The sequence below is a fragment of the Spea bombifrons genome, chromosome 4 (genome assembly GCF_027358695.1).
Source record: "Spea bombifrons isolate aSpeBom1 chromosome 4, aSpeBom1.2.pri, whole genome shotgun sequence".
Classification (NCBI taxonomy): Eukaryota; Metazoa; Chordata; class Amphibia; order Anura; family Pelobatidae; genus Spea; species Spea bombifrons.
This window is the reverse complement of record NC_071090.1, coordinates 50397591-50667882: the sequence shown is the minus strand read 5'-3', so window position 1 is coordinate 50667882 and position 270292 is coordinate 50397591. Positions and strand designations below refer to the sequence as shown.

Below are 270292 nucleotides of genomic sequence, written 5' to 3'. Positions count from 1 at the left end.
CTGGATTCAATGCTGAAGAGAAACCAACAAGTTATTGAACAGCATAGATCGCAATGAAAAACAATCAGATAAAAAACATCTATATTGTTTCGCATTTATTAGTTGAGATAAAATATATCTCTTTTTATCCATTTTCCTCACTTGCAACCTAAGTAAGAACATTTGTCCTGTTACCTGTAATAGACTTACCTCCAACATCAAATCCAGCCCATTGATACTAGTTTTGATATGTCACTAGTCATAATAAACTTTAATTAGCAGGGAACCCTATTGAGAACATGTACTAGTTGTCCCAAGGATGGGATATTAAGACATTTTAAAGTACTTGATTATTATTAATTGTGATTTTAAGATAATTGTATTTGCATGCTACTTGATGAACTCCTTAAGGACCAAAGCTATTTTACATTACAGGACCAGAATTTTTAGTATTTTTGGTATGTTTCTTCAATGTGTTTCTAGAATAAAAAAAAATGTACTAGCACCCAGGGAAACACTTTTCTCTGTCTCTCTCTAGATCATGATCATAGTGAACAGGATGGAGGTAATGAACATAGACAAAGGCAGCGTTTACAAGCATAGCCTTCATCATCTGACCTGACAGTACAGGTGCGTGTGATTTGCTGCAAAGTTAATCATATGCATGGAAGTATGGAGGATCTGCTGTAGACCGACTCTTCGGGTCATGGAATGGATAGCAACAGTGGTGCCCCTGCAATCGCAGCAACGTGGGAGCAGTTTTAACCAATGACGTACAAGGTATGTCACAGGTCCTATGGGACCATTTTTTCATGATGTACCTGGTTTGTCATCAGTCAGAAAGGGGTTGATGTTTATGGTGGCAAAATTTCCTAAACTATTTATAAATGTATTGTAAAATGCTAAGAACTACATAATACTAATGGGGCTTTTCCCCTGAAAGATCAGATTGATGAGGGTGACCATGTATCAAAATTTTACTTGGTTAATACATTTTAAAAATGGCATGTAAGAGTTTTTACTTACTAAAAAGTAAGAACGTTCTCTTTCAAGCAGGGTGAAGTTTAACCCCTTAATGACAAAGCCCGTACGTGTACGGGCTCAAAATGCATTGTTTTCAATGGGTTTAGGGACCGCCCATTGTCCTTAAGGGGTTAAGATAAATTTGAATTTTAGTTAAAATTCGGCTCAGTATAAAATGATGTCTCTGCAGTGGTTTTTATTATAATATCAAGGTAACAAGTCTTATAAATTGTTACATAATCTGCTGATCAGCTAACATCTATGGTATCAGATCTACAAATGGGAATATTGATTACTTCTACTGTAGAGAGTGGACATGTAAATAACTGCACACCCAACCACAATTCAAAGTTTAAGTGGATCTGGTCACTTGTGAAATTGCTTACTGACTGTGTTCATCTTGCCCTGATTAAAATAGTCATAAATTCTCTGTTTAGCTGGTATGACCTGGTGGGTATGCAAGGAGGAATGAGAATAATTGAGTTTTTTCCACATAATTCAAAAAATATGAAACAAATCCTCTAATAGATATAATATACAGTATGTATGAAAGATTAATGAGGCAAAATTATTGCCAAAAATATGTCTAATCATATCCATATACACACTACAATGAGATAGAAAATTACAATAAACGATTGTTGAGCAGTATTATCAAAACTTTCTTTAATGTACGCTTGCATTCTTGACTTGCACATCAAATGCACACATATATTTTTCAGTATATAATGAGTGCTATAGCAATATATTGGGTTGAAATTTCCCAACCTAGTTTTGTAAAACATAAAGATAGGTTGCTTCATTGTAAATGTAATTTGCACCGCATTACGGTTTCCTGCACAGTGTTCCATGTCAGTTAAAGCAAATTAGAGGAAATACTTAAAAGGAAGGCCCTTAAAATATGTACCTGTCATGGATGGTAAATGAGCCATTTCGTAAGATCAGGGATCTTCCTTGTAACCCAGCCTTTGAACAGCGATGCACCAGGCAGCCTCATTGCCCAACTCCTTCTCCTCATTTTGCATTTTGCTCCTTCTCCCATCCAGGAATATATTCCCCTCTTGAACTTTGTTAAATCCATTTTAAGGATCTAAAAGTAGCTATAACGTCTCTTTTCTCTCATTTACTTCCAACTATTCAAGTAGAAATTCCTAAGGCTTTAATAATCATTCACAATTTTAATACCCCTTCCCTGAACCCTCTACTGTACACAATAATGAAGGTGAGGTCTCACCAGAGATCTGTAAAGTGGCCGAACCACCTTCTTTTTTCCACCAGTAAAGCCTTTAGCAATTGTGGTGGAAAGTGGTATAGTGATACAGTTACTGACGGTAACATTATGCTGGTTTCTGTAATGCTTATATCTCTTTTACTGCTGTGCACCATAATTACTCTTTATACCTTACCCCACAGAGTTGCATGGCTACTTTATTGCTGTTACAGATTGTGAACACCTTGGGATCATATGGAGCATGTAAGAATAGGTTATCACCCATAACGAAAGCTCCTGTGCCAAAACATTCAGGGATACTGTACCTCTTACAACCTCTCTCTTCTCTATGTACATTTCTTTAGTCATTGCTTTCATGACTATTACTTGAGTCCGATGTTCTCACACTCGTTTTGTATATACATGCATCCTTTTGATTGATTGAGATATGCCTGAAAACAAATTCAAATGGTGTCCTTATGGGTATAGGTAAAATCTGCCTATGTCCAAATAAAATGTGTTTACTTTAACGGGACTACCCAACATGTTAACACAATTTTTTTAAAAAAATATGCGAGTTTAGCTTTAAACAACAGGGTATGTGCAACAGTTTAATACTGTTAAGAAACTTCCCTTGCGCTTTTATTCCATGTAAAAAAAAATGGTTGTGACTAGCATTCTTGGAATAAATCCAGCACGTAAGATAGAATAGCCTTCACCCAGGATTGTTTATCCTTGCATTTGCGATAAGTTAAACATATAATAAAAACAGTTGTAAATTTTATATAAGAAAAAAGCCGGGAATGCTGAAAGTATTTTTTTTCTTCAGTTCTGGTAGCAGAATTACATAAATTGTGACCTTTTAGATTTCATTTACGCTCTTACTTGCAATGTGTAAATAAAACACTGCAAGAATGAGGTACAAAAGTGTCATGACGTTAAAGCTTTTTTGTAATTTATACTATTTCCCTGCTACTGTTTATATCATAGCAGATCAGCGTATTTAAATGTAATATACTTTTAAGAACATGATTTTAGAAAATGGCAAGGGAAGTAGTATGCCTGGTAAGCAATAAGTCTCACAAGATCAGAAGTTGGCAATAAGCTTTCACATTCATTGTGCCAAGCCAGAAACAGCAACCGAGGCTATGGGCTTCACCCTTTTTTGGTGTTCAATGAGCACAGTGCAGCTGTTGTATGAGCTGGGGGAATGGCAGCTACAAGTGCAAAGGGACTGAAATGTAGGTCACAGATAGATCCAGAGAGGAGGGAACTTAGAAATCTCATCACTGCTCTGAGTGACATTCACAGTATATGTTTTTCTGAAGCCTCACACTCTTTGCGCTCTTTTTTGTTGAGTGGCTATGAAAAAGAAATGCAGTGAGGTAAACAGGTAAATAGTGTACATTCTAAAAAAAAATATGAATGAATATTAACAGATCATGGACATAAAGCAATTCTCCATAAGGCAGAGTAAGAATGTAAACCATCGCCTTCAAAGTGCTGTAAGTGGCACCTACTGGCACTTATCACTATATACTAAGCCAGACATTGATGTGGTAGGCCTCTGCCCCTGAAGCAGCCTGTCTGTGCAATCTCTGTCCGTTTAGCACCCTGACTGTGCCACCTCTGCCCCTCAAACAGCTTGTCTGTACCACTTCTGACCCTGAAACAGCCTCCCTGTGCCACCGCTGCCCCTTAAGCAGCCTGCCTGTGCCATATCTGCCACCTCAACAGCCTGCCTGTGCTACCTCTGCCCCCCTACACAGCCTGCCTGTGCCACCTGTGCCACTGAAACAGCCTAACTGTCTCATTTCTGCCACTAAACACTTATACATCCACTCAGTCACTCACTTACTCATTTGTTCACCCATTCACCCTCCCACCTTACCTCACCTACAGATTTCACTGGTCTGGGGGCTGGTAGAGCGGTACTGGGGCCGCATAGTTTGCTGCTGTGGCGTCTGTGTACTGTGTGAGGGAACTCTCTTTTCCTGCCCAGGGGTAGCAGGAACCTAGGCAGGAAAAGAGAGTTTCCTCACACAGTGTGTGAGCTCCACAGCGGTAAGCTGGGGGCTTGTGTTAGGCAGCCATCAGGCCACATCAGGCACCCCCTTAATGGGCATCACCTGAGGCGGACTGCATCCCGACTCCCCCCTCCCCAGGGACAATATTCCAACTATAACAAAGTCTATTTGTTGATTGCATGGGACAGGATACTAAAAAAATGTATGAAAGAAACTGAGGTAAAGTTAATATGGTATGATTTAAAAAAAAAAAATACAATTCTGATGAATGTTATAATGAAGCAATATAAGTCTTGTTGCATAGAACATATCAACAGCTGAAAGTCAATAAGTGTCTCTTTACCTGCTCTGTTGATCTACAACTCGGAAAATAGTAAACCTGTATTTGGTTGTATATTGTTTTTTTTATTCTTTATGCCAGCCCTAATTTACTATAAACTGTGTTTAAGTAGAGAAAAATATTTTTTGAATATTTCTAAAACAAAACATACCCAGACTCTGTCAATGTAACCAGATTTGTATAAGGCTTTGTCACGCAAATATGTGATACAAAAATGTAACCAACATTTACAGGTACAATTAAGAATAGGTAACAGAACCTTTCATTCACTCTTTACTTAAATCATATGGTGCCTGTATGAACTTGAACAAATTACAAGCCTCTCTGATCACAGAAAAAGGAATTTTTTTGAAGTTGTAAATTAGACATAATTATCATCACAATAACCTGTCACTCCTCTTACAGTTAACTGAAAGAAAATATTCGCAAGGGGTCATGAAATCTCCTGGTGTCTAGCCAGAACATAACATTATACCCTCTCCCGTACATTGCAAAAAAGATATTAGAAATGTTAGCAAGTGGCCAGCGTTTAAAGCACATTTACATTCATCAAAGCATGCTTAGGACAAGACAGTATAATAGTACGTTAAAAAAATGCATATTTTGACAAGCATGTCATTAAAACATATCTTGTTAATAAGATGAGTGAATCTGGTAGATCAACACACACTATTCACTATCTGGAATCATGTAAATTATAAAGTGAAATCAAAGTCATGCTTTTAAACAGAGTCAATTATGACAAGTTATGATATACCATAGCCTTAGGAATTGTGTACATTAAATCCATCATAAATCACCATCAGCACTGAGTTGCCTCTAACACCATACACTTATATACATACACACATAGCCACTATAACACCATAAACATACATACACTTACTGACTCTCCCAACCTCCCTTTTACATTTTTAGCTCTAATTTTAATTAGGATAGCTACACATTCATTCGCACTGTTTATTATCTACTATGAGAACAATTTCTGTGTTTTAAAAAACTTTGTTTAGAATAATTTATTTAAATAAACTTTCATTTCTTATTTATTTTTTCACATTATTGGTAATATGCCAGTGCTTTCCATAATATGCCAGTTAGCCAATGACTAATGTGTTGTTCAAATATACCGTACTTTGAAAATGCATGGTTTGTCCCTATTTTGAACAAAAAAAATAAATAAATATTGGGCTTGGACCCCACATGTTTGGCACCATCTTGACTGCATCTACAATAATATTTGATAAGCAATATGCAAGTTAGTCCATAAAGATATAAATATAATGATGGTGACTATTAGGTTCTCACCTGTTGCTCAAACGTTAAATGTGGAACATCTCACATCCACCAACGAAACAGAAAAACATGAAAACCTTTGCACTCCTATCAATAGATGAGGCAAAATCACAATATATTAATTAAAAGCTGATCTATTTATTTAGGTAGTTCTATAGATAAAATAACATGAAATATTATCAAAGTGTTATGTCTCCTATTGGTTGACAAGCCTATACTCATGGCTGGCCTTTGTGGTGTGCGAGCTGTGCCAGGGCCGAGGGAATAGGGACCACATTTGTCCTCTGCTCTCTACCGCTGCCCTGACTGCGGTGGTGGGATCGCAAGGCCTTAGTCACAGTGCGGCGCTCCCACCACAGGACTTCACCAGGGTGAGTGAACTGCAAAGGGGGGTAAATAGTGAGAAGAGGGGAAGAGGAGTGAAAAGGGAAGGAGAGGGAGTAGATTGTGAGAAGGGTAGTAGAGGGAGTAGACAGTGAGTAGGGGAGGAGAGGGGGTTGATAGTGAGAAGGGGGCATAGACTGTGAGAAAGGGAGGAGAGGGGGTAGATAGAGGGAGTAGATAGTAAGAAGGGGGAAGAGAGTTTAGAAAGTGAGAAGGGGAAGAGATCGTGAGAAAGAGGGGTAGTAACAATCTTGAAATAAATAAAGAGTGAGAATGAGTAAGATAATGAATGAACGAATGAGTGGATGAATTGCATGAATGGGTGAGAGTATAAATTGTGTAAATGAATTAGAGAATGAATTAATTAATGTGTGGATGATTAGTGAGAATGAATTGTGAGGATCCATTAAAATATGTGTAAATGATTTGTGTGAATGAGACAAAGAATAATTATGTGAAGGAATTGTGTAAATGAGTGAATGAGTGAGTGACTAAGTGTTTTGTGTGTATCATAGATGTAAAAGTGATTTGGAGAAAGGCAAAGCTGACACAAGCAGGATGTTTGAGCTTTGGGGACCAAGATGGCATGGGCAGGGTGTTTATGGGACAAAGCTGGCACAGGCAGGGTGTTTATGGGGCTGTTGTCCTTGGAGATTAATAATTGAATTATATTTGTTACACAGGGCAGGCTGTTTGGGGACAAATATGTCTAACGCTGGGCTGTTTTGGGGAAAAAATGGCTCACGCTGGGCTGTTTCGGGACAAAGATGGCTCAGGCTGGGCTGTAATTTGTGTGTGTGGTCTGGGTGCTGGTCAAGTTCTATATAGAGGCCAGGGCTGGCTTTTGGGGTGTGCAACCTATGCCTGTAATTTAAGTTTTTTAATCTATACCTTTAATGCTGAGTTTATATGTGATTTCCAGTTGATCTATGCATACAAAGCCAGATCTGTGTGTTATTCTGTTGACCTATACCTGCTATGCTATGTTTCCAAACATTATTTATGTATACCTGCAAATACAGGGTTTGTATATCTTATTGATCTATACCTGCAGTGATGTTTCCATGTGTTGTTTATTTGATCTATACCTTCAGTTATGAGTTTACATGTGACCCCCATTTGATCTATACCTGCAAAGCTGGGTTCTTGTGTTATTCTGTTGGACTATAACTGCAATGCTATACACTCTTTTTCAAGCCACAGGTCTTTATTCCATATATATGGGGGACTGGTGGTACCCTGGCTCGTGCACCACCCCATAACTGAGTGCCGTATTCTCACCTTTTGTTTTTGTGTTTATTTGATCTATACCTGAACAGGGAGGAAGGGAAAGAGAGGTGTGTGTGGCTTAGTGAATGAGGGGAGAAAGGAACTGATTATGGGGAGAGGACCTCTCAATGTCACGGTAGGGTCAGAAGGAGGGAAAACTGCACTGACTTTCACAGTCTTCCCCTAATCTGCAGTCAGATTAGTAGGGAACATTATTGTTACCAGTGTTTCCAGTTATATTTTATTTTACTTGTTTGCACTTGCACATAGTCTGTAATTAAAACTAGTTGTTTGTTACAAGATTGTTTCCCTCTCTTTTTTATTGAGGGGGGAACCAGAGAAGTAGTCCGCACAGGGCGCCTGAACACCTAAGGCCGGCCCTGCCTGTACTGGCCACCTTTGGGCCACAGAGGGGGGCAGTATGTATTCTGGTGTGTACATGATGGCTTGCACGTGCCCTGCTTGCGCCTCAATCAGCGTTCAGATCACTACTTCAGGTGTAAGATCTCATTGTATTCCAGGAAGTTACGTGTTTTATGCATTCGGTTGGTAAATAAGGGGATGACCTAGTCCAAACTGGCAGTGCTTTGGCTTAAACTCTTATATGCCTGAACAGCTTTGAGACCGTCACTACGTGTTTCATAAGTGTCCATAGGGCAAGAAGTGAAGAGATTGCTGCTATTTATTATTATTATTACCTTTTATTTATTAAGCGCCAACAACTTGTGCATCACTGTGTAATTTAAATGGGGCAGTTAACACACATAACAAATACTTTACATACATACAGACACATCAGGAGTTAAGAACCCAGTCTGTAAGCTCACCATCTAGCCTTACAATCTAAAGGAATAGTATGGGTAATTGAAACAAAATGATAGGTGAAAAGAGGGAATAGTAGCTTTCTTGTAGCAGTAACTACGGGTAAGTGGTTTCAGCAAGGTTTCCTCTGTACACCAAAGTATCTTAAAGTCAAATATGAGGCCATTTGTCCGACAGCTAAAGCTTGGCCGATAAAGGGCCATGCAACAGGACAATGATCCCAAGTACACCAGAACAATTATAACAGAATAGCTTATAAAGAAAAGAATCAAGGTGTTGCAATAGCCCAGTCAAGGTCCAGACGTCAACCTGATTGACCTTAAGCGAGCTATGCATAAACAAAGCCCGCAAACCTCAATGAAGTAAAGCAATGTTGTAAAGAAGAGTGGGCCGAAATTCCTTCACAACGATGTGAGAGACTGATAGAATTCAAAAAGGGTGTACTCTCTTTTTTACCCGACTGTACATGTACACATGCATTTATTAACATACATACCCAGATAGACACTAACATGCACGCAGCACACTTACCCTGTGAAGCTGACGTGCTACCTCACTACCTCACAGGGTCACGCAATGTGACGTTGCGCGGCCTCGCCTCCTCCTGTATGTCAGGTAGATAAAAAGGCAAGTCCAGGTGTCTGGACTTACCTCTTTAGACCTACTGCCAGAGCATGCCTCCATCTTTCTTGGGGGGGGGGAGCAACTGCCGATATTTTGAATGCACTCATCAGTAAAATGTTACTGCAAATCCAAAAGATAGTTGGAAATGAACTATGATCTATGGAAGAAGCCACATAAAACCAATGATGCAACCGCAACATGGTAGGAAACAGGAATGTATTGAAGGTCATAGTCAGTGTAAAACATGGTTCTATCACCATGGTTCCTGCTGACTAGACCACTGCATTGGTTGATGTGGTGAGAAGGTAGTGAAAAAGAAAATGGACATCATGTAGCAACACTAAATTCACAAGTTAAACAGCCTATAGTTTGTGCTTTGTTTTCCCAGAAGCGGTATCGCTTTGAGGTATTTAATTTAAAGTTTATAGATCTGTGTCAGCGGCGGAGCCAACATTATCTAATCAATTTCTACTTCTGAAGTTCACGCCCCTCTACTGCCAAAAAGTCTACCAGGACTATTAAACAACAATCAGCAACTTAATGGGGTAGAGATAATAATGGGTAGGAATAATCAAGCAGACCTCTTTCCATGGTATACTGTATATAATGATATAATTCTATTATGTAAGCTATATACAAAAGAATAAAAACAAACCTTGAAATCACAAGTAGAAGCTATTTATTACGAAAAGAAGACTGACAGTAACAAGGCAAATACTTTTGGACCGGCTCTTCTGCTATTATTATTTGGATTCCAATTTATATATTTGTAGATCAGGAATCCGAGCGGGCAGCAGCAAAGGCAAAATGACACAAGCGTCACTGATGCTAAAACAGCAATCCATTTCACATCCAGTTCATTTTGGCCGTTCTTTGGAGGCGTGCTTGGTACCGTCTTCAACTTGCCGTAATCATCATGCCGATTAGCAGGCAGCAGAGCACAGAGGAAGCAGGACTGGAGCAGAGTCATGTGATGTCACGTGAACTCTGCTGGGTTTCGCTTCCTCTGTGCAGTTCAAAAGACCCTCCCATAGGTAAGTAGCAGGGCCGCAGGATCTTGTGATCCCGGTTGCCCTGGCTGCCGATCTCACGCGGGCCGCACCTCGAGGTGCCGCGGGCTGCATCTGGCCCGCAGGCCGCATGTTGGACGCCCCTGCCTTAAGTGCTTCAGTCTATCTTAAGAGGAAAAAATCTAACCAGACCCATTCAGATTAGGTTGCATCTCAGTCTATTTTGTTCCTGCTGCGATATGCTTAATTCTTTTATTGTTCAGATGAGGACTGATATTACTTATCCCAGAGGGCACCTCCAGCTAAGTGGATCAGCATCCTCTGGATTGTAAGCTTGTTTGAGCAGGGCCCTCCTCACCTGTTGTCTCTATTAGTCAAATTGTCATGTTACATACTACTTGTTATGTCCTGTCTAACCATTGCACAGCGCTACGGAATTTGCGGACAAAGAAAGAAGATTAAGGAATGAAGATTAAACATAGAATAGATAAGATGGAAGAGAAGGGAGAAGACGATGCGCAAGTGGTCAGCAGAAGTGTGAGAGAGTGAATGAGAGCGTGAAAGAGTGCGTGACAGTGTGTGAAAGTGATTGAAAGTGAACGTGGACACCGGGCAAGAAATTTAGTTCCCGAATTAAAAATGCCCCGTAATTTTCAGCCGAACAGAAGGAAGGGCAGGAAACGAAATTCACTGCCTGATAACGAATGGCCATAAGACTAACTGAAAAATGCACTAGTCTACAAATGATTTATGAATTTTTGGATTTTCTAAAATAGTGGAGTACTTATATTTTTAAAAATCTTCAAAATTCTTCCATATAGTTCGAAATAGTCGGTTATATTTTTCAATCATCAAAAGAAAAACACAAAAAAACATTGTCCGACCTGTATAAATAAACACAAAAAATCCCCCAAGGAATATTACAGAGGAGGGAGCATGACATGCGCATATAGCATCAAGGGTTAAACATATAGTAAAAAAAACCTCACAGGTGAAGAACTTAAGGATACATATTTATTATTGTAAAACAAACAAATACATAAAATGCAATGCTCACAAAGTGGAGCGGTGAGCAGACTTTTCAGAGCCTCACAAACACAGCCAGAGAAAGTAGTAGTATGGTAGTCCCTTCAGATTTCTCGAAAGCCGCTGGTAACCCTCTGTAGGCTGTGCTGTTACTCCTCTTCCTCGATACATAATCAGTGTAATCACCAACACGTTTCGCCTGCCAATCGGGCTTCTACAAAGCGTTGACATGCATTGTATCCATTCTCTCTCTCTCTCCCATGATATTCCTTATATAATGATTATATCATTATATTATGTAAAGTATACGCACCAGAATAAAACAACCTTTGAAACTGCAGGTGAAATCTCCTTATTATGAAAAGAAGACAGACTGTAAGAAGGCGCATGCTTTTGGACCGTCTCTTCTGGGGGTCTGATGCAGGCTGCCATTATTATTTGAATTCCAATTTTTATATTTGTAGATCAGGAATCCGAGCGGGCAGCAGCAAAGGCAAAATGACACAAGCGTCACTGATGCTAAAACAGCAATCCATTTCACATCCAGTTCATTTTGGCCGTTCTTTGGAGGCGTGCTTGGTACCGTCTTCAACTTGCCGTAATCATCATGCCGATTAGCAGGCAGCAGAGCACAGAGGAAGCAGGACTGGAGCAGAGTCATGTGATGTCACGTGAACTCTGCTGGGTTTCGCTTCCTCTGTGCAGTTCAAAAGACCCTCCCATAGGTAAGTAGCAGGGCCGCAGGATCTTGTGATCCCGGTTGCCCTGGCTGCCGATCTCACGCGGGCCGCACCTCGAGGTGCCGCGGGCTGCATCTGGCCCGCAGGCCGCATGTTGGACGCCCCTGCCTTAAGTGCTTCAGTCTATCTTAAGAGGAAAAAATCTAACCAGACCCATTCAGATTAGGTTGCATCTCAGTCTATTTTGTTCCTGCTGCGATATGCTTAATTCTTTTATTGTTCAGATGAGGACTGATATTACTTATCCCAGAGGGCACCTCCAGCTAAGTGGATCAGCATCCTCTGGATTGTAAGCTTGTTTGAGCAGGGCCCTCCTCACCTGTTGTCTCTATTAGTCAAATTGTCATGTTACATACTACTTGTTATGTCCTGTCTAACCATTGCACAGCGCTACGGAATTTGCGGACAAAGAAAGAAGATTAAGGAATGAAGATTAAACATAGAATAGATAAGATGGAAGAGAAGGGAGAAGACGATGCGCAAGTGGTCAGCAGAAGTGTGAGAGAGTGAATGAGAGCGTGAAAGAGTGCGTGACAGTGTGTGAAAGTGATTGAAAGTGAACGTGGACACCGGGCAAGAAATTTAGTTCCCGAATTAAAAATGCCCCGTAATTTTCAGCCGAACAGAAGGAAGGGCAGGAAACGAAATTCACTGCCTGATAACGAATGGCCATAAGACTAACTGAAAAATGCACTAGTCTACAAATGATTTATGAATTTTTGGATTTTCTAAAATAGTGGAGTACTTATATTTTTAAAAATCTTCAAAATTCTTCCATATAGTTCGAAATAGTCGGTTATATTTTTCAATCATCAAAAGAAAAACACAAAAAAACATTGTCCGACCTGTATAAATAAACACAAAAAATCCCCCAAGGAATATTACAGAGGAGGGAGCATGACATGCGCATATAGCATCAAGGGTTAAACATATAGTAAAAAAAACCTCACAGGTGAAGAACTTAAGGATACATATTTATTATTGTAAAACAAACAAATACATAAAATGCAATGCTCACAAAGTGGAGCGGTGAGCAGACTTTTCAGAGCCTCACAAACACAGCCAGAGAAAGTAGTAGTATGGTAGTCCCTTCAGATTTCTCGAAAGCCGCTGGTAACCCTCTGTAGGCTGTGCTGTTACTCCTCTTCCTCGATACATAATCAGTGTAATCACCAACACGTTTCGCCTGCCAATCGGGCTTCTACAAAGCGTTGACATGCATTGTATCCATTCTCTCTCTCTCTCCCATGATATTCCTTATATAATGATTATATCATTATATTATGTAAAGTATACGCACCAGAATAAAACAACCTTTGAAACTGCAGGTGAAATCTCCTTATTATGAAAAGAAGACAGACTGTAAGAAGGCGCATGCTTTTGGACCGTCTCTTCTGGGGGTCTGATGCAGGCTGCCATTATTATTTGAATTCCAATTTTTATATTTGTAGATCAGGAATCCGAGCAGGCACCAGCAAAGGCAAAATGACACAAGTGTCACTGATGCTAAAACAGCAATCAATTTCACATCCAGTTCATTTTGGCCGTTCTTTGGAGGCATGCTCGGTACCGTCTTCAACTTGCCGTAATCATCATGCCGATTAGCAGGCAGCGGAGCAGGACAGACTTCTGCAACCAGCAGAAATAAGAACAACACTACCAGCTTCATCTTCCTTCTTCTATCAATCCAGCAAAGTGGTGGCCTGAGCCTGTGTCCTGCACACATACATCCAGAGCTATGATGTCACAATAACCACTGTTACAACTGGAATCTTTGCACCAGAGCTGCAGTGCACAGAATATAAACCTTTTAATACTATATTTGGTGTTTGTTTTGGCCAAAAATTATAAGATTTTGAATCAATGGGGAATCCAGAGCCTGACCTCTAGAGGGGCACACAGCCATACACTCGGGTCAACACAACTAGAGACCGCTCAGCTCTAACACACACAGACACTTGGCAGTAAAATACACACCAAGACATCCACACAAGCATACCCCGATACTCAAACTAACACAACCAGTAAGACACTAACATGCAGCCACTAACATACATACCCAGACACACATACATAACCAGACACACAGACACTAACATGCCTAGCCAGGCAGATACACACTAACATGCATACACAGGCAGACACACACTAATATGCATACACAGGCAGACACACACTAATATGCATAGCCAGATAGATACACACTAACATGCATACACAGGCAGACACACACTAACATGCATACACAGGCAGACACACACTAACATGCATATCTAGACAGATACACTAACATACAGGTAGACACTAATATGCAGACACTCCGAAAACAGATGCTAACTTACATATCCAGACACACACACACACTAAATACCCAGGCAGACGCACACACTAACATGCATACTCAGTTGGCTTTTTGGGATACTATTAAAATGACAAGCCTGCAACAGATGTGGTCTGTGTATTTCTCAAGAATATTTTTGTTTTCATTACTGTCTAAAACCCAATAAATCCCTTACCAAACTAACCCACAGATGCAACTGTCAAATGTCTGAAATGGGGTGGTAGTCTTTTAACTTTTATCCAAAACCTATAATAATGAATTTCATTTTATATGTTTACAAACAGTCATATATGTTAAAATGAGGGTCAGCCAAGTTTGAGAACTTGCACTGCAATTGTTTTGATTGGGATTTTTTTGGACACAATAATGGGAAAGATATCAAAACATCCCAAAACAAACTTACTGTACATGTGTAACAAACTTACTGTACATGTGTAACATCAACATTTAGTGAAACTTGGCAATAGTGTGTGCTTAAGATAAGCTATGGTAAGGTGCCTTACAACATAACAGGGTGATCACATGGCCATGTACTGTCAGCCCAAATAAAATTATGAATGGGGCCCATCTACAGAATTTGCCCATGGGCCCCTAATACCATTACCCCGGGTTATACTTGTATGGATTACATAATCCCCAAATATATGTCAACAAGGAGACTTCAAATCAGTAAAACATTTCAAGTCATCTAGTACGGTATTACCACAAATGCACATAAAACAAATCTATGATAGATTGCATGTAACAGAGTGGGACTGTTTGTTTTCCCCAAGGAAATAAGGCGAAAAATAACCAGATGTAAGCAACAACAGGTTTGGTGATGAGCATTTGATCAACAGTGAAGAGAAAATGTAAGGAAAACTTAAAATCCCTAAGTTCTTTTATTTGTAGCAGGTACAACATCTGAATCGTATTCATATTTTCTTACACATGGGGAATATACTGTGATTTTCTTCCCCGAACTGTCAAACACAGCTATCATAAGGGCACATATGTAAAAGAGAAAGCTGCACACAGCTCTAAAGGGACCTATTACCAATGAGGCTGGTATATTTATAACATGTTGACACTATATATCATGCGTTAATCAATACAGTATGGGAGCATATGGAATCATTTAATATGGCCTCTCATGCAGTTATGTTAATTATAATAGCAATTGCAGGCTTAGCAACTGAGGAGGTCTGGGCAGGCCTTCTGGCCTAGCAAATAAACTGAATTTTTTTTTTAAAAGTTAAATGTCACTCACACTAACAATGTATTATCAATTTGACTGAATAGATTTTATGTCATACGATAATTTCCATCGATGAAAAAAAAAGCATGGGAAGTTTTATGTCATATGGTAAATTCCATAGATGAAAAATAGCTAAATTTTATATTTTCACAGATTTCACTTTGTAGATTTACAGCCTGTTCTTAAAAGAAATGTTCCATAATTTCATTTTGGACAATTTTTATAACACACAAATCCATATCATGAGCAATGTTCATTTTTTTTAACATAATGACAAATGGTTTTATTTTTCTTAATTGCTAGGCCGGACATCTCAAAGAGTGGAGAAACACTGCTTACCCCCTCATGGAGTACTTTACATGATGGTTATATTATGTGCACTTAACTTCTTATGATAGTACCTGTTATTTATTAGGAAATAAATTTATTTTTAAATACGTTTACATCCCTTTAGCTAAAGCAGAGCACGGATATAAAGTTTTTCCAACATGGCCAACTTCTTTCAAGGGAAAGCCATTGAAAAGGCCTTTTTTAAGACATCGACAAATATGTTGAAATACACTAATCTGCAACATAATGTTTCGATATGTCACAAATATATAACTACCCATTGTATGGCGCTGAGGAACCTCTCTTCACTATAGGAATATATGATTAACTATTATAGTAGGCAAAATAATAATTTATTCTAGCAGCTAAAACAAACATCTGGTTGCGTGTCACTGAAAAATGTTAATTGAGGGATTGTAAAGTGTGGGATATTTCCTGATGGTTTTATTGTAGCAAAAGGCAAGTGTGGAGCAATGTCTTTTAAATGCTGAATTCATTTCCTAGTTTTCTACTTTTTGACCACACACAACCATTCCAGCACATACAACGAGAATGTGCCTTCAAAGAGCAACGGACACAAGTTCTTTGTTTCGTGGCATTCGTGACTTGTTAGCTGGCAAGAATTATACGTTAGTAAATCTTTCCGCAGTTAGAAGTAGAAGTTGTGAATTCATCTCTTGTTGTTCGAAAGTGATGGTATCACAATTTCTGACAACAGAGCACATGTGCACAAATATAGATGTGTTATTATATTGTGCAGAATAAACTAATGTCCCCAGTATCTCTGTGGACATGGTGCATCATCATTGTGCAGAAGTATAATAGGTGAGTCACACCTTTTGCAGGTGTTTTCTATTGTATGGCCAAGGTGAATAATTGCTAAGTTGGTAAGTTGATATATTCAGACAGACAGGAACATTTTCATGGACCAATCTTTTTTGCACCTACTCAAAAGACATTTCTCTTGTCATTTTTACTATTTAATTTCCAAGCATTATATACAATATCCGATGCCCCCCCCCGTAATATACTTTATCCTACTTTTCTACAATGTCTCTGCGACTCTTTCCGAGCATTAAGTCAAAAATCATCGTAAAAAACTCTTGTTACTCTTTCTTTCCAGAGTCATCGTTGGAACACAAAACATTTGTTTTATTTAAATGCATGTCATAGAGAAATGAGGTGCGGAAAGCATTACATGACAGAGCAGCAGTCACAGCACCTGTTAAGACTCTACTTTTGCTTTGATTTACGGGATTTACGTAAACTCCCAACTGATAGATATGTTTCACATTTACCGAAGATCATTTATAATTAAAAATAATTAGCGCTCCATATTTAAGCATATAAACACTTCCACGCTTTCATAAATCTTAAGGAAATTAAATTGTATGTTCTGTTTTCAAGCACACTGAAGTAATCAGTTGTCCATCGCTCTGTTAAGACGTTTCTTGTGTAAACAAACAATATGGATAAGTGCTTCCCAAATGAATTCAAATACATTAAAGGGGAAGTTACATGTAAATACTTTTAAGGTTGTATTTTTATCTTAGGTATTACCGTAATTACAATTTTTAAAGGGCCAACTCTGCCTTTTGCGCATTGAAAACTTACTTGCTGCCTACTTACTTACTGCTCACTGCATCTCTTTGAAATGAATTTACAAAAACACATAAAAAGCATTTTTGTGGGTTACATGTCTGAGCGCACCGATTAAAATCAGTGGTAACTAGACCTGTGGCAACTCGCAGAAGCTGGCAGTTGTTTTGTGAATGGTTAATTTGTCGAGCACCATCCCCCTTTGCAGGTTTCTTTAGGATTATAGAGAGAAACTAGGATTTTAACAGCGGCAGTGACAAATGTACATGAAGACTGAAAGGAACACACACAAAGGCAAAGACATATAAAGATTAAGTCGCGTATCATAGAGATGGACACACACAGAATACATACACAGACTAGAGGCAGTTTGATAAATTAATTTAATGATGCCAAAGTAAGTACTACAAACAAATTATCATCAACATTAAACTATATAAGAAGGCTTTTTAACGTGTGTCCTAAATTACAATATACTGTATTTAGACAAGAATGTGTCAAAGATTTCATGGGTATGGTTCATTTCTATTCTTAACCAGTAAATGAAGCTTAAATGATATGGAAGAAAATACAATTTTAAACATTCAGCATTAAAACAGCACTTATACTAAACGCTGCGTTGAATTTTCTATTAAAGCATCATCTGCTAGCCCTCATAGTTCTCCCTCATTGACAAAGTCACTTCTGTTATTCATTTAGTTATGTGCAATATGAACGGTCCTTTTTGTGGCTTCTAATACATTATATAACACGTGGCTCAGTTTTTTGCTTTCATAATACAAATATATATTTTTTTAGATGTGTATTGTAGTTTGAGAATACCTACTGGTGGCTCTACAGACTTTGCTGCCTGAAACACACTCTACATAGAATTATGGAGTTGCCAGATCTGATTTATAAAACAAAGATTTTGTGTGAATGAAAAATGGAAATTTTTCATGTTTGTGGAGGACTGGAATGTAACAGTCTGAAGACTGTGCTATGAGATTCAAATCTGTTTGGATTAGATGCTTTACAAACACCCTCTGTATCAATCCAGATGTCTTGGATAATAAATAATTCACTTCTAATTAGTATTTATTATTAATTGTTCATTGTGCTGTTTTCTCATATAATTATTCACATGACATTCTCAACAAGTCAGTTGGCTGCATCACACACTGGAGTCACATGTACCGTACATAATTAAGATTCCTTCACGTTATGGAAAAAAATCTAACATCTTAACAACAATCATCATTATTATTATTATTATTGTTATTATTAGTAGTACTCTTATTATTATATCCTGTCACCCAATAAAACTATATTTTTACTCAGCAGAACTTAAAACATTTATATGTTGTGTTTTTTTTATGTCCAGATGTCACCCATATGCCACTTTGTTTAAGGATTAAAGGATTGTACATGATTCATAAGTGGCCATGTAAGTCACTAAAGATTATTTTGTTTGTGAAGATTTTTATGGTTGCATTTAGTATAGGATCATTTTTGTGTCTCTTGAATGTTTTTACCTAATTGACAATATAGTGTATTTAGAACAAAACACAAAATGTACTACAGAGCTCCTGGATGTGGTTCAATTCCGCTCTGAAACATTCTGCATTAGAACATCACTTTAATGACTTTTCAATTAAAGTGCCAGTGTCTTTCTGCTAACCATCATAGTACTGCCTCATTCACACAATCACTTCTTGGCTACATTATTACATCCTTCCTTCTTCTACTCTTTACCTCTTCAGGAGGCTGAACCACCTTGCAGTACTTTGGTGAAAATCCTACATGATATAAGCGCCGTAGAAAAATCATCTAACAAACAGGAGAATCAACTTGAGTAAGTGTGATAAAGATAAAGATAATAAGTTAATAAATTAAATAGTTCACAATGAACCAAAAAAATATATATTTAGGCCCATATGTGGCTCATTACTATTAAGGCCTTTCTCGGCAGCAAAATTCTGTTTTTATTCAGTCTGTGAACAACAAAAATATTTTTTGTAATACTTTAAATACCGTATTGGCTCGGATATAGGCCGCCCCCGTATATAGGCCGCACCCTAAAAGTTTGGTGCTTTTTTAAAGAAAAAGTTTTTTTTCTTTAAAAAAGCACCAAAAAAACATGCTGCCACTCCTTCCTCCCTCCCCGAGATATGCTGCCACTGTCCTCCCTCCCCGAGATACGCTGCCACTGTCCTCCCTCCCCGAGATATAGTGCCACTGTCCTCCCTCCCCGAGATATGCTGCCACTGTCCCCCCCCGAGATATGCTGCCACTGTCCTCCCTCCCCGAGATACGCTACTACTGTCCTCCTCTGCCCCCCCCCGACTTACCGGAGCAGACTCCCGGGTGTCTTGCGGGGCCGGCGGGGGACATCTACGCAATACAACTTCCGGTGCCGGCACCGGAAGTTGTATACGCGTATTGCGTAGCTGTCCCCCGCCTGCCCCGCAAGACACCCGGGAGTCTGCTCCGGTAAGTCCGGGAGGGGGGCAGAGGTAAAACGCATCGTGCGGACGGTCCGCACGATGCGCTTAGACAACCTCCCGTGCCGGCACTCCCACCCGTGGGAAGTGCTGGCAGGGGAGGCTGTCTGAGCGTATCGGGGAGTAGGATGCAGGTCCCCTGCACCGCTGCGGGGGATCTGTATCCTAACTGCATGTCCCGGGCGTTGTGCGCTAGACCCCGAATATAGGCCGCACCCCCACTTTAAAGACTTAAAGTGGGGGGAAAAAGTGCGGCCTATATTCGAGCCAATACGGTACATTTTCTTTGCCAAAGACTTGTTACAATGGGAGAAAATTATTTGAAATATCCAGAAAACATATTATTATTTAAACTATTAAAAGTTGAAAAATATTATGTATCTAAAATAGAGTCTGTTATTCGTAAATACATTTATAAATTGTGTCCAAAATTCCAACTTTATTAATTATATTTGTGTTTGAGCCAACAGTGAGAAATATGCTGCCCATTTTGGAATGTAATTGACAATTCATAAAAAATCACATGTCCATTCTTTGGAACAAATTGCATAGTAGTGTCATCATGACTTTACTGCACAAGTCCAGGAAGTGGATTTCTGATAAGACGTAGAATCATTAAAAGAACATGATGTTTTCAATTAAGGCCCTTAAACAGATTATGATACAAATATAACATTATAGTTATTCCACATGTTTGGTAACCACAGTTCACTTAATTTATAGTCGTATTATGTGCATCTATGTGTTTCAGTTTACATATTATTACACTTTTCTCTTGGTAACAAATATACCCATGAAGAAGAAATTCCCATAAATCATTCCATTTGCAAGGGGCTTCTTCCATCCTCTGTAAAGTGTGTATTTGCGTTTTTTTTCCTGTCCCTTTTTCTGTACTGGTCATCAGTGTCCACAATTAATTCTGTGATATGGGGCATACCACTTGACACGTTACCTGAAAAAAAGGTAATGTTAGGTTAAAACATTAATTGCATAAATACATCAATTAAGTTTACTGTGTAAATCAATGTAAATTATACAATGTATACTAAAATATTACTAAAAATATTACTACTATCACTCATACTTATGTATCACTCATGTATAAAATGTATATTAATGTAAGAGATGTGAAAAATGGGGAGAGATAGATAGAACATAGAATAGATAGAAAATGGAGAGGTAAAGGGAAATATATAGAGGAGAGTTAATGAGGAGAAGAGAGAAAAGGGAGAGATAGAGAGAGATAGGAAAGGTAATGATGAAGATGAGAGATGGGGAGAAGTGGATACAATGAGAAGGATGACAGATAGGGACAAAGGTGAGGGATAACAAGAAAAAAGAGCGATATCAAAAAAGGAGAGATAGAGAAAGCAGAGATAAAGAGAAAAGGGACAAATGGGATAAAGAGAAAGATAATGAGAAATTATAAGAAAAGAGAGTGATAGAGAGATAAGAAAATGGGGAGAGACAGAGAAAGATAAGAAATAAAGAAAAATTAGGGAGAAAGAGACAGATAAAGAAAAAGAAGAGATATAATAAAAAAAACAGGAGAGATAAATAGAAAGAGGAAGAGAGATAAAGAGTAAAGGGAGAGGTGAGATAAAGAGAAATGAGAGAGATAATGAGAAAAGGGAGGATCAAATAGAAGGGAGGGATAAACAAAAAAGGAAGTAATGAGAAAGACAGACGTACAAAAATAGGGGAGAAATTATGACAATAGGGAAAAGAGAGAGTGTGTATGTGTTTGGAAAGTGTTTGTATGTTATTGAAAGTATGTCTAAGGGCAAGCAAGTGTGTGGATTCTATCTGAGTGCTGGCCAAGTCCTGTGCATGGAACCTGGGTGCTGGGGCAAGTCATATGTGTGCAATATGGGTGAACCCTATTGGGGTGTGCGACCTGTGGTCTATGCCTGCAATTTAGGGTTTCGTGCATTAGTTATTTGATCTACAGCTTCAAAGCTCAGTTTGCAACCATTTTTTGGTTGATCTATACCTGCAGGGCTGGGTTTATGTGTTATTCAGTTGCTTTATACCTGCAATGCTATATTTCCAAGTGTTATTTATTTGCTTTATACCTGCAAATACAGGGTTTGTATGTCTCATTCAGTTCATCTATACTTGCAATTCTGTGTTTCCTTGTGTTGTGTATTTGATCCATATCTGGAGAAGGAGAAGACACAGGTACTCTGGGGGTGATGATGAGGGAGGGGGCACCATGGGGGTCGATGGCACAGGGCAACTGAACACCTAAGGCTAGCCCTGCACATGGTTACAAACAACACTAGAGAGTTTACTATTCATTTTTTGTTAATCAGATGTTATTGAGCAATAATTGCCATCATGTTAATAATTAGGGAACATTTAGAAACTGTTTGTAATGGAATAAAAACAAACTAAATCTGTGTTTTGGCAATTTATATGGCAATTCATAATTATAATTGGGCATCCAAGCCTTAAAAGCCATTGATTTCAGACCCCAGTCACATAAAGAGCAACATTCTACCTCAAATACATAATATATGTCATATTATAGCTGCATTTAAACATTTTCAGTTATTCAATTTCATCCAATTCACTAGCAAATTACGAATGCTATTTTTACCAAATCTCCTTGTGCAAAATGTGTGTCTTATAGGGTTGCGAAAGTAGGATCAGAAATATCCACATCTGTAAATAACTTACCTCAAACCCAGAGAGTTAGTGAAGTCATGTCTTTTGTGAAGTTTTAAATATTAAACTCAAGTGAACTCAGATGCAGGGGGGATGTTAAGTACCTCTGGACTCAATAATATGCCAAACACAAATGAAACAGCACTTTTGAATAACGATAGGTTCAGTTTGAACACTGTACTACAACTACTGATCTAAAAGGTCTGTTTTAAAAAAGTTGTTACATAAAATTCTCTAATGCTGGTTGGGAGTATGTGAGTCGTTTTGCTTTTTTGTGAATGTACTGAATTTATTGTATTGATATTCTATAAAAAAAAATAAAGAATGTGAAGCAAAGTGAGAATTGAAAAAGTCTGACCATCCTCACAAAATATACAACCCAAAGAGATCATTACAGATGAGTAAAGAAGGTATGGGGTCAGTAGCAGGCACATGTGGTGGGAAGAGACATAATGTCTGTAGATCATTTTGAAAAGATATGGTTAATTTACATACTCTTGATGAAGGCGTTTTGTTGTGCTGTGTTAAATTATTATTTAGTTTTTTTATTAAGTTCTACCAAATCCCATAGTGCTGTACAATTTAAATATGGGGTGGTTAACAAATACATATTAAATATAAATTTACACATACAGAGAGTTAAGGACCCTCACTGTGAGCTTCCGACCTAGCCTTATGGCAATTTAATGCAAAGTTCTTGGCAAGAATGGTTGGCTTATGGTGAAGTAATTACATGAGTAATTAAGTGGTTACATAACGTAGAAAATAATTTAAAAACAGAGAAGTTGTTGGGTTAGACTTCATGGCAAGATGGTGGCTTGCAGAGATCTTGTGGTGTTAAAGTAAAACTAGAAGAGGGGGAAGAGAAACCAGTAAGAGGAGACAGGAAGAAGGGTATTGACCGCTGTAGTTACGGCACTGCCTGTCGCCTTATAACATCTATTTTCCTGAATCCAATAAGGTGTTGGAGATGGGGAGCTCTAGGTTTGGGAAGTTTCCAAGTATGAATGTATGCATTCCTGTAAAAGTCATAAAAATTGAAAACTGCCCGTCAAGGCTGCTCAAAATTGAAGAATATGGGTCAAAATCAGTTTAGCTTCCGAAAACAAACATATTGCTATAGAGTAACATCTAGTGCAACACTGTCATTTTCATCGCATTAAGCATAATTCATTTACTTTATGAAAACTTAAGTGGCAAAGCAAACATAACAAATAATTACCTGTTCTGAATACATTTCCCTACCTCTGCAGTACAAACACTTCCAGCAACAGAAGGTAGCAGCTAGAGTCTAGTCCAAGCAAAAGATGCAAGCGCATGAACTTTGGTTTAAAAAAAACATAACAGGAACCTGGGTATAGTAAAGAATCTGGACACAGAACAATACGAGCAAAATGTTATGGCAAGAAGAATATATAAGTGTAAACGCAGGACTAGGGATCCCAACAACCTGTAACCATGCTATTCAGATTTTATTTATATGCCCATCAAATGACAGCATAGGGTTATTTCATAAGAAATTATGAACAGTGTATGTTTACCTGCAAGGATTATGACTAACAAAGTTTCTGACCAAAGCAGCATGTATCAGCAACACAAGAATCCTCTGATAACTCTTATATGATAACTGATATATTATTTACCTATAGTATATCACGGGCAATGTCTTTATATACTGACTAGTCTCAGGAGCTGGGTGGGGTATATATTTATCTACTACCCTCTCGGTAAAGTAAAACTTCTCTAAATCTAACGAATGTCAGTGAGTAGTAGTGACTCTCTCGTGGAATTAATTATATAAATATTAATTATAATATAAATATATACCGTATTGGCTCGAATATAGGCCGCACTTTTTCCCCCCACTTTAAGTTTTTAAAGTGGGGGTGCGGCCTATATTCGGGGTCTAGCGCCCGACGCCCGGGACATGCAGTCCCGGGCGCCGGGCAGGCAGCGGGGTTAAGATACAGATCCCCCGCAGCGGTGCAGGGGACCTGCATCCTACTCTCGGATGTCCTCAGACAGCCTCCCCTGCCAGCACTTCCCACGGGGGGGGGGGTGCCGGCACGGGAGGTTATCTAAGCGTTTTACCTCGGCGGGAGACATCTACGCAATACGCGCATGCAACTTCCGGTACCGGAAGTTGCATACGCGTATTGCGTAGATGTCCCTCGTCGGCCCCGCAAGACACCCGGGAGTCTGCTCCGGTAAGTCGAGGGGGGGGGGCAGAGGAGGACAGCGGCAGCGTATCGCGGGGAGGGAGGACAGCGGCAGCGTATCTCGGGGAGGGAGGACAGCAGGCAGCATATCTCGGGGAGGGAGGACAGTGGCAGCATATCTCGGGGGGGGGGACAGAGTGGCAGCATGTTTTTTTTGGTGCTTTTTTAAAGAAAAAAAACTTTTTCTTTAAAAAAGCACCAAACTTTTAGGGTGCGGCCTATATACGGGGGCGGCCTATATCCGAGCCAATACGGTATATATACACATGTATACATACTGGCAAGGTCCTTTTATTTTATGTATTATTTTATTTATATATAATACCATTTATCATCATTTTGTGTTTATGTGTATGAATTGGGCATGGCTTTAAGGCAGAGAAAAAGTATTACATCCATTAGTCATGAGAAAAGTAGCATAGGTACATAGGTTTTTAAAAAATCAGGAGCATAGTGTAAGAATTTTTCTTACCTAGGATAAACAGAAGTTAATATATGGAATAGACATGCCAGGCACGCGGTACATAGGTTTACTAGAAAACAACCATTCGGTTACTAGTTAAGACAATGGTGTGTGGAATCCAAGCTTTCCAGATGTTTGGCTCAATGGGAAGAATCAATGCACATATTCTGCAGACTTACGTAAAACTGAATGTTTTTTATCTTTGAACAGGGTCTAGTGCTCAGTCATTCAGACTATTTCTAAACAGAATTACGAAGGCAGCCCTTCACTGTGCTCTCACAGTAATCAACAGATCTGCGTGTTGAAAACACGAGCACCAAGTTTTTCACAGAAGATCAAAGAGATTATGGATTACAAATAGAGGCAACAGCTTGTTTGAGTGAAGTCTTTGAAATTTGTGATGCTTTAGGGGAGAGACGACAATCTCTATGAACAAAGCTTTTGTTAATGGCCTGTTAGAGCAAAGTAAAACTACTTATCAGCAATGTTATCTGAGTTGTTTGCTTAGCAAAGTGGACAACACATGTATCTCCATCTTTTTAACTGAGAAATTGATCCCAAATGCCACACAAATTTGACAATGGCACATTCACATGGAACGAGTTTCACATGGGACCAGATACCATAGTGCTTCTACAACTCCTTGCCTAGATAAATAGCTACTAATGTTCAAAAAGTAATATTCTATGAATTAAAAGATTCCCAGACAGGTCAGTGGGGTCTGTTCACTAAAGGGAGAGTTGACAGAAGAGTTTGTATTGACTTCGTTATTCATTGTGAAAAGCCAAACCCAGTGAGTTCCTACTAAAGGAAGAGCTTGGCTGGTCCTGTATGATGTATAATTAAATCAGTGAGGTTTCTTAAAATTCTCTTCACATCAGCCTTTCATATTCGTGAAAAAACAGCGTACTTCTGCAAAAGGGTAAAGCCACAGGGACAGCTTCTTCCCCATTCATCCCATTAGGGAAGAGGGTATGCCCAGAGACTTAGCCCTTTTGCAGAAGCGCTTGGGGAGTCTGGGTTCACGAAAAAGCAGACAAAAAAAAGACAGAAGCTGTAAGGCGGCCGAGGATAACGCCTAAAAATACAGATGGAGTCCGGGATGCAGGCAACTTAACTACTACTAATCAATAACAAACGATAGCCAGGGTCTGGTACACGGAGAGTCAGCAAGCCTTAGGAACAGCCGGGGTCTGGTACACGGAGAGTTAACAAGCCTAGGAATAGCCAGGGTCTGGTACACGGAGAGTGAGCAAGCCTTAGGAATAGCCAGGGTCTGGTACACGGAGAGTCAGCAAGCCTTAGGAATACCTGGGGTCTGGTACACAAAGAGTTAACAAGCCTTAGGAATAGCCGGGGTCTGGTACACGAAGAATCAGCAAGGAAAGCAAGGGCAAGAGGGTCTAAACGGCACAATAATTGAGCACTGAATGAATCTGAGTGCTCGGTTTTTCAATCACCCACTAGTGGCTTGCCAGAAACCATGCGGGCAGTGGAGGAGCGAGCAGCGGAGAGAGGAGATATTCGAGTGAGTGGCTGCGTTGGGGATTCCTGCGGGCATCCTGACAGAAGCGGAGCTGAGGGAAAAGAGATAAGGGGGCGAAAAGGTAAGGAAACATTGAGATAGAGCATAAGAGAGTGAATTAGAGTGTGGGAGAAAGTGAATGAGAGTGTGAGATAGTGAACGAATGTGAGTGTCAAAAAATTTCATTTCAGAGTTGAAAAAACCTTCAGAATTTCGTCCAAACCGTAAAGGCAGGAAACTAAATTTGTTGTCCAAAAACAAAAATACCAAAAACCACTGAAAAATGTCGTAATGTCCTAATGACTTTTGGTCTATTTGAACAAGTCTACCAGCTATATGTAAGGAGGGAATATTGTGTTTCCGTTCTGTGCATATATTGCCCATTTAATAATATACAGTAGACTGCTTGGTTTTGGAACAAGTGTCTTGAATTCCACACTGCTGAAAAGTCTACTGCTCCCTCCATACAAGATGCTCCCAATAGCCTCCCAATATTTTTTTTTTTACAAATAATATGTATTTAAACTACACATACATGGTCTTTCTTTGAATTTCTAAACATCATTGCATAGGTTTCCATGTGATAAAACTGGAAAATGTAGGGTGTGAAAGAAACGACAGATCCACTAGATCAATTTAAATGTAAGTAACTAGATGTTGAGGCTGATCAACTAAAGCCTAGAAAGGATGATAAATGTTGATTAGCAATAGCTTTGTGGGGCTTTTACAAGTATCTATACTTTGTTATCCCTTTCAGCCACAAAACAGCATATGTCTATGTAAAATGGAAAAATAGTTGGTACATAATGTCAACAGGCAAAGCTGAAAGGTATTAGTGAAAAATAGGCTTAATAAATACTGTCATGTGTAATAATTACATGTAAATTATATTATAACCCAGAGCATAGCAGGCAGACCTCTTGCCAACCACATTGTATATTGTGAGAAAATACAGGACAACTTTTACGAATAGATTAGCGTAAAAAATTGTACATATTGAAGTTTGAAAAGTTAATTTTTTTCCGTGAAAGGGGTTTATCCCTAAACAATGAAATCTAATTCAAAGAGACCATCTCCATGTTTTCTTGAAAGGAAAACACTTCATTTGATGGCCTCAATACAATCAACTATAAGCACTTAAACCTCTTTTTGTTTTTAAGAGGTCAAAATCTTGACTTGTATTAAGGGCCAGAGAAGCTTAACGAGAAGTGGTTCTTATCAGGAGTATAAAGACTCAAGTACTTTTATCTATAATCAGCAGGTGACCAGTGTCTGAAAGCTTTTGAACAAAATTGCCAAAGAATACCACATTTTCATGCAAGACACGTACGTTGGTGGTTAAAATTTATTTTAATTACCTTGATTTTCAATTGCTTCTATACCTTTCTATATAAAAATGGATAGGCAATTTTGGGTTCTTTTTGAAACTTTTCACACTATAAGTTCATAAATATAATGTAAATCATTCAATGCAGTATTAAAAAAATGTATACCACAGGCTTCATAAACCCCTATCAAACACATGTGATTGTTATAATTTTTATTAATTGTATTAATTTCTAAAATTATCATTGGCCTTGTTTTGTTTTCTTTGAACTGAAAAATCAATTTCCATACCATACAACATGATTAACAAAAATACATACAAAACATTTCAATGTTATTTTCATGGACATTTTGCATGTGGCAGCCGTCTCCAAGCGTTAGCAACAAAATTGACCTCGGCTGTAGGAATATTGGAATGTCTATAGTGACAATTGTTTCAATTCCAAATGAGTTTGTATTTTTTTTGTTATTGTTTAATTTAGATGAAATAGTTGAAGAACCACAAGAATCTGGACAATCGATGTTTGGTCTTATGAGGATAGTAAAATTAAGCCAAACTTATATTACAAAAAGATAAAAGGGGCTAGATCCAATGACCCATCCTGAAAGTAGACTTCTGAAAAATAAATCATACACTTCATTCATACTCACCAGTAAGTGATTCAACTACTTTGTGTCACGAACCGGGTCCATACAGATGACTGCATTGACCCAGCGTGCCCAAAGATTGTGTGCAGGAGTCACAGAGCAGTAGTGGAGTTGGACAGGGCCTTGTGCAAGGCGACTGCACTCACCCGGGTGTTGAGCACCTAGGGTTGTGCAGCCACATAAAAGCACCCTGACATAGAAGCAGATGTAGTCCAAAATGAAACAAAGTGATATCCTGCAGGCACCCTGGAGCAGGCATGAAACATATCACTGGAATCACGTGCAGGATGCTGCAGGCTGGGCGTATGGAAGCTAAGCAAAGGATATAGCAGAAACATAACAAGCAAGGGGAACAGAGCGAGCAAGAGACAGAGACCAAGAAACAGAAAGACGACGCAAGAAACATAACCAGACAAGACATCCATAATTCAGGGCACAACAAAGGACAGGGAACAATGCAAGGAACACCCCGCTGCCGGGGATACAAGACAGGACACCCCGCTGCCGGTGACACGAGACAGGACACCCCGCTGCCGGGGATACAAGACAGGACACCCTGCTGCCAGGGCTACAAGACAGGACACCCCGCTGCCAGGGATACGAGACAGGACACATCAGGCTGACACACATAAATACAGAAACTAGCCTAGCACTACTTGATAACTATTGGAGATTCCGTCACATCTTATGGCCATAGTATGCTTAGCCCACCACTACGCCAAAGTACTCCAATGACGGTGGGTCCTAACGCTAATCCCTGCTGACAATGGTACGAAACAAACTAAACATGAATCCCAAACACATAGCACTGATACATACCTGTAGAATGCAGACTGAGACAAACAGAACACACAGGTGGGGCACACCTTATAAAGGAAACAGAGCTGAAGCAGAGAGCAGAACTAAAAGCAAGGAATGGAAGATCAGAACTGAGCAAAAGGAAATCCAGGAATGGATCGAAGCAAAACAGAAAAACTGAAGCAAGACAGATATGCAGCTCCGCAGCCTGGGCAGAATGTGACACTTTGAAAGAAATGCAAATAACAACTGCTAACTGTTCAAACTCATATACACAAATGTAACTCCCTGGTCATCCATTTCAAATCAAAATCCCAACTATCTATTAAGAATCTAATATTAACCATATGAAGGAGAAAAAAATCTAAATTCTAAAAGTTAGCTGAAACAAAGAGCATTAATATCCCTGAAGCAAAACCCGACTTCACCTCCCTTATGATATGCCATTCACATTATATCAATTTATTAAAATGCATCACTAGGTTAGAAAGGGTTTAGAGAAAGGGTATACAGTTAGAAAAAAAAATCCGAAGCTACTGGTAAATTTATGTTTATCCTATTAACCCATAACCTCTTAATCTCACCAGCATGTTCTCCCTTATGTTAGGAAACAGGTGTACACAGAAGGGGTAAATTGGGGATGTAGTACATCTAGGGGGTAAGAAACTGAAGGATAAGGAAAATGGTTGTCCTACTGGATCTTGACCAAGTCTTGATTAGTCTCCTTCTCAATACCTTTTTTGTGTATCCCTTACGTGGAAAATAACTTGTTAGCATTTTAGATTTAACATTTTTAACAATAAACATGCTTTGTGCAGTATTTTAACATTTTAGTTGAAACTTTTTGCAAAGCCTAGTGAAATGTTTCTCCATAGCCACCTAATCATTCCTCCTCTGTATCTTGTGCTGTATTTCTGTTGATATTTGATCAATTTTCCGCTTCACCTCCTGAACCCAATCCTAATTATGAAATTCTCCCTTCATAAATGTTCTTATTCTGTTTTACCATATGATGCAACAATGGCCCAAGATCATTTCTCAGGTATCTATTCAACATATTTCACTATGCCAGTCCCTCCATTAGCTTGCTTTACACTCCAGAATTACATTGACTCTTGATCTCCAGAGATCCGATTACTCTCCTAACTAGACCCTTTGTTCTCTCAAGAATCTCTTGCCAACCTCATGTCAGCCATGTCTCTTCTACAATTATTACATCTTCCCACTTACTTTTCCAAGATTTCAATTATTCTCTTCCATACACCTTTTTGTAACAGTAACTAAAACCCCACCTATTCAGAGAAGCATTCAACCTTGTTTTACCCGTAACCTGCATCCTAAAGAAATCATCCATCATCCCCACCAGCAGATCTCAACATCACTGAGTTCTTCACATCATGCTTACTGCAATCAGGCCACCATGGTCATTTTATTGTCAAAAAAATACTTGTCTTTTAAAATATTTTCACTGCCCCTGTTGTAACAGTGCTGTGAAATCTGCCGGTGCTATATAAATAAATATCATGTATTTTTTATTTTAAGGCCATGTGGCCTTAGATGACATGTTTCTTCTTAACTGCTGCCTTAAGTTAGACTTGCTTTTCTTTACGAAACAGTTTCAACAAATTGAAATAAAATAGGCAGTTCAAATAGTTTTTAGTGTGCAACAAAGGAGCACAAGATAAAGGAAAATAGTAAATAATAGTGGAACGTTTTTGTATGATAAACATATCAAATTGCTGTGTGTCATATGAAATGCAATGATAAGAATGTAAAAACATTAACTTTTTAGTATTTTGAGTATCAAATCATGATCCAACCACCGAAGGGCCGAAGTGTGCCTATCAATCTCTATGGGTATACTGCTTAAAACTAATGAATATTAGCTTAAGTGGAAACTCTCCCAGCAAGGATAAATTTAAAAAAAGTATGTCATAAAACCATCAAAATCAATTACAAACGCTTCCAACTCAGATAAATCCACAAGTATCTTGCTGTAACAAACTCAAAGCCTACAGATGGACTGTGGTCTGAGTCAGCTAAGGAAACCCTTTGTGTACATGTCTTTAGCTTATAATAGCCACATACTCCTTCAGATGAGCCTCCAGGTACAATGAGAGTCACGGCTTAGTGGCTACAATCAAAGGGCTGAGAAGAAATACTACTTGAAGAAAACCAGTTTAAGCTAAAGGGTCGGGGCAGGCAGAGTACTAGCAAAGTGACAAGACAAGCCAAAGTAAAACAAAATACTGTTAACTCAATAAACAGAACATCACATCCAGAAATGCTCCCTACGTGTGTGATGCTAAGTATCATGTATCTGGTTTAAGTAGTCTTTTGGATGCAAAAGGACCGACGCGGCCATTATTTGCTAATGTACACCAGGGAATGAAACAGAAGCCAATTACGCCACCTAAGGGCCAAAGATGATCAAGCAGCGAGAGGTAAGGCCCTAACACATATACAAAATTGAATCAAAATTTTGTAAACATATTAAATCAAAGAAGATCCTGGGTTATGCACTGAACCTGGAACCTTTGCTCAGTTACCGTGGAGACTAGCCAAGATAAATGAATACATTTATTCTGGTCAACCATGATTAAAGTCGATAAAGACACAAATATTGATTGTGTATTTTTTGACATATTTCCCTTTTTCTATCTTCTTTTTATATTTTATCTTGACCTTTACATATTTTATCCTCTTTCTAACTTCTATTGTGCCCCCCCCCACACAACAGCCACTTTCCGCTTTCACAGCCACTTTGCTACTTTTTGCTAATTTTATTATTGTATCCCATCTAGTTTTACCACTACAGTCTGCATGCCATAAGCATCACTGTATCTATTGGGGAAGTGAGAATAACTTTATACGAACCTATTGTCAAAAACTGACAATTGCTTATCTAGCAATTTATTTGTAATAAGAGCTTTTTTTGAAATAAAAACACATTGTCAAATACTTGTTTTTTAAAACAATGTCATCCAAAAGGCGATGTGAGAGCATTGAACTCTGCTCTATTCTGCCAAGCCTTAGGATGGCACTTAAATATCAGCTAGTACTGCCCTTACGTTGGCTAAACTTTAGATTAGACATGAAATATCACCTTACTATACCCAAACTTTTCAATTCTGATTAGACGTGTTGGCCTACCAGATTCATTTGTTGAAACAGAAAATAGAAAACTTCTATCTTCATATTCCATATAATGTTATACTTGCACACTTTGTTTTCTCCATTCTTTTCTGATATAAATACTTGAAAGCCTTAATTTATAGCATCCAAATACCAAACTTTCATGGGAAAACATTTTTTAGCCTGCCCTACTAAGCCCAGTTTGAGCTTAGGGCTTTTTCTTACTCAGACAAGGACAGAGAAGGAAAAATAAAAGCATTCCATGACTATGTCTACTTGTAGGAGAGAGGACATGGATCTCACACTGGAAGCTGCTCAACTGTAGAAGGTGTTATGGAGTACTGCAATCTCCCCTAGCTGGCATGACTGAGCTGGAAACACTGGCTAATGTATTAACTTGCTCGAAGTTGCTCTTGAATGATTTAACAGTTGTGCGGCCACTGCTTTCCTTTCTTGATCTAGTCAGACTAGGGTTATTCAGCACCTCCGTTGGGTCCTGTGCAGGATGTTCATAGTCTTGTGTTTTTTCTGCTACCTGCAGATCCACTCAAATTGGTAAAAAATACTCTCCAAAGTACGCAGGTAGCCAGCTTCCACTGACTAGCGTTCGGCTTTTCGTACTTGATTATAATTAACTATGCAAGCTTGACAGCTGGTTGCATTAAAATGTAAGCAACAGAGAACTCTGGACTTTTTTTTTTGTTTGTTTTGAGCTAAATTTTGAATCTTTTTTTTTCCAGACACATTGTGCAATGTGGGTACCGCATAATGAGAACATTCATTCAAGTAATACAATTAAATTGAGAAACACCTTATTAGTTATTAAACTTCATAAACAATTTTACAAATCCCCAAGTATCTTTATTGATACTGTTTCTTTATTACTAAAGCAGTTCAAGAAGGTAAGTTAAAATTTACATTTCATTATCTCCTTAAGACAAACAGTTGCATAGCAGGAAGAATCAAGTTCAAATGTCAATTTTAAAAACTGTTTCGGTGAGTCCTGATCTTCATTTTCTGTCTTATTTTCCTTTTCTTGGTGTAACGCATATGATAGTTTGTGGGGATGTTTTAATATGTGCCTGTAGCACCCAGGAAGATTCAACTGCAAGGAACCAATTCGAAATTGACAGGTCTGTAACCCATCCCTGGCAAGAGCTTCACGGTACCACTGTCCAACTTTATTTGTAGGATACTTAATGCTGTGTCCAGGCATTGGGAGAACTACCTTTAAAAAAAATGTGAATAGATCAAAATTAATAGATCAATATTAATATGAGATTTTTTGGAAGTCATGCCCTCCAATATGATATTTTGTTGAAGTCATTCCCTGTAAAAAAGGTTTATCAATTCTGCTGTTTCCACAACACACAGAGAGCTGAGGCAGATCCCAGGCTCAGCTCATTCAGCCACAGCAGCCTAGCCGGCAACATAAAGTAAGTCCACAGCTTGAGCTGTTGACAAGCCAGGAGGAGGCCTAGGATCAACACTGTCTCATAAAGTACATTAATAATTGTTATAATAGGACAAGCCTAATGTGGTAGGTCCTTATAATGCAGTAAAGTCAGGTCTTTAAAATGTCCAGCTTTCCTGCAATTCTCACTATAATGAATATATACCTCTGCCTTAATGTTATCACATTAAGTTTCGTATTACTATTTACTTTACACTGGCTCTGTCAACCAATATTAGCATTGTGTTAACATGACAGTCTGAGACCTTTGTATTAGCATAATATCTAAGCTGTTTAATGCTAAAGGAAATCAATAAAAGAGAAAGCTTACTTGTTTTATTGTATATACATTTTCATTCTCTTCTGCTGCAGTAACTACATGGACCTGCAAAGAAATAAAATAGGTTAGTCAGTGGAACTGGGGAGAAAACCACTCTGCAAAGGCATTGTTTTGCAATATATAAACCATGTACTTACTCTATCGCTGAGCAAAGTCTTTTCATCAGTCCTTTGATCGCACAGAACTAAGTCCCCCTCCACCGCTTTAGAGCCATAGGACAAAAACCTGTAAGAGGCTGCCTCGTTCCACACCTTACTGCAATAGGCATGCGTGTAAAAGATTCGCATTGAATGTGGGATGCTAAACCACCCTCGTACAAATCCCTCCTCATTCATTCCATAGCGATTGAGTGCACGGAGCAGCATTCTTTCACGGACCTTGTAATCAGGCATTAATGTGAGACTTCCTTTGGGATCTCCTGCAATATATGAAAAATCTAACTTGAATATACATATGCTGAGACAAATGTGAAGCTTGTTGAACATATAGGCAAATGTTTCTGTTTAGACTCACCTGGTACTGTTTAAATCTAACTTCCATAAACCCCTGCGGGCAGTCTAACAAACTTCATTGTGTAACAAATCAACTTCACTATGTATTATGAAAGTTTGTCCTGCCAAGGTTGAGCTGGTCAGCATACTTAAATAGACCACATAGGAGATCACATTTCGTATCATAATGCATAGTGAAGATGTTTGTTTAAACAAAAAAACAAGAACAAGATGAATTAACTCCCCACCATAGTCATAGTACTATTATATTTCCAACTAACCTGTCTGAAGGAAATATTGTTTAGCCTTATTTACAGCATCTTCGGTGTCACCTGGTGTGAACAACAACTTCACAGCCTTCTCCTACAGAAAATAAATAACTGTTAATCTTGATATTTACAGATGGTTCAAGAGTATACCAACAAGTTTCATCATGAAACATGTGCATACATATACAATAATGGTCGCTTCTATCAGTTGAAATGGTTTCCAAGGAAGAAAAGGAGGCCGTAAAGCCCATCTCAGTCTTTGTAAACTGACCACATTTGACACGCCTGTTATGATGCACAGCACTCAAGCCAGGGAGTTAATAGGTTAAGCTTGATAACAGTTCTGATAATATTAACAATATGGCACAACCTCATAAAAGTCCTAGGTCAGTACCAGTGAAGCTGGAGATTTTGTTTTTACAGTTTTCTATATTTACTCATTTAAAAAGCTATGTTATATGCTAGTATGTTATCAGTTTTACACACCATGATTCAGCCCTGGAAATTTACCATTTCATCTTTCAGCAATGCTAGTCCAATCTCATGAGAGTGACCCTTTCCAAATCTCTGGGGTCCATAGTAGTTTATAAAACCTTTCATCTGAAAAGATACACAGTTGTAAGGACATCATCAGCAAAACATCATGTTTTTGTGTTTTGAACAGGTTTGAAGACTTCCAGTGGCAGAAGAAAGGAGAACTTAATGAGAAGAAAGTTGTTCACAAGTGATAGGGAAAGGAGAGCGCCTATGGTTTCCAATGTACAAGACCTGGTATGTAAGACAAGTAAGATGGCCGGATCAGATAGGGTAATGGCAGGAAGAGAAGTATGAACACAACACGGAGACAGAGTACATGATAGTCTTTGAAGAGGTATGTTTCTAAAACTTAACCTTAACATTGCAAATGGCCTCCTCAATTCTCTTTTCAATATCTGCTGAAGCGTCATCATCACTGTGATGTTTAACATCCCTGACAGCAATACTGAAATGATTTCCAGTCAACTGACCAAGCCGCAAGTGTTGGTTCGTAGACCGTATATTATACAGTTTCATTCCTTTTCTTTCAATTGAACTTCCAATCTGTTGCAAGCTTTACAAAAAACAAATGGGAAACTGGTCAGTGTTGTGGAACCATAGCAAAGATGTTTTCTGTGAAAAGAAGTATAATTGAAAAGACTGCACAGAAGGCTACCAAGATCCTGTATTGGCAATGGTTGGAAACCCTAAAATAATATCCCAGCAAGTATTGGCACCAATATTGGATGAATATTGTGTTATTCGACTACTATTTACATTGAATAAGGGGAGTATAATAACCTTCCAAAAATAGTTACTGTAGTTTAAACTATATGAAGACAATTTTGAAAAGAACATGCATTTTACCTCTCTGGGGTCACCTTCTTTACAACCATGGCTTGGTGAGTAACAGCTTTTTTGTCTTTGATTCCTGCGTAAGAGAAATCTGAAGGAAGTATTCCAAGTAACGAAGACATACAGCTGATGGCTTCCATGGTTTCCAGGTTCTCTTTCGTAAGGCTAAATGCTAAAACAAAAACAATTTATGTAACACATGACATATAAAGCTAGGAAAACAGGGAAAATAAATATGGTTGCCAGTGGTAGGTTTAGAACAGGGCTCGACAAATCCCAGGCGCCAGGTCGCCATGGCGACAGAGAATTTTGTCCTGGCGCCTAGGTTTTGTCAGCCTCTTACATCCAGAAAAAATTGTGGATGTAAGAGGCTGAGTCACCACATGGGGGCGCTGTTCCTGTCTGCCCAGAAGCACAGCCACTCCGAGCCCGCCCCCGAGCCTGAGATCACTCCCACGGAGTGATCCTGTAGGCTGAAAACGCGGTTGCTGGAAAAGCAGCAATCGTGTTTTCAGCTGCCACAGGCAGCCTCAGGGAAGGGGTTTGTGTGTTGATTGGGCCCCCACACAAGTGTGGGGACCTCACCCAACACCCCCCAGCTGCCTGATCGCTCCATGGGAGCGACAGCGCAGCGTTAACCCCTTCAATGCCGCGATCGCGGCATTTAGGGGTTAATTCCCGTTTTGGGGGCTTTGCTGCTGGTGGTCTGTCTGGAAGCCCAGGCAGACCAGCAACAGCAAAAACGAGCCCCCACAAGCCCTTTGATGACTCCTGTAGGTATGGAAGCCTACAGCAGTCATCAAAGACACTCCCTCTGCAATGGCTGGTCCATAGACCAGCAATTGAGTCCCAGCTGCCAAAGGCAGCTTCAGGGACAGGGGAGAGGGTTCTTCGGTCTCCACATGAGTGTGGAGACCAGCCCCAACACCCCCCTGCTGACTGATCGCTCCCTGAGAGCGACAGTGCAGCGTTAACCCCTTCAATGCCGCGATCGCGGCGTTTTAGGGGTTAACTCCCGTTTTGTAAGGGGCTCTGCTGCCGGTGGTCTGCCTGGAAGCCCAGGCAGACCAGCAACAGCAAAAAAACGAGCCCCCACAAGCCCTTTGAGGATTCCTGTAGGCATAGAAGCCTACAGCAGTCATCATAGACTCCCCCCTGCAGTGGCTGGTCTATAGACCAGCAATTGCTTCCCAGCTGCCAGAGGCAGCTTCAGGGACAGGGTGAGAGGGTTCTTTGGTCTCGCCATGAGTGTGGAGACCAGCCCCAACAGCCCCCTGCTGCCTGATCACTCCATGAGAGCGACAGTGCAGCGTTAACCCCTTCAATGCCACAATTGTGTATGACACATTCGTGGCATTGCAGGGGTTAACATTTGTCCCCACAAGCTTGTGGGGACTAAATATCTGTCAATGCTGTGCTCCAATGGAACATCAGCATCGAAAGAGTGAAAAAAATGTATTTAAAAAAAAAAACAAACAGCACTGACCTGAAAGTCCAGGGTGCTTCCAGGTCAAACGCTGTGAGTTTAGTAAGTGGGCTGATGATGATCGGATCCCTCCTGACCAACTGTTAGTTTAAAAAAATCCTGGCTCCTAACTTTTTTACCTGGCGCCTAGATTCACAACAAATTTGTCAAGCCCTGGTTTAGAACTTTAGAAAGATGTTTTCAACTATATTTTTATGTATCTATGTTTACATTGGAGGATTGGATACAACTGCCAATATAGGTCAGTTTAAAATAGACCAAAAAGTGAGTGCACTTTACAACAAGGGATCTCTGAAACAAACTTAATGAGTCGCTGTATTTAATTAGAGACAGTATCTATTCATAAAAAGAGTGTTTGCCACCACAAAAACAGGCTGCCATGAAAAAACTAAATACTTGACTTAATGCATATGTGGATTCTTGTTTTTAAGTTGTTTTGTGAATAAAGAAGTCCAATCCTTCTTACTTCTATCCTTTATAAGTCCAGGAATAAAACGTACTTAAAATGTCATTTTGAAGTCCGTAGTTTATTAGTGACATAACTCTTACCGGTGTATACACTGTGTTTGTCAATATCCTCTGTTCTGTGCCTCTTTCTTGAAGTGCCTGCTCTATCTCTAAATCTAACCGTTATGGCTGCCTTTTGCTGTCCATTAGGGTCTTTCTCTGAAAACGATTTAGTTTCCAATAGTTTTCCAAATTTCTTACTGACAAAATGATGCACAGAGGTCCTGTGCTCCTTACAGGCATCAGGATGAAACGTAAACCTGGAATTTTCAACTTTTGCATCTAAGAATGTAAAGAATTCATCCGCCTCCTCTTCAGATGTTAGCTGGCACAGCTCTTTGTAATCCAAGTTTGGTTTGACAAGAAGTTCTGTACTTTTAGTAATTGTCAGGAGAAATGGGAACGTTTGTCGCACAACACTGTGGATTTTTGCTCTTTCATTCTTGTCAGGAAACAAGCCAAGGGAAAGTTCTTGTTGATAATCTTCAGATGTTTGTGATTTCCATCTTGATTTTATCAAAGCTGCAAATTGGTTTAAAGACTTCTGCATGGCTGCATCCAACAGAGGGTTTAGCAAATTGCAAGAGTCTGCATCACATTCTTGAATAAGCTCTTCCACTGAGAAATCCTTTATTTCTTCACTTGATGCATCTGACATGATGTTGACATATCCAGAAAACCCAGCATGAACTTCATGATCAATGTCCTTTGAGGTAACCGGTTGTTTTTTTAGTTGTTCTTGATGAGCCTTTTTCTTGTCATTAGTATTTATTATCGCATCTTCAGCCTCTCTGTGATAAGCTTCAGTAACCAAGCGGCCAGAGAGATCAATCTCTGTTACAACAAAATCAGCACAAGTATTTTTGATGGATCCAAAAAACCCGATATGTTCACTCACGTAACAAAGATGATCTAGGAACTCAAAGGTACTTTCTTCTTTTTCCATTCTAAGTAGGTATTGTCTACAAAAAAAAGAGGACATTATTATTAGCAAAGCAATAATCTAGCAAAAAATATGTAGCAATGGTAATGTTAAAGATTTTATGGTAATTTTAGCAGATAATGCCAATGAGAAGAGTTTTGAGAAGTAATTGCATTGTTCTGTGATCTTTTAATGAATCGTGTAATAATAGGGGGGGGGGCTATACAAAGTTCTGCTACCCCAAAAAATGAATGGAGTCATAGTGATTTTATAAACGACTTACATATTATTTTATGTGTTTGCAACAGAAGTTACATACATGCGACTGTTAGTCGGGCAGAGATCAGTAAATTCATTAATGGTTGAATTAGTGTAGCAATGATCCTCAGCAGGTGTCTGTAAGACGCTTTCTCTTCCCAAAATCACGTATATTACCCTTCTTTAAATCCTTGGATAATCAGCTGCAAGAAACAACATCTGAGATTTAGGTCAGGCACTAGAAGTATTTTGGAGCAACCCACAGACAAAACAAGGGGCTCGTTGTTTGATCATAGGTCATAATCAATAAATAAACCCAATACCAGTAATAGCAAGATATTATGAGCCATATTATATCTATCTATATATCTGTATAGATTGGATTGTAAGCTCATTTGGGCAGAGCACGCTTTACCTTATGTTATATACTACTTGTCATGTACTGTTTTACCCATTGTACAGCGATGCAGAATACGAGGGCGCTATATATATATATATATATATATATATATATATATATATATATATATATACCGTATTGGCTCGGATATAGGCCGCCCCCGTATATAGGCCGCACCCTAAAAGTTTGGTGCTTTTTTAAAGAAAAAGTTTTTTTTCTTTAAAAAAGCACCAAAAAAAACATGCTGCCACTGTCCTCCCTCCCCGCGATACGCTGCCGCTGTCCTCCCTCCCCGCGATACGCTGCCGCTGCCCTCCCTCCCCGCGATCCGCTGCCCTCCCTCCCCGCGATCCGCTGCCCTCCCTCCCCGAGATCCGCTGCCCTCCCTCCCCGAGATCCGCTGCCGCTGTCCTCCCTCCCCGAGATCCGCTGCCGCTGTCCTCCCTCCCCGCGATACGCTGCCGCTGTCCTCCCTCCCCGCGATACGCTGCCGCTGTCCTCCTCTGCCCCCCCTCCTCGACTTACCGGAGCAGACTCCCGGGTGTCTTCAGGGCCGGCGAGGGACATCTACGCAATACGCGTATGCAACTTCCGGTACCGTTACCGGAAGTTGCATTTGCGTATTGCGTAAATGTCTCCCGCCGGCCCCGCAAGACACCCGGGAGTCTGCTCCGGTAAGTCGGGGGTGGGCAGAGGTAAAACGCTTAGATAACCTCCCGTGCCGGCACCCCCCCCCCGTGGGAAGTGCTGGCAGGGGAGGCTGTCTGAGCAGAGAAGGATGCAGGTCCCCTGCACCGCTGCGGGGGATCTGTATCTTAACCCCGCTGCCTGCCCGGCGCCCGGGACTGCATGTCCCGGGCGTCGGGCGCTAGAGCCCGAATATAGGCCGCACCCCCACTTTAAAAACTTAAAGTGGGGGAAAAAAGTGCGGCCTATATTCGAGCCAATACGGTATATAAACACTATATAAATGTTGCATGTAATTGGGTTATTCTTTACTGCTCACTTAATGGTTTAATATTTGTATAAGTACTATTTAAGTATGTAACTAATACCTGAAATATAGATTACTGCGAGCTTTATTATTAGGCTTCTGCTTCCCATAAGGGCGGACTGTTTCGGATCACGGATCTCCTAAGCAGCACATTTGTTTTATTTTGTTTGCACGCAGCATTATAATCTCTGACATGTTAAGCCCGATACCTGCCTCCTCTATCCACATGGAGCCGCTCTCCTATAGACACTTCCGCCAGCTCTCTCTATCCGGTCGCTTCAAGGGAGCCAATCACAGCGCCCGGCCGTGACGTCACCGGCGGTCTCTTAAAGGTACAGACCAGGTAAGCGCAGCGAGAAAGTTTGTGATCTTTCTTGCTGTTAGTTTGGGAAGTGTGTGTATGGGTAGGATATGGATCGGAGTTGGGTAACTGGTCACGTGTTGGCAGTTCAGTTTAGGTGAGGAGAGCTCGTATTCCAATCAGAGCAGCAGCAGGAAGAGGAGGCTGGCTCTGTGGATTTTCTCATATTGTGCAAGAAAAAAGGATGCGGAAATATCGCTGCGGGCTGATGGTTCGAAGCAGTGGATCTGGCTGGGCTAGTGATCTCCCGAGCCCTCCGCTGTGAGTTATACCCTTAGGAGCAGGTGAGTGGGGTGTCTGGGCTCCTGGGGCTCTGCGCCTGTCACAGCAGGGATCAGCTGTGGATCCCTTTGGCTTAATGATCGTGGGGATTCAGGCTTCCAATAGTTGGAGAGCAACCTGTTATCTACCCCGCTTTCCATTCCTCCCTTTGCTTTAACAAAATGCAGAAGGCAAGTTTGTTTCAAAGGAGGAACGTGTTAGAAGAAGAGGTGATCATCTAAAACTAGGGGGTCAGAAGCTTAGATTTATTGTTAGGGAGTTTTATTTTACTCAGAGGGTGGAGTAGGCCTCCCAACATTAGTGAAAGAAATGAATACAGTAAGGGATTCGAATTGAGGTTCAATGTTTCTGTATAAATGTAAAACCTTCCTTGGAAAATCATTATCTTGTGGTATTGCTTAAATATTTCAGCTTTCGTTTTAATTGTCTGTCATCCCAGAAGACCAATATGTACCACAAAGCGCTGATACAACTACGCCTGCACAGTGGCATTTAATGAATATGTCTCATTTCTTTCCACTTTAGGATACTGAAATGAGTAAAGGCGTAACACCATCTACTTACGTGCGTAACCTTAATCTGGGGCTGATTAGGCAGTTGGCAGATTTTCTGGACCCTCAAGAGGGATGGAAGTCAATAGCCACGGACATATGGAAACCTTCGGGTGAAGCTAGATACACGCAGTTTCACATAAGGTAATCCTCGGGTGCTTATTTATGTAAGTACTTTTTATCATCCTAATAATTTTCCTCATTTAGGAGCGTTGGAAAAATATGAGCGGAATGCAAGCTTTGAGGAGATGGTACCAAGGTTATAGTCTTGGCACAATAGTATGTGATTTAGTATGTGAAATTCTACACTGGTGGTGATGATAAAACATACTGTTCTATTTTCTTTAGGCGATTTGAAGGAACCGTCCATAAGGGAAAAAGTCCTACGTGTGAATTGCTTTATGACTGGGGAACAACAAACTGCACTGTAGGAGATCTCACAGAGTTGCTAATGAAGCACAATTTCTTGACTGCTGCTTCTATCCTGCTTCCAGGTAATCATTTGCGGTGGCGTGTTGTAAGATCTAAACATTTCCCGCATATTTCTTGATAATGGCCAATGATTTGTCCTTTCGCAGTTCTTTTACTTGGCATATTGTTTGTAAAGACTGAAAAGAAAAGGCTGAAGTTGAAACTCATGCAGTATACCTCAGTAATTTCTAATGAAGTTACACAAGATGTATTCTTAAACGTGCATTTCATCCCTATTTTCTGCTAAAAATTCAAGAAAGAATAAAAGTATGATGCAGATGAGTCAAATGAGAGTTCTCATTTTCTACCTCCAGTGACTAAAGAATACCTGCATAATGAGTCCAAAATGCTTAAAAAGAAAAATTACAATTCTTGGGACTAGATAGTTAGTTACTTTAAGATTGTGTTTAGGAAGTATTTTGGCAGGTTTGTTTATTTATTTGTTTGTCATTAATTATTGCTGTTTATTCAGTTTGTACCAAGTATATAGACTGGTAAACTACATATATTTGATAATAAATAAATATATATATATTAGTTAATATCTTCCCTTTGTTCCTACAGATCTACATAAAAGCCCCACGTATTCCAATGTAACAGTGCCTGTAGGCGGTGACAGTAAAGTACCATGTCCGGAACATGTTATTAAGAAAGAGCATAATATTCCTATGTGTGACAGCACAAGTCCAGAAGAAAATGACAATGATACAGGTAGATATCAAAACGTAATGAATAGTTCATTCAAAACTTACTCGACGGGTCCAGCAGCCAAAAGAGACGGCATATGGCCCTTCTTCCTATCGAGGCTCCTGATTTACCCTTTGTGGGATGTATGTGAAAGTTGGCTTTCATTGTTTCGATTCCGCTAGCAGTATTCTGTTTGTACTTTTTTTTAGATTTATACTACTTCATTCAATTCAGTTAAACAATATTTTAAGATGTATTCTAAATTCTTCATTCATTTTTTTGATTTTTTAACCTTTTTTATTTATATATTTATAGAAAAAGTCTGTTGTGTTTTTGTGATTTTTTTTTTTCCCTGGTTCTCAGCACTTCATTTTTAATCTAAAGGATTTTTTGTCCCTGTCTTGTAATATATACATTTTCTAGTGTTTCTTTTTATATTACAGGTTACACTACTTTTGCATTTAGTGAGCTGCAGAGAATCACAAATAATTTTGATGATCGATCCCTCGGTGAAGGAGGACATAAAGTGGGAGAAGGAGGTTTTGGAACTGTTTTCCTGGGAAAAGTAAACGACGAAATGGTTGCTGTGAAAAAACTAAGCGCTGTAAGTACTCTAAGCTTTTTATTGAAGGCAGCTGAATATTTTATGTGAATCCTTTGAATATTCTGAAACCACAGATTAGCTGCCAATTGTGCCTGCAAATATATTTCTCCAGCATGTGTATACCTGTAAAAGGTATAGGCAGAGCAAAAATCTAGTAAATGATTTAAAAAAAAAAAAGGTACGGCACAAACATTATATTATCATATTTCACATTGTGCAAATGATTGAACTATGGATTATGCAAAGTCACGACTTGCTGGAATAATGTGCCGTGGTTGGCCCTTCAAACTTTATAGTCAGGTTGGTGAATTGAACCCCAAACTCTGCGGCAACCTCAACTACCAAATCTTTAGTGAACAAATGAAATGTGATTTTTGTGTATGTTATTTAATTTACTGGGTTTTTTTTCTGTGTTGGCTTCTAATGATTTGATCTTTAGAAATACAGGATATGTTATTTTGCTATATGTACATATACATTTTTTTCTTTATAGCTGCTTGATGCTAGTATTCAGGAGCTGGAAAATCAGTTTGATCAAGAAATTAAAACAATGGCAAAGTAAGTATTAGTATCATGGAGCTGCTGTACGTTTTTAAACGGACCTACTCAAACGTATTCCAAAGAGAAGGTACCATTATTGAATGAATTTGTAGAGAGCTGGTCCTAGACTTGTGGATGTAAAGTTTTACTCCAGGAGAGCAGGGATTTCCCTTTTTTTCCCCTTTGTACGGTCCGCTGCTATGACTGTACGCAGCCCTAGTCCCATTCTTCAGTGGTCCAGGAGTAGGAGGGGAAGTGGACACTGCTAAATGCTGCTCCCCTCTCCAGACTCGGAGAACCAGTGCATTACCTGGAGACTCTGTGTCTAACTCAGAGAGTTCCCAGGTTATATCATTCTAGCAAAGTACCTGATGTGTTTGTGTTTTTTTATTTTTGTTTTGTTTTTCTGTTCTTCATTATATACCAAAACTTAACACTGCTTTTTCAGGACTTCTTATTTTCTATTAATATTTGTTAATGTTAACATTAAAATCTGTTTTAATTAGGTGCCAGCATGAAAACCTTGTAAAATTGCTGGGGTATTCCAATGATGGTGGACATTACTGCCTTGTTTATATGTATATGCCTAATGGTTCGTTACTGGACAGGCTGGCTTGTATGGTAAGTGTATGCTGTGAGACCGCAGCCAGCAACAATTGTGTAATAAATCCCTTGTATTGGAAGGATATCTTATGTTCAATAAGGGATGTTAAGCATTGGATACTTGCTCCTGTTGTAAGGCAGTTACTATTAGGGGGATATTATTTATTATTATTTAGATTTGGTTTTCAACAAGCAAGCCAAAAAAGATAGTCATCATGTTGCTGTGGGATATGTTTATGCCCCTAGCATTCTATTTCTTCCAAGTAAAAACAAAAATGCTTGCAAGTAAAGTTACGGCGCTGAAAATAATGATGTTATATGGTGCTTATTTACTACATGTATATTGCAGAATGGCACACCGCCTCTATCCTGGCAGATAAGATGTGATGTTGCATTTGGGACAGCAAACGGAATAAAGTATTTGCATGAAAATAAACATGTCCACAGAGATATTAAAAGGTATGTATGCTGGAAAAAAATAACTGAAGACTGCACAACTTTACTAAACATCTATATTGTTGTAATGCTTACCCTATATTTTTTTTTTTTTTATTGCTGTAAAAATAAACATATTGTACAGCAAAACTATTTTTTTTTAATAAAAAATAATTTTAGAAAGCAACATATCTGTATTTAAAATCTATTTGTGTTTTATTATCTTTTACCTGCACAGGTTCAAAATATTCCTGTGCTCAGAATAATAATATTACTAAAGTATATCTGTAACAGGAGATGAGAGGATCTTATGAAGAAAAAAGCTAATTTTGTCCATTAAACATCAAATGGCTCAGAAATACAGTGTAGGAGTTGTTAATGTTGTAAATAACTATTATAACTGGAAATGGCTTTTTTAAATGGAATATCTTCATAGTCAATCATCATTCGGTGTTCCAATGGCACTTTCTGTTAGCTAGGGTGTGTGTGTGTGTATGACTGGAAGGAGTCGGTTAAACGGGGAGGTTTCTTTACTGAAGATATATATTGTTGTCTCTTCTAGTGCAAATATCCTGTTGGATTCTGCCTTTGTCCCCAAAATTTCAGATTTTGGGCTTGCAAGGGCAACTGGGCAATTGACAAAGACTATGATGACAGAAAGAATTGTTGGGACCACAGCATACATGGCCCCTGAGGCTCTACGAGGAGAGGTGACTATCAAGTCCGACATTTTCAGCCTTGGTGTGGTGAGTATTCCGGGTTGCACTGTGAGAATAATGTTTGACTGTACAGGTAGTCTAGGTTGTCATGGTTGAACACAAAAATGTAAGTTAATTCAATCTAGATCAATGTGCAAATACTAAATTCAATTCCATAAACAAATGATAAAGAGTTGAAACACTTCCACTGATTTCCCTCATACTACCTCAAGTCTTTCTTGAGTTGGTCCTTCATAATGTATAGCTTTGTCACTGAGATGGTGTGTCGTGCAACTGCCATTTAATGACCCCAGTTACTTAGGAACATTGTATTATTTTATAGGTACTGTTAGAAATAATTTCAGGACTTGCACCAGTAGATGAAGATCGAGACCCTCCATTACTGGTAAGTACTTTTGTTTTTACCTCTTGTATCTTCACAAAAACTGCAGGAATTACAGGGACCTTAAATCCCAAATGTGATTCATTGCCAACGCTCGGTTTTTATTACTGATTGTAGATCTAATTTACTACATAAAACTTTGGTGCAATTTGTTCAAGTATATTTAACAGTGCCGTGTTGCTAATTAATGTGCTCAAGTGATCGGCCTTCACAAACCTACCAAGTAGTTCAACAAAGATCTATATAGTGTTCACGCTGCTTAAGGGGCATTTAAAATGTTAAATGGCCATCTATTTCACAAATAAAATGTTAATGTGCTCTCCAACAATTTATTTTAGCAAAAAATTGTGAAGCTCTTACAAAAGGAAGTTATGAAGTTGTCAAGCTCTCTTTTGGCACCTACATAAGCATTTTGGACATGCTATAGTCCTTATAATGCTTGTTGTTTGCCAGAAATATTCAAATTAATTAAATAAGCATAAAAAAATTTCAGAGTGAGTCCTTCCATTCCCTGGACTTTCACATAGAAAATATTTTCAATGTAGAATTGTCCACACTTTTTTAAGGTCTTCTGCTGTAGTCCCTTTTTAAGGGCTTCTGCATCTGATGCTTAGTTCATTTTATTTTATACAGAAACCTCATTGCCATAGGTCCAACAAACAGGGATATTAGTCTTTATAATACTAATATTAAAAGGTTTTTAATTTTTTGATTGGTCCAACACTTTGTATTCTGCGATTGGGTAGGGTATGTTTTCTAAACGGTTATTGACTGCTATGCTGTAAGGTGGTTTCTTTAAACTGTTACTTATGTTTTTGAAAACTCATGTATATTTCTTCAGCTTGATATTAAAGAAGAAATTGAGGAAGAAGAAAAGACTCTAGAGGAGTATGTTGACAAAAAGATGAAAGATGTACATTTTAAGACACTGGAAAAAATGTATTCAGTTGCAAGTGACTGCTTACACCAAATGAAAAATAAGAGGCCAGATATCAAGACGGTAAGTATGTCTGTGTATACAGAAATTATTCAATGTTTATGCTTTAGGGATGCCTAACTAGCCTACAAATTCTATATGTTCTATATTGCATCTTATAACACTTTGATTTGAATTTGATTTTATAGGTTCTACATGGGCTGGAGTGCATAAAGACCACCCTTTCTGGTTCCTGATTTCTCAGAGCTATATGTATTAAAAAAGAAAGCTGTAATACAAGTTGTTATGGTTCTCTTCTTGCAGAAAAGTACAAATGTGGCGTTACACATTGTTCGCACAAAATAAATGTTCAGGTTTATGGAACGTGGATTATGAAAGTTGTGGTCTAACAATGAAGCACTATAATCATTCAACTAAACGTACTGAACACAGTACTAGCATTAAATTCCATGCTTTTGTCTGTCCTTATAACCTGTTACCTCGTAAGAAAACATTTTGTTATGGTTGTATTGATATTCATATTTATTTACATTCTTTTAAAGGAAAAAATAAAGTTTTAATAAAAACTGTTACATTTTCCATCCGTCATGAGACAGGTAAGACCACTTTACTCTAAACACACACACAAATGTACTGCGTTGTACAATGGGAGATTGGAGCCATGCCACAGATTTAACTATATGTTATACAGGCCAGTTAATCTCACTTGAAGAAGAAGCTCCCTGGTGTCGGCTCTTCATAACGCACGGGTCAGGGTGCTGAAACGTTAAATGTTCCAGGTAAGGCATGGGTTAATGAATGGCATGCTTGAGTCAAGTACTGGTTTGACAGATTTAGAAATGCTAAAATAAAACACCCTCTGATCTAATGCAGTATATGAATAACTGCTTATATTTTTTCTTAATTTAGCAGTTATTCGCAAAATTAAATTTTGAAACATACATCTAATTTGTACTCATTTCAACTTGTTTCATATTAGTGTAATTTATCCTTTGCAGTTTTTATAACCCTGCCTCTAAATTGGTAACATTTAGGTATATTGAAATGTCAATCAAGTGATCCTGGCAATTTCCCTGAAGAAGTATGGCCTCTTAAGATTTGCCTAATTAATAATCCAGTGGAATACTTTATAAAGATGCTGAATTTAACACTATATGACCATAAATATGTGGACACGTGACCATCACACCTATATGGGCTTGTTGGAAATCTGATTCCAAAACCATCTGCATTAATATGGAGTTGGTGTACCACCGTTGTAGCTGTAACAGCCTTTGCTCTTCTGTGTAGGATTTCCATAAGATTTTGGAGTGTTTCTGTGGGAATGTGTGCTCAATCAGCCAAAACAGCACTTGTGAGGACAGGCACTAATCATGGATGAGAAATGTTGTCTGACGATAGGTGTTCCGTTTCAAAGGTTTTCAGGTTAAGGTCAGGGCTTGAGTTCTTCTGCACCAAACTTTAAAGGCACAGTTATGCTTCTACAGGCAAGGGCCTTCCCCAAACTGGTGCCTCAATAGTCTAAAAAGTATTTTGTGTATATACATAATATACATTACCCTTCACTGTAACTAAGGGGTCGACCCTGAACCCTAAAAACCAGCCCAGGACCATTATCCCTCCTCCACTAAGCTTTACAGTAGACATTATGCATTCCGATAAGTAGCGTTCTCCTGGCATCCACCAAACCCAGATTTGTCAGGCTTCTAGATGGTGAGGTATTGGTCATCACTGCCGAGAACACATTTCCACTGTTCACTGAATCTACTGGAAGTGTAGAAACCCACTTTATGAAGCTCCTGTTGCACATTGCTTGTGCTGATGTTGCTTCCAGAGGCTGTTTAGAGGTTTGTAGTGAGTAATTCTACAGAACACAGTTGATTTTTACATGCTTCAGCACTTGGTACCCCCGCTTTGTGAGTGTGTCTGGTCTACTTCTTGGCTAAGCTACTGTTACTAGATGCTTCACAATAATAGCACTTACCTCGGACCAGGGCCGATCTAACAGGATGGAAGTTTAATCAAAAGACTACCGGCAAAGGTGGCATCCTGTGGTAGGGCAAAGTCACCGAGCTCTTCAGTGTGACCCATTCTACTGCCAATGTTTGTCGATAGAGATTGCCGCCTATGTTCTTGATTTTTTTTACACCTGTTTGCTTGTGGCTAAAACCCAAACTTAATGAGGAGGGGTGTCCACATACTTTTGGCCATATAATGTATGTAGAAGTAGAATAGTCATGAAGGCTATACAGTATCCACCAGGCTTTCCAATTACTCAGTCATTTACATAATTTTATGAAATGTTAGAGCAGGCCATCTATTTATGGCTGGCTGCTTTGTCCTACTTTTAAATTAACTAACTGGTTTCAAAACTGTTACAATACCAGTAGGAGTTGGTATAGATCCACAAAAATATAGTTAAAAAAAAACCATGCGAAATGTCCACTTAGCATCACCCTGAAAAGAAAGCGTATAATAAATCGGACACTTAGCTACTGCTTTAACAAGTTGTTTGTTTATTAATATATATTCATCACTGTTTGAAAAGTAGTTTTCAAATGCATTCTAATTGTTCAGCAACCACAAACAAATGGAGTTACGGAAGACATTTTTCAAACATTTTACTTGCGGATTGTGAAAATCTGCCCTGAACTGGCCACAAGTAGAATAAAAAGCACTGCTTTCCCATAAGTGTTTGAAATGTAAATTATAGGTACTACAAATAAGATTGTTTTACAATGTAGCAGAATTCACAGTCAGCAAAGTACCTATATCCAAACAAAATCTGGTTGAATGATCGGGTTTAATCATAATGCCATTCCCTGTCGAATTTAAACATTTTCAGGAGCATAACTAACTTTTTATTATCAGTCTTAAGGCTGATTACGACATAATGAAAATATGTTGACTAGGACCTCTATAATATTCAGCACCTTTATGAACGTAGATCTAAACAACCTGTAGTTGCACATTGGCTTTATAGCAAAATAATAGATTTTATTTTAAAAACCTTATAAACAGCTGAGCTCTAAGACATATTGGTTTAAAATGCATAACCTATTTCATGAATGGGACAGGTAAATGAAATGGTCAAGATAAATGGAAGCTTTAACAATTATTTAAAATGGCCATCCAGTAGAGTTGGAATAAGGCAGATTTCCTATTCATATACCGGTGCTAATCTGTAGACACAGATCATTGGTACACTAAATAAACTGAACTATGAAATGTCCTAGTTGGGAAAGGTTCACTTCTAAGGGGAGGCCCCATAGAAAATATTTGTCTTAAGCATAATATACTGAGCCATACGCAGTAGTGTAGATTAGCATTGAGAAAATCTCATTTTATTCCAATAAACTTTATCTGCAGTTTGGAGGCAGCCATCATTGTCACTTGTGTAATATTTTGGATGACTTTCCCTGCTCAAACACTAGAGAGAGCTTATTCATTATGGCAATGATGTCTTATTTACATACGTTTTCAGCTGATTAATTAAAAACCGACAGTACACATGTCTAGTAGAAAACAGAGCTGGAATACATACAAATGACTAATAGGTAGTGGTCTGAAAACATTATCAAAAAACAAGAATGGGTTAGGGTAGCCAAAAGCAGCCTTGGCTTTAAGGCATTAAAACTACAATACGGACACACTTAGGTGATAGCACCCAAACAGCCAGAGCGTTTTGTAGACCTTTAAAATGTGGACGACAACAGCAGTACATAAAAGCTACTTCACTGAGACAGACCAGCTAGAGGATACACATGGCTACTATTGCTTTGTGTAAAAATCTTCAATAAAGAGGACATACTACTAAACTACTAAAGAACCATTACCTCCCTTGGATTTATCCAACAATTTTTGCTGGCATATATGGTATTGCTTTTGTGCCGCAGCAGTTCCAATTTTCCAGCAAAGGCATATTTATTGTAAAAAGCCACACTCAGTAATAAGACTCTTGAAAAAAGTTTTGTTATTTTTATTTTAATGGTTGCACCAGGCATCCACTCATCACATATGCACGTTTAGTTTTTTTTTGTTGTCTTTTTTTTTTTTTTTTTACATAAGAAGTTAGTATTTCAAAAAAGCTTCATTGTGCAAAGAGGAATTTAAAAACCCAATAGTGTTATTGCTATTATTTAGATTTAAGAATCAAAGAAATGTATTGCATATTATGATCTATCACTTAGAGTGAATCAGGTCTTCCGACTTCAATATTTTGACACTAAAGTGCATCACTACAGTGTATTGCAGCGTAGCAAAGACAAAAGGACTGAAAAAATAGTATATACTATAAAAGTTATTTTTATATAATAGTATATTTTTCTCCTGTAATTATTGAAACAGACTGGGCTGTGTAATGCACAGTGTAAGGTATATACACACTAGAAAGAGGACTACACATACTAGTATAAACCATTGATGATATATTAAAACATGGGTCTCTTGCAAGGAATCAACCAGTTGTATCCATTTCTACATTTAGACCAGTTTAAAAATATAGCAATATATATCGCTCAGGTATACATTCAAATATAATTCTTGTACTATTTCCAGTATGTGTTTTAAGGGTATACCACTGATTTAAAGTAGTATTACCCTTATTCAAATTGTTAATTGCAAATAATTTGCACCAATGAACCGGTCAATGATTCTATGAACCATACTAAAATTGTTCATATTGCTATTTTAATAAATCATAATAAACTAGTTCTCTACAGTTTAGAGATGTTCATGTGCTGACCAAAGGGAGTGTATGCATGGTTTTTAACAGGAGGGTTTGCCTGTCAGCATGTGAACCCTTATATCTGTGGCTTCTTAAAAGAAAGAAATGGATAGTATACGAAGGCAAATCACTAAATCTAATGCTTAAATGGGAGCAATGTGTGTCAAAACCTTCAAAACCTTTCATGATTCTTAAGTGAGAATGTTGAATGTGATGGAGGGGGGAATTTCTTTCCTTTTTTTTTTTCTTTCCTTCCATATAAGAACATAGGTGTGGAATGATTACAGTCCACAAGTTCCAAGCCCGATGACCCACCGCTCGAGATCTAGTCTGTTTCAGGTTCTGCTGGACCGCGAATCAGCCGCCGGATGCCTCTCTTCCCCGCTGGTCCCTTTGGCTTAGCGAAATTCTGCTTGTGTGCTTGCTGCTTTGGGTGTACTTCCTCATAGAGAAAATCTGAAGTCAGTTCATCCCCATTGTCGATCTCCATCTATACGAAAATACCACAAGGTTTGCTAATTAGTAAAAGGAAAGCATTCAGCGCATACATCAAAAAGATTAAAAAAATAATTTAAAATTCCATACAGATGGATAAATGTTTCACATAGCTTGTACTAACAGCTGGTTTTATAACAAGGTGTAAAATGTGGCTTCTCACAGTGGTATGATTAAGTTACCGAAACCAAAGCAATGACAACACGTTATTTATATTCATTAGGATTTTGCAGCGACACTAATCAGGCAAAACAATTCACTGAAGCTGGATTGTTTGAGTTTTGCATGAGCAACATTTCCCTAGGGAAATTAAATGGGGCAAATCAACTTCATGCAAATATCTTTTAGCCGCATAAATAGTATACTGTGCGGTATACACAAAAGAAGGTCTGGTGGCACTTGGGTATTGAAAGCAATGCCCAGAAGCTACATGAAGAAACGTAATATAGCATATCTTTATAAGGGTCCAGAAATATGGGACCAAATAGAATTTATTGTAATCCCTGGATTACATAATATTTACTCCTAATTATCTGACTAAAATCTGTATGTACCATGATTACATTTGAAACCTGTCTGGGCCCAGAACAGTGTGTGCTATGTTGTGGTCTATTGTGTAATGCAGTGAGGGGTTATACATCCAAGAACTCTTTTCTTGCATTCTAACAATAGTCAAATGTGTTTATTCCCAAACTGCTCTATACCATCAGGGGAGAGGGTGTGCTCTGAGGCTCTACTCTTTTGTGGAAGTTCACAGGGATGTCAGGTTCAGAAGTGGACGAAGAAAGAAGACACGAGGAGCAGCGGACGTACAAAGAAAGCAGAAAACAAGAAGATGTAAGAGAAGAAGCAGAGGAAGAAGACAGGGACATGGAGGAGGAGGTATGGAGATATTTAAAGAGAGCATGAGAGAGCTTGGGAGAAGGTGAATAAGAGTGTGAGAGTGAGTATAAGAAGAGTGTGAGTGAGTGGAGGGTGGAAACAACAAAATTCAAACAAAGATTCTGAGCTCTTCTCTTGTTTTTTTTCCATTGGGAGTCCCTCCTAGTTTTCGAAGATTCATATTTATCGACAAAATTTGTTTGTTTTTTTAAATTTTAAATTTGAGAAAACGGGAATGTGCTACTCTACCAAACAATGATTTGTATCATCTGGGCACTGGAAGTAACCCAAACTGTCCCTGCAGTCTGCAATGAAATCAATCATATGCACAATGTTATCAGTAGCACTAGTATAGAACAAGCAGATTGAATTACCTTTTTTGCTATTGAAATCTGCAGCTGACTTTCAATAGCATCCAGCAATGGGCTCTTGCAACTGGAGTACAACATTCGCTCACGTATACTGCATGTATATCCAGGCATTGAATAAATGAACACTGGAATAAAAATACAGAACAAATCAGTTATAAAACTAGTATGGAAACGGAGGATAAAAACCCTGCTATTTAATGCACTTAATATTTTCCTAGTTGTCTTGATTTGTACTTTAACCTTTTTCAAATGGACACATTATTATTCAACACAACTGCCAACATAGTTATGAATTTTTATTTCCGGGTAAGGCTCCAAAAAAAAATAAATAAATAAATAAAAAATTGCACGTTAATAACTCAATTTAGCACCTAATTAAAGAATGACAGAATCAGCTGCTTGGTTTTACTATTCGATAGTAATCCATCTTTGTTATAAGCCTGTAATATTCTATTTAACACAACATGGTGAAGCATAACATGAGAGGACATGCAATATATTATTTGGCAAAAAAAAATGCATGTAAAACACTATACCTATGGAGTCCAAATAATCTCCTTCGTGGGAATGTTTGTACAGGAAGAAGTGATATCGTGCTGCATCTTTTGGAATCCTCTTTGGTAGATCCTTCACTTCCGTATTAGTAGTATCCGCCAAAATGATAACTTCATTTTTTATATCAATTTGCTGTGGACAACAGTTTATGCAAAATTAATACTCAGTGATGTGTGGAAAAGACTGCCATTTCATAGGGTGGGAAGTGAATGCATGAAGTACTTGTCACCACAACTAAAGGGAACACTCCAGCCCATCAAAAGACAAATTGGTTTTTTTGTACAAATAAAAACACGAAAGATAAAAAGGCCAGCTACAGAAAATGGGCATCATAGCTCCATAACACACCTTGGCTCAGTGATGGAGCTCGGTTACTAAGGGAATAGCTACGTTGTATATGTAGCTGGTGTACGGCACAGTCTGATGTGAATACCAAAACTCCACATTACCAAATCGTATCGATGCATTGGAGAGGGTGTAGAATGGGGGTGGGGGGCATGCATAACCCTTTAGTTAGGTTACTTAGGTCACCAGGTGATCAGGAGAAGAAATTATACACCCACTATAGTCACTCTTTCTATCATTAGAACAGTTTCAACTGGTGATAGGATATACAGACTAGTCATGGCCAATCCTCATCTCGATGAGCAATGGTTTTACTTTCCAAAATCTACACAGTTTCAGAATTTCCTATACATTGTTTAGCTTGTCTGGCCTTACATTGTCCTAAATATTTGCAAGGGAACACAATACAGACAACCATACATTATCAGTTTACATTTCTCTCAGGTTTCAGGGATCACTTCACACTTCTGGTAATCCTGTGTTACACTGTAAGCTTGATACAGGAAAGCTCATATAGCCTATTTTTATGCAACCCAACCATTCTAAATCAAGTCTGGAATATTTATCATCAACTGGTTATAAACAAAACTATTCCTTAAAAACAAACCTATAGTTATCATGCCTACACCAAATTAATACTTGATTCAAAAAACTATTAGTAGTGCAAGTACAATATTTTTGACATTTTATCTCAAAAATATATTTTAGAATTTCTTTTAAAGTACAGCCTGTGATATACTTATCTGGGGAAACAGAACATAAACCAGTTAAACTAACGTATATTTAAAAGTCATAGGAGCATGTGCCACGTATCTGCTCGATATTGTCGCATATATATATATATATATATATATATATATATATATATATATATATATATATATATATAAATAAATATATAGAGGATTACTTAATACTCATGAGCAGGGAGTGGCTGGCTTTATGAAATATATACTTACCAAAAGATACAGGATATTTTCTTTATAGTATTATTTGTCGAAGTCCAAAATGTTACATTAATTATCAAGGGCAGTCCTCAGCAATTTATGAAACAATTAAATGCAGTATTTGAAAAACAAGAAAGATACTGATATATGCTATGTATGGTTATATATATATATATATATATATATATATATATATATATATATATATATATATATATATATATATATATATATATATGACACAGACACACACACACACACTGAACATGTTTCTATATGGAGAGACAAGCCGTGTAACTTACCAACTGTACATAGTTTAGTCTCTTGATTTTTAATTGTTCCAAAGCCTGGAATGCAGCTCTGTCTATGGGGAAAGCTATTCCCTGCAGTGTCTGGTGTTTAGTGTCTATTCCAACATCTGTTTGAGTCTGAAAAGTTACAGTCAAGCATTAGTACAGTTTGACATTAATCCACTAATGTATTCTTCATGTTTAAACATCGCAGTCATGGCACCAAAGTATCTCAAACCATAATAAATTATTATGTCTGTACCAAAATATGCCTTCGCAGTAAATTGAAGATTTTCACCCTAAACTATACAACACATAACTTTATACATCTATAACACAATACAACATAATTGCGTGTTTTAGGCAGTGTTGCCACAAATAACAGAAAAATTGGAATGATATGCCTTGAGTTGTGTTTTGTGTAAGAACGCTGCCAAGCATGGATGTATACAACCTAAAAAAACGTAGTCGACGTCCACTGACATTACCTCTTTAATCTTTATTTGCCTCAGCTCCTCTTCCGCTGTAGTGAGTGGGGCAGGAGCTGATTTGCAGGCCAAGTATTTCTTATATCCACTTAATGAAACATCATCCTGTGAGCAAACAGAATAAACACCAATCGATCATTAATAATAATGTGGCGCTTCACAAAAATAGCGCCACATTATAAACCACAGTAAACATCAAAATATTGTTTACGTGAAATAATGCACGTACTTTTACTGTTCCAAACAATTCTTCTTTTATATGTCCTCCTCCAAATTCTTTCTTAACAGTTGCTCTTGTTGCTGCATATAACATCTTTTGTCTGACCTAAAAAAATTGTATTGTATCCAAAGAACATTAATATAATGCAAAACCATCCCATTAATACATACACATGAATATAAATAGGTCCAGCATTTTAGAAATCTGACATAAAAAAATACACAAGTATCTCAGAAATCCCTGCATTTTACCATCCCATTTATGGGGTAAATGCAAAAGCCATTGTGCTATAGTCATAGTCAAAAAAACATAGTAAATCCACTTTAGTTAATGACAGTTAATGTGGTGAAGTCTACTGAACTGGTAACAAAAAGTGCAAAACGGTCTTAAAGAGCCCCCTCAAGCAACTCGCACAATTTTTTTTTATTATTTTAACCTAAATTGTTTTTCTTAGGCCCTTAAATAGCTCTGAATACTAGTGGTGGGTGATGGCAGTGGTGCAGCAATAAGTGAGCAGGTATTTATTTAGACTCAACCTCCAGAAGCACAGGCCCTGGCAAACAGTTTTTCTGGCTGCACACAAGGAACCAACAACAGAATGAGAAGACTTTGCACTCGCTTAAAGTTGTAAGAGTCGGGGGCACTGGGGACTTAACACGCATCACGTTACCCAGCTTTCCTGAGAAACGGCTTTATTCGCTACTGCTGTACAAGTGTTAATTTATATGTGAAATTATGTTACATGACCACCAACAATAAACATTACACATACAGGTCCAATGTGGTTTTGTTTTTTTTACTGTGTCTGCATGTGAAGCACGCTTACATGAGAGTAGTCTGGTGACCAAGCAATAAAAATCCACTCGTAGCCCTGTGCGTTCTGGGAATCCAGTCTATACAAAATATAGCAGGGCTGCTTGTCTTCTAACAGCGGCAGCATAAGAGAGTCATATTCTTTATCCCAGGAATGTACGGGCTTTTCACAGGCACTCACGGTCAGTTGCTCTAAGAAAAAAAAAGAAAAATATAACAAAGAAAAGCTAAATCAGGTAAAACACACACAAACATTATATATATATATTTGTATGGATAATCTTCCAGATACTGGTGACTGAATTTTAACAGCTAAAAACAAAGCAAGTTGATTCCTATGTATGTCTTGATTATCCATATGATGATCAGTCATGGCTTTGGCAGTCAATCACAAGAAAACAAATAAATATGTACAGAGATAATTGATCATAACAGCTATACCTACTAAACCTTCTACCTTCTAGAAGATACATACATAAAATTAATGGTTATATTTTGGAGTCATCCTGTGTTCAGTCAACACATTTTTTTTTTTATTAACCCCATCATCTTAGCTATACCTTTAGAAAGAGTTTAACAGAAATACACAGTAAAAATGACACGTATTAAAATGAAAACTAACCATCCTCAATATCAAGTTTCAGCAGCCTGTACTTTCCATTCCTGGCTTTTGCAAAGGTCTCCCTTACATCGTCACTCGCTGTGAACAGAAAGGCAATATTAGAGGTCTTATTATTATATGTGACATGCCGCTACTACTTCAAACACCTGTGACACTGCATGTCCTTGAATGTCCTCAGCAACTAGATAAAATGTAATTAAATAAAGTAGTTTTTTTTAACTGTAGTGTAAAAAAAATACCACCAAATTGCCCCAACTATGGAAAGATCAGTATTTCACAAGCTATTTCTACCAGTAATACACACACACAATATATATATATATATATATATATATATATATATATATATATATATATATATATATACATACAGACATACACACATACATATCTGTCAAGCACAGACATTTTCGGTAGGGCATTCTGAAACAAACTACTCAATAACCACCGCTTTTGCACAAAAGTTACTCCATTGAGTGATTCTTTATAAAACTTTATGGGCTTTGTTATCAGTGATCAGTTCTTCTTTACTACCATCCCTTCAGAAGCATTTAAAGAGACATTATTGCCCTTTTGTGCCCAAAGGGATTAGGGAAGGAAATACTTTTGAATATGTCTATTTATCCGGCTTTTATTGCTTTATGGTGTTCTACAATTGTATCCATAACATCCAAGATAAATCCCACTCCCTCCGCTTTGGAGATGATATCAGGTCACTAGGAGATAAGCTTTCTAGCGGCTTTCAATGGTTAACACTGGTTAAAATGTTGCAGGATTTATTTTGAATTGGTCTATAATGTCATAGTATCTGTCCTATCCTAGCTATTTAATAAATAGCTTTCCTACTCGCATTACCTTACTTCACTTTAATCACATTTCTTTGTCATTTTGTTAACGGCAAATAGCAATTCAGTCACATTAGTGAAAGGCCAATGCCATTCCTTTGCGCGGCATGCTATGTAAAGTAGATACAGGCCTTACACAACAATTGATACTGGTAAGGATTCCTTTAACATGTAATCAATCAGCCAAGCACCACGAGTAGTAATAAGATCAAAATGTTGTAGACTCCAGTTTGACTGCACTATATAGAAATATGCATTAAAGTATAGTGACCAGATGGTCCCTACAACCAAGGAAATGCAACCTGCGGGGCGTTATCATCTTTTATAGGTGTCTGAGGTTTAGAGAGAGAGAGAAATCTGTTGGCCTGAAGATGCCATCTAACCACGTGGCAGTAAATATGACCAGGCAATTGTTGCAACACATAGTTACATTACACAAAGTACAACCGTTTGGTTTTTTTCTGTAATCCCAGGCGATGTCTTTGTATTTACGGGACAATAATGTACAGCCAAAGAACGGTAGAGTGTTTACACTGTGTGTGAAGCGTGGAGTAAAGGTCCTGGGAGCGGTAACGTCTGATTAAGCAATAAGCAACAAAAGAGGACATCCAGGGTGGAACCAATTACTCATAGCCTTCGAAGTTCGTAAAGGCCAGAGAAGGACATTTTATCAAATACTGATAGCAGGGTAATCAAACCTTTAAGAACAATAAAAACAACCTTCCAAGTATAATAATGTGATTCCCAATAACATACATAGCAGTAGTTACTTTGTTTCCATACCGACATCACTAGTGACTGGTGGGTAAGATTGGAAGGTATCTACATTTTGGATCAGTTTTCAATATCTCCTGTTAGGGCCCCACAAAGAGCCCTCCATTCCAAGGACACCCATCTGTGATTTTGTGAGAGCAAAATTCAAAAGGAATATACACTGGTTTTCAATCCGGGGCAACAAATCGCCACAACACAAGCACCCCTTGTCCACCAACATTGTCCTGAACTGCTACATATAGACTCTGTGTCTGAGTTGACAAACTCCATAGAAGCTTCGGTTTCGCCACCACCGCACAGATGTAAATAACCTGTGGATTTATCTTTCACTAGGGCTGGGCAAACCTCAGGAGCGAAGTCACTGCTCCTAAACGTTGAGTGTTAGTTCCTAACTTTACCAGCTACCTTAAACTACCCTCTTTGGATACATCTCTACAACGCAAATAACTGAAAGACATCTCCCATCACACACATCAAACTGTAACAAGGGAACAAATAAAAACACCTGGCGTGTCCTATGTAAACATATCACATGCAATCACAGTCAAGAGCAAAATAGCCGTCTAGAAAAGATACAACCAAGTTACCAACACAAACATGATGACATGCTCTGCCCATGTCATTCATAAATACCCAGGACAGGGAAAGCAGGGCACATGCTGGCCAGCGTACAGAAACCCAACACGTGGTATGATACGAACACCCTTCTATTAAACACTAAGGGACGGATGGCAGTCTACCTTTAGAAACTTTTCTTTTTTGTGATCATAACACAAGCCATTGAGAACTTCCCTCCCTATCCACAAGACCAAAGCAATGTTAAGTAATCGATTCCCTGAGCATATATATTATCCATTGAGGAGGTTATATTGTTTACACGCGCAGGTGTAAGCTATGTTACATTTGGGACATATCACTTACAGCCCTGTTTTTAGAGCAGTCCGCTTGTACTGTTCACAAGATCACCACCTGGCTTAGCGGCAGCAGTTTCAGTGTCAGAAAATGACAACAGCCACATGTTACCTGCCCCTCCTGCACTCATGGGGTTATAGATATATATACACACATAGTATATGTGTTCTGAGATTACTACTGTACATAGACAGTGCGCCAGGAAAATGGGTGTATACAAAACAAAGCAAGAATACCATTGAAAAAGCACAAGTTTGGCGAGTGGCGGGCTAAGCAATACATGGCTATATGGAGTGATGGAGTCCCCAGTATTTATGCCTTAGATGTTTTTGTGAATGGTATTCACTGGCAATGCGCTGTTTTCTTGTTTTGTTTTGTGTACTTATTGGCCGTTATTATTCTAGCAGAAACCCGGGAATCTGAACGTGTATGATTTTAGGGCTGCAACAAATAATCGATAAAATCGATCATAACTGATAATGAAAATCATTGCCAACGAATTTCACTATCGATTAGTTGAATAGATTTTTATTGATTATAAATTAATATTTGCTGCTGAAACTTAGGGGAGGTGGGGGTTAATTTAGGGGCAGTTATGGTTGATGGGGTGTTTAGGGTTAATTTAGGGGCAATTATGGTTGATGGCATGTTTAGAGTTAATTTAGGGGCAGTTATGGTTAATGGGGTTGTTAGGGTTAATTTAATGCTGAGGACTGAGGGTTAGCTTAATTAATTTAATAAGGTTAACTTAAGGTGCAGTTAGAGGTAAAGGGGGGCAAACTAAGGGAAATCTAAATCCTGGGGCAGTGAAGATTAACCCTGTATTTATTTATAAAAGTATTGTGTCAGTGTGATGTGAACGGGTCTGTGAATCTATGAGGGCACTATGGGATATCTGGGGGGGGGTATAGGGCATATCTGGGGAGGAGGGAGTGACATATCTGGGGGTATAAGGCATACTGGGGTATAAGGCATATCAGGGGGCACAGTGGCATATCAGGGGGTATAAGGCATACTGGGGTATAAGGCATATCAGGGGGCACAGTGGCATATCAGGGGGTATAAGGCATACTGGGGTATAAGGCATATCAGGGGGCACAGTGGCATATCAGGGGGTATAAGGCATATAGGGTATATAAGGCATTTGTGGTAGACAGTGTGGCATATCTGGGGGTATGTGGCATATCTGGGAGGCAGTGTGGCAAGCCTGGGCTCAGATGTGCATATCTGGGGGGAGGGGCAGGTTGGGAAATAAAAACAAGAAATGCATTTTTAGCAAAGTTTTTTTTATTCTGCCGTTTGTTTTTAACATCCAGTTATTTTAAATAAATGAAAAATTAACATTTTTTTATCCGATTAATCGAAAAAATAATCGTTAGTTGCGGGCCTATATGCCTTATGCTTTTTTGTATATATATATATATATATATCTGCTATTTTACACAATCAAACTTTTTTCTTCTTTAACAAACCTCAGACGCCGGGTGGGGATGAGTGTTAAAAGGAACGGAAGGCTGTCTCACATGCACAGTTTAATCCCCTTTTAAGGGATTTCCCTTCTATACCAGACTCAGGCTCTGCATCTGGCTACAGAAGAAAGCACACATGCTAAGCCAAATCCCCCTTTTAGAATTTAATAGTTTTAAAACATTATTTAAAATATATTTTACTTTAAAGGGTTAAAGCTTCTTTGTATGCCTATCCCATGAATACTTAAATTAAATCCCCTCACTTCTGATGGGAGGCTGTTCCATGTATCTACCATCCACTAGGAAAATAAAAATCTCCTTATATTACACTGTAAAAGTCTGTTTGTAAACAGTTCTGCAGTAAATGCATTACTGTAATTAGCAGGGTGCATATAATCCACAGCAAGGCTAGGCATTGAATGCATTAAAATAATAAAACAAACAAAAATCAGCAATATTATATTCCACACCAAACAAAAGTTGTATTTTCTGGGGAATTAATTAAAATGAATGACCTACAAGCTTCCAGTAGTGCATTTTATGCATAAATGAGAATTGTCTCCAAAGATATATATATATATATATATATATATATATATATATATATATATATATATATATATATATATATATAGAAATATATCTATCTATATATATATATATATATATATATATTACCTGAAATAATTACTTTTTTTGCAACCCCTTTCCATGTGGTATTATTAAGAAATGATTCGCCTTACTATAATAAGCTGTACATAATACAGAGCACGCTTTATAGTTCTACATGCATTCATTTATTCAGTGCTCTGTCTAGCTCTACCTTTCCGTGGCTATAAGGTAACCGTAGGGTTAAACAGGAAGTCCGTGCACCTAGAGACAAAAAGAAGACATGCCTGGGGTAGTGACTGTTACTGTGTACTGGGGTCAATGAGGGAGGAGAAGGAAGTCCGCTAAGAGTCTCCAGCTACCCCGGTATAACAGAGTACCCCCGGGCCGTGGTGGGGTGAGTTGGTCAGGGGCTGGGTCCTGCCCGCACTCACCCTGGATGCCGGTCTGGTGAGACATGGTGAAAAGAAGACGGCGGCTGCGGCACACAGATCCCTCGGTACAATCCCCTGGAACCAGGAAGTGACTGCCGGCTCCAGCGGGATACACGTCATCACTTCGTGCGCTGGTTGCCTGGCGACCCAGGACTTGGGCACACAGACTGAGAGGTTAAGGGAGTGTGGCTCACAGTCAATCCTTGTAATCGCTGTACGTTTAACTTTGGGGGGCACGGAAAGTGCGCTCACGGGTGTGGGGGACACGTCCCCTCCTGCTGCCCCCTGACTGTCAGTATGTGTGTCTTCTGGGAAGCGCTCTCCACTTTCTCCATCCTCCCTCTTATATTTATGGCGTGGGGATGAAAGACTGTATTCTAGCCTTTATCAGTCTTTGCCGCTGACATTACGCATCTTGAATGGGCACAAGTCGCATACAGGTTTCTGCGTGTGGGTATTCCTTGCCCTTTCTCAGCTATTTTACTATGCATGGTCTTTCGTAATGCATCAGACGTAGCAGAGGCTACTGCAGTGAGGGGATTTAAACATGCATGTGATAGCCGTAAAGCTATACTGGGTCTAAGCTGAGACCAAGGACTACTTAAGATCTGAGTCTTTGCATCAGGAAAATGAGCAGCCTCTTGTATGGTTCTTATGTCCCAACAAGTGAAGAAAAATATTTGACATTTTAAGGTTACCAGATGGGCATTTGCCTGGTGGGCCTGCCTCCCATGTACAGTACATCTTCAGCCAATTCCATCTTTTATTATGGATGTCTGTAGGATTCACACAACTGCACTCTGCAAGCAAATGTAGCGGGTGGCAGTAAGGGATGATTTAAAACCCAGCAGGGGAAGGCTGGTAGCTTCAGGGCCTGGGAGCAGGTGAAGCCAAGTGGCGCAATCAACCCTTGCCACCCCCCCACTAACTTAAATGCATTGTCACATATTTTTACACACAGTCACATTTGCACTCATGCTAACACTTATTTACATTAATGCGTACACTCTCATGTTAACACACATACTCCCTCACACTTGCATATACATGTTCATGCTAACACACACATGTACACATTCATGCTCACAAACACTTATACATACACTCTCTAGCATACAAACAGTAAAACATACATACACACACCATCCCTTACACTCTCGCTTACACTCTTACCATACTCACCCCATTACCCCACCTGCACCTTTCTCTCTGCCTCACTTTCACCATGGGAGTCACATAACTGCGTGTTACGTGACTCAGGTCTGTTCCTTCTGGGAACGATCAAAGCATCCAGGTCAGATCGGTCCTTTGTGAACAATTTTGGACCAATATCCAGACTGTTCCTGCTGACATCAACTTACAACAAGCAAAATCTTTGTTGGTCAGCTCTAGAGTTCAGTCAGAATACGTTTCAGTCAAACAAACCGTTTGTCTATTTTGGTGGTAGCAAGTGGTGTCTAACACTATATAGAAATGGATGTTCACTCTTCCACATCCTATCTTCCTTATATTCAGCCCGTAAATAAACATTGTTAAAACCTAACCAGTCAGCAAATTAAACATTACAAATACCGTAGATGTGTATCAACACGGCTCTTAGATTTTTCCGGTTTTGACATCTTAACTTTTTTCAGCTACAAAAGGAGCAATTACGATTTTATCTTTTATACAAGATTTGTTCAGCCTTTGATGTATTTAACACGGCCACACTAAAATATAGGGGCTATTTGCTATGGTAAAAAAAGACCACTTTCCAAACTTTGGAATAATTACTTTTTATTCATAATTCACACATAATTTCAGGAAAGAGGGGTATAGTTATCTGTCGCTACTGCCACCTATTGTCAAAATACTAGTAACACACTTTGTAAGGTTACTCTTCAGGAACACAGCTGTGCATTTTTAATTAACCAGCAGATCATTACATTGTTTAATTATGTGGATTTCCTAAAGAATTAAAATGTGTATGCGCCATAAACCTTTTCCATTGTGGATTTTTAAAAACACTAATCTGTGCATCAATGGCATGTAATAGAACGCTATCAGAAATTAATATTGCATGGCAATAAAGGGATGTTCAGAGTAATTGCATATTTCATAAGGTGTATTATTTTTAGTAATTTTGTACTGGAGTGTATACCTTATAGGTCAGGGGCGTCCAACCTGCGGCCCTCCAGCTGCCGCAGGACTACATATCCCATCTTCCTCAGCCAGCCCCTTAGCTGAAAAAAATTATGGGAGATGTAGTCCAGCAGCTGGAGGGCCGCAGGTTGGACACCGCTGTTATAGGTGATCTCCTGTCTGAAACTAGGGCTCACAAGACTAAATAGAGAGGAAAAGTAGTTTACTTGCTGCCTTTTAACAACAAACCCATTCCTCTTCCTCCACCTGACCCTCACACATATAGTATAAAACAATTCCCCCAACCCCCCTCCAGCAGTAACAGTGTCCACTCTTCAGGAAAGGCTTTCCACAAGATATTGGAGTGTGTCTGTGTGCCAAAAGAGCACATGTGAGGTCAGGCACTGATGCTGGGCAAAAAGGCTTGGCTACCATTTGGTGTTCCAATTCATCCCAAAGAAGTTTAGTGGGATAAAGTTCAGGGCTCTGCACAGGCAACTCGGCAAACCATGATTTTATGCTTTGTGCACAGGGACACAGTCATGCTGGAACAGGAAAAGGCCTTCCTCAAAGTGGTGCCACAAAGTATGCAAAGAAGCATCTTTGTATGCAGTACAATTAACATTAGCCTGCACTGAAAGTAAGGGGCCTGGGCCCAAACCTGAAAAACAGACCCAGTCCATTGTTGTTGTCCCCCCACCAATCTTTACAGTTGGCACTATGCGTTCCGGTAGGCGGTGTTCTCTGTGTACTTTACACCCCTCCAACTTACGCTTGGCATAGAAACCGATTCCATGAAGCTCCTGATGCACAGTGCTTGTGCTGATGTTGCCTTCAGGTGCACTTTGGAACTCTGTATTTAATAATGATACAGAGGTCCTGCTCTGTAAGCGTATGTGGTCTTCCACTTCATGGCTTAGCTTTTCTTATTCAGTACTGCCAATATGTGTCTGTGGAGATAGCATGAGGTGCTTAATTTTATACACTTGTTCACAATGGGTGTAGTTGAAACTTAAACTCAATAATTAGTTGGGCTGACCACATAATTATGGTCATATAAGTGTATGTTTTAACCAATGTCTATAACAGAGGGAGTCATGCTGGCCCGTTAGTTATTTTTAAATTCCTCACTAAATTTACTTTTTTGAAAGTGTATCTCCAGACATGTTTAATTTTTTTTATTTATGCAGGAAGGTACTCTGTGAGCACACCTTTAATCCAGTTTTCTTTAAAGTTTGTTCCTTGTCAGCTTTATACCTTGTCAGCTTTTTCTGACACTATATACTGTAGTCCGTAACCCTAAAGCTTGATTGGTTTATTAGGAGATTTTCTGTCATATTCCCCAGACATGTCTACAGCATAAATTAAGGTCTTGACTGTCTTTGCTGGAGTTTCTCATATCCAGTCTCATGAGAGCTAATGCTCTGTTTCTCAAAAAAATGCTATAGCGCGAAGTGTAAATCCTAAATGATCTATTTGTGCTCATCTGTTGCTTTCTCACTCTCCTCCCCGCGATCCCCCTACACCGATCACACTGTGATCTCTATGCAAGTCCCCACAGACTTGCATAGAGATCACAGCGTCTGTGCCTCATCGGAGGACAGGATATCCCCTGACGTCAGCAGTGACGCAACCCAGAAGGGAATGCCCAATCGCGCAAATGGCAAAAATGTAACAGCTTTCCGGCTTTCGTGCCGGAAACTGTTACATCAGATCGGACAGCAGAAAGTCGGCGATGCTGGCTTCTGCTGTCAGGGGGGAATCCAGGCTGTGAAATGACAGCCTGATCTCCCGTGCAGTGGCAGGGATGTGTCCCTGCCGCTGCAAGAAGGGCAGGACGTACTGGTATGTCCATAGGGGATTCTTGGGATGCGTGTTTTGGACTTACCAGTACGTCCATAGGGGACTGAAGGGGTATAACCCTCGTTTTTGGCTCCAGGTACCAGAAAGTCTTACCAGGCAGTTTGGGACAACAAGTGGATCCCCATTCGGCCCCTTTAGACTCGATCCTTAATTTTTTGGCTGACTTATTTTCGTTGGGGAAGTCCTGCCGGACAGTGAATGTTTTTCGGCCGGCGATCTCTTTTGGCCACACCGGTCTCTTCCGGTGAGTCGGTGGGTAGGGTTCCTCTGGTGCGCTGCCTTTTGCGGGGTATCCATTTGTCTCGACGTCCAACGCCTCACTACGATTGCCTGTGGGATGTAGCTGTGGTCTTGGATTTTCTTTGGGCATGGCCGGATAACGAGTCACTTTCCCTTCGGCAGTTATCGGCTAAACTTACCGTCTTGTGTCTTTTGTCCTTTCGCAGGGTGTCTGACGTTAGGGCCTTTGGCGCTAACGCTATCTCCTTTTCTCCGGAGGGGATCCTGTTTCGGGTCCATAGGAGGACCAAGTCCTTGTCCTCTTCTGTGTCATACCTGTACCTTCTTGACAATCCCAAACTCTGCGTTGCCAGATGTGTCCATACTTACCTTCCGCGCACTTCGGCGGTTCTTCCAGTCTGCTTCCCAGCTGCTTATTTCCTACGTTAAACTGTTTCGGGTGGTTTCGTCTCCTACATTTGCCAGATGGCTTCGGTGGCTCCTTTTGATGGCCGGTGTTGAGTTGTCCTTTGGTGCTCACTCCGTTAGGGGGGCTGCGGCCTCATGTGCCCTGAGGGCCAGGGGGACTCTGGGGACATTCTGCGGGCCGCGGATTGGTCCCGTGCTGTTCCTTCTATTTCCGCCCTGTGTTTTCAGCGGCTGCTGTGTTGGTGTCGGGCGTTAAAACTGCAAAATAGGAAACCTCCTGTCTTGCCTTAAAATTGGAAATTATTCTAGCCTTGGTGCCCGAATAATTATTTTAATAAAGACAGGAGGCGAGTATTTTCCCTCCCGGTGGGTGCATCGCTCCTTTGGGTGAGTATGTTGGGGGATGTTTTTGGTTTACCTTGTACATTTATGGTGTTTTTCTTTCTCTACTTGGTGATTTATTGTATTTGAGATTGTTTTCTTTGGCTTTTGCTACCTACTGCTGGGATGTGGTCCTGTTATGTTTTCTCTTTTTTCCAGCTTGAGTCCATTCCCGTGCCATAGCTGTTGGGCTTTCCGGTTGAGGTGCTTCGTCGCTCTGCTTGTGAGGATTCTTGTTCCGGTTTCAGTTCAAGTTTTTGTTCTACGTTGGCGTCTGTTGGTTGATGATGTTCTTCCGCGCCGGTTCACAGCGGACAAAAGAGGAAGAGGGGGAAATGTCTAAGGGTTTATATACCACCTGTGTACTGTTTTTATTGGTTGTTTTCACTCTATACGTTAACTCTTTCTTTGCTGCTGTTGGTGAGAGTAAAGGAAGATATGCAAAATACTTGCCTCCTGTCTTTTATTAAAATTATAATTATTAGGGCACCAAGGCTAGAATAATTTCTAATTTACCACAGGGCCCCCAGAATGCAGGATATCAATCAGCTTTGCTGATTTTATTACCAAGGTTTGGACAAAATATAGTTAAAAAAGTGTATCTATGTGTATATATAAAAATATATATACACACACACACATATAAATAAAATATAAATATATATATAGAATGTTGTAGATTCTGTCACAGAGTATAAAGTCAGTGTCGTTTTGCTTGCCAGAATTCTTTCACTGCATCTTTACTCAGCTTTAAATCGGCTCAGCCGTTTAACTCTTTGCGTGCCGCAGATGTGTTCTCGTATCTGCACACATCGGCCTGCGTTACCTGATGGCCTGAAGCTGAATCACAGATCCGCATTTCATTCATCATGGCATCTGAGGGCAGCTCGGTGTTATTATCTCCGTGGGGTTCACGCAACGCCCTGTATTTGTTTGTTCGCCAGTCGAGGCACAATCCCTGTAACGCAATCAATGAGGTGAGCGCAGGAATCACGGATCATCACCGCTAAAGGAAGGGAGGGGGGTAGAAGCGATGCCCCCGGTGTGTAGAGCAAGCGGAGCGCGTCACCGAGTAGAGTAACTACTAGAATGGGAAGCCGGGGAGGGCGTGGGCTGTGTGTCTCAATGGCTATTACTGGAAGCTGAAGCTATGCCCTGCCAGGATTTCTGAATAGAGCGGCGTTTGATCGGTCTGGTAAGTTCTGTCATAGGCAATCGGCGTGGCCCCGAGCCTCCAGGCCTAGTGACAACTGCTGGGCTCTGTTTCGTGTGGCCAACTCTGCGAACATTCCGTAGCCCACTGGCTTGTACTGGCTCTTGCTGGTAGTCCGTAACTCTGAGCATGACATCACGTTTAGACTTCCTAGCGCTCCTGGGGGTTTGCAGGTCGGGGTTGGGGTTTGTAACATCCCAATAGTTTTGTATGATAGAGAGTTTGCTGCCTACTTCTAAAAATAGGCATTAAATGAGCAGCGAGCGCTATATGGTTGCTGGGATGGAGCAGTTCCAAAAGGTGGCTGCCAAGGACATCATGTGGGTGTCCTTCTGTCAGAGAACCTCCTGTGCATTATACATTCTGTACATCATACACTCATTCTGTACATTCTATATTGTGAAGGGTGAGGCCTGCGAGCACTGTAGCAAATGTAACTTGAGCTTTTGGACCATGTGCTATTTAATGATTTTAAAAAGCACCAAGCACATCATCCTACTCATCATCCTACTCATCATCCAACTACTTAGAAGCTGCATGTTTAACATCACAGGCCAGATATTCAGTTTAAAGGGACCATTGGTGGCACAGAGAGTTTATAGAGTAATTGTGATAACACATTAACTTCAGTTCATTATGTAGGGTCTTGATTGTAAGCTCACAAGAGCAAGGCCCTCTTCTCTTTTTGTACCAGCTTGTGATTTTAAATGTATCCTACCCACTCTGATTTTAAAACGCTACAGAATCTGCTGGCGCTATATAAATAAATCAAATGTAAGGGTCAACACTGACTGGTTCCTCCTGCTATAAAGTTATAATTTATTTGGGGAGCCACTTCATTGATTTCACTGTATACAGTATACAGGGCCAACCGTGTTCTCCCTGCAGCAGAAGCGCGTTGTGGATGGGCCTTCATAACGTATAGCGCAGTTTAGTAGCTGAAACACAACTATCCGTTTAATGAACACATCCCCAGCGTGAGATGCACCTGTTCATTTATCAGATCAGCGGCTGCACAGTTATTTGGGGTTTCTGGTGAGTTTGTATCCAGTTGTGGTTTTGTAATTTGCATGATCAGCTTACATTAAGCAGATATCTAGTATCTAACATTAAAAATAAATAAATAAGATCGCCCTAATAATCAATGTGAGTCCTGCCATAGGATGGAGCTCAAGCTCCTCACACACTATTTTACATAGAATATATCATCTTTTGTTATATGTGGTGAAATATATATTTTTAATCTAACCTGTACCTCCAATGTGTGAAAGCATCATATATATATATATATATATATATATATGTATATGTGTGTTTTTCCCTTTTTATTCATGTCAGTAGGTACTACGCACTAAAAAAAGTATTATTTTTTATTAAATTTTTTTGGCTGTGCCTCCAATGCTTTTTCACTTTATTGATCAGTTAGTAGATAAGTGGAACATCTTCCCAGTAGAAGTAGTAGAGGCTAGTACAATGACGGGATTTAAACACGCATGCGGGAAAAATGGACAACCTAGATGGGCCGAATGCGTCTTATCTGCAGTCACATTGTATATTGCTCACTGTTCATGAGCCCAGGACATCCTTGGAAACAGGAGAAATGCCAATGCTGGTAAAATACTTTATAAATAAATAAATAGTTTCTGTAAAGCAGATATGTTTTTAATATTTTTTTTATGTAATAGAGAGTAGCCAGTACACTGATGATATTACAACTCAGTAAAATCAGTTCATTTGTGTTTAAATATGAAATTATGACAGGTGGCTACTGTATGCACTGTAAATGCATGGTATGCGATCCGAGTCTATAAGTCTAGCTAGTGAATGAATGGTTTAGTTGAGGCTCCCCGATAGTACACTTAAGAGAAATGTATCCGTGTCACTTTTCAGTAGGCGGTAATAATACACTGAATAGGCAAAGCTTTTAAATAAGTGCTTACATTCATACTGGAGACACAGTAAGCATATTTTCACACAGACCTGTCGTTGACAGTAGCCTTTACATAAATCCGTACAGGAAAATAATCTGCCAATGTTTTGGTAACATTTAAAAACACCACACTTTTCAGATATTTGTAAAGAAATGTTAGCCTAATGTATTGTACCCCCATTTACAGCCCCCCCACTTTAACGTTATACAAAATGGGGATGCAGCCCATAATTAACCTATTAAATCAGGGTTGTGGCCTGTAATTGCAGTGTCTGTTGTGAAACTCGTTGTGCAATGGGCATTTTAGTGCTTTCGCCTATGCCTGGTTTTTTTGCATCATCAAACCAGTTTATAATCTGCTTCTGATTAATGCCAATTTAGGTTGTGACAAGTCTGCTTTGAAGGCACACTCCAGCCACCATATGCAGTTTAATGCATATGATATTGTAGATGTCCCGTCAAATTTACATGGCTCCGGAATCCCCCATATGTGTTTGCCCTCTCCAGCTATCTTCCATGTAGGCAGGGGCATGATAATTACATGACTTTGTGGTAGGACAGCAGTAGAGAGTGCGACCTGCAGAGAAGTCAGCTCTTTGCAAGTGATGATGGAAGAGGGAGTGTGTGCATGAGTGTATGGTATTCGTGCGAGTTAATGTAGGGTGTTGGCATGTGTGAGTGTATGATGTCATTGTGTGTGAGTTACAGTATTGCTGTAGAGTCTGCATGTGACAGTGTACGGTATTGGCATGTGTGATTGTATGCTGTTACTGTGTGGCTTATGGTGTTAGCATGAGTGTTACTGTATAGTGGTAGGGTGTACATGCATCAATTTATGGCATTAGCATGTGTGACTACATGCTGTTAGCTTGTGTGTGCATGTTACTGTATGCTGCATGGGGTTAGAGTAAGTGTGTGTCAGCATATAGTGTGTGTTAGAGGTACGTCTAGGGTTAGTGATGGGAGGAGACAGTGCGTGTATGTATGTGATGTTAGAGTGGGTGTTAGAACGAGTTTGGATATTCGTTTGAGTGTATGTTTTAATTATGGCGGGGAGGGGCTTTAGGATAAATACTGCACCCAGGCACCACAACCCTACGTTTACCGCTGCGTGCAGGATATGTGTTTAGCCGAACACATCTCCTGATGTGATGTAGTTACTCCAAGTCAGCTCCAGCTCTGACTGCAGTTAATGCTCTGAGCAGGGGTATAACAAGCTCCCCATGCCAATGAGTGGAAAGTGCTCTTATTGTTTTTTTTTCCAGGTGTATCAGGCATGCTGTACATCAGTCCCTCTTATAGCACGAATCTGTTTCTTTCCAAAAAGCTTGCATTACTTGGTGCATCCATTTTGTTTACAAGATGTTTTACTCCTTAATAATATAGTCTGGAGGGCTGGCGGATCAAGACGGATGAGTAAACAATTATGCAGGATTAGCTGTACACACAAAGCCCTAATAAGGTTAATTAGTTCTTAACGAATAAAAGTAACTTCTATAAAATGTTATAGTGTTTACCACACCACAACATATAATCTACATAGAGTGAGATGTTGGGTGCCTCAAGGACCACGCCGCGAAAGGAGGAAGACTTGGTAGCATAAAACATTTTACATTCAATTCGCAAAAGCTAAATGTGTGCTATCAAGTAGAGATCTGTGCAAATCTGTGGAGCCATATTAGATCCTAACTTAGATGTATTTATTGGAACTTTTACCTTTTTTTCTTTCTTTCTTAAGTAAACTGATATTTTCAGAAATTTTTTATATTTGAACAGTTAATTGAATTTGACTTGTGTAAGGATCTGCTTTTCTATTAAGAACTATTTAGGCCCTTATATTCATATATAGTGGATGTGCTAAGCAGTCTTCATTATTATAGTCATTATTTTATTATTCATATTTGTCTTATTTGACATATTGCTTGTGGCGCTTATACATTTCACTATCTCATCATATAATGAAAAATGTTTCCGCTACCTGTTTTTTTTTTTTTTTTGATTTTTTTTTTTTTTACCAAGCAAAGCAAGTATTCAGCGCACAGCCAGCAAATACTTTAAAAGCATCCATAAGGCATAAATATTGGGGATTCTGTCGCATTATAAAGCTATATATTGCTTAACCCACCACTACGTCAAAGTACCCAAATTATGGCGTTTCTTATCTAATTTTACATGGCTATATTGCTTACTATGGAGCAGAATCAGTGGGACTACACTACCTGTTAATCCTCTAAGACTCTCGTGCAATTTAAAGCCACAGGTTACCATTAATGAGGCATCTGTGTGGTAGGTGGGGTGCTTAACCCTATAAGGTCTGGTCAAGACTTAGAAATATACAGAAAAAAATACAAAAAAGGAAAGCACACCCTAAAAGCATATAATAAATTATAAAAGATGATTGATATTTTTTCAGGATTTTTTTTGTCTAAATAGTGAAGAAGTGCACAGGGAAATGAAATTGATATGTAGCAAATAGTTTATTTTGCCACCATCACACGAGTAAGCATACAGTAAGGAAGCAAATATATGTAAATTATATGTACAAAAAAGTTTTTACTGAAATTCTAGAAATAATGGAACAATTAAGAATCGCTATTTTTCTCTTTCTTTCTGTAAAACGATTGCATTTACTTTTATATTTTTTTTATAGACATACCAGTTGATGCCTTCAAGAATGGATAAGAATTTCCGGTATTATTTCCAGCATCCATGGTCCCGTGTGGTTATTGCGTACTTGGTGATCTTCTGTAATTTCTTAATATTTGCTGAGGATCCAGTGTCTCACAGCCAAACAGAAGCTAACATGATTGTTGTTGGAAACTGCTTTTCATTTGTAACTAATAAGTACCCTGGGGGAGCATGGAATGTACTGAAAGTTATCCTTTGGTTGGCAGCCATTGTCACTGGACTGTTTGCTGGAAAATTTCTCTTTCATCAGCGTTTATTTGGTAAGTTACATATGAATTCTATATAATGTAATCTGTGTGTATATAAAATATAATTATGTAGGTTGTATTGTACTGAAATGTAACATAGGAAGAAAAGAGACTTGTGCGTTCGTATTCAGGCAAACATGAAAACCTACATGAAGGGTGCGTTTTCATTGTTCAGCCTGAATACCGAAGAAAGGAAGATGTCGACAGCAAAACATACACGAAGATGAAGACACACAACCTGAAGAATTCCTGTTCGTCTTCGTTAGTATCTACTAACTAATCTCCCTGGTCCTTTCCCCTTCTAGCCTACATTATCTACGCAGCATCGCAGGGTTTAACGGGAGCGGAAATCCGTAGGTTCCCACGAGGAGTTAAATGTCCATGCCAGCAACTCTATTGGCCGGCTTCGGGGGCCTCCTCTAATTGGTTGATGCTAGAGGAGGCCCCTGCCGGCGACCAATAGAGTTACTGTTATGAACCTTTAACTCCTGTTCCCTCCCTAGGCCAAGTTTCTGCATCAGGAGTTAAAGGTCTGTACGAGCGACTCTATTGGTCGCCAGCAGGGTGCTTCTTCATTGTTTGCACGGACCTTTAACTCCTGGAACCTCCGAAGGCCAAGTCCCGCCGTCAGGTGTTAAAGGTCTCTAAGAGTGAGTCTATTGGTCCAGCCCTGGCACCCAGGTGCATACATAGGAGTTGCCCAGATTTCACCCACAGGATTTACCTAGCACTCAAATTGCACTCACAGGATTTACCTAGCAACCAGAATGCACCCACATTGGCCTCCTCTCAGAGCCTTTGGTGTCCTTTTGTCAGACTTGTATGCACCCTTAATTCATTCTACACCCTTTAGGCCCACAACAGTAATAGTTATGATAGACTGTCAGAATATGCAAATATACTCTACCCTTACAAATGCCTGCCTGTAAACACATACATACACATCCACGCTTGCCTTTATACATGAACATCCTGGCTTATGGTTGCTTTTTCTTATATATTCTCTTATATATTTTCTTTGCATATATTACTACTGGTAATTTAGAAGGAAAGATTAGCACATCAAAAGAAGATGTTGCAGTTGGAGCACCAACTGGTCAATATGAGGGGGTCACAAATACTGGAACCTTTTTGGCAATAATCTTCACCTGGAAACTGAAGTGATCTGGATTTATTGTGTTCATTGATATTGGCTGTCCCACTAACACCTGCAGCAGTGACCATACATCTTCAGTTGTCATCCAAGGCAAATGAAGTAATACCAGATGGTGCCGGCATGGAGAAGCAATGGAATAAAAATAAAAGAGCTATGACTTGTCTCAGAACCTCAGCCAGGAGAATGTGAGAGCATTTAAGGTGCACCAAAGATGACTTATGTAGAAACGTCTCACGACTCACAACAAATATTGTTGAAACAAAACATTCTCAATGTTTTTTTATTTTTATTTTTTTATTATTTATTTATTTTTTTAATAGGCAGTATACATGTACAAATGGACCAAAAACATTTTGAACTCATATTTTTGTTTCATTTTTGGTCCATTCGTTTCCTGCTCTTCTGTTTTAGTCAAAATGCCGAGGGATTTTTCCACTTTTAAACAAAATTAATTTTCACTCACCGTCGCTCAGTCTCTCGCTCATGCTCTCTCAATCTCTCTTTCTCTCAATGTCACTCTGCCTTCTCCGCCCACTGCTTCTGTATCCATGTCTCCTTTTGCGCATCTCGTCATCTTCTCTTGCCTCTTCTTGTTCTTCCTTCTTTTTTTGGTCTTCGTTTTTCAGCCACTTTTCCCTCGTGTTGTCTTTCTTCATCCACGTCTCCATGAACCAGGCCTCTCTGAGCACTTCTACAAAGGGTAATGGGTAGCCTCCACAACCTCTCTCCTGATTGGAGGAAAAGGGGGAGATGCTTCACCCTTTTTGCAGAAGTTCTCAGAGAAGCCAGAATAATACAGGGAAGTACACAGGGATACATACGAGGTCGATGGGGAAGGTAGAGAGACTGTGAATGAGAGTGTGAGAGAGAATGAGTAAGTGTGAGTGAGATTTAAAATAATTAAATGCAAACAAAAATTTGGAGCTCTTTGCTTTTTCATTTGTTTTGTTTGGGTCACAGTTCGCTTTCTTACAGGTTGATTAAATTGGCAAATGTTCAAATTTTGTATGAATCCAAATGTATAAGTCTCACCAACGAAATGTGATAGGACTGGCGCACTCATTTAACCTCCAGTTTTCATATTAAAGGCATAATGGGGTTTATCTTGCAGAGAGGGCATACCCTGTGTGGATCCTATATTTAGAACCCCCTCACTTTCCAATCAGTTAGAAACAGCATGCAGGGAGAGTCTGTGCCACCTCCAGATGAGTGTCACCCAGAGTGCACCCCCCCAAATTATCAATAGCCACTATTTTTCTACAAAAATAAATTTTATTCAATGCATATATAATACATCAAGATTCATTAACTCAATGTATATACCGGAAATGAACACAATATATGAATGCTATTAGGATATTGTTAGTGCATGAGCACCAATATACATTTATTAAAATAATAATAATAACAGAATACATAAAGATTAAAAAAGTAAAAAAAAAAAAAAAAAAAGACTAATAAACTATAAAAATGAAACCTACATTTAGTATGCATTCTTCATTGGCTGGTCTGGGACATTTAACTCTATTTAGTCACTGAGGTGATTTTGGAAATCTCTCTTTGATTTAATTATGCATTATGCAAAACCACCCAAGCTCTTCTGGCAGATGAAGCTCGCTGGCATTTTTCCTTCATAGCACATTGTAATATGAGAGAGCTGAAGAAACCCTAGGCAATTTCTGTTCATATTTATTCCCATCAATAAAACATTGGGTTGCTTTACAAATGTGCTAATGGTTTATACACAAGTTAATTATATAAATCTTGAATTTATGACCCTGCAATTAAAAAACGCTCACTTTTAGAGAATAATTTTTCATTTCTTACAATTACATATGTTTGTGTTCTGTACAAACAAAGTCATATAATGTGATATCTGGATTATGGAAACCCACATTTTAATAGCAATGAAAAAACATTTGGAGTTTTTGTGGTGAAAAGTCTTGTCTGTCTGCTGGCCAACTTGGCTTTTCCCACAGGGTCTCTCACAGGCCCATAGCCATGGCTTCACAAATCTGCTTAAAACACATTATTTTCTGACAATTCTCCAACTCCAGGCAAATGTATCGTAATTCTGTTTATTGCCAAGCACTTACACTGGCAACACCCCACACATTTTCATTATTGAAATTCTTTCATTCTGTAAATGAGCAATGTTGTTGAATACCACAAAGAAGAGACTGTGGCAAACTATGGTCCAAACTGAGGTGTCCTCCCTTTAAAAAAAAAAATAGCTTATGGAACTTCTGATGTATCTTCTTTAAATGGAATCAAAGCTTTTAACAACAGCTGGGCCTGAATATAGCAGGGTGTGGGAAATAATAACCAGAAGGAAGCTGGTCAAACAGACTGCATCAGGAGATACAGTGCAAATCGTTACAAACTCATTTCCTCAGTGTAATAATTAACAATATTATTGTGTATCACATCTGGCCTTGTGTCTGTTTTGACACCAGTGAGCCACCCCTTTTAATTTGACTGAACTTTCCCCTCGCTCTACAATTTCTGACAGGAAAACCATAAGTAAGTTAGACATATCTGTGCCTTGTAGCAGAAGGATATAATTTCCCTCTATTGTATGTGCAATACATGAGATTTGATTAGATGCAGCAGATTGTGTAACAGATGAAAAGTTGGTATGTGTGACAACTTTTACAACTTCCCTTTACATCATTATTTAATTGTTCTGCTTGCTATTCATGTGCTTTATCTTTATTTTTTCATTTTTGTTGATAAAATATTAAAACGGGTATATTTACCTTTTTGGGCTGATGTAGGCCAGCACCCCAGTCACCTCCGTCTCAAAGTTTGGCCTAAATAAGAGGAGGTTTGTAAGCTTATACACTAGAAACTTAAAGTGGGTTAGCCCCCTAAGAACTATTTTGGCCCAACTGGGCAAGCACAGTTTCAACATTCTTCTTTCATCTACCATTCCTTCTTCATTTTATTTGAATATACCCACACAAGTTGTTGTTGTTTTTCTTATTATCTAAGCTTTATGTTTTCCAGGTCTGTTTATAATAGGCCTGTGGCTTTAATATCTGTCACAAAAATAGATATTTTTTTTTATATGGGGAGTCAATCGGCTTTTCATGATGCCAGTTTAGTGCCGGTCTCATGATCTATGCTGTCCATATAAGGTTATTATTGTATGACTTTGTTGTGCATCCCAGGCATGATGGTTTTAATGTACTGCAATCCATGAAAGTTCCCACAATATCTGTTTTCCGATTCCATGGATATACAAAAAAACTTTTATTAAGTAATGATATTGGTTGGCAAGGTAGGAGACATGTTGACGCTTCAGTTGTGTACAAAGAAATATAGCATATAATACTCAACTAAAATATGGCATCTGTTCGTAGAGTTTGTAGCTGACAGTGTAGCCAGTCCATAGTGTACTACCTAGTGGTGGGCAATGACCCCAACGCGGTTTCTATAACACTTACACAATGCTGAGAAAGAACATTTCATTGCTTTTATTTGGCGCTGAAATTTGTAACTTGCCAGTATGAAGATCAGCGGGTCTGCACAGCTACTGATACTACATATTATTTCAGAGAGCTGATAGACTGCGAAAATTGTGTCCGAGTCTGCTGAGTTGTTAAATCTAGGGAGTAATAATAAGGCCATCATCACATGATATGGAGCAAATGAGATAACAAACACTATCATTGTTACAGAGATCAGCATTAGTGGCTTATGTACCTTTTTCCATGTAGGATTCTGCTCTTTAAGGTGTTTTAATGCCCTTAGAGAAGAAAGGTAACAGGTGAAAATGACTGTGCCTGGAATAATAAATCCAAAAACAATTCTGAAGACCTTAATTGCATAACTCATTGGTCCACCTGTACGATCTATGCATGCTGCTATGTTGCCTACTCGTTTTGCTTTTAACATGTAATACAGATCTGGAATAGATTCAAGAAAAATGAAAAGCCAGATTGTTATGGTACACATTTTGGCTTTTTTCTTGTTCCACCATTTTAAGGAAGTCAATGGATGCACGGAGCAAAGGTATCTGTCAAAACTGATGAGCGTTAAGAAAAAAATACTCCCGTAGATGTTAATGTTGAAGAGTAATCTCTTAAAGTGACAAAATGCAGGCGCAAAATGAAAGACTGGCTTCTTCAGGTTCAAGTAGAGTGATACGGGAACAATTATAATCCACATGAAGTCGCAAAGTGCTAGATTGAATACAAAAATAGTGCTACTTGTCCATGACCTCTTGACGTATGCATAATTGAGAAGTACGATGGTGTTTCCCAAAAACCCAAAAACGAGACATGTGAAGCCCACCACTATTAAAATGTAACAGTACCACTCAAGCTTTTCTGCTGTTGCGCACAATAAAGCAACACACGTCTCATTGTCAGTCTTACTATGTAATGGACCTACAAGTGAGAGAATGAAATATTTTTAGTTAGGCAGTACAAAATAATACTCGCTATTTTAATCTTTGCACAAAATGAAAGCAATGTGAAAAGTTAATGGAAGCAAAAAGATTTCACCTATATTTGTAAAGCTCATCTATGTTAAGGACACTCAAACCTTGCCCAGAAATAAATGTAACCACATCAACATTTTGTGAATTCATTTTTTCTTGATGGAACAATTTAATTCTAGGCTGTAGTCATATGACCGAAAGGAAGGTCTTTGGGGCTTCTCGAGGGTTTGTGCCTGCCTTGTGTTTTTGGCACCCTAAGGCTAGGTTTCCATTTGTTGTTTTTTTTGCTAAAAACGCCCATAAAAACGCCAATAGCGCCACCTGGCATTTTTTTAGTGAAAAACGGCTGCAGCCAGATGTTAGCTGTTCTTCAATAGGAAATCGCAAAATGCCATTTCCACTTGGTGTTTTTCTGTTTGGCGTTTTTTCAGTCCTCTTTGGCGTTTTTCTGCTTTTTTGGGCTCTGTGGCAGTTTTTCAAAATCGCAGCATGTTGACACTGGCGTTTTTTGCAAGAAATCTTGGCGTTTTTCTCCAATAGAAGTCTATGGGAGAGAAAAAACGCCATGAAAAAGCCATGTGGGTTTATTGCCTTGGCGTTTTTTATGGCGTTTTTTCCACAGTTACAATGCAGAGGATGGACCCAGTATCTGTGTGTCCTACGAGAAATAGGCTGAAAACAAACAGTTTCACACAAAACAAAGTCCTGGACTGGTTCATATTGAATTTTACACCATTTGGAACAAACATGCCATTACAAACAAACATACCCAACGCATCAACTGGATCCTGCGTGCCAAAAGCAACAGCAAACAATTTGCACCATCATTTGGGGCCAATCTTCCCAGAGGAGCAGACATTCGAAATAAAGCATGCCTTACAAACCACAGAAAAGAGACAAAAGGGTCTACCAAGTAAATGACATCAGGAGGGGGCAGATACTTGCCATCTATCCTAATCCCTTTTAGCTGGGTGAAACTGCCTAAGGTCAAAAAAAGCAATTTCCACAGAAAGGCTAAAACGCCAGAAAAAACTCCAGAAAAAACACCAAAACGCAGGTAAATGCAGTGGCAGTTTTCTTGGCAGTTTTCCTGGCGTTTTTCATCAAGAAAAAAACGCCGGACAAAAACCCAAGTGGAAACCTAGCCTAAGGCAAGCATGTGTTGTGCTTATTATGTAGGCCCATTTTTAACTGATGTGACAAGCGTTATAAATAATAGTCTATAAATATCAGATCAGAGCAACAAAATGTGCCAGTACACGCCTAGCACTCTGTAAAACTAGGAACACTACAACTAACACCATTAACTCTGTTATGGGCCTATCTGATCCAATATTCACTAAAAAGATTTTTTTTAAAAATAAAACTCTAGTCACTGCAACCCATTGTGTCTTCTAGGAGCTTATAAATCCAAAATAAAGAAGCAGAGGCCCAGCACTCAAATGATACGGTGAGTTTATTTTACGTAGGCAATGTTTCGACACACAGGTCTTTCTCAAGCCTTAGTGTCAAAATGTTGCCTGCGTGAAATAAACTCACCTTATCATTTGCGTGCTGAGCCTCTGCTCCTTTATTTTGGATTTATATAAGGACTTGGTGGTACCCTGGCTCGTGCACCATTTCACTAATGAGTGCTGCATTCCAACCTCTCTTTCTGTGTTCAAGGAGCTTATGTGATATCTGAATACCTTATTTAAAAAAGGTATATTTTGTTTTTATTCTGTTATCAATGTTGGGCTTCTTTGGCACCAGTCAGCCTGCAGATAAAACTCTTTTCTTTTTCAGGATTTTTTAAATTTATTTTTTGGACATATAGATATAGGTTATAACAGGGAAAAATACATTTTAAGGATTTTTATCACCTTCTTTCTTGGATCAAGTGGTACGAATAAAGCTTTTTGTACTAAATAATCATGCATATACCAGTAGTATCGGGAATAAAGTTTGTTAAAGGGAATTAAGGGGTTTCCACGTGCCAGCACGCATTTGTTTAAAGGTTCATGCTTTCTGAACACATAGCACAGAAAACAAAAAGATGTTTGTTCTATTAGAAAATGAAGGGTTTATTCTTGCAAGGAAATGTAAAAAGATGTTACAGAGGAACGATTGTGTCTACCACTATGTCTGTTGCAGCCTACTCCCAAAGCAAAAAATTAAACCTTCATTAAGTCTATTTGAAACATTTTTTAACAGAATCTGGGAAGTAAGACACATCATATAGGACTCTATTTAAAAACAGTGTGTCAACATCATCCCAGAGACACCTCAATTCAAGTATGTCCTGATGTGCATCCCGTGTTGAGTAATCTGTGATTGTGCATTTAAAAGCCAGTGTAATTTTTCTTGATGATAGCACAAAGGTTTGTTTGTTACAATGACTCTGGTTTCATATTTTCCCTTTATAGATCCATTCATATAGAATTTTGTTCTTTTTTTTGTTCTTTCTTTTTATGCATTTTCCATAGCACTGACAAATTCTGTAATGTTACGATGAAATTAAGTCTAAACAGAAAAGATTTGGTCAATATCTTATATTAATCGGACTGATTGAAACAGGGATTTTTTGGGGGGGAGAATACCAAACCAAGTCATTAAATATATGTCCGTAATGTGAAAGCATTCTCTCCAATCCATTTCTAGCAAACCAGTCTTTTTTATGGTGAATACTATAGTTATAGGTACCCGAGGGAACCACAGTTGTAAAATGGCTTTATATGTGGATAGTATTTAACATCCACTGGCCAAAACTCTCATTTATTCCTCGGACATATACAGATAATAACCTTGAATGGAGAAAAAACATACAACATTTTGGTTGACTTAACATTCTATGTATTTAAATGTTTATGTAAACTTTTGGTTTCTAAATTTTTAAAAAAATATACGCACCCTTTACGTTAACAGTGCCTTTGGCATTTATGACATTTATCATTTGTTCTAACTTAGTTGGAAATAGAATTTGGTACTCTTTGTACTCATTAGCATATGCTCTATGTCACAAACTGTGTCATGGATTTTCTAAAACGTATCCTTACCTTGCTCTAATAAGGAGTTATTTCCACTTCCAGTCACGTGCTTTAGAAAGCAGGTTTGGATTTTTGATTTTAAACGGGCATTTTCCTCCATCGGATCTTCAAACCCTGTGTAGTTGTATTCCACTAACATGCTGTGGAACATAAAATGTATTCAATGTGTTGTGTAGATGCATGCAGGTCTTCAATTTCAGTACCAACGCTGAACCACTATTTCACTGGGCAAGATGACTGCCAACGAATGTTTGCTTTTCAATACGGGCTTATGTTTGCACAATTAAATTAATTTCCCTCACAATGGAGTGCTTTTTCCGCAATGAGTTCCTTTCTGCTGGGTTTTTTTTTTTATATTTGTATATTATGGAAACAAAATAAATCACAATTTTAATTGTCTGCAGAGACGTATATACAACGATACGCTATGTTTTTTAGTGTCTGTCATCTGTAATTAAGGACACTGAAGAAGAAAAGATGCAGGCAAAGAGTATTTGTTTGTTAGAAGCATGTATCAGAATAGATTTAAAAGCCCGGTGACAATTAAGCCCTGCATTATCTTGCAAGAGGCAAACCCCTTGAAGGTGCTAGTGTTTCAGATAGATTAGCTTGTAAATGTTTATTCACCTTAATGGCCAAGCCAGATTGTAATAAAACGTGGGGAAGACGTTTGGCGGAATACCTGATGCAGTTTAAACAGGGAATTTAGTCCACTTTCTTAAAGATGCTGAAATAGGCTGCAAACTAGAAGTCCATTTGCCAATTTAAGATATGTTATAATGCCATTTGTGTGTATTGAAATAAAATCAGGAACTTTGAACAATTACTGAATGTAGCTATAAACACTGTTTTTGTTTTAGGTCAGTTACTCCGCTTGAAAATGTTCAGAGATGATCATGGCTCGTGGATGACCATGTTTTTCAGCACAATTCTTTTCCTTTTTATCTTTTCTCACATCTACAATCTCTGTCTTCTAATTCGTGGGAACATGAGGTAAGGATTATGTTTGGTCTCGCTTTTAGTTACCTGCAGTTTATATGCAACTGAAACAGGGGTAATGGGAACCCTTATCTTTTTACATTTTCCAAAAGTGATAGAAAACCGATAAACTACATCACCCATGTCCAATGTCCCTAGTTCAGAGTTTAGCAACACAGGTAAATCGCTAATCACGATACATGTGCCCATGTGAGATAATCCTGAAGATGCACTCTTGATGCACTTGAGGATAGATATTAAGAAACTTTGCCCATTATAAACTTTTGTCCTCAATTTATCCAGCTGAAAAAAAATGAAATAGGATTTTTTTTCAAAAGAAGAAGAATGCAGTTCCTTTACATGTCAGCTTTAGTAAGTGTTGTTTTGGAGAAATGCTTTCTATAGCAAATAAACCAAGAAATTCGATTTGCTTCCACTAGATGGCAAACTATCATCTCTTTTTAAAACCTATTTTCAAAGCGCTCTATTCATCATAGCGTCATCTGGTTTAATATGCAAACTGCTGGTGAACTATTTGTTGTCTTGGCATCGTATTCCAGTTTAGAATTAAAATAATATTATAGTGTACTGTTGTATGTCATTACTATAGAATGCATCTGTCATTAAAAATCAATTACTGAAATGCAAAATCCCTAATATTTTCTTTCAGTTCATCTATATTCACTATATCATTTGAATAACAATTATTTTTATATCTATATTTCACCAATGATTATATATTTTTTTTTTAAAAAAGGAAACAAACATTAATTTGCAAATTGACCTCAACTACATACCCAGCAAGCATTATGCAAAAAAGTAGCACAGCTTCTTTCCTATTTGTTTATATATTATAGGATTTAATTGTTTGTCCTGTACAATAGACTATAAAGTAAGTACAATTTCCCCAGATGCTTTTTTAAATATTTTTGTACATAAAGTAAAACTGTCAAGGGAGGGAGTAGGGGGTTACACGACACCAGGGATCAGACATTTTTATTTGCATCTTTACTTGCATGCTGGCCAGCTGATCTCACGATAGTTTTTTTTTTTTTAACAAAGACTGAATTAAAGAAAATACTTCAGATCACTTGGCTAATGAAGGTGGCTTTCAAGTAGGCACTCCTACTTAACGGCAGTTCACCTAAGAGATGCATGGTTGGCATCCTGGGTCCACTTTATCATCCATTTATAACATGATTGGAATCCTTCTGGGATGTATGGATATATTTTTGTGCAAGTATATTGAGCAAAGTTTTTACGATTCCATCCAGTTCATGCTTGGTGGACCCCATAGTTGTTTTGCTTGTACTGGATGATAGCACATATATATTTAAATTGAAACCAACAAGTCTCAAACAAGAAGCCGACGAGTATTGTTTCGGCAGTGGCCAATAGCTTTCTACCACCACAAGTAGGGCTGCAACAACTAATCGATAAAATCGATAATGAAAATCATTGCCAACAAATTTCATTATTGATTAGTTGAATAGATTTTTATCGATTATAAAATGAGGGTTTTTTCAGAGCAAACGCTCTGAAAAACACCCCTCGTTTTATAATCAGTTTGTGACTCACAGCAGCAGTTCCTACTTACCAGTCCCTCCTTGCAATCACTGCCGGAGAATGGGGCGGGGCCAATCGGCAGTAACAACAGGGAGGGACGGGGAGGAAGATATTGCTGATGGGCTCCGCCCATTTCCTGTAGCGTCCACATGGCTGTGACACTCATCTAACTGAGTATAAAATTAATATTTGGGCTGCTGAAAGTTAGGAGAGGTGGGGGTTAATTTAGGGGAAGTTATAGTTAATGGGCTGTTTAGGGTTAATTTAGGGGCAGTTGTGTTTGATGGGGTCTTCAGGGTTAAATTAGGGACAGTTGTGGTTGATGGGGTGTTTAGGGTTAATTTAGGGGCAGTTGTGGTTGACGGGGTCTTCAGGGTGAATTTAGGGGCAGTTGTGGTTGATGGGGTGTTTAGGGTTAATTTAGGGGCTGTTGTGGTTGATGGGGTCTTCAGGGTGAATTTAGGGGCAGTTGTGGTTGATGGGGTGTTTAGGGTTAATTTAGGGGCAGTTATAGTTAATAGGGTGTTTAGGGTTAATTTAGGGGCAGTTATAGTTAATATGTTAGTATGTGTAGATATATGTATATATATATGTGTGTGTGTGTGTGTGTGTAAGGCCAGTGTATGTATGTATATGTCTGTGTATGGGCAGTGTATGTGTATGGACAGGTGTGTGTAAGGGCAGTGTATGTGTATATGTGTGTTTGTAAGCTGGTGTGTACGTGTATATGTATGTAAAGGAAGGGTTGTGTGAGGGCAGTGTATGTCTATACATGTGTGTGTAGACAGGCATATGTTAGGGAGAGCTTACCCACCCAATCCAAGCAGGCTTTGTATACAACAACCAGCCAATCACCGGTAAGGTACATCGCTTGCCATGATTGGCTGGTTGTTGTATACTGGGTAGAGGGGTAGTCTTATAGGGCGAGTATAGCCCAAACTCTATATTTTAACTGGAAAAGTTGGGGGTCGTCTTATACGCCCAGTCGACTTATACGCCGGAAAATACGGTATATATAATCCGTGGGTCAGGGTTTCGCTTGTAACGAGAATTCTTTTGTTATTTTACATTAATAAATTCATGGGTTTTTTTCTTCTTCTTCTGGATCGTTCTATAAACAACTATTTTTGTCTGATGCATTTTCTTTTAGTAGTGGAATCTGGTTCTTACAATTAACCCCTTAACGACAATCCACGTACATGTACGGGGTTGCCGTGCAACGGGTTAACGACAATGCCCGTACATGTACGGGCTGCCGTTAAACAGCTGCATCGCCGCGATCGCGGCGTTTTCGCCGCGATCGGCGGCTTTGCAGCATCCACGGAAGCCTCCCAAGTGAGGCTGACCGTGGATCCGGGGAGGGCAGCCCTCCCCGGAAGAAAAATGGCCGCCGCCGCACCGATCATGCCGCCCGGCTAAAACAGCTTAGGAAGCGATCTGAATCGCTTCCTAAGCATAAATGGTGTTACTGACATGCCTCGATATCGAGGCATATCAGCAACACTAGCCCCCGACCCCCGATCACCTTGTGATTGCTCCGAAGAGCAACCACAAGTGCCATCCTGTGAATGACGTTGCCGTCATTCACAGGATGGAATTAACAATAGATCTTAGTTCACAGAGGGTCTATCCAGACCCTCTTGTGAACTCTCGAGCTCCTCCTGCAGGTTGAATGCAGGTACTGCATCCAACCATGCAAGGTCAATGGAGCCCAGCTCACTAATGAGTGATTAGTAAAAAAATAAATAAAAAAAAATGTAAAAAAAAATTTTTAAAAAATGTTTAAAAAAATAAAAATAATATGGTAACATATAAAAATCCCCACTGTCACCAAAAAAAAAAAAAAAAAATTAATAAGCAAGTCCTAAAATTCTTTATCTTTACAAAAATTCCAGCATGGAAAGAGTTAAAATATTGGCATTACAAATGCCCATAGGGTGTCTCGTATTAAAAAATGCATGAGTGGATGGGATAAATTGAATTGGCCGGGTTCAAAGGTGTCCCAAATATGGGACATGGGGGCAGTAGGATCAGATGTCTAAATGGCCAAAAAATACACACCTCACAAAGGCGGCCTTTTACCTCCCAAATAACCCAACAAACCCATGCATGTGGGGTATCACTGCGCTCAGGAGATGTTACTGAACACATATTGGGGTGTTGTTTGACACGGACATATACCAGGAGCGATAATTTTATACCTGAAGTACAACGTGTGTGGAAAAAAATACAAAAAAATTTACTACCATAAAGTTTCACAAAGGCTGGTGGTAAAATTAGTGCATGGAAAGGGTTAAATTACCAGCATGTGAAATACCTTGGGGTGTCTAGTTTTTAAAAATATATGACTTGATGGGGTAAATTGCATTGGCCGGCTTCAAAGATACCCGAAATGGCACATGGGGGGAAGAATTACCAGATTTGGAAAAAAAGGTTTTGAAATAGCAAAACGCTACCTGTACTTATTGCCCCATAACGTGCAGAAAAAAGCAAAAAAACATAAAAACATTGGGTATTTCTAAACTCAGGACAAATAGTAGAATCTATTTAGCAGGTTTTTTCATTCGTTTTTGCAGATGAGTAAAAGTTTTTTGTTTAAAAAGTGAGAAAAAGTAATTTTTTAACAAAAAATCCCCATATTTTATCATTTTTTTTTATAGTAAATTAGATGATATGATAAAATTAATGGTATCTAAAGAAAGCCCTGTTTGTCCTGAAAAAAACAATATATAATATGTGTGGGAGCACGAAATGAGAAAGAAGAAAATCACAGCTAAACAGGAACACCGAAAAATGTTAAAATAGCCGTTGTCCCACAATATACTACGAGTAATAACCCCTATTGTCCTTAAGGGGTTAATTATGGGACTCTAATATGATTAATGTAGCACAATGCAATATGCCTTGCTGTTAATAGCAGCAAATATAGCATGTGATTTTTTTCCAGCCTTGTGCAAAATAAATAATATAGCTACATTTTCAACCTGCTGAAGTTGCTTGTGGAGAGAAGATTCATAAACCTTCTAAAATTAACATCCTTGAATATCTGATTTATTTTTGTCCATGTAATAGTCTAGGGATTTGGTCCATCCTGATTTTAGTAGCAAATCATTATATTTTATTTTGAATATTAGGGTTTCCACTGAATATTCTGTTCTGTGCAAATAGTGCTTGAAGTATCTTCCTTAAGAATGCACGTCTGTCGCCTTGTCCTTCCTTTGCTCATCAAATAAATCTGCCTGATCTGTCCTGTCACTTGTCTCGCTGATTTGTCTACTTTGTCATGTTTAATTTACCTGTACTTTCAAAAAAAAAAAAAGATTCCAATGCCGAAATATAATTCAAAACTGATTTTCACAATGGCAGCTTTAATGGCTTAATAGACTTAGCATTACTGTGTGTGTGTATAATATATATATATATATATATATATATATATATATATATATATATATATGTTTTAAAATATAAAGAAATTGCTAGGCTAACACTTCTAACACCAGACTTCATATGTTCACCTTACTACTTTTTTCCTTTTATGCTATAAAAAATGTATCCTTAAGGTCATCATTTACCGTGCAGTCATCACCTGAAAGGTGCCTTGATATACAGTATATAAACCAAATTACTAATTTACAAAAAAAAGATTGAAAGCATGTTTGTATTTGAAACTAAAACCTCTAGAGCAGGGGTGTCCAAGTTTTTTCTGCAGTGGGCCACTTCATCAGAATTGTATACGTGCGCGGGCCGCACTCATTTTTCACTGTGACAAAAAATATGGCCTTTAATAAAATATGCAGATTAAAATAAAGTAAAATGACACAAAACCTTTACTCTTCCTCTCACTGATTTCTGGGCCTAGAAAGTTTTGCGACTACAAATTCAGGATTCCCTAGATTTATTCTAGGGATGAACTAAAATGAAAATTCTGGACCAAAACATTCAGGGTTCACTTAGCCAAAACCGAAAATGACCCCAACCTTTAAAAATAATAATAAAAACTCACATTTTTAATAAAAGTAGGTAACACACAATTGGACAAAATTAGCAATATGACTTGGCAACCAGTAAATGCTGGCAACCCAGGCAACCAGTAAATGCTGGTACCTAGGCATGATGGGACTGTGCTCGCTGTGATTGCTGTTGGCAATCACACTCCTATCATGCCAAGTCAGCCAATACATGCTGGTACAGGGTGGCTGTAAGTGATGTGCAGACCCCATACTGCTGGCAGCATCACTACACAAGAAGGGCAGCTAGCTAGGTTTCAGCATGTACTGGCTGACTTGGCATGATAGGAGTGTGATTGCTAACAGCAATCACAGTCCCATCATGCCTAGGTTCCAGCACTTACACATCCATGCTATCACACACACACACACACACTCATTTATTCATATAATCATTAATTCACAGATTCATTCCCTCAATCACACACACTCATTCAAACACCCTCCCCACCTCCTTACCTGCAAGGCAGCTCCTCGATGCCGCTTACAGACTTCAGCATGGGGCGCGGCCTCCCTCTGCCTTCTCTGCTAAAGCACAGAGGAAGTAGGATGTCACGTGAACTCCGCTTCCTCTGTGTGCAGTCCAGAAGTCCCTCCCACAAGTAAGTAGCAGGGCTTGAGGTGCGGCTCGCGTAAGATCGGTTGCCCTGGCTGGCATGTTGGACGCCCCTGCTCTAGAGTCAGGATGGGATAGTAGTAGCGATGTGTTGAGTTGCGCACTGCCCTAGCACAATATTTGTCATTATTGGTCTCTTGACACCACAATACTTTTAGATGTTCATGATCATTAAGTGTGTAGAGGGGTTTATATGACATAACACACGTACGTAATTGTTTAAAATATTTCATTAAATGTCCCTGTTCCCAGAAACAGCACATATCTACTGGGGCTCATAAATAAAACCACTGCTGGGTTTTTTAATTTTTTTTTTTTTTTTTACTGATCACTATCTTTGTGGTAAGCAGGAAACATTAATTTCTTAGAGGCTGCTTTAGGACTTCTGTCAGGCAGCATTGCCATGATACTATATCACGGAGCACATCTATAAATGTAACTTTAGAAGGTCTGTGTAGGATGACCAACCGAACTCTAAACCTGAACCCCTACGTTTTTATACCAGAACCACCAGTTCCATTAAAAATAACAAAAAAGGAAATCCGTTAAACAAGCCTATGTGAGAAAACAACGTCGCAAGGTAATCAAAAATTCAACCAAAAGATAGCAAAAGTGAAAGCTGGAGCACCAGAGGTAGAAGTACAGCTGAGCACAGAATCAGCAAGAGGCTAGTTTATAAAGCCTGTTCAGTAAGCAACAATAATGATCACACAACCTAATTTGTAGAGCCCCTCTAAACCTTAACTGGTTTTAACAGAGGTGAATACATAAAGCACATGCACACATAGTCCTAACATATTATTTTTACCCTTTCATTAAATGTAATGTGCCAGCATTTTAATGCAATACAAAACTGAACAGTCAAAAATCCATTATCATGCAGCTCAATGACAGAATAAAAGAGGAGGTCATTAAAATCCTTTGCACACTCTAGCTCTATTTTTATTTGTTTTATTGTTACAGCTAATGTATTCCCCCAATTACCAGGAGTAACGACTGTTAAGCTTCTCTTGCATATCTGGATCAATGTACCAGGATGCATACATAACCCTTTCAAAATAAACTTATTGCACATTCATATCTATAGCATGTGTTTACAAAGGTTTTTTTTTTAGTTTATATATGGTGGGTGTATTTTAATAAGTTACAGTCTCAAAGATTATTAGTAGTGAAAAGCAATATTATATGAAACCCACCTCTATTATGGCCAGAAAGCCTGGGGTTGGAGGCAACTGGGTGCAGCATTTCTTCAGCCCCCTTCAAACTAAAAAAAACATGCTAATACTAACAAAAATACTCACTCTATCGACATACATATACTTACACATATATACACATGCTATGTTATCTCCCTTCTCTCCCTCACACCACCAACTTACATTCCAACACCATATGTTGACATACACACTCACACCAGCACCATACACTAACACATGCTTACAGCATATACCCACTAACACTGTACACAGACACACATTCACTCTCTCTAACACTATACACATACACACTCAATAACGCCATACACTTACTAACTCACAGCTCACTCTGTCCTTCCCTTTGCCTTACTTTAACTGGAGAGACCTGTTTTCATTGCAGCTTGCGATCTTTGCGTGAGTTGCCATGCTGCTGTCGCCCTATTACCATCTTTGTCGCGCAACATTTTTTACATGACCCTGCTTACAAGCCCCTTGAAGACAGCGATGTTAAGCATGAGTGCTGTATTTACAAGGGTCACTGACCTAAGTCTGACCCAGGCTAGCACCCCAGACTCAACATTAAGTTTACAATACTTGAACTAAAATTTGATGTATGCTCTTAAACTCCCATTAGTTCCACAACCATGAAACTCATTAAATGTCTATCTGGATGTGATACATGGAGGAGAGCAAAATGAGGGAGACCAGATGGATTTGTATTCCTTGGCGGGATGTTTATCCCATTCAAGTATATTATATCACGTGGCAGTGATTTTTCTAAAGATACATTGCATTAGCTTCAATAGCAAATGGAAGCAACGCCAACAGCCTCTTTTTAATAATCTGAAGCCATCTGGTCACAGTAATACTAAGCAAATCCAGGATTATACAATGATTACTACATTAATCAACATCATAAACATACATTTGCTTCTATGATTACACTTTAAACATAATCTAAAAGAGCCTTAAGAATGTCTAGTATTGTAGGATCATGGATAGAGTCTAATGTGGTGCTTAATATATGTATATTTAGATTTAACGTTATAATTTACAGTGTAATAAAATGGCAAATATACAAATGCAGTCCTATACGAAGTACAGCATTATACAGACAGAATGTCTCTGACTTGTTGAGCTTAAACTCTAAGTATGAGTAGTGGGCTGACGTACAGGTACAATTAGGACCCCCTAAATCAAATCATAACAATAATAATAATAAAAAAACTGAACAAACAGTTTAACAAAACTCATTCAAGGGGCTTACTTAGTAGACAGTTATTTGGAGTAAAACCAAAACTGGAATCTAGAACCATCACCCATAATCATTATGAAACGTTAACCTGGATCAACTTTTAAGAGAAACGTAATCCTTTATAAATGCACCTTTCCGTATAAATGTAGCCTTCCACTCCAAGGCGGGATGGGCCCAGACAGCCTTATTCCTCCATTCTTCAATGACTAATGTCCAATTCTAGTGGATCCAGTCTTCTTACATGGAACATTCATGATTTTTGCCCCCCAATTGAACGGCAACATAAGGCTACTTCCTATGATGAGCAATACACTATATTATTCCGCAGGGTCAGTGAATGGTGATAGAATTGGGTTTACTCAAAAACTTTGCTTAGGAATAACATTTTTCAGGAGCTAACCCATTGATGTGCTTTGGACCACATTAACGCAACCTGTCTGATCCTGATATAAAGAATGAATAGCAGATCATCTATAGTTTATATGCATGTTTTTAAAAGTTCCTTGCTTGAAGCATTATCTTTTCTGTGGGTGCTAAATGTGAACACCAGAATAAAATTATATAGCTCAATAGGACATTTTTTTTTGCTTTTAATCAGATGGTTTAATTTGTAGAATGTATCCTTTTGAGCACTGTATAATGCTTACCAGAAAATGACTAAAGGCAAGTAATAAGACAATAAACTATGAAAATGTTTTGTACAAAGGAGGTTGTGTCTTAAAATTGAATAGCTGTAACTGCTGCAAAACTGTAGTAAAAATCTCAATTAATGCACCCATTATTTTACCCTCTCAGCTTGTACTGCGTAGGCTGCTTGCTAAGGTATTTTTAAATTCCTTTTAAAGCAAGAAAGACAGCAGGCATTTGACACAGAACACGACTAGTGGGATAAATTGAGGCAAAATCTCTTGTTTCAATGAAAGTAATCTTGTAAAACGGCACATAACGCTGTGCTATTATGCGAGGCTCTTTCTACACTTTGTAGCACGGATATATAAATGTATGCTATCCATGCAACCAGTGAGCTACCTATTTTTAGTGGTGGTGGTGGTTTTCCGATGATAAAAAGAGCTATAATACTAGTATTGAAGGTTTCTCCCTTAAAAGAAAATTGTCTGAAATTCTGTATTTCTTATATATATATATATATATATATATATATATATATATATATATATATATAAATGTGTGTCAATACATTGGATACATAGAATATAAATATGGTTTTGGTTAGTGTATAATTAATACTACATTGTAGCTCTTTGAAATATGTCACATGAAAAGATGGGACCTTCCCCTGAAGTGTAATCTTGATATTTTAGCTTTTTTAGCATGCTTCCAGTAATGTATACAATTCAATGGACATAATTAAAAGGCCTCAGATAAGATATAAATGGTTGATGTATTTGATTTCCAAAGCATTTCGGTGACAACACTGTGCGATCTATATTAGATATATGTATAGTTTAACAGCATTAAAATTAAAAATGAAATTAAAAAATCACCAAAAACGAACAAACTACCAATGATGGTAGAGGTACGTGCACTGTACATATATAAACACCAAAACCTATAGCAAGGAGAGCACGTAAGGAAAAAGGGTATATACAAAGTAAATCTTTATTAAACAATATGATTTCAATACATATAAAAAAATATATATAATATAAAAGCATCTCGGCACCAAGACACATATAGGAAGGTACATATGAACAGAGGCACAAGACTACAGGAGCTAGGATGGAAATACGTATGTATATGAAGGCACAAATAAGAAACACAAGGATGACCACAGCGATAAAGTGAAAAGGAGCAAATGAAATAACATAAAGCAATGGTACATCGGTGCTCAAAAGTTACTAACCAAACCTAGAAGCAAGGCTGAAAACAGCAGAAAGGTTATTAATGAATGGTGCCAAGTCCAATTGTACCAACCCCAACGTACGTTTCACTACAATGAGCTTCGTCAGGGGGTGTACTAAGAGTATTGAGACAAACATGTACGATATTCTATGTTAAAAAAAATGCATTATGACAACTGGGGTATTTCCTCGGGCATTAACCTGACAGAGACACGTGATACCTATGTATAAGGTTATTCTGAATATGAAACAAGACCAACGGCCAAGTAAGGAATAAGGGCAGATGAACTAGATGAACCCAATGTTTTGAAAGCCTTGGCCTATAAACACTACTTTTCATTTTCACTGATTTTTCCAAATATTAATTTTACTAGAATAAACTGTAAATAACAGTCTCAGATTTCAGGGTCCAGCTTTTGAATACATCATTTTAAAATAAGGACAGAAAGCCAATGATCAGAGGTGGCTAAAGTCTGGGAGACCAGGATTATACGAGAATACTGTACATTCGTTAGGGAGGAATGCCTACAATGTGGGGTGGTTAACAAAGTTAACATACATATGTGTTGTGTTTTGCAGGTTATCTGGTGTTTTGTGATGTGTTGAGTTTACTTATGTATGGTAATAGTTGGTGATAGTCTTGCAAAATGTGTAATTTGGCTTGTGTGCGCCTTTTCAGCAGCCTCATTTAGAGAGTGTTTTCGCCATATTTTTGTTGTCCTGGCATTGTGCCAGTTTTCACATGTGTTGGTATTAGACTTTACAAGTAGTTGTGTCAGTTTCACCAGAGTCATAGAACAAAGGGCAGCCACGCCAGCATGGTGGCACTGTCATACTGAATCAGAGCCGTTGTTAAAAGTGCTATTTCACCGACTATTTCTGCTGAATGTAATCTTTTTGCAACAATTTTTATTTTTTGCACACTAAATGGGTCCAAATCACTTCTGGAAATAAGTAAAGTAAATAATAAGTCTTATTAGTTTTTTTTTGTTGTTGTTGATGGGAACACTTAATCGTGACACAAAAGCAGGCACTGATTGTTGTTGTCCTATGAAAACTCTGTGTAGTTTTTGTAAGATTAATATTTCAGGAGACAGAATAAAATGACTGCTTAATTTCAGTTAACGTTTTGTCTAAGTGGAACTGTACTTTTTTGTGTGCTGTGCAGAATGCAAGCTACCCAACACGTACAGACACGACACAGCGCTGCAGCCAGTAAAAACAGCGCCAGACTGGCCCACTGGGATACCGGGAAATTTCCCGGTGGGTTGGTCGATCCATGGGCCAGGTGGCCGGCAGACCAACCTTCAAAACAGCCGCTAAGCGACTGCAAGTGGGATTGAAAGCGGCAGCCGGGCCGCCTCCTCTCGGTGCCTAATGAAGTTAAAGGGGCTGGCGTGCATGCACCGCGCATGCCAGCCCCTTTAACTTCATGAATGCCGGCCTCCGCCCGCTGCCCTCACCGGACACCAGGGACTCAGAAGCAGTGGTATGTCGGGGGGTATTGGGGCCATAAGGCTTTTCTGGAGGCAGAGTGCCCCATGATATGGCTTTTAACTCCCTTTATGCCACTCTGCCTCTATAAATGCCTTTCAACCCCCTGTATGCCACTATGTCCCATGATATGCCCCTGGCATATAGGGGTATAAGGCATTTCTGGAGGCAGAGTGGCATATAGGGGGTTAAAAGGCATTTCTGGGGGCAGAGTGGCAAGCCTGGGGGCAGATGTGCATAACTGAGGGGGCAGGTTGGCAAATAAAAGGAAATAAAAACAAAAATATTTTTCTCAATCATAGCTTTTATTAAATATGAAAAAAATTGTTTACATGAATTAATAAAGAAATAAAAATTTCTTACAAGAATATCGTGAAGAATAATGTGATCAGTGTTTTGTTCCACTGAATAAAATGGAACCTGGCATTTTAATACAAATAATGTGATAAAAAGAATGTTTTTATAGTTATTTGTATGGCAAATAGTGTGACTCGGGTATGTATAAGGGGTGTGTGTGGGTATAAGTGCTCGACTGCGAGATAAACTATATGGGGCTGGTCTCCAAATGTTTCCTGGTCTGCTTTTCGTTCCCAGTCCGGCCCTGAGTAAAAACACAATTTTATGACAAGACACGGAGGCTCCTATTGCTTAACTCTTTCTTTACTGGAAACAAATAGCAGCAAGAAAATATTAACAGAGAAAAAAGTAAAACACAATATGTGGCCCCAACAGCCAATCACCACACAGTATACATTATAAAACCAGTCTCCTCCCGGAAATCATCCTCTTTCTTTGCTGCTCACTGGATCAGATAAGTATCATCCAGTGTATTTCGTTATTCTATGTGCCTGACTATTTATTGAATATTTATTTAGTATTTATTTCATATATTTTTCTGTTTGGTTCCCTGCTATATCGTTTTTCTGGGTTTGCTTTTCATGTATTTGTTGCAGGTTCTTATTCGCTAATTTATTTTTTGTCTTGGTTTTGCCCTCCTTTTATTGATTTCCCCTTCGTTAAGGGTTATTTTGTTTTTTCTTCCGTTTCGAGTTCCGTTTCGGTCCTCGTTACTTACCTTTCCCTTCCGATATGTCCTACTTGCTGTTTCCTTTATTACGTTGCCGGCGTTGTCTGCCGAGAGTTTTCTCTTTACTCGCGTCTTTCTGAGACGCTCTATTGGTTTTCCGCGCATGCGCGCGGCTGCCGCTTCACCTCAGCTCCTTCGCGGTTTTTCATACACGCGGCTCTGCGGCTCTGGTATACTCTCCGTCGTCCTCTCTCGTCCGGACAGCGTTTTTGCTCGCCCAGGCAGGGGTAAGCTCCCAACCTGGTGCTCTTACTAGGATCTTTGCTTATATTCCCGTTTTCACTATTTGGCATTAGGATTTGACTTGGCTGTTCTGCAATTAATTAATTAATTATTTTCTGCCGATTATTATCATGCCTAAGCCTGTCAAAGAAGTGCCTTCTCAGGCAGACAATGTTATTTCCCTGGGGGATTTGGAAGCAGAACCGATTTTGCCTGTGACTAGTGGGAGTAGTAGTCTCCCTTCTACTTCTGGGCCTCATTTAGACTTACAAAAGTCTGTGTCTGATGCTATTTTGGCTGCTATGGGATCTATGACATCTACTCTGTCACAGTCTATTGCCCAAGCAATTAATACCTGTTCTCTCCAAGGTGCTTCGGCACCTCTTAAAGTGACAGCACATAAAAAGGCAGCGGCCAAACAAAGACACCTTGAACCCCCGACCTCCAGAATTACTGAACATGGCGATGCTCATACCGCCCTAGATAGCGTGGCTTCAGCGCGCAAGAGAGCCTATCCGCGCCAGGCAGAACGGGCGCGGCGGTGGAAGTGTGCTAAGACACTCCCCGAGGACTCAGATTCGGAGCTTGATTCCGCTGAGGAGGTCGTACCACCAGAGGATTCCTCTGATTTTGATGAGGATTTGGATGAGGAACCTTTTGATTCCTTGGAACCAGGTTCCCCCAAACAAGAGGACCCAGGGGTCTCTCACTCTTCATCCTCACCAGGGATTCTTGACCCTCAGGGAGAATGCCTTTTTGACCCTGAAAGTCTTCACCACCCTCGTTCATCAGAATGGGTGCCATCTGTTCATATTGCCCAATATCTTGAAAAGTGGGTCAGGTGTCCTCTGTCTAAATCCGCAAGAAATAAACTACGAGCGGAATGTCCACGCCCTATTGTCCCTAATAAGGTTTGTGAAACCCCTTCGGTGGATCCAAAAATGGTCCAGTATTTAGCAAAATCTGGCTGGAACCCTAGGAAGGGTTTAGAGTCTGCCCTTAAATCCTGCCAGGATAAACACCTGGATGTGTTTGGCCCTTTAACAAAATTATTTGAATTGGCGTCCCATGCCAAAGAGAAAGGGGAATCAGTTGACCCAGACACCCTCTTGGGGTGGATCCAAAGGGCGATCTGTATCGCAGGGAATGTTAATACTTCCTTCTGCATTGAGAGACGTAAGGCCATCCTTCTAAAGGTGGAGCCTAAATTGGCCAATCTCGCCTTGTCGGAGGCGGGTAAGGATGCTCAGGGTCTCCTGTTTGGAGATTCCTTTATAAAAGAACTAGGTCAATTTGTTGGGGCTTTCACCGCATTGGACAAAGCCCAATCATCGATGAAACGGGTGTTTGAGCCTCGGGTCTCCACCAGGGCCGGCAGATTCAGGGGCCGTCTTGCCGGCCGTAATGCCTTCAGTTCTTCCCGAACTTCCAGAGGCTCCTTCACGCAACTCCCTCCACGTCGGGAGTTCAAGCAACCCTCACCGTTCTTCCCTTCACGAGCCAGGCCGTGGCGATCCAGGGGTTCCGGACGAGGTCATCGACGTCCCTATGGTGAGTACACTACTAACCATCCCTTCTTTCCCGCTTCAGGTGGGCGGACGTCTCCGTCTTTTTTTCCAAGCTTGGAAAGATCTTACGGCGGACACGTGGGTCCTAGATTGTGTCCGGGGTTACAGGATAGAACTGATTTCTTATCCGTATCAGCAGATCCTTCCGTCTCCTATTATGTTTTCCCAACAGGACCAACTGCTCATAGACGCCGAATTGACCTCTCTGTGGACAAAAGGCGCTATAGAAGTGGCCTCAGACGAATCCCCAGGCTATGTCAGCAACATATTTCTGGTCCAAAAGAAGGGCGGTGGTTTTCGTCCGGTAATCAATTTAAAATCGCTAAACCTTTTGGTACGTTACAGGCATTTCAAGATGGAGGGGATTCACCTTCTTCGCGACTTACTGTTACGGAACGATTGGATGGTGAAGTTGGATCTGCGGGATGCTTACCTCACGGTTCCCATGGCGGTCCAGTCGCGGGATCTCCTGCAGTTCTATTGGAAAGAGCGGAAATGGCGCTTTACATGTCTTCCCTTTGGGCTCTCGTCGGCTCCATGGTGTTTCACCAAGTTGCTTCGTCCTGTGGTATCGTGGCTTCGCACGCAAGGGGTGAGACTTATCATTTACTTGGACGATATTCTACTCATGGCTCAGGATCGTCACACTCTGCTGTCTCATCTACGCTTGTCAATCTCGTTCCTTTCGGAACTGGGTTTCCTCATCAACGAGGAGAAATCCTGTATGACACCTTCCCACAGAATGGAGTTTCTGGGGTTCGTGGTGGACGCGGATCAAGAAATGCTCAGTCTCCCGACTTCCAAGATTCGTTCTATTCGCAAGGAACTGACTCGTGCTCTGCAACGCCCGACCATCTCAATTCGTTTCCTGGCCAGGATTGTGGGGTTGCTTACGTCTTCGATTCAAGCGATTTTTCCGGCTCCGCTCCACTATCGGGCTCTCCAACGCTTGAAAATCGCTCATCTTCGCGACGGAGCGTCCTATGCGGATCTCGTTTCTCTGGACGCGGATTCGAGGGTCGAGTTACAATGGTGGATCCGGAATCTGGAAGCGTGGAATGGCAAGGCCATCGTGGGTCCTCGTCCGGATTTCACCATCGATTCGGACGCCAGCCTTCACGGCTGGGGTGCTCATTGCGAAGGACTCACTACGGGAGGCAGGTGGTCCCCGGAGGAAGCCGGTCTTCATATCAACTCTCTGGAGTTACTGGCCGGGTCTTTTGCAATCCGCAGTTTTTCAAAGGACCATGCCAACGTCTGCGTCAGACTCCGGATGGACAATGTTTCGGCAGTGCGGTACGTCAATCATTTCGGCGGTACCCACTCCAAGTCCCTGGCGGATTTGGCTCGCCAGTTCTGGGATTACTGTCTCAGCAGGAACATTGTGGTCCATGCGGAGTATCTCCCTGGGTTGCACAACTCCGTGGCCGATTGGTATTCTCGATATCTGCGGGATTCCAGCGATTGGAGGTTAGATCCGGAGGTGTTTCATTCTATCGTTTCGATCTGGGGTCCTTTTTGTACAGACCTGTTCGCCTCCAGACTCAACACGCAACTTCCGCGGTACTTCAGCTGGAGACCGGATCCAGAAGCGTTGGCGGTGGACGCGTTCGCTCAGGATTGGACCGGGGGCACCCAATATGCCTTCCCCCCGTTTTCCATGATACCACGCACCTTGCTACAAGTTCGGCGCCAGGGTGTTCAACTGGTGCTCATCACCCCGCTTTGGAGGTCGCAGCCATGGTTTCCTCCGTTGTTGGAGCTGTCGATCGATCCACCCAGATTGTTACCCCACTCTCCTCTCCTTCTGCTGAGTCCGGAGGGTCATTCCCATCCTTTGATTCTGGACGGGTCGTTGCGCCTGGTGGCGTGGCTGCTTTCCGGGGACTTTCGACGATCCACGGATTTTCGGACACGACTTCGCGCCTCCTGGCAGCGTCGTGGGCCCCGGGAACCAGGAAGGCTTATGGATCAGCTTGGAGAATTTGGTCTGGTTGGTGCTTGGCTAGGAACTTGGATCCCTCTTCTGCACCTTTAAATGCGGTTCTTCAATTTCTTTCGTCTCTCTTTGAAGAAGGCAGAGCTTATCGTACCATCAACGTATACCGGTCGGCAATTTCGGCATCTCATGATGGTCTCCTTGGTTGTCCGATAGGACAACATCCTCTGGTTTGTCGTTTGATGAAGGGTGCCAGGCTTAGCAGACCTCCCCGTCCTCGGTATTCGACCACTTGGGATGTTTCTTGCGTTCTCTCCCTTTTAGCTTCATGGCCGCCGAATGAGGACCTTTCTCTGAAGGACTTGTCGGCTAAACTGCTTACCCTGCTATGTTTAGTTTCCTGCAAGAGGGTAGCGGACGTTCGCGCCTTGGATGTTGACAGTCGTTCTTTTGACCCTGCGGGTGTTACTTTTAATATATCCAGGCGTACCAAGACTTCTATCAAGTCTGTTTCTTACCCGGCTTTTCCATCTACTCCTTCTTTGTGTCCTGTGGCTTGTCTTAAGGAATATGAACTGCGCACAGCACAGTTGCGGTCTGCGTCTCATCCCAACCTTTTTATATCCTTCAGGGCTCCTTTCGGTCCAGTTTCCTCTACGACCTTGGCTCGTTGGTTGAAGAGGGTTCTGGGTCTTGCTGGGGTAGACACCTCCGTGTTTGGAGCCCATTCCTCTAGGAGTGCGGTTGCCACGAAGGTCATCAGTCTTGGTGGTCGTTTGGAGGATTTGATGAAGGCGGCGGACTGGTCCAGGCCATCCACTTTCAAGGAGTTCTATTTTCGACCTTCATCGCATATTTTCTCTCCTATTGTTGCTCAGCTTTGAACTTGCAATAGGAGCCTCCGTGTCTTGTCATAAAATTGCATGATTTTACTATTACCATGACGTAAAGTCATGATTTTATTAAAGACACGGAGGCGAGTATTGCTTCCCACCCTTTTCCGCTGCGTGGGTCTCGCTCCCGCCCTATGACTTATGGTTTGTATAGGATTGATGTTAGTTGTTTATTTATTTCTTTGTCTCTTGTTCTGTCTGAGGCTGACGGGTCACTGTGGTTTGTTTATGCCATTTATGTTTTCTTGGTTTCCTGCTACTTATCTGTTCTCATGCACTGGAGTTAACCTGTAGATTCTTGTTTTTCCAACCAGCGTGATCTGGTTGTGCGTTTTCTTCGTTCCTGTCTTGGTTTCTGCGGACGTTCAAGCATTTTGGTTTTGGTTCACAGCGGACGTTTCGTTTTGTGGTGCTGATCAAGTTCGCCTATCAAAGAAAGAGGATGATTTCCGGGAGGAGACTGGTTTTATAATGTATACTGTGTGGTGATTGGCTGTTGGGGCCACATATTGTGTTTTACTTTTTTCTCTGTTAATATTTTCTTGCTGCTATTTGTTTCCAGTAAAGAAAGAGTTAAGCAATACTCGCCTCCGTGTCTTTAATAAAATCATGACTTTACGTCATGGTAATAGTAAAATCATGCAATTATACATTAATTCCTTGAATGGAAGTATGAAGAAATAAGATTAGATTGATTTGCGTGTTACAGGCATTAATTAGTAATAACTATTCTGTTAAATTACAGGCAGCACTGAATTAATACCTTAACTGAGAGTTCACAGGGTAGACCTTGAGTTAGTTTTTTTTATTCCAGTCTTAGACCATCCAATTTGATTTCCACATACTCCATTTGACAGAGTTGCTATTATATTATACATTGTCACAGAAAGTTCCTAGTAGCCACGTTAACATTCTGCTATTACATGGTGGAAACCCTTGATTCAATACATAATTGGTACAAAAGCTTATCCTACTGTAGTAATGGCAAGTTGTAGCACAGCACACCATGGTTTTCTCTCATGGTTGTCTAAGGGTTATATTTTTTTTCAAAAATTGTCTAATTTTGCTTATTGTGTGTATTATTACTGCCATTACTTCAAAACTGTTAAAAAGTATAAGGTTGATTAAAAAATGATCTTAGCATTAGCATTTTGTGAGCACTAGGTGTCCCTGCAGAGTCTGTTTTTTTATTATATGAATGTTTCTTAGAATAAAAATACTGTATTTCAGTATGTTCTTAATAATGTTATCATGATGACCTTATAAAACTTGTTTATTGTGTTATTTGTAATATAAGTTGTTGACTAATAATGGAAATTCATACAGGCTTTGTATAAAGTACCAAGGTTATTATTATTATTTTTTTAGTATGCCTGTCATTGATGCACTGTTACTTTTATATCACTATAGTAAAAATTGTAATAAGATTCCCTACTCCAGAAAAGGATGAGCTGTCATGCCTATAGTTTAAGCCCCATATACATATGGGTGGTCACTAGTGGGCAAGGCAAAAGGCAGCAATCAAACAGGTAGAGGCAGGTAGCAGGTGTTTGTTACTGGGGAAAGAAAAACGCTAATATAATGGAGGACTTGTATTGGTGCAATAGCTAGTTCTACCGATAGTGGTGAATTTTAGTTGCTCATTTTCAAAACCTGCCATCATTAATAGTGACCTTCCATAATTTCCAAAGTAGCTGAGACCAATTAAGTGGAAAAATAAAAATGCTTTTTTAAGTGCTTTCTGCTTCTTGTGATGCTTTTTCTTTCTGTCCTCCCTCTTTAGCAATTTATTTTGCATTATCGCTTGTTGACACATTCTCTTCTTTATCTTGCTTGTCTGCCATTTTTAATCCTGTTTTTAATGTTTATGCACATACATATAAGAAAAAGTAAGTGAACCCTTTGGATTTACCAGTATTTATGTATAAATTTGATATGATTATCACCTAAATTGCAATAATGATATAATGCATATAACTAATAAGACACAGATTATTAATTGTTCTTTTTCATATAAAATACATAATTCAAATATTCACAATGCGGGTAGGAAAAAGTATGTAAACCCCTAGGCTAATGACTTCAACAAAAGCTAACTGGAGTCAGGAGTTGACAAACCTGGAGTCTGATCAATGGAACGGGATTTGAGGTGCGTGTTAGCTCTGCTTTGACACACAAAAACCAAAAGCTCAAAGATTTTTGAGTTTGCTATTCTCTAGAAGCATCTGCTGACGTGAAGAATGGCTCACCAAAATTAAATCTCAGAAGGCCTACAATCAAGAATTTGTTTATTTGCATATAGCTGGAAAGGGTTACAAAGTAATCTCAAAGAGTTCACATATTCATCAGTCCACAGTTAAAGAAATTGCTAAAGGTTCATTGGAATTGGTTAACACCTTGCTGCTCTCAAAAAAAAAAAAAAAAAAAAAAACATCAACAACACTGCTGCGCGCCTAAAGTTTGCCAAAGAGTATCTTGACACTCCACAATGCTACTGGAAAAAGTGTTTTATGGACTAATAAACTATGGTTGAATTGTTCAGGAAGAACACGCGGCACTATGTATAGCGTAAAAAGGGCACTGGATACCAAAATGAAAACATCCCAACATACCGGAAGGGCTTTATTGAAGTATTGCTGGCGAAGGAGGTTTGACCATTTATTAAATCCAAAGGTTCACTTATTTTTTCCCACCAGCACTGTGGAAATGTAATGAATACGCTCAATAAAAAAAACAGGAACATTCAGCCTGACAATGGTCAACCCCAAAACATAAACAGAACAAGTCTCGCAATTACAACAAAAGGAACAAAGTAACAACAGAAAATAAAAGAATCAAACTTAGAATGCTTGACACCCTGAGTAACCCCAACTCATATATTAGCAATAGTAAAGGCAAACCGCCAACCTTTGCTAATTCAAATCAATAGCAGTTTCTGTTACCTATATGCAGGGCTGTTATAAGCTGCAGAGTTCTATGGACACAAAAGAAGAGAGAAGAAACAAAACACATTTAAATGATGCTAAATGTTTTTGGGTACCTTATTTTAATAACGGCCCAGTATGAGCTCAATAATAAACGTAAATATTTAAAAAATTATATTGTTCAATATGTCTATCCCAAGAATAGTTGTTGATAGACTTTTGCACAAAATTCACAATTTGGTTAAGGATCATAATGTAGATTTACAATTTTTACAGCGATAGCATTGTCTTTGCGGCATAAAGTTTTATTATTTAAGTGTTAAAAAAGCATCGCTATTGGTGTGATCAGAGTAATGGTTCGAATCTGTGCCAGTAGAGCAATTTTGTGCATTTTTATTCATTTTTGACTGCTTTATGCACATTAATCTTATTCTAATTAGCCATGGTTATTTAATTAGGGAGCATCTAGCTGGTGCAGCGCTCATTAATCTAGCCCAATTTGTTGGCTGCCGTCTGTTGGTAGTGATCGTGCTTCTCTGCTGGGATCTGTCCCATGCTGTGTGCTGCAGCTGGATCATAACTGAAGCGCTAGAGAGTAGGCAGGTTGGACAGTGACTGATAACATGCTCACTTGGTCCAATTTTGAGACATTCTGCAGAAACAGAACATTTACAGTATCTCACAAAAGTGGGTACACCCCTCACATTTTTGTAAATATTTTATATGTTTTCATGTGACAACACTAAAGAAATGACACTCTGCTACAATGTAAAGTAGTGAGTGTACAGCATGTATAACGGTGTAACATTTCTGTCCCCTCAAATATAACTCAACACACAGCCATTAATGTCTAAACCTTGGCAACAAAAGTGAGTATCCCTTGAGTGGAAATGTCCAAATCGGGACCAAAGTGTCTATTTTGTGTGGCCACCATTATTTTCCAGCGCTGCCTTAACCCTCTTGGGCATGGAGTTCACCAAAGCTTCACAGGTTGCCACTGGAGTCCTCTTTTACTCCTCCATGAAGACATCACAGAGCTGGTGGATGTTAGAGACCTTGCGCTCCCCTACCTTCCGTTTGAAGATGCCCCACAGATGCTCAATCGGGTATAGGTCTGGAGACATGCTTGACCAGTCCATTACCTTTACCCTCAGCTTCTTTAGCAAGGCAGTGGTCGTCTTGTAGGTGTGTTTGGGGTTGTTATCATGTTGGAATACTGACCCGTGGCACAGTCTCCGAAGGGAGGGGATCATGCTCTGCTTCAGTATGTTACAGTACGTGTTGGCATTCATGGTTCCCTCAATGAACTGTAGCTCCCCAGTTCCGGCAGCACTCATGCAGGCCCAGACCATGACACTCCCACCGCCATGATTGACTGTAGGCAAGACACACTTGTCTTTGTACTCCTCACCTGGTTGCCACCACACACGCTTGACACCATCTGAACCAAATAAGCTTATCTTGGTCTCATCGGACCACAGGACATGGTTCCAGTAATCCATGTCCTTAGTTTGCTTGTCTTCAGCAAACTGTTTGGGCTTCCAATTTGATGCAGTGTGCGGTGTATGGTCTAAGCACTGACATGCTGACCCCCCCCACCCCTTCATCCTCTGCAGCAATGCTGGCAGCACTCATACGTCTATTTCCCAAAGACAACCTCTGGATATGACCATGGCAAGGCCTGTTCTGAGTGGAACCTGTCCTATGAAACCGCTGTATGATCTTGCCCACTGTGCCGCAGCTCAGTTTCAAGGTCTTGGCAATCTTCTTATAGCCTAGGCCATCTTTATGTAGAGCAACAATTCTTTTTTTCAGATCCTCAGAGAGTTCTTTGCCATGAGGTGGCATGTTGAGAGAGTGTGAGAGCCATAACACCAAATTTAACACACCTGCTCCCCATTCACACCTGAGACCTTGTAACACTAACTAGTCACATGACACAGGGGAGGGGAATGGCTACTTGGGCCCAATTTGGACATTTTCACTTAGGGGTGTACTCACTTTTTGGTTTAGACATTAATGGCTGTATGTTGAGTTATTTTGAAGGGACAGCAATGTACTCTATTATACAGGTTGTACACTCACTACTACATTGTAGCAGAGTGTCATTTCTTCAGTGTTGTCACATGAAATATTTACAAAAATTTGATGGATTAATTTCTATTACAATGCTACAGATAATGTAATTATATTCCATCATCTTTTTTTAACAAGGTAAGAAAAATAGATAAAGCGATACTAGCCCCAAAGAAAATTTATTCTAAGGTGACACCATCTGAGAAAAAAAAAACTTTGAGGTCTCAAAGGCTATCTTTTTCTACATTGTCCCTATAAAATGTTATCTTTTTCAACTAAAATAAGCACACAGGATCATTTTCTTTTTAGACTATTAAAGTGGCCAAATGTGCTGTGATATGCTCTCTCTAGCACAGTGAAGGTTAAATAAATATGACTTGTTTCTTTATATTTTCTTGCATTTCAAATGTATACCGCAAGATTTCCTCATCACCATGTTTATCAAGTGGGCAATAATATTTTCGATCGCTGATATTGTTTTATAATGCTGTAATAATTTTTATTTAAGCTTGCTTCAGTAACATGCAGTTTATCGGCGCTCAATCACTAATACGGATAAACACGTTAGATGTATATACCAATACATCTTAAATGTCCAGATTTTACCATTTATTTAAAATGTATTTATTCTGTTGGTGCGTTTACCGATGAACAAATGCAACTTTAATTCTTAAAATTGTTTATTAAATTCACTTTCTGTCCAGCACCATCTAAATTAAAACGAATGTATATGTACGTTTATATATAAATGTCTTGTGTAGCTCTGCATTTTGCTGTCAGTGATATTTACTGTAAGCAAAGCTAGTGTGCAAATAGTCTAAGTTTATTCTGACTTTAATAATACATTGTAAAAGATGTACAGCCTGGGGAATTCTAATCACCCTGCCATTCTCTTACCTGGGCCCATCTGTCACTGTTTCTTTCATTGGCAAAAGAGAAATGCTTTAAATTGCTGTTTATGTTGCTATGACATTGATGGATTTAGGTCACTTTCAAGTGATATTTATAAAATAGAGCGAATAGTAGCAATTTTCTTTCTAGTAGCACCACGATAACATGGCAGCTGCTTAATTGAGAGACAGGTTCATTGTGTGAGAAACTGTAATCAATAGGTGGTAGTATCATATGCCATCGAGTAATTTCCAGCTAGGTAAATCTGGCCATTATTAGCACAAAAGGCCCAGCACCAGCAGTTGGGGGAGGGAGTATTTTTTTTTCCTGTTTTGCGGTTTCACTCACCATGTTATTTTCTCAGATTAAAGAAATGCATTCATTTTGTCGGCTGCTTGCTGCTAGTTAGCCTTTAAAAGGCTAGAGATGGACATTGTAGTTGGTTACAAATTAATTTGTATTTACTAATATTTTTAAAGAGGGAGAAAGTCCCGAACAATTTAGACAAGGGGAATGAGAAACCCTAATCAGCTTTCAGTTGTGTACCATTTGCACAATACTATGATATCTATCTATCTATCATCTATCTATCTATCTGTATAGATATATAAACTAACCATGAGACGCCTTTTGCATGTGCTATAATATTGCTCTACCCATGTTTATTAATTTGTTGATTAATCAGGAAAGATGGGAAAACAAATTCAGGTTTGTCATCGAGGTCTGCTTCTGTTAGGACAGGTAAGTTGTCACTTTTAAGAAAAATATCACCAAAACACACTCCGTTTAGGAAACTGTGTGAATTAACAACATATTTGTGTATATTTGGTGCGTGTACATTATGTAGTGTAATATCAGATGAAATGCCATCAAAGGCAAGCACTATAAACCTAAATTAAATCTTAAAAACATAAACATCACAAATAAAGTTTCTAGGAATCCAATATCAACAATTAAAATATCTGGTGAAAAGTAGGAGGTAGTGCCTTCATTATCTAAAAAACCTGCAGAGAGCAACAGTAATCTATAACACCTCTCCTAATGTAACAACAAAACATGTAAAATCAAACATAATTGAGCAAAACAAAGCACAGTGATTGTAGCAGCCTCCCCTGCCATATTTGTTGGGCATTTGGACAAGGTTCTTCTTCTTACGGAGGTGGAAGTGGTTGGGAAGTAGACATGGCCAAATGCTGCTTTTCTGCCCAGAGAAAGAGGAAAGTGAACTGGAGACCCGGGGAAGAATTTACTTCACCCCGGGACCCATGTGCTTTGCCCCAGGACTTAAAGTTCTGAGGTATGATAGGATTTTGTCCTAACTGGGCATCCCCGTAGCCTCAGGTTTATTGGGTGGCAGGATCCATGTTTATCTAGACAGCCTGTATAAACACCTGGCCCTAGTTGCTCAGTTGTGTTATTACTTTCACTACAACCCACATTCCCTTTGGGCTTTTAAACTCCATTCCCTGCATCTAGTCTTTAGGTAGCCTTTTTACTTCATGTAACTGGTTGCTGCTGAGCCCAGCTGAGCCCAGCTTCCCTATCCTGACTCAACCCCCCCCCCTCTGAGACTGAAATTACAGCACCTCATGCGCAAGTGCAATGTGGTAGTCATTCCTTGCCAAGTCTCCCTACAGGTCCTGGTCTACCTTCAAGTATGCTCCTGTCTGCCACCCCTACATCAGAACCATCGTCGACATCTTCCATTATCCAGCGCAATAATGTATGATTTATAGTTAGGATGGAAGATCCATGGGTGTTCATTTGTAAAATTGAAACTGAAGTGTTCAATATATTCAAAATGCATGGATTAATTAGGATTTGAAAAGCTCAAGTGAGTGTGAGGGGAAAATACATTTATGTAAAACTGTAGCAATGAGAGGGGTCATAGGTCTGTGGGGACCATCTTCCTACATAATACTACCATTTCAGCCATTATTGTTACAGAAAGAAGACTTTCTGGTATGTCCAGGCAAGACTGTCTTCTATTGCATCCAGTTTTGAATAATCACTGAATAGTCCCTGGACCCACGATGGGGTGATATTCAGGCAAGATATTGCCAATTGGGGGATATTCAGGTCTCTTTTAATAGGTTTCTTTATAAGTGGAAATCTGTGTACACGTTGTTTTGTTAGTACATGCTCAGAGAAAGCATTCTGTGTCATCGATGCGGTCTATCCAGGCATGGTCTGTTCCATGTGCAACCCACACACTGTCCTTAGTTTTAGAATAACTGATTCCTTTTCTAACAATGCCAACCTCCTACCTAAGCACTGTGTATGCCAGTGGTCATTTATATTCATTACTTTCCTTCTGCGGTGTCTAATTGATTAACATTGGCAAATTTTCCTGTTATGCAGGTTTTAGTATGCCTAGCAGTAATCTTCCATTGCAGTATTGCAATACTCATTAGCCACATGTTTATTTTGTTATATCTGGCATGAGAAAAATATCACTTATTGGCATTTAGTTCCATGTGCGTTACAAAGAAAATAATAGCAGATGAGGCATAGTTCAATTGATTTAATTAAATAGCCAGTATGTTTGTTTTTTCTTTATAATATATTTTGTGCATAGTCAATGCGATTGTGCTTCCAGCTTTTTTTTCCTGCTATTGCAGAGGTTCTACTGGGTTAACCCCTCTGTGTATCTCTGAATGTATAGGTTAAGGGAATCATTAGAGCCAGCCAGGAGATGTTCTCCAAAGATAACCAGTGCTATGGGTTGACTAGTTAGTAAGACACCAGTACTTCAATCACCTTTAAAAATATAAGTACAATAATAGTTTTGGTCCTCTTGTGCTTTTACAGGCATAGTAGGATTCAGAGATACAAATATGGCATATAGCTGTACCCATATTCACACTGTGCTACAACTTATATTTGGTATCAAAACAACCACCATGGCTAATTCCTACCAATTGAGGTACAACTGTTTACATTTGCATACGTGTTATTCTTGAAGCTGCTGTGTAGCACATTACCAGCATCAGAAGTTTCTTCGCTTTGGAAAACTCCTGCATTCAGTCTTAGCTATCCATCAGGATGGATTTAGTTATAACGTACCAGTTTTCTGGAATACTTATTTGTCTTCAGGGTCATTCTGTGAGCAGAAAGAAGCATTTGGCCTCAGCCTAATCTTAATGGTTTTGGGTATTGACTAGAAATTTGGTTTGTAAACTAAATGTTGGGAGTTCAGCTACATATGTAGGTGTGTGTTTCCTACAGGGACTTTGGGCCTATGGAAGCAGGGCAGAACAGTCTGGTGAACGTGCAGTTTAGTTAAGAATCATTTAGCAGAGTCCCAGAGTCAGATAAAAGCCCAAAGTGACAGGGGCTTGCCAAAGCTAAGAAAGTACAGCCAATAATCACAAATCTGAAGGCTAGGTGAGGAGGTTGGAGAGAGTTTGTACCAGAAATTAGAAGCAAAGTCAGACATAGAGTGACTCTAGGGTGGAAAGCTGAAGAACAGCTAAAAAGGAGCTAGACGGATGATGAGGTCCAAAAGTCAAAGCAAAAGGTCAAGTTTACAGAGCCAAATAGGTTTGGGCAGAATAGGGTGCAGCCAAGGGGCAATGATGAGGTCAGGTGCTGGAATAGATCCAGGTAATATATGTGAAGTTGTAGCAGGCTACAACAAAACAGCAGAGCACCCTGAGAAAGGTGACCTTTTTAAACAGCCCCACGCAGACTTGACCTCTTTAAGAGCTGCATCTTTAAGAGCTGTCGTCTAAAGTAGAAATGTTTAGTTCTCTGAAATGTTCTGGCAGAGGGTCCACTCCGCTACCTGCAGAAGTAGGTCTAGCTCTACCTAGGAATGTAAACATCCCAGAGAAGAATACAGCGTTGGGTGCACTGTTCTGTCAGTGACAACAGGGAGGAGGGAGTTATTTTTATTTCCGATGACTTAAAGGTAAGCAGACAATGCAATCAAGCATTGGAAAATGCTGGGTCGTATAGTGTGAGGTATTAGTAGCAGGAAGAGGGAGGTGGTTCTGTCACATAACAGTTCTCTGGCCAGGCCTCACCTAGAGTATTGTGTACAGTCCTGGAGACCCCATCTCCAGAAGGATATAGACACATTGGAGGAAGTTTAGAGAAAGTAATTATTATACATATTATACGTTATTAGTAAATGATAAAGGATCTTAATATGTATAGCTTAGGGTAAAGAAGAGACATGTGCTACGTAATATTAACAAAGAACAGGCGGGAAGTTTATTTGAAAGAAGAGAAATGCTAGATCAAGAGATCATAATCTAAAACTAGAGGGTCAGATGCTTAGATGGAATGTAAGTGTTATCTGTGGTAGATAAAAAGTGGTGGAGGCTAATATATTGAGTGAATTTAAACATGCATGAAATAGTCATAAAGCCAATCTGACTATGGGATCAGACCTAGGACTGATTGGGGTTTGAGTCCTTACATCAGGAAAAATGGGGAGACTACATAGGAAACATAGAATTTGACTGCAGCTAAGAACTTTTTGTCCATAAATTCTATGTTCAACTAGGAAACTAAAATAATATTTTTTTCTCCTGTTAATGGATTGAACAATTATTTCATTTTAAATTGTACCATCAACAATTTTTTTTTTTATATATTTTTCAACCATTTGATTAACAGTGCAATATGTCATCTTCAAACCATTTTTTAAGTCTAAGAAATCAAGCCATTGTTTTTAGAGTGGAAGAAACCAATGAATAAATTAAACTGATGTGGGAAAAAGCAATTACAGAATATTTCCAGGAATGAAAAGCTTGAGCTGTAGTTTTCCTTATTTAATGCACTTCAGTTTATTGAATTCAAGTCTACTGAGCGATATGCTTTTAGTTTCTCATATGCACAATGACAATTAAAGGAGAGATCTCCCCAAGCTTCCATCTGGGTGTTCTGTCACTCTCTTCATCAGTCACTTTGGCTGTAATGATGTTTAGAACAGGCGCAAAGACATGAATGTTAACAATTAGAACATCTCCACTGAAACTTGGTAGCAATTAACTGTTTAAAATTCATAGCCTGCTAAAAGTGGTTCACATTATTAATGAAAACTATTGCTTGTCACTGCTGTATTGATTTATGACACCCCGCACAATACTAGATCATTTATAATGATAAATATACCAGTTCACATTTGCTTTTAGTAATCAAACTGGTAAGTTTGCCATAAACTCCCCGAATAGCAAGAATTACGGGCTTTGCTTCTGTGAAACCAAATGTTTTTAAGGCTGGAGTTCGCATTGACAGGTTAGTAGACTGCCCCCCCCCCGAAACTCTTAAGCAAAGTTTTCAGCAAAACTTAATTTTTATTCAAAAGGTAATACTACTTTAACAGATTTGCCTGAATTTAAATGCGTGTTTGAGGGATAAGGGACATTTTAGTGGGCACAACACATGAGGAAACTGTAAATGTGAATGAAAAAATCAATACAATTATGGAGATCGGCAATTTTGAGTACTCAGATTCATTATTTGAATTAGTTTCCGGAAAAGAAGGCATTCTATTTGACTTCTCTCTGTCTTCAAACAGTTTAGGACCTAATTGCTTTGATGTAATAATGTAACAATCTATTACTATATTTGCAAGTTCTTAAAATAAAATATGTTTACAAACTGAAGTTTAACTGTCTAAAAAACAAACAAAAAAAAAGATGTTCACCTTTTGCTACACAATACCCAGGCATAGTACCTGAGATATAAGTCTGAATGTTTCAGGCCGCTGACAAATAGTATGATCTTGCAATCGGTTTTGGAAATTGTTCAGTGCTCCCTGTGGTTCTGTATGGGGAAATTTGCAATTTATTTGTATTTAATTTATATTATAAAGCTAAAGTAAAAGGGCAAAACTGATTTTTCAAATAACTAAAATTGAGTACAAATTATTCCCACTAGAATACAGGGAGTCCAAGCCTAATAGGCATCTGACTGGTTCAATACACTGTAAATGCCTAATCTCGTCTAGATGCATTCAAATTATTAAAATAGTACCTTCCAATTTCAGTAATTAAATAATAGCAGCGGCTAACATATTCCAGATTAATTTTTCATATTATCCAGCCCAATGATTACATGATGCCTGTATAATTACTTTTCAATAGACAATGAAATGTTTAGACAAATTGTACAAATATGTCTATTAACCTCTTTGGTGCCTACTACATACATGATAAGTTGTAGGTAAAGTGGAACCAGATGCTAGCCATGTGTCTCATATAATAAGGGTGATCGAGTTGTAACCATCAAAAGCAGGTGCAACAAAAAAAGAATTGACCTACATGTGGAAATGTGTATTTTCTACCTATGTTTTGTTTCTTTAGCATCATTTATTACATAGAGCAGCTTTACATGTGTGACTACACTGCAGAATATATAATACTATTATATGCAAACTACAGTCTGTGGAGGGTGGAGGCTTCTAAGAAAATTATTTAATTTTCATTACTTTTACTGTTTGGTTTGGCTTACATAGGAAAATAATGGATTCAAATGATATGATGTGATTGGATATACACTCAGCCCTAATAGTATGAATAGGTTTTTTTTTTTACTGCAAAAAGCTGATATATATCAACTTTGACAAAATAAGCAATTTGGATTATGACATAGTTTTGTTCAGAATGCACAAAATCTAGGTTTTAAATAACCATTGCTTACAGGTAAGTTTGTAAACAAAAACAGCACAGACATCATCTTCAAAATTGCGTTTGGGAAATGAGTCTTCATTTACAAATTTTGTTATTCGTTTTCGAGCCATCTGGTTCCTGAAGCTCATTTTGAATTTATTTAATGGTGAAATCTCATTTCACATTATATCTATATCTTGTGCAACTGCTAATGTTTTTGTTATGTTATCTCTTGAGAATTCAGTATTGCTACAAGCTGTTCAAATAAAAAAAATCCAGGTATACTGAAATAACATTATCAATAGTAACATATTTTTACAGTTTCCTTGACACCATATTCTTGAATTGTAATATTTATGTCCCTTTTTCCTCTGTTTCCATATTAGCAATTTAAAAGTAATGTTCTATTCACATGGAAATTACCTTGGTATAGTCTAAAAACGTACACACTGTTCAATATATCTTTATGATATTAATACGGTGAAGTGAATAAATAATGTGATGAGAGAACAACCACCGCAGCATTATTTGAATTACTATTGTTATGTAGATCAGTAAATATTAAAAGTGAAATCAAAATGTCAGGAACAATGGCGGTTTTGTCTACTGGGAGTCCATAAGTCCTTTTATGCTCATGGGAGCACTTCCGGGTTCGTCCTCACGTCAGATCACGTGAGCCGACGTATTGATGTCATCTGTGGGGCGTCCTCTCTGATCCTCGGCGGGCGTGCGTAGGCTTCCAACGTCAGTGGATGGATCCTACGTCTGCATAATTAAGCTCACCCGCCACGTCAAGGCACACTCTCAATAGGGTGAGAACCTACTCTGTGCCCACTATGTAGGAGGGGAGAGTAGGTTCTCGCCCTATTGAGAGTGTGCCTTGACGTGGCGGGTGAGCTTAATTATGCTTTGGCCAATTCATATAACCAAAACCTCTCATTTATATTATGTTTATATATTTGTTGCCAACTTTATTAGGGTAAGAAGCGCAGACAGTTTTTGTTTCTTGTATACATTGTACAGCCGATACACTGTTTCTTGCAGCATGCTTACACCTGTTTGGTAGGCCTCATATTACACATTTGTATTATTTGAGCCTGTGACTAGCTTAGCGCACCGACATTTTTTCTTTTCCGAATTACCCTTACAGACAATTATAGTATTACAAATGCCCCCAATAGTATATATATATATATAGATATGTGTGTGTGTGTGTGTGTGTGTATGTGTAAATATAGAAAGAAAAAAACACCAATAGATAACTATTGTGGAAATAAAAGAACTAGATATAAATCAATGACTAAAATATAAACCTATTAAACAAAATGTTAATAAAGAAAAAGAATCATAATGCCTTAGACTATGATGGAAGTACATTGTTAGAAAATATTGAATAAAAAAAAACCAAGGATAATCTTTAATGGAGTCCTGAATCACTATATTGCCACACTTAGTGCCATTTTTAGGCCCAGACAGCTTGTTAGTGACATATTTCCCCCCCCCCACCCCAAACAGTATTCCACTAAATGTGTCAATGACATCTGGTGCTCCCATTTTAAAGAAGGCGCAAGGTACAAGGCGTTCAGGCGTAGAACAGAGCATTGTGCCCCCTATAGAAAAAAAACACAGAAAATAATATTAGCACTACAGAGAATTAAAAATAGTGATTTATTTACATGTTGTGCATGTTCAGCTGTGATAGTATAGCCCTCATCAGCATAAAGTTAGCCTGGCATAGATATGTTACAGTGCAGCTTATCTTCAGCATAAGTACATAGTGAACATATGTGTTACTGCATAAATCCTGTTACTATATATTGAGCCAGACACTGGTGGTTGCACTGCATAACTCCCATCATTATATTTTAAGTCAGACAATGTGGTAGAGCATAACTCCCATCATTATATAATAAGCCAGACAATGACGATCACACATCTTACCTGGAGTATCTGGCACCCTGGGTGGATCCTAAATTGGGCAACCCCACATATGTACATACTTACACACTCACACATACACACTAACACACACTGACACCTTCATGCTCACACACTTATACACACACATCCATGCATACACACAAACACACTCATGCTCACACTTAAACATACACACTAATGCGCATACACACACACCAATGCTTACATATACACCTGTATACTCAGACACTTACACATACACTCCCATGCTCACACACACTTACACATCCATGCTCACACACACTTAAACATGCACATCCAGGCTCACACACTTACAAATACAAGCTCACACACTTTCACATGTACATCCAGTATCAAAACACTGGCATTCCTTCAAAGAAGAGTCAATCAGATGATAAAAATGTTACAATTGATCTTTTATTCTGTTCTGCAGTTCCATAGTAAAAAAAATGTATATCAAATACAAAATAATAGAACCAGTGAATATCACAGGAAAGAAAGCGTAACGCGTTTTGCACCAGAAGACGCTTTATCATCCATGCCCACACACAAACATTTACTCATTCATGCTCACACGCTTACACATACATACTATGCTCGCACATACGCACCCATGTTTACACATACACCAACAGCACACTTGTACATACACATCTATGCTCGCACACACTTGCACATCCATGCTCACACATTTACCCATATACATCCATGCTCACACACACTTATACATACACAGACATGCTCACAACGCCTACATGTTCACGCAAACATTTGCACATTCATGCACACACATGCACATTCATGCGCACACGTTTACCCATACATATTCATGCTGTTTTCCCTCTGGAAATGTTGCCAGTTCAGGATTCATCTAACAGTTAATCAAAAACAATTATCATTGTGTGTCCATGCCATCTATGTGATACCTAAACGTCACTTTGCAACTTATCTGGGCTGTGCGATCTAAGCATTATGCAGAAGTCTGGTGAAATAAACTAGCATAACGGGACTGTGCTGTTATTTTTTTAGACCCATTTATTAAACTGGTGTCATCAGCTAACTGTCTGTGTATGTGCTGGATACGCATGTGCCCTATCAGTGTTATGATATGTGACTGAAAACAGTCACATTTTGTCCTTGAATGTTGCCATGGAGAAGACCTTGCTTCATAATTGGTTTTGTGAATATTCCAAAGATAGATGTTTAAATAAGACAGTCGCTTTATTTTGTTTGTTTTTTCTCCTCAAAGTAATTTTAATGAAGGATATGAAAACTAGTGCTTTGGGTATGTTGTCATTCTAACTATAACATTGCCTTTCATATGGAAATGTATCTTTATAATGTTTTTATTTTCTCTACAGCAAGTTCATTATAACCGAATATATGGGAATCAGAAATGAAAGTTTCATGAAAGTAGCTGCAGTAGGAACATGGATGGGAGACTTTGTAACAGCATGGATGGTGAGAAATTTCAATATTCTGTCTTTCAACATATTGTTTTTATCTTTTGGGCTTTATTATGATGAAAGTTATGTTTCTTCTTGGGTATGCACAGAAATGTAAATGTCAAATGCATTTTATTATTAATAATCATGTTTAAGTATGTAATGTTGTATGTGAGTAAAGTGGAAACACAATGGAAGGAAGAAAGGCACACCAAGCTCTCTATTTATATATACATACATATCACAATTATTAGCTGAATATGGCCGTATAACCCCAAATATTTCAACTGTCTTCATTGGGGAAGTTGCTGTAGGCATGTGGTTGGCATGGGGTTTCTTACAGAAAACAATAAATGGATATAAGTTTAGATAACAAAGTTAATAGGATTCTCAAATGTTTTTGGTTCATCTGAACTCTCTAAATTGGGACACAAGCCAGGATTTCACTGGGTTAAAAATCATTTATAGCAGGTATTGAGTTAGAAAAGGTATCTGTGCCAGATGGCCCTAGCATGCTGTCGGGTTCTGTGTTTAATTTCTGCCATTTAGTTATAGATTATCAAAGGGTCCAGGGTACAGTCAGAATGCAGATGGAGTCAGGCTTCTGGCATTTAACCTTGGCTCAGGCTTCAACTGGTCCCTATTTCCTTTTTGCATGTAGAGGCAGCTTATATTATGTTGGCAATTGAGGTGCAGTTACAGTAATTAAAGCTTATGAAAGAAAAATTCAGCACAGGGAGTTTGTTTCAAATGGAAAGGAACATGCCACATGTTGCTACTGCATAATTAATTGCTTGTTTGAATGCTAAAACTGTACTTTTCCGCTGTAAATACATTTGTTTTTCTTAACATTAAATGTGAATTTAATTCTTCTACCACAAATTTGTTTTCATAAAATTCTAGTTTAGAAGAGTTGTTTGAGTGAAGAGCATTACCTGAATTTCTTTAACATTATTTATTGTAAGTGTTTTTTTTAGGACACTTTACTGTCAAGGATATGAAGACTTTAGCAAGCAAAGTAACAATAACAATAAAGTAGATTGAGTTCTCCGCTGCTTTACCAATACGACGCATTACATTTTTATATTAACAATTTAAGTTATAGATATTTTATTAAACTGGCTGTACAGGTATTATTTATTTGTAATTAGCTTTTGTAACGAGCACTGTTGTGGCATTCTCTATTGGATTTAATAGAAGTAATAATATATAATGTTGATGTTGCTCTAGTTTAAAAGTAGTAAATATGTGAGTCTTGCCACAACTGGCTACTAGCATTCACTTGACCTTTACCGAACAGATGCATTATGTGTTTTCCCCCTTCTTTTTCTGAATTTCATCATCTTTAAGTGATGTAGTGGGTAAAGTGAATTATTTAATCATTTTGAAGACGACATAAAGGGCAAGTTTTTTGTGTGTATTGCAGATGAAATTTGTATTAGTTTATCTAAAATGAACATTTTTACAGAATGTAAATTATCTAGGTGTTTCGAATTAACCTTTTAGTCTTCTGTAGTGACCTGAAGCAAGTGTGAAAGACAAGTTTCAAAGTGAAGAGAGTACAAACTTTTTATTTTCAAATTATTAAGTGTTTACATTGATTTATAATACCTGTCACGCAGACAAGGGTATTGAGCAGACTTCTCTGACAACATATAATTGCCTTGACACAGTAATGGTAGTTACGGATTTCCAGACAGCATGTGCTTGGAGTGTGAATGATGTATTTACCCTCTTGCCAAGTAATCTTGGAGTATTTTAATAACGTTTCTTAAAAAAAAAAAAAAAATCATATGTGCCTATGTGAACCAGGATATCATAATCAATGCATAAGCACAGAGACCTGTCAAGGACACATACATCTATTACCGGAAGGTGTCTTGGGTTCTAACCCTGCAACAAATGTATTTATTTTTCTCCTGGTAGTCTTAAAATTGCTAAGAAATCTTAGAGTGTGTGTATAATTTTTCAGCTGAAAACAATGTTGTTGGGGTATATATATATATATATATATATATATATATATATATATATATATTATACTGGTATATAACAAAATCATATTTTGTGGTTGACTGTTGCTGAGTGGAAAAAAAGGTTTTTTGATATGTACTTACAAATCTCACGTTTTCAGTCAATAGCTCACTTTAAGTTAGTCTTTTATGTCTATATCTGCAACCATGTAAAAAAACTTCCTAGTATTTTCATATTATTTGCCCCATATAATTTTATATCATGGTAAAAATATTTGTTGCTCTTTTTTATTGGTGTAACATATTAATGGAAATTAATAACTATGCGTTAACTGGCAAAATTTTATGTTACATCAAAGAGACTTTGAGAATTTGAAAACCTTATGCAGAACTTATTTCTATGAATATACTAGTTCTCAGAAATTGGACTAACCTGAACAGGATAATGTTACAGGAAGTAATAAGTGTTTACATAGTGGTTATACACAAAGCAAACTGTTTATCATGAAAGAAAAGGTTTAACATAAAGGTAAAAAACAAAACTCATCTACCTACTTGTATTTGTAAAGATGGCTAGGGCCTGTAGATGTGGCTTTATGCCATGTTACCGACAGTGATCAAAGTTTGTATCATCTCTGAGTGTTTCTTGCACCCAACAGATAAAAGTATTTATCTTAGCCACCATCAATAATACAGCAATCTCATTACATACCCACATAATCTGGCATGCAATGCAAATCACCATAGTAACCTGTCTAGCTGTTAGAACATAACATTTGCATAATAAAAGCATCCACTTTAATAAAACATTACTCTGTAAAATAAAATAAATAATGAGAGACAGTAGTAGAATAAAAATGAGTAATCCATAAATGATCCAAATAAATTATAAACCATATGAATAATATATGAGTATAAATGTGTGTGTGTGTGTGTGTGTGTGTGTATATATATATATATATATATATAAATATGTAATCTATTTAATGTTCTAGTAATCAAATAGCGTTGTTGTTGTTCTAGTGCTGCATCATTATTCAGAGAAATTGTTTGTTAATGCCCTATGCCATCTCACCAAGCAGGTGTTTTACAAAGATTTCCATTGCTATTCATATTCTGGCACCAGAATCAATTGCCTTGTAAGTTTGTGTCAAACACTGAATTCCAGTGGACTCTTATTATCAGTCAGGGAATTTGAATAAAAAAAACAAACAAAAAACCCTCCCAAATCTTTAAACGCTATAAAGGCTCTCAATAGTTAATAGGCACTGAGAATCAAAAGTGTAGTTAATGGTGTTTTGAATAAACACCATCTTGAAAAAAGCAAAAACATTAAATATTTGTAGTAGTCCAGGGGCAATTGAGAGTATACTTTAGAACAGGGGTGCCATTTTTTTCTGTAATGTTCCTTGCATCCTTGGAAAACATTCTTTGACTGCTCCTGGCAACTATGTCCAGTTATGATGCATATGGTATGAAAGAATCCTAAATACGTTTAGACCTCATTAGCCACCTCAGTACATTGTCTCTTAACCCCTTCTTAGGTCAAATTACTACTTACATACATGGGTTTGACTTACACCCATGCGGCCTCGCATCCTGGATCCTTGGAAGGTGACACTAAAAAGTTTGTTGCTGATGAATAATGTAATTATTTTTTTTCTTTCTTGTTCGACAGCTTTTTTGCAGCTTTTTTTTTTTATTTAACCATACCCCGGTGAGTAACAATTTTAAACATGTACGGTGAAAGAAGCATTTGATTCTCAACAAGATACAAAGTGTATATGCCCACCTTCACTGAGCTTGGAAGGGTCCTTTTACATCACTGTGCAGTATAATCTGTACAGCTGCAGTCACTGGCAAACCAACCTATGTTGATTGTTAGTCAAGCTCTAGAAAGCTCTGTATGGATTTAAGGAAAAACAAGTTTCAAAGCAATTTTTGTACCTCCGTATTTTAACAATCAACAAAGAGTTGGTCATACTTTAAAATGTTTATACTGGTGAGGCAAGTTCTGAAAAAAACTTTCCTATAGCATGCTTGAGGGCAAAAAAGAAAAATAATACCAGCTGGCTATATAGTATATATAATTTGCATTACAATTTGCCTTAATTATAGTTCTTAAGCTATTAACTAACATATGTTTAATGTCTTAATTTAAAGAAAACCAATTTACATGAAATCTCATGAAGATTTAGAAGTAAATGTACTGTATGCTATGATTATGCACAAGCAAGATATGATGGATGTTACTCTATAAAAAAGGCTCCACAGGCAAATAACAGAAGCTTTATAATTACTGATACCTTACAGTCTAACCATAATTCTGATTTTCTGCCTCCAATGTTTTATATGATGATTCCACCATTTTGATGGATTTTTTCTCTAAAAGATAACATATTATTGATGAATTGATTTTTAAATATTCCTGTTTATTGAAAATACTGAATTTCTACTTATACTCTTCATCTAGAACTATGTGTCAGCATCTCCAGTAGACTCTGGTTCCTCAATCCCTTAACAGGCCTACAATGTAGTGTTATGTCCACAACCAAGGTTTAAGTTGACCCTTTGGACATAATAGTATGTCTGGCCTAAGTTAAAGGTGGCCTGGGCTTTTCTATGTCAGAAGGAGCCAGCGTCATTGTTCACCCATTCAGACAGCTCTGGTGTAGCACAAAACAAAAGGAGAATTCAGTGCAAACATTGGCGAATATCAAAAAATACACCTAAGGCATAAATATTGGTGATTCCATCACACTATCTGCCCATATCTTGCGTAGCCCGCCACTACATCAAAGTTCGGCGAGTCCCAATTTTTAATGACTATATTGCTTACCAAGTAGCTGTGTTACTGCTGACATTTGCTATCAAGAATGAGCAAGGAAGTTGTGACCCAGTTGATTGGCCATCCCCATGGGTACTCAATTTTTGGTTTCCTTGTTTATTTAAAAACCTTGTAGGTGTTTACAAGGAAAGGTTACTATTTTTAAAACATTACACACAGCTCTACCTATATCTGTGCCGTACCCAATATTATTTATATGTGGATATGCTGCACCAACAAATATTTTTTTATTTTTTGCCGTTTCCGTGCAGGTATTTATGATATAATATTTCTTTTTATTTGAGCATCATCTTTCTACTTGCCCTTGACCAATGCTAGGAAATGAATTTGATTTCTCAAAAGTAAAAGCTAATTGGATTTTTCATTACTGACTGCATCACTTTAATGACTAGCTATGCTTCTGGTAATTTATCTACAAGTGACCTGGCATTTGTCTTGGTATACAACATTATTATACATTTTTTTACACCCCATTACCTGCAATGGCGTGTCAGGATAATAATACATGGTGAATTGGCTATGCATATGAATTGTAAATGCTCTCTCATCCTGTATTAGTATTATTTTAAATCATTAGTGTATTAACATTTTTCTGGAACACAGTTATAATAGTTGGCATAAGCAAATGCCATCTGCCAGAGATTTCTGTTCCCTGTGTAAAATAACTATGTTGTTAAACTTTACATTAAATGTCATTACATACAGTCTCTCCAGTTTGGGGTATAAAACAGCCTCTCCTTGTTTTATACTGAACAATCGATCAGCCTTTGTATCTCAACAAAGTATCCAGCCACAAGGAACCACATTTCTTCCATAGCTGATGCACACGTAGCAATTTCCTAAGCTAGAAACGCCATCCTAAGCAGCACCCTGGCGGTTAATTAGTTCCTTCACCGGTGTATGATGTCACAATCTGGAACCCCACCCAACCAACGGGTTTCGCTGTAATAGCTTCTTCAGGGGTTAAAAATGGCATATAATTCATGGATACAGTAGAGTTAGACAAAATTGTAGTGTTTTATCAGATTATGAGGACCAGTAAATGGTCCTGAGAAAAAGGTTCACTGAAAAGCAGCATAGTCCCAAATTGTTGGATGTAGCAGAACAGAGAGTTATGAGAGAACCAATATCCGCGGATTTCCAATGCTCCTTCATTACAGATTTCAGTTCAGATGCAGGAATCATTAGGCAATTCCTAAGAAATGTTGGCAAGTGCTGCAGCGTGACCCTGAGTATACTGAGGGACTCAACCCATATAAGACAGGTGTCCCGGTTGAGTCAGAAGCCAACATGCTTTTTTAAATGTAGTAGATGTAAGCCTGTAAGAAAAAAAATCTGTAAAAGATCCAAATTCACATCCACTGCTAGGGTACTACATACCAGGTACCAAACACACCTTGCGTGGTGTACCTGTTACAATGTAGACGTAATATTCAATATCTGACCATGGAAGAAAACGATTTAGGAGCACTTGAATTGGATTCAAAATACGACACACATTCAGTACCTTGACACTTTAAAGACTTCCCTAGTTCGAGTTCAATGTTCTTTATGGTTTTTTTATTACATTTTACCTGAGTTGGTGGGGAGGAATCTAAAAAATTATGCCAGTTAGAAACCAGATGGATATTCGATATGAAAACCTTAAATTTAGATTTTGAGATTTCTGCTTTTCTACAACTTTTAGAGGTCTGACCCAACCCCAGGTAGATGGTTGCTGTGACCTTTGATGACAGACATACAGAATACATTGACCTAAACTGGTTAATAAAACCACTTTTACTACATACAGATGATACATTTTATATCTGAATTCAGTTCATCTTTCAATTCCAGACTGTTATCTGATATATTTCCCCCATTCCCTAAGTTTTATTTGTTAACATTATAAAATATATGTACTTTCTTTGGCAGGTCACAGACATGATGCTTCAGGACACAAAATATCCAGAATGGGGCAAGTCTGCTAGAGCATTTTGGAGGAAAGGAAACACTCGTATTATCTTATTTTGGTATGTGCAAATTGATCATTTCAATCAGGCAAAATATTTTTCGTCCATTTGCCTTTTGTAAATGAATACAGCTTCAGACTATTCTGATTGTAGTTATATTTAGGTTTCCTGGTTTCAAACACCCAGTAAAATACACTATTGGTCTAAATATAGCATTACTAATAGTAAAACTATTGTGTGTTTTAATTTTACCAAAACTACTCTAAACAGTTTCAGGCAGTATATTTTTGGCCCAATGTGGTACTGCTTTAAGATCTAATCTTTCCTGAAGTGAAATTGAAACTGATTTGTGATTTTAATCATATTGCTATGGAAATGTTCACCCTCCTATCCTACTAAGTATAAACCTACAAGATCAATTTATGTACAGGTAGTCAGATATAGTTTGGCATGCATCTTGATGTTTCATCTCCTATCTTATTAGTTAAAGTGCACTCAAGACATTGAAGGAGGAGTTCCTTTTCTGGAAAGCTTATGAATGTGCAAATGTGATCAGAGTAGATTGTGACAATATTGACTAGAATCCTTGCCAAGAATACATTATACGACAAAAGTCTCATCAGATCTAATGAGTAAGATTTTTAAAAAAATAAGGCATAGCTTTTATTGTGATTACCACAAAATATATTAGAAGGCAATAATGCATTAACAGATTACGAAAAGAAGTCATCAGGACATTTGAAATTTGTTGCAGCTTAGTGTCTACAATGTATTCTCCTTTGGTCATACTCATTTCAGAGTTGTCCTCAGCCACTTGTCCTCTAATGTATCTAAGGTGAAAAATGAATATGAAATATTGAATTCCCTGTATAAAATTCTCATTGAACATGCACGAAGTCAAAATGAATAAACAAAAGAATTTAATTGTACAGTATATTAATGAGCAGAGGATAGGATGTTTTCTTACAATAGCCCCATAGCAAATTTAGTATTGTTTGTAGCATTTTATCAATGTAGTAAATAGTACAGTTTTAAGAAAATCAGAAAAAAATGTTTTTTTTTTAAATGTATCCATTACGTCATGGATTTTTTAAAATTTATTTAAAGCACTTTTAAAACACTTAATGGCTTTGCTGAAATGTTATTACTGTGTACAAAAAAAGCAAAAAACAAAACAAAAAAAACCCTTCCCTAAATCCGAGCTCACCATGTCCTTGTTTACAAAGTATTGTTTTGGATTTGTTCTAGCCTTTTCCGCTTGCTAGTATAAAGGTGAGGTAGGTTACAGATCGCTTACATCTTCTACATCTAAAATCACACATTACAAGGAGATGCTACTCTGATTGCCAAATAGAAAGCATGCACCTTCCTGCTATAGGTGGCTACCTAGTTTAATCAGTCACATATATTTCACAGAAAGTTGTCAAACCGGTGATTTTTAGTACAACCTAAAGCTTATGTCCAATTCTACCCTACTTATAATAACAAGATGGATGTAGTTAACCAGTGATTTTATTTATTCTTGGATACCTTACAAATGGTAATGCATTCATGAATATATTATTTTTTCATCAGACAATTATAAAATGTAAGAAAAATTGTATATGGAGAAGAGGAAATTAAATGCTTTTGATGAATGAACCAGGCTGTTCTATTCTAAATGGAGAGTTCTGTATCTGTCTATACTTGTGTGTGTGTGTGTGTATGTATGTATGTATGTGTGTGTATATATATGTATGTATGTATATATATGTATGTATGTATATATATATATATATATATATATATATATATAATATATATATATAATATATATTGCATTTGGCTTACAGGTTTATGCATTAGTACTGCTTCATTTTGAGGAGATTTTTTTTGTTGTTGCTAGGTTACACAATTCACACAGTAAAATGTTTTGAAATATTTATTTTGTAGTTTCCAGGAAAAATATATAAAATATCCCTTAAAATTTCATTAGTGATGAACATTTATGTTTGCACTGCCATTTTCATTTAAGAAAAAATGTAGTATTTCAGCAGGGTTTATACAGTAAGCATATTCCTAAATATTTTTATGGATATGCTTGAGAAATGGTTTTACATATGAAAGAAAATGCCTTATAGCGTGTTTTTAATGAATGTGGTTTTCTACGGCTTCTTTTAAAGTTACAGAACTTCTCTAGATCCCTGCACCAGTAGAGCATTTAGATGGGGTGCTGCTCTAGCTCTCACCAAGGAAGTACCCCTTCTCCAAAAAGGCCCTACCCGGCACTTTCCTTATACCGAACATCTTCTGTGCCAAGTGCCAGTACATGATGTCGTACCCCAACACTCAGAAAGCCACATAGTGCCTAGTACAAAATAGAACAAAGGCTGTGCCGACTAGGTAAAGCCCTCCAAAACATAATTGGACTAGTTACAAGGGAGATATCTGATATATATATAAGAGACCCCTCGGTGATGCCAAACTCTTTATCACCCAATCAGACACTCCGACCAAAGGTTTATAGAGGAACAGGCTTAATTAGAATTACCATAAAGAATCAACTCAGAGGTGTCTGAGCAATGGATACACCTGATCACATGACAGAACAATAGTAGGCTCTATGACTGCAGATAAAGCAAGTTCATTTTAGCAAAATGCGATAAAACCAGGTTTTTGTCAATGCTAACCTACATTACGATGTATAGCAGAAGAATAGTTTCCCATGGGACTGCCCCTTTAATATTTTTTCTCTATTTGCCAGTTTTCTTGTGAAACACTCAATGTGTCCTTTTTTGTATTATTATTTTAATAAATCTCGAGCTGCATATATATGTAATGGAGGCCATAGGCCAGGAAGCTATTGAAAAACCACATTAAAATGTAGTTGGCATAAAGGAAATTTCCATTAGTTGCTACGGCAGCATCAGCATATTGAAAGACAAGCTAAGATTAAAAAGAACAAAATGTTGCAGAGGTTACAGCTGTCACGTGGCTCTTTTTCCACAGAGTCGTACAAACTTTTAATTTTAGCTTTGTCTTTTTCACTGAGATTGTATGAATATTCATCGGCAGACTCGTTTAAAGATGCAGTCCCACTTACTATGGAGGTTCATGCCATCACTATGGAGGTTCATATATATATACAGAGCCGGCCTTAGGCGTTGTGGCGCCCTGTGCGAACTACTCCTCTGGCGCCCCCCTCACTACCCCCCTTCTCTGCCCCTTCAAACTACCCCCCCTGCCCCTTCAAACTACCCCCCCTTCTGCCCCTTCAAACTACCCCCCTTCTGCCCCTTCAAACTACCCCCCCTTCAAACTACCTCCCCTCTGCCCCTTCAAACTACCCTCCCCATCTGCCCCTTCAAACTACACCCCTACACCACCACTACTTACCCTGTTACATAGTTACATATTACATAGTTACATAGGCTGAAAAAAGACATGCGTCCATCAAGTTCAGCCTTTCCTATATCTGTTAATTTGTTGCTGTTTGATCCAAAAGAAGGCAAAAAACCCCGGCTGTTGCCGGAGTCCTGCGGTGAGAGCGGGAAGCATCCGTCTTCTCGATCTGCCGCGGTGCCGGCATTTCATGTTGAGCGCCGGAATAGTCCGGCACTCAACATGAGATGCCGGCACCGCGACGGAGTCACGGAGAGTAAGGGGCGCCGAGCGGCTGCTGAGAACTTCGCGAGTAACCGCTCGGCGCCCCTGCCCGAGACTTAGATTAAAGCATCTGTTTTTTTTTTTCTTAAACTTTATTTAACATGAATGATGTTAAATAAAGTTTAAAAAAAAAAAAACGATGTTTCAAGTTAAGTCCCGGGCAGGCGCCGCTGCTACCATGGTACCCTGTGCGGTCGCACAGGTCGCACATGTATATATATATATATCCAAGATATTAAATGTGCTCACAGGGCTCCCAAGTCAGGAAAAAAATCAAATTGTTATACATGAATTACATAGATGTTTTGGGCTTTACCCGAGATCCTGTTTCGCGATAACATTGCACATAAATGAACCCTTCTTTACGCAACCACACCTGTGAAGTTCACACCCACCAAACAGGAAGTGTCGTACTGACCAAAACACATTGCTGCATACCATGTTACCCTGGCAACCAGAGACCTGGGAGTCCTGTGAGTGCATGTGCAGAATCTTAATAAAGGTGGGCCTATGGGACTAGTGTGTGTATATGTGTGTGTGTGTGTATATATATATATATATATATATATATAATTTTCAGATGTAGATAAATTTGTTCTTGTTGTGGTTATGGAAAAAGCAGGATCATTAATTGTGAAGACGATGTGTGTTAACATCATTTTGTGCTTTTACTCATCATCGTACACACTTTGGAAATAGTGACTAATATGTGGTATTTTGTGCCAATCAGAGGGAGTTGGCCAACTGTTTTGTTTTCATATTGACAGCATGTGGGTACAGTGATTGACTAAGATTTACATGAAACATTTAACCCATTATTATTTTAGTATGTTTGCTCAATGTATCAAGAATCTGATTTTGGTCTTGGGATTGCATGTAGGTCACTCAATGTTGGCATTTCTATTGATCATTTGTACTGTGGATTTACTGCCTAATACTTATGCTTTTTGTTCAGTTGATTAAGATATTGTGTGAGCTGCTTGTGTAGGTACAGTGATATACAAACACGCAACGACAAAATGCACTTACATGCATACATACACAATCGGCATATCCACGTGCATTTGTAAATAGCCGCACATAAATACATACACACACCTGCATACACACTGATAATGAAAGAGATCACAGCTCCTACCTGCAGAGTATCTCTCCATGTAGCTGCAGGTTGATGGGTGGGGGATCCTTGCCATACTGACTATGATTCTTGCCATTTCCTTTTAAGCAGTGAGCCATGCAACCCCCTCACTGACTGCAACATGTGACTACAGAAAGTGCTTCCAAATGTGCTTTATTTACTGGCTAATCCTGTCAATTGACAGTACGAAGCTAAGTCTGCCATCATTGATGCTTAAAATGGAGTCTGTGTCTCTATAAATAGTATTGCTGCAGTAGAGGGGCCCCATGAACAAAATGGGCCCCATCTAAGACCACACATCAACCAGAAGACAAGTATTGTATTCATTCCTGTGCAGTGCAAATATACAAATGCCACTGCGGTAAGTAAGCAGCGGCCTGGGGCAGTTGCCTCATTTCCCAGTGTTAATCTGTCCCTGGTCACAGATGAACAGCAAACACAGGGACTATGAGGTGACACATGACTGTCCTTGGAGGCAAGGTAATCAGCTGTGATGCCTTGGGCAGATTCTGTAAGTTGCCAGGTATGTTGTCAGCATATCTGGGAATTCTAAGGGCTCTACCCACAGACTCCGGGTGAAGCACTGTCTCACTCCAGAGAGTCTCTAGGTTGCGGTTGCCCCTCTCCTGGTCCATCTCCCTTCCTAAAACAAGCCCAGAACGCAACATCAACAGACCGCTCATTGACAGTGGACCGCCCACCGATGCCGGTGTGACCACCCGCCAATGCCAGCAGGACCAACCACTGACATCTGTAGACACATTCACCCAAATCCCAAAAAGTGAGAGCTGGAGCCTGAATGTTTCCAGTTATGGTTTTTAGTGTTAAGAGCCGATATCACGGTTATGCATTAACAATACAAATGCCATCATTGTCGGCCTCCCAGTGGATGCATTGGGTAGTCATCAGACCCACAGCTGTCATAACGCCAAACCAGCCATGTCCCCTGAAAAACGGTTAAGCTTTGAACATTTGAATCTGGTTCATAGATTGTCCCTGTTTGAGACACAGAAAGAGAAAAGATCTCAATGTGTATACGTTATTATTAAACAATTATAGTGGTATCTAACAGTGCAGATCGTTTATTCTACAGTCCAATCCATACCTTGGGGATGATTCGTTTTTCTTTATGTTAAGAAGTACACAAAAACATTTCAGTGATATAAGAAAGCGGCCTCAAAGGAGCAATTAAATAACTGAAAATGTTTGTAGTGAAGTTTAGATGCCTCAAAGTAAGGCTTGCATTTCTTGGTTTAATTGATTCAGTGCCTCTTCTTTAGTTTGATGTTCCAAATATTTTCTGCAAAGACACAAACTGTGATGCATTCTGTACGTTGAGACTGACAGTTGCTATTTCTTTTTATCCTCCAAGGGGCATAAAGAACAACCCATGGACTGATTCAGGCTATTAGCATTCTACAGAGATCACATATTTTAAAACCTGTTTTTGAGAAGTCATTTCACTATGTGGATTTAGCAAATAAATTCACATACACATTATTGAAGACCTCTCAGTTGAAACTGATTTTGTGAGTGGCTAAAGTAAGATTCCTGGACTTTTGTGTCAAATACAGATTTTTTTCTAGCGAATACAGACAAATAAGTTTGTTACATAATTTAACTCTACCTAATGTATGACCTTTCTCTTAATCTAGGCCTCTATCTTGGACAACTGTAATATTAGGGCTGTAATGTATTCAGTGGTGTGTATTAGGTCTAGAGCAGCAAGTCAAGAGGTACAGTAGACCCTCAACCACAGTACCAGGGGCAGATTGCCCTACTAGGAAGTTGGGCGTCCTGGTATACCACTGAGCGATGGAACAGTTGTTACCTGCACCCTAACACTATTCTGCCGTTTGAGCCAAGCCAACATAGTCTCAGTAGAGTTTATGTAGTGTGTTGAGGGTAGAGGGGTCATTTAATACTGCAGAGGAAGAGTGAGCATTGTAGGATGCTTGTGCAAGAAAAAAAAGGCCTAGCAAAAAATAGAAAATGTGTAAAGTAGACAGGGATGTAAGCAAGAATGATAATAAAAAAACAAATGTCAGAGAAGAAATGATGGAGTATATGAGGGTAACCCAGCTTATATTTGACATCTTGTGCATCATTATGTTTATTTTTTAACTATGATGTTTAAGATGCAAGATCTGGTCTTTCTGAGGACCTGTCATGTTTTTGTGTTGAGAGCTACAACACATGAGAAGGTCAAGTTATTGTGTGAAAACCTCAAGCTTTTGTCATAATTGAAACATATTTGATTTTGTCAGATTGTAGCGTTTTAGAAAGAATTTGCAACCAATGCCAAATGCAAACAACACATGATTAGATTCATTGTAGTCAACAAATTGTTAGCATAATGAATTCCAAAGCATGATTAAAGGGTCTTTGTATCTCAATAGTGTGTACTTCTGCAAATTGTCATGCATTGCAGGTATTAGGGTACTAATATGAAATGCAATTTTTCTAGCACGATGCTTGGATCGATGTGGGATCTGATCAAACTGGCACTCTGTCATTTTACATGACACATTTCCTTTATAGATGTGCATGGTGACCAGTCCTCAAGCAACATGTTTCGTATTTAACTTTTCTGGCAACAACTAGGTGAAATAGACTTTTCTGTATTAACACAAGAGACTACTTTATGCATTTGCTTGCAATTATCTTAAGCATTCAGAGCGATTTACTAGTTATAATAAGAACATTATAATCTTCTGAAACCCTTTGTACTGCTTGCCACAGATATGTAAAATATTTGGTAGTGGCAGCTTATGCTTGATTAGTTTAATTGAAGTGAACTTGTGTTTGAAACAGATAACATTTTCATTCTGTTATATGATGATGAGACCAGGATAAACCAGAGAAAGTGCATTTGCTTTTCAAAATTTTTCAAAAGATGGTCTTGTTTTGGACTGCAGTGTTCAGATGAATATGTACTGTGCTGCTTTGAATAACTTTTCTTATCAGATATTGTAACATTCGGAATACATAATAAAATACAATTACGTATTCAGAAAGCTGTATTGTATTTTATTTATGTAATGTGTAGGACTCATTAAAATGGACTAATCGTGTAGATACAGCTGTAAAATTCTAAGCATCTTACCGATTTCACAATTAAGCATCTTTGTTAATAAATGTCTGCAAAAAATTAAATATGGGATGAATAGAAATTTAAATGGATTTGCTGTACTGTGTAAAAATCCCAAAGAGACGTGGGAAGAAATGTAAAGTCAGATTAGCCCACTTCACTTACATAATACCGTATTTGCTCGATTATAAGACGACCCTGATTATAAGACGACCCCCCAAATCTGAATATTAATTTAGGAAAAAAAGAAAAAGCCTGAATATAAGACGACCCTATGGGAAAAAAGTTTTACCAGTAAATGTTAATTCATCTAAACTATTTTTTTTTAATAAAAGCTATGATTGAGAAAAATATTTTGGTTTTATTTCCTTCTATTTTCCAACCAGTTATGCACATCTGCCCCAGAAATGCCTTATACCCCCTATATGCCACTGTGCCCCATGATATGCCTTTTAACCCTCTAAATGCCACTGTGCCCCATGATATGCCTTTTAACCCTATATGCCACTGTGCCCCATGATATGCCTTTTGACCACCTATGTGCCACTCTGCCTCCAGAAATGCCTTATACCCCTATATGCCACTCTGGCATTTAGAGGGTTAAAAGGCATATTATGGGGAAGAGTGGCATATAGGGAGGTTTAAGGCTTTCAGGAGGCAGAGTGGCGTATAGAGGGTTAAAAAGGCATTTCTGGAGGCAGAGTGGTATTAAGGGGGTTAAAAGGCATTCCACAGAGCACTCTGCCTCCAGAAATGCCTTATGCCCCCATTTAACACCCCCCCAACTTACCGGTGCTTCTGACTTCCCTGTCATGTAGTCGGGGCAGCGTGTAGAACCCACGCACTTACGCTGCAGCCGGAAGGAGGCGTGGCTAGCAGCGGGGGTTGTCTGCGCCCTTCGCACAGACCTTCCCCGACTGTCAGAGATCAGAGTTCCCCGCACTGGGGAAGGTCTGCGCGATGGACGCAGACAACCCCCGCTGCTAGCCACACCTCCTTCCTGCTGCAGCGGAAGTTGTCTATGCGAATCGCGTAGACATCTACCACGCTGCCCCAGCTACACACCGGGGACTCAGAAGTACCGGTAAGTGGGGCGGGGGGGGGACAGGAGGATCCAGGTCCCCTGCAGCTGCGGGGGATCTGGATCTTTGTCGTCTCATAGTCAGACCTATTTGAGGTCTGATTATAAGACGATCCCGATTATAAGACAAGGGGTATTTTTCAGAGCATTTGCTCTGAAAAAAACCTCGTTTTATAATCTAGCAACTACGGTAAAATAGAAATTAGTAATATAAAATACCTGTGTGTATATTTGATCTTCCACCTCTCCACATATAGCTTTCAATATTTCATGTAGTGTGGCAAGTTTTTATATCTCCACAATAAATATACCGAAAAAAGAAAGCAAAATCACAACGGTGTATACCATAGGGTTATTTACATGTTTCTCCCCACCTCGGGATTCCTCAAGTGATCATCTGAGTTAGGGGTGTTGTGAAGTCCAAGGTGTTCCAGGAAGATGTTTTGTGACTACGCCACATCCAGTGGTTGGCAAGATGTCCATATACTAATTAGCAGCACTATAGCATCCAGCCTTTGCTACACCTCGGTGCTGCAACATTATTTCAGACTGTTCTGCTGGTATCCTACTTGTGGCCTGTTAGTATCCTGCTTGTGGCTTGTTAGTTACTATTCTGCTGTGCCTATGACCCACACCTCAGCTTGTTTCTCATTTTGCTGCTGTGACTCTGACCTGACACTTGTTGCTTGTGCTGCCATTTGCTCATCCTGTATCTGCCTTCTGGCCCTTATTGTGCATCATGTTCCCTTTCAAAACCTCCAGATCTGCAGATGGCTGCTTGTTAGAAAAATGCTATGTTATCGTAAATATTATTCCTGACAAAGACATAAGAAAGCAGGGAATGTCTAGTCTATGATATATGTACGAGTTCACGCCAACATGTCTACTCTAAGTTGTTCTATATATATGTGCAAAGGGTCAAGTCTAGGCCATTCTTAATTATGCAGCTTAAAGTGGTGTAACTTACTTGAAAAGTAACCAATCATAATAATGCATGCTATTAGAAGTAGATAAGAGGTTATATAAACCATGTAATTCAAACATGTGATCAGACAACGCTTCGACTTTTGTGTGTTGTGTGCCTTGTCTCGATTATGCGCATGATCTAAATAAAGGAAAACTCTTTCTGAGGAGAATTCGACCATTATTTCAACCAACACTGCTGAAAACCAGGGACTCAACACCTAGTGGACAGCAGTCAGCCTGCACAGAATTTTTCTGCACGCACAACCCTTCTGCGTGCTTTATACTGGGTATATTAGTCTATATGTGTGACTGAGTATGGGAGTGTGTGTGCAACTGTGTGTGGTAGTGGGATGTGTATCTGGGTATGGTAGTGCGGATGTGTGTCTGGGTCTATTTTTTGTGAGTGTTGTAGTGTGTGTGTTTCTGTGTGAGGCATAAAGCTATCCTAAACATAAGAAGTCCAAGGACCAAGTAAGGAATTCCTATTCAGATGAGATGGCCTCAGATGGTTGTATTTTATTACAAATACAAAATACAGTATAAATCACAATACAAAAATTCATAGTAACAAATAACGTATCATACTGATCATATCTCATCCGAGTTTGATGAGGATGTTATTAAAATAAATATTCAGGAACCAGGTAAGGAAATATACCATTTTAATGATCATTTTAAAGATTTAAGTCCAAAATGATTAAGTACTAGGGAGTCAATATTTTTTCTTTTGGCCTATTTTGCAATTGGATATGCTGTATATTTAACCAAGCTTACCATTTGTTTTCGAATGTTTCATTACTTCCTGTAATATATGAGATTCCTCTTTCCATTTTGTGTTTGGATTTGGAATAATATTTCATCCCAGTTGTAAATTTGTGATGGCAGCCACATTCTAGATAAAATTATTTTAAAGGCCATTGCTACTTGAATTATCATGTAAGATTTTAAAGAGGTATTTTGGGAAATTCAGGTGGAGGAGAGCAGGTTCTGATGCATGTGGGATAGGAAATGTTAATACTGTTCATAGTGCTCAACATAGATGATCCCATATAAGAAATCTTTGGACAACGTAGAGGATTACCCTCTGCAATATTACATCTTCATCAAATGTTTGTTGAGGTGTGGTACTGGTTAATGTATTTTATACATAATGCTATATTTACATTAATTATATCTTAAATATAGGTGGACCCCAGTATGGGTACTTTTATACTGGACTGCCATGAATATGTTTGCAGGACTTATGTTGATTTGTCGCAGGATTATGCTATTTCATTCTTTCAATTTTGAGGAATTCATTGCTTGTCATTTTGTGATTTCTATATGTTTTGCACACTGCATCAACTTAATTTTTGTTAGTGTTTTTTGTTTATGATCTTTACACTAGTAAAACCAAGTGGTTTTAATTGTCCTTGGCATGCTCATACCATTCTGAGCAGGTGTGCGATCATTTTATTAAAAAATAAATTAATTTAATTACAATATTAAATACACAGATTGTCATGCTTACATAGTTATTTACTTTACTATCTCAGTAGGACAAAGCTCTCAATATACCGTATTTGCTCGATTATAAGACAAGTTTTTTTCCAGAGCAAATGCTCTGAAAAATCCCCCTCCTCTTATAATCAGACCTCATTCTGCTGGGGCCTGGCTGCTTACCGGGCTTTGGTCGCGAGCAGCGTCCAGGAGAACAGGAAGCTAGCACAGTCCTCACATAACTCTGCCTCCCCCCTCCTTCCTCTGGGGGCGGGGCCAGAGAAGTTGCTGGCACAGCCGGACCCCTGCAGAAGTCTGCGAGTGGGAGATCTGCAGTTCAGGTAAGGGGGTGGGGGAGGTTTTTTGCACAAGTATGGAATGAATGAGTATTTTTAAATGTTTGTGAATGAGTGTGTGTGTGTGATAGCATGGATGTGTAAGGGGGGTGGGGGTGGTAGCATGGCATAGGGAGGCAGTAATCACACTACTATAATCCACAGGTTCCAGCATGTACTGGCTGCCTTGGCTTGATAGGAGTGTGATTGCTGTTAGCAGTTATATATATATACCTCCAGAAATGCATTTTAACCCCCTATATGCCACTCAGCCCCATGATATGCCTTTTAACCCCCAATATGCCAGTGTGGCATATAGGGGTATAAGGCATATCATGGGGCAGAGGGGCATATAGGGGGTTAAAAGGCATATCATGGGGCACAGTGGCATATAGGAGGGTATAAGACATTTCTGGAGGCAGAGTGGCATATAGAGGGTTAAAAGGCACATCATGGGGCAGAGTGGCAAAAAGGGGGGTATAAGGCATTTCTGGGGGCAGATGTGCATAACTGGGAGGGGCAGGTTGGCAAATAAAAGGAAATAAAAAATATATATTTTTCTCAATCATAGCTTTTATTAAATATGAAAATTAGTTTACATGAATTAATATTTACTAGTAAAACTTTTTTCATATAGGGTAGTCTTATATTCAGGCTTTTTGTTTTTTTCCTAAATTAATATTTTGATTTTGGGGGGGGGTCGTCTTATAATCGGGGTCGTCTTATAATCGAGCAAATACGGTAGTTTCGGTGATAGTTTGTGATACTTTGTCTTAAATTGGTAGTAGAAGCATTATTAAACACTCATCTACAGACACCAGACAAGCCAAGAGGCTTGTTTTTCCCTCAGAAATCTCATGGTGCTGCCACAACCGCAAATGATTTTGGGTAGGCATATGCAAATAAGGTCAACAATGATCACATTTTGCAAGTGGCTATAGAGGCAAAAGGTGATCATGTAGATGAGTGTTTAATAATGCTTCTACTACCTTAATTTTAAGTGGAAGGGTTTTCCATCACCTTTACTCGCCATAACTTTGGTTATTTGTCTTAAATTGCAAATTGTCCTTCATTTTTTGAACGTTTATTGCTGTCATCTTAATTTAGATCCCAGCCTAGCTGTGTTCTAAATTTCCTGAGTTCTTTATTGCTCCACTTACCTCCTTGACTGTGTGAAAGAATCAAGGTAACCTCATTTTGGCTTGTTGTTTCTCTACTTCTCAAGGAATGTTATTGAGCTTGATTTATATGCTGATAAACTATATAAAATCTTTCTCTGTGATGCATATTTCAACCTTCTTCTCCAAAAGGACTGAAATTCACAATAAATCTCAAACTCATTCCACTGTGAAAGCATTTAAAAGAAAAGAACAGCCAGTCTGATTATACTCAGTATACCTGGATGATTCTTTTCCTGACATCTATTCCTCTCTTCTAACTTGCCTCACCATCTGCATTTCTGCAATTGCATCATTGATGACATCCCATTACCTGAAGCTCAACATCCCCAAGACTGAGCTTCTGCTTATTCCACTGTTTATACTTTCTGACATCTTGTTCACAGTTGACAACCAACAAACTAAGTTCCCTGCCTTGACTGGGCTCTCTTCTCCATCCCTCGTATCCAGTCACCTGCCAGATCCTGCCACGTGAGAAACATTTATTAAAGTTGCCTTTTCTCACAAAACAAACAACCACAATACTAATCGATTTCCTTGTGATATCTGGATTATTGCAACTTCTTAGTAACATACCTCCCCCATTCCTGCCTTTCACCACTACAATCCTGAAATTCAGACCAAACCTGAGCTTTGAAATTTTGCTTGATGTTGGTTTAAAGAAATAGAGATCTTACAATTTGTAATGAGTGTCCATGTTGATATGAAAAAATACTAATTGTAATGTGACTATTACAGAATAGACAGGGCAGGTCAGACAAGAGTAGACATGATTTGCGTTATGGTATTGTATATAAGTATCATATGTCATCAATGCCAATCAGTCAGAGGGTAACCACCACAAGTCTCCTTGCATATTGCATAAGTGACGGAGTCCGATATCACAATATCCTCCATTGGTTCCTAACCCCACTACTTATACAAGGCTAGCTGCCCTCCGTTATCTGTCCTTCCTTTCTTATGGTTGAACTGGGTTTAGAAGGGTGTTTAAAACACTTGTACCGCAGGTTCCACTCCACACAGCATTTCATATTCAGACACGTGTGGGACAATGGCAAGAAAAAGAAAGTGAACCTTTTGGAATTAATAGTATTTAGTTAAAAATCTGTCTTTAAATATGATATGATTGTCGCCTAAATTACAATAATGAACAAACACAATCTATTTTAGCTAATAAGACACAAATCATTGTATTGTCCATCTTGAATACATAATTTAAACATTTACAGTGTGAGTTAGAAAAAGTATGTGAACCCCTAGGCTAATGACTTCAACAAAAGCTAACTGGAGTCAGGAGTTATCAAGTCTGGAGTCCAATCAATTAAACTATATTGGAGAGTTAGTTTGACATAGCTAGAGTAACAGGTAAAGGCTTGATGGTATCCTTGAACTGGTTAAAAATTGCTGTTCATGAGTCTACCATATGCAAAGCATTGAACAGACATGGAGTCCATGGCAGGACATCATAGAGGAAGCCACTGCTTTCCAATTTGATATTGCTGTTCACCTAATTTTTGGCAAAGAGCACACTGACACTCCACAACACTATTGGGAAAATGTTTTGTGGACTGCTGAAACTAAAACCCCATACTCACATGAAAACATAATAGCAATGGTGAAATATGGTGGTGAGAGCACCATGATTTAGTGCTGCCTCAGGGTCTAGACAGCTTGCCATCATTGAGGGGACAATTAATTCCCACGTTTATCAAAATATCATACAGGATAATGTCAGTTTGACCCTAATCAACAAAGTGACCCAATCAAAGCCCAGACTTTAATCCATTAGCAATGCTGTTGAATGACCTCAAGAGCTTAAGCCGTTCTGTAAGGAAGAATAGTCTTAAATTCCTCCTGATCCACAGCTACTGCAACCAAAGGAGGAGGTTATTGCTGCCAGTTATTAAATGCAACGGTTCTCCTTTTCCACCAGCACCGTGACTTTTTAATGGGTGTGTTAAATAAAGATATGAATGGTTATCAGTTTGTACGTTATTAGCTTAAGCACATTGTGTTTGTCTGTTTCCTTGCCATTGTATATCTACACTTGTGATATCATGATGCCAAGAAACTTTGTGTACAACAGTTTACTTATGGGTGCAAATGTGACCATCTGTTCTATGTAATATACATATGAAATGTAAAAATAATCTGTCAAATAACAGATTGTTGACTGTGGTTTGACCTGAAAAGGAAAAATCTGTTCAAAGGCAATCCTGAATAATTTCCAAGTTGGGATAAACTGTATCACACTTATGTTTTGAATGGCAGCTGTAGAGTGACATGTTCCTTTTGCAATCTCAGTTTGATGCACATAATTCCTACTTTCCAGCTATATTTAGATCTCTATTGTCTTATTATTTATTCTTTCTCACCATTACTAAATCCTTAAATTGTATGCTCCTATATTGTGTCAAACAACTTATATCTGTGGAACAAACATGGATACTTTAAGTTTTATTATTATTATTTTTTTTTTTTTTACATAAATCATTTTTACTTAAAGTGCATCTACTTTAGTGAGATGCATCCTATTTTATTATTTCAAGTGTAATGATGGATGATCTTGGGTGAAGGATACACAACAAAAGCCAAAGGAAAGACGGGGAGGTGTCATGTTTTCTTATCTTCAAGACAGCAAGGTGTTGACAGATGTATATGAAGTCCATCAGGAGTCCGCATGACACTAGCCCATATTTCCATGAGTTCTTGATAATCACGTATTCCCTAACAGTACAGAAAAAACGGTGTTACACTAAACTATAAAATGGAACCGCTGGGAAAATCTTAAATTTATTTTGAGAAGCAGCATGACCAGTTAATGTTCAGTTTTTACATATTAAGTACATTGACTGCAAAATTAACATTTGTATACCAATTTTATGATCTCATTGGCATTCCTTTTAATATAAGATTGGTTGACTGATCTCACATGGATATTTATTAATCTGAGACTACAGTGCAAGTATTTAATGCATTTTGTAGAGGCTAAGACTTAAGTGACATTAATATGGCTTGGCTGTTGAATGCTCATATGATCTTTATTTTGATTATTCATGGGCGTTAAAAAAACATTAAACATTATGGAGCTACTATCATTACTGGATCCAACATGAAAACTGGATGTTTAAAATTTTACGCAAAAGGGTCAGTCTGGTGACCCCCCTTACTAAGCAATGTATGTATTAAATGTAAGTAATGGATTTTTTATATGTCCTATCATAAAAATATAGACTTACATCTTTGTATAATCTAGACTTACTGTTATGATTTCATATCTCTATTTGAATAATTCTTCTGTTTTGTTTTTGGTTGTGTCTGAAAATCCCAAGAGATCAGCAGTTTCTGAAATACTCAGACCAGCCTGTCTGGCACAACAACCATGCCATGTTCAAAGTCCCCTTTCTTCTCCATTCTGATGCTCTGTTTGAACTTCAGCAAGTTGTCTTGACCACATATACATGCCTTAATACATTTGAATTGCAATTGAACAGGTGTACTTATTAAAGTGGCCAGTGACTGAGTATGTGTGTTTGCTCGATTATAAGAGGAGGTTTTTTTCAGAGCAAATGCTCTGAAAAATAACCATCGTCTTATATTCAAGGTTGTCTTCTAATCGGACCTCAAATAGAGGTCTGACTACAAGACTAAGATCCAGATCAGAAGTCTAGGGAAGCACTGTAAGTCGGGGGAGGGTAAGAGTGGCATATGGGGGGTTATAAGGGCTTTCTGAAGGCAGAGTGGCATATAGGGGGTTAAAAAGAGTAGCAGGGAGGCATAGTGGCATATAGGGGGTTAAAAAGAATATCAGGGAGGGAGAGTGGCATATAGGGGGTTAAAATGAATAACCGGGAGGCAGAGTCACATATAGGGGGTTAAAAGGAATATCAGGGAGGCAGACTGGCATATTGGGGTATAAGGCATATCTGGGGGGGGGCAGAATGGTATATAGAAGGGGTATAAGGCATTTCCGGTGGCAGAGTGGCTTATCATGGAGCCAGAGTGGCATATAGGGGTTTAAGGCATTTCTGGAGGGCAGAGTGACATATAAGGGGGTATACTGCATATCTGGGGGGATATGTATAACCGGGAGCAGGTTGGCAAATAAAAAGAAATAAAAACAAAACATGCATTTTTCTCAATATATGAAAAAATAGTTTACATAGGGTAGTCTAATATTCAGGCTTTTTCTCCCCCCCCCCAAATTAATATTAAAATTTGGGGGGGGTCATCTTATAATCAGGGTTGTCTTATCATCGAGCAAATGTGGTGTGTGTGTGTGTATGTGTATATCTGCACTCTGTGCACCTGTTCAAATTGGCAACTATTTGTCACATACGTAGCAGACACTCAAACGTTCATGAGACATTTGTAAAGCTATTATGATCAAGGGAAGGCTGGCAACGGTCAGACTGAGGGCGAGTCCATCCAAGTAGCCCATTGGTAAAAAGCCAAAAACATATTTTACAGGCAAGACACTTAATGTGCCCTAGCCAGTCTTCCCAAATGACATTTACTGAAGACAATATAAAGGAGCACAGAAAGGGTTCACACATCAGTTAAACACTGCTTAATGTTCAGGTGGCTGTATGTGGCATTGCAAGCAAGTAAAATGCTAAAGGCTTAAGGCAGACTGATGATAGCAGACTAGGGGGCAATTCATTTAATTGTTGTGTTAACAGATTGCAAGAAAATCATTTATTTTCCTGTAACATATTCAATGCTTAGATTATTATTTTTTCCTGTCTCTGGGAAAGTCTATCCTACTAACCTAGGACAGACTTTAGGACCTCTTTTATTAATTGACAATTATAATTTATATATTTTAACCTTCATTCTTTCTTTACTTTGTCTTAAATTGCAAATGGACCTTCATTTTTTGAACGTCCACTGCTGTCATCTTAATTTAGATTCCTTCCTAGCCGTGTTCTAAATTTCTAGAGTTCTTTATTGCTCTGGCTTCTTCCTCGTTGACTGTGTCAGTGTATCAAGACAGCCTCAGTTGGGTTTCACTTTTCCCGGTACCTCTCAAGGAACGTTATTTAACTTGATTTATATGCTGATTAACCATATAACATATTTCTTTCTAAAGCATTTTTCTAGTTTCCCTTCTAGTTGGGCTGAAATTCACTCAATAAATCTACCATTCTGTTTCACTGTTAAAACATCTAAAAGCAAGACAACCATTTGCAGGACAGGTATAGCTATAATAATAAAAAATGTGTCTTCCAAGTCATAATGCGGTTTAGAAAACGTTAGACTTTCTGTAAAACCAACCAGTCTGATAATACTCAGCAGGGCTTAAGTAAGGGTTTTACTTATCGTACCAACCCACTAGCCTGAGTGCACCACACACACCACAAGCCACCACCAGTATTGCTTGAGTAAGAACATCTGGCTGCTATCACAAGATCTCCCGATGGCCCTCAGTCTGACTTTTTGTACTTGACTGACTGTGTGTAGTTCTTAGTTCTTCCTTTTATGTGGCTTACCTACCCCATGCCCTTTAAAATCATGGGACCCCCACCATCTTTATGTTGAAATGTACTAAAGTATTTTTTTAAGGGAATTTCATTCTGTCTGCAAATATTACAGTTAAATTCATAAAACTTCCACAGAAAACAATTGTCCCTCAGTCTCAACGTCCATTAGTCAATGTTCAGAAAAATGATTTATGGAAGGTCCTTTCCTAAATGTGAGGTTAACTACACAATCATCAAATTAATAGTTACCCTCAAATTTGGCAGATGAAGCAACATCGCCAGACTGTGTTTTTTGTCTATTTTAAAAGATTTTCCAACAGTCATTGGCTACAAAACTCTGTTTAAGCAAATTAATTCTGCATGATTATTTCAACCTTGTGCCCAGGGGGCAAGGAATTTTAGGCTTAATGATCTCAATGCATAGCTTGACTTTCACTGCCATCTGGTAATACTCCTTATAACACGAACTGAATATTAAATATTGCTGCATTAACTGTTTGGTCAAATAAAATAATACAGTACACAAAAAATAATAAGACATGAGAAATGTAAATCTTGAATGAAATGAGTAAGCCATTTAGACATATATTCATACTATGTCTCCAGATCAAAGTTCTTAAAGGGACACTACAGACATTATATGCACTTTAATGCAAATTATAGATTCATGGTCCCTTTACATTTTCCTCTTGTATCTGCAGAATCCTCCATATGCATTTGTCCCTTTCCCCATACCCCTCAGTTAAATACCGTGCAGGACATGTGTTTGGGAGAACACAACTCATAGGAGGATGGAATATACTCACTTCTAGTTAGTGCCAGAGCTTGCAGGGTAACACTGTGTGGAAAATGCTCCCATTGCTTTTAATGGGAGAATTGTGTGCCCTTGTTTGCCTACTTCGAGAATCCAAGAAGAACTGCCTCTTCTGTGTCATGTAAGTGCTTTACAATGAAACCAGAAGTCTCCGTACTCAAAATATTTATATGTGCCTGTACAGATATATATAAAACATTTCTAGAGCAAGATAAAAAAATTGGCCCAAACACAATAGCAACCAATAGAATGTTGATTGCCCCCTGAACCGATGGTTATGATGATGAAACCACTTATCAAGTCCATTGTTCTCTAGAATCATTATTAAACACAATGGTTTAATTTTTGAAATAGTTTTTATTTTCTGTTTCACCATTCTGTATTAAATTGCTAAAGTTTGAGTTATATTTTGAGATAAACTTGCCACAAAATATATTTTCATGGAGGCAAATTCGGGTTGCAAATTCAGGATTTTTATTTCAAGTAGATTATCCTATGAAATACATCAGCACCATGAAAATAATGTGATTTAATGTGAGCCTGCTTATTACTGGACCACAAATATTAAAAGCCTTGTAGACCAACTATATTATTGCATTTTGCTTTGGTTCTTTGGCTTGAGGTCAAATTTACACAATACCTCCAATGTCTATTTTTGTATCAATCAACCTTTGGGGTTATGTATCTGTTTGTATGAAATATGCCATTATATATATATATATATAATGCATTGGTCTTCCGGTTTGATATATTATGCTAATATATTACTCAAATATTCCACACAGGTACATGCTTATTCACATCAAAATCAAAAACTAATATATTTTGGGTGCAAGTCCATATTGGCATAAGTGTCATATTCAATTTTGCTTTCAGTATTTTGAGTTAAAATTAATTAGTAATTCTTGAAATTAAATTTAACACCATAGTCATGGCTTTAATATGCTTCTCATTTGGTTTAATGCATTTTATTTACTGTTCCAAATTTGCTGACCTTGAAAAAAGCCACACGCATGGTTTTACTATGCCCTTTTGCAATGCACTCAAGCGATGATTTCTGTCTCCTACAGGACTGTCTTGTTTACTCTGACCTCCGTGGTTGTTCTTGTCATTACTACTGACTGGATAAGCTGGGACAAGCTGAATCGTGGATTTTTGCCTAGTGATGAGGTCTCAAGAGCATTTTTGGCTTCCTTTATCCTGGTTTTCGACCTTCTAATTGTTATGCAGGTAATTTGCACCAAATTTGTAAAAGTGATTTATTGCCCTCTCCATAAACTATATAAACCCCAACATATTTAAGTACAGTGCTAAAATCTATGTAAGGCCGGATGCACCATATCCAAAAGTAACAGATCCACCTCTGGCAATAAAGGAACAAACTGGACATGTCCTAATTTATTTAGTTTTTGAAGCCTTTTTTTATTACTGGTACCTGATTCACCCATTTGGACACTCTGACTAATGAAAGTCTGTGGAGGAATGGACTTCATTAGTATCACCATGATGAGCTCTCTGTAGTTTTTGGGCAGTGAAAGTCACCCAAAATATCACGAGTGACAACAATGGCAGCCTCCAGGTCTGCAGATAAAGTTTATTGGAAGAAAGTTTATTTAAAGGAAGTTTATTGGAACAGAATTAAATAAAACCATTTTTTTTCAGTGCTAACCTGCATTACTATATACAACACTACAATTTATTATCAAGGAAAAAATGTTTTTCCATGGCATTTCCTGAATGGAAGGGTACACTAGAACAGGAGGTGCAAACCATTGCTGTATCATCATGATGAATGTGTGTAGTAATGGTCAAGTTTAGAGATAGTTGTAGGGTTAGTTGTAACCATGTAGTTTATGAAAAAAGTACCAGCGTGTTTTGACTGTAATGTGCTGGTATACTATATTCCCAACACACATAGCAAACTCTGCATATTATCCCACATATACTGACTTTAATTAGACATTAACATCACCCATTAGTAAAACTAATTAAAGTCTACGAACGTTGCAAATGCTAAATTCCCAGTGATGTAAAATTACTAATAGACATTTCATGATAGTTATTTCAATATGTATTTAATAGCGTTTTATAAAATAGGTGCAAATAATATCAGCTCCTCAATTTGTACATTGGACGCATTTAATTAATAAAACTGCTGGTAGTCTTAGTCTTCATTAGGGCTCGGAGATTGGGCACAGTTAAGTTTAATGAAGCTGTCTCTTTCATGAGTAATAATTTCAGCCTTCTATCCCTTTGAAACTTGGAAGGCCATGTAATGATATTGTGCATTCTTTAGCTTTCGCCTTTAATTCTTTTAATGAGTTTTTTTTTTTACTGGTATCATACACTTTTGTTTTATATAAGCAAACATTAGCTCATGTAATTTCACAATAGTAATTAAGACAGTAAAAAAAAACATTTTGTATAATAGGTTATTATTATAACAATATTTGCCGGCTCAGCAAAATGTGTTGCTTTCATTTTTTGTTTGGTGTCCTGTGACAGATATTATCTACCTCCTTCTAATTCCTTGGTCTTACTGTCTTTGTCTACTTGTTTCTTTTCTTCATTCCCTTGCCTGTCTTTTGTTCTCTTTATGACATATTCCTTAAACTCTCCTGACTAAAGCTCCTTCTCTTTCCTGTATCCCACTCCCTTTTTTGTTACCTCCTACCATAAAGCCTTGATTTATGCATTATATAGTATAACTACTTACCGGTGCTTGCACCGGCAGAGGTTACTAAAAAATCGATCAGCAGGAAGCCAGCCATGCTGACAGGCTTTCAAAAAACAGCATGATCTTCCGTGTAGTGGCAGGGAGATGTCCCCGCTGCTGCAAGAAAGCCAGAGCTTTACATGTACGTCTATGTACATGTACGTCTATGTGGGGACTATAGGGGTTAATCTTCTATTGTGTAAACTCCAACCAGAGCCCTGCTCAAATTTTGTTTCTGTAAATCTAAATTGTTATGTGATACGCTGCTTGTTGTGCCCTGTTTACCCATTGTACAGCTCTTTGGAATATGATGGTACTACCCACATTCATCACTATCTGATTTGTGGCACAAAGGCACAAATTGTTGCTTTATAAACTGAACAAGCTTATTTTGTTGTTTTTATGTAAGCATTCAGAGGAAATGCTAAGGTTTGTTTGCCTAACACGGTAGAAAATGCAATAAATGTTATGCTGTAAAAAATTACCACATCCCTTTCTCTGCATAGTGAGGGAAAATCCTGCCTGACATAACTATTACTTCACCATGGCGTTCCATCATTGAAGACACTAGAGATGGCCAGTGGCAGAGAATACTGCATAGTTTAGGGCCTGATATGTCTGGGCCTGTGTTGATAAGATACCATTTGTATGCAGATAAGAACCATTTGGCCTATTAAGTCTGCCCATTCTTCCTAATGTAAAAACCTTCCTAATGTAAAAGCTCTCACATGAACTCCTGTGTCCAAAAATGTCTCCTCTCTACTGAAGTATATTTCTCTCTCATACTTTTTTTAATCCATGTATCTTGTATTACATCTGCCTTTTTCTCCTCTAGGATACATGTATTGAGATCCCTCAGTCTCTCCTGATAATTATTATCCTGTAAACTGTTCACTATTGTAGTGTAGCCCATTCTACGGTTTCACCAGATATCTGTGCACTAGCAGAATCGCTCCTCCCCTTTTAATTTTTTTATTTTAACTACTAATGCCCCTAAATATACAACCCAGCAACCCTGCTTCCTTTTTTGACACATTTAACCCATTTTAATGAGGGTACTTTGGTTTTTTTTCTGCATTTTTACATTGTTTCTTTAACCCCTTAACGACAATCCCCGTACATGTACGGGGTTGCCGTGCAACGGGTTAACGACAATGCCCGTACATGCACGGGCTGCCGTTAAATAGCTGCATCCACGGGTGAGGCTGACCGTGGATCCGGGGAGGGCAGCCCTCGGCAGCCCTCCCCGGAAGAAAAATGGCCGCCGCCGCACCGATCATCAAAGATCGCGGCGGCGCCCGGCTAAAACTGCTTAGGAAGCGATCGGAATCGCTTCCTAAGCATAAACTGTGTTGCTGACATGCCTCAGTATCGAGGCATGTCAGCAACACTACCCCCCGACCCCCGATCGCCTTGTGATTGCTCCGAGGAGCAACCACAAGTGCCATCCTGTGAATGACGTTGCCGTCATTCACAGGATGGCATTAACAAAAGATCTGAGTTCACAGAGGGTCTATCCAGACCCTCTTGAGAACTCTCGAGCTCCTCCTGCAGGTTGAATGCAGGTACTGCATCCAACCATGCAAGGTCAATGGAGCCCAGCTCACTAATGAGAGTGACTAGTAAAAAAAAAAAAAAATTAAAAAAATGTTTCAAAAATATGGTAACATGTAAAAATCCCCACTGTCACCAAAAAAAAAAAAAAAATTTTTTAATAAGCAAGTCCTAAAATTTTTCATCTTTACAAAAATTCCATTATGGAAAGAGTTAAAATATTGGCATTACAAATGCCCATAGGGTGTCTAGTATTAAAAAATATATGATTTGATGGGGTCAATTGAATTGGCCGGGTTCAAAGATGTCCCAAATATGGGACATGGGGCAGATGTCTAAATGGCAAAAAAATACACACCTCACAAAGGCGGCCTTTTACCTCCCTAATAACCCTACAAACCCATGCATGGGGGGTATCGCTGCGCTCAGGAGATGTTACTGAACACATATTGGGGTGTTGTGTGACACGGACATATACCAGGAGCGATAAATTAATACCTGAAGTACAACATGTGTGAAAAAAATACAAACAGAATTACTACCATAAAGTTTCACAAAGGGTAGTGGTAAAATTAGTGCATTGAAAGGGTTAAAATACCAGCATTTCAAATACCTTGGGGTGTCTAGTTTTTAAAAATATATGATTTAATGGGGTAAATTGCATTGGCCGGCTTCAAAGATACCCGAAATGGCACATGGGGGGAAGAATTACCAGATTTGGAAAAAAAGGTTTTGAAATAGCAAAACGCTACCTGTACTTATTGCCCCATAACGTGCAGAAAAAAGCAAAAAAAAACATAAAAACATTGGGTATTTCTAAACTCAGGACAAATAGTAGAATCTATTTAGTAGGTTTTTTCATTAGTTTTTGCAGATGAGTAAAAGTTTTCTGTTTAAAAAGTGAGAAAAAGTAATTTTTTAACAAAAAATCCCCATATTTTATCATTTTTTTTATAGTAAATTAGATGATATGATAAAATGAATGGTATCTAAAGAAAGCCCTGTTTGTCCTGAAAAAAACAATATATAATATGTGTGGGAGCATGAAATGAGAGAGAAGAAAATCACAGCTAAACAGTAACACTGAAAAAAGTTAAAAGAGCCATTGTCCCACAATATACTACGAGTAAAAACCCCTATTGTCCTTAAGGGGTTAACCGTGATTCATCTTTCCTGATGGGGGGGTGCACTTACACATCCATGCTAACACATCCTTACATATACACAGCCTTCCTTTCACACACATCCATACCCACAAACACTTATTCACTTTACCTCCTTCACCCCTTGCCCTCTCCCTCCTTCCTTCACCCCCTTTTACCTCAGCTGTAGATTTTCTTCACTGCTTTGTGTTTGTCAGGTTTTTATTGTATTATTATTGTAGTGTAATTGATATGATGAATATAATATTGGTTCTGTAAGTCATGCTATTATTTAAGAAATGATTTTACCTCCTCTTCTATTAGCTAAATAGTTTAGGTTTAAATGCTATTGTTATGAGAATGATATGCCGAGGGAAATTAATTGTTCTGGAAAAATTACTTGGTATACACTGAAGAATCCCCAATTATGAACTGTGGATTTCCATTAATGTAAACCAATTGAAGCAGTTATTTATTTTCTCCACTCCTGACATTACTTATTGTATTAGCTCCACTTATCTGGTTTTGTTGTAATTGGCATTATAATGCTATTTACAGTTAAGCTATGCCAGCAGAAACCGCACTACATATCAGTGTTGTGTTTTTGTCTTTCGATTACAAAAATTTCTTATTGAAAGGTACATTTTTGTTGAATGTCGAGTTGTTTTTTTTTTCATTATTTAGTTTGATTTTCACGATTGCAATACTTCTTTGAATTATTACAATTTCTTAGAAAGTTTTCAAAATTACATATATAATTAATCGCTTTTCCTGTCTTTACTAGTATGTTTTAACATGTGTTAGTTTTATTGTTCATTTTGTACATTGTCAATTTTAATGTTGTTAGTTTAAACTTCACTATGTAAACGTCTTATGGAATCATCTGGCATTCTATAAATAAAAGCTGTTGTATGCGTCATAACCATAACTGTTTCAGGTGGTATTGGGTGGTATACAGTGCTTAGAAAAAGTATTTGCCCCTTCCCATTTTGTTTTCTATTTTTGCTTACTTGTCACATTTATGTTATGTTTTCCAACTAATTTTAATATAAAACAAAGATGAGAGTAGACACAATATGCAGTTTTTAAATGATGATTTTATTTATTAAAGGTAAAGAGTTGATCAAAACAATGTGAAAAAGTAATTGTTTCACGAAAACCTAATAACTGGTTGTGGCACACTTGGTGGCAGCAACTGCAATCAAACGTTTGTGATAAGTTACAATGAGTCTTTTACATAGTTAATGGAGGGATTTTTTCTCACTCTTCATGGCAGAATCGTTTTATTTCAGCCACATTGAAGGATTTTTGAGCATGAACTGTCTTTTTTAATAGTATGCCAAAGCATCTCGAGGCAAGTAAGGCGACTCCAAAACCTTAATTTTGTTTGTTGTGGGGCATTCAGACCTGCACATGCTTGTGTACGGATTATTGTTCTGCTGCCTAACCCAACTGCCAATAATATTGGCACTGGCCAGACCCTAGAAACTGGGAACTTAATAAAAGTTAAATGCTAGGATAATATCATATATATATAAGATGACTATACATGCTGTAGAATTACATTATTATTGGTGTTTGGGTAGTTTTTGTAAGAAATTGGGTTGATTAATGACCTAGCATGGCATGAAATGCATAAAATAGAACAATCTCTTGAGTATTGGTATAAGGCATACCATATAATTTCTTCCTATTACATTTGAAGGTTTTTTATTTTATTTAATATGGACTCCCAGATAACCATGTGCATGTTTTTTTTATTTTAAGACTTAACTCATACAAATGCTGTGCTCTGCCTTTCTTATTTTGAATACATAGCGAGTTCTGTTTCTAATAATGTTTAAGTGTAGAATTTAAAAAGTAGTATTGTCGCCATAACAACCTATAAATTGGTCCAAAGAACAGCATGAACACTCTACTGGATGCCATGGCAACAAGACCATTTTTTTAAAACTTTCAATCAGAATATTTTTTATACATAACCCCCAGAGTTTTATTCATAGCATCAACATGTATATGCTTTAATATAATACATTTTCAGGACAATCTGGGATATACAGGGCATCGTCAAATTTCTATTTAAATTTGTACACATATTTAATTGGTTTATCTACTGTATACCTTATTATAAAATGCTGTAGAACAGTTCCACTCTCATATCTACCAAACATTCTGATCATCTAGAAAAAAATGGACATCTTTGCCCTGAGCCTTAGAGTGAAGCGCTGCTTCTCTGGTTCTCAGGGTCATAGAAGTAAATCCCTGGGTCGGATGCCGACTCCCCGCCCTATTTCCTCCCCCTCCTATACAAAATGAATGTGTTGGGCAAACAGTTTTCACAGATCAATGGAACAGAGTAATCACAAAGTCAGTTTCATGGTCACATTGCTCATGGAAAATCTTGTACAGGTGGTGCCTGCTGCCTAGCCGACTGGCACATATGTTCCCTGACCTGCTAAAATTGTGCTGGAGGGGGGAATTTGTAGTGAACGAAGTCTTCAGGTGAACAAGACTTCCTCCACAGGCGCTCAGCTGTACATGAACACATTTGAAGGAGGCGTGTCTGTTTGAAATGCCTTGGCTGAGGTGGACGGCGTGGAGGATTGCGTACAGTTACAGGGGCAACCATATCTAGAGCTGAGGCTAGTGTATGGTTATACTGATCTGTAGCTGTGTCAGGACAGGAGGAGGAGGATATACCTGAGAGGAGTGGCCGTAGTGTTTCTGAAAGCTGTGGAGTGTTGAGGTTGCTGATGTTACGGTAGGTTTGTGGTGGTTTCTTAGGTAGCGAGGGTGTGTGTGGTATGTCGAGATTAAATGTGAGTAGGCTGTGATCAGACAGACAGATGGGAGAGTTAGAGAACTGAGAAATGGAACAAAGGTGGGAGAATACTAGATCTATTTGATGACCGCCACGGTGCGTTGGGAAGTTAGTCCATTGTGAGAGTCTGAGGGAGGAGGAGAGTGAAAGTAGTTTGGAAGCAGCAGGTGAGGATGGGTCATCAGTAGGTATATTGAAGTCCCCTAGGATTAGTGTAGGGATGGTGGAGGAAAGAAAGTGGGAAAGTCAGACAGCAAAGTGATCAAAGAAATGAGAGGTAGGGCCAGGAGGCCGGTAGATCACTGCAACACGAAGAGCAATTGGGGAGAAAAGGCGGACAGAGTGTACTTCGAAAGATGAGAAAGACAGAGAGGGAATTGGTGGTAGACGTTGAAATGTGCAGAGAGGAGAATACCAACACCACCTCCCTGTTTGTCTCCAGGTCTGGGAGTGTGGCTGAAGTGAAGGCCACCGTAAGTGAGAGCAGCAGGAGAGGTGGCATCAGAGGGTGTCAGCCATGTTTCAGTGAGTACAAGAAGGCTAAGGTGGTTAGAGATGAAAAGGTCATGGACAGCAGTTAGTTTATTGCAAACAGAGCATGCATTCCAGAGGGCACAGGAGAAAGGGGGGCCGGGGTTGCAGTAGACTGGTTTAAGATTGGAGGGATTGTGGTGGTTTGTGTTAGTTCGGCATGTGCGGGGACGGAAGAAGGTGGGGATGGTGGGGCCAGGGTTACGTTTAATGTTACCTGAGCACAGAAGGAGTAGGATACAGACAGAAAACAAATGGGAATGTGATTTGTGGGCATTGGATGCCATTACTTGCGCATGCTTAGTGATGTTGGGGTAACAGAAAGGCATATGAGCTAGGGTGGGGTGATAGATAGGATGGAGTTATGTGGACTGTAGAGGGTTTGTCAAGGGGCGTGGAGGCTGCAGCAATTGTGCGAATTGTGGGTAGAGGACATAGAAACATGTATGGGTTCATAGTAGGGAAGGAGTGCAGCAAGCAAGTGCCTACGTGGGTTACCTGCTTTGCACTGTCCTCAGTGTTTCCCTCCAGTTTAACTCTTATCTGTCCACTTATGAAGAGTCCAGTTGGGGAAAGGCCACAGCAGCTACATTTCCAAGCAAGCTTGTTTCCAAGTGGGGTCTAGAGCTATATAGGGCTGCCTCACAAGTGGTCAGATAAGATGATTGGATAAAGGAGGCAGATGGTTCACACCTTGGCTAACAATTGCAATTAAGCTAGACTAGAGGGCACCGATATTAACCCTTTGATAGCAGCAAGGTATGGAGACAGGCAGGAAAAAGACATATCAGGTGAGAAACAGGGGTGTTACAGCAGAAGATGAGGGGTTCAGGGGTAGATCAGAAGTTATGAAATAATCATACCATAATCATATAAGACCCTTCTGCCAAAACATATATAAATATTTGCCCCTGCTGCCAATATAAATATAAATATTTGCCCCTGCTACCAATATATATATATATATATGAATATTAGACCCTGTTGCCAATATATTTTATAGTGAACAAATTGGACCCTACTCAAGCATTTTCTTGGGCCCCGCTCAACGCTCCCTTGCATGCAATCACTCCCTCCGCTACCACACCAAAAAATATATATTTGCCACACTGACTGCAGATCAGGGGAAGACTGTGAGAGTCAGTCCTTCTGACTGCACCGTGACATTGAGAGGTCCTCTCTCCCCGTAATCAACCCCAGAGTCCCTTTGTGCCCTCATTCCCTAAACCATACCACTCTTTTACTTACACCCTGTAGTTCAGGTATAGATCAAATAAACAACACATGGAAATAGCACATGCAACTGAATAAGAAAAAAAAAAACTTGTATTTGCAGGTATAAATAAATAATGTATAGAAACCCAGCATTGCAGGTATAGATCAACTGGAAATCACATGTAAACTCAGCACTGAAGGTATAGACCAACTAAACAACACATGGAAACAGCACTCCAGGTATTGATCAACTGAATAAGACATATATTTGTCCTATATTTGCGGGTAAACATAAATCATGTATGGAAACAGCAGATACAGATCAACAGAATAACACAAAACCCAGCTTTGCAGGTATATATCAATTGGAAATTACACATAGCATCCCTGTTTAACCTCTGTGGAAAAAATCTATGTAGGTAATTGTCAATACGTGTCAGATGCTCAGGGGACCCAGATCCCTGTGGAGATAGATAATAGAGCGATGTATAGAATGAGTGGAAGCATTTTGCAATATCGTGGGATTCAAAATGGATTGGACCGCCCGGGGCTCTAATTTTGGGGATATGAGAAGAGGCTCTTTAGACACGAAGAGCTCTGGCCAACAGTTTGCCCGGTTTGTTCCCTAACTCATAAAACAATTTCTTGGTTAAGAGGTAATTCTGTTTTGTGGTGTTATCCAGGAGGGAGGCCAGTTGATCTCTCAGCGTGTGTAGTTGGGGTAGTATATCAGGGGCTAGTTTCAGTTTATGGGATTGTTCTAGGTGGTTGTCACTAACGGTGGTTCAGGCTGTGGATCCACGCTGCAGTACCAGGAAAGGCGCCCCCAAACGGTGATGACGAGCAGAGCAGGAACAACCAGATAGTACTAGGAGCTGGCAATCGGATAGTCGGGGTCACGAGCAGAGGTCAGGTCAGGCAGCAAACAACGGATAGCCGGGGTCACGAGCAGAGATCAGGACAGGCAGCAAACTATGGATAGTCGGGGTCACGAGCAGAGGTCAGGTCAGGCAGCAAACAACGGATGGTCAGGTTCAAGCAAAGGTCAGGCAACGAAAAGGCAAATAAGGTTCAGGAACGCTAGTGAAGACAATAAAGGCACTATCACAGGCAAGGGGTACATGCAGACTGAGGGTTTAAATAGTCCTCTTGCTCAGGATCCTCCTACCCCCTAAATTAGGGGGAGGAGGAAAAAAGATAAATACCCCTTTAAGACGCGGCATGAATATTCTGCATGCTGCAGAGACGCGCGCCCCGTCTAACTACAGATCACCACACGGGGGCGCGCGTCTAACGGCTAGACGGACCACATCACGTCTTCCCGCGAGCAGGGGGCTGAACACGCGGGCTGCGTCTCGGCTCCCCTGCTCGTGGCAACGCCGGGACCGCAGGTAAGGTAACAGTGGTAGAGTTTGCGTGTCACATCCAAGATAGAGGCCTATTTCAACTTTTTAATCGTTAAGCCAAGTTTGATCAAGTGACTTCGTATTACTGGCTTATGTGCTTCCCATATAACAGGGAAAGGTAATTCCTCAGTAATATTGTCATGAAAGTAATTGCGAAGATGGGTCAGTAGGTCTGCAACATGGTGTGGATTGTCTATTAAATTTTCGTTTAGCCTCGAACACCAATGTCTGGTCCTTGGTTGCGTGAAACGTAGTGTGAAATGTGTCAGGGCGTGATCACTAAGGGATTGTATGCCTATCTCAGAATCCTGCAAATGTAGAAGGTGATGATGTGAGAGAAATAGGCTATCGATCCTTGTGTATCTGTTGTGAATGTGTGAGTAGTATGTGTAATCGTTAGTGGTCGCATAGATGTTACCCAGTGTGACCTTTTGGTTACCAATGTAACATTTTAAAAAGATGGCCCTACCTTCGGGGTCCCTCCAGATATCCAAAAGTATAAATGGAAGAGTTTTATGGATGAGTATGGACACTATTTGATTCAGGAGCGCTTGCCAAAAAGGCATGTGGGAAATATTTGTTAATTTGAATTCTTTGGTAGATTTAAATTGGATGTCCTAGAGGAACGCGATGTGTGTCTTATGGGATTACAGAGTTTACAATACTTTAGATCTCTGTTGAGGCTTATTTAAACCTCTGACATTAGGGGAGGTAAATTTGATTGAATCAGGTGCCATGGGTAGGATATCTGCAGAGGCCCCGCTTAGTCAGTGATGTCTTTGGAGCATAAGTAAAAGGAAAATAAAAGAAACATATAAAACCGGTAACTTCAACATAAAACCAAAACTGTGAGCGCATAGAATGCCTCAGGATGCCTCGGCATCGAATATTGAACCATACGACCTAGGGAAAGTATACCAGATACCAGTACTTAAGCCCCAGGACAGGGCCAAGTAAGTAGGCTCTGGGGGGAGGTCAAAAAGACCAGCAAATTGCCACTGCCGTAGGTAACGGCGGTGAAGATGACCAGTGTAGTCTAGGGGAGTTGCACCCCGCATCACCAAGCCCTCGAGTAGGATCCCTTACATAGGCTGATGTGTTTAGAATCAGCGTGCAGGAGGTGATATTAATGAGTATAGGCCATACCGTGCACTCCAAGCTGAAGTTAGTGCATGTGTGAAGGCTCAGTTGGGTGAGTGTGAGTGTATACGAGGTATAGCAGAGAGTCTAAGAGAACCACTAATGTAAAGCATCATATTATTAAAGTTTAACTGATAAGGTCTCGACTATCAAATGAATAAAACGGAAAAGAAAATACCCCATCCTGCGTACACGGTAGTAGAAAGGAGTCATACTGCAAAGCGTCCGCAGTCCTTGTCAGAAGTGCGGATGTAGCCATGTAACAAGGGAAAGACGATGTTGTATCCCTGCGGGTCCTCTGGTCTAAGGAGAGTCCAGCTGCTTATACCTCTTCCTTTTCTGTGGTCCTGGGGACCATTCTTGCGATGGGTCCAGGAGAGTTGAAGGTGCGGAGAACGTCGGTTCCCAGTCCACACAGTCCGGTAGACCAAGGGCATCAGTGAAGTGATGTACATCACCTGCATGTCGAATGATATGTGAAGAGTTGCCTCTGCAAACCAGTAGTGCGAATGGGAATCCCCATTGATAGGGGATGTTAGCATCCCACAGAGCTTGTGTGACGGGACGGAGCATCCTCCTCGCTTGTAGTGTAAGCGGGGAGAGATCTTGGAAAATTGTAATAGGGTGTGAGTCCCATGAACAGGTTGCGTTGCCTCTGTACATTTTCATTATTTCTTCCTTTAATGAGTAGCTTTGCAGGCAGAATATAATATCAGGGGGCGGTGCCGATCCCATGGGTTTCTGTCAAAGGGCTCGGTGCGCTCTGTCAAATTGGATGACAGCGTCGGCCGGTCTGCGTAGGATCTGATTAAAGATGTTTTGTAAGGTCGGTACAATGTCCACGTGGAAGTCCGATTCCGGTACACCCCTTACCCTCAGGTTGTTTCGCCGTCCCCTGTTGTCCAGATCTTCCAGCTTATGTGTCAGTTGAATCAGGGTGGAGGATTGATCTTTTAATTGAGAAGTGAGCAAGTCCACTGATCTGCAGATCTTTGGTTACGCATCTTCCAGTGTAGCCACACGGTCTCCATTATGGCAGATGTCTGCTTGTATGGCCGAAAAGGCTCACGTGGATGCCCTGTGTGGCCCGCTCAATGATCGCAGAGATGTTATCTTTGGAAGGTAAGGAATCAATTTTATCTTCCCATACCCTATCTGCTGATTGGGTGCAGGATGGTTGAAGTGAGTGCAGATTTGTTATTTGTCCCCGACGGTTTCGGGGTGTTGGTGAGCTTAAAATTCTTGCCCATAGTGAGGGGTTATAGTGTTTCTGATGCAAAGAGTCGGGCTCGGTGTGCAGGAGCTTCCATCTTGGTTGCTGGTTGGCCATGCCCCCTGATTTAGGGTTTTTGAGCATGTGCTTTTCTTCTTTTTTATTAAAACACCTATGTATTGCCTATACCTCCATCATCAGCAAGGGATACACATGAGGGGAGCAATGAGCCAGAACCACAGGCCTGTACGTCACTTATATGACCACCAGCATCTGTACCATGAAAGGCTTAAGGCACTGCTGTAGTGTTCACATTGTTCACCATTACTGGTTCTTCTGCCAACCAATGTGACCCCAACCTGACCAGCTGCCGAATGCACCATGGCCATATCCCTCTCACGGCTAAGGCCCACTCCCATCACCACTCTACTTCCTACATGTTCCCCTAAGAGACCCTACATTAAGAAGACTCACAACACCACCACATTCAGCTCCACCAGCTGCTAGATCACCACCAGCATCTGCCCACACCATCCATGAATAAACAGAGTCTCCTGCTGCTGCTCTAGTGTCATCATCATGAGGAAAAGAGGAGGGTGTGAAAGGACCTGGAGACTCATTCCTGAGCCACTCAGGCACCAAATGAGGTGGACTGATCCACAGCTGCACCTACAGGTTACTGACATCATGCTCACTGTTTTAGCATCCTCGTAAAATACAAGTCAACAGTAGTATGAACAGACAGGAGTTTATTCACTTAAGTGGCAGCTGGTAAGAGAGGCTGTGGGAGAGTGGTGGTTTCAAATCCCTTACTTCACCATGCATTATAAAGGACAATCTCTGTAAAACTCTCTGCAAGAGGGGCTGAACTGCCCTGCATAATGCATATTTCAATCAGTAATATGACTTTCAAGAAATCCCGCTAAATGCTTTATACAGGACTTCCTGAGATATCCGGTCATGATGACAGTCAGACTGATGCAAGGTTAAGGTTATCGTCTATTTTTTCTTATATATGTAGTACATCTTCATAAGTGAAAACTTTTTGTAATAACTCACTTTGCAATGTATTCCAAGCCTCATACAGTATGTTCTTTCACATAAAATTCAACCCTCCTTATTATTCCTATAAGTTTTTCGTTATGTTTGTATTCCATGCTGGTATATATATATTTTTTTTATTGTAGAAGGAGAGTGGTTACTATTTGCTTCTATCTTTGATCAGATTTTCTTCTACTGTTTTAATCTAGGTTCTAGAACATAATACAAATAACTAGGGGTTTTGACTCTGTGTTGTCTTCATGGGCTTCGCATTAGCCTCTTGGAATAATCAGGCATTCAAATACTTTAAAAAGAGGTACATGTTACATCTACAGTTAAAAAAAACATAATTTTTTAAATGTCTAAAAAGGTAACTCATGTGAGAGTCGAAGTTAAAGAAATGGGATATAAAAAAAAAAATCAAAGGAATGAGTAAAAGATACAAATTAAAGTAATGGTAAAAGGGACATTCAATCGTGTGGGTTTTTTTCACCCGAAAGGTCCTCTTATATTCAGGATACTTTTTTGCTTTTATTAAAATCCAAAGTTTTTTGGTGGGAGGGAGTGCTTTATATTAGAGCAACACCTAAATAGAATAGAGTGAATGATCACAAGTGTTTGGCCTTAGTACCGTGAAGTCAATTAGTTGGAATGTTCAACTTTTCTGTAAACGCAATGATTAGTAAACAGACCCCTTAAGTGCTTCAGTCTATCCTAAGAGGAAAAAATCTAACCAGACTCATTCAGATCAGGTTGCATCTCAGCCTATTTTGTTCCTGCTGCGAAATGCTTAATTCTTTGATTGTTCAGGTGAGGACTGATATTATTTATCCCAGAGGGCACCTCCAGCTAAGTGGATCAGCATCCTCTAGATTGTAAGCTCGTTTGAGCAGGGCCCTCCTCAGCTGCTGTCTCTGTCAGTCAGCTTGTTATGTTACATACTACTTGTTATGTCCTGTCCACCCATTGTACAGCGCTACGGAATTTGCGGACAAAGAAAGAAGATTAAGGAATGAAGATTAAAGATAGAATAGATAAGATGGAAGAGAAGGGAGAAGAAGATGCGCAAGTGGTCAGCAGAGAGTGTGAGAAAGTGAATGAGAGCATGAAAGAGTGAGTGACAGTGTGAGAAAGTGATTGAAAGTGAACGTGGACACCGGGCAAGAAATTTAGTTCCCGAATTAAAAATGTCCCCTAATTTTCAGCCGAACGGAAGGAAGGGCAGGAAACGAAATTCACTACCTGAAAACGAATGGGCATAAGACTAACTGAAAAATGCACTTGTCTACAAATGATTTATGTATTTTTTGATTTTCTAAAATAGTGGAGTACTTATATTTTTAAAAATCTTCAAAATTCTTCCATATAGTTCGAAATAGTTGGTTATATTTTTTAATATAACAAAATAACATTGTCCGACCTGTATAAATAAACACAAAAAATCCCCCAAGGAATATTACAGAGGAGGGAGCATGACATGCGCATATAGCATCAAGGGTTAAACATATAGTAAAAAAAACTCACAGGTGAAGAACTTAAGGATACATATTTATTATTGTAAAACAAACAAATACATAAAATGCAATGCTCACAAAGTGGAGCGGTGAGCAGACTTTTCAGAGCCTCACAAACACAGCCAGATAAAGTAGTAGTATGGTAGTCCCTTCAGATTTCTCAAAAGCCGCTGGTAACCCTCTGTAGGCTGCGCTGTTACTCCTCTTCCTCGATACATAATCAGTGTAATCACCAACACGTTTCACCTGCCAATCGGGCTTCTACAAAGCGCTGACATGCATTGTATCCATTCTCTCTCTCCCATGATTTTCCTTATATAATGATTATATCATTATATTATGTAAAGTATACGCACCAGAATAAAACAACCTTTGAAACTGCAGGTGAAATCTCCTTATTATGAAAAGAAGACAGACTGTAAGAAGGCGCATGCTTTTGGACCGTCTCTTCTGGGGGTCTGAGGCAGGCTGCCATTATTATTTGGATTCCAATTTTTATATTTGTAGATCAGGAATCCGAGCAGGCAGCAGCAAAGGCAAAATGACACAAGTGTCACTGATGCTAAAACAGCAATCCATTTCACATCCAGTTCATTTTGGCCGTTCTTTGGAGGCATGCTTGGTACCGTCTTCAACTTGCCGTAATCATCATGCCGATTAGCAGGCAGCGGAGCAGGACAGACTTCTGCAACCAGCAGAAATAAGAACAAAACTACCAGCTTCATCTTCCTTCTTCTATCAATCCAGCAAAGTGGTGGCCTGAGCCTGTGTCCTGCACACAAACATCCAGCTTGCTTTAATGCATCACAGAGCTATGAGGTAACAACTGCTGTTAAAGCTGTACTCTTTGCAACTTAGCAGACATGCACAAAATATACTGTTTACTTTTTATAATATAATTTGGTGTTTGTTTTGTAACTACTTATAGGATTTTGAATGCATTCATCAGTATAATATTACAGCAGATTCAAAGAGATAGTGATTAACTGTCATACACGGAAGAAGCCATATAAAAGTAATGATGCAACCGCTACATGGTGGCAGTGGCATCCCCAGCTTTCATATTTAGGAGGGGCACATGGGGGGCCAGGGACCAAAGTACGGGGGGCCAATTATAAAACGTTACATATACACTCTATATACATATATATATATATATATATATATATATATATATATATATATATATATATGCGTTTGATGTGCATTTTTAACTACATAATATGTACTTATCTCTTTCAAGTAAAGGCCGTGATTGAAATATGATTTCAAAATTACAGCTGAACTGGCAGTTATTTTTCCTTCTTTAATATTAGCCCCTGCTGCCAATATATATATAAATAATAGATGCTGCAGCCGATATATCGAAATATTACACCTTGTTTCCGATATATATTAATATTAGCCCCTGCTGTGGAAATATACTTATATTATACCCTCCTGCCGATATACATAAAAATGATACCCTGCTGCCAATATATATTAATATTTGACCTTGCTGCCGATATATATAAATATTAGTCCCTGCAGCCTATATTTATTGATAATAGCCCCTGCAGCCAATATATAATATTAGCCCCTGCTGCATATATATATATATATATATATTAAACTCTGCTGCCAATATGAATATAAATACTAGACCCTGCTGCCAATAAACATTAATATTAGCCCCTGCTGCCAATATATGTTAATATTAGCCCCTGCTGCCAATATATATAAATATTAGCCGCTGTTGCCAATATATATTAATATTAGCCCCTGCAGCCAATATATATATTAATATTAGACCCTGCTGACGAAATATATTAATATTCATCCCTGCTGAAGATATATATTAATATAACCCCCTGCAGCCAATTTATATTAATATTAGACCCTGCTGCCAATTTATATAAATATTAAACCCTGCTGCCAATATATAAATAAATATAAGACCCTGCTGCCAAAACATATAAATATTTGCCCCTGCTGCCAATATATATATAATTATTTGCCCTTACTGCCAATATATATATATGAATATTAGACCCTGTTGCCAATATATTTTATAGTGAAAAAATTGGACCCTACTCAAACATTTCCTTGGGCCCCGCTCAACGCTTCCTTGCATGCAATCACTCCCTCCGCTACTACACCAAAAAAATATATTTGCCACACTGACTGCAGATCAGGGGAAGACTGTGAGAGTCAGTCCTTCTGACTGCACCGTTACAATGAGAGGTCCTCTCCCCGTAATCATCCCCAGAGTCCCTTCGTCCCCTCATTCCCTAAACCATACTGCTCTTTTACTTACACCCTGTAGTTCAGGTATAGAACAAAAAAACTTGTATTTGCAGGTATAAATAAATAAATGTATAGAAACACAGCATTGCAGGTATAAACCAACAGAACACACAAACCCAGCATTGCAGGTATAGATCAACTGGAAATCACATGTAAACTCAGCACTGTAGGGGGGGCCATGGCCCCCTCTGGGCCCCCCTGCTGACGCCACTGACTGTTACAATATGAATCGATGATTCATATGTATCTCTTGCAACTGAACTTATTGGAAAAACCTCTTAATTAAAACTATCTGTGCAAAATGCAGGCATACCGATATCCGATTGGTGATAAGTTAAATTTCCAGGTTCTACGAAAGGAAGACAACCATTAACATTCCAAGCATGAGATACATGAGATACATTCAGCAATTCCCCATCCATCAATAAAATGTTTTGCCTATTTAACATGTGCATTGTCCTCACTGCTTTTTCTTGATTCCCTTCCTGATCATTAGCTCATATAAAACTTGAAAATACAAATTCTAACACAGAGTCCCTAGGAGATCTTTAACTAAAATGAAAACATAACCCCTCACCCCTGGGTTTCTCCATTACCCCATCTCCATGCCCGCCAGTAAAAAAAAATATAAAAAATATGTCTGTAGAAGAAGATTAATGTTGTTTGTCATCAAGAGCTAACATAAATGTTCATAATAAGGCAGAGTTTAGTAAATGGTGGTATTAGACCTGGGGCAACTTGTCTGATGAGTTGGTTGCAGTACCATGAGACAAGTTAAAAAAAAAAAGACTGTTGATGGAGTGGCAAGTCTAGGGTATTATATATGATTGCCAGATTTAAAATATTTTTTCGTCTTTTTTTCCTTCCCACTAGTGGCAACCAACCATCCATTCAGAAAACAAAATAGAGTTTAGTTTGAAATAACAGAATGGTTGTTGGAGAGGTGAAAAGTATGCATAACGGCATACTTGTACATGGCCATCCATAAAAAGTTTGCGCATGAAATGGATTTTGCTATATCCTGGGGCTTGAAGGTCTGTGTGTGTCTAGGCAATGAAGCAAATGAATCTATATATCAATGTATACAATACTTAGTCTGGTTGTATTTGTTCTAAATCATGGACTATATATAATATACTTTTAAAAATGTTTTTTTTCTTTTAATAAACCCATTATTGATGATTCATCAGAAAAATACAGGTAGAGAAAATGTAGAAGGCAAGATGTCTGTCTTCTGATGTCAAAGTCTGACATTGGACTGCTCAGAGAGCAGCAATCCATTCAACTATATCAGGCATTTATTTTGATAGCAAGATTGCTATTTATAAATGTCTGCATAAAAGGGCAATTAATAGTGTAAATTAACCTTGATTTAATGAAATCTGCTTACTTATGGATCTGATGAACTGCCTGATGTGTCCAAAGTAGTAATGGAATTCTCTATACGTTAAAAGACGTGTTTTATTTTCATGTTCCGTGATCAAAATGTAACAATTTAGGGTTATTTAAATCATGAAAATTATGAGGTCATTATGGGTTAATTTCTTTTTTATTAGAGCACATAAAGCAAAATGCTTAAAGTTGTGAGCTCCTTGAGTTTAAGAACCAAATGGAAGCCAACTTTATATTTAGATAGATTTAGATAGGGTTTAGATGTCAAAATAGTTAAATGGATAAAACAATGGTTAAGTGACAGAAGACAGAAGGGTATAGTTAATGGCATATATTCGGAGGAAGAACTTGTTACTAGTGGGGTACCATAGGGATCACTATTGGACACATGCTTTTTAATATTAGTGATATTACAGAAGGTCTTAATGGTAGGTAGTTTTGCAGATAATACAAGGGTCTGCAACAGGGTAGACTTTCTGGGTGGGACAACTCACATGGCAAACGATTTTAGTGAGCTAGGAGACTGGTCAAGAGTGTGATAGCTGCTGTTTAATGTTGGTAAATTTGTTCCATCGAAAAGAGGGACATAGGAGTAATTATTTCTGACTTAAAGGTAAGTAGAAAATGCAGTAAAACGTCAGGAAAAGCAAGCAGGGTGGTGGGTTGCATAGCAAGAGACAGCTGTAGGAAGAAGGAGGTGGTTCCGACACTTTACAGACCTCACCTAATGTATTGCGTAAAGTTCTGGAGACCCCATCTCCAGAATGATATTGACACATTGGAGAGTGTTCAGAGGAGGGGTGCAAATTGTAAGTGGTTTGCAGGATAAATTATCACTAATGGCTAAAGAATCTTAATATGTATAACTTTGAGGAAAGAAGAGAGAGGGGAGATGTAATAGAAACATTTAAATACCTAAGTAAATGTAATAAAGTACAGGATTGGAGTTTATTTGAAAGGAGGGAAAATGTTTGAAGAACTGGTCATAATCTAAAACTAGAGGGTCAGAGGCTTAGATGTAATGTAAGGAAGTTCTACTTTACAGCTTTTCATCAGAAGTAATGAAGAGTAATACATTGAGGAATTTTAACCCCTTAAGGACAATGGGCGGTCCCATTGAAGACAATGCATTTTGAGCCCGTACATGTACGGGCTTTGTCATTAAGGGGTTAAATGTGTATGGGATAGGCATGAAACTATCTTGACTATGGGATCGGAAGGAAGACTGATTGATTGGGGTTTGCATCCTTACATCAGGAAAAATGGGCAGACTAGATGGACTCAATGGTTCTTATCTACTGACAAATCTATGTTTCTATAACTTACCGCTTTATAAATATTGGACTTTAATTTGTTATTTTAACTATTGATGAAACAAACATGTTTTGGGCTATTTTCTTTTTCCTTTTTTATAGTCCTCGAACTGCCTCAAATGTCCTTGCTGCTAAGTAAAATGGTAATTATATATATAATAAAATTGCTAATTTGAAGAAGCGCTTTGTCAAAAAAAATTGCACATTTTTATACAGAAATCTGCAATACAGAGTTTGCTATCCTTTCTCCTTGGAGCACTTGCTTTTTTGAATTAAAGTAACATCTGAAGTTTAAATGACCTGATATAGCATTTTGCTTAGTGCTTACATTTTTAATGATGAAGTATGTCTTCATTGTCCTAAAACACATTTGAAGTGCTGCCAAGTCGCACAAGAGTATGAAATATTAATCTAGGAGATAGCTTTATTTTTACTTGGCCTCACAACCTCAAACTTCATGTTCTCAGATTAAAGTCACACAGAATTTATCAGAATTCCAGTAATCGAATCTGCATAATGACTATACTATTAACTAAAACTATGTGACATAAAAAAGGTAAAAGCATAATTGTTTGGCCCAGGACCAGCTTTAATTTATTCTTTATGATTTATAATGTAGGTTAATTTACATAGTTATTCACAGTAATTGTTTAAAAGCATATGGTAAGACTTCCAGCATGGTTTTAAGACTTAATCCTACAATTTTCTTTGTAACTATCCCCTAAACTGTCTAAGTCTTTCTTTTTAATGTGCATTTTAAATTACAGCTGAGGGAAAGGTAATGGATCATACCTGGCGTTCTTCATTTAGGTGTTTTTATGACTAAAACGTAGAACTTGTCTCATCTTACTTAGTTCACACTCTGGTCCTGTTTTGTTTTTATCCCCCGTAGTTTAGCTGAAAAGGCTTTGAGTTTATTATAAATCTGTACCAACACAAACCAAGATTATAACTTCTTCAATAACTTGACAATGACATATGAGGAATCTGGCCATCATTAATGCATGTTGTACTGGAAAAAACCTTTAGAGGTCCTAAACTTGGGTTCAGCATAGAATATTATATGTAGAGAAGTTTTGCAAATTCAAATGCTTTTAACTACTTTTAAGGATTCTACTTTCTTTAAAAGGATCTGAGCTCTGAGTATCCACGAAGAGCAGATCATATAAAACTAGGGTACAATCAAGATTTAAGCAGTGGTCACTGCGTACCGAAGCTCGAGCTATCAAGCTATTAAACAAAAGGAACAGATCAACCATTCTGTAGCGTATATGTGTATATATCTATATTATAAGATCAGTGCTCTTTGAAGGCCACTGGAGTTCCTCCACGTCTGATTTTATGTCTTTATGGACCTTGCTTTGTGCAAACTGGTGCCACAAAGAAGGAAGCATACAATTGTCTAAAATGTCTGTGTGTGCTGTAGCATTAATCTTTTCTGAAACTAAGGGACTTAGCCCAAATCCTGAAAAACAGCCCCAGGCCATGATCTCTCATCCACTAAACTTTATAGTATATATTATGTATTCCAGTAGGTATCATTCTACTGGCATTACCAGATAGCGAAACGTGATTCATCACTACAGAGGACAAGTTTCCAGTGGCAGTGTGCTTTATACCAATACAGCCTACGGATGGCATTGCGCATGGTGATTTTCGACTTGTATGCAGCTTCTCGGTAATGGAAATGCATTTCAAGACCAGGGCCGGCCCGACAATGGAGCTGAGTGGGGCAACCGCTCCAGGCGGCACTTTTGAAGGGGCGGCACTTTGCTGCCCCAAGCCCTTTTTTTTTTTTGAAAGCTGAGCAGAGAGAGAGGGGCGCCGAGTGGTTTTATCTTACCAAGTTGTCAGTACCCGCTCGGCGCCCCCCTCTCTCTCCTCTGCGAGCCCTCTAGCTCGGTCTCAGTGCCGGCTTGTAATGTTGAGCGCCGGAAGATGACGTCATTTCCGGCGCTCAGCATTACAAGCCGGCACCGAGACCGAGCAGGGAGACTCACCGCCGGAATGCTGAAAGGTAAGTACGGCGGGGGGGAGGGTAGATAATGGGGAAGTGGAAGGGAGAGGAAGGGTAGATAATGGGGGGGCGGCAGGGAGAGGAAGGGTAGATAATGGGGGGGGGCGGCATTTTAAATGATGCTACATAGGAGAGACGATTTCTACGTGCTTCAGTACTAAGCAGTCTGGCTTTGTGCGTGTACGTGGTCTAATATTTTATGGCTGAACTATTGTTACTTTTAGATGCCTCCACTTCATAATAATAGCACTTACAGCAGACCAGGCAGATCACCTTTTCTTTGCTTGCCTTGATTACGTGCGTTATATTTACCACCTGTGAGCTTCAGTGCTGGTTAGGGAGAACACATACGTATGCATGTCATGCAGCTAATCAGTGACCATCAGAAATGTTGGGTCATGTAGGAGGAGGAGGGCAGTTGCTACTTCTGTGTCAAGTAAGGACATTTTTCAAATTGTTTTCCTTTCCTAAGATTGTATATTAACATACGGTACTCACATAGTACTTTAATGTGCATTCTCCTTTAGAAAGACTGTCAGGGACAGTTAACTATCCCTTTTACCCAACACAATACAGACAAGCTTCACTAGTAGAATATATACAATCTTTAGTTGGGTATTACACTGTCTCTCTCTAAACTGGCCAAACAGTAGTCCTCATATTTCTGGCTTTATTTAATGCTTAGGACTGTTAGGGCACCCATTAGCTTTTGGGAGTTGTTTCGGAGTGGCTTATTTGTAGAAAACCACATCGTACATGTCTTGCTAAATTATTCAAGTCACCAGAATCAGGAATCTGCACACACTCCCCACAGGAACTCAGGTGCTTAGCTGTGCCAGGAAGGGCCAGCTCCCCAGTAAATCAAAATAGAAAAAGGCTCCAGGCACTCAAGGGTTCCATCAGGCAGATTTATTGAAGGAGAAGGACAACAACGTTTCGACCTCACGATGAGGTCTTTATCAAGTTAGTACCTCATCGTGAGGTCGAAACGTTGTTGTCCTTCTCCTTCAATAAATCTGCCTGATGGAACCCTTGAGTGCCTGGAGCCTTTTTCTATTTTCCTAAATTATTCAGGCCTAAATTAAAATATAAAAGCTGTGATTTTTGGTAAGCAAAGCTGTGATTATATTTTGTTTCACTTGACCTTCCATGTTACCAGTCATGAAGTGCACATTGGGTTAAACATTCTGAAAGCATTATCACTCAGGAATATTCCATAGTGAACAACAGGGAAGATGTGGAAGACTGAGTGCGTGCATTTGCATGTCTTCTCAGCTGCCTCATAGCTCCAGAGGGGGAAACTGATTTACACTGTCATGCAGTGCTGTTCCTTCATTTGTGCTGTCGGATTTCTTAAGTGCTATTTTGGGGAATCCATTTGCTCTAATGAGCAGTTAAACAGACACTCAGATAATTAAAAATATCTAGTGGTAAAAAAAAGTCCTGCTTTGACCTTCTGGGTGATGAGAGTACTGTTACTATATCAGGGTATCATCAATAATGCATGATTGCTAAGGCCATAGTTCAATTATGTTACTAATGGTGTACTTTGTAACAGTTGCTTAAACTTTTTTGTATGAATAATTATTTTAAAATGTTCTTAGTATAGAAGCCTCTAAATTAAAAATCAGTGATACTTTTATTTAACCCTTTGAGTGTTGGGGGTCAAGGCACATTACTCTTCTTGTGAGACCAGGCCATTTTTTGTAGTTTTACTATAGCTCGATTTTAGTTTATATATATATATATATATATATATATATATATATATATATATATATATATATATATATATTTCTGTTCACAAAAACCCAGGTTAAGCCAATCCATGCATCTGATCACATGAAATACCGGTGAACCCCTGTCTCCAAAGAAAAGCATAATTGTTCCCCTATTATTTAACCACATTTTGTTAGCAGATTTATTACAAACTCACTAAGATGCAATTAAAAGAGAATGAATCACTCGGTAAAATTATAGCATCTCAACATAAATATGACAGATACTGTGTGGACCCCAGATATTCAACAAAAACAATTTTCCTAAATTAGTATATGTAAGTGTATTTGATTTGATTTTTTTGAAATTATTTTTATATCGGTGATGTCACAGTACCTCATTCCCACATGTTAGCACGATCAGGTTTTTTACCAGCTGATCTGACAATAAATCAACTGGCAGCATGCTGACACTTTCATTCCACCATGGTATTCCTTAGTAGCAGAGCAGTCATATTAGCCTCTTGGCTCCATTGACCGACTGCTGCCTAAAGGGTTAAAGGAGCAGTTAGGTCATTTTCACTCTTCAGGGATATGTACAGCAAACGTACAGTATAATTTCCCAGCGCTGCCTCTGGCGGGCAGCACTTCTACGTCTACCGGTCATGCAGGGGCATCACCCCTCCTCTTTGCAGTCACCCATGTTGGAACCTGTTGTGACCCCTTATTTTACAGTTCATAAAAGATGGGATCAGGTGGCTCTGCAGAGTGTTGTATATAGAAACACTTTGTAAAGCACAGTGAGGCTACAGGGATACATGTTTAATTATGATACGAATGGGGGTCACATCATATTAGTACTGAGCCACACTCGTATAAATTTTTACATCCTAGGTTTATATAATTGGTTGTACATCTTTTCTGGTAGAAGTTAAAATCTTTTTGTCTTTATGCAACATGTTTGTATGCAAACCATTATCTTTGATCTGTTATCTGCCAGCTACTTACCTCTAATAATCTAGGCTGTTTTTCCCAATTGCGGTATGCATTTGACTTTCTCAAGTATTTTATAAGCTCTGCTCCATCTCCCCTATTTTGCTTTGGGAAGATTTGTTAGTGAACAATTATTACCGGTATTTTGAAAAAGAATTAACACTTCAAAATGACTCATCCAGCAGAACCAGACTGTGTTTTTCCATTAAAGAAATTGAAACTTTGTTTTATTTTTTTATGTTTGTTCCATAAACTCCAGACCCCAAAGAGCAGTGTTTTGTAGTGAATTTAAGACCTGCCAAAGGCGTTGTAGTACGCCAGATATTTTCTTATTCGGGGATTGTGGCTGCATCTTGTTCTGGGAATCTGAAAGGCAACAGGGTTTTTTAAAATTTGTAGTTTTTCTGGAAATAAGCAGGTGATTGTATTTAGGGCTGAAACAACTAATCGATAAAATCGATAATAATCGATAATGAAAATCGTTGTCAACGATTTTCATTATCGATTAATCGGATCGATTTTTATCGATTATAAAAAGAGGTTTTTTTCAGAGCAAATGCTCTGAAAAACTCCTCTCCTTATATAATCCGACCTCAAACAGAGATCGGATTATAACACCGGAATCCAGATCCCCCGCTACACTGCAGGGGACCTGGATTCCCCTCACTGTCAGCCGGTCTCTCACTTCCGTCTCTCTCCCCCTCCCATCTGCCTCCTCCCCCCTCCCATACATCACTCTGCCTCTCTACCCGGCACCGTTACTGACAGGCACTTTCCCTGCAGCTTCATAGAAGCCTCAGTGTAAGTGAAGGGCAGTAACGGAGTCTGTCTGTGCGATGCAGACCCCCACCGGCTGACAGAGAATCATCCTCTCTGATAGCCGGTGAGGGTCTGCATCGCGCAGACAGACTCCGTTACTGGAAGGGAGGGGGGAAGAGCCACCCTCCAATACACCACTCTGGCTCCTCCCCTCTCATGCACCACTCTGCTTCCTTACCCGGCTCCCTGGTGTCTTGTCAGAAACGGAGGTTCACAGGAGGCAGAGTGGAGTATGGGAGGGGGAGGAGGCAAAGTGATGTATGGGAGGGGGAGGAGCCAACGTGATGTATGGGAGGGGGAGGAGCCAGAGTGGTGTATGGGAGGGGGAGGAGCTAGAGTGGTGTATGGGGGGGAGGAGCCAAAGTGATGTATGGGAGGGGAGGAGGCAGAGTGGCATATGGGAGGGGGAGGAGGCAAAGTGATGTATGGGAGGGGAGGAGCCAAAGTGATGATAAGAAGGTGAATAGAGAGAGGCCATTGCAATAAAGAGATGAAAGTGTAAATTGTACGTTTTTTATTGCAATTTTTCTTCAATTTAAAAAAATGTATTTTTTTATCCGATTAATCGATTAATCGACAAAATAATCGGCCAACTAATCGATTATTAAAATAATCGTTAGTTGCAGCCCTAATTGTATTACTAAACACTGCATTGTAATTTTGGATGCCTTTTTACTGGTTAATACCTTCAGTAATCTGTATTTTCCCTTCCAGCATCTGTTCTAGTTATAGAAAAGTTTAAGCTCCATATTTTCAATTTATTTATGTTTTGGAATATTTCTGTTATTCTAAGCATGTCTGGTTTCTGTTGCAAAACTTTTATGCAGACGGGTGATGGGAAATATAATAATAAAAAAAAGTAATTTATTTTGATGTTATGTCACGGAAGGCATTGTAGCGTATAAAATGATCTTTGTAACCATTTTTAGCAGCTTCCTTCTAAAGAGTTATATTCTAAAAATGTAAGACGTTATAAAATAAATAGAAACCATGATCTTTAAAAAGAAAAGTGTTAATATAAATCTTCTAAAGCATATACTGGGTAAGTAGACGTGATTAATATGGTGAATTATTAGTTAAGTGCAAGATTTACTTATTTTCATTCTAGAACTGCATCCATAATAAAAAAAGAAAATCCATCCGTGGCTTGGCAGAAGCGAGATGAGTCACTGTAATTAGACTTTGGTTCACTGTGTTTATGTAGCACCATCCCTGGAGAATTACAAACACGGAAAGGCTTTTAAGATGAAACTCCTGGACTGTGCCGAATACTGTGTTTATTTCTACAATATTAAAAGCAGAAATATCACTTCCCTAGTTTACCTGTTTAAAAACTTATAGTTCTGGCTATAACAATTTCATCACAAGACAACATTTTTCTCAAACTTCATTTGGAACATGCTTAATGGAGTTGCTGAGAAACTTAAAGGAAAGCACAAGCGAAGAGCACTGACTTTTATCGTGCGTTGATTTACCTGGTATCTGTGCATGGTTATCCATTGACTCTTTATTCAAAACAACCATTCACAGTTAGATTTATTACAGTAAAGGCTTTATTTTCTGCAGGACTGGGAGTTTCCACACTTCATGGGTGATGTTGACATGAATCTTCCTGGTTTGCCCAGTGCTCATATGCAGTTCAGATTACCACACTGCCAGAGGATATTTAAAGAAGAATATCACATACATATAACAGGTATGTTTACATCTGGTGTGTAAAGATGAACGTGTGTGTGTGCATGGAAGGTATGCAGATAGCATGGTAGCTGTAAGCAAAGGATGTTACAAGCTGTGACCTTGTACCATTAACTCTAATATCTTCCAAAAGTTATATGCGCTCATTGCCTTTTGGGCCAATTTATATGCTACGTTTTTTCATTTAATACAGTTTGTTTCATTCCTGCATACATGGTATGCATCTGCCATTCATGGTTTTTACATTTTTTATGACATCCTGAATGTGCTTAAGCCTACATCATTTTGTTTTACAAATAAAATATGCTACATTTGTTTTATTTACAGTTGTAGAATCTTTTCCTATTGCTATTTTATTTATATATTTTTTCCACTGTGAGCCATGTCTTGTACCATGTTTAAAACAGACCTTTGCAATAATATTCTAAGTATCTATGGAAACACTAGAGTGTAATAGGTCTCTAGGTGGTGGCAAACCACAGCTCACATGATGTTCAGTTTAGGCTCAAGGACTGTTTCCTCCCATTAGTTAAGTGCTTAGGGCCAGGGAGGGTATATAGCGTAGGTATACAGTCCTAAAGATACCAGGCCATTCTTTCAGTTATACTTTTGAAAAGAGAAGCTACTTCAAGGCAGTAATAGTAGAAACTGCATAATGGTGACCCTGATAATGAGGTAGTTGTAAAAATCAGGTATAGCATTAACCTAAGCAAACATACAGGGACATATGGAAAAATGCCATGAGAAAGCAATTGGTTGGAATGTTACATTGAGACTTTCGAAAACTCTAAAATGTACTATATGTAATCAGCGAGTCCATTATAACGTGTACATGCATTGTTTGATGTGTTCATTTATGCAATGTCTGAAACAAGTAACAGAATAGTTAAAATGTATTAGCCATGCAGTGGCTATTCCTGAATAGTGGACTAACCAACAAGTAAGAGCGGTTTATTCACTAAAGCTGGAGCTAGCAGGTAAATTCAGTAAAATTCATGCAGAATACACTTCCAAAATAGGACTTGACTTATGGCTGCCTGCACTGGAATGATGACATGGCGGTTTAGCCCTTCTCTATTTGAGAAAATGCCCCTGGAGAAGGAGAAATTGCCACTGCTCAGATAACTGCATTACAAAGCATTCTGAAAGCTTTCTTTAATCACCTAAATCTAAATGGGAGCCATTGATCATGATAAGAATGTGTGAGTGTTTTGTATTTATACACAAAATATTTATTTTCATATAACTGTTCAGTAGCACTTTTCCATGTCCTTTTCTAAGACAGCTATGTTGAAAATAATGAAAATGCCTGCTAAATCACTATTGGAATATGACTATAGTCTATTCAATCAAGTGTGTAGTTTCTTTATCTATGACATTGAAACAATATGACCTTATTTCTGTTGAATTGCAAAAGCTTCTTCTACCTCCCTTGGGGATGGACTTCAATGACCTTCACCCTCGCTGAGTCTCTTTTAAAGCTTTCTAAAAATTACATCTTTTATATTATTTCATACAAGGACGTTATGATTCTCTTTCTTGTTATTGAGTATACCTTCACATACCTCACATCTACATTCTGTGCTAGAAAACAGCCTTTGTCCATAACCCAAGCCATTGTATTACATTACAATGGTAATCTACTGCCCTGTATGGCACTGCATAGAATAAAAAAAGTATTGGCATGCCTTTAGTGAACCATATATAAACAAAACAGGTGCTGTTAAAACCTAAGATAGAGCTCAGTGACACCAACATGGTCAGCAGCCCTTCAATAGTCTGCTTCATAACCTTTCTCTTGACAAAGCTCCTGGTATGACCAAAGGTCTATCTAAAACTGGTTCAACATAGTTAAAAGTTATGAGACAGCAATTATCCTATACTAACCCATGTAGTAGGTTATGACTGGATTGTGGTGTTTAAACCAAATATAAAAAATATATCTCACAAAGGTTCGTCTACTTTATCAGATATTTAATAAGAGACAAAAACACAGTAACATACAATAAATGAGTGACAGCCCAACATACAATGCAACACTTTCCAAGACTAACCTGCAACCTAAAGGTCCAACATAACCCAGCACACCACCGATTACCCCATCCATGCAGGATGGTGGGCAGAGAGAAACTGAACTAAGATTTTGCATTCAACAGGCATATTGAATCACTGTAGGTGTGCCCTCGTTAACATATCAAAAGACATGTAATACAGGAAGAGTTCAACTGGCTAAAACATTGACCACAATACTTATGTCACCACATGGATAATGTTTATTTTGCTATTATTAGGCCTTGATGCAGAGCCGGCCTTAGGTGTTCTGGCGCCCTGTGCGGACTACTCCTCTGGCGCCCCCCATCCCCAAAAAAAAGGAAAAAAATCTTGTAACAAAACTCTCACTATCTATCCCCCTTTATCACTATCTACCACCTCTGCCCTTTCTCACTGCCTTTCCCACCTCTGCCCCTTCTCACTATCTACCATCTCTGCCCTTCTCACTGCCTTCCCCCCCTCTGCCCCTTCTCACTGCCTTCCCCCCCTCTGCCCCTTATCACTGCCTTCCCCTCCCCCTCTCCCTACTTCTCAATATCCTCACTTACCTTGTTGAGTCCTGCGGTGGGAGCGGGAGGCGTCCGTCTTCCCCCATGTTAAATAAAGTTAATGTTCCCTCCATGTTAAATAAAGTTAAAAAAAAACTTTATTTAACATGGAGGATGTTAAATAAAGTTAAAAAAACAAATAACGATGTTTTAATTTAAGTCCTGGGCAGGCGCCCCTGTTGCCATGGCTCCCTGTGCGGCCGCACAGGTCGCACACCCCTAAGGCCGGCCCCGCCTTGATGCATATTTCTTGATGGCTCATCTTGTTGTATTCTCTTTGTATTCAGGTAAATGGTTTAACTATGGAATCATCTTTCTGGTGCTAATACTCGATCTAAACATGTGGAAGAATCAGATATTTTACAAGCCATCAGCATATGGCCAGTATCTAGGCCCTGGCAAGAAAATATATACTGTTGAAGATGCTGAAAGCTTACAAAACCTTAATCAGACAACATTATCATGGGAATGGAGATCAAATAACACAGACCCGCACACCAATAGAAGCTATGTAGATGGAGATATGTTTTTACACAGCAGATATATCGGAGCAAGTCTAGATGTGAAATGCTTGGCATTTATTCCAAGTCTTATGGCCTTCGTATTATTTGGGTTCTTTATCTCATTCTTTGGTCGGTTTCAAAAATGTGAACAGAGAATGGAAAATAAGGACAAATCATATAAACGTATCAACAGGAAATCCCCCTCGGAACACAGCAAAGAAATGGGAATGACTATAGAAAACCTACAGGCAGTTGTAGAAGAACCTTTATGTCTGCATGATCCAACTCTGGTATCAGTGAGGACACAGACTAATGAAATGTCTTCATATCCGTCTCCTGAAAAACTCAACTCACTCTCAGAATTGGAGCCACCTGAGTGTATTGTACATACTGAGGATGCTACTAGCTAACCACAAACCTAAAATAGCAATAATGTAGATTTTTTTTAGTATTGTCGTTTGAAGTGTCTATAATATTTACAGAGGTAATCAATCAAACACAACTTTAACGGTGCTCAGTTATATAAATGCACAACCCGCACATTTTCTTATACTGTACTATATGTGCCTCTCGTTAAACCTTTGACTTGACCTCAAACGGTGAGCATTCCATGGAAAGTAGGTACTTGAGTGAATATTGCACCCGCTTCTCTTTCATTGCCTCACCTTTGACACATAAATATAATCTGCTCATATCTTTTACTAGATTTGTGCCTTTATTGTAAAATATTTTATAGGAAATATTCAAATTTTTTCTTTGCAATATCCAGTGATTTTGTTTGTTAGCATTTTTCTTTACATGCAGTGTGATAATACAACTGTAGTCACGATGTCTGACATTGTAGTCTGGTGCAAAGGTTATGATGTTCTGTTAAGTCCATGCTTGTTTTTAGCGTGAAAGCTTTAAACTACATTCGCTAGTAAAGCTTTGTGCATCATTTTGAAGTGTGTATTGTTTGTTTTATGGTTGTGCAAGAACTGACACTGAGGTTAGTGGTTATTGTTGATATGTATCATAGATGTGCAGAGCATTGTGGAAAGTCTGTGTATATTGGGAAAATGCATTGTTTTTTTTAAACTATAGCTAGATAAACACTAAGTGTGCCTCACTGAAAAAATAGTTTTCTGTTCTAAAAACATGGTATTTAAAAAATAAAACATATTTCCAATATGTGTTGTATCACGTAAATATTACAGTTAAGTAGGTCTAAATGCCTTACCCTCCGGTGGTAATTGAAACAAAAAGTGCCGTAATAAACATATTATGTTTGAATTAGAAGATCCTTAGGAACCCTATTGCAAGTGAGTGTTAATATTGTTTTCATCAGTATATCCTAGAAGTCTGTTATTAGCAGGTACCATAAAGGAGAAGCTTAGACTGTATACTTGGAGATCCCAAGTGTTTCATTATTTATTCAAGAGTGAAATGTTAGGGCAAACATTAGTCTCTTTAATCTATTGTCTATGGGGTGTATTCATTACTCTTGGAGTTTACCAGATATCTTCCTTATTATATTATTTATTATGAAGGGCCAACCCTGTAACCTTCTCCAGTTGGCCCTGGGGAAAAAATGGTCTTTAAAGAACCCTCCTCGTATAAACCATTTGCATTATGCAGTGTCGGCTCAGGCCTTCCTGCAGGAGGAGTTCTATGGTGTTAACCTTTCATAATGTGTACTAATAATAGAAAGTTGAAACTGTCTGTTAAACACCAAGTTTAGTGAATACTAAGCTATACGAGGCACAAACCTCTCTGTTGAAGAGCCAACACCAATGAGTTTTCCCTACAAGAACGGCTCCCTGCATAATACATGGCTAACGTGAGAAGTCATCTCAAAAGATTTGCATTATGCAAGGGTTGCTGTGGGTAGAGCATATAGTTATAGTATAGATGATCTAAGTAGGACAAGCACAGCTCTATATGCAGGAGAAACTCCATGGAATGAGCATCTTATGGCTTGCACAATGTTTCAAATTACTGCAGCTCACTTGCAGTTTAGTAAATAAACTGTCTATACTGTATTGTGATTACTTCTATACCAAGCCAGGATAAGTAGGTAATGTTCGAAACCTGGGCTGAAATGTTAACACTGATTCCCCCCTCCCCCCATGAAATAATAAACTTTTGAAAATACTGTGTCTCTTCTATAAAATAATTTAACCTTTGTCTCCTATGAGAAGCTAAACACAATCTATTCTAGAAACATACGCATGCTTATATAAAAACTCTACTTTCAGAGGGGAAAAAAATCTTTCATACTTTTTCTTGACCTATTTTAAGAACACAATATGTGTAATAAGCCACAGGTGCTGCGCTACATTGACAAACATAATTATGCAAAATCTGACATTTTAAAGTTCGAAGAAAACAAATTCATTGTATAATTAAGCATCAGTGTGTACTTTATGTAAATCGTCTACATTCCATGGTGACTGCATATTCCATTAGTAAGTATGTGGCGGATTGATTGATTGATAAGATATAAAGTTAAGGTCCATGTGTCATTTGTGTACAAGTTATGTATCAGATGTGTAACTTGCACTCTTCAGCCATCATATGCCCTTTAATGCATATACTAGCTGTGCCCCCCTTAAAATAACATTCTTCTGATGCACTATTTATCCACCCACAACCTCTTGGCTGGCAGGAGATGCCTATCAGTGTGCATTCATGGTACACTCAGCTCCAATGAGTACACTCAGCTCTAATGAGTACACTTAGCTCTAATGAGACACCCTATGATTTCAGCAGTAACACCTGAACGGCCATCAGATACACCAAAAATATGCGCAGTGGTCTGATGCGTAAAATAATCTCCCACACACACACACACACACACATCTAACTCTGTTATTTAATGGCCACTGGCCTTATAGTGTAAAGATCGATTTTTATCCCAAGTCTGTTCCTGTTGGATATATATATATATATATATATATATATATATATATATATATATATATATATATATATTAGTTTTTGTGCAGCTGTAAACTTTTATCATAAATCTAATTCTGTAGGTTTATTGTATTCAGATAATAAAAATATCATAGATGTTACTTGTCCGGTATTTTATTAGACTAAATTCCAGTATGTAGTTTCCCATAATATTTGTTTTTATATTTTCAAGTTAGTAACTCAATATGAGTCAAGCTGTGTATAATTTAAATATGAATGTAATTTGTGATATAACGTAATTAAAATCAAATTTGCACGTTTTAATATGTAGAATGAAAGGTCGTGGGCAAACCATTTGTTGGTTAATATATTTTGTTTTTCATTTTAGTGGTAACATGACAAAAAATTACTTAGCTTGACAGAACAACGTTTACAAAAAAAAAAAAGCTTCACTGGTTCCCATTTGGCATAAAGTTTCATTATGCAAACTAATTACATGTGCATTAGTCACATTTACTGCATTATTTCTTGCTAATTGATTGTCATACCACAGTGTTCACTAACTAATTGGTCATTTCTAGGTCTTCTGCTAATGAGGTCTAAAAGTGAGAAAAGGCACATAAGTATTGTGGTGTCCTATGACTAAAAATAGGTAATTTAGTAGTCAAAATTCAGAAAATAGCATTAAGGGGGGGGGATTATGCTATTCTCTGAATTTTGACACATCAAAAAGGCAATCGGATTTCTCCTTGGGTCAAGAAGCTAAAATATTGCTGTGCTGTTTGCTCTACGCTTACTGAGCAATCCTCCCTTTCTAGAATGTTTAATTTAGGACGCCCCCCTCCTTTTCAATATCATTGTTTTTCCCCTCTTTCATATCAGTGATACTGCAAATGACTGAAATCCAATTACCAATAAAGCCTGGAATACACTAAGTAAGCCAACTGCCAATAATGCCATGGATAATTAACTTCTGTAAGTAAGCCAATTGCCAATAGAGCAAGCAATATATTTGTCAGACATGCTCTCTTTTTTTCTTCTCTATGCTTGTTTCATTAAGCTTCTCATTTTTCCCTTCCAGTTTAGCTGGAAGTATCCATATATTATCTCTTTTACAAACACAATCTACCCCCCCCCCTGAAATGTAAATGCTAATTAAGCTTACAAGACTGTTCTTGACATGCTACCCACACCTAATACAGAATTACGCTGCTGTCCAGTTATTTCCATTGTTCATGACCACACATGCTTCTGCGTGGTCATGAAAACTTCTTTCCTCCTGCGAAAACTGTGCTCAGAGCATGATAAGCTTCACCACAGATTTTCAGGAGAGGCCTAGCATCTTTGAGTTTATCCAATAATATAAAAGCCCAAAAGGCATTTGGCAGTCCACTATTTAGTTCTTTCCAGCACACATTCAATAAAATAGATGTTTAGAAAGCCCATAAAAAGAGCACTGAATGATATAAGTGCTGCTTCTGGTACTTCCTACTCGATACCCTGGTGGGTGCATTTGGAACTGCAAGTACAAATATTTAAATCTGGCTTTCAAACCTGCAGAGAAAATTGTTCTATGACATCATTGCGTTTCGATAGCTGATCAATTTGTGGGAAATCTGTGGAAAATGTAGTGTATATCAGAAAGTATGGATTTCTTTCAAGTTTTTGAAAAATACAGCTAGCTTCTTTCTAATGTTCACAACTTTAACGGCCCTCAACAAATTTAGCGCTGGCTATGAAGGTGATATGTAGCAGGCAAGCTGGACACGGGAGGCCCGCCACATACCTCGTTTGGGGGGGGACTCTGTGCCTTGCGTTAAGCAATTGCTGAAAATGACATAAAAAATGTCTATAGTGTAACAAGGGCATCCATCGAAGGTGATGGGCAAGCTTCTCTACCCCACCCCACGAACTCCACGGCTACATGTAAGACTTCTACTAAAGATGGATGACTCATGTTTATTCTTAACACAAAGCTTCATCTGGAAAGAAGGAAAGCCTGCTGAATAGTCTCCTCTACAGACATCTCCACGAGTGATTCCTCCTATGTAGTTTGAGCACCACCATCTCAATGTGGCAGCTACAACTGGATGTTGGGCCACTACGGGAGGCTTAACCTAGGCTAATTATTATTAAAGATTGTCCTGATCAAACCTTTTTTATTGTTTGATTTACCAGGCTTCTGTTATAACGCTCATATGATATTTATGTAGGACTGATGTTGTCAACACTAGCTAGGCCACACCATGGTAGCTAATATCTGTGTACTAACAATATGTACCTGTCTCCAAACTGTCCCATTTACACAGGACAGTGCCGACAGTCACATCTTCCACTGCCATTTTGTCTCCATGGACTGGCATTATGATGGCTTCTTAAGTCTTTATTAAACATGGCCCCGTATACAGTTTTGGCAAGGTAAATCTTTTGTATTGATTTTTATGTCAGACCAAATAATTTGGTAATATCCCTGCCACAGCCATTATTTTTCATCTTCAATAATTGTTTTATGTATGCCCATATATTTTAAGGGACATTAAGGTCATTGAGAGATCATTAAGACTGATGAACCTGTATGAAATATAATTGCAATAATTATTTTGTGCAGGAGTAATCGAACAAGGTCTATGGGGATATTTCATCTCAGAATCCAATTATCTTTTTGTATTTTTTTTATAAATCTTTATGCATTATTTTAGAAATCCTTAATTTAAACAATATTAGAACAAGTCAATGGCTGTCACATAGCTAGTGACTATTTAAGAATCTCCTAACAGTAGGCTGTATGTTAACACAGAAATAATGGTTAAAACAAGAGCGCTAAACAAAGGAATTAATTCTGCCTATTTAAAAGAACACTTTAATTCACATCTTAAATAATCTGTTTAACAAGTTTCTCTTTACCATACATATTATATACTGTGATTGGTGAGTAATTAGGATAACCACATGTTTAACTGTAATTTAGGTGTAGTGGTGTTGGTTCCAATAGAAATGGAAATTAAACATTTCAAGAAAATAAAACCCTTTTATTGCCTGTATGTATAGATTTTGTATTCTGAGGGACAATGCATGGTGGGGCTCCCAAATAGGGACATTCCTGCTAAATCTGCTGCCTGACACATCTAACATGTACACCCTATACATATCCTATCCCAGTTGGCTATTTGCTGAATGCAATACTCTTGGGTACGGTGCCTTAAGCGTCACATTGCAAATAAAGAAAAAATCCCAACCAGGCATGAAAATCACCATATCTAACGTAAAAAAAAAAAAATACGGCAGTGAGCCGGACCATCCATTGGTATAAAAAATAACCTTTATTTGCAATAAGATTAAAAATTGAAGGTATTGAACACAAGATGACATTCTCTCCACATTTGCACTTCTTATCGTCATTCTGGGACAGCACATTATCTACCATATTGAATTTGCCCAGAGAACGGAACGGGGCCTGTGATTGGACGACTGGCTCACCCTTTGTGTATAGTGATCAGCTATTGTTTATAAAGCAAGTAGCTTTGTTTTTCATTTTCCTAGGAAATGGGGGTTGACATAGAAGAATGAGTGATGATGCTGGCTTTGGAATTGTGTCCCTCATCAATGAATATAATAAATGAAGAGGTTTATGAGTTGTGTAGAAGTAATTGCGCTTTGAAAAATACTACCCATTAGACATTTGTGATCCAGCTGCAGTTTTAATTTAAGAAGAAATATAATATTTTGGTAACATTAACAGGAATTTTCACATTCCTCAGCTTGATGACTTTGAAGAAGGAAAACATATGAATCTTAGTCATATGCGTCCAATGTAAAAGCTACCCATCAGCAGAAATGGATTGTGTCCCACGTATAAAAAGTAATGAAGCCCAAGCACAGTTCAGAGTCTCAGGACTATAAATATCTTGCCTTTTCTCCTAGTTTTGTCACATTCAACTCATATTCATATTTACTTCTTGCTTCTGTTTTTTTTTATTTTTAAGAAAATATCAATGGGTTATATTTTTCAAACTCTGGAAAGGTTGACATCAAAAAACTGAATGCATCAGAGCCCATTTCTCACCCAATCCCTTAATGGATCCAAATGTTTTCAGAAGCACTAGTCCACTTAGACCAGTATTCTGACCTTTCTTCCCCGGTGATAAAAAATGTTTTCAAGGTTGCAGAAAGATTCTTTCATAAAGTATATAGAATCCTGCTTATAATACATGGGGAAAAAAGTAGAACGGTTTTACATTACAAACAAATCCCACAATTGCACTGAAGGTCAAATTCAAATTGCTATAATAGGCCTTAACCCTTTGTATTTGCTTCTTCCAACAAGTGTTAAAAATAGTAAAATTATATAATAATTGTAATTTAAATTACCAATACCATAAAGTTACTGTAGAAGTTAAAGTGTAATTATAAAATGCCTGAATAGGACACATAAGCATAAGGTTTATTTATAATATAACCCCTTTCGTCAATGATGGAGTCATCTTATAAAGTACTGTCTTAAAAAATATTTTCATAAATCAGTTTTCCACTGCATACAATACATTTTAAAATGTGGAACTTTTCTCTTAATCTATAAATGTTTGTGACGTATGTCTTGTCTGTGTTAGAGGACATACTAACGAATAAATAATCTGAGTGAATTTGTTACATGTCTTAATTTATGGAATATATGTCAATTTTCCTAGAGTAAATGCAATGTGCTAGTTCTATAGCCTCATCACTCTGGGGTGCGGTAACATTTCTGCGAAAGATTAAAGTGTGCATTTGTTTCCCAGGAGTAGCATCAGATGTGAGATCCAGAACCTTGAGTGCACCAAATGTATTGTATGAAAAAATAAAAATACAAAGAGCTATTAAATATTCTTAAAATAGAATTGCAGACCGGTATATAGCACAGAAGCATTGCGATAATAAATGAACAGCTAGAAGTGTACGTAAGAGAAACATTTATTTAAATCAGCACAAGGAACACAGTAATACTAAACAAATCCAATCAAGAACTGATAAGTGCAATAAAAAAAAAAAAGGTGGCTTCTTCCCCAAAGATCACTTTTGTACCATGCCAAATGCATAACTAGTTTTGTTAAGAATGCTTACCAAAAAAGAAAAAAAAGTGTACATACCACAATGATATAATTTCAATTTGTTTGCAAAAAATCACTTTCTACAATATGTAATAAAATATCTCCGAAAATCAATGAGAAATAAAAACGTACGTAATGAATAAATGTTTATATAAGTAGTTTAATCTCAACAAAGAAGAAATACTTTCAAAGCTGTGGTTCGTGTTCTGAGCGGTGACTGTGTGGTGGTAATAAGCAATAAAACCTTGTTTTTCCAATGGAATTCATTTTAAGGTATACCTAATTATGAACTAATATACATCCTGCTGAGCGATATGAGGAGAGACCGTCAGGGGCTGAGCCATTCAATAAGTTATTGCAGCTCATTTAGACTTCTCACAACCTTTCTTTGTCTACTGTTCTTGTTGGACATAAAAAAACCCCCCTTTGCCTAATCCTTTGCAGCTCTCTTCTATATTAACTGGGCTTAGCCATAAGACATGGCAGACTCATCTTTCCCTAAGAGAGTGGTCATCTATGCCCTTCTTTTTTTTGCACCAAGTGTTTATTTGCTTCCTTTCCCTCTGGAGTGTAAGAATGTGGACAGGCCTTTTCAAGTTACTGATATTGCTTGTTTCAGTCATGCCGTGTATATTTTGTTTGTCTTATGTAGCACCGAAAGATTTGTGGTGCTATCGAAATAATATATTTTGCTTTCAGTGCCAACCATGAACTGTTACAGTATAAAAAATGATTGATGCATTGATAATCTGTTAAAGATGGACCCCTACTTCAGTCCTCAAAGCCACCGACATAAAGCATTCAAGATGGCATCATGAACACACAGGCAGTTCAGCCATTTTTAAGTCTACTTACAAATGCATGTAAGCTAATTAAAGACTAATATGGCCATTTGAGAGGATATCCTAAATGTATTGGGGGCAATGAAGACCGAAGTTCTGGATTGAAATAGAGGATCAGTAATAACTGATATATATATATTTGGCATCAAATGAAATGAAAACATTTTTTTTATATTTGGCCTTGTGAACATAATCAGTTTGCACATTGTTAGTAGGCAATATTATTTTAATAGCATATATATTTAAAATTGTATGCATTTTTTTGGTGTAAGGTCAGTGTGGAAAACATTCTTTATTTTAACCCTTCTACTGGAGACAGAAATTCCTTTCACAGCTCCTGAAGGCACTGAGGATCCACTGAGCAACACATGTGACCGTTCTGGGGAGAAAAAGAAAAGACCGGGTAAACCATGTGCTCTGGACATTGTTTTATGATACAGCAAATGCAGATTCACTGGCCTATTTTCACTATGAAGGAGATTAGTATTGATGGACATATATAGAGCTCTCAAAGTGACTCAAGTATAAAAAAATAACATCTGTAACAACTACAACAAGTTTGTGGCACTTTGCATCTGCAGCCTATATATATACATCCTGCATGTAGGTATAATGTAGAGAACATGCAACTTTTTCCATAAGAAACATGGACCACAGTCGATGACCAGTGCTAGAAAATGTGTTAAATAAACAATGTTTTCTGAAACACAAGCATAATTCTGTGGGCTGAGGAGTTTGCAGACATATCTATTTGTATGTAGGAGTTATGAGGCTCTAGAAACCACAGCTGAACCTCTAGCCTTTTATCTAAAGCTGCTTGGCTGTGCCTTCTCCCACCCCATATATCATTTTGGGCCTTTTATACCACTTTTGGTATATTGGGTGCTAGCTCTTCCACCCTACCGATGCATGTTTTCCAGAGGTTAAGTGTTTTAATTATTTTTAATAACAGGAATTACATGTTTTAATGTGACATAATTTGGAGTTTTCCTTCTGTAAGTTACCCTAAATTCCATTATTAATATGTTTATTTTTTATTTAACAGATGCATTACATGCTTTGTGCACTGTATTGACAACTAAAAATATTAGTAATCTTTAAATATTTCCCTAGAAATGATTAAATACTGCCAAAAGTCAATTTGACATGTACTTATTCCAACAAACAGGAGCTGTAAGCATCTGATCATGAAGATCAATGCATGAATATGTAGTCAGTGTGAGTTTTATCTAAGCTGGGGTAAAGATAAATCACATAGGGTGTTCCATTAATCCTCAGAGTTGGCTACTAAAAATGGATGTAGTGACTTAAATCACACAAGAACCGTTCAACCTGACAATTTACATATGAGTCCGCTGTTTATTATCTATCCAAACGGATCCATATAGTAAAAAACACAATAAGGAAAGCCAATGAATCATTAGATCAGACTGAAGTTTTAATGTTTAGAATGATGCGTTCATCAAAATGCTACCCGTATTAATGTATAAAACATGAAGGAATAACATGCCATATATCATAGGATCCTTCTTTCTCTATTTGCTTTGTATTCAGTTTTTCTGTGCGCACATGTGCTTTTTTTTGTTGAATATAAAGATCATCGGGGGTGTTTTGTAGGAAGCTATCACATAATATATGAAATATCAATGTATCATTTTAATATTTCTTTCTTTCTTTCAGATAGAAATTCCAAGATTTTATGTTGCTTGTTCTCAGTAGGGATGTCTGCATAGACATGTTTGTGAAACTAGGTTTCTTTCTACTTCTGTCCTTTCGTGTGAATACATTTTTGGATGCCTGACAGATGTATAATGTGTTGCGCTGATCTTTAGCAAAGAACGTTCAGTCACTTAGACCACAAGGAGGTGTAAAGCCGAGAGATGGCAATCCACAATATTCGAGGCCATTTGTGTCACAAGCATTCAAACATGTTTATTATTTGACATTTCTCTTAACGTCTGCGTTTCTTCTCAAGAAAAATGAGCAGAAACTTTCCGCCCACTTCTGCTATTGTCTGTATATTCCTATGGAAGGTACCACAGATGGTATGTGGGCAATATTGTGAGGTTTCCGTGGCAACTCCCATGGGAGTAAATTCTGACCTTTAATTCTGTTAATTTAATTATTTTTATGATTTTCAAATATTTTTGAAACTATCACTGTAGTAAGACTTCAGCAGCAATACAGAATATCTGACAGTGTATTAGAATACATCTAGGAATAAGCAGGAAATGATTTGGGGTTATGCTTGTTGTACCAAAGATGCAGAATAATCTTCAGTGGATAAGGGGCTCTTTTGTTAGTAATACATATATTTTTCTACCTATGGCCACAATTCCTGTCCTTTAAAAGAAACAAAATCTTAAAACAATTTTAAAAAAAAAATCATAAAATGTTTTAACCATTGTCTTTTAAATGGAGGGTGGTGTACATCTCCATTTTTCAAAGATGGAATTGTGTTCATTTTGAGTGTTTTTTAGAACTCACTAGTGTAAATACTTTCTTCCCAAATCAAGTAAGATCTATCTGATCAAAATCCAGAGGCGTGAATTCTACAATGCGATCATAATGTCCCAGGCAGTGTTTTCCCATTGATCAAAAGGTTTTGGTCAATCACTCATATAGACTTTGGTTCCCTGCTTGGGCACTGATGGACCATGTAGAATACAATTTGATGCATGCCCATGGTGATATTTGAAGGTCATTATTGTCTTTTTTTTTTCTTTGATCCAGCAAAACATTTAACTATAACCCTTGTTAGTCTTTCCCTTAAAGATGATTTGGTGTGACCTGAAAATCACACGTACCATTAAGCGCCTAACTATAAGAAAACATATAATATTGTGATGTGCTAATATAGACAGATGTAAGGTGTCAAGAGATCCTAAGTATTGAGCTATTTAGATTTAGAGCTATAGCTGTGCTTCATACCTCTAGAGAGTGAGTTCTATGGAAATGTAAGGTTAAATGTCTTCAATTTACATGCTGTTTACAACTGATAAATGTGGCTAGATATTCCAGTTTACATTATTCATCAACAACTGCACGCCACAGTTCATTGTGCAAAGTCTTTACGTGTACCTTGCATTGACAGAGGGTGCACTCTGTGCCATGCTTAATCCAAGAGGAGCCTGTGAAGCGAACCACGTTAGTTTCATCTACACATGTCTTTGTGATATCGTTCCGAATGATGTCTGCTTGGCAAGGGTCACTGATACAGCGTGGACAGCACTCGCTTTCAGGAACCACACTAAATTCACAGTCCACATCTGGGCATGATAATGGCCAGCAATCAACTTCTCCTTGCTTAAAAAAGCAAATACAAAAAAATTACAGAAAATACAGTATATACTTGCATTATGCTTTATATCAAAGATAAATCATGGCATGCAAAGGTTTGAGTACAGCTGGAAAATACATTTTGTTAAGTTTTAAGTAAAAAGAAGTTAACTAATTAATAAAAAACAAAAGTTTATTCAACTCTATCAACAGTCAGTACTAAGTTAGCAACATCAACATTGCATGTGTTCAATTTTAAATTCACAGCACTCGGTTCCAAAAAACCTCTGGCTTATTTAACTGTTGCATACGTCAGATGACCTTTTGTCATGATTGCATATGTGAGGTTTCCTTCGGATGACTTCATGCAGATCATATTTGTGCAAGCGACATTTGACCAGTGCACTATTACTGCTGTATTTGATCTGTTTCTGTAAATCAAAATGCTATATTATATACTAATTGTTATGTACTGTGTACCCATTGTACAGTGAAATATGATGGCACTATATAAAACAATAAATATCTTTCCTGCAGATCATTTATAGTGATATGAGGCTTTTGATTTTGTGCTCCTGACCAATAAAAAACCTTGCAGGTGCAGGTGATATTCCGTGTGTTGTTGGCGGGAGCGGGCACACAATATATCTGCGGGTCCCGGTAATCCTGTGCACTCCCGCAAGGCCCTGTCACATTCAATTTCAGAGGTGGTCCTAGCCAGGTGGAGGAGGGCAAGTGAGCAATTGCCTCCCAGGCCGCCCTTAATCTAAACAAAACAGCCGTGTGGCCACGCACTACAGTGGCCAATGCGGCTGCATGACTGCCAGGGCCGTCTTTAATGCGGGGCAAAAGCATGACCGAGTATGCAAGATTGAGGGTATGAATGAGAACGTTTGCGGAGCAGGCAGGATTGGACACACATGTTGCGGGAGTGGGCAGGATTGGATACATATGTTGCAGGAGTGTAACACACATGTTGCAGGAGCGGCCAGTAATTGTGAGAAATTCAGCAGGAGCAGAATTAAGAAAACAGTTTCCCTAGTTGGCATGTGTATATAAATATAATATATATATATAGATATATATATACCGTATTGGCTCGAATATAGGCTGCACCCGATTATAGGCCACACCCTATGCTATTTTAAAGAAAAAAATATTTTTAAGGAAAAAATACACATTAGTGGAATAGTAAAACAGTATTTCACCTAATGAACAGTAATACAGTTTAACATTTTTGGTATCTATTATGCAGAAATTTGGAAAACCAATAGCCGTTTTAAGGTCCCCCCTTAATTCATAATGCTCCTTACTTATTTATATATTTCCCTGTGCTCTCCTGATATGCCACTCTGCCCCCCCAGATATGCTTTATGCCCCCTAGAAATGCCACTCTGCACCCCCCCCCCGATATGCCACTGCCACCGGAAGGTTATGTCACGCCAGTGCTCTACCACAGAAGCCCCGGGGGAAGTGCCGGCAGCGGAGGTTGTCAACGCGCATTGCACAGACGTCCACAGCTGCCAGAGAGGAGGATCCAGATACCCTGCAGCTATGCGGGGGATCTGGATCCTAACCTTGCTGTTTGACCGCAGCAGGACTAAATGAAAAAGAAAAAAAAACACCCGCCCGGTGCCCTGAACTGCATGTCGGGTGATACGAATTGCGCATTCTTTCGCTAAAACCTGAATATAAAACAGCATATTCAGGCAAGTACGGTATATATATATACACACAGCTTTAATGTACTCTCCCCCTACAGAGGAAAACAGCAGCAAAATTAAAGATATAGTTTATTTATAAAGTCAACATTGCAATTTGTATTCTGTAACCTGTAAAGCAGTATAATTATTTTTGCTGACCTATATAAATGTACATATTTGTGCTAATTAGTGGAAAACTGCAGCACTATCACATACTTACCAAACATCTGCACTGCTGACAATTTTGTACCCAAGTGTCGCCACTTTTGTATGTGAGTTCTCCATTTTGATGTAGGCACTGACTGCTGAGTCTTGGGTCACACTCAGGGCAGCAAAACAGGTCCACAGTTGGGTTTTCACAATCACAAACCATGCGACGACACATTACTAGTGCTGTCTGTTGTCAAGGAAACAGAATAGAAAAAAATAATTGTTCTCGAAAATATGTAAAAATAAATTTAAATACAAACCTACTCCAGTTCACTGTATGAATTCTAAAACTGTTCACCAAGCGCTCTCGTTCAGCATGACAATTATTTCTACAAAGTCAATGCTAAGGAGGCATCATTTCAATAGACTTGATTTGACATGACATATCAATACATTTTACACCTCCTGGATTAACCACCACATATTTTAGCATAATTAAAATAGTTATAATACTGACTTGACATGAGCAAACTGAGCAGCGGTCATTCTCCAAAACCCAGATCTGGCCATTGTGTTTGATCTTCCCTTCATGTACACAGTCTCCAGAACAGTTCTTTCCATGTGGACAACGGCAATCAAATCCACCATCCAAATTGAAGCAAACAGTGTCGTTGCTGCAGGTGTGCCTTCCTGTTGCGCATTCATCAATGTCTGTAAATGACATTATACAGTGATTAAGTTGAGACCACATTTTCCATCCTGTGAATTATACCCACTAATGAAGACATCACATGCAATAACAAATTCTGGTCCACCTAACAAAGATTTTAAAAAAAAATATATGATTACATATGTTTATTGGTGGACTGATTAAAACAGAATTTTAGAAATCTTATATTAGACATAATAAGGTCATTTTAAAAAGATCTAAAGTTTTTTTCAATGCAACTATTTACATAAAAATATATTCTGATGCCTAATCAGATGTTTACTCAATATATTATTCTAGAGACGTATCATTAACAAACAAAATTCTTCTGTTAACTTTGTTTTTTGTTCATATGTATATTCTGCATAGGTCAGGTTGCACCACCCCCTTTTAAAGCAGTAAGACATATATAGTCTATGTTGAACTATGTTCCTATGTGTTGTGCATATCTATTGCCTGTTCTTCAACACATTTCTTTCAGTTCGACATATAGATGTTTTGAATTAATACCAGTTTAACACAATGGATGCATTGTGTAGATCAATAGCGGAGAAACTGACGAGTAAGATGGAATATGAACATGGGCCAATGTAGATGATATTAACTTTTGGCTCAGTGGGAAGCAAAAGCAGGCCAGAAAGGCAATAAAGAGACAGGATGGGAGAACCAAACTCAGACCTCAGACTTGCTTTACCAATCTCTATACCCTACCTACACCCCCCTCTTTTTTACTGTTTGCGCTGTTGCCAACAGTATATAAGTAAATTGGTGTACATCTGACCCTAAGGAGCATACGAAATTGTAATATGGACACAGAAGAAATGTTAAATGTTATATATATGTCAGAATGTTCTATAGTATGTCACACATAATTGTTTTTTTCCCCCAGATGTGGAACCTAACTCTGGTTTCCTTAAATCAATATGAACGATCTTAACATTTACATCCGTAAAGTGCAACACTAAATCTTTCTAATTGGGTTTTTACACCCTGCGTTTGATTTAGATGCTAAGATGGATGTTGGCTTTGTCACTTTATCAGAGATGCCAGTAAGCACAAGCTATACACAGGCAGATAAATTAAGTGAGCACAGTGAACAGTCCAATCCAGGTCATCTGAAAGCAGATTCTTCCTTCACACTCAATCATAATGAACAGGCAAATATCTCCGAAACACGGGTCATGTATAGCAAGCAAAATTAGACCGATACAGAATATAAATTTTTACACTTGGGAAATCAATATTTCAAGCTGAGAAAAAAAGAATACGATCACAGAAAAAAATGCTAATAATACAATTTCTAGGCATCCTATTAGCATAAAAAATCAATAGATTATCTAAATGCAGACAACCAATGGCATTTTCGGTCATAAGCTATTTTTCAGTATTACAGATTTGTTTTTTCTAGTAACACATTAATCAAACTGCCCTTCATCCCAACTCCGGTATATTGAAGGACTCTTAGTTTCTCAGTTTGGATAAGCTTTCCCATATTTATATGTATATTCATATTATAGAATATATTCAACTGATTTCAATTGATAAATAAACCCTACCTCTGCATATACAATATATAGATAATGCATTACTAGACCATGAGGACCACTCATATATTATGTCTAGGAGGAACATTGGCGTACCATAATTCCCAAAATGTAAGATCTCAGACTGAATAAATTAAATATATCAAAAAGTATACCAGTTGTATGAACCTCTCCATTACCCTTTACTCATTAAAATCCAAATTGTCGTAGACAGCCTAAACAACCAGGGGCAATGATGTAAAGGGGAACCATGACACAAATGGGGATCTCATTCTAATGAATACATCATTGGTCAACAATATTACCACCAATATTATTGCCAACCTGAAATCAGTAAGTTTGTGAAATAAGCCAGTCCCAACCTTTGCAAGGAATGATGTTAATCACATTTCTTATTGCGCATGTTCTAGTTTAGTACAGCACAATAACCCCAGGGCAGAGATTTCCTAGGTATAAATGGCCCATTTCTCTAAATTTCTCTGTTTGGGCCAAACCTTTATCCTCAAATGCTTGGGCCAGTTGGCATAAATACAGTGTAGTCCCTCCATAAGTATCCATATTTAAATATTTGTACTTTCAAGTACCTTTTCAGCTTCTATCTGATTAGTATTACCAGATACTATTATTATTAGAATAATCAGAAATATGTTTGGAAGATTTGCATTTTGGTGTAGACCATAACCACTATTTATTTTTCTTATTTTGTTTCTCTCTTTAAATATCCAAAAAGGCTCAGTGTGGTTTTTTTTTAAAAAAAAATTCTTCTCAGACATGACATTTCTCGGAATAAGACCACTAAAGGTTTGCAAACATGAATATATAAATCTCGAACAAATATGACATAAATAACTAGCTCTGCAGGCTGTGCATAAGCAAATCGATACATTCTCAGCTTATAAATACTTAGAAAAGAGTCCGAGTCATATATTAGACCTCATCGGGACTAAATCAACTCAGCGTCATGGACTAGGTAATACAGAGCTGTAGAGGTAACCACGCCAAGAAAGTAGGTGTCTACAGTTCGACATATAGATGTTTTGAATTAATACCAGTTTAACACAATGGATGCATTGTGTAGATCAATAGCGGATACAGACCTGGTCTGGGTCTTAAACACATTTCCACATTTTACTCCTCACTAAGTAGTCACCAATGATGTTACTGAGCAATTGTTAAAACTCTGCCAGCCTGAAACCATAAATGTTGTTGTCAGGATAATGGTTATTTTATTGTCAAATAATGCAAAAACAAATTGTTAAGGCGATAGCGATGCACCAAGCGGATTTATGTGTCTAAAGTGTGTTTAGTCAGTTTTGAAGTTTTTTGAAAGTCTATCCACTGCAACAAAATATACACCTTCTAATCTATCTACTATCTGATATGAAGAGATACATCAGGTGGAACCATCAAAAGGTCCAAACTAAAATGAGGTACTAGATGCGTGTAATCTCAATATAAATCTTAACATTTATTCAAAAAATAAGATACAGGGAAAAGAAAAAATTTCGGTGCGCTAAGCTAGTCTCAGGCTCAAATAATACAAATGTGTAATACGAGGCCTACCAAACAGGTGTAAGCATGCTGCAAGAAACAGTGTATTGGCTGTACAATGTATACAAGAAACAAAAACTGTCTGCGCTTCTTACCCTAATAAAGTTGGCAACAAATATATAAACATAATATAAATGAGAGGTTTTGATTATATGAATTGGCCAAAGCATAATTAAGCTCACCCGCCACGTCAAGGTACACTCTCAATAGGGTGAGAACCTACTCTCACCTCGTATTACACATTTGTATTATTTGAGCCTGTGACTAGCTTAGCGCACCGACACTTTTTCTTTTCCCTGTTTGCACATATTTGAGGTTGTTGGCTCCTCATCAGTCTGGTTGCAGCTTGCTGTCCAGGGGTTAATAGGGAGGAGGTTTAATTGCACCTCCCCCAACACATTAATAAGGTTTTGGTAGCAGTATAAACTGCTTTGTGTGCCCACTATGTAGGAGGTGAGAGTAGGTTCTCACCCTATTGAGAGTGTGCCTTGACGTGGCGGGTGAGCTTAATTATGCTTTGGCCAATTCATATAACCAAAACCTCTCATTTATATTATGTTTATATATTTGTTGCCAACTTTATTAGGGTAAGAAGCGCAGACAGTTTTTGTTTCTTGTAAAAAATAAGATACCCATATCCGATCACCAATCTTCTACCTAAAAAAAAACATATTTTACAGTCAATTGTTACCATATTGTTGATGTATTGTGACAAACACCCGAAGCTTCTCTGTGGTAGGTGATTGTGTGAATGATAGATTGTGGTGTTAGTGTTTGTGTGTACTTGTTATGAGAGGGGGACACGGGGCACTTGGCATCACTTCACCCCTGGACCAGCAGTTGTCAGCCCACTCCTGTGTCCATCAAAGATGGTAAACTATTTTTGTTTCTTTATATTTTTTTTTACATACATTTAAACCGACCACCATTTGAAAACCATAGTACTACCTGATTGCTTGATGCAATAAAACCACAGATCCTGAGGTGTCTTTCCCTTTAGAAAAATATCAGGTTATAGCCGAGGCGTGCTCATAAAAAAACAGCTGCCTAAATCATCCAGATCTAAAATAATGGATGAATGTAACATAGTTATATAATACATGTGCAGTAAATTACATGGTAGGAGATATTAGAATATCTGGGAACGTCTCCTTCAGCTGAATGTACAACTAGGTTTTGGCCTAGGATGGCTGGTCTGAGGTTGGAATTTTTAGTCATTTATGTAATGCAAAAAAGAAATTATTTCATACATTTGTTTGGTGTTTTGGCTTTCAAAACTGTAAAAATAAAATAAAATAATAATAGTAATAATAAAAAAATAATAATAATAAAACACACACACACACATATATATATATATATATATATATAACTATATATATATATATATATATAGTCTGCCTGATTGAATGTTTCCTTCCTTATCCAAAATATAACTTATATATGTGTAAATGTTTTAAAGTCAAAGTTTATTTTATTTGTGGCAGTTTATTTAGATAAGCAGCATTTCACAGGGCCAGCACAGTCGTTCTGGAAAGAGACGCTCAATAAGGCATGTCTTTCTTAATGTATAGTGCAAACAGAATTTTCCGTTCCTAGTTAGAATGTGCCAAACAAAATGTTATAACAATTATGAGCATCCTAGAGTGAAGACTTAACATCTTTTGAACTAGTGTGTCTGTGCTAAAAGATGTGACCTACACATTAAAATATCCATCACCTTGAAAACTCAGAAACAAAAAACTGCGCTTTACTTAAAATGTACGTTTAAGCTTGAATTCTGCTGTAACATTATTGCATGACTGTGAAAGAAAGCAGGACAAAAATGAAGGGGGGACAATGAGAATTGTATATGCACTAACCGGGCCTGAAAATACATTTGCGTAGCATTCAATACCAATGAGAGCGGCATTTGTGGTGGCAAAACATTATTATTACAGTATAATTATGAGAATGGTAATGTCCTTTTAACAGGAGCATCACATAAAAACCTCTGTAGCACTTCTGTTCTGTACTGACCTTCACATGACTCTCCACCAAGAGAGAACATCCCATTGTCGTGGTATCCATCCCGGCATTCACAGTGGTACCAGCCGGGTAGGTTAATGCAGTTAGCACGGCTGTCACACTGAACAAAACCTTCAGAGCATTCGTCAATGTCTGATCCGGAAAGGAAGGGAAAAACTGAATTAGTTTACCTCATTCAAGACTTAAATCTGCACTTCTTAGCTTTAGTTTAGAGCAAATGTTAATGATTCATTTATAGTCATGCTTTTGTGTTAAACCTTCCATTGCTTTGATGGGACAATAACCGCGATACTCATCATCAGCTGAAATAATTGTGTTACCAGTGATTTCAGATACATAAAACACAGCCATTTGAATCAACTGTTTAATACAATTAAACAAGTAAGTAATTAATACGAGGAAATTCTAGAATTCAAGCAGAAATAAATTGCAATAAAGAAATTGCAATGTCTGAATGTGAATTTATTTTTCTTACAAATGAAAGGGTATTTTATAACATGTATTGATCCCATTTAAGGTGTCCAGATCATAATATATATATTTTAAAGTATTCGCCCCAATGTTGTTTAGCAGACAGATGGATGCAGCCCTCCGTCAAACACTCTACCGCCTGCTTTCATTTAAATACTATTTCATATAGCCACGGAAGAAGTGCTGCCAATCACCTGTTATGTCACCTGTATCTATTTGTATCCCCTACTGTAAAAGCTTTGAGACAAAACACACAGGATTGTACTTTGCTCAATAGGAAATATGATGCATAACAGGACATATCTGCATAAACTTTATATGTGCATTATATGTGCAAACACTGCACATTTTAACGAACCAAAATATAGAATTTGAATACATTTCTGATAAATGTTCTTTCTGTTAAAGTATAAGAGGCTGAGTGAGATATTGGGTGTATTGACACTTGTCTCTTGTTGTTATAGTAAATGTCTTGAATGCAGTTCAGGTGAAAAGATTTAGTCAGCTCTAGTTTGCAGGCCCATCATTTACACAATAAGTTCCCCCGCAACAGCATGAGACAAGGACGTGTTTGGGAGTGAGGTTATTTCTTCCTCCTCGGAAGTAGAGGGAACCCAAGCAAGAACGCACAGTGGTTATAGATTGCAGATTCCATGTAAATTTGCATAGTCTGAGCTTGAGCACTTTCATTAGTCTCGAGTCATGTTTTACAGTAATAAAAGCTAACGGGTTTCTTAGAAGATAAAGCGTTATTATTTTTGGTTATGTTTTGGAATCTGCTGGCGCTGTATAAATAAAGGTAATGTTATGTTGAACAGCACTTACTTCACTAATATGAATATGCCATTAAAGAGATTGCTTAAATGGTCACATTTTATTAAACCATTACAAAATGCTATTACGGGCAAAAAAAAGCATATCTGAAAAAATGAAAATTCCATACTCATTCAGTTATAAGAATGTATTCAACTGCAATGAAATCAAGAGTGAATGTCTAGAAAAGCTAATGTGTGAACCCTATCTGATTTGGTCTCATTAAAAAGTCCAGCAATATACAGTAGCTTCCATTAGCATCAAAGCACTTGGGGAAACAAAATAGTCCAAAATCAATGTGAATTAAAAGTCTATTTACTCAGCATTCTACAACAAGAAGATGAATCTACTAAACAGATTTTTCTTCTAGGAGATAAGACACTCAGAGAAGCCTATATCGGTTTTCAGCTAAATAAAAGTAATTTATTTATCCAATTATATCTAATCCGACTCCAACAGATTTAAAATCTTACAATGCAAATATATACTTAATTATACAGCAGTACCTGGTTTGTAATTTTACTTAGTAGAGTAGGTTTACAACCCACTGAACGCTTTCTCAGTGATTAGATCTAAAAACACAAATCCTCAAAAATCCATTCCAGACATAACCCATTCACAGTGTTCACGAAAATCCTCCTGCATTATTAATATATCTCTAAATATAGCTACCCCAGAGCACAGACTCATCACACTGCCAGCCACCCAGAGAAACTCTCTCAGTTTAACGTTTAAATGCCTCCTAATTAGCTAGAATGTATTAGGTTCTGACTTCAACATTAACGTAGCGGGGGGAAAAAAACACCCTACAACACATTAGCAGATCCCGGGGTTTTCCTTACACCCCGGCTTTTACACACACGGTTTTGATAATGGCGTCCTGTTGAGAGCCAGCCAATAACATTAGTTGATTGTGTATCACTTTGAATGATATTAAAAATATTTGGTATTCTGGGAGATTACACCATTACTTCTTAACCACAAAGCTTGTGATCTATAGTTCTATATAAATCACATGTTTACATCCTTGCATTATTCAATATATTGTACCTAATATGTCAAAATATTTATTCATAACACAAATCAAGATTAAAACAAATTACATTTTAAGTACAGTATATGGTTTATAAATTGTAATGGCAACACGATCCACCCCTCCTCTTTCAGGACTGCAAATGTCATGAGCCGAAACAGAAAGGATATATATACAAAGCGCTATATATCTTCCCGTGAAGGGATATCAGATGGAATTAAGTGTATTCAGAACTACAGCTACAGCTAAACAACTATGCTACCGGCATTTCGATCAGTTACCCTGTTCTTGCTAGTTTATGTTTTCTGCACCAGTAATAGAACATGCTACAAAGATTTACACGATGAGCAACCATATCAGAAGAGTTCAACTGCGTGCTGGAAAATACAAAGTACTGTGCTAAAGAGACAATGTGGATGGTTAAGTATTATCAAAATAATGTACTAACTGATGAAGCAACTGAAAATTAACACAATATCCCATATTCATATATTTAATGAGCACATGAAACCATTTTAGAGACAGCGACACGTTCTATTATAGTACTAGTGTGCTAACATATTGATAACATTTTTTTTTTAAAGCGTATGCCTTAATTAGACTGCTATATTATAATGTTGATTTTTCCAAAATGTATGGTGTTTTTCGGTGTATGAAAGTTCACTATAGTCTAATAAACCACATGAAGGGAACACAATGGTAATAATTAAGAGTAAAACAGAGAGTTACATCATAGTTTTTGATATATGTGAGCATTGGGACAAAAACTTTGTAGCGATACAGTCATCATTGATCAAATTGAAATGGATCTGCTGAAGATTGCAAGAATGGCTTAAGTACACAAATGCAGTAAATCCTCAAATTATAAAACATAACCATAGCAAAAGAAAACTTCCTAGGAGAAAAAGCATAAGGAACATACACATTGAGAAATACAGTCACAGAGTATTTAAGTTTCCTATAACAGTTTGTCACCCCTCACCCTGTAGTCAAACCATGCAATAGCAGCTTTACACATTTAGTATACTGGATCTATACATAACACTTAAGACCCAATCTTTAAGTTTGCGTTTTGGGCGCCGCTAGTTATTCTATAGGAAGTATCCAACTGTCCAAAAATATTTATGTTTCTTTCTTTTTCGGTGCATGGTGTTGCAAATGTAAATAAACATTGGGGGATAGTAAATATTCTCAATTTCACAGTCTGAATAATCTTCCCTGTAATTATTCACAATGTAATGTATGTGTTGTTTTAGTAATTAAAATCATCAATCATTTCAAATCGTTCTGGAGGAAGAAGCATCACTGCAGGGTGTCTACTGCATTTACATTTAATGCTCACATCTTCTTATTTAAATTCTCTTTTTTTTAATCTTCACAGTAAAGATGGCACAGTTAGCCATTGAAAATAATAACAAAGAACCACCATGCCGGCAGATCTAAATCTGTGGTACTTTCACTACTTGAAGCAGGTACATGCTTTAATGTCTCTTTTACCTTTGATAGACTTTAATGATGGTGCTTTTGGTACAGGCCTGTGGACATTGGCGATGATAGTACCTTGCAAATTTACCCAAGTTTGGTAAATTCGGCAATTCATTAGAAGTCCTGAAAACTAGGCCAAGACAAAAATTCAGAGCTTTTTGTTTTTGGCCGACATTCCTCTGTCACACTCTCACTCACTTGATTAGAGAATTGGGGTGATCATCGCCGCAGCGTCGCCATTTTGGCAGAAGTTGCCGGGTTATGCCCGCAGAAATGCAGACAAAGAAAAAAAATTAAGGAATGAAGATTAAAAATAGAATAGAGAAGACAGAAAAGAGAAGGGAGAAGAGAAGATGCGCAAGTGGTCAGCAGAAGCAGAAATGGTTCGGCAGAGAGTGTGAGAGAGTGAATAAGAGCGTGAAAGAGTGAGTGACAGTGTGAGAAAGTGATTGAAAGTGAACGTGGACACCGGGCAAGAAATTTAGTTCCCGGATTAAAAATCTCCCCTAATTTTCAGCCAAACGAAAGGAAGGGCAGGAAATGAAATTCACTGCCTGAAAACAAATGGGCATAAGACTAACTAAAAAAATTAGTTTTTTGGCCCATTTGCACTAGTCTAGAAATGATTTATGAATTTTTTGATTTTCTGAAATAGTGGAGTACTTATATTTTTTAAAATCTTCAAAATTCTTCCATATAGTTCGAAATAGTCGGTTATATTTTTCAATCATCAAAAGAAAAACACAAAAAAACATTGTCCGACCTGTATAAATAAACACAAAAAATCCCCCAAGGAATATTACTCACAGAGAAGGGAGCATGACATGCGCATATAGCATCAAGGGTTAAACATATAGTAAAAAAAAACTCACAGGTGAAGAACTTAAGGATACATATTTATTATTGTAAAACAAACAAATACATAAAATGCAATGCTCACAAAGTGGAGCGGTAAGCAGACTTTTCAGAGCCTCACAAACACAGCCAGAAAAAGTAGTGGTATGGTAGTCCCTTCAGATTTCTCAAAAGCCGCTGGTAACCCTCTGTAGGCTGCGCTGTTACTCCTCTTCCTCGATACATAATCAATGTAATCACCAACACGTTTCGCCTGCCAATGCATTGTATCCATTCTCTCTCTCTCTCCCATGATATTCCTTATATAATGATTATATCATTATATTATGTAAAGTATACGCACCAGAATAAAACAACCTTTGAAACTGCAGGTGAAATCTCCTTATTATGAAAAGAAGACAGACTGTAAGAAGGCGCGTGCTTTTGGACCGTCTATTCTGGGGGTCTGATGCAGGCTGCCATTATTATTTGGATTCCAATTTTTATATTTGTAGATCATGAATCCGAGCAGGCAGCAGGAAAGGCAAAATGACACCAGGTTCACTGATGCTAAAACATCAATCCATTTCACAACCAGTTTATTTTGGCCGTTCTTTGGAGGCGTGCTTGGTAACGTCTTCAACTTGCCGTAATCATCATGCCGATTAGCAGGCAGCGGAGCAGGACAGACTTCTGCAACCAGCAGAAATAAGAACAACACTACCAGCTTCATCTTCCTTCTTCTATCAATCCAGCAAAGTGGTGGCCTGAGCCTGTGTCCTGCACACAAACATCCAGCTTGCTTTAATGCATCACAGAGCTATGAGGTAACAACTGCTGTTAAAGCTGTACTCTTTGCAACTTAGCAGACATGCACAAAATATACTGTTTACTTTTTATAATATAATTTGGTGTTTGTTTTGTAACTACTTATAGGATTTTGAATGCATTCATCAGTATAATATTACAGCAGATTCAAAGAGATAGTGATTAACTGTCATACACGGAAGAAGCCATATAAAAGTAATGATGCAACCGCAACATGGTGGCAGTGGCATCCCCAGCTTTCATATTTAGAGGGGGGGGCAGGGACCAAAGTAGGGGGGGCAATTATAAAATGGTACATATACAATATATATATATATATACGTTTGATGTGCATTTTTAACTACATAATATGTACTTATCTCTTTCAAGTAAAGGCTGTGATTGAAATATGATTTCAAAATTACAGCTGAACTGGCAGTTATTTTTCATTTGTTAATATTAGCCCCTACTGCTAAAATATATATATAAATATTAGACGCTGCAGCCGATATATATAAAAATATTACACCTTGCTTCCGATATACCGTATTGGCTCGGATATAGGCCGCCCCCGTATATAGGCCGCACCCTAAAAGTTTGGTGCTTTTTTAAAGAAAAAGTTTTTTTTCTTTAAAAAAGCACCAAAAAAAACATGCTGCCACTGTCCTCCCCCCCGAGATATGCTGCCACTGTCCTCCCTCCCCGAGATATGCTGCCACTGTCCTCCCTCCCCGCGATACGCTGCCGCTGTCCTCCCTCCCCGCGATACGCTGCCGCTGTCCTCCCTCCCCGCGATCCGCTGCCCTCCCTCCCCGCGATCCGCTGCCCTCCCTCCCCGCGATCCGCTGCCCTCCCTCCCCGCGATCCGCTGCCCTCCCTCCCCGAGATCCGCTGCCCTCCCTCCCCGAGATCCGCTGCCCTCCCTCCCCGAGATCCGCTGCCGCTGTCCTCCCTCCCCGCGATACGCTGCCGCTGTCCTCCTCTGCCCCCCCTCCTCGACTTACCGGAGCAGACTCCCGGGTGTCTTCAGGGCCGGCGAGGGACATCTACGCAATACGCGTATGCAACTTCCGGTACCGTTACCGGAAGTTGCATTTGCGTATTGCGTAAATGTCTCCCGCCGGCCCCGCAAGACACCCGGGAGTCTGCTCCGGTAAGTCGGGGGTGGGCAGAGGTAAAACGCTTAGATAACCTCCCGTGCCGGCACCCCCCCCCGTGGGAAGTGCTGGCAGGGGAGGCTGTCTGAGCGTATCGGGGAGAAGGATGCAGGTCCCCTGCACCGCTGCGGGGGATCTGTATCTTAACCCCGCTGCCTGCCCGGCGCCCGGGACTGCATGTACCGGGCGTCGGGCGCTAGACCCCGAATATAGGCCGCACCCCCACTTTAAAAACTTAAAGTGGGGGAAAAAAGTGCGGCCTATATTCGAGCCAATACGGTATATTAATATTAGCCCCTGCGGCGGATATATACTTATATTATACCCTGCTGCCGATATACATAAAAAATTATACCCTGCTGCCAATATATATTAATATTTGACCCTGCTGCCAATATATATTAATATTAGCCCCTACTGTCGATATATATAAATATTAGGCCCTGCAGCCAATATTTATTGATAATAGCCCCTGCAGCCAACATATATTAATATTAGCCCCTGCTGCATATATATATATATATATATATATATATATATATTAGACCCTGCTGCCAATATGAATATAAATACTAGACCCTGCTGCCAATAAACATTAATATTAGCCTCTGCTGCCAATATATGTTAATGTTAGCCTCTGCTTCCGATATATATTAATATTAGCCCCTGCAGCCAATATATATTAATATTAGACCCTGCTGCCAATATATATAAATATTAAACCCTGCTGCCAATATATAAATAAATATAAGACCCTGCTGCCAAAACATATATAAATATTTGCCCCTGCTACCAATATATATATATATACATATTTGCCCCTGCTGCCAATATATATATGAATATTAGACCCTGTTGCCAATATATTTTATAGTGAAAAAATTGGACCCTACTCAAGCATTTCCTTGGACCCTGCTCAACGCTCCCTTGCATGCAATCACTCCCTCCGCTACCACACCAAAAAATATATTTGCCACACTGACTGCAGATCAGGGGAAGATTGTGAGTCAGTCAACTGGAAATCACATGTAAACTCAGCACTGAAGGTATAGATTAAATAAACAACACATGGAAACAGCACTCTGGGTATTGATCAACTGAATCAGACATACAAATCCTATATTTGCAGGTAAACATAAATAATGTATGGAAACAGCGAATACAGATCAACAGAATAACACAAAACCTAGCTTTGCAGGTATATATCAATTGGAAATTACATATAACCTCTGCATTAAAGGTATAGATAAAACCCCCTAACTTACAGGCACAGATCACAGGTCGCACACCCCAAAGACAACCCTGGTCTCCACATTGCACACATAGAACCTTACCAGCACCCAACTTACACATACATAGGACGTGCCATCTTTGTCGCCAAACAGCCCAGCATAAGTCAACATTGTCCCCAAACAGCTGGATGTACGCCATCTTTGTCCCATAAACACGCTACCTGTGCCATCTTTGTCCCCCGTGCTTAAACACCCTGCTTATACCATCTTTGCTTTTTTTGACAAATCAATAATACACCTATGATTCACAAACACGTTTACAGTAACTCACTAATTCACTTTCATTCACACAATCATTTATTATTTACACATATTCATTAATGCATCCACACATTAATCCATTCATTCTCTCTCATTCTACCCCCTCCCTATCTACCCCCCTCTCTCCCTCCCTATCTACCCTATCTACCCCCTCTCTCCCTCCCTATCTACCCTATCTACCCCCTCTCTCCCTCCCTATCTACCCCCTTTCCCTCCCTATCTACCCCTCTCCCTCCCTATCTGCCCCCTCTCCCTCCCTATCTGCCCCCTCTCCCTCCCTATCTACCCCTTCTCACTCCCTATCTACCCCTTCTCACTCCCTTCTGCCCTGTCTACCTCTTCTCACTGCCTGTCAACCTCTTCTCACTCCCTATCTACCTCTTCTCACTCCCTATCTACCCTATCTACCTCTTCTCACTCCCTATCTACCCCCTCCTAACTTTCTACCCTCTCCCCCTTTGAAGTTCACTTAACTTATAGAATTCCAGCGGTAGGATCGCGAGACCTTTGTCTCCCTGTTCTGCCGCAGTGTGCGCGGCTTCACTGCTGAGTGCCGGATATGACATAATATTCTTGAAATGCCGGTACCCCGACCAAAGCAGTGGCCTTGCAGAGAAGAGTGAGAGGTGCCTGAAAACGGTTGCTGAAAACGTTATTCCTCAGCGACTGCTCGGCGCCTCTCTCTCCTCCGCGTCTATAAAAAAATAAATAAAAAAAAAAGACGGCGTTTCAACTGAGGGGGGCACACGGGGGGGCACAGCATGATGTAGGGGGGGCATGGCCCCCTCCTGCCGACGCCACTGCATGGTGGGAATATAGTGAAGGCCCCAGTTAGTGTGAAGCATGCTTCTATCACCATGGCTGCCAATAAGTTGTTCCTGCTGAATTGGTTTATGTGGTGATGAGGTAATATTCCAAACTTTGCACAATTATTGGGAAGGTGACAAGGAAATGGACATAATGTAGCATTACTAAATTCCTCAACTAAACAGGCTGTAGTTTGTCAATCAGTGGCATTGTGAGATATTTAATTTAAAGTTTATATACTGTCGTATAAAGTGTATTTATAGAGGCTATGAATACTATGCACGTCAGCACATTGGACAGACCTGATTAGCAGCCGAAACAGTGTGATTACAGCGATTATCCAGAAACTGGAGGAGTAACCGAAACACGTCCAAGACATTACAAGCCCCGTTTACTAATTCATTTCTGGCTATGTTTGTGAGCCTCTGAAAGGTGTGCTTACCACTCCAATTTGTAAGCCTTACATTTTCATTTTTTGTTTAGGAATAAATATTTCACTTGCAAACATTTTACTATATGTTTATGTTTTATATGTATGTTATATTGGTCACCCTGTAGTGATCTGTGATTTAGGGTTTTTGAGCATGTGCTTTTCTTCTTTTTTATTAAAACACCTATGTATTGCCTATACCTCCGTCATCAGCAAGGGATACACATGAGGGGAGCAATGAGCCAGAACCACAGGCCTGTACGTCACTTATATGACCACCAACATCTATACCATGAAAGGCTTAAGGCACTGCTGTAGTGTTCACATCTTTTACCAATACAGGTTCTTCTGCCAACCAATGTGACCGTAACCTCACCAGCTGCCGAATGCACCATGGCCATATCCCTCTCACGGCTGAGGCCTGCTCCCATCACCACTCTACTTCCTACATGTTCCCCTAAGAGACCCTACATTAAGAAGACTCACTCCACCACCACATTCAGCTCCACCATCTGCTAGATCACCACCAGCATCTGCTCACACCATCCATGAATAAACAGAGTCTCCTGCTGCTGCTCTAGTGTCATCATCATGAGGAAAAGAGGAGGGTGTGAAAGGACCCAGAGACTCATTCCTGAGCCACTCATGGCACCAAATGAGGTGGACTGATCCACAGCTGCACCTACAGGTTACTAACATCATGCTCACCGTTTTAGCATCCTCGTAAAATACAAGTCAACAGTAGTATGAACAGGAGTTTATTCACTTAAGTGGCAGCTGGTAAGAGAGGCTGTGGGAGAGTGGTGGTTTCAAATCCCTTATTTCACCATGCACTATAAAGGACAATCTCTGTAAAACTCTCAGCAAAAAGGGGCTGAACTGCCCTGCATAATGCATATTTCAATCAGTAATGTGACTTTCAAGAAATCCCGCTAAATGCTTTATTCAGGACTTCCTGAGATATCCGGTCATGATGACAGTCAGACTGATGCAAGGTTAAGGTTATCGTCTATTTTTTCTTATATATGTAGGACATCTTCATAAGTGAAAACTTTTTGTAATAACTCACTTTGCAAGGTATTCCAAGCCTCATACAGTATGTTCTTTGACATAAAATTCAACCCTCCTTATTATTCCTATAAGTTTTACGTTATGTTTGTATTCCATGCTGGTATATATATATTTTTTTATTGTAGAAGGAGAGTGGTTACTATTTGCTTCTATCTTTGATCACACTTTCTTCTACTGTTTTAATCTAGGTTCTAGAACATAATACAAATAACTAGGGGTTTTGATTCTGTGTTGTCTTTGTGGCTTCGCATTAGCCTCTTGGAATAATCAGGCATTCAAATACTTTAAAAAAAGGTACATGTCACATCTACAGTTCGAAATAAAAAAAAACAAAAAAAAAAATAGTTCGAAATAGTCGGTTATACTTGTCCGACCTGTATAAATAAACACAAAAAATCCCCCAAGGAATATTACTCACAGAGGAGGGAGCATGACATGCGCATATAGCATCAAGGGTTAAACATATAGTAAAAAAAACTCACAGGTGAAGAACTTAAGGATACATATTTATTATTGTAAAACAAACAAATACATAAAATGCAATGCTCACAAAGTGGAGCGGTGAGCAGACTTTTCAGAGCCTCACAAACACAGCCAGAAAAAGTAGTAGTATGGTAGTCCCTTCAGATTTCTCAAAAGCCGCTGGTAACCCTCTGTAGGCTGCGCTGTTACTCCTCTTCCTCGATACATAATCAGTGTAATCACCAACACGTTTCGCCTGCCAATCGGGCTTCTACAAAGCGCTGACATGCATTGTATCCATTCTCTCTCTCTCTCCCATGATATTCCTTATATAATGATTATATCATTATATTATGTAAAGTATATGCACCAGAATAAAACAACCTTTGAAACTGCAGGTGAAATCTCCTTATTATGAAAAGAAGACTGACTGTAAGAAGACGCATGCTTTTGGACCGTCTCTTCTGGGGGTCAGATGCAGGCTGCCATTATTATTTGGATTCCAATTTTTATATTTGTAGATCAGGAATCCGAGCAGGCAGCAGGAAAGGCAAAATGACACCAGGTTCACTGATGCAAAAATTGCAATCCATTTCGCATCCAGTTCATTTTGGCCGTTCTTTGGAGGCGTGCTTGGTACCGTCTTCAACTTGCCGTAATCATCATGCCGATTAGCAGGCAGCGGAGCAGGACAGACTTCTGCAACCAGCAGAAATAAGAACAAAACTACCAGCTTCATCTTCCTTCTTCTATCAATCCAGCAAAGTGGTGGCCTGAGCCTGTGTGCTGCACACAAACATCCAGCTTGCTTTAATGCATCACAGAGCTATGAGGTAACAACTGCTGTTAAAGCTGTACTCTTTGCAACTTAGCAGACATGCACAAAATATACTGTTTACTTTTTATAATATAATTTGGTGTTTGTTTTGTAACTACTTATAGGATTTTGAATGCATTCGTCAGTATAATATTACAGCAGATTCAAAGAGATAGTGATTAACTGTCATACACGGAAGAAGCCATATAAAAGTAATGATGCAACCGCAACATGGTGGAAATATAGTGAAGGCCCCGGTTAATGTATATTACTTATCCCAAAGGGCACCTCCAGCTAAGTGGATCAGCATCCTCTAGATTGTAAACTCGTTTGAGCAGGGCCCTCCTCAGCTGCTGTCTCTGTCAGCCAAATTGTCATGTTACATTCTACTTGTTATGTCCTGTCCACCCATTGTACAGCGCTACGGAATTTGATGGAACTATATAAAACAATAAATAATAATAATAAATACTTTTAATAATAATGTGACATTTTATACACATTTCACAGAGAAAACAATTGAAATTACAAGTCATCTAGTGCTGTCCTATATACTTTTGCCTCAGCAAATGCATGAAAAAGGAGCACAGAAAACATGTAGTCATTGTGCAAATCCATCCCTTGTCATGGTTTTTGTAAACATTAATGGACAACAACTTTCAAGTACAGATTTAATCTCAATTCTGCCATGAAACATTTAACTTTGGTGATCTGCTTGGTATTCCACAACAGAACATTAAATAAATCATAAGTGATAGACCCTAACATGAATGGAAGATGTGACCTACAAATGCCAAATGAAGCTCATTCGGTTAATAATTCATTGCGCATATCTTTTGAGATTTGACTTGGGCATAAGCTAGATCTTCAAACTGTAAGAAACTCTACATCAAAAAATTACATTCATACTGCTCTTGTGATACCTTCAAAATAATATGAATGCAATTTAGACCAAAAAATCCTGTGTATCCACTGTTTGTAAATGCGTGATTGGATCACATATTTTACTTGTGATTACATTTCAATATTGTAAGCTTTAGGCTTGGTTTCCATTTGGGTTTTTTTTTGCTAAAAACGCCTATAAAAACGCCAATAGCGCCACCTGGCGGTTTTTTAGCTGTTCTTCAATAGGAAATCGCAAAATGCAATTTCCACTTGGCGTTTTTCTGTCTGGCGTTTTTTCAGTCCTCTTTGGCGTTTTTCTGCTTTTTTGGGCTCTGTGGCAGTTTTTCAAAACTGCAGCATGTTGACACTCTGGCGTTTTTTGCAAGAAATCTTGGCTTTTTTTCTCCAATAGAAGTCTATGGGAGAGAAAAAACGCCATGAAAAAGCCATGTGGGTTTATTGCCTTGGCGTTTTTTATGGCGTTTTTTCCACAGTTACAATGCAGAGGATGGACCCAGTATCTGTGTGTCCTACGAGAAATAGGCTGAAAACAAACAGTTTCACACAAAACAAAGTCCTGGACTGGTTCATATTGAATTTTACACCATTTGGAACAAACATGCCATTACAAACAAACATACGCGACCGGATCCTGCGTGCCAAAAGCAACAGCAAACAATTTGCACCATCATTTGGGGCCAATCTTCCCAGAGGAGCAGACATTCGGAATAAAGCATGCCTTACAAACCACAGAAAAGAGACAAAAGGGTCTACCAAGTAAATGACATCAGGAGAGGGCAGATACTTGCCATTTATCCTAATCCCTTTTAGCTGGGTGAAACTTCTAACTTGTAAAGGCTGGAAAAACTGCCTAAGGTCAAAAAAAGCAATTTCCACAGAAAGGCTAAAACGCCTGAAAAAACTGCAGAAAAAACGCCAAAACGCAGGTAAATGCAGTGGCAGTTTTCTTGGCAGTTTTCCTGGCGTTTTTCATCAAGAAAAAAACGCCGGACAAAAACCCAAGTGGAAACCTAGCCTTACTGCAGTTTTTTTTGTACAGAAGTACAGTATATTGAAGTACAACTGTAGGTTTGCAATATATAAAAAAAAGTGCAGTAAATGTGCAGTAATACTGCAGTAAAATTACAGTATTGCAGTTTTTTTACGTCCAAAAAACTGCAGTAATTTTTTCATAAGGGTTTGCTGGTGGGTTTAACATTGTTTTTTTAAAACAATATATGAACATATAATATGGGTTAAAAAATCTTGATTTCCATGTGATTTTTATTAGTGCTCTGAGTTTACATTTTTGTTGAATGTTTGCTTATTTTGTATTCTTTATTTACATTAATTATGTATTCTACATACAATTATTTCAACCTCCACTCTTATTTAAATAATTGTTGACACTAAAACTATCATTTAGTGATATTTTATTAGACATTGTAACTTGGTAGAAAAGAAAAAAAATATTTATAGTTCAATTTATTCTATTCCCTGATCTTGTGCTAATATACACTATGTACCTAACAATAAATGGTGATAATATTGCTATTTTTCAAATTAATTTTAAGCTGTTGTTATTGTGAACATTTTAACACATGAACATTTATTTTTCCTCAAAGCAATACTTGGGGCATAAATATTTAAATGTTGTTTATGGCATCTGTCTAGTTTAGTGCAAATTACTTTTTGTGATAAATTCAGAGTCTTGCCGGAAGCATAAGTTAACCTTGTAACAAATGAGTAGGCCACACAAATATTGATGGCCAGTCAAAACTACCGCTGAATGAATGCCTTGTGGTTCACTTTACAAAGACTTATACAGTACTGTGCGAAAGTTTTAGGCAGGTGAGAAACATGCTTTAAAGTAAGAATGCTTTCAAACATAGGCATGTTGATAGTTTATTTTTTTATCATTTAACAAAATGCAATGTGAGTGAACAGAAGTAAAATCCTTACCTGGTTAGTGAGTTTGGTTGTTCTTCATTAAGTTTTACCGCCCCCCCCACAGCTGTTTAGGTTAATGATTATGTTTTAGTCTACATATTAAATTGCTGATCATTAACACCTATTTGATATAATTGTGTTATCAAACACCTACCTATATGCCTACAATATCCCTGTGGAAGTGCACCTAGAAGAATCGACACGGTTTTGCAGGCAAAGGGTGGTAAAACAAACTATTGACTGGTCTCAAACTTTTCTTCTGTTCACTTACTTTGCATTTTGTTAAATGATAAAAATAAACTATTAACGTGTCTATTTTCGAAAGCATTCTTACTTTACAGCATTTTACACCTGCCGTTTGCACAGTATTGAACAGCTAAATTTGTTTTTCTATACTCGCAACAAATTAAAAATGCCTAGATATTTTACTTTAGAAGTTTGTGAACTGAACAAGAAATGGTTGATTCACTGCATTACACAAGACAATTTTAACATTTATGATTCAAAGTGATATGTGGTTTTTCTTTAACACTATAAAGAGATCAGCAATATAGGTTTACATTGTTAGATGCCATTGTTACAGAACCATTGTTATCATACCACTGTTATAATACGATTGTATTCACCATTACTCTTTCATCTATACCTTATTTCGACATTTTTGCTTGATCAAAACTTTGCAGAAAATAAGAAAATCCTTTATTTTGTACGTGTGTAAAATTAAATAAGTTACTTTTTGTCTATCTATTCATTTACACCTGGAAACTGTTCTATTATGTACTGAACACATTCATTTAAAGATCAAAAACTACATTGTTGCAAGTTGCTTAGCAGGCTATAGGCTTGGTTCAATGACTCTTGTAAAATCTAGACTTTTGCAAGAAAGAAGACTGCATCTTAAAACCATACTCAAAAGTAAGCTGTTCAACTCAGAGGGCACGATTCAAAGTTACATTTAAAAAAAATCTATCCAAAGCACAGCTCAGAATACTCTATGGCCACTAGCCAACTACTGCTTGCCAATCTGAGGTTGGTCAGAGGAATCCTACAGAGACCCCTCAGTTTGGTGTATGCAGCTCTGTCATAGAGCTGCCACATACACACAGACATGCTGACTGACAGCACACAGTGCGATCGATCATTTACTGTGGCAAAAGACTCTACAAATCCAGATCAAAGGGATTCCCTGAAAGGAAATGCCTGAACCTCTGTTTGGGGTATTTAAAACATTGAATGTAACAGAGCTCAGTTAGAGCACTGTTACATTGAAATACAATAATACAGTATATGCAATACATACAATATAGGGAGGTTCTATATAATAAAACAATTACATTTGTATGTCAAAAATTAGGGAGGAAGTGAAAATATTTGGCTAATTCAGTGGCACATAATTTAACATTGTGGTTTTAATGCCTGCAGGAAGATCCCAGATATTGTCACAAGTTTTCATATTACTAAATAAACTATGTAATAAGTATGTTTAGATGTTATCATGCTATGTTTTATGACATTGGAAGGGGCTATTCATGATCACACACATTTATTAGAAACACCAACAAAATTAAAAGATATATAAAAGATTACGAAATATACTTTCAACCTAATTGTGTTGTTTTTTCATGCACATTTGACACTACAGCTTCTGCACATTTTCATTCATTTTTTTAGTAAGGCTACTCTGTTATAGTCAGAGTATGCATAATTTGCAGTTTTCCAGTTAATCGGTACAAAAGGTCATAAATGCATATCCATAGTACACAGCAGGGTAACCATCTAAGTGCTCCTCTAGGTCTCTATAGCACAGTCCTATAAACAATTACACAATTTCAGATTTTGTAATCTGCTGGCGCTTCTTACACCCCATGAGAATAGCGTTCTGCATCTGTCAATTAAAGGGAACACTGGTTCCAGATGCCAAATTCACTAGAAAACCTTTATTAGTTTCCCTGCTTATGAATAACCATTCAATAACAACTTTAAATGCATCTAGGGTGGAAACCTTTCACATACAGAATTCCAACTACATGTAGAAAAATTTAAAAAAATAAAATAAAATTGAGTCAAACTGGATACACTATAAAATGACCTACTCATAAATAAATTTATAGTAGCATTTCCAACCTAACAATTCGCAGAATATGAAAATATTTAGCAAAATGTCTAAGTGAAAGCACTACATAATATGTTGGCAATTGATAAATCCAATAATAAATCAGAAATGTAACTGTAGCAAAAACAATGTTTCTTGTAGTGAAATAACAAGAGACTACAACATCTCATTAGCACAAGTAATGAAGCATTTGCGAATCTGACCAGCGGAATGTAATGAAAACTCGCCATCTTACCTGTTTCACAGCTGGGCCCGGTGAAGCCTTGGGGACACGCACACATATTTGGAGCAATGCAGGTACCTCCGTTCTTACAGCCGTCTTTGCAAAAAGCTTAAGAAAACAAAGTCATCAACTATGTCAATTTCCTAGAAATAATTTATCCAACTCTTAGCAAAAGATAAATGCTCCAATACATACTGATCTTTTGGTGTTTAATCCACAAATGTAGGCTTTTTACACAGTTTATTCAGTTATACATATAGATTAGTCATATTTTTTAAGAACAGTATTAAGAATAACGTATTGTATTATTCATACTAAATCTTCCGCAGTGTTTTATTGCGGCCTAGGCGAATTAGGCCTATTTGGAGCACTGGGATATGGCAGAAAGGGAATGGATGGGGGTTCTGCCCTGGGTCCGACCTAGGACAGCGCAAATGAGAAATATGTTGTTGCTCTTACCTTTACACACGGTGCCATTTCCTATGTATCCAGGCTGACAAACACAATTGTGTCCTCCCACTGTGTTAAAACACAATGCATTTTCATCACAGTTATGCTGGTTTGTTTCACATTCATTGTGCTCTAAAAAAAAATAAAAAAGAAAGAAGTCAGTCAAGGTGGCTTATCACGCAAAATAACTTTTGAAACTTAAATCTTCTGCTTTGCCACTAAAGTTTGTACTGTTTATATTTTAATTTGTATCTAATTCTGCCTGTAAAGGCTCATTTGTAACAAAATTGCAAAATAATTCACGTGAGGCGAAAAGAAATAACATTTTGAAAACGTACGTGTTTTACAGGTAGAACGCTGTGCACTCTAGCTCAGAATTGTTATCCATCTCCACATTAGACAGATGCATATTTGTGACTCAAGAGTTTTTATGTCATTGGTGATATTGTTAATTTCTTCATCAGCAAGCCCCTTGTGCTGTGTTCAAATCCCAGACCTTGACAATTAACAGTGTGTGACAGATGGTTTCCCCAAGATCCTCAAATCCATTGGTCTCTAACATGGTAAATGACACCAATTACCATCTGTAATTACTAGAGCTGACAATAAATTCTCTCTAGCGATCACAAGTAGAGGAGGCTGGCAGTCTTCTCATCAGTCTAGAATCTCAGTGACAAAAAATGGCAGGTGCAAAGACCTTTTCGAAAAATTGATAGAAAAAACGTAGCGTTTTTTTGTTTATTATTATTTTTATATTATACGGATTGTATGTCTGTGTCCCTTTATTTTTGCTGAACTAAACCTGCTCCTAATAAATAACTTTTATAGTTATGGCCAAAGCAAAATGTGAAGGATACTTGGATAATCAATTTGTGTTTGCTAGTGAGGAATATTGGGGGCCCTTCCGAAGCGGGACGGTTGGGAGGTATAGGATTGTTATTCTAGATCTCTGGTGAATCACAAGATGGTGGTATACAGCAAAAAACCCTTTACACGGTGATTGTTCTGCAGATAAAGTTAAAAATCCTAGTTACAACTTTGTTGTTTATCTTACAATCCCTACTTATGGTATGAGTATGCCTTTGAGACTGGGGATCCATTGTCTTGTGTATGTGTGTGGGGGAGTAGTATGTTAGCTATTGTTATGAGAAAGGATTTGAAAAAAATATTTTCTCAAAATAAAAAGTGTTCTTTGAAATATAAATGGATGCAGCCTGTATGCATCCTTTCATCTGAAGAGTGTCTTTAGAAATGGAAGGAATATAGAATATACAATATACGTATCAAAGTAAGAAGTTGTTAATAAATATTCAGCTAAAAGTCAATGTCATTTGATAACGGCTTGGCGAGAAATATTGCAGTGAAAGTAAAACAGCATTTTTGTTTTGGTTCGAATTGAAAGAAATACAAAATAATTTTGTTGATGTTAATCTCAGATACTTTCTGCAGTCTTAAGGTGTTGTTCCACGGGCAGAGCCGGCCTTAGGTGTTCTGGCGCCCTATGCGGACTACTCCTCTGGCACTCCCCCATCCCAAAAAACCCCGCATACCAATCCACATGCATACACTAATCCACACACATATACCAATCCACACATATATACCAATCCACACATATACCAATCCACACATATATACCAATCCACATACATACACCAATCCACACGTATACCAATCCACACACATATACCAATCCATACATATATACCAATCCACATACATACACCAATCCACATGTATACCAATCCACACGTATACCAATCCACACGTATACCAATCCACACATATATACCAATCCACACGTATATACCAATCCACACGTATATACCAATCCACACGTATATACCAATCCACACATATATACCAATCCACACATATACACCAATCCACTCCACACATATACACCAATCCACTCCACACATATACACCAATCCACATATATACACCAATCTACACATATATACCAATCCACACGTATATACCAATCCACACGTATATACCAAACCACACGTATATACCAAACCACACATTTATACCAAACCACACATATATACCAAACCACACACATACACTAATCCACACATATATTAATCCACACATATACCAATCCACACACATATATACCAATCCACACACATACCAATCCACACACACATACCAATCCACACACACATACCAATCTACTCTCACTGAATGCTTTCCTACCTTTCCTCTTTTCTCCTTACAGCTCCTTTTCCTTCTCTTCGCTCCTCTTCTTCAGTTCTTCTGTCTTCTTCCGGGTCAGAGGGCACGGACAGCGGTGGGCGCGGCTTCAGTGTTGTGCGCCGGGATCTAACAGCAAACCCCGGCGCACAGCAGCTGTTGCTGTGCGGATCACAAGGGAGCGGTATCGGAGGACATTAACAGACCTCCGGCTCCCTTGAGTGATTTTAAGCCGGGTTCAAGGGAGATCCTTGAACCGGCCTAAAATCACTCAAGGGAGCCGGAGGTCTGTTAAAGACCTCCGATACCGCTCCCTTGCGAGCCTGCTCCTCCAGCGGCGGACATTACTGTCCGTCTCTGGAGGGGTGCCGGGTGCCCCCCTGATGAGCGGCACCAGGTGCGAACCGCCACCCCCGCTAGGTACGCTGCTGATGGCAGCGGTACGCTAGGGTGGCGTCGGACCGCGCGGCGGCGGCGCCCCCTGGAGTGTGGCGCCCTGTGCGGTCGCACAGGTCGCACACCCCAAAGGCCGTCCCTGTCCACGGGTGCACTGTAAAGTGAATAAAGCATTAAAAAAACCTGTCATTTATTCTTTCCTCTTTAAGTGCCAGTGATAGATTTATATTTTTCTGGCTGGGGCCATAGTTTTTCTCTAGTTATACTTCAATGACAACCTTAAAAATGTTTACACTGTAATTAGATGAACCTAGTTATAGAAAATAAATGTATTTGTCTGCAAATCCCTGGCCCTTTCTGGGGTGCACTAAGGCACCCAAGCATGCTGGTTATCCAAATGTAAAGTAAGTATAAAAGTTTCTGACAATGTTCCTTGGACTTTAATATTTTTTTGAAAAACAGTTCATATAATAATACGATTATTATAAAATAGTACACATTGTAACGTAAAGTCAAATGCAGTACATAATATATTTTTAAATACTTCCTTAAAGAAAGGAGAGAGTTAATAAGGCAAGCATTAAAACAGCACCTACCAATTATAATGTTTCTATAACTTACAAGTAACAGCCTAATTCTAATTAATTTTGCATTAACACTACTCTTTTAAACAAGTGAATATTTTTTTCATGTACTGTTCCTATAAAAACAAAAATCTCATAAAAGAAAACCTCTTCCGTTTGTTTCTGATAAAGCTACCCAAGTTTTCTGATTATTTTGTCATATCATTACACTATAAAGGCACAAAAGGTTTTTAGTGATCAAATAATCTGCCTTTAAAGTTATCTGTCTTGCTTGTAGATATTTCTAATTGCTTTTCAGTAATTAGCTTCCTATTTATTTTGGAGTAGATCAAATAAAGAATGCAACTAACTCTTCTAATACAATTATGTCAAAATTGGGGTATGTCTAATATCTTTGAGACTTGTATGATTCTCTAAAATTCATCAATATGAGTACACTCCATGGTAGACGAAGAGAAATTGATAATTAGGGTAGAGGAAGCTTACTAAGGAAGCTGATGGAACCAGTAAAATGCTTAGCAAAGATAAACGTTCTGGATTTATAGTCGGAAAAGGTTAGCTGACTACTATCTAATTATCTTGTTCCCCATATCCAAAGTGAAAGTGAGCATTTCCTCACCAAACCAAGGATCCAGTAGAAATAACAACAAAGACATGGGCTTCAGAAACACTACTCTCACCATGTAACAATAGCATATATTTAGTAATCCATTGATGGAAACCATGGGTCAACACTAATACTTATAGGGGTGTAGTCGCTATATTAGCAGTTTGCAGGAGGACTGGATTTTCAGGATTCTCATACCACTATGCATTATAAAAGACTAAGTTATCCCTTTTTGCAGGAGAAACTTTGCTTTTCGTAATACAGAATAGATATTTACATTAAAGCATTTAATTCTCTTAAGAACACCTAGTTCATTGAACATTTTATTATGCATTCTCCAAAACAAAAAAGAAAGAAAAAAACCCACACTGTGGTGAGCCTTTCTGCTCTGTGGTCTTAAGTGTATTGGGGTCTTAATAGACGTCCACTTGCATCCGTTACCAAGCCTGGTGCTCCCAGGAGGTAAGTACGTCACATGCATGGAGTTGCGTTTGGGCAAACACATCTCCTGTACAGAAAAAAGCTTGGGGGTGGGGGAAGGGGGAAATGCATAAGCAGGATTTTGCAGAATCCCCTTATACATTTTCAAAAGCAACACCACAAAAATGTAAAGGGATCACGCAGATATCATATGCATTAAAGTGCATATTATGGCTGGGGTGTCTCTTTAATAGAGTAGAATGCATCCTTTCCTCCACCATGCCGCTACAGTCTATCTGTGCTGTTGGAAGATGTTAGCTCTCTTTGAAACCTTTAGGCATGTAATCATGAAATGTATAATGTATGTAGAGACACATAGTTACAAGATTGAAAATATATCAGCCAAACATTTGTTGTAGATTGCTGTTTTGTTTTTGTTGCTCACCAATATATTTGTGCATAGTATGATTCTTTCACATAATGCAGATTGTGTTCACAGAACATAATAAGCACCATTCGTGACACTACCGAGTGCAATGTTGGTATGCGCAGATGTATGTATAGCCAACTCACTAGCAGAGAAAGTAAAATCCTCATATAAAATTATATCACATTTTAATTGTCCAAATTGTACAATTACAGAAACCACATAATTAGTGTTATTTGACCTGGGCAAGTTTGGTTTCCCAGCAATAATGGCCTCATTATAGTTTGCAGTGTTTATAGATCATGCCTATAATGAGAACACAATCTGCAAAGCAATAAATAGATTAATGCTCTTTTTTAACATCGATCACTTATATGCCTGGTAACAGCCTTGAAGTACTACCATAGAGGTGCAGAGTAATCAGTAGGAAGTAAAGCTAGCCGAGAGAAGTTTTTAGAATGGGCAGAGATGGGGAAGTACTCCGGGGAGCTGGCTGCCCGTTGAAGCTGGATCAAGGGAACCTCAATTTTAGCGTCACCCCACAGATGTAACATTATTATTTCCATTAAGATAGTAGTATCCCATACATTTGCTGTACATACTATTGCTGTACTTACCTGTACAAGAGTAGTCATCGATTTTCAGATATCCCGTTTGGCAAATACACATAAAAGATCCCGGAGTATTCACACACATGGTATTTTCCCTGCAATAATGCCGACCTTCAGCACATTCATCAATATCTGCAGAGGCAAGACATAGGGAAAAAGGGAGACCTTAAGTTTTATCCTTTATATTGTATCGCTAAACAATATACTCCAGTAGAAAACTATTCATGATATACCCATACATTAAATGCATTAAATGCATGGACACGATTTCTTATCATGTCTTAGTGTTTTCATTTATTCATAAGATTCTCTTGTATTCTTCCAATATCAGTAACATGTCAATAACATCTTTTATACGGCTGATTTTACACTATGGTGACACTATATGTTTAACAAAATTACACTGTATTCTTTCTAAACCAAATAGAAACGAAATAACGTAACTTCTTGCAAAACTGCTTCCACACAAGGGAAGTGATATCATGGACTTAAAAATAAACTCCTTAGCTTGCATGATAGTTCACTAAATACATTACATTACAATGAAATTATTCTAAGCAGATCTCTTAGAATTACAGATGCTCCAAGTTTTTTAGATGAGAACAACTCGGCCTATCTAGTCTACCCATTTTTCCTGATGTAAGTGCTTAGAACTTAATCGGTCCTTGGTCTTTGTCTTTAATTCAGTATAGCTTAATGCCTATTCCGTGTTTGTTTAAACCCTCTCACTGAATGACATGTGATTTTAATAATGGATCTGAGCATAGTTTACTGCAGTGAAAACTTATGCTATAAAGAAAAAATGGATCAGTGGCTACGAGGGATTCACAATAGGTCATACCATGGTAATTCTGATTACCACATGAAACTACTACTTACACAGAAGTGTGCTTGTATCTCAAAACATGATTGCATCTAAATATGGGATTTGTGAGACGAAGGAAGCTTATGTGACTTTTTATCTTGCTACACAGACACTTTGGATGCTAGCTTCTACAACGCTCGCATACCCGGACAGCACTAGACTTGATGTAGATGCCACCATAAAAACAAAAACATGTGAATGATGGTTAACAATAATTATATGCACAGAAGTTGTTTGGTTTGCTTTGTTTGTGCGTTAATTAATGGTTTACCACATTAAAGGTTGACATCCATTTATTGCAATTAGAAGTGTCTTTGTTGAATCCAGAGACTATGATTAAAACGCAGAGTTTGGATGGTATTTATGGAGCAGGATTGTCATATAATAAGAAAAGACCTAGCAACCAACTGAAATTCAAATGTGAACTAGAGTCAGTACTCTAGACAGCAAGATGTTATGGCTAAAGAAGATCCACTACTGTGTACAAGACACAAAAGTGGAACGAATAAACATTTTTTCAGGTTTGTTTGCTGATAGAGTTGACACCCTTGGTTAAAAAAAACCCTTTTCTGTTTTATATGTGCATGGAACTATACAATAAAATTGTATTAGACTAGAGTTTTATAAACATAATAATTTAATATGTGAAACATAACATGCGTGGCTCAGTGCGATGCATGAAAAATGCAATCATTGTGAGTGTGGTGTGTATGGTAGTGTGATCTGAATGGCTAGGGGTGTATATGGCTAAGAGTAGTGTGTATGTTACAGTGATTTGTGAGGCTAAGAATGGTGTGCATGGTAAAGCGTGCTTTGTGGTGGCCGAGTGTGTGTATGTTTGTGTCTGTCCGTGAGGGGTATGAGATCCCGCTAAGTGACCCGTCCTTCATATTGTCTCTGACTCTCTACATCACTGTGTCAGGGACAGTTCAGACACAGCTGCAAAGTAGGAACTGTCCCTATCACAGCTATTTAGGATGTGGCACAGATCTCCTAAACTAAGGAATGACCTACAAAATATTAGTCACCAGTAATTTAAAATGATCAGAAAAACGCAATCTCTCGCCGTATTTCTTTTAAGAAACAATGGCTGCTTACAATGTTGAAGATTCTAGTATGCAATTAGGAACATAAGGGCATAAGCAAACACTGGAACCAACAGACACCTGTCATTCCACTGAATGAAAGCATGGAAAACATCCATTGTTATTGGCCTGGCCTCAAATAAATCCCCTTCCAGGTTGGCATCCTGAGCAGCTGGTAGATGAGCGACCCTGGTGATCCAAATGCTTTAACACACACACACACACGTGTAATAATAAACATTATCATAATAAAATCCCAAAATGACGCCTTAGTTTAAACATCAACTTCTAGATGTATTTAATATGCCTATTTTACAACAATGGTCTCTATTTTACATTCTGAAATGTGACTTTTGCTTATTTGTTCGCCTCCTGTGCACCTTTAGCTCACCCTCCTGTCACTCTAGGGAGTTAATGCACATAAAAGCACTTACATGGTGTGCGGTGATTTATGTTTATTGCAGCCTGTCAAAAGTCTGGCATTAGCATATTAAGTGGCATAAATGTCTTAGAGCCAAGCTGCTAGGATTGTAGGGTTGATCACTAGTTTAGAAAACATTGCTTAAACAACTGTACTTATAAAAATTGTCAACAAAATAATTATGGTTACAAAGCACTGCAGGAATCTCTTTATCGGAAAACGTAAGTACAAATGATATTGCTTAATGTCAAGGCCAATGTTTTCTAGATCTGTTGCACACTGATAAATATGTAAATAAAAATTAAGAAAAAATATTATTATTTTTATATATATATGTAATAGAGTTTATCTTGTTTCATATGAATTGTCCCCTCCTCTATCATTCTCTAACTTCTAGGCAGTTGCTATATAGGACTAATTTTTATAGCGCAATTTAAATTGTAAGATCAATTGAGTCATTGCTTTTACAGAAATTCCAAGCATCACGCATGCTATGTGGCTAATGGCTCCGATTTATTACCCTGATAAATGCATTCATAATTAAAACTAAAACAGGTACAAGTACAAACATCTACAAAGTGTTTGCAATAAATCTTTTGGGAAATTAACATTGCCAAACTTTGATGAATTGCTATTAAACTTATATCTGTCATTTTTTCTTTTCCTCTTATTTGTACATATTCAATTCAGTCTGTAACGATATGAACAGAAAACTGAAATTTTAATTAGGACATAAAACCCACAGCTGTATATCCTTCATTATCTAACTAAATAGGATTACACCATGCAGTAGATATAAAACAATGATGTAGTAATGCATGTTTGCAAGGCTAATGTCTGATATTTATACTTATCTTTAACTTTAGATATTATTATAAATTATATATATATATATATATATATATATATATAATATATATAAAACAATGGCTGATCAAAAAATATCACACTAGATGACTGCAATTTATGTATAGGAAAATGAAATTCAATTAAATTCAAACTCCTGCCCTTGACCTTTGCATGCACTAAATACTCTCCTAACCGTGCTCTTCATTCTTTCCACCATTTCTCACTTCTATCATTATAATCTTTTCCCACTCACATATCTAGGATTTTTAGTCATCAGTTCCTTAACCTCGGTGACTCAGAAACTAAGTACGGTATTTTAGTAAGCAAAATCAATATGTACAAATAATAACATATTATAAAACCAAATGAAAAAGTGATTACCAAATACTATTTTTTGATCGCACTGTCCTTTTAGATATAATAGAACATTAGTGGAATCATATTTTTTCATTCACTTTGCAACTAGGCTGCAAAAAATGCCTGAATTTCCAAACACAGACATTATCAATTATTAATAGGAAAACATTGCTTTGTCACATCACTTGTGTCGGCATCTAGACAGGGTATGTGTCTTGTAGCACCAGCTTTCAGCCCTGTTTGCATATCTTTTATGTATTTTTTTTCAATGTTCTCCTACATTAATAGTGCTTCCCTTTCATTGTGTGCTTTTAAAGATACAATGGGGAAGAGTTGACTCATTTCAAGGTTTAAATTCTTTTTACTAATTTTAATCTCATACACTTGCTTTCAAATGTTATCAGAATTTGTTTTGATGTGCATGTTTGGAACATATTCTGAATGGCATTCTCATCTTTGAAAGCCATCAATCTATAATAACATGGATATAATTTTTCACTTCCGTGTTTAGTAACAGAAATACTGGCACCTGCATCTGCCCTATCAAGCTGGCTACACACTTGTAATTACATTGTGTTACATTACCAAAAGAAAGCTTTAGAGTGAACTTATAAAAGCCAAGGTAGCACCTGGAAAAAAATAAGCATTTTGCCCATTCCAGCAGTTACTTGGACTAAAATATATCTTGCAGATACCCTTTCCTTATGTCAAGTTACTGATGCCTTATGGGGCTTTATTAGGTCTTCAGTAAGCAACCATTAGGGCCAAGTAGGACTGGAGACACAGGGAAAGGAGGGTTTGCCAAAAATAAAGGCTGTGTAAGAAATGGAAATCATTCGGTAGAGCTTTGGCATCCTATCCAGCTAAGGAAGAAGCAAAGCAGTTATGGCAGCAGTGCTTTGCGTGACGTGTGAACAGATCATTTGATATATACATTGTAACTTCTAGTCAACTAACACATTCACCTAATCATGTACACAGAATGGAGTTCTAAGTTGACACTCATCAGGTGTGTATTTTTTTTTTTTTTTTAAATGTGGAGCTCATTCATTTTTTTGACCAAAAACAATATCACTTTGGCAAAGCCTACAACTTTGAAAGGTACAAACAATGTAAAATAATGGATACGTTCCAATATCCACAGACCATTGACCTGGGAAGAGGCTGTTAAACATAGGTAAACAAGGATTATATATTCATTATAAAATAAGTTAAACATGTTTGATGAGTAAGTGTGATAACCAATAGATTCAACTAGGATAATTTAAACACAATTGATAAACTACTTGTTCAATATTCTCAATTATTTTTTTAAAAAAATGAATGGTATTTATATCTTAAACCGTAAAAAGACATAAAAAAGAGGTAAGTCAGGGTTAGGTTCACCTTCACAATAAGCGTTATCATCTCTAAGAGCTCGGAATCCATCTCGGCAGACACAAACGGCTTTATCATCTAAGTTTTTACAGACTGAATATTCCACACAGTTGTGCCCTTCTGAACAGAAGTCATGCCCTAGTTAGATTAAAAAAAAGGAATACATTCAATTGATTAAAAATGAATAGGTAAAATGTTGCACTACTGCTTGATTAGTTATTCGTTTTAAGATGTAAATCAAAGAAAGATTTCATATTTTTGGAATGTAGAAAGAAATTATGAACAGGGAATATTTTTCTTTACCCCGACACAAGTGTCTATGACAAGGCAAGTGATGCCTATTTATACTTACTGAAATCACAGATTTATTTAAGCGAGTGGCTCCTCTACACCTGAATGGAGTTCCAACAAGTCAAACTTTAAACTACACATCTTCTGGTCTAGGCGAAAGGATGACTGTCTCAAAAAGATGTGCAGAGTAGTGGAACAGTGCTATACTGCCTTTGCATGCACGTTGGCCAGTTACAAAAATGTTCTTTCTTCTTCCCAACTAACCAATTCAGTAAACAGGGAATGAGATATCACAAGGCAGTTGAGATTGTGGTTGTTTCTTGCGTAAGGAATGGGTGGATTTGGGAGATGTTTTTCAGGTAAAGGCTGCAGGATTTGGTGAGTGACTGGATGTTCGGGATGAAGGAGACAGCAAAGTCAAGTGTGACACCAAGGCAGCAAACATGGTCTGTTGGTTGGATAGTGGCAACAGTAATAGTTATGTCAGGAATTGTGGACAGAGGGTATGGTGGTATAGCCATACACTCAGTCTTTGACATGTTGAGCATCAGGTAATGGGACACCATCTAAGATGCAATTCCAGAAAGACAGTTAGTGACGCCAGTCAGAACTGAGGGTGAGAGGTCCGGAGAGAAAATTGACTCAACAACTGAGCCCCGAGGAACACCAATAGATAGCAGTAAGGCAGAGAAACAAGTTCCTGTGAAGGAGACACTAAAGATACCGTAAGAGAGGTATGATTTGAGCCAGGAAAGAACTATGTCAGGGATGCCATGAGCATTAAGGGTTTGCAGAAGTACACCGTGGAGAGGTCCAAGAGTGTAAGTAGTGAGAAATTACCTTTTTTGTTTTAGCGGCAAGGACATTGTTAGTAATTTTAGTTAATGCCTTCTTGATGGAATGCTGTGGAAGGAACCCGGATTGTAGAGGGTCAAGTAGAGAGTTTGTGAAAACAAAATGAGTTTGTTGATTATTAGTTATTATGCAGTTTGGATGCCAAAGGGAGAAGGGAAACTGGACAGCAGTTTGATAGTGATGTGGGATCAAGGGAAGCCTTCATTAGGATGGGAGAAAAGTAGTAAAATTGGCTAACTAAATAGGCTAAATATTTCCTGTGAAAAAATTAGATGGAATAAATATTTCAGTTAGCCACATTGTTCAAACACCCATTTTAAACCATGATTTATACTATGTAGCATAAGCCATTACTGGAACACTTTTGGGATTGTATTGTTTGTTTTTTATTTTTTTTCTTTTACTACCACATGTTAAAGCTTCTGTGCAGCATAAAATCTATGGATACAAAAATATATTTTTTCTCTCTGTTCAGTATAACCTGTAACCATAGCAATAAATGTCCCCCGCCAAAGATCGTACTACGTGTCATGTGATTCTTCTCTCTGAGTTAAACCAGTCTAGCTTATTGGTACTGAACAGTATCCACGGATACAGCCAGGAAACAAGATCTTATCTGGAATATTTTAATTAGTGAGTAATAAGAGACTGAGATAATCAATTCTTAGCTCATACCGATATAACATGTCACTATGTACATTACTTTATTTCATGCTGTTTTACAGCCTCTCCTAATGAAAAAAAGGTTAGTGTCTTTAAAGTGGTCTTATGGTTATGTTTAAATATGTTTGTATGATCAGTTCACCATGACAGTTTATTGTCGATATTGTTTGTACTGAAATATGATTATCAATTTTATTGTCATTACATAAACACTGTCCCATCAGGCACAAATAAAGCCACTGATAGTATGAACCATTAGCTTACTCAAAGCTAGCTTGCAGTAGGGTATTATTATGCAAACTGCAATTTCTTGATGAATGCTAGCTCAATTATGTAAAGTAAGCATTATCTAGAGGTTAGCATTGGGTCTCTTTGAAGCTCCTTGAAGCTCAGAAAGTCCAAAAGTGTAGGGAAGTGCATTGTCCCATGTAATGGCCCTGGAAAGGCATTGCAAAGAAAACCAAAAATGAAATCTTCCAATAATTTCAGTATTTGGTGGTTTCTCAAGCCAACCTGCATGTCGACTAGACGTGTCCAGTCTGCCAGTTATAAAACTCTTCAAAATAATTTGGAATTTGCATTATTCACAAGGGCACATTTTTCAAAGTTTCACTTACCTTTGCATACTTTGCAACAGCTGTTCTTCAAAGTCATCTGCTGTGACTGTGGACAGTTCAAGGGTGGGCAGTTTTCTGACTCTGCACGTTGCATTTTACTGTTCTGCATAATGATGAAAAAGAATATATATATATATATACGCATTTTATCAAATTTACACCAATGTATTTAAAATTGCATGAACAAATGTGTCCCTTATCCAATATTTTGCATATTATTGGCATTGATAGTTATTAGATCTTCAACTTAAACTTAAAGAAACAATAAGGAACAGATACGTGTGTAGAAAATGTACTAGTGCAGCTAGAAGCTGCCAAAAAAGTTAACATGCAGAGTAAACTATTGCATGTCTGTGAAAGAAAGACATCAGACCTCTCCTTTAAATAGGTTACTTACTCCCTGACCATGAATGCTACAAGTGTGCTCACAAGCTAGCGATAGCAGTACTGCCCCATAAAGCCTGCTAGGAAAGATCATTCTCTGAATAATTACACGTGTCATTTTCCCAGTGCCAGCCAGATATATCCATATGAAAAGTGTGTCACATTTCAAAGATTTGCCAGAAGAACAAAACTGCAATCAATTAAATAATTGTACCTAATAAATTATTCTATAATATGAATAATGTGTGGTGATAATTCAGTCTAGTCCTGTGATAAGGCAAGTTGGGCATACATCTGCCATAAGCCCAGACTCGGGCTTATGCCCCTATAAAGTAAATTTTAACCATGTCCAAATATACCCATTTCCTACATCACTCTTAAATATTGATTATCTAAACAGGCCCCTGTGTTAAGAGTACTGTAGGTGCTTTATAACCTGCATACTTTTGCCTGTACATTTTACAAACATGGTAATCTTGATCTACAAGGATCTACCAGGATCCTGTAAATCCTATTGATATATATCATGAAGCGTAGTCCACCTGATTTATGGCTGATTGCGACCTGAGCAAGTCATTCTCCGGCTAACAATAATAATACGGAGAGAGAGAGAGAGATGAGCTGCTGACAGAGACAAATTAATATCTCTACAATAACCAATGAATAAATCATCATAAAATAATACCTTAACGCTGTAACTAATCAATCACAGCCTGTTAAACTGGTTACTATGATTAAAATCACCTTGTTAAAGAAAAAAAATAATGCACATATATTAAGGCGTTGTATAATGCGTAACCGTCCCATTTGGGAGCTGAGGAATACATATGCAAATGCATATGCATACCGCTGAGAAGGCATATGGGCATACCAATTGGGATTTTTCACTGCCATAATATAAACTAAATAAAGAGACTTCATCTGCTCCATCACTTCCTCCATCTGTATTTCTAGCATTAGTGCTTTTAAATCTAAAATCAGAGGTTGTATTATGCTCATAATGTGTGCCGGCTTTGTTTGACACACTATTTCTAGAACAATTTGTGGAGAATGAATTGTTTCTGCTTTCTGTCTTTTCTTAAAGAATAGAAACACCCTGCCTTGTATTATTGCACAGAATTTTCTTTCTTTTTGTCTCTAAAGAACCTTGAAACAGAGGGACAGAATAGAAGAACAGTTGTTACAATGTCATTTACTTCACCGAACGCCTGTGCACTATTGTAGAAACTTTAACTGACTCAGTAAAGAAAAGTGTAGTGTTTGAACAGAAATATATTATAATATACTTACTTTTGATGTTTAATTGCATTTAAGCCTATAGATTATACTTTCTGCTTTTTGTTTGTATTGCGTCTGGATATTGTGTTTATCATACAAACATATAATTTGATGGCAGATAAGAACCACTTGGCCCATGTAGTCTTCCCATTTTTTCTGATCTAAAAACCTCGGACCTTGGTTCAGGATAGTTTTTTTAATCTGTTTATTAATTACCGTATTTGCTCGATTATAAGACGAGGTTTTTTCCAGAGCAAATGCTCTGAAAAATAACCCTCGTCTTATAATCAGGGTCGTCTTATAATCAGACCTCAAATAGGTCTGATTATGAGACTAAGATCCAGATCCCCCGCAGCGATGCAGGGGACCTGGATCCTCCTGTGTTAACCCCCCCAACTTACCGGTGCTTTTGAGTCCCCGGTGCTTAGTCCGGGCTGCGTGTAGAGCTCTACGCGATATAATCGCGTAGAGCTCTACACGATACAATCGCGTAGAGCTCTACACGCTGCCCGGACTAAGCACCGGGGACTCAGATGCACCGGTAAGTTGGAGGGGGGGCATAACACAGGAGGATGCAGGACCTGCATCCTCCTGTGTTATGCCCCCCCCTCCAACTTACCGGTGCTTCTGAGTCCCCAGTGCTTAGTCCGGGCAGCGTGTAGAGCTCTACGCGATTCGCGTGGAGCTCTACATGCTGCCCGGACTAAGCACCTGGGGCTCAGATGCAGGGGACCTGGACCCTCCAGTGTTAAATGGGGGGTGTAAGGCATTTCTGGAGGCAGAGTGCTCTGTGAAATGCCTTTTAACCCCTTTAATGCCACTATGCCTCCTGAAATGCCTTAAACCTCCCTATATACCACTCTTCCCCATAATATGCCTTTTAACCCTCTAAGTGCCAGAGTGGCATATAGGGTTAAAGGCATATCATGGGGCACAGTGGCATATAGGGTTAAAAGGCATATCATGGGGCACAGTGGCATTTAGAGGGTTAAAAGGCATATCATGGGGCACAGTGGCATATAGGGGGTATAAGGCACTTCTGGGGCAGATGTGCATAACTGGGGGGCAGGTTGGAAAATAGAAGGAAATAAAACCAAAATATTTTTCTCAAGCATAGCTTTTATTAAAAAAATTGTTTAAATGAATTAACATTTACTGGTAAAACTTTTTTCCTATAGGGTCGTCTTATATTCAGGCTTTTTCTTTTTTTCCTAAATTAATATTAAGATTTGGGGGTCGTCTTATAATCAGGGTCGTCTTATAATCGAGCAAATACGGTAATTATCGACAAGGGACGTTTACAGCATTTGGTGTCAAATCCCATTTGAGCAATAAACAGCAAAAGGTCACGTCAATCAAAAATATCGATGCAAATTACAGTCCATCAGACTTACATCAGACAAGAAAAAGGAGAAATGGCAAAAAAAAAAAGGAGAAATGGCAAACGTGTATCAGCTGGTTCGCACTCCAATAAACCCACAGGCACCAAAACATGTCAGCCCTGCCCCAGACCCATTTCAAAACATAATAAAAGATGCTCGTTTTCGATGCCCTTGGTACATACGAGAGGAGCTGGTGGTGCCTATTCCTGGTGACCATGAAGAATTGTGCAGTCGTCCTTTTCTCTTCCACTCCCCTACTAGGATGGTTTTATACCTTTTCCATGCATGTTTAAATTATCTCACTGTATATATCTCTCCTTCTGCTAAGAGGCTGTTCCACTTATCTACTACCCTCTCAGTAATGTAAAACTTCCTTCCAGTGAGAGGCTATTTTACCTGGCCATGTGGAGCAAAATTATGCTTCACTCCCTTCTAACCCTTTTCATTCAAAGGCTAACGGAATCAATCAACCTCATGCAAAACATAAGGAAGGAAAGCTAGGATGACTCTACCCTGTGGCCTACATACTTATCATGTGTATATATAAGCCATTTAAGGCTGAAATACCATTACATGGGTCTATTGCTTGTAACTTAAGAGATGTGAAAATGGTAAGTTTACCAGTCTCAGTAAATCTTGCATATGATTCCTATATACAGCTTTAGTATGCTAAATCAAGTTATTGCAATGTTAGTGAGCCTGGGAAAGCATGTTTATCTGTAGCCTCACTTCCACTGTCAATTATCTTATAAAAAATGGCTGTGCTGCACTTTCTCAAAGTATGTAGGAGATGGAAGATTATGCTGCCCTGATTGAACTTCTGGAGCCTGGGGACAGTCATCAGTATCATTATCATTGAGGCTGCCCCTATGTCATAAATTTTTCTTGCTGACAGACTGCCTTCAACAAGAGTGCAGGCCAGAGGAGGAAAGAAAATGAGATGCTTAGTTTTCCCTTTGCAGTATTATGCTAAATCAGTCTGTTAGACTGGAGGAATTTAGCTCCCAAGCTGGTCTTGAAGATAATTTATGGGGCAAAACAGATATCGACGACCTGTACATAACAGAGATTTATTACAGTCATCTGTGTCTAACATATTCTGAGATTTCCTCCTCTTTACTAATGATCCAAGAGTTTCAAGACTACCCTGGCAGCGGCTGATCTTTTTTAAACGCATGCCCTTCTTGACACTGTCCATCATCTCTGCCGCTAATAAAGTTCTAAGGTAATGCAGTGAGTTCCCCTTTTGATAAATTGCATATGTCACAGGTGTGATCATTCCTAGCTTGAATTAGACAAAGTCTAAGTGGGATTTTCATGGTTTTCCACTTTTATTTCATTCTTCTTATTTCTGGTCCTTGCCTAGCATGGTACATATTTTTAGCAGTTGTCTCTTCTAGAAGGATGCTGATCAGAGCGGAACATTGACCATAAATTATACCATTATCCTATTATCATCAGTAACCTATTGGCTGCACAGGTTACTTTAACACTATAAAAAGTAGAAGACTTCAGATATATACTCATTTCCAACTAAATATAGATCTCATATGGTACAACCAACGACCTATACAGATCATCCTGACTCGACCAACTCATCCCCATCCAAGCAGTCCTCGCTACACAAATTTCAAAATCTCTAAAAACCCACATTTTTTTGAGAAGCCTTCAACCTTTCTTTCTAACACTCAACCAGCAAGCCATCTGAATGATCAACAACCTCTACAAATCATCCTTGATTCAATCAACTCATCCCCATCCAAGCAGTTCTCTCCTCCTGTTTCACCTCCCCTCAACCACCGACTAGAATGCAAGCTGGCAAGAGCAGGGCCCTCTTCTCCCTTTGTACCAGTTTGTTACTGTTTGCGATCTTCATTTATTTTACTGACTCTGCTGGCGCTATATAAATAAATGTAATGTAATAGTATAGTTTTTGTTCAGAAAAATAGTAGGAAAGAAAAATAAAAAGAATGCATTACCTTACATTTGAACAGAACACACATGCCTGTACTGGAATAGACAGCTTCCTGTTCCCCTTCAAAATACATCTGGCCTTGATATACGCACACAGCTAAAAAAGAAAATGAAAGGATTTGGTAAAACATTCAATGCATTATGCAGAATACCAGCTACCTAATGTGTTAGATAGGAATGGTAATGTTAGCTGCTCCAGAAAGGCAGCAGAGAGAAGAAACCAGGGCAATAATGTCTTGTGATCAAAGGAACTGGTTGCAATGGAGTCTTAAAGGTGTGCTAATTAGAGCAAATATTTAATTGGTATTAATGCTGAGTGTTCCATATTTAAAATATTGTCCAAGAATTGATCTGCAGAAAAAATCTTAGTACTATTTTATGTGCAGCATGAGCTACTAGGATTGCAGAAAGTAACCTTTTATTTTTGTGATTAATGTCAATCAAAATATAACTGCCCATATTTAATCTAAACTGCAACACTCATTGTTTCTGATGCAATTTTAACTCAATAAATAAAAAGTGGAGAAAGGTTATTTTTTTTAGTATAAGCCTTAGAAGTGCAAATTAAATTGATTTTCTGTGTAGCAAAACATTTAGGTCAAAGGGATTATAGAAATAATACCTAAAGGGCTATGCGAAAAACGTTGTGAAGAACAAACACATGAAATAAGATTTTGCAGGTGAATTATGAATAAAAAAGGGGGGTATGCCAAGGGAAAGTTTTCCAACTTCTAAAATAATATCCTGAACACCTCTTTAACTTCCAAGGATTATATATTGATATAATGTGGCAGGCAGTGAACTGATTGTCTGTATTCATACAATATAATATGGCTCATGCTAGTTGAAGAGAGAGAAGAAGACACAAGAAGCAAGTTAAGCAACCCATTAACAAGCATCATGCCATTGACATGAAGTCATCATATGAACAAGCTGTCACAAATAGGTCAGTTATGTATTACTGACAGTATATAATAGTTTATTGACAAACTGATAGAAGATTAACAGCAAAACAACAATCCAAGATATGTTTAATCAAACCTGAGAACTCCTCAGAGTCTCCAGGTGAAGGTCTATTTTCTCCTAGCACTGCCCCCTTATACAGTGGCTTCAGAGGAGAGGTAGAGCTCCAGGTAGCCAGGCTGGAAGCTCCCAATTATGTTTAGAAGCAAATGGATGCCTCCCTAGACTTCCCGTAAAATGACATATTTTAAGATATTTTCACATAACCTATTATCTTACTGAGTAAGCAAAATTACAGGAGGGTTGAATAAATTAATACATTTAATGTTCATTGTTGGGCAGTTTCTGAAATGTTCAGACTTGGTATCTTCAGGATAAATTAAAATAAAATGTTACATAGGAAATCATTAAAAGTTAATAGTTGTAGTCCAGTCTGGAGCCGATGGGGGTCATTAGTTCTTTTTAAGACTAAGATAGAAATAGCAGATTAAACACAAAAGGAGAAGGTCTGGGAGCAGTGTGGCATTTCCCAGATGCACACATTACTTTTGTTTGATATAAAGATATGTTTTAGAATTTTCTTTTGCTTCCAAATGCAGGATTGGATCAATTGGAATAAAACTGGATTCACCTTAGGCTGACCTACCTTACTTGATGCTGTATTTGGGATAAACTTTCAAAGAAAGATGTTTCTCCTAATTTGTAAAGCATGATATGTTCAATTCACACAAGTCTGCAACACAGCTTTCAGGTTGTATTTTGTTGTATTATCCAAAACTATTTTCCATGTTACTCATGGACAGTTTTAGATGAATGGGGCTATAATAAAAAAGGTCTTATTGTTGAAATATTTTGTCAGAGAAATGTTTTTTTTTATATAAATGTCTTATATTGTTATATAGAAAATTGGACAAACTGGACAGTTGCTAATTAACTCACACTCTTATGTGTCCGAATGCAAGGGAGGGTTGGCACCGGGGGAGGCAGAGGGGCAATCGGCCCCTGGGCTGCCCTTTTTTAAAGATTCAAAGCCACTTCCTAAATCAGAGGGTATCTAGATTAACAAGGGCTTTAGGGTGCAGCTAAACATTGTTTGTGCTCCATTAAGCATTCTTCTAAAAAAAAACTTTATGTAAGAAAAACATCAAAGGATGGACACATTGTAGATTTTCTCTGCTAAATAGGATTTAGTATGTTTTATCACTGGGCCACTTAGATGGATTTTTACCCCTTGACTCAACGATACCAGCCCTCCCCTGCTTATCAGGTTGAGAAATACTGAATATAGTATACTCTTGATACATATGGTCCAAAGTGAGAAGACACCAGAAAACATTTTATATATATTATAAAATCCTTGTTAAAGGTATTAAGATCTTCTGCATCTCTTATTCATAAAACTAAGTAATGATTTATATGAGTGGCTTCATCACAGTAAGAACCTAAATATGGTATTTTGTAGATACTGCTTAATTTGGCCGTTTTCTTTGTTTACTAACAATAATTTAAATTACAATTTATTGCAATGCTCAAGGGCTTTGGCTTGGTAACACATAAAGGCATTAACAAAATAATCCCTTTTACTTAAACAAAGGGGATAAAACAATAAGATGCCATTTCTAACCCACTACTCATCTACAACTCAAACCTTTGTTACTTAGCCATTGGGACTATGTTAAGATATATAACTTTGGTCAGGATCCAAGCAACTTTTTCATTTTTATTAAGAATTTTATTTCTGGAACATTTACACAAGAGGAAATAAATAATTGAAAAGAAAAGAGTCACTGAGAAGAAACCAAATTAAAAGTTGTAAGTCCTGTAAAATAAAGCGCAACATGATTTGTTAATCTGCTCATGCACATGTTAGAACAAGGTGTCCAAGCAATAAAATAAACCTGCTGGATTCCGAATGTTACAGGTTTATTAAGCAAAGTTATCTTTTAAGATAAGCAGGTAAAGAGGTTTTATTGGGGATGTAAGTCAGCTTATTGTGATTTGTGTGATTTAGACAGGACTTAGCTTTAATTTGGTTTCTTCTGTCCTTTTTTCATTCACAAAGCATATCTCCTACGTACAATGCTGTATTAACTCCCCTTTTTGTATGGTGGGGAGTATCTTATAACATTCTCTTCTTCTTCTTCTTTAACTCTATCATATGCATAATTATTTTTCCATATCAAGCTATATTTTCTCAATAATTAGGCTGCAAGAAATTGATTAGAAATCGTTAGCTTCTATGGACCGTAAACGTAATACGTCTAAATCAAGCACAACCTATAGGTAGTTTGTATACATTAATTTAGTTATGATGGATACACATTTACAAAATAATTAATGGGTAATATTTATTTTATAGTATAATCATTGTTCTAGTGACAGACTATTAATTTCTTGTGTGATCATTAACCTTAATTATTGTGGAAAATGTTCACTGTTCACTATGATATTAATATTTTTATCATGGCTATGTAGTGTTATACATTAATGTACACAAGAACACTTACAGTTGTTAGCAGTATATTAGACTCTTATGATCTCAAATGGTTACTAGTGACTATAGCTAAAATGACATCCTTTAAGAATGAGCATTTTTAACACTATTAATGTGTTTATTAGATTTTATGTTACCTGCATTTCAGCATTCTCCCCCCCTCTCTTGCAGCCAACATCTCTCATTAAAATGACACACTCACATTAAACCGAATGTATGCTTTCTTACTCAATTTGTTGTGTGAATTAGTGGGGAAAGTAGGTTAGGTAATTTAAGCAATAACATTTCCCCTCCTACCTTATCATTGAAGTGGCATTACAATATAAAGACATACTATACGTTTCATTTAAACACTGCCCCCTTCTGGTGGAAGCACACTTACACAATCTACACTGTCCATGGTCCTGATTCTTTAATCCTAATTGCAAAGTCCTTGTTACTACAGTAACAGTATTTAGTTCACCAGCCACTTGCTTGGTTATATTTCCAATATATTAAGGTGTGTTTTTAGATCAGAATAAGGGAGTAGTTTTAGAAATCCGGAGTTTTTTGGCATACCCAATTGACCCATCTATTCTATGGTGATACAAGTGGGGAACCGCAACAGTCCCCCCAATTCAGGCATACCCTTAAGCTGGCGACCAATGCCTCAATGAGTGTGAGCACCAGGATATCAAGTCATTTCCCAGTGAGGCAGCATGCGAGGACCAAGAAGGAAGAACAATAGAGTGCAAGTATGTTATTGTGTGCGTAAGTACGTTAGTATATGTGTGTGGAAGTATGTTTGCGTATGTATGCAAATGAGTGTATGTATTAAGCATTATGTATTATACTGAGATGGTGGTAGATAAACAGCCTGCCAGCAAAATTGGTAGAGGCTAATATAGTGATGGAATTAAAACACACATGGGACAGGCATAAAGTCTATATCTAAGACAAGACCAAGGGGGAATTTACATTAGCAACAAGGGCAAACTAGATGAGTGGAATGGCCAGATGGTTCTTATTAGCCATCAAACTCTATGTAGGGTTGTGAAGCTTTAAACTTTAAGAGTTTAAAGGTGCAAAATGAGCAGGATATGTTACATTTATTTTAGTGCTAGTATGTTAATAATTGCATGCATTACCACTGGGTTTTACAGTCAGTCAAACTATTTCTTACTTTTCGTAAGAAAATAAAATGAAGCCCCGCTAAATGCTTGTATTCCATAAATTCTTCATGTGCAGAGGGAACTGGGAAAAGTAAAGAGACCCGAGATCCCAGACTGACAGATATCTGCTTCAGGGATTCTCACACTTCACTAACCACCCATTGTAGCAGGTACTGCTTAAGGCATCAGACGCAGCCCCTGGAGAGGATGGAGGAGAATCAGAATGGAACTAAATGTTACCTTTATTTCCCTGGCAAATAACAGACCTACAAACTCCTACACAAGCCAACAAAGCAATTCATGGCAAAATGATAAGGTGCCCCACTAGTAACTGAATTGCTTAGAGAATAAAGTTACACAGATAGTAAACATACTAGCATGCAAGAACTATGTGATCATATACACATATACTGGACATATATATATTCATACTATAGTTAATTGATTACAGGAACAAAATCACAAATACAATTTATTTGCATGTCTTTTTTAAATTGGTTGCTCTGCCAATGAAGAATCCTACCTCCTCCTTTCTTATATTACAGTATGTATAAATAATCACCATGGCAGAGTAGGTTGCATACACGAGACAACTAGCAAGATTAAGAGGTCAAGGCAACATAAGCCTTGCAGAGATGATAGGCTCTTTGATCTAGAATGACATTTTTTCTTAAGCTTTGTAAAATAAAACTTTGCTGCATAATATAATTTACATGTTGTTGAAAACAAATATGTTTGTGCAAATTATGTACTAATACGTTAACAATTTTTTTTTTAAAAAAATCACTGTTTTTAAAGGATTATTCTACTATGGATGCTGAAACCTATCACTCAAATATTGCCAAGCATCCTTGTAAGGGCACCTTGCATATTTGAATAGTAGTTGTTGCTTAGGATAATAGCAAAGCACCTGGGTAGACAACAAAGTATGGAAATGTGCCTTGAAGCACTATGTGGCTTCAGGTGTATTGCTTTGTGGGGGTGGAGAACACAATATCGTGTTTTCTCATTTTATATTCCATGGCAACGACACAAAAGCTTAGTAGTATACAGATGATTGCTTGCCTGTCGAGATGTATGCAGCATAGACCTTCTGTACTCGTAACATTGTTGTTATGTATGCCATCCATTGAAAATAATAAAACTTGTCTAATTTGGAAACACTTTCATATTATTTACCCAGCTGTTTGACTGCTTTAGCAAAGTGAAAGCTTTCCTGTTATCTCAAAGCCCTGTTTCACCAGTGTGTTTTTTCCAGAGCAATATGCACTACGTCATTCAATTTTAAAAAGGGCTAAAAATAGGATATACCAGCAGAGTAAATAATTTATTTCATTTGCTCCTCAGCAATGTCAGCGTGCTGCATTGCTATTCTCTCATAGTTTTCTAACAGGGGCTTTATTTTTATTAAACCCATCTATATTTCCCCAAGCAGGAGAGAAACATGTTACAGGCGACACGTGTTATATGTGATATTTATTTTGCTTGTTTGCCTGTGAGAATTCGATGGTCTTTTTCCCACACTGACCACGTTACAAGGTTTTTAATCAATCTAAAATAGTACAGTGCAACCACACAGACACAAACTACCCCAATGGAGTTGGCTAAAGCCCCACTTGACAAAAATACCACAGAATGACTATATGACATCATTAGTTCAGTTTAATTATGTACTTAAGTGCAAAACAACACTGAATGACACAAAACAATTTTTTATTGTTGCAACAGGGTTGACATCCAGTCTTCCAATACTTCGCATTTTTTCTGTCCCTTGAAAACCTATTGCCTATTTTAAATATTTCAGGCAATCTCGCTATGCCTTAGTATTTCTGGATGAAATGTTTTTTTTCTCTTCTGTTCTGGAAGTTAAAATGTACCCATTCAAACAAGATGTACTTGTTAATAATTATGAATAAGCACTTTTGTTCCCTAAAGTTGCCCTAACTGTTTACCTGCCACAAGATTCAGTCGCCCTAGCTGAATGCACTACTTAGCTGATCACTGCACAAGGTTTCTGGGGCAGAAAAAGAGGGTGAAAAACAGTAATCAATACTAGCAGCCTTACAGCAAGCTCTTTCATCATTACTGCCACGTGCAGACCAGACCTAACTTTCTTCCAAATTTGAGATTTTAGGTGTTTTTTCATCTAAGATTAATTTTTTGTTAACCATTCCTAGTAAGCCTGCTGTGCCATTCATGTTTTCACTCAGTGCCGAAAAACAACAATGCTCTTTTCTTACAGCATAAAATATATAGTATTTTGCAGAATGGTGCATACTTACGCTGACATTCTTTACAGCATTTGCCAGGAACATATGCAGGTGCAGAATTATCCATACAATTGCTCACAGGGCAGATTTGTGTTTCACATTGAACAGTCCCATTCTAGAAAAATAATGCAATCACAGTACATACAAAGTTATAATAGATTGTTAACCCCAGCCCCGCACTAAATGCCACCTTACAACAGGCACAAGTTAGCAAGACAAATAGAGCAGTTAGACAGCATAGAATTTGTCGACACAGAAATCTTTGGTTATGACTCAGACATTCTTGTAACCCCTGTAAATGATAAATCTAAAATAATGTACTTGGAACATAAAAACCCCAAGTAGTATTGGGGCACCATTCTATCAGAAACAGAAGAGGGAGGCTTGAAAAGAATTATTTATGAGGACTTTCTTTTTCTTAAAGGTAACAAGGTAATGCAATAAAAAAACAATCAGGGTGCTGTGTTGGATAGCTAGATGCTTTAATAGCAGAAAGAGAGAGGTGGTTCTGCAGACCTCACCTGGAGTATTGTGTACAGTTTTGGAAACCCCATCTCCAGAAATATATTGACCTACTGGACGGAACCCAGAGGAGGGTAACTAAAATGGTAAATGCTTTGCAGCATACACATTATCAGAAAAAGACTTAAGGATCACAATAAGTATGGCTTGGATGAAACTAGCGGGTCAGAGGTTTACATGTAATGTAAAGAAGGTTTACTTTAACAAGAGGGTGGGAGACAATTGAATAGCCTTCTTCCACAAGCAGTACAGGCTAAAACAGTGACAGAATTTGGGATAGGCATATAGCTATCATGAATGTAAGATAAGACCAAGGAGTTATTAAGCTCTGAGTCTTTACATCAAGAAACATACACAAAGTGTTTCTATAACCCCGCTGCTATTGGCAACAAAAATAATTGAGATCCAGTTTCCAATATGATCCAACTGGTATTCAAACAGTAGGGGCTTTTCCTATTCTCCTGCCCGACATGTTAAAACTTTAGAGAGCTCAGTAATAGCGCAAATCCCTCCAGAGCTCAAAAGTCCTAACAATGTAATATTTCTAACCATAATAAAACACATCAGTACAAGTTAAAGTAGTTACAAATAACATACATGAAAATGCGACGTATAAAGATGTTTTGTTCTATTTACCAGATATTTTAGATAACATTTAAATTTTATCCTGAATTTCTGTCCCCTGAGGACCTTAATCACAACATTTCTTATGCCTTGGGTAAAATGGCATATGCTCAGCAATCATGTGTAGAAGTATTTTACTTTATTTTAATGGAACCTTTAAAAGCATGTTCTACCTATTTGAACTTGTGTTGAACTACAAAATCAGGATAGTCTGGCACATGAGCCACTGTGGACCATAACTCTGATCATACATGATTGTAGATACAGTATATGCATGGTGTCTACATGGCTGCAGCTTATCTCACAAGATGGGTTTATGTGTATTATGACATTCAAGAAACAGAAAGGATAATCAATAAGCTGTAGATAAAGGGGGTCAAAAATGTAATTCATTACATCTGTAAAAATAATACTTCATACATAAATGGCACTTTTAATACAGTGTTACATTTCTATGGCAACTGCACATAAAAGCGTAATTCCTAAATTTAATGAACCTGCTGTTTTAAAATTCACAGAGAAAAAGACAGAATCTTGCAGAAAAAAAGGTACACAGATCCAGAGCAAAGGAATGTAGACTAGTCTTACCACGCATGTACATTTCTTACAACCGTCTGTCCAGGAATCCAGTTCTCGATAAATATTGCCCTTTACAGTGCAAGACCTCTCACAGTAGCATTGATCCAACCTTGTCATCCTCTGCTCTGCTCTTGACAGCTGTAAGCACATTTCACATGTATAAAAATGGTTTTTCCTACGCTAGAAAGATATTCCACAGCTCTGTCATAATGCATATGGGTAAAACGTCTAAAGTGGAAAGTATGGCATAAGGCTGATGAGTAAAGAATGGTATGATGTTATCCTAAAAAAGGAAAAAGCAATATGATTTCTAGGGGTCAATGTAGCTCCATTATGGCTTGAAGTAGGTATATTAGGCTTGATAAAAAAAACTGTGACCATTGTAGTGAGAGTGAAAATAGTGTTAAAAGAGTTAATTTAGAAAACATATATATATTAAATGCTATAAAAATCAGCCATGTTTTTCTCCTGCAGTTCACTTTAGTTTTGTATGATATTCCTAATTCCGATGTTGTCCTAAGGATCAACCACTAACCTAAATAGACCTTCTGGGGAAATTAATTGTATCCTATTTATAACTCAATAGTGCATCCTTTTTATGAAAACATAGCAGAGTGCACCACAAGACAGATAACATTTCCGCCACTATCTGGTATCTGTTCTGAGAACGGAGAAGAATTTATTTAATATCCCTGCACATCTCAGTATAGCGAACCGCCTCCATAAATACACACAAGGAAAAAGAAAGAAAAATTCACTGGCTGCAGAATGTGTCTACAGCTTGATACAATTATGTGGATGTTCTTTACCCGCCAACATCTCAAACAGGCGGGGGGGAAATGTTTGTTTTATGGACATGATTAAAGGTGCCTAGAGGGCAGGTTTTTACTCTGACATTATATGTGACATAGATCATGATCACATGGAAGCTATGAATAAGAATTTTGAAAATACCTTTGCAGATGTCTTGGCTAAGATATCTTGCAACTCCATGATTTTTTGAACAAGTCCATGGAAGTCATTGCATGTTGGGCAAGCTTGAACATTGAGGAAGAGAAAGATAATTCATCTTTAATCAGTACATTCATTGAAATAAAGCTGTGTTAATGAGCAAGAATATAAGTAAAGACTTACTGCGATTAAGATCTGGACACTGAGTGATAAACCCTTGAGGCATGACAACAATTTGTAGGTCTTGCATTATCCCCTGAAGACAACAATAAGTGGAAATGCTTTGATGTATTGTCTGGTATATTCTAGAGAAAGGTTTGTTATGTACAATAGGCTTTCTATAAATCAATTTGAAACAGAGTTACAGAGTCCAATTAAAAAAGCTACCGCAAGCATATAAAATCTGCTTACACTTTAAATAACATAATTTACTTCCCTTTATAGGATATTACAAATTGATTTTGGTAACAGCAATCAAAAGGAAATATTAAAAATATATACTACATAACATATATATATATATATATATATATATATATATATATATATATAAGTCCATTTTGCATGCCCATAAAATACATTGAAAACTATTCAAAATAGACTTCAATATGAAATAAAAAAATAAACACTAAACCTGCCGCTAAAATCATGTCATTTGGAATTTTGAACATTTTTTAAAAAGGCAGGCCCAGCAAGTAAGGAGGATATCTGCATTCTCCTAAATGTTATCCTCAATGTACAACATTACAATCGAGAGTTAATGGCCATCATCTCAGAGATGTCTAAAAGCCTTTCTCTTTGATGCACTCCCGCCATAAGCTTGTCTTATTCACAGTATCTATATATTGTCATTTAAAACTCATATTTCACCTAACACCTCATCACGTCAAGCAACATCTGACAATAAGCAGGATAGGCTCAATTTATATAATGGGGATTTAATATTCTCATTTGTCATTCAAGCCAGGCCAGACTTGACCAAAATATCCAATCATAGCCCAGCAACAGGCAACAGTAGTATGATTCAACCATTGCCATCAGCCTTGAACCACTGTGAGTAATAATTCTTATTAATAATTCTTATATAAAAAGGACAGTTTAAAGAAGAAATATTAAACAACTTTAAGAGTACTTTAATATGCTTGAAGCAGCCAATCAGTGGCAGGAAAGCACGGAAGTGCTTGCCGCTCATGTGCATGGGGTTGGAGGTAAGCATATCATGTCCAGGAGATGTGTTTGGTAAACACATCTGCACACAAAACAACTGGAAGTTGGAGAAAGGGCAAAGGAATTTGGGGATTCTGCAGAATTCCAACATGCATTAAGAAAATGTTAATTAATAAGCGAAATGCTTTGATGGCAATCGTTGATCATAAGGTATCTCTCCTTTGTCAAGTTATGGATTGTTGTTGATAGGTACAAATACCCTTTGTTAGTGATGGATAATGGAAATAAGAGAGAACTTCAGAAGAGGAAGTTCATAGATCTCAGTTTCCATAAGGTGAACTAGTCCCTATAACACTAAACTAAATATCTCCAAAACAATGATTTGATAAGTCTACTTAGTTATGGTGAAATTTTCCTTTAAACATAAAAATAGGCATTTTGCTTTGTGTATTAGTCTAACCAGATCCCTCAGAGATGGTTTGCAGGAAGCCCTACGTGCCTCCAGGCCCCCATGCTCCATCAACCTCTATTAAAATATTTTTTTCTTAACTAATTATCAGGGAAATGGACAGATTTATAGAACTAATGAATGGCATACAACGAAGGCTACAGGAAGAATACAAATCTAGATAGAGATAAGATTGCTATTCTTGGAAACAGGAAGGATTTATTATGCACACTGTACACAGAGCAACCTGCTTTCTACTTGCCATCCTCAGAAACATATCGGGAATAACATTTCTCAAAAACAACGTTACTTCCTCAGTGGCTGCCATTTAAATTCTGGAATCCCTTGGTATAATAAATTAAACTATATATAAATTCATTGTCTTATTCCATATGTCACAAACATATTGGTATACTGTAACATGGTGAACGCTGAATGGTGTTGTGTCTTATGATGTGATCTTTGGGTACATATCCTCCATCATAAATCTCAGGTTTTTGGCATCCGGTTCAAATCTGGAAACAGTGGCAGGGCACAGGTTAAGGAGATTAAGACTTAAACATCTTAAAGGGAGACTAATACCCTTCATTGGTGTTTCACAATGCGTATATGCTTATACACTTCATTGCCACTCCTAGTACTCATGCACAAGAATTGGAGTGTCTGCACAATTCCAGTGCATTTTTTAAAGAAACAGCAGGGATTTGAACTAAACATTACTAGTATGTATCTGGCACAATGCCAGGCTAGCGTGGTGCATGGTATAATGTGACATTCAAGTTAAAAACGACAGGGCCAAGTGGCACTGCAGAGTGTTTCACACAAACACATTGCAAGCAGGAATGGCTCAAGGGAATCATGATATTCACTGACAAGAACAAAAATACATTTAATACAATATAATATGATAAGGTCTTATTACATAGCAAACTAGAACAAGAAGAAAAAAATCAGGTTAGATCAGCTGCACACACGTGGTGAAAACCGTAAATAAAATACATGACCATACTAAACAAAAACATATCACCTACCTTATAAAAACCGTGTGCATTATTTCTCTGCCCAACCCATAACGTTGAACCAGATGGTACATCCATGTATGGTTTTTCCACAATTCTTTCATAAATCCTATCGAACAGAACACATATATTTAGAAACTGTTAAAAAAAATGTAACTACATCGAAATGGTGTAATTTCCTTACTTGTTACAATCCACATGTAAGATCAAGTGAGACGCACTGATTGCCAAGGAGAATCGATGCCATTTGTCATCTGCAAGAATGTAAGGGAAAACTTCTGTCTGAGAATGGTGGCTTCCTGAACGGTAGTGTAACCGGACTTCATTGCGATGACCGCTGCTTTCAAGCTCAAGATACCTGCATGAGGATCGAATATTGCACAAAATGTCAGTATATTGGTGTTAGTATCTCATAAACTTCGTCATGTACATTTAAGTTAATGTTTACTGGATATTTATAGAAGCAGAATGTATAAACACACATACAGCCCTAGACTATTCATACAGGTCTAAATACCATACGTACATACATGGGAACATAACTACTTCCTTCCTCATTCTGCATGGTTAGGAATAAGAACTGATTCATTAAGCATTGCGTCTAGGTTGAGAGGAGGAACTAGCTCAATAAGGGTGGGTCGGGGGCAGGGCCGACCCAAGACATTCTGCTTCCTGGGTCCAAGGATAAAATGCTGCCACTCACACTCCAAAAGTACACCCACATCCACTTTGTTATATTACAATAATTAATACAATTAAACTTATCATGAAGTGTCATGCACATACACTTACCTACCCAGACACAGAGTCACACACGCAAACATATGCTGACACACACATAAGCAGATATACACTAACCTACTCACACACAGACACACACACAACTACACATGTTAACACACACTGACACTAACATAACTTTACACACACACAGATACACTAACATACCCAGATACACTAACATACACAAACATGTGTCACACAACATGACGTCATGTGACCCCAACATGCTACTTGGGTCCCAGAGCGGTCTGGGGTAAGGGATAGGAAGAGGTAAGGTGGTTGAAGTTGACAGAACTGAGGGTGCTGAGCCTCTGCCTTGAATTTTGGCCTTGAAGCCTTCCCAACATCATAACTGATAAAATGTAATACTTGAAAAATCATCTCCTTAAAATAAATACTGTACTTTGCAAACATGGCAACTAGCATTACACTGTACTTAACAACCCCCTCCAAAAAGACAGAAAAAAAATTAGTCCCAGGTATTCTTTTACAATTCTGTCGTATATATATTCCGAAAAATGTTATAAACACAATAGGAACAAAACTCTGCACTCAAGTAGCTCAGTGGAGACTTGTTATTCCTGCTACAAGAATTTGGTTTTCAGCCAGAAGTGTACACCTTCTTTACAGGCTTGGATAAGAACAGGCCATTATACAGTGAGATATATTGTGCACTACTTACAGAAAGCCAATAGTTCAAATATAATATGTGATTTCATACAGCAGAGCCTTGAAGCGTTCATAAATGTCTGTATTTTATATTTTGACAGAAAAGAAAGTATTTGGAAGGTCTTGTACTTTGTTGGTGAGGAAACCAGCCGAAGAAGCTTACAGACTGCTTTATCATCACAAATGAGATACTAATTTTAGCAAAGGTTTTTTTTTTCCTTACAATTTATTGACACTTCATGCACTTGACCATTGCACACCAATGGGAAAATAAAGTGTCTCTGCCATTAAATTAAAATATTGAGGTTACATCTTCCTCATAAAAAAAGATCTGTGCTTTATCATTGCAATGTGAATTGAGTCATCTCTAGCCCAATACAGCTACACACCTGGTGCATCACTATGGCAACAAATGCATGTCATGAGTCATTTTCAATCTAAACCAGGGACAGCCAATGTGAGCCTTCCCAGCTTCTGTAGGACTAACACTCTTATGGCCCTCAACTAATCTTGGGATCATGGACTGTGTTGGTCCATAACAGTGTTGGAGCTAAGATGTTAGCTGAGCTATGTCTATATTCATATCTAATTAAAAACATCAATATATTTTCACAGGAGAGAAGAAAGAAACACTGAGGTTATCTATAACATGGTTGGATCTTCATAGCTTTGCAAACCTTTCAGGACCACGCAAGCACTGCTTACTCCGCCACCTGACATGTGCTGGTGTCATGTTATGACGCCAGAAAAAAAAAACAGAAACAAGGGGGTGCAGGTCAGCGCCCTTGCTGCCCTGTGCACCGCGTCACACAATCTTGCTTTACTGGCTTACCTTTAGGGGTGCACAAGCGTCACCTTGTGCACTGATAGTAGCAGCTCTTGTCCCACTACACACACAAACACATACTGTGCGCAGCTCTTAAAGGGATACCCCCACTCTATACCTTGTTCTGGTAATTAGGCCGTTCCCTATATAAAGCGACCTGCCCTTTCCTCTCTGCTCAGTTGTAGCATCTTGTTCCAGAGAGTGTGTTATTGCTGTTCTGACTGACCTTCCAGATCGTGACCCTTGCTTGACCTACTGTTTGTGAACCTTGCTGCAAGCCCTGACCTTTGCTAAGCTTGGATCCTCCCTTGGTACTGTGCATCTAGCCTCCTCGCCTTAGGCTCCACCACCTAGTAACCCTGACACAACCAGTACAATGTTCTTGCTTATTGACTCATGTATTGGTTGTTATGGTAATCAGATCACATACCGGTTTAACTGTAAAATCACTAAAATTAGCTTAATTTATTCTTAAATTCAAATTGCAAAATTTGAAGCACAACACTATTTTCTTTAAAGGTTCTCCTATTAATTGTTTGATTTGATAATGTGTTCTTTGAGACCGCTTTGGTAGGCCAGTGGAAATGTGCGAAAAGCATTGTTAAATGACCCAGAAAATCCAGCACTGACAACACAGGCATGAAAAATGTACTTTAAAGCCCTAATTGGAACCTGGATATTCCGTCTTTAAGATACATACTTCTTTCATCTGTTTCATGCAGAGAAATTCTAGTTTAAAGAATATTCCTACAAAATGCATGTTTTTCTTAACGTGATAAACACCGTTTAGAAAGCGCACATTTAGACAGGTCTTGTTCTCAATTTTATAACAGATTTTTTTTTCCTGCAGTCCAATCAAAAAAACCATTGTGACTTTTAACAAGATAGATTCTTAAACCTCTCATGTTTTTATCTTGAAGATATATCATGTTCATTCCAAACTTCCACCCCCTCAACATACTGCATGCAAGCTTCCAAGCTATCCTCCCACTGTGAGGGAGATGAAAAACATTCTGATATTAATGCTACAAGCTAATGCAATTAACAAAACATGTCGGCTTTTTTTAAAAGCTATATTCTAATCTGAAAGACTTGCCATACTTTGAATGAGAAATAAAACAGAATAGCTTGAAGCACTGCAAATAAAACATTTCATCACTTTTAATGCTATTTCATGAATTGTAGTCATATTAGCTAAATACTTCTATATGGCATGTATATGGTCCTTTCCTATGGTGCTGCAGGTATATAACCTACCACTGCTAAGCCGATGCTGAATAATTCCAATTGCCAACAACAATAAATATATGACACGCACCAAACTTATATTTTACATATTTTTTCGAGGCAGTGCCTTTCCCAAAGCGCCTTCTCAAGAGAGGAAAGTATGTGTGTGTGTGTGTCATGCACATTTTAAAGGTGCTATTCCATTTAGATAAAACATAAATTGTACTCTCTAGTGTGCTAAGTAAACAAACTTTAGCAAATCCTGACACCTCAATCACTTCAAAACATCACAGGTATTCTTACAAAGCTTTTGTTCTTTTCTTTATTGGCAACACCTTTCACTGAATGTGCAACTGGTCAATTACATCTTCTCAGGATGAAAATATCAATCAGACCAAATTTTACTTGATCCGATATTTTTGGGAAGAGTGTGAGCATTTAGCTATATTAGTATTGATATTTTAAGTCTATGTTCAGTTACGATAAAATACGACAGAAGGAGTGAGTACCTGGTTATACATTGCTGGCAGGAGAGGGCTGTCACCTATTGGCAAGGGAGGGCAGTGCTTACATCTGATTGGCCCTCTTGCCCCCCCCCAGTAGCTAATGTATGCACTAGCACATACACACTTACCACAAACTCACAATAACACATGCACGCTCACTCTAGCTCACTCACTTTAAGTCCAGTCCTCCCCCTGACATTACATTTCATGTGTTATCAGGAATATAGAGATAGACTGCTTTATGTGAGTATGCTTGTCAAATCATTGGCTTGTATGACATCTGAAGAAGCAGAGTTATCAAAACAGCTATGGTGTTTAGCAAAAAGGACACATACACATGTCATTTTTATACCTGGGAATTTTTCAGGTTTCACCTCGAGTCTCCGGGTAGAGCACTAATTTTCTGTGTCTCTAAATTAATTTATTCTTCTTTCTCTGGGCACCAGGCCCGGACTGGGACAAAAAATAGGCCTGGGCATTTAAGACTGAGCAGCCCATTTTTATTTATTTATTTATTGTTAAAGCCCACCCTTCATGTACCATCTTTGCATTTCCCCAAATCACTTAAACATTCATAATAGACACAAACACTTACTCACTCATTCACACATACTCATTAATGCAGTCTCACAAATCATTCAAGCAATTCATCCACACATGAATTCATTAATTCTCATACGCATTCACACACTTCATCCACACATTTACTCATTCATTCTTGTACGCATTCACACTACCCCCTCTCCCCATCCCCTTCTTATCTGCCCCTTCTAACTATGTACCCCCTTATCACTATGTACCCCCTTCCCCATTTCTCAATATGTACCCCCTCTCACTATCTATCCCCTCTACCCCTTTCTATCTAACCCCTCTCCCCCCTCTGCCCCTTCTCACTGCACCCCCCTTCCTTACCCTACTTACCTTGTTGCTGGAGTAAGCAGCAACTGCGACCCAGTCCGCCACTCCAGGGGGCAGAGCAGCCCCCACCAGGGCCGGCCTTAGGGGTGCGTGGCCGCACCGGGCTTACATTAAAACATCGGGGTTTTTTTGTTGTTTTTTTTACTTTATTTAACATCCTCCATGTTAAATAAAGTTAAACAAACTTTATTTAACATGAAGGATGTTAAATAAAGTAAACAAAAAAAACCCAGATGTTTTAATTTAAGCCCTGTGCGGCCACACACCCCTAAGGTCGGCCCTGGTTGGGGCTGCCCGGCCCCCTAGAGTGGCAGACCCGGTCGCAGTTGCTGCGGGCTTAAGGGGCAGGTGCCCCTTATGCCTTGCGTTAACGCAGCCGCATAGGCCCAGTCAGTCCAGTCCTGACTGAGCCTATTTTAAGGTAGGGGCCTGGATCTGCAGCTCCATCAGCCCTACGTCAATCCGGACCTGGGCTGCCCGGACAAACGGGAAAATGCCCGGTGTGCCCGATGGCCAGTCCGGGCCTGCTGGGCACAAAAGCAGTGTGTGGTCATGCACACTATGTTCTACCTACTCTACGTCCATTTCCCTCTCACTAAAGCCTTTTTGAGGCTATTCCCACCTCTATGTGTTACTAACCCTGCCCCTACACAAAGCCGGTCCCCAGAAAAGGGAGAGCTCCAGGTAAGTTCCCAGGTGTGCTCATAACTACTTAAAGGGCAATTCAATTACGTAAGCATGCCCATTGATTACTGTGGTGATCACTTTTTGAACTTTGCACCACAAACACTTATGCACAATACATAAGCCCCACAAGTAACACTACGATCCACATAAGGCAAAATCCATAGCATGGTTCCTTATCTTGTACGATATAATACCCACAACTGCAGCTGTTTAAATTATGTTTCACATTTGTTGTACATACAAAGCATAAGATCTGAAGCACAACACTGCTTTTAGTTTTAGACGTCCAAGTTATTTGTTACCTACTAGAAGGGTATCCTAATGGTTGGGTACAGGTATCATAAATATGCAAGATCAAAAACTAAAGGAGGTGTATAAAATGATTATATTCTTTGTTCCCAAACATTTTGCTCTATGGGACATTGGCTGACGAGGGAAAGAAAAAAAAAGGCTAATACAATCAAGTGTGTATTATGTTAAGTCTCAAGACAAAGAGCATGAAATACAAACAGGTAAGGAAAGTAAAAGAGTTGTGATAAGAAAGAAAAGTGAACCCACATAGCATGATTTTAAAACAAATGGAATAGTGTTCAAGGACACATCAGGATCACACACAGAAAGGTCTCCCGAGTCCATATATATATATATATATATATATATATATATATCTGTGTGTGTGGATGGTGACAGATTGTAGCTGTAAAAGCAGAACAATGATTAAAAAAACAACACTGGTTGAAATGTTTGAAAGGACTCTTGACAAGAGCTAATGTGCAATGCAATACAAAGATTAAAGAAAGGGGATTACAGTAATATAAAAACTGATGAAGGACAAGATTCCATTATGAAGAAAGATGATATATTTCATCTGTCTGGGGACTTTTCACTAACAGACGATTTGTGCTTGGCACTCACAAGATCCAATGACTGTCAAGTAAGATCATAGGAGTAAATTCCTAATATAGTGACTATTATTAAAGTGGAAGCGACACTTAAAACATCTCTTAATACCAAATGTCCCAATTAACAACTCACATGTATGTAATGTAAAAGCACTAGTTTAGAAAATTAATAAATTGCAAACCAATCTAGGTTGAGATTAAATTGTTTGCTTGTGTGCTTTGTGTCTCAGGTACCATTATAGAGCTTACTGTAAGAAGTAGAGGATCGAATCACAACTGGGTTTTCAGGCTACCCCCTGCCATGTGTAAGAGTGCTAATACAGTATGTAACAAAAATGTGCTTATACTGACCTTACCTTTGCTTTGTTAGAGGTTGGGAAACATAATTGCAGTCTGACCAGTTAGAGAAGAAACGTTCTTAGTGCTTTGCTTGCATATTAAAGCTTTATTAAAGGTTTCTGTTTTTTATCGAGTGGTAAGACCCTACACGACTGTTCTGAAGGCTCTGAACGTATCACTGCTCTTCCCAAGCTACAGCAACAACATGCTCATCATCTCCTACAATAAAAATGGCTTAATTCCATGACTAACAAATCACCATGAACTTGGGCGAAGTCCCAGGTACTGCAGGAAATGACTCCAGATGATGATGTGAAATAATTTACCATCAATCTTTGAGCATGCCACAAAAATAAAAGGTTGGACAGCCCGTAGTGCCAAAACCCTTTAACCAAGTCAGCCTCTAAAACCTTCGCCAGACTCATCACTCATTTCCTCGTATGTAATGACTCTTCAGTTTGTACTCAAGGGCTTTTCAAGTCCATTCTCTGTCTTGGTAGCATGGCATATCATTCTATCCTTATCTTATTGTGTTGAGCCACATTTTTGCATAGTATATAGAAATCTCAGTATGAAAATTCCATTCTGTGTCCAGATTTAAATCAAGCTGGAGCCCATCGTGCACCTCTGCACAATATCCAAGCAAAGCTCTTAAGTTTAGCTTCATAAAATTGCAATATAAATTTAAAAAATATATATATAACAAAAATAGCTATAATTATTCTAATGACTTGATATTTTATATCGACACCGGACTATAACTATACAATTAATTCACTGAAACACATTAGCATAGTTAATGCCTTGAACAAAAATGGACTCTAGTGGGTTAATTTGGGGATATATAAGAAAATGCTACAATCTGTAACTCAACAAAACACACATAAGGGGGGAACAAATGAACAATGATGTCAAGGATATGAAACTAAAACTCTCCTACAAACCCTTTTCCTAACTCTCTCTATAGCAAATAGACCTCAGATAAATTCAGAGGGATATTCAGATGGATACTGCAAGATGCATCAATTTTTTAATATATTTAGGAAATGTGAAATACACATCTATTTTTACTAGAAAACTATTAAGTAAGTCTTAATCATATTAAAAATAAGGTTTGCACAACTGATACTTTAAGAGCTTAAAGGGACACTCCAGCCATCATATGCAAGTTAACACTGATTAACACTATTAAATTAACTATATCTTTGCTTACAAATCTACAGCAGAAGTCATCACAATACCCTCTATTACGGTAATTTGCTTTTTCAATGTCCTCCCAACCCACATACATGCATTTAAGGAGATGTATCTGGTGGAACATTACCACCAGTAGCTCTATGCACAGAAAGTGCTCCCATTAAATTCAATGGGAGTGGTTTCCAGCCAGTCAAACAGCAACATGCAAAAATTGGAGGGGATGGTTGTGACGGAACCCTCCATCACTGGGGCCCCTGCAGAGGCCTGAGAGCCAACCTCCTCCCTACCGACTATGGGCCCTGGCTTTGTAAAGACTTCTGTGTCTCTCCCAGAAGTAGATCATCTCATCATTTGCTAAGGGGATTATCTCCGGCAGACAGCCAGGATATGCAACCAGGGAGTGACCGCCATTGTTTCAGTTTAATGTCAGACTCTTCTCCCCCACCCCATGGTGCACTAATATATTGTATAAGTCAGTCCCCCCCCAATGGTGCACTAATATGTTGAATAAGTCAGTACCCCCCCCCCAGTTCCACCACTATAGACATTTACCCCGGCCAAACTATCCAATTCCCTGGAACTGATTTCGGCTAGTAATAGATAGTGGAGGTTCAGAACCCATTGTATTGTTAATCCCTTTACTGACCCTGTTGTCTCTGGGAGGCAGATTAAGGGGGCAGTTTGTATCCCAATATCTTGTTTTATGTTAATGTGTGCTGGTTATATCCAGCCATGTGTATGAAAAATAAAGCAGTCTTCATTTTGGTTATACCCTACACTCGGCTAGGAGACCGGGGAAAGAGTGTGTCCCAGGCTAAGGGAGCACAAGTCAGCGGAGGTAGTCGGTCGGACCATCCAGCTCCGTGACATTGGTTACGGGGTTATTTTAAGGAAATAATGTGCGTTTAAGTACTTCCAAAGTACTCTAAAGGTGCTGTTCCATATAGGTGTTTTTCCCTAACGTTCTGAGATTTTTATATTATTATGTACTACACTGTAAAATGTTTCCTTAACCATTATTCTCCTTTTTAATAGAGGATTACTAATAGTCCTACATTTAGTATGAATAATACATTAAAACAATTACCATTTTTGAAAGACTTGTTTATTTCTAATATTTTACTGTGAAAATGGTCCCAAAACCAGTCGAGTTGGCCAAAAAAATGACAAAACATATTACTTTAAGTGTCTTGAATTTGAAAAAAACACATTTATACCTTTATTATGAGTTTGGGAAGTTATGGGCATGGAATGGAGCATCTGCACACCCTTTTCCAAACTTAATATTTTCAAATTTGATTGTGTTAGTCCTATGTCTTATTTGGGACTGTTTACCAACCAACCAGCTGACTCCCCCCTCACAAAAGTATATATTTTTGGAAATAAGACAACCCAGGGTATATCACTAGGAGCATTTGGACACTTATTATGCAACACGTTGGTCACCAGCCCCTGGCAAAATGAGCTGTAACATTAATTCTCATTGCCTTTTTCACCAAAACCTTCCATAATGCTTTACTTCAACAAGTAATGTCAACACGTTTCCTAAGATGTTATCATTTGTTCTATATAATTTCCTATTACTTTCAATGCCATGTATTTTACCATAATAATATCAAATTAATCAAATACTTATGGTTATCTCACTGAATTTGTACTTTTTATGAAAAAAAGCTAGTAAAAGATCCCCCCCCCACACCAGGTACATTTTTCTATTTTAAGAACTGCAGGTAGTTTGTGCCAAAGTATTCCGATAGATGTTTGGAAAAAGAAATTTAGAGGATATTATTGAGGCATTTTGAGGCCTGAATGCCAACAGAGAAGGAATCAGAGCATCCACTTGTAGTGATAAACACTACGTAGTGAAAGATATTTAACTGAAAACTGTTGATCCTGGCACATACATCTCTGTTAAATTACAGCCTTTCTTAAAAGGAAAACACATAAAGTGATTTGTGTCCTATATTTCTTTATTGTATACTTTGTGTAATTATTTTATAAAGATGTGTAAGATTTCATTTTTTTCTAAGAATATTTATTCTTGTGCCTGTATATGTCAATGTTTACTAAAATATACTCAAGTACATTTATATAATTATTGACAGGGTCACACTTTGCCCAGAATTAAACATTTCTCTGGAGGGCTAAACCAAATGCACCAAATAATTGTCTAGTTCACTTCTTGGTGCAATAACCCACCATACATATTTCATCCTTAAAGGTAACCCAGTTAGAAGGTCCTGCAATGGTTTTCTAAAACCAGCCCTACATTGTTGAACATTGGCAAAGACAAGACATTTGTGTTCATGGTTATACTGCTTCTTAGAATTGCCTTTGATCCGAATTTTATTTTCTTGTATGATAGGCAACAAACCAATAAATACAGACTAAGCTAAGTTAAATACTGAAGAGCCAACTGGATCATGTAGTTGCAAGGTACTGTATAATGGAAATTCTATAGGAAAAATCTAACTGCAAAAAACAATCTTACTTCCTTGGATCCAGCGCTACCATCAACAGTGTGTGCATTATCACAAAAAAGTAACACAGTATAGTGTCACAAAGTAAAATGTGCAACAGTAATTAAATTCATTCTTCTGGAGACAGAGGCATCCAAGCATGGTGTTTGCCATATTATTGCAAAAGCAAGTTATTTGGTTTTCTTATTATTTTGATTACTGAACAAAAAAATTGTAGAACTTGTTTGTTTTTCATCTAAAAGTTATTTTCAGTCAACATTTCTTTGTAACACTTGGTAGTAATAACAGTTTCATATTGACAAATAACATACACACGGTATATTAAAAGCAAACAACCACAGAAATATTTAATGGCAGCAGGTAGAACATAATTTAATCATTCACTGAGCTGGACATTTTATTGGTTTTTACTACAACATAGAGGTGTTTTTATAGCATACTGAATCTTTAGCGTGAAATGCTCTGCCTGTGTGCAGAAAGGTTCCGATTTTTCCTTCAAGTCTTTATTTGCCGAGATTATTTATGCCAGGGAGCAAAGTATAATATATCTTATGAAACCTGCACAAGGCATCCGAATAAGATTTGCATTCAATCTAACGGCACTATAAATTATGATCAAATACTTTGTTAGCTCTATTTAACAAACTGCTCTGTAAGTGGATTGCCAACAAAAAATATTAGGTCTATTATAAATGTATATATGTAGATTATAGAAATTTCTGATTTTATAGGATCCTGCAAATTCCAAGTATCAGTAAAAGACAAGGTTTTATAAAAAGTACTTGGCGGGCAAAAGGAGGTTTGATTAACTTTGTCTAACTCAGCTATACACAAGCAAGTCTATTCAGCATCACTTTAGGTGAGGCTGGGGAATCAGTGCAACACAATGGGGTCTTCTGCTGCTGTAGCCCATCTGCTTCAAGTTTCGACATGTTGTGCGTTCAGAGATGGTATTCTGCATTCCTTGGTTGTAACGAGTGGTTATTTGAGTTACTGTTGCCTTTCTGTCATCTCAAACCAGTCTGCCCATTCTCCTCTGACCTCAACAAGGCATTTCCGTCCACACAACTGCTGCTCACTGGATATTTTCTCTTTAAACTGTGCGTGAAAATCCCAGTACATCAGCAGCTTCTGAAATACTCAGACCAGCCCATCTGGCACCAACAACTATGCCACGGTCAAAGTTACTTAAATCCCATTTCTTCCCCATTCTGATGCTCGGTTTGAACTTCAGCAAGTTGTCTTGACCACTTCTACATGCCTAAATGCATTGAGTTGCTGCCATGTGATTGTCTGATTAGCTATTTGTATTAACAAGCAATAAAGTGGCCAGTGAGTGTATATGGCAGTATATAGAGATTCAGCTGAGGCAAAAAGTGCAAATCCTTCCATAGAATGTATGCTAATTTCTTATAAATTGTAATATTGTAAACTGCTAAAATATGCATGCAAAATGTTTTCATAAATGCCGAACGATATGGCTAGGGACAGATGATTTGTAACCATTAGACTGGAATGTTATAGTCTCCTGAAAATGGGCACGGAGAGATTGGAAGACAGAAAGTGAAAGAGGCAATCATATTTACTAAGAAAAATGGACCCCACAGCCCACTACAACATATTGAAGACATGTGACCATAATGCTGGATGGAAAGCCAGGTGATCATCTTGCAGATTATAACACTTTAATATGTTTCCTTAGAATAATATTGTCACAAAGGGGATGCATCTCAAAAGTTCACATGCTACGATCTTAAGTATCTGATGGATGAATGTTCAGTAAAGAGGAAGCATCTGCTCCAAGAATAGCTTGGGTGGCCCTAAATGATGCCATGGGCATCCGCCGTCTTTAATGGGGGGCAAAAGGGGCAGCTGCCCCAGGCCTGGTCATTGGGGAAAGATGGCACAGGCAGACTGTTTGGGGAAAGATGGCACAGGTAGGCTGTTTGGGGAAAGATGGCACAGGTAGGCTGTTTGGGACAAAAGACAGGCTGTTTGAGGGGAAAAAAATCTGGATGCCCATGTATAATGAATATTTAAACACTGAACTGAACTAGGAACTGATTGGACTATATGCTTTTCTTAGGTAGCTCAGCACTTATTGCCAAGACATTTGCCAGGGATAGCCCTTTATAATGCATAGCAACTTTAGGGAGTTGAAACCACATATCTTGCTAACTCTCCTGCCAATTCTTAACTTAGATGTAAAAAATCCAGTGTCATTTTAGAGTTGTCATTTCTTTTAACACACACACTTATGTTCTACATTATTTTTATATAGCTCCCAAAGGCTAAATCTAGCATTAGTATTAATACATAATATAATAAGACTGTGTGAATATTACCAATGGTCTAAATTAGGGAGATTATCCACAATAGATGGTTTATACATGTCAATATAAATTATATTTTTATTACAACATGCATTTTCTTTTAAATGTGAACCAAACGTGGATTTCTTGCTAAGGGATTATGAAAGGCATACTGTGAAAATTACTGTAGATAGGTATATTTGACTTGGATAAAATATCTGGAAAATTGGAGCACAATTATTCCAAGGGAGTCCATTTTTATGACACATTTGTTAAGAAAGTATTATGTACTTACCGGTGATCTGAGTGATGAATAGAAAGAATAACGCCCGAATTTAATACAGCTTGCTTCAGAGTAACCAGAATAGTAAATTCATGTTTATCTCTCAGTTTCTGAAAGACATTTTCTGCTGTTGCTGCGGATGCTTTTAAACTTCTTGGTACACCTGAAAGGTAAGGAAAATAAATTGAAACAGTTTTCATAAAAAAATAAACAAACTTTTTCGGTGGTTTGGTTTTTTTCCCCCTCCAATCAGTGTATTTGCTATTTAAGGTAAAAGTTCAGCGTATAGAAGCATAGATCTTTGTCTTAATGTGACTAGTAAGTGTGACACAAGCTAAGTAGGATCTGTACATATTTTTACATCAGATAAAATGCACCCTCTGTATACCTTTACAGAAGCCATGAACACAGAAAATATCCACATCCTGTTCTTAGGATTCAGAGAATTATTTCTGCTCATTAATTTTCTCTTCACCAAATTTAGATCAATCAACTCACTGATCTGTGTAAGTGTATAATATCTGAAACAAATGATAATCCAGTTGTTTGTTTCATGATAGTATCCCTTTTCATTTCCAATCATTCACTATACGTGACCGGGGTGCAGTATCTGGAGAATTATAATCTTAATGATCTTAAAGAAGCAATCTGTTGATCAATATAGGAAAGGTTATAAGGCCATTTCCAAACAATGAAAAAAGTAATTCAAAAGTGGAAAGCATTCAAGAAAGTTGCCAATCTTCCCAAGAGTGCATGTCCCGGCAAATTCATCCCAAGGTCAGTCCGTGCAATGCTTAGAGAAATTGCAAAGAACCCGAGTTACATCTCAAACTCTGCAGGCCTCACTTAACATGTTACATGTTAAAGTTCAACACAGTACAATTAGAAAAAGAGAAAGAAGGGTTGCCAGGAGAAAGCCTCTCTTCTCTAAAAAAAAGTTGCATCTGAACAAACCACAAGACTGAAACAATGTCCTTTGGACAGACAAGACGAAAGTGGAGATGGTACGCCATAATGTATAGCGTCACCTTTGGTAAAAACCAAACACAACATATCAGTACAAATACCTCATAGCAAATGTCAAGCATGGTGATGGAGGGGTGATTATTTGGCCTTGTTTTGCAGCCACAGAACCTGGGACCCTTGCAGTCATTGAGTTGACCATGAACTCGCCTGTATACCAAAGAGTCAAATGTGAGCTAAAGCTTGGCTGAAATTGGGTCATGCATCAGGACAATGATCCAAAGCACACCATGAAATCTACAACAGAATGGCTAAAAAAGTGTTGCAATGGCCCAGGCAATGCCCAGACCTGAACCAGATTGAAATTCTGTGGCAGGACCTTAAGAAAGCTGTGCATAAACAAATTCCCACAAAACTGTAAAGAAGAGTAGGCCAAAATTCCTCCACCATGATTTGAGAGACCGATAGTCATACAGAAATCAATTATTTCAAGTTATTGCTACTAAATGTTGTTCTACAAGGTGTACTTAGTATTTCACACATGGCTTCTCCATTTTGCCTTTATTCTTGTTTCAAAAATCATGACACACTGTAATATGTCATGTGTTGTTGTTCATCTGAGGTTGTATACATAATTAGACCTGCTAAGGAAGAGATGATTATTATTATGTTCTGATTTGTAAAACCATAGAATTCAAAGAGGGTTACTTTCTATTTTACACACACACACAAATCCCCCTTCAAAAGTGAAGCCCAAATGCAGTGTTGATGACACGATCAAAAAATGTAGAGAGGTGATATGGGCAATATGGTTATAGTGAGTGCCACCTTTCCTCCTAAGCAGCTTATCCGTGCCCCCAAACAGCCTGCCTGTGCCATCTTTGCTCTAGCTTATCAGTGCCCCAAAACAGCTTATCTTTGCAATCTTTTCCCCCAGGTTGTTTGTGCCATAATTGCCCCTTGCCCCCCTCCAACATACACTATGGTACATATATATATATAAACACGCTTACACCAAATTTACACATGCTAATGCACACACTTACTCATACTCACTAAAACACACCTACACACTCATTCTAACACACACTCCCTCTCACACAACTCATGCTAATCACACATGCCATCTCACACCACTTACACATCCATGCTTACGCACACTTATACATAGACATCCATACTCACATACACTTAAACATAGACATCCAAGCTCACATAGCCTTACACATGCTTACATACACACAAACATAATGTGTGAACAGCCTTAGTTTCACCGTGGGGTCACTTGATGTAAGGTAATGTGACTCTGCTGCGTTACTGTCTCTCCATGCCTGTTCAAAATTGTTTAGAAAGGGCCCTCCCATGCCCATCAGTATGCAGCACAGTATGTTAATTAACAATAATTAAATGAAAAAGCAAAACAGTAATGTACAATCTGACAGCATATAATTTCAATTCAGCCTATTAAGACTTTTCCAGCTATCTCTAGTTTCAGACTATGACCTCTTACTCTAACATTTCATCTCCTTTGAAATCTACTTGCCTTTTTTAGTTTGCTGAAACTCTTTATGTATTGAAATGTTTGCACATCTCATTTCAATTCTCCGTTCCAACTATATGTGTTGAAATCCTTAAACGTTTCCTGATTATTTTTATCCTGCAAACCATTTACCATTTTAATAGCCCTTCTCTGAAGTCTTTCTAGGGTATCTATACTATAGAGATGGGGTCTCAGGTACTGTATACAATGTTTTAGGTGAGGTCTGAACACAGTAATGTAGCATAACCACCTCATAGTACCAACTCAACAGCTTGCTTATGCTATTTACTTTGATAATTTACTTCTGCAAATTAGAATGTTCCCAAGACTAGTTCTAATTTATAGACATGTTACAACAGTTTAAAAAAACCATCTCCTTTATGGAACAACATGAAAATGAACATTTCAAAGAAATAAGTGTTCTTCTTGCAATTGAGCCAGAGAGTCATATGTACATCAGACTATGTACTGCACTTTCACACAAGCTGCACTTAACTTTTACTGATCAGGATCTGGTACAATTAACAAAAATAGGGTCTTAATTAGAAGAATGACTATATTAGTAGAATATGCAGCTAATGAGTGCAACGTCTAGTTCAATTACTAGAAAAATGGAAAATGAGTTAATCAATGCTATTTCTAATTATGCAATTAATTGGATTCAAGTGTGTCTGCTCATGCTAGATCAGAATGCTAAGTGAACACCAATCAATGTCAGTAACATGCTGTATGTACTTCTAAGTACCCTTTAAAGTACAAACTGCATCATAAGCACCAAATTATATATATAAGTTTTATATTGCAATAAAAAAATATTAGATTTGCAATTAAGATCCAATGCAATTTGTGTCTATTTTTAAATGAAAATGTATAACATTAGTGAATTGTTTAAAAAATAAGATTTAGTTTAATATTAAAAACCAAACCATAACATGGTTCTGGAAATATAATTTGGGTTTCCCAATAGCTTGTTCCATCACTGCTAACTGAATACCAACAAAATTCAGTAACACTACAGATAATAAATACATTTAAAACCCTGATCAGAACCAGGAGGTGTACATATTGCAAGTACTAATTTTATCTTTCTACACTCCACCCCCTTTAGATTGTAGGCTTGTGAGCAGGGCCTTTTTACCTAATGTACCAGTTTGTCAATCCTAGTTTTGTCATACCCTTACAAAGCACTGTGTAAAGTGTTGGCATCATAAATATAAAAGATAATAATAATAATAACCGCAGCAACAACTAACTCCATAATGCTGGCACTCGATAGGCCTCAGTGTCTCCAGCACATTATACATATATCAATAAAAACTATATAGAGCAGCTACTTGTTTAGCATAATAGTTTTTTGATTGGTGGTCTTTCAGGTACTCTAGATACCGCCTGCGTTTAGGAGCCAGACGATTAAGGAAGGAGCCTTTTTTTTTTTTTTTTACACTAGACACACACATATTTACATTCTTACACACAGTAACAATTATACGCAGACACAAACACACTAACATATTTCCACACACACTAACATACTTAAACACGCATATTAACACACACTGACATTCTAACATATTTACACACACTTTACCACCCAGTAACATACTTACTTCCACACATATTTACACACACTAAGTACTTACACACATACACAGTAACAAATTTGCCAACACTTACACACACACTTATTTTACCTTTACCTTTTTGGATAAGGATAGCCCTTCTGCTCCCTTGCTGTCCTCACATGCTCCTTGCGTCTGGGCACCAGGAAATTATGTCATCACCCTGCACTCAGACTCAGTCAGTGCGCTGGGACTGGGGGTAGTATGGGCCAGCACTATGCCGGGGCGGGCTGGTGGTTCTGGGTAAGGGGACCCTTTGCAATTTGAGAGGGCCACCCCCTGAATCAGGGAGGGCCTCCGTTACTCAAAAGTATGTGTACTGTCATTCTAACCAGTCAGCAACATGTACTTTTATGCAGGCGACCCAGTCCTCCCCTGCAAAACCCTAGGTGCCAGGAAACGATTTCTTGCCAACGTAGCGACATGGAGGTTTGTCAATCTCTGCCTCTATCCTTTGGCAAAAAAAGGGCGCGAATATTGAAGGCACAGACCCTGGAACGCTCTGACCTTTAAGCTAGACCTAGTCTTATAACCATATACTTATTATCAGTATGTGACATAGGATTGTCAATGTAATGTCAACTGTTACACAATCAACACAATCAAAATATCAGCATCCAAATACCAATAATATGAATGTATACCCACATATACAGATAAGTAAACAGTATATTATATAAAAACAAATTAATCAATATATCAAGATCTGTGATGTTATAAAGAAAGACATCCTTGAATGCAACAACCTCCATAAACACATACTTTAAAGCAAGCACATATAGCATCTTCTCTTATAAAAGCCCACTAATTTTCATTGCGTTGCCATTACAGAAGTAGATATTTATGAATGCATAGCGTATTCTTGAATTATCAACTGAGAATTCTAAGCACATCCCAGCCCTACTTTTAATTGATGGACCCAAAAAGAGACTTAAGGCAGGTCTCATTTTATATCCTATAACTTCAACATTTTGTACCTCAAATTGTGTTGACATCTAATATAACATGGTGCCAAATAATACATATCAGGAAATACTAAAGAAACACACGCCTTGCAAGAAAAGTTATTTCTCTTGATCAGAGCTTCTCTTATCATTTTACTCGTATCCATTTTACTACAATTCATTTCTTGGAGGCATGTCAAGTTTCTCGATCGATTAAGTGCTGTATGTGGCAGGACATTCTGTCCTTCACATTTATATCCATGCCATATGCTATGCAGAGATTGCTGCAAATAAACTTTTCTTTTCCCATGAAATGTTCTTGGTGAGCCTTCATCCAGATGAATTTGTTTGCAGACGCCAATCATACATTCTAAACAAATATTAAATTACATTTAGCAGATTAATCTATATTTCTCATAAATAAATTAAATATTGAAGCCCACGGGGGCCAGAATGGACTAGAGTGGGCCCTGAAAGAGTGCTGAGCAGGACTAGGCTAAGGCAGGAATTGTAGAATTTAGGGGAGGGGTTTTGGTAGGGGGATATTTAAGGTTGGTGGTCACAGGGGTAATGAGCCATTTAGTTTAATCTTACCTGGTGTTGTTTGTCCCTCCCTCCCTCCCTCCCTCCCCTTTTGTGCTTGAGGTTTTGCGGTGGTGTTGCTGCATTAGTCACAATCGTGGGCTTTAGCCTGCCAGGTATCCAAGGGGTTAATGTGATGGCATGATCATTAGTGGCCATAACTGGTGGCAGGTTCCATGCAGGGGGTGGTGTTTGGAACCTCAGGTCTGGGTTGGGGCATCTGGGCATGCCCCCTCCCAAAAGTGGTGTGTGCCATGGTACCTGGATAACTTGTCAAGCTGGGTTGGTTTTGGCAAAGTCATTGTCACATCTATGTTTATTATTTCAGGTTTTACCGTAGAATGAGTGTGTTAAATAAAATGGCTTTGGACGATTGTACTACATTGTACTGCAGCATAGCCCAACTGCGCTTGAGCTTCAGGCCACAAACTGATGGCCGGAACATTATCCTTCAAGATTTTACGGTAGAGAGCAGAATTCATGGTTCCCTCAATTATGTCAAGTCGCCCAGGTCCTAAATCTGGCTTTATGCCAGATGTAATGGGACCCATGTCTTCTACAAAGTTCCACTTTTTACTCGCCAGTCCACAGAATATAATCCCAAAGGTCTTGGGGTCATCAAGATGTTTTTTGGTAAATTTAAGACAAGCCTTGGTGTTCTTTTTTTGGTCAGCAGTGACCTTTGCCTTCTTCTATGGATCTCCTTCTTATTGTGGAATCATGAATACTGGCCTTAACTGAGGCAAGTAAGGCCTGCAGTTCTTAACATGCTAGTCTGGTGTCTTTCAGCGACCTCCCGGTTGAGTCATCAATGTGTTTTTGTAAGGAATTTTGGTAGGCCGGCCACTCCTGGGAAAGTTCACCACTATTCCAAGTTTTCTCCATTTGTAGATAATGGTGCAGGATAGCTTTTTTCCCTTCTATACATGGAATCATCGTTTGAAATTTGCATTTTGTGTTTACTTGAATTATCTTTGTCTAATATTAAAGTTAGTTTGAGGACCTAGAATTTTAAAGTCTGACAAATACCCAAAAATAGAAGATATCAGGAAGTGTGCAATTTTTTTTCGAAGCAATGTACATCCAATTACTTTATATTTATATTACTTATTCAGGGTGCCTTTATTTTAGTATCTTGGCTCAGGAATTCAACTTCAGAGAGGCTTACCAACTTTAAAGTTACTGAAATATATTTTATGGTGAACTTGTCAGGGTTTGCAAAGGGTCTCTAATTAGGTTGATGTCAACCAAGTCATGTAATGTCTGGAAGACAGGGAAGCATTTACCCAATGGTGAACAGGAGTGTTTATGCAAGGTGACGAACATGTATTATTTTCCGTATCATACATTTGTGAGGAGCCTGTTGTAACAGCCCCATAAGAGCTTTATAATCGGATGGTTCTGCACTACTGCCTTAAAGGGCAATCATGAGAATTAATTTGGGAATCAATGACATAATGTTCTGGTCTTTTTGTATGCATAATGAGACATACCTTTCTGCCACATGTTAGCTACCTTCAGACATCAGTAAGTGTCATTGGATACAATACTATGTGGGGGGACACTAAAAGAAAAAGGGAGATTACAGATGGAGGTGGTGGCACCACAACAACAAGCAATGCAAGAACAACACTGCTGCTGTGACATTTATTGATCTACCAGCACTGCACAGCAGGAGCACGATGCTGGAGTGTTAACAGTGATGGCAAGGGGAGCTTCACACTTCCTGTCATGTGACAGGATCACCAAGACACTCTTTATTCTGTAGGAGCATGAATCTGTATGTACAGACATTAGGTATGAAGGGATTTGTTTGTGTCTCTTAAATGGCTGCCTTTTGCCTTTGTGTATCATAGCAGAAGCATGAGGGAAGAAGAAGTGCCTCTGATTCTGCGACTATTCTCAGGATTTGCGGGGCCTAGGGCAAATATAATTTGCAGGCCCCTCGGCACTCATAGTTGTGGTCTCTGCAGATCTGAGAAAGGAGCGCACTAGGATATGACATCTCAGAGCTGGAGAAACCACAAGCATAAGGGAGAATGGACAGGTATTGTGGGGACCAAGGGAAGAAGACCCACTTGCCTCTGCCTAAGGGCAGCCCCAGTGACAAACATTTATTTTTAAGCGGTCTTGTCTGATGGTTACTTGGTTATACCTTGGCACAATGTTAATGCAGGTTTGTGGGAACAAAAACTTGCCTTGCTTGATGGGACACCTAGCTTTATCTGTGGTCCCTTCTGGTCCCAACAGGGACTCAACTCAACTGACTGAGGTTTTTCATTTCCAGAACACTGTTCTGGTATTTAAGTTACAGATGCTGTTCCTCCTCCCCAGGTGAATTTAACATTTTTATACTAAATTCAGTATTAGAATCATCATTCCTAATACTGTTAGATGTCCAGATCTTTCTCAGAAATAATCACAGAAAATGTTGCCTCATTCATGTTTTTTCAGAAAATGCTTTCTAGTGACATAAAAGCAGGCACGAGTAGGTTGTTGTCATAGAAACTGAATAAGTTCCTTAAAAGTTTGTGATGTTTTTATGTCATTATATCTTCAGAAAAAAAATATGTTGTCAGAGTCGCAAAGGTTTATTTGCATTGCATAGGGTACAATTAATGTTCTAACTACTATAGTGCCTTTGAAGAGGCAATGCAATAAATTCTAGATCATTGATCTGCTGGGTTTCATAGAAAGAGAATCCATACATGCCTATTACCATTATTTTCAGATACATATACAAATGATTTGTAGGAAGGCACCCAATTAGAACTTACCCTGGCAACCGCCATAAAACTATCCAATTTTGTCACGTCAGATATAATTAAAGTTGCCTTAGGGCATATGATTAATGCCAAGGGTCTGGACATTTTTTCTAGTTATATTTAGGTGTTAGCAATCTATATTTTTAAGCAATACTTGAGTTACCCATCTAAGACACATGATTTTAATTACTACTACAATATAGCCCTATATCCTTTAGTAGAATTTATTTTATTTATTTTCCAACACAAGGGAGTAGATGTATATGATGCAATTGTTAAGGTGTTGAATATCTCCTAAAAAGCATCATAAAAGCCTTTGAAATAGCCTCCCAAATCTCCTCCCAGGCCCCACTTTCCAGTATTCAGTGTAGATCCTCATTGTAATTTGAAATATATGTCTGGTTAGAAATCAGGGTCAGAGAATGCGCATACATCTGAGATATAAAACGCCAGATTGTGTCTTGGAGACAAGTAGATTTAAAGAAAATTAAGGAACACATATGAGCCTACACTGTCCCATGGCACGCAAACACTTGTGGTTAAAAAGTGAAATGAGCGCTTGATGATTGGAATAATCCAAAATTAAAAATACATTAACAGCAAGAATCCACCAAGTTTCTTTGACAATATGAGCCTATCCAGGGATAAACTGCACACATATTAATTCCATTTATACATATGCAGAATTAAACACTGGTTTTATTTAATAGCAACTATTATTTGCATGCTATGAGTGGGAAAAATATTTAAAATAACCTACACTGAAAGCATCCATAATATACGCTAGTGATCCACACGTGCAGCTAGTTATAATTTAATCTTGACCGTGAAACTTACAGGCAAGCAACAAATCACACAGATGGTTTGTATTTGTAATGTAATTTACTCTTGTGTCGTTCCATCAAAACATATTGGAGAAATAAATACGAATGTATATTCTAAAAGGGCATCAATATTTTATACTCTCAGTATTATCAAATTACTTGATCGCTTTTGCACACCCCCAGTGTTTTTTTTAATATAAATATGGCTGCAGGCAACATGGTCAGACAATCAATAGTGGCAAAACAATATCAATGGCACCTCATGCTGTATTCTATAGACAATGATTTCAGTGTTACCTTAAACTATAGAAGCTGTCTTAAGTAGAAAAATACTACTGCATTGACATAGTTAAGAGATGCTTTCATTACATGCAGGATAATTTGAACTTTAACGTAAAATATTAACTGCAGATGAACACTTTTATAAATAAACGCAGAAACATAATTCCTAGTACTGTTGAACATCCCACAGCCTACTCAGAAATAATTATTTAGTCATGTAAAAGATTTCTCTATTCACTTTTTCTAACTGGGAATGCTTAATTGATATGTGACGCAGAAGTAGGCATTGGTAGGTTGTCATAAAACCTGAAAGAAGCTTGTGTGTTGTTTTATATGACATACAGTAAAAGAAGGGATTGAAATGGTTGAAGAGAAGGAGGTAAATGTGTAAGTGGAACAAGAACCTTAACCAGAGGTATGTGTAACAATATAAAATATAAAAATGCTTTATTTACCGCATTAACTCCAAATAATAAAAAATTCCTAAAGTGCATATTACTTGCTAAACCACCATTGTGCATGGGCTACCAGTCACCCAGATCATAACTTACAAGAAGAAAATTAGTATTAGGCATGGTAAACTAGAATCACCAACCATTAAACACAAGTATTTTGTGAATGTGTTACCAGCACTACTGTTTGTGGTGATATATGATCTGGTTTTATCGACCTGAAATGCTGAAAATTTGTTATATATCAGATGCACACTACCGCTCACCCTTTCTCTGTGCCTTATGTGTGTCACCCCATTCCCTCAAGATTGTAAGCTTGCGAGCAGGGCTCTCTCCACCTAATGTATCGGTTTTGCCGGGTGAAGTACTGCTTCTCCGGGTCAAGACTCGAAACCTCCGGGTCGAGGAAGCGGGGTCTTGACACGCCCCGCCCATTTTCCCTTTAAATGGGGAACTCCCAGTGATGTCAACGGGACCTCCCATTGACGCCAGTGGGAACTCCCACCGATGTCACGGGACCGCCCGCTGACGTCAGTGTGCAGTCCTGGCCACGTCCCACAAGGGAAGGCTCTGGGTATGGTCCAGGTATACAAGAAACAAAAACTGTCTGCGCTTCTTACCTAAGAAGCGCAGACAGTTTTTGTTTCTTGTATACATTGTACAGCCAATACACTGTTTCTTGCAGCATGCTTACACCTGTTTGGTAGGCCTCGTATTACACATTTGTATTATTTGAGCCTGTGACTAGCTTAGCGCACCAACATTTTTTCTTTTCCCTATGGTCCAGGTATACCCAGGTATCGTCATACCCCTTGAATATGTGTATTGTAAAAAGCACTGCGTAAATTGTTGGTGCTATATATATATAAATAAAAGATGATAATAGTTATAATAATAATAATAATAATACACCAGTTTTATGGCATTTCCGGCTCTTTTTATGGCTTTGATCCCAGATTGTGAACATTTTTGTTTAAATACCCATTTTTTAACCTGCCCTTTTTTGCCTCTATAAAAGATGTTATGCCATGAAAAAAAGGAAAACGCCCCATAGGTAACCAACAAATAAGTGACTGATATTTATGTAGAAAACAAATGAGATCAGCAAATGATCAGTACATTCCCAAGCATCGTGTAATCACTTAGTGTATTAGGCTAGTTTATCCCAAACCCATTATTCAGCCAATGCCAAGAGTAAAGGTTTCGGGATATCCTCCCATAAGCACAGGTGAGGCTGTCATTAGCACAGCTGGTTCTATTGACCCACTAGAGCTCATGTGGGGCAGCCTCTAAAAACCTGCATTGACGACTGAACGTCGGAAGCTAACTGGTATAAATCAGATATTTAATTTATGTTTAGCACAAAAAATTCATATCTTCTGAGATTTTGTTCTTGCAAAGCATGCATTTTCCGTCTATTGTGAATAAAATTCCAGTCTCAAGTGGTTCATATTCATGTTTACATAAGTGACTAGATTTATTCATTGCTGCGTTTGCTTCTGTTTCGAAATAGAATTTACATCGTAAGAATGATTATTTCTCATTTCCAGAGAACTGCATGACCCAGCTGGTGAATTAAATCCCTTTCCAGCATCATTTAGCTAAGCAAGATGAAAAAAAGGCAGTGCCATGCCAACAGCAGAGGTAAAACCTGCTTCTTTACCGCACATGAGATAAAGCCATCCAACTTACTTTCCCAAACCAATTTGGGTTTTAGCAGAAGTCACATGTCCCCGGCAGTATTAATCTTCCTGATCTGGGTACTGCGTGTTATTATTCATTTTGTCCCTAGACTCAAATCAACCATCTGGCAGCCTCCGTCCTGGCGTACATTAATTAAGGGGCCATCAATCAGTAAAAAAGCGAGCACTGGGAAAAGAGCACTGACACTGAGCGGGGGAGATCTCGCACTTAAGCGGGTGATCTGTTCAACAGCTCAGCGGAGAATCACATATTGCCTAATTGGAATATTAAGAACCATTATTTTCCCATAAATTGAACTGGTTCATTTATGTATTAAGGAGACGCTGAAGAAATGTTTTTAAGTCACATGGCGCTGTGCTGGTTTCCCCCCATCTACTGGAGCACAGATCAATAATTTTTAATAGTCACCAGGGAGAAGACTATCTTTCACCCACAACTCAATGGAAAAGAGCAAGGGCTGCAACTCTCAATAAAACAACACTATTTATTAAAACCCTTTATTTTGTTTAAGGATAAGGAGAGTAAGAGTCGAAACGCTGTACAAATGCAAAGGAGATAAAACTAAAGGTAAGCTTAGCAAGCGCTGCAAGAAACAGGAGTACCACCCTGCCTAGACACAGCTTAATGTTCATTAATAAGGCATTAGCATATAGGGATACAGACAAAGGACAGTCACAGGATACAAGGACACAGAGGCCCATGGACCTGTGACAGTTGACACAGTAAAAACAATGTTCACTTTGGGACTGGTGGAGATACCTTGGAAGAGGTAGGCTCGGCTCCTGTTGTGGAGTCCTTGGACCTGCTGCACTCCAACAGTGGCCTCTCCCAGTTGGAGCTCCTCCAGGATGTCAATCTGCAGGGAGGGGTCCACACCAAACCCTGGAACTGACCCGGGAGAAAGAGAGTGCCACCGATTACACAAATCTGATCCACATGCATCTGTTATTATTACATATCTCCATTCGTTACATTGCTCTGGATAACCCCCCAGTCATGCATCTTAGCTTTCACTACCCGGTGCGAATAAACAGTTGCTTTTATTAGAAGGAGCACACACACAGTCTCACGAATGTGACCTAGTTGGAATGTAATCTTTCTAAACTTCAATAGGGATTGATGAAGAATCCTATTGTACAGCCATCACTTTTTACCTAGCCTGCTTTATTAAGGGTCTATTTTTAGAAAGGGATGCAGTATGTGTAAGTTCCATATATTCTCCATCAAACCCTCTGGAGATGCGTCCTTACCTGGTATGATCGAAGCAAAAACGCAGAGTAACCCCAATATTAACTCCATGCTGCTGCTGATACTCTTAGTCCATAATCCCCCGGTCTGCATTGAGAAAAGGCTCCTGCGATCTCCCGGAAGATGCCTGGCTTCCCACCTAGCATTACACTGACAGCAAACAACTTGGATTCCCCAAAGCTCGCATCATTCCTGAGCAGGCAGCTCCAGCAGAGAGGAGGAACACAGGGCTGCCCAATAAGTGCACAGCATCCACACACCGACCCTCATCCACAGCAGCTCCACGAGAACGACCACCAGAAGTGGGGATGGGGACAGCCCGAGCCACTGAGACAATGGATAGTCCGCCACGAGTGAGACGCCGTGGAACAGGGCACACTAATTGCTACTCCGGGGATTTAGAGGAGGGGGAGGAGGGGAGAAGGACAGCCTCTTATGCCCCTTGTCTTCCAGAGTCTGAACAATTGGTCCTTCCAGATTGTGATCAGAGCATTACACACGCTGCCTTTCACTGCTCAGCAGGGGAGCTTACAGGTTGTGTCCTCGGATGATTGACAGGGGGGTGGATGAGTTATGCCTAGAGCAGGGCATCATTCGGTTGTGTGTGTGCCTGCAGATTAAAGGGGAAATAATGAGAAATGCAGCACTTTGTATATGAGAGCTGCTGGGATCTGTCAGTGAGGGCTGCTCTGTCAGCAGTACAAAGAGATTTCACAGCTGCCCAGCACCTGACAGCTGGAACTGTCTTTGTATCAGTACCTGCAACTTATCCCATAACCTCTATTAATTACTGCATACAATTACCCATCTATCCTGCCCCCATTCCATGTCCACTGCTTTAACCCATTCCTATCCATTACACCCTCCTATGTGTAGCAATCCATATTTATTTAAATAGATGCAAAGGATCCATAATCCATAGGTCTCGGGTTTGTCATTTTAGTAATCTCATTAAAACGTATAATTATCTCACGTAACCTTTTAAACCTTTCTCATTATCCATGAATTTGCGAAACTTCCTAAATCCCCCAGTGACCCCCCAATTATTCTCTGCAACTTTCTGTGTGTCTGTCAACACATAACTATGTTTAACTTATACAGATACACACATACAGTATATATATATGTATGGTATATATATAATCAATTCATTTGTAATTAGCAATAGCAAGTGTGCCTGATACTTTAAACATAGTGTATGTGAAGGATGTCTGATTTCATGAAAGTTCATGTTTATCAATACTTTTCTTTACCATTTTAATGTTCCTATGGAAACCAAATGCTTGTTATATGATTATTTGCATCTGAACTATTTATGATGGATGCCTGAGTGCATTTTTTTGTCCATCTTTATTACATGAAAATCCTAACATCCTAACAACCCAAATGATAATCGTGTTAATGCATAAAAAATGAATCTATTGTCTATCTATCTATCTATCTTATTGGCTTCATCTTCGGTTAATGTCTTCTTTTCACGTCAAACGTAACGTCCTACAATGTATTTGCTATGGTGCTTATTTGTACTACTTCATTTCTTCTTCATACCTTGCCTTTATTACAGAAATCTTCTCAATTTCTTATTGTTCAAACATATCTCATTAATCTATTTCACTACGTACCATTACAGTTTAACCACTAAATACCAAATTGTAGGGAAATTACAATGATGTACATCATTTGTTGTGCTAATTGTTGCTGGGTTGAAACAGTCGTTCATTCTTGGTTTTCTCTTACTAAGCTATAGTAGGTAATGCTGCACAATGATAATACAATTTATCCAAAACTCACTGTTTAGTGCATAGGCCCCATAACTGTAATCACTCGGTCCCATTATTCCATAATATATTTCGCACTTTTCTGGTTAGGTCATGGAGTAGCATTTACTCTTCCTCAATGGATAACCGCAAACTCAAAGAATTCTAATGATAGCGGCATTCTTTTGTATGTTTATATAT

At 38.4% G+C, this 270292-nt stretch overlaps 5 protein-coding genes and 1 long non-coding RNA gene across 8 annotated transcripts; 2 read left to right on the top strand and 4 right to left on the bottom strand.

Annotated features, from left to right (window-relative positions):
- Nucleotides 1-33381: 33381 nt before the first annotated feature.
- Nucleotides 33382-39835, bottom strand: PUS7L (pseudouridine synthase 7 like). The gene is made up of 9 exons (XM_053463369.1): nt 39680-39835; nt 38481-39400; nt 36458-36617; nt 35966-36164; nt 35585-35674; nt 35087-35168; nt 34452-34732; nt 34306-34359; nt 33382-33749 (listed from the first exon to the last, which is right to left on the bottom strand). Exons 2-9 carry the CDS (start codon nt 39382-39384, stop codon nt 33429-33431), a joined length of 2091 nt encoding a protein of 696 aa, XP_053319344.1. The 5' UTR covers nt 39385-39400; nt 39680-39835; the 3' UTR covers nt 33382-33428.
- Nucleotides 39836-41324: 1489 nt separating this feature from the next.
- IRAK4 (interleukin 1 receptor associated kinase 4) lies at nt 41325-48150 on the top strand. 2 transcript variants are annotated; one of them, XM_053463370.1, is made up of 12 exons: nt 41325-41657; nt 42181-42350; nt 42555-42700; nt 43242-43388; nt 43808-43968; nt 44462-44526; nt 45015-45129; nt 45461-45570; nt 46109-46292; nt 46588-46650; nt 47489-47647; nt 47773-48150. In XM_053463370.1, the coding sequence occupies exons 2-12, from the start codon at nt 42190-42192 to the stop codon at nt 47818-47820; spliced, it is 1359 nt and encodes a 452-aa protein (XP_053319345.1). In that variant the 5' UTR covers nt 41325-41657; nt 42181-42189; the 3' UTR covers nt 47821-48150. The 2 variants fall into 2 exon arrangements, with proteins under 2 accessions (XP_053319345.1, XP_053319346.1); XM_053463371.1 differs by having other exon boundaries at nt 41335-41355.
- A 3390-nt stretch (nt 48151-51540) lies between these two features.
- Nucleotides 51541-63481, bottom strand: TWF1 (twinfilin actin binding protein 1). Its single transcript, XM_053465357.1, has 9 exons — nt 63382-63481; nt 58339-58416; nt 57730-57908; nt 56913-57008; nt 56684-56788; nt 56208-56333; nt 54595-54745; nt 54062-54183; nt 51541-52800 (listed from the first exon to the last, which is right to left on the bottom strand). The coding sequence occupies exons 1-9, from the start codon at nt 63404-63406 to the stop codon at nt 52636-52638; spliced, it is 1047 nt and encodes a 348-aa protein (XP_053321332.1). The 5' UTR covers nt 63407-63481; the 3' UTR covers nt 51541-52635.
- A 5809-nt stretch (nt 63482-69290) lies between these two features.
- TMEM117 (transmembrane protein 117) lies at nt 69291-176010 on the top strand. Its single transcript, XM_053465356.1, has 8 exons — nt 69291-69371; nt 74188-74485; nt 83963-84095; nt 117605-117704; nt 124424-124521; nt 144742-144901; nt 172069-172198; nt 175085-176010. The coding sequence occupies exons 2-8, from the start codon at nt 74200-74202 to the stop codon at nt 175708-175710; spliced, it is 1533 nt and encodes a 510-aa protein (XP_053321331.1). The 5' UTR covers nt 69291-69371; nt 74188-74199; the 3' UTR covers nt 175711-176010.
- An 8126-nt stretch (nt 176011-184136) lies between these two features.
- Nucleotides 184137-268661, bottom strand: NELL2 (neural EGFL like 2). Of its 2 annotated transcripts, XM_053465354.1 has the most exons (20): nt 268337-268661; nt 267846-267974; nt 255424-255574; nt 242467-242640; nt 242295-242391; nt 239832-239904; nt 239652-239734; nt 238707-238835; nt 236985-237087; nt 230100-230191; nt 225077-225179; nt 222660-222788; nt 217703-217828; nt 212459-212581; nt 212012-212107; nt 195080-195220; nt 189774-189967; nt 189327-189503; nt 187206-187430; nt 184137-184503 (listed from the first exon to the last, which is right to left on the bottom strand). In XM_053465354.1, the coding sequence occupies exons 1-20, from the start codon at nt 268425-268427 to the stop codon at nt 184453-184455; spliced, it is 2487 nt and encodes an 828-aa protein (XP_053321329.1). In that variant the 5' UTR covers nt 268428-268661; the 3' UTR covers nt 184137-184452. The 2 variants fall into 2 exon arrangements, with proteins under 2 accessions (XP_053321329.1, XP_053321330.1); XM_053465355.1 differs by lacking the exon at nt 222660-222788.
- LOC128492704 (uncharacterized) lies at nt 214681-215007 on the bottom strand. The gene is made up of 2 exons (XR_008354125.1): nt 214951-215007; nt 214681-214857 (listed from the first exon to the last, which is right to left on the bottom strand). It is a non-coding gene; the product is annotated as an uncharacterized LOC128492704 (long non-coding RNA).
- Nucleotides 268662-270292: the final 1631 nt, after the last annotated feature.

Bases quoted from the DNA above. Each gene is read 5' to 3' on its own strand.
- IRAK4 (XM_053463370.1), top strand. From the start codon at position 42,190: ATGAGTAAAGGCGTAACACCATCTACTTACGTGCGTAACCTTAATCTG. The intron at 42,351-42,554 runs GTAATCCTCGGG...TATTTTCTTTAG, and splicing joins TACACGCAGTTTCACATAAG to GCGATTTGAAGGAACCGTCC. The intron at 46,651-47,488 runs GTAAGTACTTTT...ATATTTCTTCAG, and splicing joins ATCGAGACCCTCCATTACTG to CTTGATATTAAAGAAGAAAT.
- TWF1 (XM_053465357.1), bottom strand. From the start codon at position 63,406: ATGTCTCACCAGACCGGCATCCAGG. The intron at 57,009-57,729 runs GTAAGCGTGCTT...CAATTTTTTTAG, and splicing joins GGTCACCAGACTACTCTCAT to GTCAGACAAAAGATGTTATA. The intron at 56,334-56,683 runs GTAATGTCAGTG...GTAACTTTTCAG, and splicing joins GGCAAATAAAGATTAAAGAG to ACTCAAACAGATGTTGGAAT.
- TMEM117 (XM_053465356.1), top strand. From the start codon at position 74,200: ATGCCTTCAAGAATGGATAAGAATTTCCGGTATTATTTCCAGCATCCA. The intron at 144,902-172,068 runs GTAATTTGCACC...TATTTTCTGCAG, and splicing joins ACCTTCTAATTGTTATGCAG to GACTGGGAGTTTCCACACTT. The intron at 172,199-175,084 runs GTATGTTTACAT...CTTTGTATTCAG, and splicing joins ATATCACATACATATAACAG to GTAAATGGTTTAACTATGGA.
- PUS7L (XM_053463369.1), bottom strand. From the start codon at position 39,384: ATGGAAAAAGAAGAAAGTACCTTTGAGTTCCTAGATCATCTTTGTTAC. The intron at 36,618-38,480 runs GTAAGAGTTATG...TTTTTGTTTTAG, and splicing joins CAAACACAGTGTATACACCG to CATTTAGCCTTACGAAAGAG. The intron at 33,750-34,305 runs GTAAGCTTTCTC...TTTTTTTTAAAG, and splicing joins ATGTATATACAATAAAACAA to GTAGTTCTCCCAATGCCTGG.
- NELL2 (XM_053465354.1), bottom strand. From the start codon at position 268,427: ATGCAGACCGGGGGATTATGGACTAAGAGTATCAGCAGCAGCATGGAG. The intron at 242,392-242,466 runs GTAAGGAAATTA...TCTGTTCGATAG, and splicing joins TTACATGTGGATTGTAACAA to GATTTATGAAAGAATTGTGG. The intron at 187,431-189,326 runs GTAAGTATGTGA...TGCTTTTTTAAG, and splicing joins GTCAGCAGTGCAGATGTTTG to CAAGGAGAAGTTGATTGCTG.